Source organism: Manis javanica, chromosome 11, assembly GCF_040802235.1.
Source record: "Manis javanica isolate MJ-LG chromosome 11, MJ_LKY, whole genome shotgun sequence".
Lineage (NCBI taxonomy): Eukaryota > Metazoa > Chordata > Mammalia > Pholidota > Manidae > Manis > Manis javanica.
In genome coordinates, this window is record NC_133166.1 from 4,316,026 (window position 1) to 4,564,208 (window position 248,183).

General features: G+C 42.2%; 2 protein-coding genes and 1 long non-coding RNA gene across 9 annotated transcripts; 1 reads left to right on the forward strand and 2 right to left on the reverse strand.

Annotated features, from left to right (window-relative positions):
- Positions 1 to 36,274: 36,274 nt before the first annotated feature.
- On the reverse strand, positions 36,275 to 79,946 carry PANX1 (pannexin 1). 2 transcript variants are annotated; one of them, XM_037011594.2, is made up of 6 exons: positions 79,505 to 79,626; positions 60,731 to 60,789; positions 58,724 to 58,863; positions 42,238 to 42,461; positions 40,509 to 41,167; positions 36,275 to 39,954 (listed from the first exon to the last, which is right to left on the reverse strand). In XM_037011594.2, exons 2-6 carry the CDS (start codon positions 60,759 to 60,761, stop codon positions 39,875 to 39,877), a joined length of 1,134 nt encoding a protein of 377 aa, XP_036867489.1. In that variant the 5' UTR covers positions 60,762 to 60,789; positions 79,505 to 79,626; the 3' UTR covers positions 36,275 to 39,874. The 2 variants fall into 2 exon arrangements, with proteins under 2 accessions (XP_036867489.1, XP_036867488.1); XM_037011593.2 differs by lacking the exon at positions 60,731 to 60,789 and having other exon boundaries at positions 79,505 to 79,946.
- A 74-nt stretch (positions 79,947 to 80,020) lies between these two features.
- Positions 80,021 to 200,407, forward strand: LOC118971143 (uncharacterized). The gene is made up of 3 exons (XR_005059451.2): positions 80,021 to 80,657; positions 101,046 to 101,167; positions 198,041 to 200,407. It is a non-coding gene; the product is annotated as an uncharacterized lncRNA (long non-coding RNA).
- Positions 89,939 to 159,577, reverse strand: HEPHL1 (hephaestin like 1). 6 transcript variants are annotated; one of them, XM_037011651.2, is made up of 20 exons: positions 159,386 to 159,576; positions 147,511 to 147,755; positions 136,154 to 136,366; positions 135,301 to 135,480; positions 133,953 to 134,207; positions 131,320 to 131,488; positions 128,920 to 129,059; positions 128,633 to 128,764; positions 126,874 to 127,085; positions 121,523 to 121,673; positions 117,360 to 117,572; positions 114,909 to 115,131; positions 110,162 to 110,301; positions 107,521 to 107,661; positions 104,138 to 104,244; positions 98,372 to 98,594; positions 97,003 to 97,142; positions 92,596 to 92,758; positions 92,057 to 92,125; positions 89,939 to 91,961 (listed from the first exon to the last, which is right to left on the reverse strand). In XM_037011651.2, the coding sequence occupies exons 1-20, from the start codon at positions 159,553 to 159,555 to the stop codon at positions 91,759 to 91,761; spliced, it is 3,489 nt and encodes a 1,162-aa protein (XP_036867546.2). In that variant the 5' UTR covers positions 159,556 to 159,576; the 3' UTR covers positions 89,939 to 91,758. The 6 variants fall into 6 exon arrangements, 5 of the variants coding, with proteins under 5 accessions (XP_036867546.2, XP_073071943.1, XP_036867547.2 ...); XR_012122485.1 differs by having other exon boundaries at positions 91,796 to 91,961; positions 92,596 to 92,754; XM_073215842.1 differs by lacking the exon at positions 92,596 to 92,758 and having other exon boundaries at positions 159,386 to 159,577.
- Positions 200,408 to 248,183: the final 47,776 nt, after the last annotated feature.

The window sequence follows — 248,183 nt, forward strand, 5'->3', positions numbered from 1 at the left end:
GGACTTTAGGGGTAATAAAGCCAGCATTTAACTGTCCATTTGCCTTCTCTATTTCTAGGAGTTCCAATCTCAGATGAGGAAAAATAATGGCATTTATTTGGCCTACCTCAAACCCCTACAGAATTTTGGTTTTCTGTCAGTAACATCTTGATTGTCCATACTGGACTCAAGCATTCCTAGTTTTGTACTAATATATACACTTCTTAATATATATATATATTTTTTACTATTTCAGCTTATTTCTTGGAAACTTCAATTACTTGAAAGTGATTTCAAAAGAGAAGTTTCTTCCCCTCAATCAGGACATTGTAGTGTCTAGTAAACATTTAGTGCTTAGTAGAAACAGGCCTTACAGCAATGTTTTTCAAACTGTAGGTCAGAACTCATCAGTCATGATGTCAGTTTAATGGGTCATGACAGCATTTTAAAACAATAGAATAGAAACTATTAGTATGTATTGCAACAAAGGATTATTTTATGAAAGTGTTGCTTTACTTACATTTGTGTTTGAAAGTATACACATATGTGTTGATGGGCATGGAACTGAGTGATGACATAAAAAGTAATTTGGGGCAAAAACTAGTTATTTACCAGTGAGCACACAAATGGACAATATCTCACAGTCACTTTTGTTCTCAGGATTGGATCGGCTGTGTGATTGAGGTTTAGTTAGTGGCTGACAGTGGAAGTAATGAGTATCTTTCCTAGGTCTGGTCCATAAAAACCCACCACACGGTCCTCTCCCTTTTCTGTTTCTCTGTACCACCTGGAGGCTAAATACTGAGTCCAGGACAACCACGGAAACTATTCTGAAGATGACAGTCTTCATCAATGTGGATCCGTGGACACCTATGTAGAATAGACCCCCTTATCACCTCCCCTCCCCACATCTACTCACCGATGGGACTCCATGGGAATGAGAAATGAACTAATATGGTACTCTCCTGGGATTGGGGAGCTTACGTGTTTCAGCAGCTAGCTTTACCTTAACTAATAGATATTTCTCACTCTCTGTTTAAGCACTGCTGTGAGAGCTAGAGGACATTATACTAAGTGAAATATACCAGACACAGAAAGACAAATGTTGCATGATCTCACATCGTGTGGAGTCTAAAAAATAAAAGTTGAACTCATAGTTATGGAACGTAGAATGGTGGTTACCAGAGTCTGGGGATGGAGGAAAAGGGGAGATAGTGGTCAAATGGGTACAAAATTTCAGTTGTAAGATGAACCAGTTCTGGAGACCTAATGTACAGCATGATGACCATAGTTAATAATAATGTATATTTGAAATTTGCTAAGAGTAAATCTCAAGTGTTTTCACCATACACACAAAAAAGTAACTATAGGGAATGATGGATATGTTAATTAGTTCACAGTAATCATTTCACAGTGTATACATACATCAAAACATCACATTGTGCATCTTAGATAGATACAAGTTTTATCTGTCAAAGAACAGAGCCACTGTGAGTCCATTAGTGATTTAGATCCCAGACAGCGACACGACATTTCCCTGTAACCTACTCCCATGCAGCAGGAGCTCGGGGGGTAAAACTGCAATTCTCCTAATATGTTTCCAGCTTGACTGATACATCTCTTACTGTGTTGCCCTGGTGACCCCAGAGAAGCCACATTTGTTGAGAGGGATGGGTATCAGCATTTTGATTGACTGGAATTTGTGCAGTCAAAAGAGAAGTGGAAAGGCCACTCTCAGCCAGGAACCAGTATGAGTTAAAAGCATGGATTTAAGGTAACTCAATGCATCTGGTTACACTTACAGATGCCCCACAAAGTTTCTCTACCCCATAAGACAGGTGTCCATTTTACAGATGAGTACCCTAAAGCACAGAGAGGTCAAGTCACTTACCCTAGACCCACAGCTAGGTAATGACAGAAGCCAGGTTAGATCTAAGCATTTGAAGTGAAAGTCTGGGCTGCTGGCTGTAGGGTGCTGGAGGGGTGGCTCTTCTATTATGAACTGCCTCTGAGATAAGCTGCATATTATAGACAGCTGGCTTAGGTTACCAGGAAAATGGGGGCTGTTACTGAGATTCAGAAACTAGTTTAAATGCCAACTTTGTGTTTATATATGACTTTTTTTAACTTAACTCCCTCAAAGATTTGTGTTAATATGTAGGAGGCAATGTAGTACAAGGCAGGAGATATGAAATACTTACTAGAAGGGCTATTTCTTCAAATGAGACCTATGTGAACACTCCCTGTCTAACACATATAGGAGCAGAGATGTTCGGGCTGGAGCAGGGTCAGGACGCCTGGAGCTCCACTCTGCAGGCACTACCCCACGCTACCCCTCCTTGCCTTGCGCGAGGCTCATGGGGCACATGACTTAAAGCCACCAATACAGAGGATGGAGCAGGGATTTGAGAGCTAGACGGGCCTGCCTGCCTACTTGCTTTTCCATTTTATTTATGCACTCATTCATTGCTCAGTAAACACTTATGCAAGACTGTGGGATAGACTCAGCCTTGAATCTTGGCCCCACAGTTCATTAGCTGTGTGACTTTGACATCTTCCTCAGTCTCACTGGATTTCCATTGCCTCCTCTGCAAATATCCACAGTGGTAACTGCTCCGTAAGCCTCCATCTGCATGTGTGCCCCCCCACCTCCACCATTAGTGGGTGTGCTCCGTGGATGTGTGTTCCTTCTTCACTTACGGTGCTGATCTTTCGAATCTGATGCAATTCGGAGTAAAACTATTTTTAAAACATGTCACGTACACACAGAAACATTTTTAGGACAGATCTACATGTTTCTGTTCCATGCTCTTTTCTTTCTTTCAAAGCTGTGTGCTGCTTTGAAAGATGTCTTCTTTGTTCCCCTCTTAGCTCTAGTTTAAGACTACTTCTCAGCTCCGGTTCTTGGCCTTGGCACGCAACTACCCGTTTTACCCATCTTCTCATTTCCTTGGCCTGAACATCCCCCACTCACTCTCTCCTGGTCTCCTCCAGAGCAGCTGACCCCTGCATCTCCCTCAGCATCTGCCGAGCCCTCACCCTTACCTTCCCTGATCCAGTTCCTTCCCAGAGTATCCTGCAGGCGTTACCAAAGGCTGCACCTTCATCTCTCTTCTTGGTAAAATCTGTTCCTTCCCTGCTGGTGGGGGACCAAGCAGAGCCCAGCTTCAGGAGTAGCCACTAATGACTGGCCTTAGTGCTGAGCAGGCTTCTAACAGTTTCCACTAGCAACCGCATAGGGTATTTAAAATCATACCATTAGTGTCCACAAAGAAGCCTTCCGTTTTCTCTAAGGTCAGCACATCATCCATTACACAGATAGTGTAATGGCTAAGAATAGTGCCCTTGGAGTTCCACGGCCCGGATCTAAATGCCCACTCTTGTATTAGCAGTGTAATGTTGCAGAAGTTGCTTGATTTCTTTATGCATTGTCTTTCTTATCTGAAGAATGAGCCTATTAATAGTATGTGTGGCAGAAATAAGATGATTTATTTAAAATGCTTAGAACATTGCTTAACATAAAAAGCATTCCGTAAGTGCTGTATATTATTATCATTATCATTCTTTTTTTTAAAATGGTGCTTGGGATGGCATTTTGAGACCTCTAGAGAGTGAGGAATAAAGCTCAGATAAATCCTAAGAACTCAAACCTCTGCCAGGGTGCATGAGAGAGAGACAAAGCAGAAAGGGCCTCCAGAAGACAAACCCTTTGTGGATTCCTTTAGATTTTTATCATGAAGTGGGGAGATTGTGTTCACGTGCTTGGGTCTTTTGCTGCCTGCCTTGTCTCTCAGGATATGGTGGGCACACAAGCATGACTGCAGCATGAGTCAGTGAATGAATGGATGAGAAGTGAATGAACCAATAAGTGAGTCACTGGTGCTGGAATGAACTGAACAGCCACATCCCTCTCCACAGTCTGGTTTTTCATTGATCATACTTCACCCAAACACAGGTCTACTCTGTTCTAATCTCTTTCAAATTAAGAATACTGTTGGTCATTGTGCATTGGCCTCCATCTGCCTCCTACACACACACACACACCAAAAATAGGATTCTCCACTTGTGGCTGTGCTTCCTGGGCTTTGTGACCCTGCCAAAGCCCTCTGTGGTCAAGAGGTCTGCCCCTCTGCTTCCCTTCTCCAGGACAAACAGCAGAGACACATCTATCTGTCAAAGAGAAAGCTGATGCTGTCAGTAGGTCCTGGCATTGTCCTGGAGGACAGTCATCGGAAGGCAGGAACATTCAAGAGTGACAGGACTGAATTTCCTTGCAAGAACTGTTAGACTCAAATTTCATATGGAGAGAATTTTCATGTGAGGCTGGCCATAGAGTAACATTTTCCTGCTGGGCATTTCTGTTTGGTGAGGCTCAGGTAAGCTCTGTTTTCCTAACATGGCATTGACATGAAGTACACTGGAGGAGACAGTGTGCAGTACATAACTTCAGAAAACTTCCAGGAGTGACCTGTGCAGGGGCTTCCCTTCAGTTTTCCCAATGCTCTGGAAGTGGAAAGAAGTCATGCTTGCAGTTTAGTCTGACCAAAGTAGTTTTAGCAGCAATTCACTTGAGCACAGTACACAGTGAGCTTGGATTGTCGCAATTGTGACAATTTATTGCTCTACTCAAGTACCTTCACCAAGGAGGAAATGATCACCTAGCATAAGGGGTGAAAAAGGAGGATTGTCAACAATTGTATATCAAGGTACCCTGTCAACTATCAAGTGTATCCCTGCATTCACTTATTGTCACTTATAAAATCTGCAGAAGTTGCAAATCTAGGATGTAGAGATGCCCCCATGACTGCTAAGCCTCATCAAAAACTACCTTGACATACTGAATCCAACAAAATAAAATGTAAGAGGAGTCGATGGAAAGTCTTACTTTTAGATCCAACTAGCAACTCTACCGACGAGGCTATGTATTATTAGCAATTCAGAGAGCTGGACTGGGGTCAGACCTGCCTGATTTGAATTCCATTCCACCCTTAAAGCATTGGGCAAATGGGGAAAATTGCTAGGCAGCCTCAGTTTTTCTCACATTTGGCTAATTATACTAGCCTTGAAAAATTAAGGATTCTATAAATTAATGCTTAATCCTATAAAATAAATGCCTGGAACTTGAATAAGTACTCAGTGAATTGGTTCCCCTTCTTCTGTCGGCCCTCACTAGGCCTCCCAGGCTCCAAGGGATTCCTGCTCCTGTTTTGTAATATCAGCGTCAGAACAAGAAGGGACACAGGGGTCTGCCCTGTCTCCATTGCAGGATGTAATTTGTTTCACTTCCTCTTAATATTTACCTAATTTAGGATTTGACTCTCAGCCATTGTTCAGTGTATTGGCAATTTCCATCCTTTGTCTTTACTTCTTTCCACAATATCTTTCTTGATGTGTCCTTGGTACTTACAGGGTCTCTTCCCTGTGGAGAGAGTTGAGATGAGTCAGCCAGGAGCACTTTGGGACAAATGCTAATACCACTCAATATCTATAAATTTGGTTTTTTTTTTTCCTTAATTTTGGGGGAAGCATATTGGGTGTGGCCAATCAACTTTGGTAATTTATGTTTTATTGATAATAATGACTATAATTTACTAACTAATGCTTACAAGTCCAGCATTCTGCTAAACACTTCAGAAATATCGATTCTTTGCAATTCTATTGTCAAGCTTGTTTCCAGGTCACCTCCAGTAGCTCCCTCTCCCATGGCAGAAAGGAGCACAAAATGATGATGAGGGTGGTGAGGTGTGAGTTGGCAGGGAAAAGGGGAGGGAAAGAAGCCATAAGTGTAGTCCAAGTAAGGCACTCACACAATTTTGTAATTTCTATAAATGTGATTACAGAAAATATAAGCAATTGAAATCCATAGTCATAGCTTAAATAATACTATCTTTCTCTAAAATCTTCTCACTCAGAATAAAAGTTTCATCTCAGGTACCTTATCCCAGAGAATGCATGTAGTGAGGGTCCGCACAGCCCAGGATGGGGCATTTGGGATTAGAGGGTTGGGTTCCAGATGTGGCTTTGCAACTGACTCTCCGTGGGGCCTTAGGTAATTTCCCATTTCTGGGCCTTGGATTTCTCATCTGTAACCTAGAGATAGTATTTCCTCCCTGGCAGTGTGTGAGGATTAGATGGAAGAATGTGCATAACTGGTCTAGCACAGGGCCTGGTGCAGTGAATGCTCCCTGTATGGATTCTAAGGCCTTTTCTAATAAATTGAGGAAATGAGGCCTGCCTTGAGGACCTCATTGCTGCAGAGAATGAGGACATGTTTGAAACAGGCTCTATAAGTGTCAGGTGTTCTTGGGATGTAGCACGTCAGCTTGCATGCAGCCCATGCTCAGCAAATGTTTGCTGTCAGTTATAATGAGATGACAGAATCTGGGGCTGCTCTTGGTCTGGTACCCCTGAAAAAAGTGAGCTTGGTGAATAGTTCCTTACTAGCTCTTTGGATGTCTGCATGATTCACGTTTAAGTCTGGGTGATCTCACAATACAAAAAAGGAAGTTGTGGACTTCGCCACAGTTGACTGTGCTGCCCTTAACCAAGTTAAGACCATCCTCCTCCTTGTTTCTTATTTTGTGGAAAAACAAGCAGATTTGTGGGTCTGCTGGAGCTCAGGCCTGGTGATCCAGCAGGGGAAAAATATAGGCATAAAAGGCATAGAAATTAAAGTTCTGAGGCCTGGAAACCCTGTGAAGTCAGGGAGAAGGCTTCTTACTTTTACCAGGCCTTGCACCCGGTTCAAAGTTTGCACTTAGTAAATATGCCATGAAAGATTGAAAGAGAGCAGGTGGGGGACATGCTAAGAAATCAGTAGAGCTGAATTCTGTTATCAGTTTTATAATTCTGTAGGTACTATATTTAATTACATATTGGACGTGGCCACCCAACTTTGACAATTTGTTTTATTGATTATAATGGATATAATTTATTAAATACTACTTATAAATCCAGCATTATGCTAAGCACTTTACAAATATTATTAAATACCCACTACAACCCTTTGTCAAACCAAATCCCATTGGTTAACTACCCATTAGCCATACCAACCTCTTACTTTGTAAGATGGTTTCTGAGACTTAACTCCAACGTGTGTTGGGGTTGGGGTTCCCCACACCACCAATCATTCTCTGAGCACACCAACTGGGTGCCCTTCCTGAGAGGTATGGGAGGCAGGGAAAAGTGGTGGTATGCTAAGCTCACACCCTGCCAGTGCGTTCCACAGAGGTTGGTTTAGAGCAGGGCACTTTTCTCTTGAGGTCAGAAACAAGGAAATAAACTGTGCCAGGAACTTTCTGAGAAACCGACAGAGAATCAGAGGTCTACCAAACTGTGGGAGTGAAGGAAGGTCTCAGAGCCAGGATTTGACAGAAGTCAAAACTGACTACGGACGGGAGTGAGCAGAAAGCAAAGGGTCCAGGTGGTACAGTGCAGAGCTGCTGTCTAGAATGCTGGTGCATGTGAGCTGGGGGGAGTATCACGTGATATCTTAGCCTCACCATCCTGGAGTGGTCAGACCAGACTTACAGGCAGATGTGAAAGAAATAGGCTAAAAAAAGGTTGTCCTCAATTCATAAATGGAAAAGTCACCTAAAAGGCATATTAGAATTTGATGTCAGGATGTCTTGAGGCCCCCAAAGTGCCTGCCATACACAAACATCAAGACCTATTTTTTCCTTTGTTGGGAAATTTGTTACTGAAAAGAAAATATTTTTCCCATGTCAGACGACTCCATGGTTGGGTAAGCAAATTACGAAAAATATTGAAAATTATTAAGGAATAAGTACTTAATTACATCTAAAAGCACCATCAACCTAATTTCTATGAAAGAACCCAGGAAAAATATAGCCTCTTTTGTGTTGGCCTGGAACAAGTTCAGTTCTACACAGTGAGCAAGAATGCCACAGCCAGCTGTTAATGTGGAATGCTTCCAGATTTTATACAATGCTAAACACACTTCCTTCTTTGAAGGTAGAGCCATGTCTAATTTGCTTATGAATTATACATACTAAACATCCAACTAACGTTGAATGAGTGAAAGCATACTTAGTTGCTGCTCTTTTGATCTGGTAATTTCCAAACAGATTATATACCAAGATTAGTATCATTCTGGAATATCACAGGTGGGTAGGAATCATTCATTTATATTATTCAAGAGATTAGAATTTGTGGTTGAAATTGGGTTTAATTTTTATCATCACTACCTATATCCAAGGTAAATTTAAATTTTTTACAAGGTTTGAAACCCAGGTTTACATGATCCCAGGTGGAAAATAGACTGGTATCTCATGCAAACCTTTTCTTGAATGTGGATTTCTTTGATTACTCCAGGAATATCATTTTTTAATTCTTTCACATATTCACTCACTTAGCAAATATTTATTAAATACCTAATATGAACCAAGTGTTTAGGCCCTGAGGATATAGAATTGGATGAGGTACATCTATGTGTTCAAGGGTTTCATAGTCTGGGGAGGGTGACACACAGAAAGAAGCACTACAGTGCATCATGGATTGCTAAAAGAGATGTGTGTACAGGTGCTATGGAAGCACAGTGAAGGAAATGACTGATTCTGCCTTGGTTGACAACAGAGAGCTAGGAAAGACTTCTAGGCAAGGTCACGTCTGAACTGAGTGTTGACCAAAGACTCAGAGTTCATTGGGTGGACAACACGTAGAGAGCATCTCATGCGGAAATATGACATGGAAAAGGCCAAGAGCATAAAAAGTCCTGGGGTAAGAACTTGAAAAGGCTGATATGTGATGTACACATGCGGAAGGAGCAAAGGATGTGGCGGGAAAGGGACAGTAATATCTACATCATGTAGGACCTTGAAGGCCAAGCTAAGGAGTTTAGACTTTATCCTTTAGTCAGAAGGGAGCCATCGAATGATATTAAGCTGAGATAAGTTTAGATTTGATTTTGGAAAGATTATTGTGGTTTTAAAGGGCATATTAGAAATGATAAGGCAGTGGATGAAAATTCTCTACTGAGAAGAGAAATGTGTTCGGGCAGCAAGTTCATTCACATCAATCAGCATTATTTTCCAGTAATTCCACTTCTGGGTATTTACCCAAAGAAAACTAAATCACTAATTCAAAAAGATATATACACTCATATGCTTATATTTACATATAACTCAACAGCGTTATTTACAATAGCAATATTTATAAGATATGGAAACAACCAAAATTTCCACTGATGGATGAATGGATTACAAAGATATGGTGCATATACACAATGGAAAATTACTCAGCCATAAAAAAGAATGAAATCTTGCCTTTTGCAACAACACAGATGGACCACGAGGGTATTATGCTCAGTGAAATAAGTCAGAAAGAAAGACAAACACTGTGTGATTTCATTTATATGTGAAATCTAAAATACACAACAAGCAAAGAAAATAGAAATCAACTCATAAACACAAAGAACAGGCTGTCAGTTGCCATAGGGGAGGGGTTAAGGGGATAGGTGAAATAACTGAAGGGGATAAAGACATACAAACATCCAGTTATGGAATGAATTCATCACAGGGATGAAAGGACAGCTTAGGAAATATAGTCAATAATACTGTTGTATCTTTGTGAGCTAACAGATGGCAATCACACTGGTGAGCATTTAGGAATGTATGTAATCACCAAATCACTATGTTGTACACCTGCAATCAGTATAATACTGTTTATAAACTATATTTCAATTAGAAAAATTTCTTTAGATAAAAAAGTTTTTTTTTAAGTTTATTTAAACTTAAACCGTTATTTCACCCATTCCCTTAACCCCTCCCCTATGGCAACTGCCAGCCTGTTCTTTGTGTTTATGAGTGAATTTCTATTTTGTTTGCTACCTGTGCTTTTGCTGTGCACCCACAGAGGCCTCCCTGGATTTCCTTAGAAGCCATGAGGACTAAAGAAGCTGGACACCTGGTTTCCTACCAGCGCTCCCAGATGGCAAGCTGCCTTCGCCAGTGTTGGATATAACACAGGGATTTGCCCCCTGACCCTGACACTGCCTTTTGGGCGACCAACCTTAGAACTCAGTCTTCCTCGGAACAGTCAGTCTCTTTCCTTTCCTGGTTTCATTTCCTTTGTCCAAACTTCCTTGTGTGGTTTCCATAGAAATGAAGGCTCCTGACTGGGCCCATCCCTGTGGAAACATGTAGGAGATTAATGGACACCACTGCCACATTCTGTTTATTTCTCACTTTCTGGTTTGATTAAAAACTCACAATTCCAGCTCTTTATCTCCCTGGTACGAGGGAGGGGGAACTCATCACTGTGTTAGTAGGTTACATATAACATATATGTTTGAATTGTAGGCACTGCTTTATGCTTGTGTCAAAATCGTATCGGTCCTTGGAGTAAAATATATGGCTTGTATAGACTCAGATGACAGATGAAGTTGTTCTGATTCTCAGCATCCCCTTGTTAGCTGATGGGAACCAAAGAACAGGATAGGATGCTGTCTTTGCTTATCAATAGGCATAGATGGTCATGCTGGTCCTGAGTGGCCCTAACACTTCTCTTGATCACACGCAGCCCCGCTGAGTCTGGGGTACCCCAGGGCAGAGTCTATGTGCCCCAAAATGACAAATCCCCCAAGGCAGAAAGGAGTCGGCAGGCAGCCTTAGAGGGTTGGGAGGGAAGTATGGGAAAGACAGGCTTGGCTTCTGTGGCACCTTGACTAACCTCAGCCAGTTCAGAAGTATGACCTGAGTCTGTGCAACTATCTCGGTGGGCTAGGTGGGAGAACGACTGTGTCTGTATCTTTTACTTCCATTATTTCTCAAAACAGGTTTATTGAGGTATAATTTACATGCATTAATTTTCATCATTTTTATGTACAATTCTGTGAAGTTTGACAGTCATGCAGTGATCACTGTAATCAAGATACAGGATAGTTGTGTCATTCCCTACAATTCCCTTGTGCCCCTTCGTAGTCCACCCCTCCCTCCCACTCCCCCTCTCCTCTGGCATCCACTGATTCATTCTCTGTCCCTATATTTTTGCCCTTTCCAGAGTGTCATGTAATGTGGCCCTTTGAATCTGGCTCTTCCCCCTTAGTCTTATGGATTTGAAATTGATTCATGTTGGTGGTATTAGTTCTTACAATAATTCCTCAAGGTAGGAGTTATCTTAATTTCATAGATAAGGTTCCTGAGGCTCAAAAAGGAGTCTCAGTGCTGTAGGAGAGGAAAGACGTTCCCTCTACCCTTCTCATCCAGCTCTATGAAATGAACTGACAACAGGCAGATTCATAGGAGAAAAGGCATACACGTATGCATTTTTAATACTATGTGCACAGGGCCTCACACACAAAAAAGTGAACACCCCAAAAGCAGTAAGATTTGAGAAATTATATGCTGTCTTAATAGGAGAAGCAAGGGAGAATGTAGGCAACTTAAGAAAGAGTTAATGAGTTTTAGGAAAGATGGCTAAGTCCTTAGAAAAACAGATGGGAGGTATAATAGTTTGTGATAAGGTTTGCCTGACAAAGTCACCTTCTAGTCTCCTCTCCTGTGATAAGGGTCAACCTCCCCTGGTTGATGAAACCCCAGGGGAGGGGATTTTTGACAATTGAGTTCCTTTTGGAGGTTCTGTCTTTAGGCAGATAAGATACGTGCAGAAAAAGTCTCTAGCTGCATCTGCTGTTTTTCAAGTGCCTACAGCTCAAAACAACTGATACATAGCATGTTTTGGGGTGACACGCCCTGGACTCCTTGAATGCACTAAAGCTCACCTAGTTCATGAATGTAGTCTGTGGTTTCAGGTTCATATGGTTCCAAAACCCACCTTCTCTCCACCATCCCTCCAGCAAAGGGGATTCTGGACAAGGAGGCTGTGTCTCTCCCTGTCCTCACTGTCTAAGGGAGGGGGAGGGGAGAGAGAGAGCTCCAAGGTAAAGGCTGTCCATCTGAGGGGAGAGAGAGCCTCTCCTCCTACCATCCTTCCTCTGTGAACGTTTCTGGGTGTCAGGATGCTTGAATTGCTTGAGCTCCTCAGACCTAGGATGTTCCCATAACAGAATGAAGAGAATCTCTCTCTCTGTGCCTTGGACAAAGTCTGCTATGAATATGTCTGTATGTCCTACTTATTTTTATATTGCAAAGCTGCTCTTCTGGGAGAAGGCTTTCCAGGGAAAGTATTGCAGTAGTCAGCTGAGTGAATCATGGTAAGCTGACCAGATCCCCTAAGTTAAGAAAAGAATAGAAGCCTGTGCTTTACTTCCAGATACCGTGCTTCCCTTTCTTTTTAGCAAGTGTTCTCTTAAAAACTTGATAGAGATTTCATCTGCATATTCATCATCTATTGCTGCATGACAAATTACCCCCAAACTTAACAGCTTAAAATATTAAATGTTTATAATCCCATAGTTTCTGTGGGTCAGGAGTCCAGGTATAGCTAAGCTGGGTGATTCTGAATCAGGGTCTTCAATTAAGATGTCAGCAAGGACTCTGGTTTCATCTCAAGGCTTGACTGGAGGAGGATCTGCTTTTTAGTTCATTGATTGTTGCCAGGCTCAGGTCCTTACTGGCTGTGGGTAAGAAGTATCGGTTCCTTGCCATGTGGGCATCTCCACAGGGCGAGCCCATGACATGGCAGCTGGTCTCTCCCAGACTGAGCAAACAACAGCATAAGGAGAACAAGTGAATAGCCTGAAAGCCACAGTCTTTTTGTAACCTAACCTCAGAAATAACAATCCATCACTTTGCCTTATCTATTTGTTAGGAGTGGGTCAGTAGGTCCGGCCCACACTCCAGGGGAGGGCATTGTACAAGGGTATGAATTCCAGGAATCAAGGATCATCTTAGCAGCTGCGTGCCACAGGTATAATTTTATTGCAATAAAATGCACAGATCTTGAGGACTTCAGTCAAGGAATTCTGACAACTGTATGTGCCATCTAAGCATCACCCAAAACAAAATGGAACATTTCCATCCCTCTAGAGTGGGTCCTGATGACCCTTTCTAGTCAATTCCCCCCACTGTCAGCCATACCCACACATCCCCAGACTCCACCAACCCCTTTGTTATTTCTATCACCACAGATTCACTTTATGCATCTATGGGCTTCATATAAATGGAATCATTCGGTCTGATTTTAATTCTTGTTCTTCCAAAATACTCAATTATGTGAAATACCACCCACATGAGAACAAGTAAAGGCTATTTAATCAGAACTCACTCTAACAATCAGCGAACTGCAAACGACAAGTCAGTCTCTTGTATTTTGGCAGAGGTCCCAAAGCAATCAAAGGAAGTGGGAAAGCTCTCTAGGACATAGAAGGGAAGGCCTTTGGTGTGCCCTGATCGAGGTTGTTGGCATGGAGGCACCACTTAGGGGAGCTGTCAGTGACTGGTTGAGCCCTGATCATTTGGGGTCTAACTGCTACAGGTTACGGTTTGATTTTGTGGACTGGTTGCTGCAGACTTTGGTTTGGCTTCCAAGGCTGGTTGCTGCTGCAGGCTGTGGGTCAGAGTTCTATTTTAATATGTGCTTTGGCCATTGTCTGTTTGGATATTCCATTTTGTAGTTGCCTTAAGAGGTAAGGAGAGAGACACTGGCCCAGACTTCAGTAGTTTCAAAAGCTTCCCTGAGCATCTTTTGGGGCAGACAAGGTTATGAATCACCACTCTGAGGGCATACCGGGGCCAGCTGCCCAAGAGCATCAAAACAGGCCATTCTGAGCTTCCTCCTGGATACCATCTCCTCTCTCCCGGCCCAGTATCTGCTATGCTCCCCACCTGCACCTCAGTGCTGGCCGTCCTCCCCCTCAGCAACTGGTGTTGGACCATCCAGTTCCCTGGGAATTGGGCTGATTTTATCCTGCCATCCTGGCCTCCCGTGCCTCCTGGCTGGGCATGACTCTCAGCCCCCACCCCAACACACACGCACATACTCTAATCAGGACCTTCAGTCTCCATGGAGCTTTGAGCAGAGAAAGACTCACTCAGTTTTGTATGCTATTGCATAAGATTCTCAAAGTATTTCCAGAGATTTTAAACTTCCTTAAAGAGATTTTAAACTCCTCAAAATCAAGAGGAAAGAGCATACAGTTGAGCATTCAGGGGACAGAACCTCAATGTCTTCATCTGTAAAATGGGGATATTTGTAAAAATTACCTGTAGAGTGGGGACATCTATAAAAAGTATAGACATGCAAGTATATCCTATATTTCAAAGGAGATGTTTGAAAATATGCATACAAAGTGCCAAAATGATCTGGAGCACAGAGCATGCCCCGCAAATAGTGGCTATTGTCAGACCAGCTGAAGCATGGGTATTGGGACTTCCCAGCCAGGGCTTCTTGTAGATTTTAGCAAGTGCCCAAAGTGACTGGGAGACTCAGAACTCTTAACGTGGTAATGTGGAAGTGCTGAGTGATTGGCTTCACTCGTCAGTTACTAACTTCAGTGTCTGCTCAGGAAATGAACGTTTGGCCTGGCAAGTATTTCAGGATCAGTTACCACAAGACTATTGTATCAACATGACCTACCAGAAAACAATAGCATCTGAGGCACTCAAAGTACCAATGGTGTGATACAAGGGGATCCATCAGCCATGCCTGTGGACCTCATGCCAGGCCAGTGCTGAGCTTACTCTGTGGAAGATGACTAGCTGGGGTCGGCGCCGTCTCCTCTTTTCATTTTCTGTCTGGCTCTTTGGAGAAGACTGTTAGGACCTGCTGCTTGGGACAGTGTGCCACATGGGCAGCTTGGTCTGCCACTCGCAGGGGGAAGGACACATGCTTTGCATTTCGCCATCAAAGGAAACTCCAGCTCCCAGGTGTTGCAGGGTTGCCAGTACAGAGAGAATGCAGAACTTCCCCAATCCTACCGTGCTTCAGTTTCTTGAGAATGAATTGTTGTCAGATTAGAAAGAACCAAGTTCTATAAGCCAGAGGATAGAGGCATCTAGGAGAAAAAAGGTCATAAGACAGCTCAGAATTCATCTATGTGACTTCCTGCCCTCCTCTGGTAGAATATTTTCTATTTTGCTGGATGAGATTGCAGATAAAATTTTGGAATGTTTGTGGGCTCCTTGGCAGAGGAAAGTGGGTGGAAGAGAAGTTCAAGAGAAAGGAAGCCCGTTTATCCCATCTATTTTAGTTAAGGTGACGCTAGCTGCTGTAACAGCTGATCTCTGCAGTCTCAGTGGCCTAACATAACATAGGATTGCCTCTCCCTGCGACACTGTCTGCTGTTCTGGCAGATCAGCCCTCAGGGACCCAGGCTCTTTCTATCTGTGGCCCTGCTCTCCTTATGGGGATCAGAGATTTTCTCAGTCACCTGGTAGATGGGGACAGAGACTGTAGGAAAGGGACACCTGTTTCTTATCTGTCTGCCCAGAAATGACACACATCACTTCTAGCTATATTTCACTGTCCAGCGCTCAGTCACACAGCCATACCTGACTGCAGGAAGCTGAAGGCAGTCCCCTTGCTGCTCTAAGGCACAGTGAACACTTCTTTGAAGCAGCCAAGCACCTTGAAGAAATGGCAACTGGCTTGGATACTGCTTCTGTGTAGAAGACTTCAAAGGCAGGTGGACCTGAGCTTCCAGAATTTAGAAGATGTGTTCCCAGGAGCAGGACAAAGGGTGAGGGAGGCTTGCATAGGCTCAGTGTAGCATGGGAAAGAGCGCAGCCTGTGCATCCATTGCATAGTAGTTGTGGGACCTCTCTGAGCTGCAAGGAAAACAAGACAACACAAAACCCTGTCCCTCAGGGCTGCTGTGAGGTATGGCAAGGGCAGACATCCAATGCAGTGCCTGGAAAATGTCAATGGAATTTAAAATCATGGAAAATCAATAGTACATGACACCCCTAACTCCCCACAGTTATATAGAGTTAGATACATATGAAGGGAAAGTTCAAAAGGGGACCAGAGCCATTCAAAAGCCCTCCCTGGACTTGCCCTCCCATCCCCCCTCAGCTAGGCAATCCCATAGCATCTCTGTACCTCCCTTGTCATAATGCTGGTCACTTTCTTGTAATTTCTGGTTGACTGTTAGGCTTTCCTGATGGACTGTCAGCTCTGGGTGGGTAGGGACCATATTAATCTTGTTCTCTAGCATCTATTCCCAGATGCTAGTATAGGCCCGGCTCATGGCAGGTGCTCAATATTTGCCAAGTGAATGGAAGAGTACAGGAGGGAGTAGGCAGTCCAGGGTGCTTTCTCTTGGTCTTCTGGCCCTGGCCTGGCTACCAGTCTAAGATTTTGGAAGAGGATCCAAATGAGCCAGAATCAAATGATGGAAGACCCAAACCCAGCTTGGCCTACAGAGCACCCGGAAGACATAGCCAAGCCTCTGACATGAGGAGTGTGAGAAAGGGATCACTGGATCGGAGCTTCCCTTGGGCAGATTACAAGTGTGCTGGGTTTTTGAACCCCTAGGCTCATCAGGCAGGGCCTAGGACAGCTGCATGTTTGATACCTCCAGCCAGAGCAGTCTTGAGCATTTATCCTAAGTGCCAGGTAAATATTCTCATGTATGAGGTAAAATGGAGAAAAAGAAGTTGGGGAGCATGACACTAAATGAATAAGGTTATGATCCCTGGCCTAAGGCATGTCAAGGAGGGAAGTACAGGTCTTACTTGGGAGGCACTGGGCGTTTGAAGATATACAAGGACATTCCGAGGGCAAGACTAACTGAGGAAGATTGAGCCACCAGGAGAAATAATCAGTAGGAGGACAGACCCACGGGATCTGTCTGTGGTGCTGAATAGGCTCTAAGCCAGACAGGCCACCTCCTCTCTAGGTCCTGATGTCTGCTGCTCATCTTTTCCTTTCTTACTGGTCTTGGAACCATGATCTTGACTTCATCTCATTAGGCCATTTCAACCAATCATGGGAAATGACCCAGCCCAGAACATTTATCATACCTGAGGGTGTCTTGGCTCTCAGCCATGCAGGAATCTGCCCCTTCCAAACTCTCCTCCTCTGGACTATATCTCCTACTGTATCCAAGGCTTAAAATGTGGTAACTAAAGGCTCAAGGCACCAAGAGGACTGATGCATTGAGGGAGGGGAGTAGATTTGGACATGCCTGCATGTGCCTTTCTGAGCACCAGTCTGAGCTCTAAGGGAGAAAAGCCCAGACCCATATGGAGTTTGCCAGTGCTAACCAGGATAGGCCAGGTTATGCTGTGGTAACAAACAACCCTAAAGCTTCTTATCAAGCCACTGTAAAAGTTCAGTTCTTGGTCTGGCAAAGTCAGCTACAGGACAGGTGGCTCACCAGAGCAAATGTCCTCTGTGTTGGCTTCTCATTCCAGGCTGCTCTGATCTTGTGGCACTCTCATATCAAAACTTGCTTCTGTGTGTTGGAAGCTGTTACCTAGGAAAGGCAGAGGGCTGGTGAGTTGACCACCAAGAATTAAATGCTTTCATCCAAAAGCAATACAAATTCCTTCTGTTCTCATTTTATTGGCCAATATGGACAGCCATGTCCAACTTCAAGGGGCAGGGAAGCACAATCCTCTGTTTACCTAGTAGCAGAGGAGACTGAGACATTGGTAATCATTTATCTAGCCTACCACACTGCCCAGCATGGGGCCTTGGCATAATGAACTTCAAATCAGACACACCTTCTTTTTGAGTCCCAGCTCTGCCATTCACAAAGACAAGTCATTCCATCTCCCTAAGCCATTTCTTCTCCTTGTGTAAAATGAAGATGACATGTGTTCTTCCTGTTGAGACTCAAATGAATTAATATAACTGCAAGAGTTTTGCAAACTTTAAGTGTTAGCTATTAATTGTTAAAATTAATAAAGTCCTTGAAAGATTTAACAGAAGAGGGAGCTGAGGTTTCTAAGTAGAGAAACAACCAAATGCAAAAATATCCTCAGGGGAACTATTTCTAACATCTAGGATTAGGGATGAATTTTTCATTGGGTCCTTAGTTCTTACTGCTTCTTACAGTTATTTTTTACACTTCTTTTTTTCATGAATTGTTGACTGACTCTTCATGAACATGTGTAAGCCTTAGGGGACAGAAAGCACCATACTGCCTCTCTACCTCTGCCATTTGTGAACCAACTGATAAATAGAAAGAAGTCAGACTCAGGATGAATAAAATATTGTTTTTGTTAGTAACAAAGCTGACGTAGGCTGCAGGGAGCCATGGAAGCAGGAAAAGGCAAGTTGCTTCTCAGCTCTTTTGTGCTACCTAAAAAATAGGTATAGAATAGAATGCAGCCCCATCATCCAGAGGTGTGCAGGTGTACATTGCACAACTCTAGGGGGTGTTATAGTCTATGTGAGTCCCCCTGCCACATGCGCAGAGTTATGCAAAGCAATGCCTGAAGGGCTCCACATAAGGACCCTTGTAGAAAGAATAGATAACCTTTCAGGGGTCTAAACTGCTTTACAGATTTGATGAAAGACAGCAATATCACTATGCCTCCTAGAAAGATGTGCATGGTTATGGCAGAATTCTGCAAGTAATTTCAGGAATGACCCAAACTGCCTGAAGCCCATCTCTGAAGAGCTAGTTAAGAATTCCATGAGAAGATGATCAAAGTTCACGATAGCTCTGATGTTATCTAATTCTAGAGCAACCTTCTGGTTAGATTGCAGAATTTGCCTGGCAACGACCTGGGAAGAATGCATCAATGATAAAGAGAAAAGGCCACCTGCTAAACACCAGGCATGCATTAGCACAAGAGCACGAATAACCTGAGACCAAGAAGCTGTGCAAAAATCTACAGTATCCATTAGGTTAGGCTTTTGATGGATTTAGTTGCAGTTATTTTAAAGGGAAAAAGAGAGAAACAAAAGTGCTTCATTTTCTCCCTCTCCCTCTCCGTTAATATCATGAGATGGTTATGCAGTATCTTAAGGCAGATTTTTTAAAGACTTCACTGTTAATGTGAATCCCATCCTCATCTCTTTGTGGGAAGAAACTGATGTTAATTTCCTCACAGACGTAGGAATACAGAGGGGTCTCACACAGGGGGCACACAATTGCTGATGTCCCCAAGGACACTGGAAGTGGCAGGGGTGAGAATATGGAGAATGGGGCTGGTATTCTGTCCTCTGAAAGACTTACCTCTTTTGGGAGCTTCTGGAAAACTAGAAGGCAGGACAAAGGCAGCAGTAACCCGGTGGGATCACTTTCAAGGAAATTAAAATCCTCCAGTCCTTACCAGCTTAGACTGGGCTAAGCAGACACTTTACATAGGTACTTAATTTATTACCAAAAGTTGGTGCCTTCCATCCTATGCAGTGGTTTGAATCAGTTTTCAAGCTTCAGGACCACTTGGATGGTTGTTAAAATAGTTGGTTAAGATAGTTGGCTTCAAGAGGATGCAGAGAAAGGGGAACCCTCTATGCTGTTGGTGGAATATAAATTAGTTCAACCATTACAGAAAGCAATATGGAGGCTCCTCAAAAACTAAAAATAGAAATGCCATTTGACCCAGGAATTCCACTCCTAGGAATTTACCCAAAGAAAACAAGTTCTCAGGTGCAAAAAGACATCTGCACCTCTGTGTTTATTACAGCACTATTTACAATAGCCAAGAAATGGAAGCAACCTAAGTGTCCATCAGTAGATGAATGGACAAAGAAGATGTGGTACGTATACACAATAGAATACTATTCATCCATAAGAAAACAAATCCTAGAATTTGCAACAACATGAATGGAGCTAGAATGGAGCTATGTTCAGTGAAATAAGTCAAGCAGAGAAAGACAAGTACCAAATGATACACTCATTTGTGGAGTATAACAACAAAGCAAAACTGAAGGAACAAAACAGCAGCAGACTCAGACTTCAAGAAGGGACTAGTGGTTATAAAGAGGAGGGATGGGAGAGGGCAGGTGGGGAGGTAGGGAGGAGGGGATTAAGGGGCATTATGATTAGCACACATAATATAGGGGGTACAGGTAAGGAATTATAGTACCGAGAAGGCAAGTAGTGACTCTGTAGCATCTTACTATGCTAATGGATAGTGACTGCAATGGGGTGTGGTGGTGGTGGGGACTTGATAATATAGGTGAGTGTAGTAACCACAATGTTGCTCATGTGAAACCTTCATAAGATTGTATAGCAATGATACCTTAATAATAAAAAAAAAAGACAGTTGGCTTCACCCCAGAGTTTCTGATTCAATAGGCCTGGGGCACAGACCAAGGATTTGCATGTCTAACAAGGCGCCAGATACTGCCGCTGGTGGTCTAGGGATTAAACGCTTAGAACCACTCCTTCAACTGTCCACATTCTCCATTCTCTGTTTTCATTCAGGCAGACAAGGGGTTGGAGGGGATATACGGGGAATTGGAGGGGATATACAGAGAATCAGAAAAGTTGATGCACTGGGCAGTGGGGCAGAAAGGCTTGGGAGAGGAGGCGGTTGACAGAGCAGCATGTTTCTAATGTTGGTTTGAAGGATATAACAAGGATCCCCCTGTGGGCCCTAGGAACAGGCAGTTAGTGGTATTCGGCCTGCAGCATTACTAAGCCTTCAAATTCAGGTCTCTGGCTTTTTTGTCTACATAATACTCATTTATTGCATTGCAAAAACAAATAAAGATGTAAAAAAAAAACCCCATGTAGCCCACCACACAGACCACAGATATTGTATAAATTATTCCATAATTATTGCCATTAATAAGGAAATTTCCTAGGCAGAAAAGGAGGAGTTAACATGAAGAATGGAAGAGGAACGTGTCACAATATGGATGGAAGTGGGAAACAAGGGTTGTGATATTTCAAGAAGGCATTTAGTAGAAATACATATTTGTTGATGAAGGGATGGATGCATAGCTGTGTAATTTAACAGTCAAATTCAAAACTTTTGAAAAGCACTTAGAATGGGGCAAACACAATACCCTTAAAGGCTACGAGCTTATTGCTTTTCAGATCATGAAAATTAACAATCCCTCTGGACCTCTGTTCTTTCACAGTACAAGTGAGGACTGCATTTAACTCATGGCAGGACATTTTGGGAGGTAGTCACATGTTTCTGTGAATTGAGAAGATAACAGCTGTAGGAAATCCCGAGGTGAGAAGTTGCCCATGTCCCCTTGTTTTGGATGCCTGCTTCTGACTCCCACTGGAGAGCTTGCATCCTCCTAATTATCTTCTCCATGCCTCATCCTGGTTCTCAGCTTTCCCTGAGCCTTCCAGTCACGAGCACACCTGGGCCCAGGCTGGCCCAGGTGCACACGGAGTTCCCATCCACCATCAGTCTCTACCTGCCCTGCCCTGCCCCTGACATGATGGAGACTGGGATCTGAGAGCCAAAGAGATTTTTAATGTCTTCACTTGTCAAACAACTTGCAATTCTTTACTCCTACAGGAAGTTTCTGATTTCTGGCAAGACTGTTGCTGGAAGTTATGTTCATTTGATGGCTATATATGTCTTAAAAGCTGGGAAATGGCTTATGGTACCCAGTCTCCCTGGCTTTAGTTCAGTACTGCCTGAAATCTGTCTTCATCACATCCTTTCGATTGGTCATATTGGGGTCACAAAAAGTGATTTCAGTGGGCAGTTTTGGCTTCAGAACCTTATAAAACTCTGGGTGAAACACACAAGACTTTTTGCATTAGATTTTAGTATTTTTCTGTTTTAATAGGCTCCATTTGACTGTTCACATGGGGTGCCTGGCTGCAATCCATGTCTTTTGCTGAAGCCAAGTAGCATCCAAATGAAATCGACCAGAATCTGCAATGAGCATTGAGCCATACCCTCTGTCTCCTTAGTCTCAAGTCCATACAAGGAAAAATGGACATGAAAGTGTATTATCCACAGGAAAAAAATTCTGTTTGGGGGTATTGATTTGGGCATATTCAAATCCAAAGTTGGTATCTTAAGAAATGTCATGCTCTGTATGTAATATTGATAATGAAAATAATGGCTAACTTGAGCACCTTCTGGCCGAGGCAATTTGTATATGTTATTTGATTTAACCATGACACTGGGAATAATAACATCTGCCATATGTGTGGAATTCCATGGGCTTTTGTGCTTTACACAGATCATCCAGTGGCTCTTCTCAACAACTCATTTTTTTCTATGCATTTAAAAAAATTTATATTGAAGTGCATATAATAAAATGCACAAATCTTAGTGTACAGCTTATTGAATTTTGACATGCTTGCATAACCATCACCCAGATCAAAACATCAAGCACTTTTACAAATTTTCCCCCTTCACCTATTTTACCCACCACCCTCCCTTACAGCAATCAGCAGTCTGTTCTCTGTGTTCACGAGTTTCTTTCTATTTTTGCTCATTTGTTTTGTTTTTTAGATTACACATGCAACTGAGATTACCTGGTACTTGTCCTTCTCTGTCTGACTTACTTCACGTAGCATAGTACCCTCTAGGTCCATCCATGTTCTCACAATTGGCAAGATTTCATTCTTTTCTGTGGCTGAGTAATATTCTGTTATCTGTGTGTGTGTGTGTATAAACATATATATATTACATCCTCTATCCATTCATCTGTCAATGGACATTTATATTGTTTCCATATTTTGGCTATTGTAAATAATGCTGTGATAAACATAGGAGTGTATATATCTTTTTGAATTAGAGATTTTGTTTTCTTTGGGTAAATTCTCAGTGTGGAGTTGCTGGGTCATATGGTATTTGTATTTTTAGTTTTTTGAGAAATCTCCATACTACTTTTTACAGTGGCTGCACCAATTTGTATTCCCACCAACAGTGTATGAGGGTTCCTTTTTCTCCATGTCCTCACCAACACTTGCTATTTCTTGTCTTGTTGATATTAACTGTTCTGACTGGTGTAAGACATCATCTCATTGTGGATTTGATTTGTATTCCCCTGATGATTAGTGATGTTGAACATCTTTTCTTGTGTCTGTTGGCCATCCGTAAGTCTTCTTTGGAAAAATTTCTGTTCAGGTCCTCCGCCCATCTTTTTAACTGGATTACTTACAGAGTTTTTTGGTGTTGAGTTGAATGATTTCTTTACATATTTTGGATTAGCCCCTTATCAGATACATCATTTGCAGATATATTCTCCCATACAATAGGTTGTCTTTTCCTTTTGTTGATGTTTTCTTTTGCTGTGAAGAAGTTTTTAGTTTGATGTAGTCTCACTTGTTTATTTTTGCTTTTGTTTCCCTTCTCTGGGGAGACATTTCCAAAAAAAATTACTCGTGCTGATGTTCAAGAGATTCCTGCCTATGTTTTCTTTTAGGAGTTTTATGGCTTCAGGTTTTATCTTTAGGTATTTAATCCATTTTGAATTTTTTTTTGTACATGGTATAAGACAGTAATCCAGTTTCATTCTTTTGCACTTAACTGTTCAGTTTTCCCAACACTATTTATTGCCTTTTCCCCACTGTATATTCTTGCCTCCATTGTCATCTATTAACTGACCATATAGGTGTGGGTTTATTTCTGGGCTTTCTATTTTGTTCCATTGATCTATGGGTCTGTTCTTGCACCAATACCACACTGTTTTGATGACTATAGCTTTGTAGTATGTTTGAAGTCAGAAAGCATGATACTCCTAGTTTTTCTTCTTTTTCCAGATTACTTTAGCTATTTGGGTTCTTATGTGATCCCATACAAATTTTATGATTATTTGTTCTAGTTCTGTGAAAAATGCCATTGGTATTTCAATAGGAATTACATTGAATCTGTAGATGGCTTTAGACAGTATGGCCTTTTATCAATATTAATTCTTCCTATTTATAGGCATGGAATAGCTTTTCATTTATTTTTATCTTCTTAAGATTTTTCATCAGTATCTCGTAGTTTACAGAGTAAATGTCTTTCACCTCCTTGGTTAAATGTATTCCTAGGCATTTATTCTTTTTGATGCAATATAAATGGGATTGATTTCTTAATTTTTCTTTCTGTTAAGATTTCTGTATATTGATTTTGTATCCAGGAAACTATAGTGAATTCATTTATTAATTATTAGTTTTTTGGTGAAGTCTTAGGTTTTCTATATATAGTATCATCTGCAAATAGTGACATTTTTACTACTGCCTTACAAATTTGGGTGCCTTTTATATCTTCTTATTGCCTGATTGCTATGGCTGGGGCTTCCAGTACTATGTTGAACAAAAGTAATGAGAATGGGAATCCTTGTTTTGTTCTGTATCTTAGAGGAAAAGCTTTTAGCTTTTCCCCACTGAGTATGATGTTACCTGTGGGTTTTTTATGTATGACCTTTATTTTGTTGAGATATATTCCCTCTATACTCATTTTAAGAGTTTTTGTCATGAGTGATGCTGAATTTTGTCAAAGGCTTTTTCAGCATCTATTGACATGGTTTTTATCCTTCATTTTGTTAAAGTGATTGATTTGTGGATACTGAACCATCCTTTCATCCCTAAAATAATGCCCATTTGGTCATGGTAAATGATCCTTTTGAAGTATTTTTTAGTTTGATTTGCAAATATTTTGTTGAGGATTTTTGCATCTGTGTTCATCAGGGATATTGGTCTATGATTTAATTTTTTTGCAATGTCTTTGTCTGATTTTGGTATTAGATGCCAGCTGCATAGAATGAGTTTGGAAATATTCCCTCCTCCTCTACTTTTTGGAATACTTTAAGAAGGATGAGTATTAGCTTCTTTAAATGTTTGGTAGAATTTGGTTGTGAAACCATCTGTACCTGGCATTTGTTTGTTAGGAGTTTTTTAATCGCTGCTTCAATTTTATTACTAGTAATTAGTCTGTTCAGATTTTCTATTTCTTACTGGGTTAGTCTTGGGAGAATGCATGTTTCCAGGAATTTATCTATTTCTTCTAGGTTGTCCAATTTCTTGGCATATAATTTTTATGGTAATCTCTTATAATTGTTTGTACTTCTATGATGTCAGTTGTAACTTATCCTCTTTCATTTGTGATTTTTTTGAGTCCTTTTTTTCCTGATGAGTCTAGCTAAAGGTTGATCAATTTTATCTTTTGAAAGAACTAGCTCTTACCTTCATTGATTGACTATTTTTAACTCTCTTTTCATTTATTTTCACTCTGATCTTTATTTCCTTCCTTCTACTAACTTTGAGTTTTATTTGTTCTTATTTTTCAAGTTACTTTAGGTATAGTGTTATATTATTTATTTGAAAATTTTCTTGTTTCTTAAGGTACACCTGTAATGCTATAAACTTCCCTTTTACAACTATTGCTGTAACCCAAAGATTTTGCATTGTTGTGTTTCTATTTTCTATTTTCCAGGTATCTTTTGATTTCCTCTTTGATTTCTTTGTTGAGTCATCATTTGTTTAGTGGCATGTTGTTTGGCCTCCCCATGTTTGTGTTTTTTCCCATTTTTTTCTTGTAATTGATTTCCATTTTCATATTGTTGTGGTTGGAAAGATGCTTGGTATCATTTCAGTCTTCTTAAATTTATTAAGACTCTTCTGTGGCCTAACATGTGATCTATCCTAGAGAATGTTCCATGTGCACTTGAAAAGAATCAGTGTTCTGCTGTTTTGTGATGTAATGTTCTGTGTATATCTATTAAGTCTATTTGGTCTAATGTGTCATTCAAAGCAATTGTTTCCTTATTGATTTTTCTGTCTGGATGATCTATTCATGTAAGAGGGTTAAATCCCCTACTATTATTGTATTATTATCAATTTCTTTTGAAAACCATTATGTCTGTTAGTATTTGCTTTATGTATTTAAGTCCTCCTCTGTTGGGTGTGTAGATATTTACAACTGTTATATCTTATTGCTGGATTGACTCCTTAATTAGTATATAATGTCCTTCTTTGTCTCTTTTTAGTCTTTGTTTTAAAGTCTATTTTGTCTGATGAGAGTACTACTACTCCAGCTTTTTTTCTTTTCTTTTTGCATGGAATATCTTTTCCATCCCTTCAGTTTCAGTTTGTGTGTATCTTTAGGTCTGAAATGAGTCTTTTATAGACAGCATATAGATTAGGTCTTGCTTTTTAATCCCTTCAGTCACCCTTTATCTTTTGGTTGGACCATTTATTCCATTTATATTTAAAGTAATTATTATAGGTATGTACTTGTTGTCATTTTGTTACATGTTTTCTGGTTGTTTGGGTTGCTCCATGATCATTTCTTCTTCTCTTACTCACCTCCCTTGTGTGTGAAGACTTCCTTTAGTGTTATGGTTGGATTCTTTTCTCTTTATTTTCTATGTATCTGTTATAGGTTTTATGTAAAAGGAATCCACACAGACATGTGCTTTATGTATGATACCTTACACATATAGCAGTCTCTGTGAAATTGATGGTCCCTTAAGTTCAAACACATTCTAATAGCACTACATTTTTTATTCCTCCTCCTCATTTTATGTATGTAATGACTTCTTTGACACCTTTTTATTTAGTGAATCCTTTAGCTAAATTTTAGAAGTAGTTCATTTTACTGCCTTTAACCTTCATACTAACTTTTAAGTGATTCATCTGCTGCCTTTGCTGTCTCTTTTTACCAGTGAAAGTATTTCTTTCCATGAATTTCTTGCTTCTAGTTTATGGTCTTTTCTTTTCCTCTTAAATAAGTCTCTTTAACACTTTTTGTAAAGCTGGTTTAGTGGTGGTGAACTCCTTTAACCTGTGTTTATCCGAGAAGCTCATTTAGTCTCTCCTTCAATTCTGAATGATAACCTTGCCGGGTAGAGTATTCTTAGATGAAGGTTTTTCCCATCAGTACTTTGAATATATCATGCTACTCCTTTCTGGCCTAATGAGTTTCTGCTGAAAAATCAGCTGATAGCCTTATGATGTTTCCCTTGTAGGTAACTTGTCGCTTTTCTCTCACTGCTTTAAGGTCCTCTCTTTGTCTGTCATCTTTGACCTTTCAATAATTATGTGTCTTCGTGTGCACTGCCTTGGATTCATCTTGTTGGGGCCTTTCTGTACATCCTGGACCTGGAAGTCTGTTTCTTTCCCTAAGTTGCATAAATTTTTGGCTGTTATTTATTAAAATAAGTTTTCCACCCTTTTTTCTCTTTCTCTTTTTCCTTCTGGGGCACCTATAATGCAAATGTTAGGACATTTGATATTGTCCCATTGGTCCCTTCACCTATCCTTATTTCTTTTTATTTATTTTTTCTTTCTGCTATTCAGCTTGTGTTGAGTGCTCTCCAGTACTGTCTTCCAAATTGCTGATCCATTCTTCTGCATCTTCTAATCTGCTGTTGAATCCCTATAGCATATTTTTCATTTTGTCTATTGTATTCTTCATCTCTGATTGGTTCTTTTATATATTTTTTATCTCTTTAGGGATTAGACTATTGCAGTATTTTTCAAACCTGAAGGTTTTCTTTCAATCATAAGAAAAAAAGTTAAAGACCCCTAGTGTTGACAGAAATGTTTTTTGTGATGCATTTTTTATATCTGCCTCTTGTCTGTTTTCCCCCATTAGACTGAGATATACATTTTCTACATTTCCATATTCCCGGTCTATTGCTCAGTGTCTGGCACATAGTGGACACTCAGACAACATTTAAGGGATAAACGAACATATGTATTAGTGAAGGGATCAACAAATGTTTCAAACAATCAGGAGAGTTGCTGCAGATGTGGAAAAAATCCAGGATATGGTGGCAGATGATCTCTTGTGCCAAAGGACCATGAGAAGAGTGAAAAAATATAAAGACCTTATTGCAAAAAGGCATGAATGTGCCAATGTCAGGAAGCCATCAATGAATTTAGCATTGTCTCAGACCAAATGTAAGATTCATTCAGTCAGCACTTATTAATAAAGATCCATTTAATGTATATGAGTACATGCTACCACTTTGCTCAGAGCTCTAGACATCAGAAATGAGTATGACATAGTCTTTCCCCTTCAAAAGTTCATGGTCAGGAGGACACATGAAAATATAAGCAAAATTATTACATTATAGTGAATCTAAAACAGAATGATCTTAATCAGTATAGGCCAGCTAATGCTGCAGTAACAAACAACCACCAATTTCAGCATCATTAATTGAAAGAACTCATGCTGCATGTCCATGACCTACTCATGTTGTTTTGAATCCAGGCTGGCATAGAAGCTGGTGCCCAGAACACTGCTGGTTGCTGTGCCAGAGGGAAAGGGAGCCTGGAACACTATACTCATTAGCTCCTAAGGAACACATCACTTCCACTTGATTTGATGAGTCAAAGTCAAACAGCCATATTTAATTCGAAGGGGGCCAAGAGGAATTTAACTCCAGGGGGGTAGAGGGAGAACTGGAAACATCTGGTGAACAGTATTAATGGCTGTTGCTCAGAGGGGCCAAGAGCAGGCCACCCCCAGGTGGGCCACTTTGCCGTACAGAGTATGTCAAGCTGAAAACAGTCAAGTCCCAAAGACTCAGAGAGAAGCTTTGACCTCCCCTCTAAGTGCCCAAAAGAATAAAGACAGAAGACCTGCTCCAGGAAGAGAGCTATCACCATACATAACTACATTATAATATGACTACATTATAATATGACATTATAATATAAATACATTATAATATGACATTATAATATTTAATTCCATATATATGGAATTAAATATGCTATAGTGGTGGAAAATAGGGAGGAATTTAGCAAAGTCTGTTAAAATTCCTCTCTGTGTCGCATATTTTCTGTGTGGCTCAGCAAGCATTTTTTTTTATCAAACTTTTACCCTTTTTCATCTTCCTGTGAATTGCTTTCCTTCTCTTTGAAGTCCCAGACTCCTACCCCTTCTCCCTAGTTGAGGATGACATATATACCTCCTTGTCCCTGACTATTTTTGGTATCACATGTCTGTGTGGATTCCTTGTACATGCATAATGAAATTTGACTTTCTCCCGTTAATCTGTCTCATGCCAATTTAACTCTCAGACCAGCTGTAAAAATATGTGAAGGGTAGAGGAAAAGTTTTGCTCCCCAGCCATTTGAAGAAATTGTACTGGGGAGCATGAATGGGGTACTACCAATTCTGCTCCAGTAGTTGGGGGTCTATTCAGAGTAGAGCTGCCATGTGCACTGAGTTATGAGATGCAAACACTTGTCACACTGATGCACAGGGTCTAGGAGGCCAAGACTTAGGCTTCAGTCTGCAGTGGTCAGTTACTTTTGTGCTACCTGAAGGTACCCCGGGGTCCTCACCAGTCTGCTGTGTGCAGCAGCCTAACTCCATCAGCACAGTGTGGTCAACATCCCTGGAGACATTATAATGACACTTAAAATCACTGATGTTTATAGAAGCACTTACTCTGTGCCCAGGGAGGTTTATTTCCGGCAGAAAGGTCACCTGAGTGGCTCATTCACAAAAGGCCCCATATTTAGACTACTGATGTTGTATCTGAAAAGGTCATAAATACAATCACAGAGATTCTCTGAGAATAGGATATTCATTATATACACGTGTCTAATTTCTAGATGGATTTCTTAGGCCTCTTGAATTAATATTTTCCAGAATTCCTATATTTTTTTTGCAAAAAGTGATCTTCATTAAAAGTACACATTTAAGCTCTTCCCCAGTTTATGTAATATTGTTTTTCTAGTCATGTTCTATCTGAAAATCTAAGTATTAAAAAGTGGAGTAACACGAGCCCATCTTGATCTGGGCAAGATCCCTGTAGGTACTAGGCACACTGCCTTCTACCTTATCTGAGTCATTAATTCACTTCTCAAAGCAGCCTAAGACGCAGATATTTTTATGCCCATTTTGAAAATGAAGTAATGGAAGCTTAACTAAACTTCAGCCTGGTAAGTGGAGGAACTGCAATTTGAACCCAGATCTAGCTTGAACCTAAAACCCCCATACCAATAATCACTGTGTACGCTGCTTCACATTTCCATATCCCAGTACTCAGCCCTCTCCTCCCTGCTTTTTTGCACTCAGGTTTACCACCATTCCCACCTTTCTCTTGGAGTTTCTGCTTTTCTGCTCTCAATGCTCCTCCTCACCCAGGTAGACCTTATTGCAAAAAAACCCCATATTTAGACTATGCCAGTCCAGAGAGCACGTTGTTGAGCACAAAGCCAGGAAGGAGTCCCATGTTTGCACTAGAATCTGGAGGTTCCCTTAGCAACTGAATTAATCGGTCAGTCAACAATAAACTGTTGAGTGTCACCCATGGACTCAGCCCAGTGTTGCAACTGAGTGCAGCTGAGGAGTGCGGAGGAGAAATAGGCTGGGGCCGCAGGCTGAGCTGTGCTGTCAGGTGGCTAGTCCCAGGGAGCAAGCTGTGCTCTGGGAGGCAGGAGGCTGGCTGTGATTCAGAGGGCCAGACAAGCATGGTTCTGAGCTACCAGTCACCACGCTGGCCCCCACAGCAACTGCTGGGTGGTCCACTGTCATCAGGTATTTTCACAGGAATGCTGGTAGCTCCTGAACTTCTATAGAAGAGGTAAGGGGGTAGCCATATAATGGGCGTGGGCATAGGCTAGTGGTTTTGTCATGAAACTGTAGTTAAATACCAAGCATATTGGCTTTGACTTGAATTGCGGGTAAATGTGGGGTGGCTGCCAGATGCCATAATCTGATGCCATAATCTGATGAAGATTATGGAGGACTAAGCTACCCCCCCGCCCTCCAAAAAAGTATTTACTAAAGCTCTATTAAGCTCACATCACTGTCTTTCACTGAATATCTTACAGGCAGAGCAAAGATTGAGGAGATCTGAGTACACTCTAAGAAATGATGAATTTTATATACTTATAGCTTAAATATAAATTTTTGAAAATTGAAATGTACTTAACTACAGAGCGACTCTGATGTCATCTTCAGGTCTTTCTCACTGGGCAAAGGGTACAATTCTCAGCCTGAAACGCTGGGCCCTGGTCTTCTTTTATACCCACTGAGCCACAGCATTTCTTCATGGCTTGGTTACTTCCTTAGTCACAGATCATGTCAGCTGTGATGTCATGTCAGCAATGAAGGCAACTTTCTCCCTGTGGGCTCCAAAGGGCAGAGTCTTTGCCCACTGCAGCCACAGAGTGCTGACTGCTTCACAGCCTGCCACCATGCTCTGCAGCCAGTCGGCGGGGCAGGGGGTGGGGGGACTGGTACTCAGGTTTGCAGACCCTGACTCTGTGCCTTACCTCAGTGGCAGAGCAGCTCTGGAGGCTGCAGGTAACCCCTCTCCAGGTCTCCAACCACCACAGGCCAGACGGTGGTGTGACCATGAGGATTAGAAGTGACATATGGGCAGTGCTTGGCACAGAGGAGGCTTTAGGAAATGTCCAACCAGTAGATGATCAGGGTATACTTATAGTGGGTATCATTTTGGGGGTCCCTTCTCTGCTAGTGCTTCTGAGTCCTGCCCTGCAGGAGCTGGGCCCTGCTCTTTATCCACACAGTGACCACCTATATGCTGGTCACTAGCTCTCCCACTCTCCATGGCAGGTCAAATCAGGACATGTGACTGCCTCCAGCCTTTGGAATTCAAATTCCATTTCCTCCTTAAAAGCTGTTTGGTTTGGGGTGAATTCACCTCTATACATTTCACTTTCCACCTTAGTATAATCAGGATGGACAGTGTCTGTCTCCTACAGTGGTTACGGACATTGTATTAGGAAAATCACCTGGTTTTCTTCCTGTGAGTCCTTTATTTTCACATAAAATGCTTTGCTTCTGACACTTCTGGTCACCAGATATCTGGGGATTGTTCCCCACCAACAAGCATTTCTCTGTGACACCAGCTAGATGTCCTACATTCAAATTCTTTGTGTCAAAGACAGTGCCAGATCACACAGGTTAAGGGCTCAGTCCCACCGGGCTGCCCCCACCCCCCACTTCAGATGCTAACTGCAAGTACAGGTCTCCAGGTTGTCCACAGCTTCTGTCACACTTGGCAATAAATTGGAGGTTCTAATGACCTCCTCTCCCTTGGATTCAATTATTTGCTAAGACTGGCTCTCAGACCTCAGTGAAATGCTTACTTATGTTTCCCAGTTTATTACAGGCTATGATAAAGGGTGAAGAGCCAGGTAAAGAGATACAGAGGGCGACACCTTGGAGGGTCCTGAGCATAGGAGCTTCTGCCCCTGTGGAGTTGGGGGCATGGATGTGGTCACCCACCTGGAACCTCTCTGAATCCTTAAGCTATTGGGATTTTATGGAGGCTTCCTCATGCAGGCCTGATCAGTTAGCTACTTGCTCCCCTTTCTACAGGATGGGTGAAAATTCCAAGCTTCTAATGATGGCCTGGCCTGTCAGTAACTTTCCCCCAAATAGGAGCCATTCAGGAGCCCACCCAGAGTTGCCTCATTAGAACAAAGATACTCCTATCACCCAGAAAATTACAAGGGTTTCAGGAGCCCGATGTTGGGAACCGCGGCCCACGACCAAGTATTAGAACAAGAGATGTGCCTAGTGCCCTTATCACTCGGGAAATTCCAAGTGATTCAGAAGCTCTGCATGAGATGCTGGGGGCACAGACCAGTATATATATTTTCTATTGTGTCACAGTCATTAAGTGAGTCAGTGTCTGTAAAGTATTTGGCACGGTGCCTGGCATGTGGTAAATCCCCAATAACCATAACTCTTGTTAAGTGGCCTGCTCAAGCCATACACATTATGGTTGGTTTTCATGTTATTTTTTGTGTGTACTCTCCAAATTCCCCTCCATGAACATATATCATTGTTCTAACCGGGAAAACACATATGCACGTGCTGGGAAGCCCTGCCTACCAGATCCAGCTCCTCTGGGCATGGATTCTGGAATCAGCAGAAGCCTAAACTCACCAGACTCTCTCGGGAGTCTATAAATTAGGGAAAATACAGCAGAAGCCAGAGGGTTAAATTGCAAAGTCAACACAACATCTTAAATAATGAGAACTCACATAGGCTTCCCCTGTGCCGGACGCAGCTCTGTATGTGTGTTCCCTCGTTTAACCTTCCCCACAGTCTTCTGAGCTAGGTGGTATTATCCCCATCGTTCGGTTCAATATTGTACCGAAGTCAAGGAACCACTTGAAGTCATGCAGCAAAACCACCCTAGGAGCCAGTCTGCCAGCCTTCAGAGCCCACCCTCCTTAAGTCCACTGGAACAAGAATTCCTCTCCAGGAGCAATGCTTGACTGAAATGTGATAGGTTAATAGGAAAATATATATGCTAGAAAATTATGACACTCTTTGTCTTCCAGAACAATTCAGTCCTAAAATCATTCAGGCAGGTGACTGTGGAGAGACACAGCTTGGGGGGGATGTTGTCCCCCAAGATGAGTGAGGAGGTGACAGACACCCAGGCCATGACTGTGGCTCTCGCTTGGCACTGGGCCAGGGCTTGGGAGAGGTAGCAGTGAATGCAGGGCTTTGATTCCACGTATTTCCATATTATCTGATTTTTTTTTTTAGAAATGAATATGTAATCATGACTAGCTTGCAATAGCTTCATTTTTTAAATTAAAGGCCGAAAGAGAAAGGGGGAGTAAAACAGAGGAGCAGTAGCCTGTTTTGGAGCTTCACTCTGGGCCACCCCGGCAAGGCTGGGAAGGGGTGCAGGGTCCCCACTGTGGGGACAGGAGTGCTGACTTGGGCGCATGCTCAGCTCTGTCAGCACCTGCACCTGTTTGCACCTGTTTGTCCCACTCAGATGACAGGGAACCCAGAACACACTGACATTGGAAGGGAGAGGAGGTAGGACCTGAGTCAGCGCATTCTCCATTCTGCAGTTTAGTTGCCGTAATTCGGTTTCAGCAGGAGGCGCACAGAGCTGCCCTGTCAGCTGCCTCCAGCTCGGCCTTTCTCCCTCCTGGTCCTCAGCCCTGGGTGGTGGCGGTGGATGGTGGCCGTGGTGGGCGTGTGCTAAGCCTGAGGCAAAATGTAACTGTGAGCAGGGAGGGACATCTGACTGGTTAGGGAAGGGTGAGGTCCCAGAGAGCTTCCTGTAGCAGACGCTGGAACTTTGCTTTTTTAATGTGGTAAAATACACAGCGTTTACCATCTTACCCATTTTTAGACGTACAGTTGAGGAATGTTAAGTGTATTCACATTGTTGTGCATATATGAGTTTCCGAAATCCTTCATTTTGCAAAACCGAATTCCATACCCATTAAATAGCAGTACTCTATTCTTTCCTCTCCCCAGTCCTTGGCAACCAACATTCTGTCTCTATGAGTTTCACTGCTCTGGGTACTGCATAAAGTGGAATCATTTGTATTCATCTTTTTGTGACAGGTTTATTTCACTGATCATTATGTCCCCAAGGTTCATCCATGCTGTAGCTTGTGTCAGAATTTCCTTTCTTTTTAAGGAGGGCATATATGTGTGTGTGTGTGTGTGTGTGTACATTTTCTTCATCTGTTGATCAATTGATGGACATTTTGGTTGCTTCCACCTTTTGGCTGTTGTGAATAATGGTGCTATGAGCATGGGTGTACAAATACCTCTTCAAGATCCTACTTTCAGTTCTTCTGGGTATGTATCCTGTTATGGACTGAACTGTGTCCCCTGTAAAATGTGTGTGGTGAAGCCCTAACCCTCAATTCGACTGTGTTTGGAGATAAGAGTCTTTAGGTAGTAATTAAGGTTAAATGAAGTCATAAGGGTAGGATCCTAATCCCACAGGACTGGTAGCCTTATAAGAAGAGAAAGAGAGATATACCCTCTCGACCACTAACCCCATGAATCAATGAAAAGCCATGTGAAGACATAAGAAGGCCGTGGCTATCAGCAAGCCAGGAAGAGTCTTTACCAGAGACTGAATGGGCAAGAACCTTGACCTTGGACTTCTAGCATCCAGAACTGTGAGAAGTCATTTCTGTTAAGCCACCCAGGCTAGTGTTCTGCTATGGAAGCCCTGAGTTGACTTAATACATATCCAGAAATGGAATTGCTGTCATGTGGTACTTGTTTAATTTTTTGAGGACCTGTCATGCTGTTTGCCATAGTGACTGTGCCACTTTACACTCCCACCAACATGGAGCTGACTTTTGAATGGAAGGGAAGAGGTAGGTGAGGACAGAAGAGAGCACCTGAAAGCAGAGAGGCCTTTAAGGAACCTTGCACCAGAGGCAGGAGGGGTGCTTGTAGGGGATGAGCCTGAAGAAGTGGGCAGGAGGTGGGGCCTTGTATAACTTTTATCACAAGCTTGTTCTTTATCCCCAAATCCATGAAGAGTCCTGAGAGATTTAAAATGGTGAGGTGGGCTGGGAGGAAAGGTTGGCATAATCAGATTTGCGTTCTAAAAAGCCCACTTGCAGGAAGGTAGAAGATGGGTTAGACATGGTAAGGCAATTAGAGGGATTCAGGAAGTGACAAGGGCCTGAGAGAAAGCCCCGGGAGTGGAGAGAGGTGTCAGAGGATGCTGAGGAGATTCAAATTCAGGCTCAGAGACAGGCTGGGACTTAGGGTTACTTCCACAGCAGGCAAACCCTAAGGTGACCCCCATGATTCCCCTGATGCCTGTGCCCTGTACAATCTCCTCCCTTTGAGTGTGGGCAGGACCTGTGACTTGCTTCCAGGCAACAGAATATGGCAAAAGTGAAGAGAATTTGAAGATATAATTAAGCTCCCAAAGCAGTTGATTCTGAGTTCATCAAAACAGAGTATCCTCGGTGGCCTTAGTCAGGTAAAGACACTTAAAAAGAGGGACTGGGCCCTCCCCGAGGTGAAAGACAATCCTATAGGCTTGGTAATGTAAGCAATCATGTTGGGAAACCCATGTGGCTAGGAACTGTGGGTGTCCTCCAGCCCGCAGTCAGACGGTAACAAGGAAATGAATTCTGCCAACAGCCTGAGGGAGCTTAGAAGTGGCTCCTTCCCCAGTTGAGGCTCCTAATGAGCATGCATCCCATTTCCACCTTGGGTGCAGTCTTGCCACACCCTGAGAGCTCAGCTTAGCCATGCCCAGACTCCTGACCCAGAAAACTGCATAATAAGTATGTGTTGCTTTAAGTTGCTAAGGTTGTGGTAATTTGTCATGGAACAACAGAAAACGAATACAACTTCTATGGATCCTGCAGGTGCCACCCCGGAAAGAGCTGGGAGCAGGAGAAGGGTAATCATAACCATAGTGAACAATTTATGGATTCCTTAGATAAGCCAGGCACTGTACTAAGATTCTGAATGGCTCTGATTTATTACTCACAAGAGTAAATTGTGTTAATTGACCATTGTACACGGGAGTCCCCCCTCTTGAGAGAGGTGGGCAGGCCAATCCATGTTTAGCCACATATAATGTCTATTCCTTCCCCTCCAAGCCCAGGCAAACAATCCCCAATCAGAAAGCACGTGATTCCTGCTTTGGAAATTCTAGAATCTCTTGGCCCTTAATCAAGGACTTTTCTTCCTTTAGTTTCTGCCAGCTGGATTCTAGTAAGTGCCATGGAGCTACTGAATTTTATCATCCAGCAGAGAAGAAGGAGCCTCAAGACACCTCATGACTCATCTTCTGTTACATCTTCCCTGAAGAGAAAGTAAGAAATATTAAGACACATTTTTCACCACGGAGAAGTTTTATTTAGGTGGACACAGCAGTGCAGGACCGAAACCGTGTTTCACCTTTTATCTGTAGACACAACAGCCTTGGTTTTTCAGCCTTTCATCCCTATTTACATGGAGGTCAGCCTGATCAGAATGCAGAACTTGAAAAAGTGACTTATGTAAATAGGTGTTGTGATAGTGATAACAGAAGAATGAAAGGTAATAGTGATGACCACCAAAATGCAGAGCTTGCAAGATCCTTGTGCTTTTTTAAAGGCCATTTTCTAACACCATGATATGTTCTCACCCTTCAGTCTCTGTGGTATTAGAAACCAGACATTCTTGCTGAACGACACAGCACAAAGAACATGCATTTTTCTTTAAAAGTCTGGAGGAAATTTAGTCATTAAAAAGAATTTAAATTACAATTAGAGCACCACTTGCAAGAACACTGATAAATTATAATTATGGGGCTTTAAAAAAGTCAACTTGTGAAAGTGGAGCTGATGGCGTCAGTTTTTGCAGGGAACGCTTGTGACCGTAGAATTCTACAAGGATTCTCCCCTCCGGTGGGGCAGGGGAAGCACTTGTGTGAGGAGCTTTCAGGAACTCAAAGAGCATTACTGGTCAAGCCACATGCTTTAAGTGGCAACTATTTTTACAGCTGAAAGAACCCTGGAAACATAATACATTTCATTTAAAGCAGGCAGGACAGAAGAATCATGAACTAACATCTATTACACTCCATAAATGACACAATGCAATCTGTGTCAACCTTTTTTTTAAAGGTTTCACTTTACTTGTGAAAAACAGGGCCAAAATGCCCAGGATGGCCCAGAAGGAGCAAATTCATCTCAATGCCCTCAGAAGAAACCTCAGTTACTGGTAATTGCACATTTCAATCAGTATCCCTTTTCAAGAGGTTTTTCTTGGGAAATTACCAAGACCAGGACCTTTAAAACCAGTTTTTCTAATCATTGCGCTACAACACTGTAACTTGCATTAAACCTGAAAAGCGGTTACGACTCATTCCACAATTAAAAAGCAAAGAACGGTGACTACTTATATGTGGAAGCCTGTTCTTTTGCTGAAACACCCCTCTCTCTACCAAGAGGCTAAATGAGACATTCCTCCCCTCTCCTGTGGAGGACCATTTGCCTTTTAAAATCAAACCTTGGTATGGTTGTTTAGGATTACTTTGTCCCCTTTTAAAAAGCAGTGAATGACTCTTCAGCCTCAGGAAACTGGCCTCTCCAAACTAGTCCTTTATGAATGCATGAGTTAACAATCCTCTAACACTTTTTCCCAAGTCAAAATGTGCTGCGACCAGGCATCCCGGTCAGCCTTTTAGCACCATGACTATTGTTCACAAGCAATTTCACGCTGTTGTGGGCTTGTCCTCCCCACCCCGTGTGAGGTAAGGTACAAAAGGCCATCAGAGCTCTTGCTATTTAAAATCATTATCTATGTTACTGCTCTGTCCAAGCTTCAGCCTGGGGGATTTGTGGCTAAAGAACCTCTGGGGAAAACTGCAACTAGACTCTCAAAAGTATGGGACAGAGAGTGTCCCAAGAGAACAGAGCATTTGCAGGGAGTTTCCTGGAAGGGACTTAATTGTGGCTACTCTTCCTCTCGGTAGCTGCCATTGCTTTTACTAAACTCTGAACTCTGCAAAGACACCGACGTGCCACATTATTACCAGCCCCACAGCCAGTGACTAGTGTGACGTCTGAGACATCACAGACCCTACTGGAGCTCAGAGTAGGGATAAGGAAATGAATAGAGTCAAAGACTCCAATGACCTAATTCTTATAAAAGGATGGCACATGACAGGGCTTAGAGAGTTCCTGGTGTCCTAAAAGAAGGTATCAACTTTTACCATTTCAAAATACAAATTAGGGGTAATCTACAGAGAATACAGGGCTTTTTTTGGGGTGGAGGGGTGAGAAGCATTATCATAGAAAAATATATTTTAGAAATCTTCTCAAATTGTAAGAAGAAACCAGTGTAGAGACTTGTGATGGAACTTCTTAGATGCAGCGATATAAATATGTAGCAAGACTGATTAGATTACTGTCATTTCAAAGTCACACTGTTATTCAATGGTAATAAATATCATGTAGTAAGAATAAAGTACTGATAGCATCCTTGATATTTATCATTAGCTTTCTATAGCAGAAACCATCACAGAGGCACAAAAAAATTTGCTTCTGTTGAAAAGTCTGTTGAAATTTTGAAAAAGCAGAAAGCAGCTTATATAACTTGTTCTTCATGAAACAGTAATTAGTTTAGGTAAAACAACTCTCCCCAGTAGGCAAAGGTAAATTTTGACGTTCCTGAGGATTACTCTTTTGCAATTTGTTAAGTTTTTAAGAATAAAAACAAGGAGGTCCACAGATAAAATTTTAAAGAATTTTGCATAAAATATAAACATAGTTAGGATCTATTTACATGGTCAGAATTGGGAAAAGTTTTTTTTATATGATTCAGAGTTGGTCTTAAATGTTTATGAAATAATGCTTGGGTATTTGTAACATTTATTCTATAATTTTCTATCCATGCAAGAACATTCTTCCCCCATGGCCTCAATTTTGACATCATAGGGTTCTAAATTAAAATGGATTTTTGAAAGACATGCTTCAACATAAATAAATGGCTAACTTGTTCTGATTTCATATGGCAGATGTCATTTACACATTCTCATCATAATAGGCAAAATGACCCTCACTTTAAGCATCTCGTGTTCTGTTAATTTGTTTAATTAATGTCCTGTTTCAAATGCTTTTGATAACCAGGGAATGCCCTACAGAAAATCCCTTGGAAAGTACCTGCATTAATCTGTTGTATGTTCAGATTTCTCCACTGGGTGCTTTTGGAAGCAAACTTTCCTGAACAGAGATCACAATTAAATAACTGTTAGACTCTATCTCAACTAAATTTTCAGCAGAGCAGAGCCTGGGCCTGCTGCCCTTCACAGCAGAGTATGACAAATAGTGGTTGGAGGATTTCAGTGAGCCAAGGCCGACAAGCAGCAGTGCGGAGAGAGGCTGGGTGAACATGAACCGAGGCACCAGCACTGTTCCCCATTTAAGGGGCCATCAAGAGCTGGTCCGCTGGGTCCACAGTCAGCCAGTGCAGGCTTTTTTTGTCCATCAGTCATTGAGGACACATAGAGATTCATATTAAATTATGTCCTGATATGTTTGTGATTATTTCATAAAACAGAAAAATCTGAAGTCCTTGCTCTCTAGTAGCTCTGAGTTCCATCCCACCATCTCCACAGACCCCATGTTCCTGTGAGGCACTGAGAGGCCCGATGAGTCTTCCCCGTTTTCTCTTGATGAGGACTTCCGCAGACAGACACCGCGGTTTACCCATCGCATAGCAAGATCACGAAGCACGCTGTTCTTCTTCCAACACGTCCTTCCACAACGTGTTGCTGGCCGTCATTTGCACTAGGGATTCAACACGATCGTCTCTCTCCCAAGGACCACCTGCTGCACACCACACCGGCTGGGAACCCAGAGGTGCTTCACCAAAATGAATCCCATGTCATAGAGGTCACAGGACTGAGGTTCAAGGAAAAAAAGTCATCAGCAAGAAGAATCTAGAAGTCTCTGTCGAGCATTCTTCTCACCATTATTTCTTTTAGTTTCATTATGTACATTCAAATCTGTCAAAATGGAAAACAAGTATTTACAAGAAGTCACACAGCAGGAACCACCGGCACGAGTCAGCTTCTGCTATAAGGCGACCTCTTGTTCTCTGCCTATCTAGCATTTGGTTCTTAGCCAAATTTCAGAGCACAGCGAAGTCCGGTGAGGGCAGCAATTAAATCAATAAACTCTCAGCCCTCTTTGAAAGACAGGACAACAGACAAGAGGATCAGAAGTACAGGGAGAAAAGCCAGCGAATAAGACAAAAATATGCAAGAATGACAGCAAGCAGGAATAGCTTGAGCAGGAGGTGGAGGGTGCAACAAAGAGATTGAGCAGAAAAGGGAGGGAAAAGTCCAGAGAAAGCACGGACGCTTTCCTTCTTGGGAGCTTCAGGGCAGCAGCAATTCTTTCCCTCTCTTTTCCAGTACTGAGGGCTTTCACCCAAGCCCACACTGGAACAACTGGTTTAACAATGCTGGGCAGGAAAAGACTGTCAATCGTTCATAAGTGGCAGCTACCAAGGCTCTCCGTGGGCTTCCTCAGCCTCTACCCTGACCGCTAAGCCTACCTTTGAGCTCTGCCATTTGGTTCCCCGGCTCCTCTCCCATCGCGTCTGCAGGCTTGGGTTTTTTGCCGTCAACAACATCTGTCTTGATCATGCCGAGGTTGGTCAGGAAAAGCATTGGGTCGATACCCTGACCACTGCTTTTAATGTTCTCCAGTACCTTAAGACACCTGTATGACTTGAGCTCACTTATATTCTCCTCCAAGAAAAGATTGTAGAGACTCAAGTCGTTGTACCCTTCAGACTTGAAATGCAGGACATCAAACGTGGGCAGGATCTCATACGCTTTGAGAACATCCGTCTTCTGTCGGAACGGGACAAACAGCGTGTAGACAACCACGGGAGCCAGCAGAACATAAACCATGAGGTTAATGAAGCTGAGCAACTGGAAGATGCCGACCGCGATGAGTTTGCACTGGAACCGATCAGGGACGGTGCTGTCATTTCTCAGGATCCCTGATTTGATGCTGCAGACAAATTCATCTGAGAGGGAGGAGAGGCTAAAGTAATAGCCCAGGTACGCGCACGCTAACAGTATAACTGTGAGTGTTAGCACCCGGCAGCTGATGTACTTGACAATTAAATTATTGGAGTTTTTCTTTGTCTTCAAGTATTGCTCCACAATGGGGTACTTGAAGTGGCTTTCAGATATCTCCCACAGACTAAAAAACAGAAAGAAACAAAAATAATTTAAGCCCTTACCAAGACCATCAAATATTAAAGACATAAACATATGCAACATCACACTAAAAATCTCCAAAGCCTTCCTACCCATCGTTTTCTACTTATAACTTCATTAGCAGATCAGAGAATAAAACCAAGTTAAAAAAAAAAAAAAGAGGAAAGAAAAGCAAGAATAAAACACTTTCCCCTTTAATATTGTAAAGGTCTGGTCAGTTATATGAGTTTAAAAAAAAAGATTTTTGGAACACCTGGCACCTAGTAAATGTTAAATGTTTGTTAAATAAATTTAACAATTTCTTATTCTGTGTTTCTTATTCTGTAGTTCTTATTCTGTGTTTTTAAAAAGCTGTAATTTTCTCCTCAAGAGTGCAGAACAAAGAAGAAATTTCCAGCCCAATTAGAACACTTATGTCTCCTGCAGGTGGGCGACGGGAAGCAGGCAGCTCAGTGGGTATGGGCTCAGGTCCCAGCTCTCCCACTGGTAGCGTTAGGGTACTGTGCATTTTTATGTGGTCGGGGGGACAATAAACAAACATAGTCATAGCAATGTGCTCATGGTTAAATGAGATAATATACTGAGAGAACTTATCAGTACCTGGGATTTGTTAAGAATTTCTATTTAAGAGCTATTAATATTATTAGTAGTAGTGCTGATAACAAGAACCAGAGGAAGACTATGGAACAGGCACTGTCCAACTGGCCCCCCTTCTCTACAGCAGTGCTCTAAGCTCAGGAGCCTCATGATTCTCCAAGTCCTCTGTTACGGAGTTGTCAAAGCCAGCCAGCCACGCCTGGCCTGTCACCCCTACTAGGGCTACAGTTTAGAATGGAAGACAGTGGCATTTCACTCCACAAGGGAAGGACCCTTGATGTGAGGACAGGGGCTGGGGCAGACAGGCGGGGGTGAGACTGGGGAGAGGGGGGCTTCCTGGCTCTCCCTAAGAGTGCCTCTAGGGGGGTGTGGGAACCCTAAGCCCAGCCAGGCCGGACAAGGGCTGAGAGCTCACACCCCGACACCTGACGAGACACCTGCTGGGGGCCAAGTTACCTTTGCCCTACGTTCTCGCTAACCCCCGGACCCGGGCAGGCACCGTTGGTCACGTCCAGGTCACGCACACTCTTCGCGGCTTTAATTGCACGGTTGTAAACTTTGTCAAGTTCTTCCATGATAAACTTCAGATCTGAGCAGAGGTGAGGAGCAGCTGTGAAACGCCAGAACAGAAAGGGCAGGTACAGGAGGATCGCAACCAGCAGCAGGATGTAGGGGAAGAACTGAAAAACAAGACAGGGAATCGGGGGGTCAAGAGACTCCCCACTGAAGCGACCCGACCGCACTAGGTGCTGCTCTTGGTTTCCTCATTTGGACGTATGCGCCTCTGTCGCTTATGGTCACCAAGTGCCTTATCCAATAACCACTTCCCATGGCTAAATTCACCTGCTCAGCTATCTGATACCATTAACTACCTTTTTTCTCCCCCTTCAATGGACTGTGAAGTAATGTGAAGTAACTGGCGACTACGTGGTGGCAGATGGTGTCTCCTCTCTAATCACAGAAGGAAAAGAAAAAGAAAATTACTCCCACGAATTTCAGAGTAATCTGTCAATAAAACCCCAATCAAGGAACAGGCAAATGTCACTGGTCTCTGCTGGGTTTTTTAAATACTGTGGTTTTAGGAGGTCACTAAGGCTTAGAGCTCTGCTGTTGTTTTTATTCCTTCTCAGAAATCTGGGGGAACGACAAAGTCAAAACAAATAACTGTACTCAAAACAAGTTAGAAATATTGTGGTTTCAGGGAAGCAGTCATCACCTCCATTAAAGAGCTGAATAGTTAAAATTCACAGAACGCGGAAGGGACCTCCTGCGCTGGGAGACCTGAGAACCCTCACTTTATAGCTGAATGATCTCAAGTCCGGAGCGGCCAAGCACAGTGGAACACAGTCAGGAGGGCAGCGTCCAGATGTGGATGTATATGCAACACTAATGTGAAGGGATGCAGAGGCCGGCCATCTAACAGACGGTCTCATGACAGTAACGCTGAAGCGGTGAAGAGTACACAGTATTCCAAGATAGCTGTGATTTCCGTACTGACAAAGCCACAGGTCCCATTCCTACCACTATGGACTGCGGCTATGTTCATACATAGTTTTGTTAGACTTTAGTTAGAAGCACATAAGGAATAAAGTTGTCTTGTTTTCCTATCCCAGTTCGCGGACGTCCCAATGCTATCAGGGAGCCATGTTAGGAATCCCTGCCCCTGAAGGAAGAGAGAAATAGCACATGCAGCTCTGAACCTTTGCCAAGCACTCTCACCAATACAGCTGCTTCTCTTTGGGTTGTGGCATAGGATGTGGTCTCTCAAAACTATTATCCCAGCTTGCAAAGGGCGGCTACACAAATGACGCATACAGCAGGCTGTATTTTGGCTGCTGCAGTGAGTAACTTTGTTCCTTCAGTCCTTGCCCACTCTGGAGGGTGCCCTTTGGCATAAAATGTAACTGCATGACACAGAGTGTGTGTGGCTTCTATAACCAAGAGAGCCACACATTTTCTTTGGGAACCACAGAGGAAGGCTCTTTCTAACCTGGGGCTGTGAAATGTTTTTATAAGTCACTTTTGTTTCAAATAGCTTTGAAATAGCATTTTACCTCAAACTGTTTTCCTGAATTAAAAAGTGACCGTTAACAGTCTTTCACAATTTTTCTAACATGCCCACATGGTGCAATAATGAGGACCAATGAGTGGTTCAGCACAGCTTAGTATAATTAGAAAAATGAACGTTTAAAGGTATTATATATATATTGCATACTGGGTGTTTGCTTTCTTCTAAAATACAACCTTGTACCTTGATCACCTCTGTAGGAATGTAGTTAAAGGCCCCATTTCTTGATATTCCCCACAGTTAAACCTCTTTTTTTTTTTTTACTGTTTTTTTTTTTTTGAGAGGGCATCTCTCATATTTATTGATCAAATGGTTGTTAACAACAATAAAATTCAGTATAGGGGGGTCAACGCTCAATGTACAATCATTAATCCATCTCAAGCCTAATTCTCATCAGTCTCCAATCTTCTGAAGCATAACGAACAAGTTCTTACATGGTGAACGAATTCTTACATAGTGAATAAATTCTTACATGGTGAACAGTACAAGGGCATTCATCACAGAAATTTTCCGTTTTGATCATGCAATATGACCTATAAACAATCAGGTCAAATATGAATATTCGTTTGATTTTTGTACTTGATTTATATGTTGATCCCACATTTCTCCTATTGTTATTATTATTTTTATTTTTAATAAAATGCTGAAGTGGTAGGTAGATGCAAGATAAAGGTAGAAAACATAGTTTAGTGCTGTAAGAAGGCAAATGTAGATGATCAGATGATCAGGTGTGTGCCTATGGACTAAGTATTAATCCAGGCTAGACAAGGGCAGCAAGACATCCACGGATGCAGAAGATTTCTCTCAAAACAGGGGGGGTGAGGTTCTGAGCCTCACCTCTGTTGATCCCCAAATTCTCACCTGATGGCCCCCCTGCGACTGTGCCTGTCTTAGGTTGTTCCTCCCTTGAGGAATCTTACCCGTCTCTGGCTAACCAGTCATCTTCCGGGGCCATACAGGGAAATGTAAAGTTGGTAAGTGAGAGAGAAGCCATATTGTTTGCAAAGGTTAGCTTTTTTACTTCTTTGCAGATTTATGCCCTGTGGCTTCTATGCCCAGCACTTGTCTCGAGGTATCTTTACCACCTGGAGGAATTATGATACTCGGTAAATTCGATATGAGGCACGAATTCTATTTAAGGGTTGTAATTAGGAAGGAAGAAGAAAAGCTATAGAGGTAGCATATGAAGGAAACATGGGAGGATTGATTATTTCTTTGACATATCTTCTTGTATAGTACCTTAAGTATGTATAGGTTTTAAACTACTAACTAATTTGCACACACATATTAACATAATAGGAATACGGTGACATAAACAAAGCAAATCTATAATTACCATCCATCTCCAGTGAAGCCAAGAAAACCATTTAGGCACCCTAGGCATTTGTGAAAATTTATCTATGATATGATGGATATTGTCCAACTGTACTTGAACCATCAGACAAATTAAAGCAGCCCATTTCTGGGATCTGTTCACATCCCATATGTTCTTTTAACCATAGATAGTCTATAGTCATGAGATTTTGGAGTGCTACAACTTGCACCCCTCCCAACTCCTGGTTGAGTTCCAACAGTACAGATCCGGTCAAATTCGTTGTCTCACTGTATGCACATGCCAGCCTAGACATCTCCCTCCTCATTCTTATGGCAAGTCCAGGAGACGGTGGGCTGGATGCAGCCACAACCACAGCATCGTCCAGATCCCTGTAGAGGCTTTTTGATGATCATCCCCCGGCACAAGTCCTCCAGAGAGTGCTGATGCCGGAAGCTCCTCCTCATATCGTATCTTAGTTCATTTTCTGGGTATCCAAGCTAGGCCTTGATCTTCTGCATAGAAACAAACAGACCCTTTGCCCACACTTTGACATGCCCTCTATACCACTGTGCAGAACTCATTGGAGGTCAGCACACAATAACTGCTTTTTTTTTTTTTTTTTTTTAATTAAGAGAAAGGAATATTATCAGAAAAGAGTACCTCCATAGCTGATAATCTGACACCCTTTAAGTGATCAACATTAAGGATATTTAAAGCATGCGTTGATCTTTGATTTACCAATAGTTTTATCCTGTTAAGGAGTAATCCCCCTTTTCTTTCTTTCTTTCTTTTCTTTTTTTTTTTTTTAATTTTTAATCTACACTTACATGAAGAATACTATGTTTACTATGCTCTCCCCTATATCAGGTCCCCCCTAACAACCACATTACGGTTACTGTCCATCAGCTTAGCAAAATGTTGTAGAGTCACTACTTGTCCTCTCTGTGTTGTGCAGCCCACCCTCCCCTTCCTCCCCTCCCCCCATGCATGCTAATCTTAATACCCCCCTTCTTCTTCCCCCCCCCTTATCCCTCCCTGCCCACCCATCCTCCCCAGTTCCTTTCCCTTTGGTACCTGTTAGTCCATTTTTGGGTTCTGTAATTCTGCTGCTGTTTTGTTCCTTCAGTTTTTCCTTTGTTCCTATACTCCTCAGATGAGTGAAATCATTTGGTATTTCTCTTTCTCCGCTTGGCTTATTTCACTGAGCATAATACTCTCCAGCTCCATCCATGTTGCTGCAAATGGTTGGATTTTTCCACTTCTTATGGCTGAGTAGTATTCCATTGTGTATATGTACCACATCTTCTTTATCCATTCATCTACCGATGGACATTTAGGTTGCTTCCAATTCTTGGCTATTGTAAATAGTGCTGCGATAAACATAGGGGTGCATCTGTCTTTCTCAAACTTGATTGCTGCGTTCTTAGGGTAAATTCCTAGGAGTGGAATTCCTGGGTCAAATGGTAGGTCTGTTTTGAGCATTTTGATGCACCTCCATACTGCTTTCCACAATGGTTGAACTAATTTACATTCCCACCAGCAGTGTAGGAGGGTTCCCCTTTCTCCACAGCCTCGCCAACATTTGTTGTTGTTTGTCTTTTGGATGGCAGCCATCCTTACTGGTGTGAGGTGATACCTCATTGTAGTTTTAATTTGCATTTCTCTGATAATTAGCGATGTGGAGCATCTTTTCATGTGTCTCTTGGCCATCTGTATTTCTTTTTTGGAGAACTGTCTGTTCAGTTCCTCTGCCCATTTTTTAATTGGGTTATTTGTTTTTTGTTTGTTGAGGCATGTGAGCTCTTTATATATTCTGGACGTCAAGCCTTTATCGGATCTGTCATTTTCAAATATATTCTCCCATACTGTAGGGTTCCTTTTTGTTCTATTGATGGTGTCTTTCGCTGTACAGAAGCTTTTCAGCTTAATGTAGTCCCACTTGCTCATTTTTGCTGTTGTTTTCCTTGCCTGGGGAGATATGTTCAAGAAGAGATCACTCATGTTTATGTCTAAGAGGTTTTTGCCTATGTTTTTTTCCAAGAGTTTAATGGTTTCATGACTTACATTCAGGTCTTTGATCCATTTTGAGTTTACCTTTGTATATGGGGTTAGACAATGGTCCAGTTTCATTCTCCTGTCCAGTTTTGCCAGCACCATCTGTTGAAGAGACTGTCATTTTGCCATTGTATGTCCATGGCTCCTTTATCAAATATTAATTGACCATATATGTTTGGGTTAATTTCTGGGGTCTCTAATCTGTTCCACTGGTCTGTGGCTCTGTTCTTGTGCCAGTACCAAATTGTCTTGATTACTATGGCTTTGTAATAGAGCTTGAAGTTGGGGAGTGAGATCCCCCCTACTTTATTCTTCTTTTTCAGGATTGCTTTGGCTATTCGGGGTCTTTGGTGTTTCCATATGAATTTTTGAATTATTTGTTCCAATTCATTGAAGAATGTTGCTGGTAATTTGAGAGGGATTGCATCAAATCTGTATATTGCTTTGGGCAGGATGGCCATTTTGACGATATTAATTCTTCCTAGCCATGAGCATGGGATGAGTTTCCATTTATTAGTGTCCCCTTTAATTTCTCTTAAGAGTGACTTGTAGTTTTCAGAGTATAAGTCTTTCACTTCTTTGGTTAGGTTTATTCCTAGGTATTTTATTCTTTTTGATGCAATGGTGAATGGAATTGTTTTCCTGATTTCTCTTTCTATTGATTCGTTGTTAGTGTATAGGAAAGCTACAGATTTCTGTGTGTTAATTTTGTATCCTGCAACTTTGCTGTATTCCGATATCAGTTCTAGTAGTTTTGAAGTGGAGTCTTTAGGGTTTTTTATGTACAGTATCATATCATCTGCAAATAGTGACAGTTTAACTTCTTCTTTACCAATCTGGATTCCTTGTATTTCTTTGTTTTGTCTGATTGCCGTGGCTAGGACCTCCAGTACTATGTTAAATAACAGTGGGGAGAGCGGGCATCCCTGTCTGGTTCCCGATCGCAGAGGAAATGCTTTCAGCTTCTCGCTGTTCAGTATAATGCTGGCTGTGGGTTTATCATATATGGCCTTTATTATGTTGAGGTACTTGCCCTCTATTCCCATTTTGCTGAGAGTTTTTATCATGAATGGATGTTGAATTTTGTCAAATGCTTTTTCAGCATCTATGGAGATGATCATGTGGTTTTTGTCTTTCTTTTTGTTGATGTGGTGGATGATGTTGATGGATTTTCGAATGTTGTACCATCCTTGCATCCCTGGGATGAACCCCACTTGGTCATGGTGTATGATCCTTTTGATATACTGTTGAATTCTGTTTGCTAATATTTTGTTGAGTATTTTTGAATCTACATTCATCAGGGATATTGGTCTGTAATTTTCTTTTTTGGTGGGGTCTTTGCCTGGTTTTGGTATTAGGGTGATGTTGGCCTCATAGAATGAGTTTGGGAGTATTCCCTCTTCTTCTATTTTGTGGAACACTTTAAGGAGAATGGGTATTATGTCTTCTCTGTGTGTCTGATAAAATTCCGAGGTAAATCCGTCCGGCCCCGGGGTTTTGTTCTTGGGTAGTTTTTTGATTACTGTTTCAATTTCTTTGCTTGTAATTGGTTTGTTTAACTTTTGTGTTTCTTCCTTGGTCAGTCTTGGGAGGTTGTATTTTTCTAGGAAGTTGTCCATTTCTTCTAGGTTTTCCAGCTTGTTGGCATATAGGTTTTCATAGTAGTCTTTAATAATTCTTTGTATTTCTGTGGAGTCTGTCGTGATTTTTCCATTCTCATTTCTGATTATGTTGATTTGTGTTGACTCTCTTTTTCTCTTAATAAGTTGGGCTAGAGGCTTATCTATTTTGTTTATTTTCTCAAAGAACCAGCTCTTGGTTTTGTTGATTTTTGCTATTGTTTTATTCTTCTCAATTTTGTTTATTTCTTCTCTGATCTTTATTATGTCCCTCCTTCTGCTGACTTTAGGCCTCCTTTGTTCTTCTTTTTCCAGTTTTAATAATTGTGATGTTAGACTATTCATTTGGGATTGTTCTTCCTTCTTCAAGTGTGCCTGGATTGCTATATACTTTCCTCTTAAGACTGCTTTCGCTGCATCCCACAGAAGTTGGGACTTAGTGTTGTTGTTGTCATTTGTTTCTATATATTCCTTGATCTCTATTTTGATTTGTTCATTGATCCATTGATTATTTAGTAGCATGTTGTTAAGCCTCCATGTGTTTGTGAGCCTTTTTGTTTTTTTTGTAGAATTTATTTCTACTTTCATACCTTTGTGGTCTGAAAAATTGGTTGGTAGAATTTCAATATTTTGGAATTTACTGAGGCTCTTTTTGTGAGCTAGTATGTGGTCTATTCTGGAGAATGTTCCATGTGCACTTGAGAAGAATGTATATCCTGTTGCTTTTGGATGTAGAGTTCTATAGATGTCTATTAGGTCCATCTGTTCTAGTGTGTTGTTCAGTGCCTGTGTGTCTTTACTTATTTTCTGCCCGGTGGATCTATCCTTTGGGGTGAGTGGTGTGTTGAAGTCTCCTACAATGAATGCATTGCAGTCTATTTCCCTCTTTAGTTCTGTTAGTATTTGCTTCACATATGCTGGTGCTCCTGTATTGGGTGCATATATATTTAGAATGGTTATATCCTCTTGTTGGACTGAGCCCTTTATCATTATGTAGTGGCCTTCTTTATCTCTTGTTATTTTCTTTGTTTTGAAGTCTATTTTGTCTGATATTAGTACTGCAACCCCTGCTTTCTTCTCACTGTTGTTTGCCTGAAATATGTTTTTCCATCCCTTGACTTTTAGTCTATGCTTATCTTTGGGTTTAAGGTGAGTTTCTTGTAAGCAGCATATAGATGGGTCTTGCTTTTTTATCCATTCTATTACTCTGTGTCTTTTGATTGGTGCATTAAGTCCATTTACATTTAGGGTGACTATTGAGAGATATGTACTTATTGCCATTGCAGGCTGTAGATTCGTGGTTACCAAAGGTTCAAGGTTAGCCTCTTTAGTATCTTACTGCCTAACTTAACTCGCTTATTGAGCTGTTCTATACACTGTCTGGAGATTCTTTTCTTCTCTCCCTTCTTATTCCTTCTCCTCCACTCTTCATATGTTGGGTGTTTTGTTCTGTGCTCTTTTTAGGGGTGCTCCCATCTAGAGCAGTCCCTGTAGGATGCCCTGTAGAGGTGGTTTGTGGGAGGCAAATTCCCTCAGCTTTTGCTTGTCTGGGAATTGTTTAATCCCACCATCATATTTAAATGATAGTCGTGCTGGATACAGTATCCTTGGTTCAAGGCCCTTCTGTTTCATTGCATTAAGTATATCATGCCATTCTCTTCTGGCCTATAGGGTTTCTGTTGAGAAGTCTGATGTTAGCCTGATTGGTTTTCCTTTAAAGGTGACCTTTTTCTTTCTAGCTGCCTTTAAAACTCTTTCCTTGTCCTTGATCCTTGCCATTTTAATTACTATGTGTCTTGGTGTTGTCCTCCTTGGATCCTTTCTGTTGGGGGTTCTGTATAATTCCATGGTCTGTTCGATTATTTCCTCCCCCAGTTTGGGGAAGTTTTCAGCAATTATTTCTTCAAAGACACTTTCTATCCCTTTTCCTCTTTCTTCCTCTTCTGGTATCCCTATAATACGAATGTTATTCCTTTTGGCTTGGTCACATATTTCTCTTAGTGTTGTTTCATTCCTGGAGATCCTTTTATCTCTCTCTATGTCAGCTTCTATACGTTCCTGTTCTCTGGCTTCTATTCCTTCAATGGCCTCTTGCATCTTATCCATTCTGCTTATAAATCCTTCCAGGGATTGTTTCACTTCTGTGATCTCTTTCCTGACATCTGTGATCTCCTTCCGGACTTCATCCCACTGCTCTTGCATTTTTCTCTGCATCTCACCCCACTGCTCTTGCATTTTTCTCTGCATCTCTGTCAGCATGTTCATGATTTTTATTTTGAATTCTTTTTCAGGAGGACTAGTTAGGTCTGTCTCCTTCTCAGGTGTTGTCTCTGTGATCTTTGTCTGCCTGTAGTTTTGCCTTTTCATGGTGATAGATACAGTTTGCAGAGCTGGTACGAGTGACAGCTGGAAGAGCTTCCCTTCTTGTTGGTTTGTAGCCTTTTCCTGGGAGAATAGCGACCTCTAGTTGCTTGTGCTGGGCAGCTGTGCGCAGACAGGGCTTCTGCTTCCTGCCCAGTTGCTTTGGGGTTTATCTCCGCTGTTGCTGTGGGCTTAGCCTGGCTGGGGCTGTTCCTCCAAAATGGTGGAGCCCCGTTGGAGGGGGAGCGGCCAGGAGGCTATTTATCTCCGTAAGGGGTCTCTGTGCTCCCTGCTGCCCAGGGGGTTAGAGTGCCCAGAGATCCCCAGATTCCCTGCCTCTGGTCTAAGTGACCTGTCCTGCCCCTTTAAGATTTCCAAAAAGCACTCTCCAAACCAAAACAACAACAGCAACAATGAGAGAGGGAACAGAAAGAAGGAAAAAAAAAAAAAAAGGAAAAAACAAGCGATTTTTTTTTTCTTTTTTTTTGTCCTCAGGTGCCGGTCCCAGGCACCCGCTCACTGGTCCTGCTGCCCTGTCTCCCTAGCACCAGGGTCCCTGTCCTTTCAAGGCTTCCAAAAAGCACCCACCCACCGGTCCCACAGGGAAGGAACGCTCGATATTCTGTCCTCAGGCACAAGTCCCAGGCACCCGCTCACCAGTCCCGCTGCCCTGCCTCCCTAGCACCGGGGTCCCTGTCCCTTTTAGGCTTCCAAAAAGCACTCGCAGAAAAGAGAAAAAAAAAAGGGGAAAAACGCGCGATTTCCTCTGTCCTCAAGTGCCGGTCTCAGGCACCCGCCCACCGGTCCCGCAGGGAAAAACGTGGGATATTCTTTGTCCTCAGGCGCCGGTCCCAGGCACCCGCTCACCAGTCCCGCCACCCTGCCTCCCTAGCACCTGGGTCCCTGTCCCTTTAAGGCTTCCAAAAAGCGCTCGCCAAAAAGAGAAAAAAAAAGGGGAAAAATGCGCTATTTCCTCTGTCCTCAGGCACCGGTCTCAGGCACCCGCCCGCCGGTCCCGCAGGGAGAAACGCGGGATATTCTTTGTCCTCAGGCGCCGGTCCCAGGCACCTGCTCACCGGTCCTGCCACCCTGCCTCCCTAGCAACGGGGGCCCGTCCCTTTAAGGCTTCCAAAAAGCGCTCGCCAAAAAAAAAAACCGCTCCGGTTTCTTTCCACCCGCCGGGAGCCGGGGGGAGGGGCGCTCGGGTCCTGCCGGGCCGGGGCTTGTATCTTACCCCCTTCGCAAGGCGCTGGGTTCTTGCAGGTGTGGATGTGGTCTGGATGTTGTCCTGTGTCCTGTGGTCTCTATTTTAGGAAGATTTTTCTTTGTTATATTTTCATAGCTCTATGTGTTTTTGGGAGGAGATTTCCACTGCTCTACTCACGCCGCCATCCTGGCTCCGGCCCTAGTTAAACCTCTTTTTATCAAAAATAAAAAGGCAACTTCCAGTGAATCAGCAACAAGGTGCCATTAAAATCAGCTTAATGAAACAGGAATCCAATAAAACATTAAATTATAGTCTTTAAAATCCTTTTGTCTAAGGGACATGCACAAACTGCCGAGCTCTGTGAGTGCATCTGCTGGATGGGAACAGCTCTGTTCATAAGCTCCGTCTACTCCAAATCAGGTCAAGAAGCTCAGCATCTCTCAAAGCTCTGATTGCACAGCTCCATACAATGTCCACATTAGCACTGAGCTCTTCCACTGATAGTGAAGCTTCTCAAAGCAAAGTGGAACTAAGGACTTGGTGCAATTTTCAGTCCTTTGCCTTAAAAATTTGTGTTGTTTCTAGAAGTGTACTTAGAACAACAGAACCTCCAGATGGAAGGAACACTGGAGGGGATCCGGTCCTACCTCCCTCCAAGTTCAAATCCCCTCTACCTCATCCAAGGCAAAGGAGCGCCCAGTGAGGACTGAACAGTGCCTCCCCTGAAATGTGTGTGATCATGTCTTCTGAGATGAAAGGCAGATGGGCAAATGCATTCAAAAACATCTCTTGGGCATCTGCCAGGGGCCAGGCAGTGGGCTGGAAGCATGGCCCCCCACAGATGCAATGCAGGGTCTGCTCCAGGACCACACAGGCCAAGTGGGAACACAAACGAATAATTAAATAATCAAAGCACAGATGTGATGGCCACAAAATATGTAGGTACTAAGTACTCAGGGGGTAGAAATGTCCTTGGGGAGGTCAGGGAAGGTTTTGTAAAAGAGGTTACATCTGAACTATGTGTTACAGGGCAGTGAGGCAAAAAAGGAACATAAAATAAAGCCATTATTACAGTGAGTCAGCTTAAATCGCACCTGCTCTGCGGCCCGCCAGACATCTTCTTCCCTCTGCCTGGAATCCTTTCTCCTTGTTGGCCTGGTGGATTCTCACCCATCCAGGGCACCAGGGGAAACAAGCCCACAGTGAAGAAGCCATAAGAGCTGAGGCTGTAAGGGTACTAGGTTGAATGGTATCCCCCCAAATTCATGTCCACTCACAACCTCAGGATGTGCCATTGTTTGGAAACAGAATCTTTGCAGATATAATCAGGTAAGATGAGTCACACTAAATCTGGGCCCTCACCCACTGACGGGTGCCCCTCTAAGAAGGCCACACAGGGTAGGAGGCATGTGAAGACAGAGGCAGAGACTGAACAAGCCCAGGAACACCACAGGCCACCGGCAACCACCCGAAACTAGAAGGGAGGCCCCCTCTGAGTCCCCAAGAAGGAACCTGCCTGCTGACACCTTGATTTCTGGCTCCTGGCTTCCAGAACTATGAGAGAATATAAATTTCTATTGTTTCATGCTACTAAGTTTGTGGTAATCTGTTACAGCAGTCCTAGGAAACTCATACAAAGAGAAGCAGGGACGAAATTATGATGCCCTTGGCTTCCCACATTATACACAATGGGAAGCCACTGCTGGAGGGCGTGATGAAAATTTCTTTTAGAACGATTACTACAGCAGTGGAAAAGGGAACACGCTGGAGAGGAGCAGATGCGGTAGGAGGCTGCTGCAGCAGAGGCGGGAGGCGATCAGCCTGAAACTGAGGCAGCAGCAGTGGGGACAGGGAAGACAGATTTGAGTGCTGTCGAGGGGCAACACGCCTGGCAGTGCCGACTTGGAGGCAAGGGATGGAGAAGGGGAGGAGCTGAGGTGGATTCTGGGTGTCTAGGCTATGCCAGGGTAAGGATGGTGATCCCATCAGTTGAAATAAAGAAATAAAGAGAAACAGATTCAGAACAGGGGGGAGTGAGGTGGGAGACAGAGACCTAAGATGAGAAACTTTGCACACAAGGTACCTGTAGTCAAGACCAGACTGGTGGAGATGTATAAAAGATAACTGAACGTAGAGGAAGAAAACCTGGCTGGCCTTACAATTCAGGATGGTTAGGGGCTTCAGCGAGGCTCAGATTATCCAAGGACAATGTGTAGAAGGAGACAAGAGGACCAGGTAGGGATGCGAGACCCTCACATGTAAGGGTCCTACAAAAAGAGAATCTTGGAAGAAATGGGAGGGAGTGGTCAGAAAGCAGGAAGCAGGTAAACCAAAAACACATTGCATTAGGAAATGATACAAAAAGACACATGAAAGATGCTTGTTCATGGCTGTGTGTGGTTTGTACAGTAACCAATGTAACGATAATCCTAAATATGGAAAGTCAAGAGGGTAGGGCTACTCAGAAAAGCTAATGTATTCCATTAGCAGCTTACAGATGACAGAGAAGAAAGGTAGTAGGCCATTCTAGTCTGGACTCAAGAGAAGTCAAGGTGGCAGGCTTCATGATTCATGACATTCTGGGAGTGACCAAACATGAGAGACACAGAGAAGAGAAGATAGTAAAGTATTTGCATGTTGAAGAGGAAAACGACCCCTGTCAACAGAAGTAGGCCCAAATTACCATGAAGCAAGGAAAAACTTGCCTGAAACCCTGTATGAAAATGGAACGAACTGTCTGTGAGGCAGGAGTTCCCTTCCAGCGGATCACCTGGGAGGGCTTTCGAACTCTAGATCAGGGTGGGCAAACTTTCCTGCAAAGGGTCAGACGGTAAATGTTGCGAGTCGTACAGCCTCTATTGCAACTACTCAACTCTGTTACAGTATAAAAGCAGACACGGGTAATGTGTAGATGAGTGGGCAGGGCTGTGTTACAATAAAGCTATTTGCAGCCATGGGATGGGCTAGATTTGGCTGTGGCATGTATGTCCTAGTTTGTCAACCTGTGCTCTGGATCCCTGCTTCTCAAAGAGTGGTCCGCATACCAAAAACTTTAGTATTACCTGGGAACTTGTGAGAAGAACAGAATGCAGGCTCCCATCAGACCTACTGAATCTACAACTACAAGATCCCTGGGTGACTTGCATGCACATAGAATTGGGGAAACACTGGTCTGGATGGATGAGTGGAGCCCACACTGGAGCCCAAGCTGGACCAGCAGCATCAGAATCTGCTGGGAAGCTGATAAAAACCATACTGCTGGCCTTCACCCCACAGGTGCCAACCTAGTGGTCTGGCTGGGGCTCAGGGTTTGTATTTTCACAAGCCTCCCTGGGTAATGCTAAGGTTTGAGGTGGGGAGCCTCAGAGGACCCCTCCAAGCTAAGTCTTTGAGAACCCACTTGAGAGATAGTCACTCTGTGAATTCTATTTTCTTGTTCTTGCTGGTTTTTTTGTTTTGTTTTGTATTTCAGTCCAAACTCTGCTTTTCTGTTTCGGAAAGAAATCTTGCCTAACAGTTGCCCACATCATGATCTTAAACAAAGAAAACGCAACGGTCAAAAAAAAGGCCGGTTATCAAACAGTCTTAGGGCGCCACCTGCCGGTCCCTTGAATGCACACATAGGTTCTAAAGACTTCCCTCGACGTACGAAGAGGCCAGGAGAACTAAATGGAGTCGCACAGAACAGGAGGACGACGGAGAAATGGAGGAGGTAGGTGGGGAGAAGCTACAGCATTAATTACACCAGTGCCGTGAACTCTACACTTATATTCATTCAGTGTTACACTGAGTAATTTCTTTGGGGGAGATTTGGGTCTCATGGTTGTAAGTCTGTCATCAGAACTAAACTAAGCAGTGTTATATAAGCCCTGTGCCTCTACTTCCCTCATCCACAGCGCTAAGAATGCTGGAAAACTAAGTCTGGGACATACACGCTACCTCACTCCTCTCCTGCCCTCCACATACGTGTTCTGAGCCCCCACTAGGGACTATGCACTGTCCCGGGTGAACTGATGAATGCAGCCTGGGCATGGTCTCTGCATGGAGCTTACAGCCTTAGAAATAAAGAATCAAGTAGAAGGAAGGCAAGTAATTGCCATACCCCAGGAGGTTCCAGGAAACCACAGGCTGACCTGGGCACGGCCAAGCCACACAGGGTGAGGTGCAGCAGATGTTTTGCTCAGCTAGTGCCCAATTTTTAGGTCTGACTGTCATGGGCAGGGTGCACAGTCCAGTGTCCACTGTCTTATTCCTGGAGGCTCCATGTTGACATACCTGTTCCTTAAAATGATTTGACTTGGCAATGACCCCCAGTCTAGAGGTTCAGAGGAAGCTTCTAGGTGGAAATGACATTGAAGCTGAAACCAGAATACCTTAGCAATTAGCCAGACTGAGGGTGGGGAGCGGTGTCTTCAAAGCAGGGTGTGTGTGAAAGAGCCAAGAAACGTGAGACCTGCGGGAAGTTAGGGTCCCCGGGGGCAGAGGGGCTCATTGGGGTGGGTCTAGAGGTGAGGCCAGGGTGCTCCCGGGGCCAGAGGGAGAGTGAGCCTTGTCAGCCACAGTAGGTCATTTCTCAAAAGAAATGGAGACGTTTCCTAGGGACACTGGAGAGTTTTGTTTAGGGAAATAACAGCCGGAGAGGCCCCAAAGACCACCTGTGATTATGTGGAAGTGGGTAGACATTGTGTAGAAGTGAAAGCAACAAGCTATTCAAGAAAGCAGAAGTGACAGGACTTGGTGACTAAGAAGATGTGAGTGTGAAAGAGAAAAAGTCAGACTGGCTCTGAGATCTTGGGCTAATGTAACAGGGTAGGGATTGATGTCAGCTACTGAGTCAGAATCACGGCAGGGACAGGCAGGGAAAGAGTTCGGCTTGGAACACGTGCTGGAGCCATATGCTAGACCTCTGAGTGTTCAAATTCAGGATACAGCTGGGGGTGTATGGACCTGGAGCTCAGGAGGGCAGGCTGCGCTGGAGATAAAGACCAGGCTCTTAATGGCACATGGGAGGCAGCTGAACCAAGGGAGTGGGTGAGATGACCCAGTAGCGTGAGAGAAGGACGGGCCTAGGACAGAGCCCCGAGGAGCCCCAGCTTCTCAGGATGGACAAACGAGGAAGGGTTTGCCAAGGAGACTTTGCCCCGAGAGTCGAGCACGCATCTGCAGGAGGGTGTGGCTCACAGGACTGGCTGTCAGAGAGAAGCCATGCAAAGCCAGTGAGGCCCCAGGTGACGCTGAGGCTGAGAGTCAAAGAGAAAAGCCCAGCCCAGAAGGAGAAAGGCATTCCCCTGGAGGCCGTGCTCCGCCTGGCGGCACGCAGTGCGTACACATGACGGGAACAGGCCTGAGGCACACCGAAGAGGTTCTGACGTTGTTTTTAGAGAGAAGTATGCTGACTGTGTTTGGCAACAGGTCAAGGCAGGAGTGGGTTAAAGAAACTTCAGCCTTTGGCTCTTCGGAACCTAAGATACCACACTTTCCTCATGAGAGGACAGTACCAGAAGATACACAAGGATTTTACTTGCTTTCTTAATGGACAAAAGAACCAGTGGTTGAGAATAATGAGAGGCTGAAACAAAGTCCTACTTTCATAAGCACAGGGAAGACTCAATGGAGCCACTTCATCACGCAGAGAATGTTCTTCTGCATAGACTTGTGCACTCTGGCCCAAGCCCCTCACTGTCCAGCCTCTGTGCACCCCCACCTCTGCCACTTCCCTAACCACAGGGCTCCTGACCCGCACCTCCTCTCTGTGGGACACTGGTGTCACCTTCCCTTGCAGTATCTGGACCCATCAGAAAGCAAAGGAATCTATTCCAAAAGCTGGGCTGCAGCTACATCCCCAGAAGGAGTCCTCACTACATAATGACGCGATGCCTAGACACAACGGAACCCTCTGTTGGTCCGTACTTGTCCCAAGAGCCCCTCTGTGTGGTGCAGAAGGCACTGACCAGAGCTGTGTCTGAGCCCCAGCTCTGCCACCATCTCCTAGTGCTCATTCGGGCCATCACAATGCACTGAGAACCTGCTACAGGCCAGACACTCCGCTGGGCAGCAAGGAAAGAACAGTGGCTAAGACACACAAAGCACCTGCCATTATACAGCTAAAATCCACAGGCTGCCTAGGTTTCTCCATCGGCTACATGAAGGTGCTGGACCAAGTAATCTCTGAGGTTCCTTTGGACTTTAAGGGACTGTGGTTGTAAGGTCTGAGTTATGGCCCTCGTTGGCCATGTGGATCTGTGTGGCCATGGACTGAGCCTCAGTTCCCACATCTATAGAGCAAACAGGTGAGATTTGAAAATGTCCCCAGTTACCTTATGCAGCCACAGTGGAAGGTTTCCAGAATCTCCCTTCAAGGAGTCCCTCTGCTGGACGGCAGCCCAACAGTAAGAATCCACAAAGGCAGCCTGACGCCAGGAGAAAGAACTTGGGGAGAAACAGCTTATTTGTGTACCTGAGAAGCAAAAACAGATAAATAAATGAAAGTGCAGTATCTGGACCCTTCCCACCCACCCACCTCTCCTTTTGCCTCAGGTTCGCAAGTGTTAGCTCAGTCCTGGAGCCGCACGACAGCACAGGGCAGCACAAAACCAAACACCCAAGTTCATACTAAAGCTGAGCATCCGAGAGGTTTTTGGTAACACTAGTCACAACAGCGGCTTGGGCTAGGTTGGGCAAATTTCAGAAAGAAGCGAAACCACTATAAAAGGGAAAAGTGAGCAGGAGGAGAACTTGGGCCAAACCATACCAGGGGACATGTCAGCGTGGGTTTAGTTTGGGGTGAGGACTCAGAGAAGGGAGGGGGATCACAGGGCAAGCGGTGGGAGGAAGGGGGTCCACCAGGAAACTGGACTAACGAGGAGTCTTCAAGTCCAAAGAACAAAGGAACACAGGGCTTCTAGACCAAAGAAGAGAGGCTGAGGGAATGTTTGGTGACAGATCACTGGATGGGCTGCATGGCCAGTCAGCAGTTTCTATCTCCCCCCCAAAAAAGAAGTGACAGGCTGAAGCTGCGGCCCAAGCAGTTACATCTGGAAGGCAGGTATGCAAGACTGTGGACTTCCAGACAGGCAGATGGGCCCTGGGAGTCCTGAGTCCCACTCCCCTGTCCCCACTGAGCACGTATGTACAGGAACGTGCGCGTCACAGGCCTGCTGAGGCTGCAAGCCGGCACATTCTCTCTCCCATCTTATGCAGTGTGAAGAGAGTGCTAAGTGCTCTGGGCTCTGACGTTAGTTCTGCTTAACTCTGCCACTCAGAGCTGGGTGGGGTGACCTCAGGTCGCTTAACCATCCAAAGCCAGGAATCTCCAAAAAGGTGATGCCAGTAATGTCTACATCCTTTGCTAGTGCCTGGTTCCCAGGAGTTACTCAGGAAGTATTACATTTTTCCATACAAAGTAATGAGCAGCTTCTGTTACAGCTTTAAAGACTGAGGTATGCCCACCGTTGTCTCTTCCCACCCTGTGGAGAGGGGACAGAGATGGTAGCATGACACCAAGCTGGACTTCCTTAGACCCTGAGACATAAGAACCTCAAAGGCAGCCTTCCCCTGGGGAGGGGATGGTCTTTATAGTTGTGGCAGGAGGGGACCGTGAGGGGGATGTTATCCAGAGAGGAAGTTCTTGGGGGTGGGGGGGGGATAGGTGCATGCAGTGGGCAAGGCCCTGAGCAGCCCCTCGTCTCATCTGGTGCCCACAGACATCAAGAAAGTACTGCTCAGCAAGAGCCCTTGGAGTCATTGTGAAAATCACACACCATCAGAAAGTAGCCCGCAGCAGGGTCAGTTCATGCTAGCGAGGAATGGCTTAAATATGGTTTGGGTAGGTACGGTATTCCAAGGTCCTTTCCAGCTCTTATCCCATTAAACCTGAGTTCTTACGTTTTATAAAAATAGAGTAGTAAGGAAAACACAGGACTGCAGGGCTAATGTCACATTTACTCTGACATCAGCATGACTTTGTAAAACGCTTCCTAGTTGGTCCCACCCACCAAGGCTTACTGAGCATAACAACAGACACGCAGACCGACAAGCAGGCCCCAGGTTATAAATGGACGGTTTCTGGCAGTTTCTTGCTTGGCAACGTCTGCCCAAAACTCTCTCGTGAAAATGGATAATGCCGTTAGATTTCATGAAAACCTGTCTGGCCCCTGTGCCTGGTAGTGCGTGTAGCCAGTGTATAGTAACATGCTTCTTAAAGGAAAATGTGCTTCAAGTTCTGTCTTGGGACCTCCCCTAAGGCAGTGTGGAAGCTGTTGGAGCATAAATAACTAACCTCTTTATATGAAAACTTTTGCAGAAGAGGAAGAATGGTTGTATACCTGAGTCTAGAGAGACGGAGATTGAGGACATGCTGAGCTCATAAGTAAATGTTCTTCATCTAGAATGGAAGGTCAAGAGAAATCTTATGTTCATTTTATCCTGGAGGAAACTGAAGCTCAACGTAGTTCATTGACTCCCCCACCCAAGCTAGTAAATGTAGCACCAGAATTCGAATCTGTGCCCAACTGTCCATCTCTGGGAACATTCCTGGCTCGGTCAGGCACTCCAGCGAGGTCGCCCTGGAGGAGGCCTGCTGCAGGCTCTGGTTCTGCTGGGGGTGATGTGAACAAGCTGTTCTCCACGTGACCAGGAGGAGCAGAGCTTCCTGGGAAGAGTCAAGGACGAACCCGGGGAAAGAACTAGATCAAGCCCCCGTTATTAGGTGTTCTCAGGCCAGAAATGGGAAACAAAGCGGGTCAAGAGCCAGGCAGGGGCAGGAGCCAAAATGGGTTGAAGGGCATGTGTAAAAACAGGAGCAAAATCAGTGCATGAAATAAGCAAAGGGGGAAATAAATTAGCATGTTTGATGTCTTGATCTGGGTGATAGTCACATGAGTGTACACACATGTCAAAATTCATCAAGCTATACACTACATTTTTTAGTATATACCTCAATAAAAAGAAAGAAGAGCAAACTAAGAGGGTGCAGAGGGGATGGCAGGGGCTGGGCTGTGCAGCCCTGCACCTTCACCCAGAACCCAGTAGCTCAGCCTTGGCTTAAAGGCGCCCTGTCGGGGTGCTCAGCTATATGACCTCACTTACATGCTGCATCTAATACAAATGAACTCACAGAAACAGAGAAGAGTTTGGTGGTTACCAGAGGTGGGGTGCACGGGGTATGGGAAATGCGTGAAGGTAGTCTTAAGGTATAAACTTCCAGTTATAAGTAAGTCCTGGGGATATGATTACAGCATAATGACTATAGTTAACAATACTGTATTGTATATCTGAAAGCTGCTTATAAGCAAGTAGATCTTAAAAGTTCTCCCTGCAAGAAAAAAAATGAACTATGTGAAGTGATGGATGTCAGCTAAATTTGTGTGAAAATCATATCACAATAGAGCTGACCCTTGAACAGTGCAGGGGTTAGGGGCCCTGGCCCCTGGCACATTGAAAGTCTACATGTAACTTCTAACTCCTCCAAAATTTAATACAAATATAGCCTACTGTTGACTGGAAGACTTACTGATAACATAAATAGCTAATTAACACAAATTTTGTGTTATTTACATTATATACTATATACTTACAATAAAGTAAGCCAGAGAAAACAATGATTTTTCAATTTGCTGCAAATCTCCAACAATTTTTCCAATATATTTATTTTAAAAATCCATCTATAAGTGGACCTGTGCAGTTCAAACCCACGTTGTTCAAAAGTCAACTATGTATACATATATTAAATAATTACATTGCATATCTTAAACATAGTGTTATATGTCAACTATAGCTCAATAAAATGAAAAAAATTTGCATGCATAAAATACAGTATCACTATAAAAAAAAGAATATTACAATGAAATCCCATATAACCTGGCATTTAGATTCAACCACTGTCAACATTCTGCCATGTCCTCTGTATTTATGTAGATATAATACTTTTTTTTTCCTGAACCACGTGAGATCATGAACATTTCCTCTCATAAATGTCTCTTCAAAGAACAAGAGATTTCTTATATAACCTAAATTACCAATTAAGTGGAATTACCAAATTAAAAAATAACTGATACAATACAGATTCTGTATTTGAGTATTTCCCAAATATGTGAATAGCATGGGCCCTCCATTTTGTGCAACGCCCCTCAATTTGTATTCATCTGATTGTTTCTCCAGGCTCAGTCAAGTTTCTGCATTAGTGGCAGGAATCCCACAGGAGGACTGTGGATCCTGCACAGAACACCAGGGATGCACCTGACAACCGTTTTCCCCATGACAGGGGACATACGTCACCTATAGTAGACACTCGACTAAGGTGCTGTCTGCCAGGGCTCTACAGTCAAAGTGCCTTTTTCCCTGAGAAACTAGAGGTCTGTGGGGAGACGCACTGAGACTGGGTAAGTACTCTGCTCCCCAACAAACTTTTACCCAGTCCTGAATCGAATACTTCATCTGTGGTTGCAAAATGAAGATTTTCCAACTTTATCCTTCCTTTACATTTATTAATTGGCAATTCTGTATAGAAAGGAACTTCCCCTTCCCCATTTACTTGTTTTTCAGTATTGGTATGGACTCATGTAACCTCTTGTCTCCCAGTATTTTACAGTTCACTACTGTTACTCATTTTGACGCTCAGACTCTTTCAGTCAAACTAGCTCTTGTGTTTCTTTGACACGCTCCTGTCTGAGCACTTCCACACTTCCTGGCACAAGATATTCTGGGCTTATCTTGTGCTTTCCCTGCCCCTTCTCCAAGGAGCTCTTGGTTTCTTTTAGTGGATAATAAAGTTTTAAAACCAAGAGTTGGACGCTCATAGCTGCTGGGATGGCATTGCTCCTAGGCCCCTTCAGCAGACGCAGCCGGGAAATTGGCGTGTGTGTGTGTGTGTGTGTGAGTTTATATAAGACTTCTAATTCCAGTCTAACACCAATGGGTTCCTCCGTGCCTTCCCCAGTCCATGCCTGTATTTTTTTTCTTTTATAGTGAGACCCCTACCTCCCAAATATATCAATATAGTGATTCATTTGCTCAATCCTAAAAATGACATTAAATAATTTTAGAACTTTTAAAGCAATCTTTTTAAATTAAAAAATTTTTATTTTATCGAATGTACATCACAGTGGTTCAATAGTCACCCTCCCCCTTGGTAACCACTAGTCACTTCCCAGTGTCTATGAGTCTAATACTGTTTAAGCAAAGATATCTTTTGATTTTCATTTGAAAAGGTTCACTCTAGATACTATGTCAATAACTGGTCATTGAGGATCAAGAATAGAAGGAGAGGTCAGTCAGGAATCTATTACATAGTCCAGATAAGAGGAAGCATGAAGACTAGTCACAGCACATGTCTCCTGGAGTCTCCTGCAAAACCTCTAAGTACACCCTGGACCAGGACAGACGCTTTGGTTCCATGAAATGAATATTAATGCAAAAGGTCAGGTGGACGGTCTTGCTATAATTCTATTTATATGTTATTTTAAATAGTGTTCTGCACAATCACTAAAATAACAGACCATGTATAGCATATGGGATGGGGGCAGAGTGCTCAAAATCTCCACAGAGCTTGTACCTGGAGCAGTAATGGTACAGTAACAATCCTGATAAAAACATACCAGTGTGATGAAGGGGTGTATAAGGACTGCTGAGTTATGCACACGAATATAAAAGCAAAATACAGAAGGGCCAGAGGGAACCACCTGACAGCACTTCAGTGGGGACATGTGAGTAAATGAAGTCAAGAGAAAGAGCATGGGGTGAACAGGCAATGTGTGCGCACCATATGCCCCTGTAGCTTGCTTCATCCAGATACTTTTACTTGCTGGCACAAGTTATTTATGTGCTGGAAAAAAGGCCTATGAACGACTGTGACCACCGACATTACGCTGACATTCTCCTATATCCTAATCACATATAAGCTACTTCCCATCACAGAATCACTTACTAAAGGAAAATTGATGCCATTTACTAAATACTACAGTTAGGCAGGAATGATATGTTCTTATTCAATCCAATAGAAGAAGCTGTGAACTAGTTATAATTCAGTCCCGTTTCTTAGATGAGGAAATGAGGCTCAGAGAGGTTAAGTAACTTCCATAGTCAGACCAATAATACTGGGTAGAGGTGTGATACAATCCCAAGTGTGTGGCCCTACTCTCTCCCCAGTGTGATGACACTTTGGGAATGAATGACCAGAAAGGACAGGAGGTGGAGGCAGGCCATGGAGGCAGGGCGGATGGAGAAGGCCAGGCACCGGGAGACGCAAAGCCACCTCAATCTCCCCAGCAGCTTGGTCCCGAACCTGAGGTCCAAGTTCATTAGAAAGTGTCAGCAAACATCACAGAGGCAACAAGAGCAGCTGTGTGGTCGACGGCTGGGCTGTGAAGACCTTCCCCAGAGCACCGAGGGTTACTCTGTGTGGAGTCAGAAAGACGGGTGGCAGGGTGGAGAGGATCACAGGCATGGAGTTCCCCCAGGAGGGATGAAGGCCGGACCCACGGAAGTGAAGGGCCTGATCAGATCAAGCACATCATCAAAAATGTCACGTGGGTCTTCACTGACAAAGAGGCTTAATTTGTATGAAACAATATGGAAGCCCAGTTAGATGTGGCTAAGGGATTTTAGCCTAATGGAAAATAATTACTTAAATTTACAAAAAAAGGTTCTGGAATCTTTATTCCTGAATATTGCTTTTAAAAAGATCTTATTATATCCAAAAGGCACTGAGTTTTTTCTTTAACTTAGTAGCAAGTTATTTAGCTTCTCTGAACCTATTTCTCATTTGCAAAACTTCATAGAATTCCTATAAGGATTAAATGGAGTCTGCCACAGGGCCAGCACACAGAAACCAATAAATGGTAGCTATTATTTTTATGTCTATGCATCAGGCACCATGGTAAGTGCCAGAGATACAAAGACATAGGGTTCCTTTGTCACATCCTGTGTTATTTTCTTTAGTGCATTTATAATTGTTTGACTTCACCTGTACTTAACCGATTTACTTGTTTATCTCATCTGCTACAACTCTCAAGCATATAAACTGTGAAAGCAGACCTTGGATAACTGGCACCTTAAACGGAGCCACAACCTGAAACTAGACCCAACTTTGCCAAGTCTTTTTGGATCATCTCTCCTACAAAGATGCCTTTTAAAAGCTAGCTTTTGTAGTTCTTGCAACAAAGAAACCCTATTGTGTAGAAGGCCTTGAGAGTCTAAGTATGGTAGTGAATCAAAGATTAGTTGACTCCAACAATATGAGCAGAACTTACAACAACTGGTACCATTATCTAGACAGTGGGTCATGAGATATCTTTGCAAATACACATTCTAAATAGATCATCATGTGACTGCCCTTGTACTGTTCACCATGTAAGAACTTATTCACTATGTAAGAATTGTTCACCACGTAAGAACTTGTTCATTATGCTTCAGAAGATTGGAGACTGTTGAGAATTAGGCTTGGGGTTGATTAATGATTGTGCATTGAGTCCCCTATACAGAATTTTATTGTTGTTAACAACCATTTGATCAATAAATATGAGAGATGCCCTCTCAAAAAAAAAAAAAAGAAGTCAAAGAAGACCTAAATAAATGGAGAGACCCTGTTCACAAAAAAATATATAAATAAATAAATAAATAAATAAATAAATAGATCATCATGACTTTCACATGACAGAAATGCTGAAATGGCAAATGCTTTTTCCTCAAGAACCGCAAATGAAAAAGAGACATCCAAGTTCATCAGAGCTGGGTATTTACTGCCAGAGGGCTTTTGTACCAGCAGCATACCAGAGAGAACCAAGGGCCTTGCTCTTCCTAAGAGCTCTGTTCTTTCTGTCTCTATTATGGTAAGACAGTGCACAGATGTTCCCCTTAAGGTACTCAGAACTCAATGTGCTGAGCCCAAACCAAAAAACATTTATAGGGCACCTACTTACTAGGAATATGAAAGATACCACGTGAGATAGAGAGGATTCAAAGATAAAGAAGGCCTGGTCCCCATCCCCCAAAAGCTTACAGTCGAGTGGAGAAGGCCAAGAATATGAACCACTAATGATAAAAGACCAAAAACACTGCTTAAGGGTAACAGCTGAGCCATGGAAGATGTTCATATTCAAGGAGAGGAGAGGAGAGACCCCAGGCTGGGAAAACAACACAGAACACAACACAGGAACATTTGGAGTCTTTAGAGTTCACAGCACATCACAAAGGGTTGCAGACCATTGTGCCTGGAACAGAGTCTAACTGGAGACGGTTAAAGGATGTCCTGGGATGACACACTGGGCAGTCTAGACTTGATTCTATAATAATGGCGAGGAAAGCTTGACAGAGTGGAGTTGGGAAGCTGTGTTTTAATGTCCTTGAGGCTGTGATCCCTTCCTTCCTGGTCCTGAGGCCCCTGAGGCTGCAGTGCTAGATGGCGGATGGGTCTGGCCTTGACTAACAGGACAGGCACCTTCCCCAGCAGGAAGGCAAGGAGTGGGGAAGATGATCCCATGGCAACAGGGACTGAGACACAGAGCAAATCTGCAGATGCTGTTCTAAGGAGCAAGCTTGCTGCACTCTAAGTCTGTGTCCCTCATACACAAGACAGCTAACGGGCAGAATACACAGCAGTGCCCCAGAAGGGCCAAAAATCTTAACAGACCCCTCACCCAAGAAGATATACAGATGGAAAATAAGCATATGAAAAGGTGCCCCACATCATAAGTCACCAGAGAAATGCAAATTAAAATGAGTTATCACCACACACCTCATAGACTGGCCAAATTCCAGAACACTGACAACATCAAATGTTGGTGAGGATGTGGAGCAACAGGAATTCTCATTAACTACTGTTGAGAATGCAAAATAGATGGCCACTTTGGAAGACAGTTTGGTGGTTTCTTACAAAACTAAACATACTCTTACCACATGATGCAGTGATCATGTTCCTTTTTTTTGACCCAAAGAATTGGAAAACTCATGTCCACACACAGAAAACTGCATATGGCTGATTATAGCAGCTTTATTCATAATTGCCAAAACTTGGGAGCAACCAAGATGTTCTTCAATAGGTGAATGGATAAACTGTGGTACATCCAGATGATGGAATATTATTCAGCGTGAAAAGCTATTAAGTGTGAGCTATCAAGCCATGAAAAGCTACAGAAGAACCTTAAATGCATATCACTAAGTGAAAGAAGTCAATCTCAAAAGGCTACATACATCCTGTATGATTCCAGCTATACGATATTGTGAAAAAGGCAACTCTATAGAGACTTTGAAAAGGTCAGTGGTTGCCAGGGTTTAATAGGTGAGCGCAGAGGATTTTTAGGGCAGTGAAAGTACTCTGTACAATGCCATAATGATGGAGAAGTGTCACTATACATGTATCTAAGCCCACAGAAAGTGTGACTCTGGCAGGGGATGTAGATAATGGAGAAAAACTTTGCATGTGTGGGGTCAGGGAGTATATGGCAAATCTCTGTACCTTCCCCCTCAATTTTTAGTGAACCTAAAAGTGCTCTAAAAAAGTTAAGTCTTAGGAAAAAATGTATATGTGTATGCACACACAGAGTAGCTGTTAGTACTGGTCCTGAGGACAGCAGGAGAAGGAAGGCATCAGAAACAACTGTCCAAGTGCAGAGGTGAGTGGCCACATTTCCCCTCAGGACACCGATGCCCTCAGCTCTTCGCATCCAGGGCCTGGGCCAGGTTCCTACAGCTGCAGCTTTTCACAGGTCCCCCCCGGACAGGGCTTCCTGCTCTGCCAGCTGATGAGAGTCAACTGCTGGGCCCGCCAGGACCAGGCTTCCACACTGGGTCTGGCCCACTCCTGCCTGGCACAACCTTCTTTCCCACCATCCCTGTGCCAGGCCAGGCTTCCAAAGCAACCATGAAGCCCAGAGAGCCACTGAGTGTGACCAGCGTGAGTCCTTCCCAAATCAGCTCCAGCACCCTTGGAAGCACCCAGGGCTCTGCATGCTGGCAAAGCGGGAAGGACCCTGCTCTGGGATAACCCTTGGTAAACTTTTATGAAATATCTGCCCCATACCAAGTACCACAGTGGAGTCTGAGATGTATATGACAGCCCCTGTCCTTAAGTGCACAGTCACTGAGCCCAACCTAACTGCAGTAGCCCCTAACTAGTCCTTCCCTACCTCCAATCTGTTCTTACAAAGTAAGTGAGGTGAGAGTTTAAGATGCAAATCTGATTATGTTACTTATATTTGGACTTATATCCCTGACTGCTCTGGATGGACTCTAAAATCCAAGCTTCACAAGGCTCTCCATGATCAGACCCCTGCACACCTCTCTAATCTCTTTATACCACTCACTCTGCCCCCTTGCTCAACAAGTCCCAAAATACTGGTGAGAAACCACGTCTGTTCTCCCCTAAGAGGCCCCACACATGCTGCTGGATAACTCAGCCCAAGTACCACTTCCTCAGACAGCCCTCCCCAGTGTCCCCGACTGTGATGCTCCCCACATGGCCTCTGTTCCAAAGGACTTATCTCAGCCAGAATTCTGTACCTCCTGGGAAGCCATCTCCCCTGCCAGGCCGTGAGCTCCCAGGACCAAGTCCGCCTTCATCACTGATAGGTCCTGGTGTACAGTGCAGTGCTGGCAAGCGTCAAATGATTGAGAACATGAATAAATAGAGACAAAAGGTGAAAAAGAATAATTGCCATAAAGCAGAGCATGAACCATCATGCCAGAGTCAGAAGGGTACTGGCGTGCATCTGATAACTAATTTTAGTCCAATGTCCTCATGTGCAAGGAGTGAAATGGACTCTAAGGTGAGGTGCCTTCTGGTCACCTACGATCCACACAGCTGTTCTCACTGTTAAGCAGTGTGATAAGAGCGCTCCTTCAGTTCTTCAGTGTGCATCATTTTTCTGTTCCAGTGTTCATATGATGTGTGCAACAGACTGAGAACATAAAGGCTTAGAGTGTTTACTGAGACTTAAAAGCAATGAAACTTTACAAGGAAGAATGTCAAGACCGTTGGCCCCTGGACTTTCCTCCCTCTAAGGGACACTGGAGAAGGGATGGAAGGCCAGTCATAGTTACCAGCACCCAGACTCATCTGAGCTGAGCCTCTAGTGCCCATATGAATGGCACTATGTGAGAGCTGGAGAGAAGCGTGAGGCGCCTCGTCTCAGCTTTGCTGACTGCTCACAGTATTGCGTAGTACCATCAGATGGCAGGAGCTTAATGCACACTAGTTTCAGAGTCAGCCAGCAGGTACTGAATACAGACCATGTGTCAGAGCTTTCTCCATGGATTATCTCATTTAATAGGTGCCATCATCTGTTTTGAAAATAAGAAAAATCTTGGCCAGAGAGGTCGGGTGAACCTCACCAAGCAAGGTACAGCTAAGTAAGAACGTCTCTCTTTGCTTTCTGAAAAATTAAAGAACCCTTACACATGCTCATCACATGTGGAAGAGGTTTAAAAAAATCTAAAGAGACATTTGAAAGACATCGTTACATTTCCTAAAAATGATGTTTGCTAGTGTGGCTAGTTGATGAAACTTAAATAGGGAACAGAGGGCTCAGAAGGGAAACTTTTTTTTTAACGTTAAAAAATAAAAAAAGATCCAGGGCGGGGTGGAAGGCTGATTTTCAAAGGAAATTGAGACCCAGCAGTCTCCAGGATCAAATACCCCAGGCTAAAAGGCCGTGGTAAGTAGCTGGAGGAGAGGGATTCCTAACACACTGACAAGCATCATAGCAAAGCCTGGAACTGTCTTGTGACATCCCCATGCAAACAGGGACTACTAGCTGACCCAGTGAGATGCCACTTCCATCTAAGAATGGCAAATTGAAAACTGACATAATAAGCAGCAGTAAGGAAGCAGGGAAAGCGCAGCTCCCCTACAATGCTAATAGGAGTGTAAATTGGTTTTCTGGAGGGCAGCTGGAAATACCTTTTAAATTTGGAGTGTGGACACTTAGTGACCCTCTAACTGAACTCCACCCTTAAGTTTGACCCGAGAGCAATGGTTCTCGAAGCGTCATCTGGAATCTGAGGCTCTTTTAGGAGGTTTGTGATTTTAAAGCTGTTTTCACATTAATACTAAATTGTCGATTGCTTTCTTATTCTCATTCTCTCATTAATGTATACAGTCAGTTTCCAAAAGCTACTGACATGAGATATTGCAACATATGATGGAGAAGCAGAGAGGAGAATGCAGTGATCTTCAATTAAGCCAGACATTAAGGAGATTTGCACAAATGGAAAACAATGCCACTTCTCTGAAGTTTTTGAAGGTATTTTTTAATAAAAACAAGTATATTAACATATAATGGGCTTCTTCTTATTTAAAGTTGATGGACTTTTTTAATTTTTAAAATGATAAATACCATTAGATATAACCCACACACAAAAGCTCTTTGGAATCCTCAATAAAATTTAAGAATATAAAATGTAAAGCGGTCCTAAGACCAAAAAGTTCTAGAACCACTGCTCTAGAGAAACACGTTTTGCATGAGGAAGCCCATCCAAGGATGTTCACTGAACCACTGTGTATAGTAGAGAAAATGGAATGAACTTACATGTCCATTAACAGAATGGTTAAGTGAACTAGGAGAGAGTAATACTATGGAAAATTATGCCACACCTAAGAGAATGTGGCAGATCTACATGCACTGACATGAAAATATCTCCAGCACAGATAGCAGGTATATGAGCAAATTGCAAAGTCCTAATACGTGCCATAATATTTTGTTATTAAAGATTTAATAATAATAAAATGCAAATAAAATCATGTTTTTCCATAGGAATATATAGCATAAAAGGATTTTCACTAAATAGTAAGAGTATAGCTGACCCTTGGACAACACAGGTTTGAGCTGCGCAAATTTGCTTATGCATGGATACTTTCAATAAATACACAGTACCTGTAAGTAAATGTGGATTTCTTTTTTCACATTATCTTTTCATTTTTGATATCTAGTGTTAGTTATATGTGTAACATCTGTTTTGTGTTATATACGACTATATTAATGTCAGTACTAACAGATGATTCATTTTGTAAACAGAAGATATAATCTTAGGGTATTGATAAATACAGTACAGTATTGTAAATGTATTTTCTCTTAAGACTTTCTTAGCAACATTTACTTTTCTTTAGCTTACTCTATAGGATGAATACAGTACATAATACACATAATATACCAAACATACATTAACTGACTGTTATGTGATCGGTAAGGCTTCAAGTCAACAGTAGGCTATTAGTAGTTAAGTTTTGGGGGAGTCTAAAGTTATACACAGATTTTCAATTGTACAGGGGATCGGCACCCCTAATCCCTGCACTGTTCAAGAATCAACTATAGTTGCCTCTGGGAAAGAGACCAAGATTGGGTGTGTCCAAAAAAAAGGGCAAAGCTTTCATTTTCTCTCACTGTCTGAACTTTAACACGACACAGACATACAGGTATTTGGCAAATTAAAATGATGTACCTGGTAAATTCCATCCATTGCCACACCAGCAGCATGGCAGTGGGACCGACCAGAGCTGGTGCAGTGACTAGCATCTCAAGGCAATCTTACTGCCCACAGCCTCTCATCAGCTAAAACAATGAATCCAAGTACAGCCTATTCATCCTTTATCCTGAATATATTCACCACTTCCCAAACCAATTTGGAAGCTGCAATATTTCTCAAAGCATTTCCATTTTATTTAGCCCATCCGAATCTGGTACAACTCCCTGCCACCACAAAGACAGTAGTAAGAGCAGTTATCAAAATGAAAAGAAAACCTTCATGACATGCCAAAATGCAGAAATAGTGGTTCTCATAACTATCAAAAAGGTTCAATAACTGAGATAACTTGACAAGTGCCTAATAAGGACCTCCTGATAATGAACCTCTTCTTCTAATTCAGTGGTATTTTAAATATTTAATGTACTGCAAGGAATTTATACCTAAAGATGCAACAATTTGTGCTTGGCAAGTCAGTCACTTTGACCCCTGAGCTTCAGTTTTCTTGCTGTGGCTCCAATATTCTATTACTTAATTAACTCAGGTTTCTCCTTGCATCCAGACACAAGCCAGTATGAAAGCAGTAACAGAATGGTCTGGTATTTTATGAGAATTAGTAGACCAGTGGAATAATACACATAGCCCTAAAATAGACTCACTTGCATAAGAATTTACTACAAGATAAGGAAATCATCATAGATCGATGGATAAGGAATGGGTTCCTCAATAAATAACAATGGGGGAATTATCAGCTAGAGTCTTGATTTACACCATCAAAAGAACAAAACAGAATGAAGAGGTGAATGTTTAAATAAAATTGTTGGAGATAATTAGAAAAAAATGGGCATTTAACTCCTAAAGATGAGCTACATCAATCTAATCATAACAGAATTGAATAAAAAAATAAAAGACGGACAGTTTTGATGTCTTAAAATAACTTCCACTCATCGAAATGTACCATAACCATAATTCAAAGGTAACTGACAACCGGGAAGAAAAGTATCAGCAATAAAGTACGACGAAAAAGTATATGAAACTACATTATTTGCATATAATAAAATCCAACATGGAGAGACCAACATCCCCTTTGAAAGATAAACAAAAGACAAAAATCCATGGAATTATATAAATGGTAAAAATACACAGGGAAAAATGTTCACAGTGATTGAATAAATGCCACTTAAAACAACAGCATACTGTTATTCATCTATTAAACATAATCACTGAACGCTGCTGATGCTGGTCAGAAGGGCGCTCTCCTAACTGCTGGTGGGAGTGTTGGCGGAAGGACCGTTCTGGAAGGCGACCCAGCACGCAAATCGGGAGTCCTGGAAATGTTCGTACACTCTGACCTCATAATTAGACTTAGACAATTTACTGAAATACTGAGATCTTCATAGTGAAGAGGTTTGTGTTCAGGTGTGTTCTTTGCAATGCTGTTTTTATTAGCCAAAAAAATCTAGGAAAGGGTTAAATTTTGATATACCTATTCAGCATGCAATTTCATAGCCCACAAAAGTAAGTTTACAAGATTTAAGAACATGGTAAAATAGCCCGGATTTAGTGTTTGGTTTTTAAAAGTAGAATACCAGTTGTCAGTTATGTTATGTATATATAACAAAGCCTGGGGGGGAAATACACCAAGTTCTGACAGTGGTTATCTCAGGTGATGGAATTACAGCTGTTTTCTCTTCCTCGTTTTCCCTTATTTTCTACAGTAAGCCTTACCTTTATAAACAGATAAATATGTACATATACGGTACAGAAAAGGAGCGCAAGCTTTAGAGAGAATGAATCATGGAAATGAGAAGAACCCTTCTTCCCCCGCCCCCCACACACACACCTTGTACCCCACACAGAGCCTAGCTTGCCTTAGTATCATACAGATTTTTCTAGGTCCCTTCTCCCTGGCAACCTACATCTCCACGCTTCCCTCAGTGACCCAATGGCACACGGCTGTGCCCGCCTCACTCAGCCAAGACACAATGCTCCGAAAGTGCCTCCCCTTCTCCACTCTGAACCAAACTCACTGTCTCAGGGGTTTGAGGAAAAAGCAATCCAAGAAAGCAATCTGCAGAGGAACGGTGGTGCTTCCAAGTTTTTTTTAAGGATGTTGCTAAACCAAATTTAGTTCCAAGATGTGTGTGCAGTTTTTGCTGGGGGTGGGAATTCCATCTATTTTGAAAGAATAAATTTTTTTCCACAGCCTCATTTTCTTTTCTTCCTTTTTTTTGTGGAGGGATGGAAGACACAGAGAAAGGGGGTAGTAAATAATTAAATATGGATCTTCTAATTTACTGGTTCTCGAAGTCAGGGAAGAGTACTCACTGAAACAGAACAGATACTATTTGGGTAAGTTCTAGTATATTTTAAAAATTGATCTCATCATTACTAAATGGTTGCATATTATCTGTCAATTCCTATTATTTCCTCTATTATCTATTACTATTATTCTAGTCTGCTGCAGTAACACTTTAAACACATAGGGTTTTAAATATTTTTGATGGTATTTTTTAACACTAATTCTAGCTAAAGATACACAGAATTGCATCCTGTTAATTTACACACTCTACTGAATGCTTACTGTCTATCAATTGTTGTGCTGGAAGATATGGACAGAGCAGCCAAAGGGACAAGACAGATGGTCCTTGCCCCCAGTGAACTTAGTCTGGTGGGAGACAGCATTCAACAAACACTTATATAAATAATTACCTAACTGCAACTTGTGAAATATTAGGAAGGAAAGTTATAGTGTGTTAATGAGAATACATCAGGAAGTCCAACTAAAGTTACCCCTGAAAGAAACTATTTCTTTAAAACCAGGAGCACATCAACCTGCCTCTTATAATCTTCTGACAGAGTCACAGTTAGAGGGAGGGAGTTAGAGGTGGAAGGTAGATAAGGCAACTTTTTTTCCTACTTATTTGAAACAAGAAGGCAGGAATGCAAAACTATCCTGGAAAATGATTTCATCCTTCTGGAAACTGATACTGGTCTCCTTTCAATGTTGGGAGGGGAAGAGTGTTTACAAAGATTAATGTACAAAGAAGCCTTATGGGTAAGAGTAGAATATTTGAAAGAACCTAAATGTACATCAGTTGGGGAGTGCGTACGTGAATTATAATATACTACGCTACGGAATAGTATTCTTCCTGCCTATTAAAAAACAGTGAGGTCGCACCTATGTACTGACATGCGATGCTCTCCAAAACATATTAAATGGGAAAATGCAAACCGCTATGGTATGACTCAATTTGATTTTTTTTAATTGTTATATTAATACAGAGAAAGGGGACTTATAAGCTGTATAAAGTGTCCACAGTGGTTACCTCTAGCACATGGTAAAGGAGGTTTATGAATTCTTTAGGTACAATAAAAATCCAAAATGTGTTAACAAAGAAAAACATGCACACATCAGTAGCCTCTCTGGGTAGCAGGCATCTTTCTGGAAGGGGACCAGGAGGCTCACTTGGAGATTTGGGTTTAAGGGTGAGTTGAGGATATGCTGTATGGAGCATATGTTCTGAGACCCTCAGTGTCTGTAAGAATGAGACCCATTCTTACAGACACCCCTGAAAAGAATCCATCAATCACCGTTGACACCTAGTACATGCTGCAAAGCGGCCTGAATTCCCAAAGATGAGCCTAAATTCAGCCACAACTGAGCAGATGACTTCAGCCACCAGGCTGCCAACTCGGTTGGAGGCAACAGGAGGAGGATTGTGAGCTAATAGTGCTGGAAGCAGCTGCAGTTATAAATGTCCTTTGGTTCACTGGAGCTGGCATGCCTGCCCTGTAGTGACAGCAGCAGAGCAGGGCTAACCCGGAAGGACCAAGGCCTCTGCCTAGAACTGTGGCTACCCACTAGGAAGGCAACAGGGAGAGAAGGCTCCCTGGGCAAACAAGATACCCTGTCCCAGGGGTCCACTGGCTGCCCCCACAGTTCATCTGGTCCAGCCAGCCTGGCTGGGGCAAGACACATCCTGGCAGGAGACGGGGTCTCAGAGGCATCAGGGAATCAAAGTAATCCCCAAGGGGCGGCTCGGCGTCAGGCCCTCCATGGCTCTACAGGGTTCTCCACACAGTTGTCACGCAACTACTTCCTAAATCTCCCTCTCTCCCTTCCCCCCAACCTCTCTCTCTCCGTGTGTGTGTGTGTGTGTGTGTGTGTGTATCTATCTCAGGGTGAAATGTATTACATCTGGGCATGAAGACTCAGCAGAAGCCTTTACTGTGATGCCCAGTACGTTTTTTCTACAAGGACATTCTCGCTCTGACCTCTGACACACCGCCCCCCATACACACATGCAGGACCCTCTCTTAATTCTAAAAAAGTCTGTGCAAATTTTCAGATTTACTGGGATCTTTTCTTTAAAGTCAAAATGTTTCCCTAAAGTAAAAACTGTCACCCAGTTATAACTAGGATACTGACTTAAAGAATACCAGTTCATGAATAATTTCATTTTCAGAAACTGGGAAATAAAATTTATTTAATGCTTGAGAGAATTTTATATCACAATTGCTAAATTTTTATATATACTAGTGTATAAATACAAGGGGAATGAAGAAAATTGATGTGTGTAACAGAGGTGATCTTCTCATTTCCTTTTTTATGGGAAAACAATGAGATTTACACCCTCTTCCCTACAAAACCCTGTCTAGGCTGAACTGATCCCCACTTCTCTGTCTGAGTGCACGTAAACTCCCATGGCCACACCCTGTCTCACACTTCCTGCCTCGGCTCACACTACTCCATATACTTGGAATCCTGCCTCTTCAATTCAAACTCTTCTTTACCCAGAAGCCCTGGCTGTTCCTGTGAGTCAGAAGCACCCCCTCCCTCTGCTTTCCACTGCACCCGGCTTTAGTACACACCTCTGACACTGCCCAGGTTCCTTGAATCCTGTATTAGGAGGGTTATGCATACATCTTCTCTGCTCAATCCTGCTTCCTGCGGGAAGCCTGATAGCGCTTCTCTGTCTTACCTGTGTGTGACACACGATTGCCAAGAACAGTACCATGTATAATAACTGTAATGCCACAGCTATTACCTTTCATTCACTCAACAAACGTTATACAGCAGTTTCAATGTGCCATGCAAGAACCAGTTTCTGTGGATCGATACAAGATGAAGAATCTGGTAGGTGAGACACTCATATGACAGGTTATAATGCAATGTGTGAAGTATGACAAGAAAGATGATTCCAGGCACCAGAGAGGCAGGGAGTACTTCTCAAGGGAGGGAGGATGAAGCCATGTTTTATGTTTGCAGCCCCATCTCACACTCCTTCTGGGGTCAGTGCTAATGGAAGGAAGTGGTGGGCAAAGTGCCTGACTACCCAACTAAAATTACTCTTCTCTCTCTTCACTGTTGCTGTTCTCTTTATCGTTTTGCTTGTTTTTGCACAAATTAAATGCTGCAGGATGTGACACCATCGTACCATTTCCATGCACTGATTTATGCACCTCTCCTCTCCTCTCTAAAGTCTTTCTTCTGGCTTTATCTAATGTGTACCAACCTGATAGGTCTCCCCTGGTCCTGCCGGCTTCATCCCCCATGCCTGTCCTCTCCAAGGAAGTTCTGACACACTTGAGAAGACATGGGAGTCTGTCTATATCTTCACCCAAGACCCTGCTGCCCTTCACCTGCCCGGTGCTCAGAGCTGGGTACTCTTTTCACTGAATCACACCATGCTCAATGATGTTACCTGCCAGTACATCTGACCTGGAGCCCATCTGGGTGATAATTCCCTGAAGGCAGGAGTGAACCATGCCTCAAATGCCTTTCATGGGCCCCTCAACACACAGCAGACGCTGACTCCTGCTTGGTAAACTGACACCCAATACCAGCCAAATGGCTCTCAGATAGTCCATCAGTTTGGATGTGTCTAGAGCACTACTGGAGCAGGTGCCTTAGGAGTCCCTCTAACTTGTGGGCTTAAGGTGAAGTTTGACTACAGAAGGGAACCAATTCCTTGCTCTTGTCACCAGGTGCCCAAGGAGAGGGTTGCTCCTCCATGACAGGGACCATGCTCCATTCACTCACCAGGTCCAGCCCACAGCTGGTGCTCAAGGAATATTTGCTGAAGGGAGAGTTATCTCCAGGACCCATGCCATTTGGTGGTTTTCCTTTCTACTGGAAGCCTCAACTCCTGGCCATCTGGAAGGCGGAAGGGAACCCAATGGCTATGCCTGCCCAAAGACAAGGAAAACTGAGCACGTACTTTCCACAATGGGCTTGGCAACTTCCTGCAAAGCTGAACAACTTAATGTTGTAAATCACAAAATGAAACTTAGGGTAACCCTTTTCTAACTAACTTTTCCTTGAAGTTCATTATTTCCATCACCACCACCATCCTCCAGTCACCCAGGCCTGCAGTTTTCAACAACTCCAAGCAGTCTCTGCCCTTCATGGCCTATTAAAAACTAGAGACCAAGGGCTGCTTATAGCTCCTTGATCTCTCGGAAATCACGCCTTCCTACCCTTTGCCTTTCAGTCTTGGCCCCTCCAGCTCTAACTCCCATCTTCACAGACTGTACCTGCTGCTATCATCACTCCATTACTTATGAAGTGCTGTTTCCAACTGGTCCATCCTCTGCCCAAATTATTTCACACTTTTTAAACCATCAAGTCTGTACTCCTCTGTTCTCACCGACCCAGGCCCCTGTCCACTCCTATTCCAGAAACCCTGAAAAATCACCCTGCTTCAGCTAGGACAGTCATTGTCTCTCTCTGAGGACATGTAACATCCTCTGCCACCTCACAATCTTGGCAAAGGCCTCACCTCTGCTCCAAATCCCACACACATTCTAGGGCTCAGGGCCAGCCCACCCCCTCCTATGAACTTTCCCCAAGGCCCAGCCCCTCTGGCCTTTCCCTCTTTCTCCCCACAGAACTGTCTCCAGCTGTCATGCACTGCCTTCCTATTGACTCATAAACGCTGTCTCCTGTGCCGAAAGTCAGAACAGCTGCTGAGGAAGACCGGACACTTACGAGCCATGTGATCCTACCCAAACCATCAGACTTCTGTATCTCCCAGAACTGTTATGGATGGTCAGATGAGAAGTCACATATGAAAGACCCGGCAGGTCTTGTCCCTGTCACATTCATAATAAATCCATCCAGGTGGAAGATTTTGGTATCCCTCTAAGCTGCCAAGTGCAGTTATTTCCATCCCTGCAGAGCTAAAGTCTCCGTATCAGTTGAACGTAAGAGACGAAGAACACACTTTTCCTGGAGCACTTTACACCCTCCATTTAGCCACTCAGGAGCTTCTCTGGTACAAGGTTTTAGATGATGGCACGCATGTGGAGGGAGAAGGGTGGGACATAGTTGGTTCTTGGAAAATCTGGCGACAAGGGTGCTGGTCCTAAGAGTGGGACATGAACGTTAAGTCACAGTCGGGATCAGTGGGGAGCAGAGGACAGAGAACAGAGGTGCACAGATGCGAACAAGGCCTACAGGGGTATGAATGAAGCACGTGGACAACAAAGAATGCTTCAGAGAACAAACTGGGGCTGCCTTCCTTTCCAGAGTTCACGCTCATCGCAGCTTCAAGCACTGCCGGGGAGCACAGGAAAATCATTTCTCCCCAGACCCGGGCACCTCTGATCACACCAACCCCACCCGCCAGCCCGGGCCTTACCGATCGAGATTTCCTGCGCGAAGGCCAGCGAGATGAGCAGCAGAGGCAGTCCCACGGCGATGCAAGTGACCATCTTGTCCACGGCCAGCTCCAGCCGCAGCCCCTTGAACTTGGGCTCCGAAGGCTCCTTCAGCAAGAAGTCCGAGAACACGTACTCGGTGGCCAGGTGGGCAATGGCCATGGCTGCGGCACCAGCAGGCCCGGGTACCGCCGGCGTCGGGAGAGCTGCGCGGCGCCTTCACTCCGTCACCAGCCGGGCCCGCGGCTTTCGGTTTCCCTTTGTCGGTTCCCCATTTGCTTCCACATCCCACCAGCCTTTGTGTCGGGGCGCCCCGAGCACCGGCGATGCGCGGCAGCGCGGTTTCCAGAGCTGGGCGCCCGGGCACACGAGCCTAGCGCTAGCTCTTCTGCGGCGGGCCGGGCGCGCCCCCGAACCGGGCCTTCCCCGCCCCCAGCCCCGCCCCCGGACCTGCCCCTTTTCCGTCCCCGGCCAGCCACGCCCCCGCCGTCGCCCCGCACAGGCCGCGCACGCGCGCGCTTCCCGTGCTCTGCCCGTCCCTCACGCGCCCACGGGCGCGAAAACCAACCAGCTCCCAAAGCGCTTCTTGGTCTCCTCTGCGAAATTGCCTTCAGGCCGGCCCGGGCGCTTCTTCGGAACGACGTGGGGCTGGATACCCAAGGGCTAGGAGTTTCCGGGCGGCGGGGACGCGGGGCGGGATGGGCGCGGCTGCATCCTTCGGCGCTGGGAGCCGCCCCACCAAAGGTATCTACCCATCCAGATACCTCGGAGAACTCTCGCGCCTCCCATACTCATCTTCCCCGCTTCCTGGCTCTCGAGATTTTTGAAATCATTTCTGAAAGGGCCCCCTTGTACGCCCCATCCCCAACATTTCTGTTTCGTGGCATCGAAAGGAGCAACAAACGTTTCCGAGAGCAACGGTGCCATAAAAGCCTGTGGTGCTGGGTGGACTGAGCGAGTGTGAAGAGAAGACCCCGGACCCTTTCGGGAGCCCTGCAGGACAGGGAGGCGCGCGGTCCGTGGTGAGCCCTGCGTGTGACAAGGTCTCAGGCTAAAATGATCGCTGTTTGGTCTGCGCTTCTGCTCCTGCTTTTCCAGGCGGAGAGCCTTGGTCCAGGAGCCAGCAGTCCGCTGGTGAGTGGGTTTGTGGGGGCTGAGGAGAGCTGCTGCTGAACCACTTACAGAGAGTGAAGGACGAGAAATAGGGGGAGATGCTCTAAACAGCTCCGTTTGGAGCAGACAGGACCTTTAAGCGTGTGGGCTCCTTGGGGGTGGGCTGCGCTGCCCTATCTACTCTTTGTACGCGGGTGGGTCCTTTGCACGCAGGCCTGCTCTAAATTCCCTCAACTCGCACGTGTACATCTCCACCCTGGCCTGTCCCCTGACCTCTCAGCCAACGGTTTATACAAACCTCCACGTGGATCGCTCACAGGACTTCAGACTCATAATGGCCAGGACTGCGACCCTCATCTTCCTCTCAGCCTGAACTAGTCTCAGTCTGAACTAGATAAGAACTCTCAGTCTTATCTGTCTTGCCAAATGCACTACCATCCACCAATACAACCAAGCCAGACACCGGGAATGCAGTCTTTACTGTCTCCATCTCTCCTAGCTAGCTGCCATACTCAATTTCCAATTTCTCTTGCCTATCTCTCCTAAATATAGACAATCTGATTGTTTTTTTTATTAAGATATCATTGATATACACTCTTATGAAGGTTTCACATGAAAAACATTATGGTTACTACATTCACCCATATTATCAAGTCCCCCCATCCCGCACTGCAGTCACTGTCCATCAGTGTAGCAAGATGCCACAGAGCCACTGCTTGACTTCTCTGTGCTACACTGTCTTCCCTGTGATCCCCCACACAGACCATGTGTGCCAATCATAATACCCCTCAATCTCCTTCTCCCTCCCTCCTGACGCACCTTCCCCCACTCCTCCCCTTTGGTAATCGCTAGTCCCTTCTTGGAGTCTGAGCAGGCTGCTGTTTTGTTCTTTCAGTTTTGCTTCGTTGATACACTCCACAAATGAGGGAAATCATTTGGCACTTGTCTTTCTCCACCTGGCTTATTTCACTGAGCATAATATCCTCCTGCTTCATCCGTGTTGTTGCAAATTCTAGGATTTGTTTCTTTCTTATGGCTGAATGGTATTCCATTGTGTATATATACCACATGTTCTTTGTCCATTCATCTGCTGATGAACACTTAGGTTGCTTCCATATCTTGGCTATTGTAAAAAGTGCTGCAGTAAACATAGGGGTGCATATGTCTTTTTGAATCTGAGAAGTTGTATCCTTTGGGTAAATTCCAAGGAATGGAATTCCTGGGTCAAATGGTATTTCTATTTTTAGTTTTTTGAGGAACCTCCATATTGCTTTCCACAATGGTTGAACTAGCTTACACTCCCACCAGCAGTGTAGGAGGGTTCCCCTTTCTCCACATCCTTGCCAACATTTGTTGTTTTTAGTCTTTTTGATTCTGGCCATCCTTACTGGTGTGAGGTGCTATCTCATTGTGGTTTTAATTTGCATTTCCCTGATGATAAGTGATGTGGAGCATCTTTTCATGTGTCTGTTGGCCATATGAATTTCTTCGTTGGATAACTGTCTCTTCATATCCTCTGCCCATTTTTCAATTGGGTTATTTGCTTTTTGGGTGTTGAGGCATCTAAGTTCTTTATATATTTTGGATGTTAACCCCTTGTGAGATATGTCATTTACAAATATACTCTCCCATACTGTAGGATACCTTTCTGTTCTGTTGATGATGTCCTTTGCCATACAGAAACTTTTTAGTTTGATGTAGTCCCATGAGTTCATTTTTGCTTTGTTTCCCTTGCTCGATCAGATGCGTTCAGGAAGAAGTTGCTCATGCTTATATTCAGGAGATTTTTGCCTATGTTATCTTCTAAGAGTTGTATGGTTTCATGACTTACATTCAGGTCTTTGATCCTTTTCAAGTTTACTTTTGTGTATGGGTTAAACAATAATCCAGTTTCATTCTCTTACATGTAGCTGTCCAGGTTTGCCAACACCAGTTGTTGAAAAGGCTGTTGTTTCCCAATGTATATCCATGGCTCCTGTATTGTATATTAATTGACCATTTATGCTTGGGTTTATATCTGGGCTCTCCATTCTGTTCTATTGATATATGGGTCTGTTTTTGTGCCAGTACCAAATTGACTTGATTACTGTGGCTTTGTAGTAGAGCTTGAAGTCGGGGAGCATAATTCCCCCAGCTTTATTCTTCATACTCAGGATTGCTTTGGCTATTCTGCGTCTTTTGTGATTCCATATGAATTTTAGAACTATTTGCTCTAGTTCATTGAAAAATGCCATTGGTATTTTGATAGGAATTACATTGAATCTGTAGATTGCTTTAGGCAGGGTGGCCATTTTGACAATATTAAATCTTCCTATCCATGAGCACAGGATGTGTTTCCATTTATTGGTATCTTCTTTAATTTCTCTCATGAGTGTCTTGTAGTTTTCAGACTGTAGGTCTTTCACTTGCTTGGTTAGGCTTATTCCTAGGTATTTTATTCTTTTTGATGCAGTTGTGAATGGAATTGTTTTCCTGATTTTTCTTCCTGCTAGTTCATCATTAGTGTATAGGAATGCAACAGATTTCTGTATATTAATTTTGTATCCTGCAACTTTGCTGAATTCAGTTATTAGTTCTAGTAGTTTTGGGGTGGATTCTTTAGGTTTTTTTGTGAACAGTATCATCTCATCTACAAACAATAACAGTTTAACTCCTTCTTTACTAATCTGGATGCCTTTGATTTCTTTGTGTTGTCTGATTGCCATGGTTAAGACCTCCAGAACTGAAGTGGGGAGAGTGGGCATCGTTGTCTTCTTCCCGCTCTTAAAAGAAAAGCTTTCACCTTATCACTGTTAAGTATGATGTTGGCTGTGGGTTTGTCATATATGGCCTTCATTATGTGGAGGTACTTGCCCTCTATACCCATTTTGTTGAGCGTTTTTATCAAGAATGGATGTTGAATTTTGTCAATGCTTTTTCAGCATCTATGGAGATGATCATGTGGTTTTTGTCATTTTTGTTGATGTGGTGGATGATGTTGATGGATTTTCAAATATTGTACCATCCTTGCATCCCTGGAATAAATCCTACTTGATCATCATGGATGATATTTTTGATGTATATTTTTGAATTCAGTTTGCTAATATTTTGTTGAGTATTTTTGCATCTAGGTTCATCAGGGATATTGGTCTGTAATTTTCTTTTTTTGTGGTGTCTTTGCCTGGTTTTGGTATTGTGTGATGCTGGCCTCATAGAATGAGTTTGGAAGTATTCCCTCCTCTTCTACTTTTTGGAAAACTTTAAGGAGGATGGATACTAGGTCTTCACTAAATGTTTGATAAAATTCGGTGGTGAAGCCATCTGGTCCAGGTGTTTTTGTTCTCAGGTAGTTTTTTGATTACCAGTTCAATTTTGTTGCTGGTAATTGGTGTTCAGATTTTCTGTTTCTTCCTTGGTCAGCCTTGGAAGGTTGTATTTTTCTAGAAAGTTGTCCATTTCTTCTAGATTATCCAGTTTGTTACCATATAATTTTTCATAGTATTCTCTGATAATTCTTTGTATTTCTGTGGTGTCTGTAGTGATTTTTCCTTTCTCATTTCTGATTCTGTTTATGTGTGTAGACTCTTTTTTTCTTAATAAGTCTGGTTATAAGTTTGTCTATTTTGTTTATTTTCTTGAAGAACCAGGCTCCTGCTTTCATTGATTCTCTCTATTGTTTTATTCTTCTCGATTTTATTTATTTCTGCTTTAATCTTTATTATGTCCCTCCTTCTACTGACTTTGGGCCTCATTTGTTCTTCTTTTTCTGTTTTCATTAATTGTGAGTTTAGACTGTCCATATGGGATTGTTCTTCGTTCCTGAGGTAGGCCTGTATTGCAATATACTTTCCTCTCAGCACGGCCTTCGCTGTGTCCCACAGATTTTGCAGTGTTGAGTTATTATTGTCATTTGTCTCCATATATTGCTTAATCTCTGTTTTTTATTCATCATCGATCCATTGATTATTTAGGATTATGTTGTGAAGCCTCCATTTGTTTGTGGGCTTTTTTGTTTTCTTTGCATAATTTATTTCTAGTTTCATATCTTTGTGGTCTGTGAGCTGGTTGGTACAATTTCGATCTTTTTTATTTTACTGAGGCTCTTTTTGTGGACTAGTATATGATCTATTTTTGAAAATGTTCCATGTGCACTTGAGAAGAATGTGTATCCTGCTGGTTTTGGTTGGGGTGTTCTGTAGATGTCTCCTAGGTCCATCTATTCTAATGTGTTGTTCAGTGTCTCTGTCTCCTTACTTATTTTCTGTCTGGTTGAACTGTCCTTTGGAATGAGTGGTGTGTTGAAGTCTCCTAAAATGAATGTTTTGCATTCTATTTCCCTCTTTAATTCTGTTAGCATTTGTTTCACATATGTAGGTGCTCCTGTGTTGGGTGCATAGATATTTATAATGGTTATATCTTCTTGTTGGACTGACCCCTTTATCACTATGTAATGTCCTTCTTTGTCTCTTGCTACTTTCTTTTTTTGGAGTTTTTTTGTCTGATATAAGTACTGCAACTCCTGCTTTTTTCTCCCTATTAGTTGCATGAAATATCTTTTTCCATCCCTTCACTTTTAGTCTGTGTATGTCTTTGGGTTTGAAGGGAGTCTCTTGTAGGCAGCATATAGACAGGTCTTGTTTTTTTATCAATTCAGTGACTCTATGTGTTTTGAGTGGTACATTCAGACCATTTACATTTAGGGTGATTATCGATAGGTATGTATTTACTGCCATTGCAGGCTTTGGATTCGTGGTTACCAAAGCTTCAAGGGTAGCTTCTTTACTATCTAATTGTCTAACTTCAACTCACTTATTATGCTGTTATAAACACACTCTGATGATTCTTTATTTCTCTCCCTTCTTATTCTTCCTCCTCCATTCTTTATTTTAGGTATTTTATTCTGTACTCTTTTGTGTTTTCTTTAACTGTTTTTGTAGATAGCTGATTTTATTTTTTGCCTTTAGTTAGTATTTAGTTGGTCTGCTTTCTTTGCTGTGATTTTATTTTCTCTGGTGACATCTATTTAGCTTTAGGAGTACTTCCATCTAGAGCAGTCCCTTTAACATACTGTGTAGAGGTGGTTTGTATGAGGTAAATTCCCTCAACTTTTGCTTATCTGGAAATTGTTTAATTCCTCCTTCAAATTTAAATGATAATCTTGCCAGATAGAGTATTCTTGGTTTGAGGCCCTTCTGCTTCATGCATTAAATATATCATGCCACTCCCTTCTGGCTTGTAAGGTTTCTGTTGAGAAGTCTGATGATAGCCTGATGGGTTTTCCTTTGTAGGTGACCTTTTTCTCTCTCTGGCTGCTTTTAGTACTCTGTCTTTGTTCTTGATATTTGCCATTTTAATTACTATATGTCTTGGTGTTGTCTTCCTTGGGTCCCTTGTGTTGGGAGATCTGTGCACCTCCATGGCCTAAGGGACTATCTCCTTCCCCAGATTGGGGAAGTTTTTAGCAGTTATCTCCTCAAAGACACTTTCTATCCCCCTTTCTCTGCCTTCTTCTGGTATCCTTATAATGTGAATATTGTTCCATTTGGATTGGTCACACAGTTCTGTCAATATTCTTTCATCCCTAGAGATCTTTTTTTCTCTCTGTGCCTCAGCTTCTTTGTATTCCTGTTCTCTAATTTCTATTTCATTTACAGTCTCCTCTATTTCATCTAGTCTGCTTTCAAATCCCTCCATTTATGTTTCATTTCAGATACTATATACTATATTCTTGAATGTTTGTATCTCATTCCTGAATTTGTCCCTTAGCTCTTGAATATTTTTCTGTACCACCATGAGCATGTTTATGAATTTTATTTTGAAATCTCAGGAAGATTGATGAGTTCAGTTTCACTTGGCCCTCTTTCTGGTGTTTGTGGGATTTTGGTTTGAACCAGTTTCCTTTAACATTTCATATTTTCATGTAGCACCCTCTAGTGCCCAGAAGCTCTACTCTCTGGAGCTGCTCAGTCCCTGGAGTGATGACAGGAGTCACAGGGGATCAGTGATGGTGCTTTTTGGGAGGAAAGGGGTCCTTCCTTTTTCCTGGCCGCAGTGCCTGTCTCCACTGCCAGGGCCAGTGGGTTGAGTTCACAGAGAGAAGCCTCTATGCTTTGTACTTGTAGCTGCCATTGGCAGGGCTGCCTTCTGACTGTCCTGGCACAATGGCAGGGGCATCTGGTTTGCAAGCTGGTGCCGGCTGGGAGGAAGGCGCAGCAGGCTGCATATCACGGTGGGGGGGCCTTAGAGCTTGTAGCTAGCCAGGGGGATAGAGCGCCTGAAGATGGTTTAAGCTCCCAATATTCTGGGCAGAGTGCGCCTGGACAATTTTGTCTACTGTTTTTTTCTCCTGAGCAGCAAGCTCTGTGCAATCCTTGCCCCTTTAGCAGCCCAGTCTCTGTTAAAAGTCTCTCAGACTGCCTGACTTTCTTTCATTCCCGAGTGGCCAGATGTGGATCCCTGTTTTCGTCAAGTGGCTGAAATCTCCATCTCTCCAAGTATTCTGACTGTCTTAGCTTTCCAACCCCACTAATCTCCAGAGCACCATGTAATGTAGGTTCGTGCTCCCAGAGCAGATCTCCAGGGCTGGGTGTTCAGCATCCTAGGCCTCCGCCCCTTCCCCGCTCCATTTCTCTTCCTCCCTCTGTTGAGCTGGGGTGGGGGAAGGGCTTGGGTCCCTCCGGATCACAGCTTTGGTATGTTACCCTTTTCCTTGAGGTCTGCTAGTTTCCCCGTGTGTAGACAGTCCACTGAAGACTTTTTTCCTGTTGCTCTTTCAGGATTTGATGTATTTGCTATATTTTAATATTATATGTGGTTTTGGGAGGAGGTTTCTCTCTCACCTGTCATGCCACCATCTTTAATCTTTTTCTATTCAGATTAATTTTTACCTAGAATCCCTTTTCTGTTCCAGGATCCCATCCAGTGTATAAAACCATTATATTTAACTGTCATGTCTCCTTAGCCTCTTTTAGCCATAACAATTTCTTAGACTTGCCTTATTTTTTATGACACTGTTTTTTTTTATAATTGTAAGGTACATTTATGGATTGAACAGCACACATCTACCAAGTCATCCCCACCCCTTGCCCAGTGTCATTTGCCAAAACAGTTTGGGATTCACAGCCGCTAATCTACAACGTTTTTGTTTGTTTGAAACCTTTGACATTTGACATTTGAATCTGTCTGAGACCTTTCACAATGAAAACAATCAAAGTCAAAATAGTCAAGCCCACTATACTGTCTGTTCTATTTAGGTATTCTTTTATTCAAGCAATATTTGCTAGACAACTATTATATGTTTGTACTATAGTCTGTGCTAGGAATACAGAAATGAACAGAACATATCTCCAGTCCTTTCCTCCATGGAGCCTACATTCCAGTCAAAGAGGCAGGAAAAAAACAAACAAACTAGCAAACATATAAAATGATTCTGTCTTGTGTTAGAGCTGCAAAGGAGAAAAATGGAGATAGGAAATAACAGGGTGTGGGACCTGCCTTCGGGAGGGCAGTCCAGGGACCTCAAAGCTGAACTAGGAAAGGTAGGAAAGGGGGTGAAGGTGCTGGAGAGGACGGGCATTCCAGGCCTAGAGAGCAGCATGTGCAAAAGCCCTTAGGCAAGAAAGAAGTAGTGAAGAACTGGAGAAGAGCTGGAGCAGAGAAGAGTCAGAGATGAAGTTGGAGAGGCAGGTCTGGATCAGATCACGCTGGGCCTTATAGACTAAGTAACAAGTTTGGGTATTGCTACAAGTTCAGTGGAAGGACATTAAAGGCTCTTCAGCAGGGAGGGGACATGATCAGATTTGGAAGGACACTGCTATAGCTCTCGAGTGGTTAGAAGGAGTGGGCGTTGCAGTGGACAGGCTGGCTAGGGGACTGAGGTAGTGGTCCTGCTTGAGCATGATTTGTGGTCTGCAGCCTAAGGAGAAACTCATGGTTCATTTATTATTAATTAAATAATTAATAGTAATTAATTATCAATGTGTTCACATTAAGATGGTTTTCAGATCCATGAGATTGGATGAAATAACCTATGGAGAAGGCTGTATGTAACAAAGTATCAAAAACTTGGCACATGTTTATTGTCTAACAGTTCTGGAAGTCTGAAGTCCAGAATCAGTTTCACTGAAATAGATCAAGGAGCCAAACAAGCTCCCTCCAGAGGCCCTAGGGGAGAACCTGCTCTCTGGCTTTCTAGCTTTCAGAGCAGCATTCTTTGTCTTGTGGCCTCTTCATCCATCTCCAAAAGCAGCAGCAGAGCACCTTAGTTCAGTTGTCACACTGCCTTTTGTAGTCCAATCTCCCTCTGCCTCTCTTTTAGAAGCACAGTTATGATTGATTTATGGCCAATCTTGGTAATCTAGTATAAACTCCCCTTCTCAAGATCATTAACTTGCTCATTACCTGCAAAGCCCTTTTGGCCATAAAAGTTAACATTCACAGGTTTGGGCATTATGACATGGAATCTTTAGGGACATTATTCACCCTGTCCCAGAGGGCACAAGAGAGAAAAGGGTCCACAGGCCCTGAGACAAGCTAACATTTAAGTCATACAGAGGAAGAGGAACTAACGAGAGACTGAGAAGGAACAGCAGTGGAGGAAGAAGGAAGGCTGGTTGGGGGTCAGAACCAAGGGACTAGAAGGTGTTTAGAAGGAAGGGGCTGTCAGTTGTGGCTGAGAGGTTAAGTAAGGTAAGGCTGGGGAAGAAGCCAGTGGAAATGGCATCAAGGTTGTAGATTTAATGGCAGCCATTTGCCATGTGGGGGACAAGGCCCAGTGGATTGGAAGGCTGTGGGATGGGACAAGGAATGCATGGAGCGACATGGTACAGACAGCAAGTGTGGACAGTGCTTTAAAGAACAGAGAAACTGGATTGGAAGGGTTATGAAGTTAAGCACAGTGACTCTTTGTTTTCTGTTTTTATGGTGGCTATTGCCTGATAACTTCATGCAGGAGAGAGAAGTGATAGTTGAGGGAATGGAGTCTTTGAGAAAGCAAGAAGGAATGAGGTCCAGTCAAGTGAGAGACTGGCCCTCCTAGAATCAGGGACACTTCTTCCTCCATAACAGAAAAGATGTGTGTAAACTTGGCTGATTTTCTCAAAGGAGTGAGGTTGAGAATGAAGAAGTGTAGTACATTTGAGGAAACAGTGTTTAAGGAAAGTCATATTATTTGTGGAGATGTACTGTTATTTTGTTTCACTTCTCCTAACAGGTATAACTAGGATAGTTGCTAAGTATATAAAAGATAATTCTCTTTTAACCAGGCCCCTGCCTCAGGTCTAGTGACAATTTTAGTGGGGGGAAAAAAAAGCAAATAGCCATCATAATATGTGAAACTTTATTAGAGAAATGATATAATCAACTATTTTGTGGTTTCATTTTCATTAAAAAAATAAACTAAGAGAAAAGGAAAAAACTTACAACTAAGTAATTTGTTATCTAGGTGAATTATAAATAAGGCATTTATCATAATTATAATGAAATGATACAGCCTACCCATGAAAACTGTAGAAAACATACTACAAAATCACATCATTGGTTAGCAGGCTGGAATTCAAATCCTTTGGTATCCTGTTTCATAATCACAGTCAAGCAAACTATGAACAGAACTATTAGCATTTACATCCTGTTTTATGTAAGACTATAGCTTCTATCAAATTATCCATTTCCCCTCACCAAAGATGAAGATGAAAAAGTATGAAAGGTCCCTCCACCAGAGTATATATTAGGTGTTCCTTGTTCGCCTGGGCATCCAAATGATCCATTCCTAAGACAGATGAACTGATATCACTCATCTGGCATAGACATGGGCATCACAGGGCATCTTGCCTGGAGCTAAGGGCAATTTCTCCCCCTAGTGTTAACAATGTTGCTTTTATCAATCTTATGCCTAACCTTTAGGCACACATACAGAGAGTACGGATTGCCTTGTAATGGGTTGAATTTAGTTGTTCAATATTCTGTTTTTGCATATGAGCCTTGAAAACTGTGGTAGATATTTCCAAAGCCAATTTAATGGTTTAAAAACTTGTCAGTGGGCTTCTCTTTTTCTAGACTTTCCATTTCTTTCTTTCTTTTTTATTTTCTCCCCCGTTAAGGTCTATGGTCTTTAAGAGGCATGGGATCAAGGATTTTGTGAGATCCCTTCTCTTCCCAAGCAGTCAGCTGCATCGACAAATCCTTCCTGTTGCTTCTCACATGATGAAACTGTTTTTATTTCCTAGAAGATGGAGACCTGGGAAGATCTCCCTGGGTGAATGAAAATGAGACTCGAGACTCAAGCCCAGACTTGCTTCCTGAAAAGTTTCCCTCTCTCTTGGGAGCTCCCATTACACTCTTTGGGATCTGTCTGACTCACAATGCGAGAACCCAGCCTGCTATTTTACAAATTCCAACCCTCCACATTCTGAAGCAGAAAATAGACTCTCTAGTTAGTTTTTGAAAACTATAAATGTCGCCATGGAAACATGACAAAAACATCTAACATGAAGTGAGTTATAAACATGCAAGTATGTCTACAGGTTTGCATAAAAACAGCAATTTTTTTAAAATGCTCATAACTTTGCGTTTTGTAGCAGACAGTGCACAGGCTATTTATAGTAAAGTGGAAAAGGCCAGGAGAGCTGGCTAAAGCCTCCAAAAAAATTCATCTGGTCAAATTCTATCAGCAGATACTGACTCAGACATTTCCATGAACTCACAAAGTTATTTTTCCTGGACCAACTAAGAGAAGTGTCTTACATAACAGTGCTGAAAAATTGGTGCCATTCCAGTTAAGATGTCTGAGGCAGTATAATTCTTTCCCAAAGTAGTCCATCTTACAGAAGCTTTGATGGTTAGCTAAGAAAGCGCTCTCTAATCTAAGAATCGTGAACGATGGAAAATAAAGATATCTTTGAGAGGGTCTCCCCACTTCAGCAAATTCACTCAGAGAACAGACTGAGTTTGTCCTTTCGGTCACACCTTCTCCTCTTTCTGTATTTTATACCTGAGGATTATTCACAGCCCATTAAAAAACAAATAAATAAAAGCAAATTGCTTTGATTGTATTCCTGAGTATCAGACCCTGATCTAGGATACAGTGTCAACCTCCCTCGGCGAATGATGCCTTGTTTGGCTTCCCTGCTAAGGAAAGCCAGCGGGTTCACAGAGCATCCGTGGGGAGCGCACAGGACTGGACTTGCTGATATGCCACCTGCTTCCTCCCAGAGCGCAGCCTAAGGGAGAGAATCACCGTGGAGATCAGGAGGAAGAGGCCGATGATGAAAAGGATGACCAAGGCTTGTTTGGCTCCTCTAGGTCCTAGATTCTTGCCGAAGAAGTAGAGCTGCTCCTTGCCGGGTTCTCCTGCGAAAAAGAAAAATGAGGTATCAGGCCGCTGCCTTTCCCTGGGGAGTGAACACCGACCGTTCATAGGCAGGATTCGGGGAGGGTATTATTACCGGTGGAAGGCACTGTGACCGGGTGGGATGCTCCCCCAGGAGACTTGGTGGAGTAAGGAATCCTGTTGTCTGGACAAAGAAGACAAGTTGATTGTTTTATAAACAACAGAAGTAGATAACTTTGCATGACATGAGTTCTTTCAAGAGTCTTGTCATTCCGCCAATGAGGACTTTATCCCATCGGTACCTGCAAGTCTTTCTTGGAGTCTCACTGTACTGTTTCATGCCAGTGCACATGTTGTTCCTACCCCATCTACTTTTCAAGCTTCTGCTCACCTGTTAAGGTCCATCTGAAGCACTACAACCTCTGTGGAACCTGGCTTATATCCCCAAACTGTTTTCAATGCTTCCTACAGCTGCCACTGAACCCTGTATTCTGTACTCTCTTTTGGCATGTATCATATTCTATTACAGTTACTATTGACATGTCTTTCCCTCTTACTGGACCCTGAGCTCATTGCAGCCTCTGATGCCCTCTGTGCTCAGGGTCTACAAGAAGCCTGGTACTATCACTTGGAATCACTGACAGAAAACAGTACCTATGTTCGGAAGGATAGTATAGGTTGTCTCCATGCCAGCATGGATGTGATCAGTCACATGACAATGTAACAGCCATGTCCCTGGGTGATCTGCAAATAATTCGATGGTCTGGAATGTCCCAGGGAAGAGATCATACACGTCTCCTCGGTAAGATTTATCTATCTTCAAAAAGAAGGAAATAATAAAGATAAGAGCAGAAGTCAATAAAAATTGAGAATAGAAAAATAATAGAGATAAATCAAACCCAAAGCCGGTTCTTTGCACAGATCAATAAAATTGGTAAACCTGTGGTAGCCAACTCCACAATGGCCCCCCAGTGATCCCTGCCTCCTGGTATCCATAACCTTTGTAAAAGTCCCCTCCTACATTGTGTGAGGGTTGGTCTGTGAGAACAGTAGCATATGGCAGGAGTGAAGGCATTCTGCTTCTGAGAGTCTTAGACCTTCTGTCTTGCTCTCCACTTGAATCACTGGCCTGTGATCCCATGCCAGCTTCCATGCCATACCCACATGGTGAGGAATGGAAGACTCTAGTTTATGCCTTGGGAGTGAGTTTGGAAGTAGGTCCTCCAACCCCAGTCAAACCTGATGACTGTGCTCCAGCTGACATCTTGGTTGCAGTCTCATGAGAGATGCTAAATCAGAGCCAACTAGGCAAACTACTACCAGGTTTCTGATTCAGAGAAATTATGAGATAAAAAGTATTAACTGTTTTAGGCCACTAAGTTTTGGAATGATTTGTGTTACAGCAATAAATAGATAACTAATACAATCCTCTAGAAAAACTGACCAAGAAAAAAGACACAAATTACAAATAACAGGAATGAAAGAGAAGACATAACTAAGATGTTACAGACCTTGAAAAGAATAATAAATATTATGGACAACTGTCCATGAATTGTACTGTTTAGACAGTAGGGACAAATTCCTTAAAATGGAAACTATTCAAGATCACTATTCAGGCTATCTATTAAAGAAACTGAAATTATATTAAGACCTTATAACTAATTAAATTCCAGGTCCAGTTGGCTTCATTGGCAAATTATACCGAATATTTAAAGAAGAAATGATACCAATTCTAACAAACTCTTCCAGAAAACAGAAGAGGAGGAAACACCTCCAACTCATTTTAGAAGTCAGAATTACCCAAAACCAGGCAAATACTTTGCAAGAAAAGAAAGCTACTACCAATTTTCTTCATGAGTATAAATGCAAAAATCCTTAAAACACTAGCAAATTGAATCTAGCAATACATAAAAATGATAATGCTTTGTGATGAAGTTTATCCTTGGAATGAAAATTGGTTCAACATTTAAACATCAGTTAATGTAATTCACCAATTACTAAAAAAATCATCAATAGATTACCTAAGAAAATATCTCAATAGATGCAGAAAATACATTTGATAGAATTTAACATCTGCTTATGATAAAAACCCTCAGCAAACTAAGAATAAAAAGAAATTTCCTCAACTTGATTGAGGATTATATGAAGATTATAAAAAACCTACAGCTCATCTTATATTCCATAGTGAATGACTAAATGCTTTAACCCTAGGATTAAGAATTAAGGATATTCACTGTTACCATTCATATTCAACATTATACTAGAGGCCTTAGCCAGTGCAAAAATGCAAGAAAAGTAGTAAAAGGCATACAGATTGAAAATAAATAAACCCATCTCTATTCACAGACAACATAATTGTCTATGTTGGAAATCATCCTCCCAAAATTTACAAAAAGGCTACTGGAAATGGTTTAGTAAAGTTGCAGGATACAAGGTCAATTATACAAAAAAATTACGTATATTCCTATATATTGGTAATGAACAATTTGAAGGTGAAATAAAAACAATGTCATTTATACTATCACCAAACCCATAACATACTTAGGTAATAATCTAACAAAATATATGCAAATTCTGTATGCTGAAAACTATAGAACACTAATGAATGAAATCAAAGGAGATGTAAATAAATAGAGAAATATGCTGTGTTCATGGATTGAAAGACTCAATATTATTAAGGTATCAATTCTGCCCAAATCAATGTACAGATTCAGTGCAAATCTGATAAAAATCCCAGTAGATTTTTTAAATAGAAATCAACAAGCTGTTTCTAATATTTATGTGTGAGGCAAAGATCTTGAATAGCCAAATAATCACTACCTGATTTCAAGACTTACTGTTACACTAAAGTAATCAAGACAGTGTGGAATTCAAGAAAGGACAGATACATAGATCAGTGTAACAGAATAGCCTAGAAAAAGACCCATATATAATGATCAATATTATTTTGACAAAGTGGGAGAAAGAATCTTTTCAATGAATAATGATGAAACATTTGGACATCTATATGCAAAAATTAAGCCTCAAACCATATGTGAAAATTAAAGTCAATCAGAGACCTAAATGTAAAACCTATAACTGGAAGAAGAGAACCTTTCTTCTTGAAGAAAACCTTTGACCTTGAGTTAGGCAGAGATTTCTTAGATATGACACCAAAAACATGATTCATTAAAAAAAAAAGATAAATTAGACTTCATCAAAATTAAGAATTTCTTTGCTCTTTGAAAGATAATGTTCAGGGAATGAAAGATAAACCACAGATTGGGAGCAAATATTTGCAGTCACATATCTGCCAAAAGAGTTTGTATCTAGAATATTTAAAGCTCTCAAACTCAACAATAAGGAAACAACCCAATTAACAAATGGGCATAAAATTTGGACTTTTCACCAAAGAAGATTTACAGATGGCAGATAGTAAATAAGCACATGAAAACATGCTCTGTCATTAGTCACAAAAAAAAGACTAAATAAAAATAATGAGATACCATTACACACATAATAGGATGGTAAGGAAAAAAATAAAATAAAATGGAAGATACCAAGTGCTAGGATGTATGTGAAACAAATGGTGCTTCATTTATTTCTGGCGAGAATGCAAAATAGTACTGCCTCTGTGGAAAATAGTTTGGCATTATTATAAGGTTAAGCATACACTTACCACATGGCCTAGCAGTCCCTACTCCTAGGTAGTTTCTTAAGAGAAATGAAAACTTATGTTCACACAAAAACATGTGCACAAATATTTATAATGACTTTATTTATAATAATAAAAAACTGGAATCAACCCGAGTGTTCCTCAACAGGAGAGTGGATAAAGAAATGGCAATAGATACATACAATGAATACTACTCAGCGATTGAATGGAACAAACTACTAATACACACAACAAGATGAATGCAATTCAAATGCCTGTTCTCAGTGAAACAAGCCAGACTCAAAATGCTACAAGCTATAGAGACAGAAAATAGATCAGTGGTTGCCAGGGGTTAAGTGTAGAGAAGTAGCTAACTGTAGAGGGTGCAACGGGCATTTTAGGGGGTGATAGACATGTTCCGTGTTTTCATTAGTGTTGATCACACCACATACAGTGTTCTTTCAAAACAGAACTGTCCACTAAATAGGCTGAATTTTACTCAATGTGAATCACACCTTAATTTTCAAAGTTTACATATGCATATAAAACATTAAAAATATAAATAATTTTTACATACTTTTTATAATTTCATAAACTTTAAAAGTTTTTAATATCATTTAAAAATATGGGTTGAAAAAGCCAACTCTGAAAAGCAGCATAGCCATTCACTATGTGAAACTGTGATGATTGTAGGCTAATACTTGGTGTCTTAAACTATGTTGGATAAATACACAAAGGAGAGAAGATATTAGATGTTTTATTAAAGTTACTGTTCATTATTCTTTTATAACTATAAAAGAACTAGTGCAGGTTTTCCCCACAGATTAGATGTGATTATTCTTTCTATTTTACTTCCTCATAGATTGTTGAATGACAGGCTTGAATTTACCCTTGAGATTCTGATTCATCAGGTTTGGGTGGGGCCTGGCAATCAAACAGTCCCCCAGGTGATTCTGTACAGCCAATACCACACATATGGCACAGCTTGATGCTGTACCACCAGAGCAAAAGTCAAGATAAAGTTTTGGGGCCCACGCCAGCGCTGGAAATACCTCCTTAACTGGGTAGGGCTATTCTATTGGCTGATCACATAGATAAGAAAGGAAAACAAGGACAAAAACACTACAGGGGCTTTCATATTCAATATTAAGAGCATAATTATCAGTGGTAAAGATTATCCCAGTATATATAACTGATAAGAAAACTCTGAGGTTTGGAAGCATTTTACAAGCACAATAAGATATATGTACATAATAAGAAATACCTACCAGGAGAAGGGTATAATCACATTATTCTATTTCATTCTCTAATATGAACCACCACCACTCACAAGCTTAAATGCCAAATAACCCTCTTTTTTTACAGTGGAAATGCATTGAATCTTTTCATTTAAAAAGTCTTCCTCAAAGCTTTTTCCTTTTACTTACTTTGAAAAGAAAGCTTTCAGCATGATAATGGACAGTATGTATGTCCACTTCACTTCCAATTCCTAACAAATACCAGTTTGTCATTGTATCTTCATTCATGATGAGGCCATGGAGATTCCCAAAAATCTTTCCGTTAATAGCTAAGAAGGTGAAAGAAAATAGCCTTTGATTAGTGATCATTACTTAATCTGGTTTTAGAAATAGTTCAAGGAGATCTTTAGGTTACCAATATTTTCTCTTACCTGATACACATGTAACAATCTCATTCACACTTACCAGTGTTTCTACCCTTGGAGACCCCAAATTCAGATTAATAAGAAATCCTTATAAAGAGGGTCAGAAAAGAGAAATAGCAGTGTATTTTGAAAAGCTACATTTTGGATAGCAGTGAATCTTGATGGAGTGGATTACAGGTTCATTTTTGAGATAGCCAGATGTATACCGTTTTACAAAGAGGTGGACTAAAGCATAGAGAGTTCAGCTTATATAAATTAAAATAGAAGGAATTAGAAGCCATTTCCTTAATATTTCACTTTCTGAGAACCAGCCTGGGGCAAGTTCCTAAGCCTGGTCAAATCACCAAAAGAAGGAAAGCTGTGACCCTGCTGAGCCCGTGACTCACAGGGACCAAAGCAAGCTGAAGATGCGTTGAGGTGATGGGGGTTCCCACGCCTCTGCTTTCTATTAACTATTCGGTGCGTCGTGGCACAACAAGTGAGTTATAGTCATTAAAAAGAGAAAGCATATGAAGAAACTTTTGGGAGAGGGAAGCAACATTGTAGCATCAAGAGTAGCTTAAATCAGAAATCAGGATACTGTATTTTAATGTTAGCAACTAACTAGCTTTGTGATCTTGGGCTAGGTTTTTCTTTTTGTACACTGTTGGTCAAAAGTAAATCTTGGTGGGAGTGTGGATATGTTCATTAGAACACATGACTCCCACTTAAGGAAAAAGCTACCTAACAGTCACATTAAAACAGAGACTTGGTGATGGCATCTCATGTCCCAGAGACACTTAAACCATGCCTTTAAATTTGATCAGCTAGAGGTTATGGTGTATTCTTACAGAAATAGATCAATAAGCGATGATTCCTCTTTTAAGAGTTACTTCAGTCTTATAGTTTAGGGATCCCAGCATTCAGGTACAGGCTCCCTAAACTGATGGTCCAAAGTTTCACTGGACCTTGCTAGCACTCAACCAATGGCTAGACTGGTTCCCTTTGAAAGAAAGCTTTAGGGGACTTTCTTCAGCCCAGGTGCCTCTGGGAATGGACAAGAGTTCAGAGAAGGAGGTGGGGGACCTCCTACAGTTATAGTAATTTCTATGAGCTTATCTCAACAGGGTCTTCTCTTTAAACCTCAGATGTACCATGCATTTTGTTGCTCTCTTCAAAATCATCAGTGCGCTTAAAATCCCGTGGGTCTTTATTGAGGTACTTCTTAATATTATCATCCAGATACCAAGATTCATTCTCATTAAATATCAAAAACAAGAGAACAAATTCATAATCAACATCACTTCTTCTTCCCTTGTCATTCAACACTCCTTCTCTGCATGTAATCAGAGGGCCCATCAAACCACTATATGTATCCTGAAAGAAAAATAAACCGAATTAGAAGAACCTTTAAATTATTTAACAGTAAAGATCCAAGTGTAAGAAAGTCTTTTTAAAAAGACTACTGACCACCAAATAAGTCCTAAGAAGTCCTGAAGAATCAGAGTGATCTTTAGGAAAATGTAGGAGTATTCCTAAAAATTTGCTGCAGAGTGAGCTCTTTGAGGGCTGAAGCTGTGTCCTTCACTCATCACTGAATTTCCGGGGCATAGTCCAGTGCATAGTATGTAGGAGGTGCTCAACAAATATTTGTTAAATAAATTAATGCTTATGTCTATTTTCCTGGTTGCTGTCCAAGTGAGACTTTACTTATATCTATAGGCAAACCTTGTTTTATTGAGCTTTGCTCTATTGCACTTCCGAGATATTGTGCTTTTTACAAATTGAAGCTTTGGGGCAACCCCATGTTAAGTAAGTCTGTCGGTGCCATTTTTCCTTTGGTGTTTGCTTAATTCATGTTTCTGTGTCATATTTTGGAAATCCTCCAACTATCTCAAACTTTCATTACCATATTTGTTATGGTGATTGGTGATCAGTGATTATGACTCACAGAAAGCTCAGATACCATTTTTTAGCAATACTTTTTAGTTATGGTATTTACCTTTTTTTTAAGACATGATGCTATTGCACATTTAATAGACTACATTATAGTGTAAACATAACTCTCATATACATTGGGAAACCAAAAGGTTCATTTGAATTGCATGATTGTTATATTTGTTTTGTTGTGATGGTCTATCCAGTGTATATACGTGCTTATACTTTCCTTGGGTACAAGTGAACTGGGCAATTAGTAAATGATGCGGGACCGTGGATGACCTCCATGTCAAATTGTACAGCCCTGGGCCTTCCCTTGAAGGAAAACTCCCATATTTCTAAGTGCCTATTGAGATATTTCATCTGGGTGTGCTTTCCTGAAATCATTCAATCTGCTAAGTGTTTTTAAAGTGGATTTTATTATTCCCCTCAAACCATTTCCTTCTCCTGAATTCTGTGTTAACAGCATCGTGCTATTCCTTGCCATTTAGGTCAGAAAACTCTATTTTAAATGTTAACTCTTCTTTTTTCTCACTTTGTCCCATCTCATCTGTTGTCAGATCTTCCTTTTCTTTTCCCTTCACTGTGCCTCTCTATTCTGTGACTTACTTCCCATTCCATCTGCCACCTTACGGTGTAGAATCTTCATACCTCACCCTGGACTAGAAATTGGGTCCTCTCTAGTCTCGCTCACCTCACCTTCAACCCATCCTGTTGACCACTATCAGATTAATCTCCTTCTCCCATATCTAGAACTGTTGAAGTGATTTTCCAGTGATACTACTACTGAATAAAATATAAATCCTTGATAGGTCCTTAGGTCTGTCATATGCTCCCCCATGAACTTTTCTAGCTTGTTTCCCCACTGCTTTCCTTCTGTACCTTATATGATAGCAAAATGGGACTCTCAACATTTCTCAAATATACCTTCTACTTTTCCTATTTTCAACTTTGTTCATAATGTTCTCTCTTCCCAGACTCTTTCCAATGCCTCCTAGATAGTTCTGCACTGCCCAAGAACTCACCAGATTCAGAGTTGTATTATAAGTTGTATTAAGGGTGTGTGCAATATATTATTTTCTGCAAAGATTACAAATTCCTTCAGGACAAGAATATCTGCATCTCTCAGAATACTTAGTAGGGGGTCATTCGCACATCACAAGTGCTCAATAAATACTTGTTGGGATGCACAAAGGAATAGATAAATGTGGGTTTCCCATAATTCCAATATGTAAGTATATTTTTCAAGTGCCTTACGTGCCTCTCCTGAGTTCTTGCATTGCCCAGTACAACTCAAAGACATTAATGCAGCCATCTAATATTTATGCAGAAAGTTAAGATAATTATTTATTTCAAACTACTACCTTGTAAATTATAAATTTGATAATGGAAACTGGGATTTTGGTTTTTTTCCCCCATACTTTGGACCAAGGTTCAGCAGACTCTTTTTTTATACAGTGTCAGATGCAGAAACTCTTTTTGGTAAAGTGACAGATAGTAATATTTATTACTTTGTTAGTCATACCATTTCTGTCACAACTACTTTTAAAAGAAAAAGATAACAGGCTCAAAATGGAGTCACAAGTGTACCAAACCAGGACTTAAAAGCCTCTCCCAGGAGTGGAATCTTAAACCAATCAATCTGGAATTACCTGGTCAGCACTTGATAGAACTCTGCTATCCACTAAAGGAAGGTGATCTTGCCACACATCATCTACTCTTTGCTAGTATCTTCTTTGCCCCACCCCTTTTGCCTGTGAAACACTTGATTTTTGGGCAGCTCTTTGGAGTCCCTTTCTATCTGCTAGATGGGATGCTGCCTGTTTTATGAGTCATCGATAAAGTCAATACGATCTTTTTATTTTACTCAACTGAATTTTTTTTTAACAGCTTTGGTGGCAGCAATGGGCTCCAAAGGACACTTCTGATGGCTTTGCAGATGACCAACACAGGCATGATACCCTGTGAACTCTTTGAGTTCCCTGTCTTTCTCACTGTTTCCAAGGCTGTGGGTAAGTTCGTCTCAGTTCTGAGCTCCATATCTTTGTGTTGAGATCCCAATCTAATTTGCTTTCCACAGTTCCCGATTTGATTGGAGTCCCCACCCCTTGATTCATCACCCAGAGTACATGTTGGGAACCACTGGTGGTTCAGTCTGCAGTTCCCATATTTGTTTGGAAGCCCATATGGGCCACTTGCAGAGTCAACGAGACTCTAATGGATGGATATTCAGGCGAATTGCTACATTATTCCCTTAAACAGCCAAGGAGAACTAAAATTAAAAATGACTGTAAACCTTGCCAAATTCTGATAGATACTAGAGCTTGCAGAGGGGATCTGGGAAAACTGGCAGAAAGCAGTGAAGAATAAGAATTCTTATGAGAGTCAGCTCTCCTGAATCTCTAATGCTCAGTTGAGAGGGGAAAATAACATTTCACATTGTCCCTTCCTTTCCAAATTCAGACCCGTTGCTATTGATCCTTTCTCTCCCACAGATAGCTGTTGCCTTCTCGCTTGTGTTATTTTGTGTCCTAAGAGCTTGGCTTGATTTTCTGCCTGCTTGGGACATACAGGTTGTTGGTTCTCTTGTGCGACTGTCTTTGGGAATGACTCTGGTTCTTGAGTAGATAGTATCCTTTGCGCCCTCGTTGGAGGCCCCTCTTACATCCAAGGCAAGGGGTTATTCAGTACAGCGAGAGATATTTACTGTTTGTCCTGGCTGAAAACTGACAAGACACTTTTAAGAACTTTTAAAGTAGCCCTGTGGTCAGAAGTTGGCCAAATTGGAAGCTGGTACTCAGAGCCTGATAGGAACTTTTTTTGAAGGCCTCCTTCTCTAAGCAGAAATGAAAATATATATCCAGAGGGAAAGACAAAACTTCTGGAACCTCTGCAGAAGGATTTATAAAATATTCAAAGACAAACAGCTCTAAATCCAAAACATAGAAATCTTTTGATTTTTTATCCTGGTTGGAAATCCTCTCCCTGACATGAAAAAAACAAAATGAAGATAATGTGGTCAGTGGGCAGAAAGGTATCAGTTAGGCTGCAACCCAATTCTTTGGGGTTTTAAATTTACAATTCTTCACAAAACCAGAAATGCAGCTATATAAATAATTCAAAGTCTACCTATTCTTTTTACCAATCCCAGAACCTCCCTTATTTATCTTAACAGGCTTGTATTATAAAAATTCTGTCCTTAGGGAACAAAAGTCCTTCTTGGAGGAGCTTGCCTTCTTTCCCTGTGCCTCTGAAATGTAAATGTTCTACTTTGTCTTTTCCAGGAACTTTTTCTATCTAGACCATCTGTTTGAAATACAAATTTTAGGGAGGTGGTTCTTATCAGAACAAACACAACAGAAGGAAAGGTTATTTGGTACTTGGGCAAATGAAAAATCTTAAGTGTCTTCTCCACAAGTATTAATAAAAAGTTTTAGCCTTTTGAGCAGGTAACCTTAACTTGTTCCGTCTGACAGGAACATAATTTGGATCTGCCTTCTTTTATAATCATTGAATTTTATATTTTTGTACTTGATTTATGGCTAAAATTTTAGAACAGCAGCTATAAGCTTTCTGTTTATGACTGTATATTTATGAGTGTCTCTATAATGTGTTGTAGATGTGCGATATTTTCTACCCCAGATGGTATTGCCAAAATTAATTTGTAAAAGAGCTCTATTTAATTGACTTAAAGAAAATTAAGCACTTATATGAGCTCATAAAATTCTCAAAATAATAGAAACCAACCTGAATGCTTTTTGGGTTTGCATAATCTGGAAAATATTTGGTATTGAAGCTTATTTAAGTTTGTTGGTTTAATTAAAATAGACATGTCTTTAGAGTTAGCAACATTAAATATAAGGCAGACATACAACTATTGTTCTACCAGGGTTTATTAGTTAAATAAATTCATGTTATCTCTGTAACAAAATTTGTCAGCGAGAAAAACAACTTGGTATGATGAAACTTTCATAACTGTTATAAGCATAATGTTTGAACAAGTGATTTAAATATATATAGGGGGGATAAGAGTGCTTAGGTGAACTTGTCAGCAATAATTATATTTTTTGGTAAATCTACTTAGTCTCCCCAAATCTTTTTGGTAACTTAAAACTTCATGAGTTTTGTTAGATGAAATTAAATGATAGGTAGCCATTAAATGTTTAGGTTATTTCCAAATAAAATGCTGAAGCACTAATTACAGAAAATAGGTTTACATACTTTCTGTTTGGTTTCGTATTACCAAGAAACTTAAGATATTTGGGTTCCTAAGTGCACATATTTTGTGCCACAGTGAAAAATTTACTATGAGGAAGAATGTATTTCTAGAAGTTGTGAAATATGTTTATAAATTTGCCAGTCCACAGCACTCTAATGTAAAAGTTAAGCTGAGAGTCTGATCGAAAGGGGGGCACTGTTTAAAAAAACAAAGAGAGAGAGAAAGATAACAGGCCCAAGGTAGAGTCACTTGTACTAAGCTCTAGTCACCAGACTTAATACCTAACTTAATCACAGTTTCAACATTCCCAGCAGTGGTTTTAAACCAGTCAACCTGGAATGGCCTTGTCAGCACTAGTGAGGGATTCTGCTTGATAGACCTCTGCCATCCCCTAAAACAAGGTAACCATGTTATGGACAGTCCCTACTTTGCTGTAATTTCCTTGTCTTATCCTATTATTCCTGTAAGTCTTGCATTCCTGTAAGTAACTCTTTTGGGTTCCTTTCCATTGGCTGGTTGTGATGCAGCCTGCCTGATTCATGAATCACTGCATTAAGCCTTTAAAATTTACCCAGTTGAATTTTGTTTTTTAATACTGCAACTCAACTATTGGCAATGTTAACAGACAGACATCGCCATAGTTTGAGACCCCTGCTCTAAACCATTACACCCCTTCACATACACCCACCAGAGTTGTGAAATTTGAATAGACAACTTAAAGCCATAGTACCTTTAAGCATTTCAGTTGCTTTTTCCACCTTACCTTCACAAAATTTACTGTTGAATAGTAAACCCATGGAATACAATTTGGGTCAGATGGCCCTGGACCAGACCTTTTAGGGACATTCCATCTGTAAGTTTTTATTTCTCCTGAAACAAATGAGAAGAAATAGAAAGAATTTATTAGTGTTACCTCCATTCCAGGTGACTTACCTGTAGAAATACATACAGATCTTTATATATTTTACATAATGGTTATTCCTGGGAAGAATGACCCATTCACTAGAAGTGTTGTCATTAAACATCTTGATTTTCTGCAGTTTCAAAATGGCTTATTTTTCATTTCAAATTACAGCCTTACCTCCAATTTGCCCTTTCTATTAGCAGTTGACATTTATTCAGGATATGAGGATTTACTTTGTATTTCACTGTTTTTTCTCCTCAAATTTCATACCTCCCTCTCAAGAGTTAGCTTGAGCACACCTGAATTACTGAGGGACTCAGCCTTGGCTTCTTAAGGAATTGCTGGGATGTTCACGGCTCATCCCAAACCATTGAAATTAGAGTATCTGGGGTCTGGGACCAGGGCATCAGCATTTTTTGTTTTTCAGGCAATTCTAATATGCAGACAGGTGAGATCTAGTTAGAAACACAGAATCAGAGGGACCTAGTTTTGCATTCCTATTTACCCAACCTTTGACAAGCTACTTAACTTCACTGACCTTTAGTTTTCATATTTGTGAAGTAGGTTAGTCATCCCAGTTTACAGATTGTTGGGAAGATTAAGTGAAATAAAACATTTGGAATAGTGTCTCATATTGAAGGCAGTCAATAAATGTTAATTTGTATGTATAATGATAATGAATATATGCCCCTGTCACCAGGCACCATATCTGTGTATCCCTTGTGGCTGACCCAGAGGCTTACAGAGGAGTCATAAATAAACTGACAGAAATTAGCAAGATAATCACACTGTGAAAGTCTCAAATAAAATCCCCACTTAAATCACCATCTCCTTTTGAACTGTGTTCATTCTCACCCCATCAAGACAAACTGCCTATAGCTGAATGAGAGCTCCACAACAAAACAAAGATGTTTACATGTAACTTTCTTCATGTTGACTCATACACCAGTTGGTTAGCATGTAACTTTGTGTCTAGTTCCCAGGTACATTTTATTATAGCCCCTAATGCCTTGTTAGTTGCAAGATAAACAGCTGATATTTACCTTTCTAAAGGCAAGTGGCTATAAAAGTGGTATTTTTAAAGGTGGGACAATCCATGTTCACCCCAGTAGGGAGCACAGTGCTAAACAAAAAGATGCTTATGTATTTGTAAATGTTTGTGGAGTTTAATTTAAGAAAGGAACATGAAGAAATGTGATAGGAGCTGCTTACTCTTGTTGTGAAGCTGGTTGGCTCTTCTTATCACATGCATACCAGGGTTAACATTTCTTCTCCAACTTGCCCAGACTTCCTGCTCAAAGGTAGTTTCTCTGGGGAAACTAATCTCTGGTCACTCCCAAACCTTTCAGCCTTATCAGAGACCCTTTTGGGGATCATCTCCCTCTGAGTTCTAGTAGGAAAAAGGCTCTTTTGCTGTTCTAATCGTTCTACCCCCCACCCCACAGCCCTCACATCAAGGACTCTCGGAAGGTCAGTCAATATAAAGGAGCTGTGTCCCTCACCAGTCCGCCTGTGATGGGCCACCCCGGCTTACCCACAGCCCTCCCAGAGCCCCCCACAATGGCACCTCTCCTCCTCCCTCTAGAGTTGCTTTCAGCCCCAAAGTGAATAATTTTAACTGCTTTTATGACCATTTTAAACCATTTACCTCTTTGTCAAAGCAAGACACATCCATTATAGAACAATCTGGGAAGTACAAACAATGTGAAGCAGGAGATAAGAGTACCACCCTAACTACTACTTAAAATACTACCCTGAAGACACAACCATTACTGACATTCTGGCTTATTTCCCTTCTAGCCTTTTTTCTATACTTGTATTTTGCTTAGATGATAGCCCAAGTCTTTCCTAGGTTATTAAAACCTTCTTAAATACCACTTATTGGCTGTGTAATAGTTCATCATAAAATATTCCAAAATTGACTTGTCAGTTTTTCTGTAGGTAGACATTTAGGATGTTCATGAGTGTTTTCTTAAAGCAGCAAAACACAGGCCTCTGATTTGGGAGATGGGGTGGTTGTGGGGAGTGGCAGGAGAAGTTGGAATAATGGCCAGCGAAAATTTTCCTTCCTTCAAGCGCATCCTTGTATAGGTATCCTGCTAACTTTTCTAGTGATAGCATTAGTTTTCTTCCTTCTATGCATCTTAAGTTTTTTTATGACCTTTATTGTAATTACTATAGTGTTAAGTATTATAATATCATCATACATAAGAGGTAAAACAGAATATAACTCCCCATAATTATGTCTGTGAATGCTATTGATTTTATAATGGAAGGTTCCAGGAGCCCTTGACATTTATTACAGCCACACTTCAGCTGCTGCATGTTATGAGAAGCCCTGTAAGTTATGAGATCTTCTCTCCCTTCAGCGCATCTTTAAAAACCCAATGGACTTCTGCCTCCTTTCTAAAGCTTTCTCTAATTATGTCTTTCCCTGATTGCTCCTACTTAACCAGTCTTCATGGATTTTCCTTTTGTGAAACTTTTATAAATGTTCCCAGACTTAGTTTTGAAATTTCTTCACCACTTAGAATTTCATTATGTGTAATTACATTACTACTGAAATGATTCATCTTATTTGTCTCTTTTCTTCCAAACTTTTTTCAAGTATCTGCAGAGAAATGTGAGGTTAAGAGCTTAGGTTCTGAAGTAAAAAAAACTGGGGCTCCACCATTACTTATGTCTGACCTAGTCCTGTTCTTTTCCCCTCTGTGCTTCAGTCTTCTGTTAAACTCACATAACATTACCATATTTCATCAATTATAGGATGCACATTTTTCACATTCACATAACTGAAACCAGGATGCATTTCTCAATCAGTAGCATGTTAAAGTTTAATTGGCCATGGTTTTATTTTCTTCTTTTTTTAGTAACATAAAATAATGATATATATTATAATCAATGGTATCAGAGTCAATGAAATATGTCAGTGTCTACCTTGCTGGGTTATTTTAAGGATACATGAGATTGCTAGTTTTTAAAAGAATAGAGCCTAGCACCTGCACAAGGTTAACATTCAGTATGTGTTAGCTATCTTTCTACTTTTTAAGGCCCCATGTAGAGCCTAGGCCCTCCATAAACACTTGGTCCCTGGGTCTCCCCATTAGGAGTGACTAGGTGATGGCTGGAACCCACTGATAGTACGGTTAGTTCTCCAAGGCTCTTGAGAGATCAGAAAAGATTAGAAAATACCTGAGTCTGGTGCCCTCCCCAGGAAGAAGCAGATTTCTGATATAACTTACCTGGCTTTGTGATGGGCACTTGGAGTTGCTTCCCACTATCCATGTTCTCCACACCCTGGGCTGAGATGGAGAAGGGCCGGTTGGCTTTGTTCTTAAATACAATGAGAATGGAGTCGCCCACCTCAGCATGAATCATCGGGCCTAAAGGCAAAACACAGGCCTGTGTGCATTATCGTTGCTCTTTTCAACACTGATGAAATTTACATGTAGGTAGTAGTTGGCAAAATAAAATAGTTTAGCTTCTTCATTAGTGTACCTCCGTTAGAGGGCAGAATTAAATATTCATGTAATGTTTGGTAGCTAGACCAACCTGGGTTCCAATTCTGCCTCCTTCACTGATTAGACAGGCCTTGGGTAAGTCTAGGAACCTTCTTGAATCTCAATTTCCTCATCTGTCAAATAGGTTTAATAGCACCTTTCTCATAAAGGTATAGTAAGGATTAAATACGATAATGTAGGTAAGGTGCTTATTTCAGTACAATGAAACACAGTATTTAAATGCTTGTATTTTTACTATTGCTGAGACATAATCTCCAGAAAAAGCTGTATCCACATGATATGGTGACTTTCAATGGTAATCCCACTGTGTGGGCTCAGATGTTTTTGGTAAATCTGAAATTGCTCATTATCTGGTAAATGGATATAATAATAACAATGATTATGAGGATCCAATGAAATAATGTATAAAAAGGAATTTGAAAGGTAAGAACAAAATGAAAACTTTTATGTATTGATTTATGATCAATACGGTGATTTCACTAAGGCACGTCCAGCACCGTCTCTCAATACTCGGATGCCCTGAGGAGATGTGCACCCTTCTGTCAGAGCTGCTCCCATGTGCGCATTTCTGTCAGAAGCAGCCAGCCTGGATGCCCGTGGAAATCGGCCCACACCCCCTAGGGAGGCCTGTGGCTGTGGGATGTCAAGTTTCTCTCATCTGTCAGTGCCCAGAATGTGGCACATGCAGCTCGCCAAGCACCCGCCCTGCACCGACAGAGCATCATGCAGGCAGTGGTCTTTGTGAGGCGCTGCTTCGAGGAGGATGGAAACGGATGCCCGTTTTGGAAGCACCTCAGGCCTAATCCCTAGGTTCTGGATGTTTATTTGCATTCTTGGGTATCTGTTGCATCCTACATTTATATCCATTTTCCAGTGATACAAATAATGGTTCTAATTGTTTTCCTGAGACAAGCCACTAACGTCCTAAATATATCTAAAGTTTGTTGGACTATTAGCAACTTTGGAAGAAAATACTTGGTATGAATCAGGAAGTATCTGACCAACACGAACTTGTTTAAAATTGTAAAGCTAGAAAAGAAAATTCTGTGCATGTTTTTAAACAGTAAATTCGGGCAGTTACAGATAGGTGCATGTGCATGTGCCTAAAAATCATTACGTGTAATTCCTCACCGCTTGAATCGCACATGCCTTGCTGTACAGTAAGAGCGAACACCTTCTAATTTACGGCCTGCTGGGTCACGGGGGCAGGAACAGGCGTGCCTCATGGCTGCTCTTGCTCCTTACAGCAGCAGGAGCACAGGGCTCTCCCTAAGCTGCAGAAGATGAGTGGCTGGACCTCAGGCTCTGAACTTACCTCTGATGGGGTCACTTGATTGTGGCTGGCTGGCTGACATGCTGCTGAACTTACCTCTGATGGGGTCACTTGATTGTGTCATTTTACTGAGCAACCCACACCAGGCCTCTCTGAGGGGCCACCTGCCTGTCAGCAGGATCAGTACCTTTTCTTCAGAGCTGACACTGGTCAAAAGAAGGAATGTTCTCATGGGGCTGATTTAGTTAGTGTGACAGACTGGAGTGCCGATGCTAATAGATGGTAAAGATGTGGGGAGATGGTGGGTGGGACATTTAACAACTTACCAAGCTAGCAGTCTTGGTACCTAATGTTATATTAAGCAGCACTGTGTAAAATCATACAGTTTATATAAGTTACCTTGTACATTTAAAAATGAGAATGGATTTCAGGAAGTCATCTAGATTAGCCCTCTGCCAAGATCTCACCTTCACACTGAGGTCAGGTTTGGTGACTCCCAGGTGAAGAAAGTGGGGAAGGAAAGCAGGAAGGGCTTATCTCATCGCTAGATCCAGCAGCCCAGGACATGGCAGGCCCCGTAGATTCTGAGGCCATGACTTAGAGCCTCCTGAGCTGGAACCATGCCTTCTGCCCTTCGCATGCCTTTCCCATAAAGGGCTCCTCTTTGGTCAGCCTTATTTTCATGGTGTGCTGTTATGGCTTTGTGCCTGGACAATCTAGAACCTTGAATAAGCTCTGCAGACACTCTGCAAGCATCAAGTTCTCTCAAATAAAATGTCCTGGCTCAGCAGAGGTTTAGGGCAGGAACTTCAGGGCAGCAGATGCTGGCTAGGCTGCCTGATGAGAAGGTTTCTTGTTTGCACATTGTCTGGTAGTCTCAGTATGACTTATGTGGATGGGCTGAGCACACAACATGCTCCCAGATAATGGGAGAGCAGGAAGGTGGTACCCTTGGTGCGGTTGGCTGTTCTCCCCTTACCTGCCCCCTCAGGAGTGAGTGTAACCAGACATAGGTGTGTGTGTGTGTGTGTGTGTGTGCACGTGCGCACGCTTGGGGCTGGCAGTGCCTGGCCTCCATCTGTGCCATACCCAGCAGTGCTAAGTGCTCTTCCCGTGGCGGTCGGGCTTTGAGCTCCACAAATTCTCCATTGGTGTACTCTCTGTAAACCACCTTCTTGTACTGAGAGCCAATCCAGTTTTCAGTGTGGTTCATGAATATATCTCCATGTCTGCAAATCAGAAGCATCAGATATCAAAGATGTCAGAAGGTAGAAACACCTTGAGTGTTTCTGAGTGAAATGGGAGTACTCCCCGAGCAATGCTTCCCAAACCTGACTGAGATCAGGAGCTGGCCTTTGCACCAGGCTTTCTGGGAGTGGGGCTGGGAATCTGCTTTCGAAAGCATTTCAGGAGATTCTGATGTGGGTGGCCCAGCACTAGCTCATGGCTTACTTCTTGGGAACCATTGCTGTAAGGCCCTGGTGGGTGCTGAGTGGGGCCGCCTTAGTTAGAGTCCTCTAAAAGCCCTTGAGGTTGCACATCTCTTCTTTCATCTAACTAACCTCACACGCAAACACACACGCATACACCCTACCACCCTGAATTTCTCCAGATTTCATATGTATCATTCTGTACCTTGTTATGCTTTTCCACTTTTAAGATCTCAAGAAAGCCTATGGGTTGTATATTGCACATGTACCCATATACAAATATATAGGTACAGGTGATTCTTGTTGTTCACAGTAGACATGTTCTAGAAAGTCACCTTGAACACTGAACTAACAAATGCTGAACAGTTGTTCCTAGGGGAAATACACGGTTAGGTTCTGTAGGGGTTCTGGATGAATTGCCTAAGCTGTGCCACTTTGGTATACAGATTATTTTGAGCTGAAAGCAAGTCCCAAAAGACTCAGGAAGAAACTCTGACCTTCCTCCCAAATGCCTAAAAGAACTTAGATGGAACTGCTCCAGAAGAGAGCTGCCACCATAGATAAGCACATTATAACGTGACCTAGGAGTGGCAGATAGGGAGAAATTTAGCAAATTCTGTTTGTTAAAATTTCTCTCTGTGTCCCATTATTTCTGTGGAGCTCAACAAACATTTGTTTGCCAAATATTTACCCTTTTCCGTATTTCTGTGAATTGCTTTCTTTCCCTTTGAAGTCTCAGATCCCCTACCCCCTTCTACTTAGTTCAGGGTGACATACATACCTTATTCTCCCTGACTGTCTTTGAAATCTCTCATGTTTATGTGGATTCCCCATATGTACATAATTCAATTTGATCTATCACTGGTCTGTCTCATGTCAATTTGATTCTTAGGCCAACCAGAAGTCTGGCAGGTAGTGGAAAAGTTTCCCTCCTTCACACCACACTACTTTGAACCTCTGGTTACAATTTTTTCATCAACAGATAAAATAAATATGTAACCTATTTCTGTTTAAAGATACCTTATTTAATATATATTGCTAATCAACACTGAACTTGTGGCCAATAATAGTATGATAACACATGTCTGAACAAAGCTTATCTAACACATGTGTTTGCTCCCTAAGGAGCAAATTGATTTGAGGGTTAAAACACGTATCTGCAAGTAGGCAAATCCACAAATATGGAGTCTTGAATAATGAGGATCTACCGTATATTTAATCTATCACCAGTATAGATCACTATGAAAGAAAAATCTGTCAATTTTATCTGCAAAATAGAATCTCTCTCATCCTTCCATTTCCTTCTGTTAAACTGCCTGTAATGTAATCTAAGGCACCTCCATCCCTTATCTGTATCAACTAGAACCGTTCCTAATCATTCTCTCTGCAACCTGTGCTCCCACTTTCCCTCTACACTCAAGGCAGAGTGACCCCAAACTATGAATTCAGCCAAGTTGGTCCTTGTAGAAAACCTTTCTCATGGCTCCGCAGTGCCCAAGTCCTCGGTTTAGCTCTCACACCCTTCACTCTCTGCCTCTACCAACCTCCCAAGCCCGTTTCCCATCCCCGGCACTCACACACCCTATGCTAGGGTCATTCCACACATTCAGTCTCTTGAGCACCATGTGCCCTTCTGCCTCAAGGCCATCCATGTGTCACTCCCTGTGCCAAGAGCACACTTGCCACCTCTTCAACTGGCCTACTCCTCAAGTCCCAGGACAAAGACCACTCCTCCAGGAAGCTTTCCCTGACTGCCTACCCTCTCGCCTCCTTTCCCCCAGAGGGGGCTCTGTGCACCTGCCCTGAGCTCCTGCTGCACCCTCCACTTCCCCTGAAGAGTACTTGTCTCACTCAACACACTTGTTCTAATGGCTTCCCCATGAACCAGAAATTCTGTGTGGGAAGGGACCTCATCTGGCCTTCTCTGCACTGTTGCACCAGCGCTTTGTACAATGCCTAGCATACAGTAGGCCTTTCACCTTCAACCTTAGACTGTATGCTTTCCAAGGGAAGAGAATTGGTCTTCCACTGGGATTTTCCAGGAGTCCTAGTAACCTGTGCAGTAGTGAGAAGCCTCTGGAGCCCCGCTCTCCTGTCCCCCAGCTTTCTTCCTCCCAGGACTGGTGTGAGGGTTTGGATTAAAATCTGTAAAGCACTGTCAGGCACATACTGAGCACCATGTAAGCACGTATTCTATCATCATCTTATTAAGATGTCATATGAGGTGCTGCGTCCAAGCAGGTCATATGCATGTTGGGAGGGTCATATCGGATGGGATTTGTGAAAACCCTAGCAAAATGTCTGGCGCATGGCAGGTCTCAATAGATGGCAGTGTTATTATCTCATGCCCCAGGTTGGTTACATGACACGCCTATCAGTCTGCAGGCTCAGGAGTACTAGGAACACAGCTTTGTTTCTTCAAAGCAGCATAAGCTATCGTTTTGAATTCCCTCCTACTGCCCAAACCCTGGTTGTGCTGATGGTCCCATTTACTGCCTTTCTGGGATCCTGAGGCCTTCCCAGTGTGTTCTTAGGAGGCCCCAGGGAAAGATAAGGGTATCAAGGTGAGGCAGTGTTTACGAGGACAGTAAATGTCTCAGGGATAACCTCTACCAACAGGTGGTTGAAAACCAGATGCCCCATGGGATCAAAGAGGTATAACAATTGGGGTGCGGGAGGGGCCTTTGTCTCTGGGCTCCTATCTACAGAGGTCACTCAGATGTGACTCTAGGAGAACTGGTCATTTCAGTTCCGTACTGCATTACTATCTACAAATGTGTTGTACTTTGTTTATGTGAACATGCTCTCATTTTACCTTGCTTTTACTTATTTATGGAAAATATGCAGAGTGGCAGGGGCAGGGTGCAAACATACCGAAGCACCCTCTATCTTTCTATGCAACTTGGGACACAATCCCAGAAGACTGAAGCTAGAGCTTCCTGACAGCCCAGGTGAATGGAGGGCTGAAAACAGAAATGACATCAAATTCCAAGAAAATCATGAAGGCTCTATTTCTTAAACACTCAAGGGCTAAGATTCTACACATGACAAAATTATTACACAGCTATTTGTTTAGCTATAGCAGCCTTTTAATGAAATAATCATTTTAGCAAAAGCCAAATCACTCTTCGTTTCATCTTCCACTGTACCAGTATCAGTCTTTAGCTTCTATTGGCAGCATATACTTTGTAGGAGGGGGTGTCTGGTTTAACAGAAGGGTCAGTGAATAATGGAATGAATTTTAAATCATCCTGTCCTTGAGACAAATCTTTTTAAAAATGAGGAGTCATTTTGTTTCTTCATCTATCCATAAGGTGGCACTGTTACACTCTCTTGTCCAGGAGTTGGAACCCTCAAAACAGAGGCAAACAAGTAAGAAGAGAAGAAAAATCATGTTAAGATCAGGAACTCTCAGGTGGAAGGAGTTGGTGTGCGCCATGGCCAGAGATGGCTAGTCTGGGGAGGGCGGAGGGAGAGTGATACAAAGAACAAAGAGGAGCAAGGGCACAAAAATCCACAGGGCTTGGTCGTGAGAACATGAATTTGACCTTCAAAGAGTCTGTTCAACTCTGCCAATGACTAATGGGAAGACTTAACCCTGCACCCCGTCTCCTGTTCTGCATATGGGAACAGTGATACTCAGGCAGGGGTCATTGTGAAGTGGAGGGTGCAGACTTTGGGGAGAAGGTCTGCAGGTGAGCACCTACCTTGTTTGACTCTATCCCAGTGCGCCCTGGGCCGGGGGCTGCTTAGGGGCATAGGGGCTCCACGCCCACAAGCCTGCCCACAGCTTGAGGCATGCCGATGCTGTGGTGCTTAGCCCTGGCTGACAGCGCTTCCATGGGAGGACCAATCTTGCAGGCTTTCTGGGTGCAGGGCCTAGTGGAGAGACCTGTTTTTCCTATCCCAGCTTGGGATCTCTTTCAAGACAGTGCCTCCTACCTGTTCCTTGGTAGTCCCCACCCAGATCAGAGCTCTGCCAACAGTTCCCTGCCCTGCTGTCCTCAGGCTTCAGCAGCCCATCTTCTCATCCCAGATCTGAGCAACATCTCTGCCTCCCTCTGCACCGTTTTGGCTTCACAGTCCCACTGTCACTGTGGGATCTGCCTCTTTTCCTAAAACCCTCGGCACTCACTCAAAGCCACATGCATTCTTTTTACGGCCACACTGGGAACCAGCCACTGCCAGCGGGCGTGCACTGAGCCTGCAGTGGAAATACCCTCAAAATAACTTCAGACTCCCTTCCCGGGATCCAGACGGGCAACTTGCCGAGTCTTTGGTGCTCATAGTAAAAGTCTCTGCCTGTCAGAATTGTGCAGGCAAAACCAAGGCCTTTTTAGGCTCCCACATTTGATAAATACCTACAGAGCATGAGCAATCCCACCCAAGAGACTTGGCGGCTTCACCTGTGGTAGCTTTCCCCTCCTGCGTCCACGTGCTGCTTTTCGAACTCCCAGTTTTTGTTAGGGGCATAATCCCATTCTACCTCTTCAGCAGCGATGTAAAAGGTTCTTATCATCCCATAAGGCTGCTCAGAAGGGTCCTTGTTGCCACAGCTGTTGACCTCATATATCTGATTCATGCCTCTGTTGAAGTGGTGCAGAGTGGAACAAAACACCCTGAAAATACCTGGAAGAGAAATGACATTGCATTTGTATATGGCACTCCATTTTTTTGGGGTTGGTTTGCTAGCAAACCTATATATTTTATTCCAAAATAAATAATTGATAAGGTAGAGTTTTTAAATATCATTTTTATATAGTACTTGAAAACCAGACCTTAAGGAGAATAAACTACTTTGAATAGATTTACTTACAGGAAAAAAATGCCATCCGAAATTCATTTGTAATGAAAAAACAAAACTTGCGAAGTTGCTGCCAAGAAATTATTCCTCTGGGTTTTCCCTATTACACATACCTATGGGAAGGTAGTCACTCCTGGAAAACCACTGATGGTATGATTTCTTAGCCAATCCCAGTTTAAAAAGAAGTAATTACTTGGAAGATTAATATCTTAGACAAAGTTCAAATTAAGCCACATTTCTAAAGTCATGTATTTTGCCCTAAAGGGTTTCATAAACTATAAAATGCAATACACATATAAGGTGTATTAAAGCCAAAGATATTACTTCATCAAGCCTTTGAGCAAAGGAGGTTCTCATTACCAATGGCTACATTAGGCCAGATGAAAAGTAAAAAGGAAAGAAATCAACTAGATTTCCCTACATAATGCAACAGTTGTGTTTAACTGAGAATTATGTAATTTTTAAACTGAATTTTGTAGATGCTTTGGAATCAGGTACATATATTTTAATTTAACTCACCATAAAATCATATAAAATAAAATTATTGGAAGATATAAACTCTAGTAAAATTATCAGGTCAATAAATCTTCCCTTCCTCTAGTAGACTCTGCTCTTAGAGGTGATTAGGGTAATGCACAGAGATACAATTTTTTTTTCCAGGCAGCACATTATGTGTTCATCATGTTCTCCAATAGTTGAAGAACTATCTCCTTTAAGAACAAAGAGGAGTTTAAGGCCATGATTATGGGAATGCTTTCACAGATATATCTCCAAGCCCATCAATTTGTATAAGTTAAATAGGCACAGATTCTTATATATCAGTCATATCTCAATAAAGTCATTCAAAAAAAAAATAAAGAGAAAATATTTGAGTTGCAGCCTACACCCTTGTTATGGGCACTCTTTTTGGCTTATAGATATCGGACAAGAACTGGTGAAGCAACCAAGTTTCAAGAAGTCACAGATTTATAATCGCCACCAAACATAAGCCAGAGAACATTGTTATGAAACTCTGTAGGAGGCTATAGGGCATCGGTGTAATACTCAAGGCCCTAGAATAAGTAGGGTAGTCTGCAAAAGTATTCCAGCCAACTCTAGCTTTGAACGACTGTTTCTATGGATTAAAACTATTTGGCTGTTTCCCTGCCCTCCCCTCTTTGGTCTTGAAGAATGTATTTTAAAAAAACAAAAATCATTGTGTGCAAGGCATCCCTTGGTTTGTTTTGGGTGATTCATCACTGATCAATTACACTAATGTTTGAAGGTTGAACACTTGAAGTGCATAACGCAAGGATGATAGAGCTCCTGTTCTTAGCCAGTTGTTGGACAAAAGTTCTCAAATCCTTAACCTGTGACACCGAGGGGCATCTAAACTGCAGTTCCAGTGGGAAGTAAAGAAGAAGACATCCGTTCATAAAGGAGGCAGTTGGCAAGTACTCATCTGGGGTAGCTGTTGGTTTGTTTTTAAGACTAATGAAGCAGTTGGGTTGGAGGAACATGTTGAATGCCCATAGTATTTGTTATCCTGATTTTTCATGTGATAGTTACCGTCTGCTGCCAGGTGTTTCTCTGTATCTTTTATAAAAATGCCATAATGATCTAATTAGTGCGGCACTCTCTAAGAGAAGAGACAGCTACTGGCTCTTCAGTGGGTCCTCCATGGACTTCAGACCCAGTGCAGCTTGCCTCTGGGGAAACCAGGGGTGCCCAACAGAACGAAAATCGAGAGGTCCCCAAATAACTCATCAGGAGTCCACTATCAGTTTCTAGAGAAGAGAAACCAGGCCACGTCCATAACGTGGAAGCATACACGGGGATGTCCATGCCTGGTGGATGCGGACTCTCACTCTACTTCCTGGTACTATTTTTAGATGCTTCTCCCCTGTCCTTTATACTAGGTATTTGGAATCAAATACTTAAGATTGTCTGATTCTAATCAAGACTGTCTCTCTTTCTATATGCCATGAAGTGCCCGAATTTGACTAATTTCTTCTGGGGGAGGACCTTAAGAGTACATGCCGAAAGTCACCTGAGATGGCCCGGCCAAGTTTACCTGCATGGTCTGGCTGCATGAACACTGTTTTGGAGATGTGGGGAAATAGGGCCAGGGTGTCATGGTGAGTCCCTTGGAAGTGGATGGTGTTCCCTTGAAAATAAACGCCGTGCATGTCGGTGTCAGTGCCCATTCCAATCATATGCCAAGAAACTCTGTCCTTTTTGCACATGGTTAGGCCTGGCTGGTTGCCATACATATAGCCATTAATAGCTAAATAGAAGGAAAAAGATAGTTAGAGACCATATAATTTTATAGACATACTGGAAGTACATCATCTTAGTGAAAGATTGGAAAGGTGTGTGGGAATGGGGGTGTTCAAGCTCAAATTATTTGTGGACAATCCTTATTATCAGAGAATAAATAATACTGGGGAAAGGTCATACAGTGAATCAATTTAGAATGGAGACCAAAATTAACAATGAATAACAAATATATAGTAATCAGAGAAATGCAACTTAAAACCACAGTGAGATATCACCTCACACCAGTAAGGATCACCACCATCCAAAAGACAAACAACCACAAATGTTGGCAAGGTTGTGGAGAAAGGGGAACCCTCCTACACTGCTGGTGGGAATGTAAATTAGTTCAACCTTTGTGGAAAGCAATATGGAGGTTCCTCAAAATGCTCCAAATAGACTTACCATTTGACCCAGGAATTCCACTTCTAGGAATTTACCCTAAGGATGCAGCACTCCAGTTTGAAAAAGACAGAATCACCCCTATGTTTATCACAGCACTATTTACAATAGCCAAGAAATGGAAGCAACCTAAGTGTCCATCAGTAGATGAATGGATAAAGAAGATGTGGTACGTATACACAATGGAATATTATTCAGTCATAAGAAGAAAACAAATCCTACCATTTGCAACAACATGGATGGAGCGGATGGAGCTAGAGGGTATTATGCTCAGTGAAATAAGCCAGATGGAGAAAGACAAGTACCAAATGATTTCACTCATATGTGGAGTATAAGAACAAAGAAAAACTGAAGGAACAAAACAGCAGCAGAATCACAGAACCCAAGAATGGACTAACAGTTACCAAAGGGAAAGGGACTAGGGATGATGGGTGGGAAGGGAGGGATGAGGGTGGGGAAAAAGAAAGGGGGCGTTACAATTAGCATGTATAATGTGGGGGGGGGCATGGGGAGGGCTGTACAACACAGAAGACAAATAATGATTCTACAGCATCTTACTACGCTGATGGACAGTGACTGTAATGGGGTTTGTGAGGGGGACTTGGTGAAGGGGGGGAGCCTAGTAAACATAATGTTCTTCATGTAATTGTAGATTAATGATAACAACAACAACAACAAAAAACATATGTACTGAAATTGTGAGATGTCATAAACAATGGATACATAAGGGCATGAATTCTAAGGATCAATAAAGAAAAATTCAGGGTGTTTTCTGGAGTAAGTTTTTCTGACAAAATTTTTTGATGGCATAATATGAAAAAAAACCTTCATTTCACATTTCAGTTGTACAGTGTGTAAAGGACATCAATCTTGTAAAAATATTTATGGATGTCACCAATTTCCCCAAAGTCTTCTATAATGCTCTTGATATGAAAATCATTTTCTTTTGTGGTTCTCATCCTGTAATCTCCCTTGCAAAGTGTCCCTTCCTTGGTTATTAATTCACTGAATTTCATCAGATCCTTATTTGCCAATAGCTTTGCATTTGAGTCTAGAAATTATCAGACATCCCTCTACTGATTTCATGAATCCTGCATCATTTAAAAGATTTGCAATTGATTGACATTGTCTTTGCATGCCTGGGCAGTAGAGAAGGATTTTGCAGGGGGACAGGGATGCTAGGTTTATGAGGTTAGTCTTTGGGTAAATAATTTTGCCTTTCATAACTTTTATTTCCCTATTTCAATAAACTAACTGAAGGGACTTTGAATAGGGGTTACTTAGACATGAAGGCCCCCTGTATCTCTAGAAATACAAATTGTTTTCATCTTTTACATCAGCCTCATCGATTGGTTGTGCTATCTGGAGCAGTGCCTTGAGAAGAATTTGGAAACTACCTTCCCACCCTGTGTGGGATGAATGCCATGACTGGACAGCACTGTCTGAGGGGTGACTGTCCATAACTATGGCTCATGCCTGATGTCTCTTAGAGAGATAAAGACTGTCCCAGCCCCTACTCCTTACTAATGCCTGTAAGGAAAGAACAGCTATCATACACACGAATGATCGTCTGTTATAATGCCATTATCAAATAAAATTACTTTTTATTTCTGTATCTGCAGAACCAGTGGTGCTTGGTAACTTTACTCAAATATTTGGGATTATTAGTACAAATTCCAAGAAGCCCTGGGGCTTCTGAGAACATCACATTTTCTGGAAAAAAAAAATTCTTTGGTAATGCTGTTGCAAATAAATTATCTAAATGTGGGCCATTAAATGTTAAAAAGATAACATTATAAATATCTTTTTTATTATTACCAAATGTACATCACAGGGGTTCAACAGTCCCCCTCCCCCACTCCTCGCCCTCCCCCTTGGTAACCACTAGTCACCTCTCAGTGACGATGAGTCTAATGTTGTTTTGCTCCTGTTTTGCTTTGTTTTTATACTCCACAAATGAGTGAAATCATATGGTATTTGTCTTTTTCCACCTGACTTATTTTACTGAACATAATACCCTCTAGATCCATCCATGTTGTTGCAAATGGCAGGATTTCTTTTTAGATAAGATTATAAATAGAGGTGCTAATAATTTGGTACTTGACTGGCTGGTGGAGAACCTTCTCTTGCTTTGAAACTCTAAAGCCTGTCTTTCTGGAACATTCATTCTTTCAACAAACACCTTTGATTGTAGATTACATAATAGGTTTAATGCAAAGTATCATATACATGTGAGCACCGTGTCTCTGCTATTGTTGCCATCTTTTTCCTCCTACTCCATGCAAATGAGAAAAGACATAGAATTTGATTTATAGTTAATGTGAAATTTAAATGAAAATACATTAATTTCCTTGATTTTTGCTTTAAAAATAACATATTCTGCATGTCTAAAATATGAAAACGTATTTCGCATTGCCAAATCAGGATGGGGCTGGATTTGACATGGTCCATTAGGTTGTTTAATATTTTTGAGACACAGCTCTCTCTTATGGTAAATTTCCTTTGCGACTTAGTTTCTCCACTAAGGAATTGCTATGTTTCCTAATTTCTAGTTCAGTTTCCCTTCTTTATTGGCTACTAGGAAGACTGGAAACAAATTTCATACTCAGTTGTAACAAAGCTTTTTGTAGAAGATGACACTGAAAAGTGTTATTCTGGGTTTTCCAAGAAAGGATTCTGTTGTTACAGAGCATTCAGGATCATGCAGAGTCTGTGAGCCGGTTGCTGGGGTCACTTGGGACATTGGACTTCTGTGAACTTCTCTGTGGGTTGAGAAGCTTAAGGGCTGTTTTGTTATTTTCCCGTGATGTTTCAAAAGCAATAGAGAGAGGTTCCTAAAACAAGCAGTGTAGCACCTATCTGACAGTGTTTGCTTCAGGAACTTTTGCTGATCACACCGTCTTGCAGGCATATGAGTTTGGGCACTTGTACATCACTCCGCTACCTTTGGTGATGTGCCCAAGACTAATAAGAATCCTGTGTTAGACCAATTACAAGGTAACTTGCTATTGTTAACAACTGATGTAAAAGAGACATAGAAGGAGAATTAAGTAATTCCTCTAAATGAAGATCTGGGATAGGAATGACTGGTATTTTACAAATTGACACTTTAGACAGTCACTTATATGACTTGAGAAGACATCCTTTGCTGTATAATGACTCTCTCCAATTATGACTCGGGTTATCAGACTTAATGATGTTATTGTGAACCCAAGGGAGGGCATTTTGTCAGTAATTTTCTGTATTTATAATGTACTGTAATCTTCGCTAGTTCAAATTTTGTGTTGCTTCATCTAACATTTATAAAGTGCTTTGGAAGTATTAATTAAGTTTCACAACAGCTCTGGAAGATAGAGAGGTTTCATCATACTTTGTGAGGCTGAAGTCATGAAATAATTTACTCACAACCAAGAGCAAAACCCAAGAAACCAAAATTAATATATTTAAAGCATTCCAAACATTTTCACCTCGAATGCAATTACATCTTTTCTTTATACGAAGGAAAATCATTTTTCATACCATGCATACGGTTAGACTTCACGAACTCTTTGTCTTCTTTGTCAACACTGAAGGGACGCCAGGTAAACTTCTGAATGTTTTCATCAATATACCAGCTCAGATTCTCATCAAAGACTGTGAATAGTAAGTAAAATTCCTTGTCTATTCCCTTCTACAGAGAAGAAAGAAATGAATGAGGAATCCTTAGCTATACTTAACTTTCAAAGTTAACACAAAGTAAATGAGGATCAACATCAGCCATAGATTTACTGGGTCATTTTGTAAATCAAGGTTCATGTAAACTCATTCTACACTCCAGAAATTCATCTTTCTCATTATATCCTTCTCCACCCCATGTGAATTCCTCAGAGGAACTAAGTTCCTGCTCACAAGCTTTCCTGCTCTGTGGTGTTCCTGGTGTCAGGTTGGTCATCACTATCTTATTCTTGTACGGTGGCTCCCATGTCCTGGCCTTGGCCTCTCCTCTCTGACTCATACCCTCTTACTCATCTCCTAGCTTACTCAAGCCACTCTGGCCTTTTTCTCTCCTCTGAACACACCAAGTTCGTTCCTGCTGCAGGACCTTTTCATGTACTGTTCCTATTGCCTAGAAGGTTCTCCCTGATTTTTCCTGTCTCAATCCCTTACACCATGCAATTCTCTGTATAAATGTTACCTCCTCAGAGGTTCCTTCCCTGACTACCATGTTTAAAACAGTCACTCATCTTCCACCCAGCCTGCAAACTCACTCTTTACTCTTCTTCACAGTACTTAACTCCACCTGAAATTATACTTTACTTATGAATTTATATTTTTTGACTGTTGTTTCACTGCAATGTAGTCTTGCGAAGGTAGGGATGTTTTTTTCCTCTGTATCCTTGGTTCTAAGAGAGATGCCTGGAAAAGCAGGCACTCAATACATGTTTGAGTGAAATAATGTATTCATGACTTCGCTAAATTATGTTAACTTGAGTTGATAATGAGGGGACAATGGATTACTTCCCACTGTGTATACTGCTAGTTCATCTATTTGAGCATGTCTGACCACAGCATCCTGAGTTGCTAAAATATGCTTTTCTTTAAAGCTGAAGCAGAGAAGTAACTGTATTTTCTGTCCTTAACTGTCTTCTATTCTTTGACATGCTCCCCTCCAGTCCAGTCTTCATCCTGCTGCCTGCTCCAGTGGGATCCTCAGCAATGCCATCTTTATCCCATCTCTCCTTAAACTGGACAGTGCAATCTAAAGTCATGGTGATCTGGTTCCTGACTACCTGTAAAGCCTCCTCTCATGGCCCTTCATGGCCCTGCCCTCCTGGTACTTTGAAGCAAGACCAAGCTCCTTGTAGCAATCTGAACTTGTGTTGTACAGGTCTCTGTCCTTCATGCATGTATCCCTTCAATTCTGATGGTCTGCCAACCTCAAGGGCCACTTAGCTGTCCCACGTCTGTGCTACTTTTTTTCTAACTTCATTGACATTCTGGGCACTCTTTGTTTTATGCTTCTACTATACCTCGTGTACACTCTCTGCTTTTATCACATGGTCAATTTAAGAGGATGGGCTATGGAAAGAAACAGTGCAGCTTGCAAGGTTTCAAAATAAAACATTAAAAAATTGGGGGAAAATAAGGAGTGAAACATATTTTAAAAGATCATGGATGTTTGAACTTTTAAAATATATTTTAAAAGATCATAGGAAGCAGACCTAGGTTCTCATACCATTCTGCTTACCCACTGTGAACACTGGGGCAAGTGATTTATCCTTTCTGAGCCCTAATTCCCTCATCTGCAAACTGTGGATAAGAATAGTCCCACCTCATGTATTTTTTGGTGAAGTTTAAATTAGATAATATAGGTAAAGAACTCAAGACAACATCTGGCAAATACTAAGTAGTCAATGTAAACTGTTATTATTAGCTGTGATTACAACTGTTCATAGAATGAGAAGGAACCCTTAAAAAGAAGTGAGTTGAAGAACCTCATCACCTAAGAGTCATTTGGAAGGTAACTGGGTCTATGAGTATGGGAAACGAATCCAGGAAACAGAAGGTCAGTGATAGGACCTTGGGTGATGGTTATTTATTTATTTTATTAAGGTATCATTGATATACAATCTTAGGAAGGTTTCACATGAGCAACATTGTGGTTATTACATTTACCCATATTATCAAGTCCCCCCCACACCCCATTGCAATCACTGTGTGATGGTTAATTTTATATCAACTTCACTTTGCTATAGGTTGTTCAGATGTTTGGTTAAACATTATTCTGGGTGTTTCTATGATACTGTGTTTTTATGAGATTAACATTTGAATCAGTAGACTGAGTAGAGCAGATTGCCCTCCCAAATGTGGGTGAGTCTCATCTAATCAGTTGAAGGCCTCAATGGAACAAAAGTTCTTACCCTTCCACAGTAGAAGGGAATTCCTCTTGCCTTTGAAATGAAACACCTGCTTTTGCCTTCCTGGTTCTTGAACCTGATGGCCTTTTGGGTCTCTTGGGTCCTGCTTACTGATTCACTCTGCAAATCTTAGAACTTGTCAGCCTACATAATCATGTGAGCCAACTCCTTATAATGCATCTCTTTCTATCTATCTATACATCCTAATGGTTCTGTGTCCTGGACATCACAGACTGATCCACCCTGACACTTGCCCATGGAATACATCTGAGTGATCCAGCACAAAGCTATTTTGTGAAGAGTATCATATTCATACATTCTAGGCTCCAGCAGCAGCAAGGAAGCTGGGAGGTCTGAACGCTAATCTATCTCACAACTCTGTGACTGCTTAAATGTAAATAAACAAATTTTGCAAATGAGGTTGTCTTGGAATTTTCAGTATCTATTTGCAGGCCACACACTTAATGTTTGAGTGTGTGTAATACAGCATTTTCTGTTAACTAAACTTATTAATATGAGTTGGAGGGTAAGGATGCTTACCCTGTATTTCATTTATTCAACCATAAATATTTGTTGAGTATCAGTAATACACCAGGCATGGATCTGGCAAATGATGATAAGACAAAGTCTCTGCTCATGGTACTTACATTCTAGTTGGAGGAAATAAACTATGCACATTAAATAAGGAAATAAGTAAAATGTCCTATGATGGTAAGTTACGTTAAAACCAGGTCATGTGATAGAGAATGACTTTAGCTTGGTGATTAGGGAAGACTTTTCTTAAGAAGTGAGAAGAAAAGCCAGCCATGCAAAAGTCTGGAAAGGCATTCCAGGCAGAGGGAGCCTAGTAGAGAGGCCCTAAGCCAAGGGTAAGCATGGCTCATTCAAGGAACAGGAAGGCTTGTATGGATGGAGTATAAGTAGGCATGAGGGACTATGGTGAAAGCTATCAAGGACGGAGTCAGAGGCTGGGGCACAGAGGGCCTAAGCTAGAAGAGTAGATTTTTATTCTAAACACAGAAGTGATTTGATCAAGGTAAATTTCCTGACGTAGATCATTACACTGTATTTACGTCAGACAGTGACCTTGTGTTTAGGAAACATACATTGAAGAGACATCATGTCTGCAATCTACTCTCAAACAGTTAAGAAAAAAAGCAACATAGAAAAGTAGAATAATAAAGCAAATGAAGTAAATGTTTTTATTTGGGGTATCCGGGTGAAGGATATATGGGAATTCTTCGTAGTTTTTTTTGCAGCTTTTCCACAGGTCTGAAATTATTCAAAATTAAAAGTGTCAGAATGATGAAGATGAATGGACAGATGGATGGGTGGATGGATAGATAGGTGATGGTGTGGAAGTAGGGAGTCTGATCAAATAGTTATTGTGGAAGGTCAGAGGTGTTAGAAAAGGGACTTACATCCCCTCATTGTATTCTCTGACATCTTTTCAGCCCTGGAAGAATTTTTAGCAATTAACTGGAAGGAGATACAAACACTTCTTTACATGTTCATCTCTTCAGCTGCCTAAGTTTAGAAGAGCCCTAAGTTTTTACCTATAGAGGGCCTGGTTTCATATGTATTTCTTAGATATTTCTTGCATAAATAGCTTTCTGTCTGACCAAAGGGATGCCTCTCTCAGCCAAATCCTGGGAATGGGGTGTTTCAGATTGTTTTTTTTTTTTCCATGAATTTTGTGTAAGTGTAGTGACCAAGAGCGGTATTTGGCTCAGGCAAAAACCCCCACATGCTGTGAGGTCCTTCTAGCAAACCTCAAAGTTCCCATTAAGTGTATGCAATAGGGGCAATATGAGAACTATCTTTAAAAAGTTTTATAGCACTCAATTCCTTTACCAGGTATTTAGCTATGGGAAGCAGGTATTTAGTATATTAGAAGAACAAAGTTGGAAGCTCAGAGTCCTGTGTTCTATTGCTGACTTTCACTACTTAGTAGGTGTGTTTCCTGGGGTATCAACTCACTGCCTCAATGCCTCAATTTCTTTAGCTGTAAAATAAGGATAGTCATTCTGCTTTGCCTCATATGACTGTTGTGGTTATAGTATAACTGCTTGGTCTTACTGCACATGCATTATTGAGGGCAAGGACATGCTAAGCCTCTTTTAGACATTTTCAGGATTGGTCCTTGTACAGGGAAAGGAAAATCTGAGGTGGACCAAGATAGTTTGCATCCTCTATCTAGAAACTCCTTTGTGCCCAGAAGTGGGTGCATACAGTCCAAACATTATAAAATATACCATTTAAATAAATAGCCTTGCAATTTCTATCGGTGAAGTAATTCAAAATGGTAAAATGACTGGATTTTCCTCTTTTCATCAGTGTGTTTAATGTCATGTAGTCATTGCTTGAAATGTTATGCCTTGTCACACTAATCAAGGCAGCCATCCACAGACTCTAAGTGAAGTTATCTACATGCTTTCTTGTTTCTTCTGCCAAAATGATTAACTTTCAGTTTACAGTGGTGTGTTACAGTGGTTCTCAACCTTGGTTGCGTACTGTAATCACCTGAAATTCTAATTTAATTGTTTTGGAGCACCTGAATAAAGGTTATTTAAAAGGTCCCTATATCATTCTAATGTGTAGCCACATTTGAAAAACCTTGTCCAAGAAGAAACGCTTCCAATTCACATTCTCCCTGTAGATGCTGAAGATTCTAGAATCAAAGCAATGCCCAGGGAAAGAGGTTTACCAAATTCCAGCCACAACAAGCAGAAATTCTGAGTTTCTGGGTAGACATCTATAACTTCCAGATCTTAAATTATATATTAAAATTGAATTTAAATTCAGATCTTACATTCATAAAAAATAAAATAAATTTCTCATTATGTCAATTTCAAGAGGAAGAAGGAAAAAATTGCCTTTTGTTACTGACTCTTAATATCTAATCTCTAGACATATTACTGATTTCTCCAACATGCAATCCTGAAAAAAATTTGGTGACTTTCAGTGGCCTACCTGTGTCCCATCAGCATTGAGGACGCCCTTTTTACAGATTAGCAAAGGCCCTACAAGGCCAGCGCTGGTGTCCTGGATCGCCTCGACCGCTGAGAAGTAAAGGTAGGTCAGACAGTGGGGATCATCAGCTGTTGGGCTTACACTTTCAGGCACTGTCCACCTGTACGTGAAGGTTTCACCTGGCTTAACATGTGCACCCGGCTTCACAAATCCTGAAGAGATAAATGAAGCAATTACTGAAAATAATAACCAAGAACATTAAATTTATCATACTGAGTCTTCCAGCCCTGCGTGTCTTCTCTGATGATGTATTTTATGGAAGGACAGATGTTTTTGCTTATGTATCTTACCAGTGAGGCCACTGCCAGGCTGTTGTTTTATGGGATAGAAGCTTATATCAAAGGATTATAATCTTCTTAGATTACATTTAGTGTCTTCATAGATACTATTTCTTACTCAAATACTAGGGTTAGCAAATATTAAAAGAGTGACAACTGCCATTTAACAATGAAATACAAATCCATAAAATATCACTGAGTGCCTTCTATATGGGATATAGCCTGCAGAGGATACCCCAAAAAGTTACGCAAGAAACCTATTTTCAAAGAGTTTGAAATCTAGAAGACTGAACTAGGAAATAACCCAAATAACTACAAGATAGAGGGGATAAGTGAATGTCCAAGGTTACAAAGTGATAAATGGCGGATCTGGGATTCTAACTCAGGGCTGCCTGATTCCAAAGACTGCACTTAACCCTTACATTATACCACCAATGAACACATTAAATCTCCAGATCGAGGACAGAGACTCTGCATCTTGTCCAGAGCTTTGCAAAAAAGGTGCCCAGTAAGTTTTCTGAGTTAAACAAAAGAAAACATAGACTTTCGGACTGTCACTTCAGCAAGCCACAGAAAGCCATCGTGAGCATTTTGACCAAGAAAGAGAATGCAGGTACAGGAGGTGTTGTGGTAGCTGTGGATGGGGAGGGTAGACTTGGGGAGGGGCAATCCTCCCTCCATTCATTCCTTCCTTCTCTGTCCCCTCACCATCACCACAAAGCCTGCTCTGGCCCTGGGCCTAGCCTCCTACTTGGGATGAAGAAATATGCCAGGCAGTCACGATGTCTGTTGCAGTGATAGGGAAGGCTTCCAAGGAGACCAGGAGTTTCCCAGGAGCAGTATCATGAATGGAGGGATAGTTCCTGCAGTTACTGGGCAGAAGCTGCCTTTCTTACATGTAGAGAGTCTTTGCCACCTACTCTGTGCTGGGGAGAGACCATACATAGTGGTAAACACATAATGCTGGTTTTAAATACACACTTGTTGGCAGATATAGAGCAAAGACCATGTGTAAGATTTTAATGTCAACAAAACATTGGAAGTCAGAGTTTCCCCTCAGCCTTCACCTCCAGAATCTCATTCTGTAGCAGAAAAGCTCTCCATCCTAGAGAAGGGGGATGACTGTGAACATAGCTTGCTTTGACATTTATTACATAACTGAGGGAAAAGGAAAGGAATTAACATTTCCTAGGTACCTACTGTGGCCCAGACCCTGTCCTGAATTCTCTCAGGTTTCCTAAAGCCCTGCATGCCCTGCTTAAGGTGCATAGAGGAGAAGTATAAGGTTCAGAAAGTTGCAACAATTACCCAAGCTCACAAGGCTAGTCAGTGAAGGCACCAGGATTTGAACCAGGTCTGTCTAGTTCTAAGCCCTTCGCTTACTCATCCTGTTTCCTCCCAAAGCCCAGGCTGAGACTTACCATCTATGTTTGGGGCTGCATCAGAGGCCTTGTCATAGATCACGCCATGGGGCAAAATGCTGTAAACATGGTCGGCTTTGTTAGCAAAAGTCACTAACAGGGTGTCACCCACCTCTGCCCTGATGACGGGGCCTGAAAAATATCAAGAGGGGGAGGAAGGAGAAGAGATGAAAAGAGGCAGAGAAAAGTGAATGTGGGCAGGAGAAGAAGAGGCACCCCAGGTGTATATGCCCCACGACGACAACTCCCCCTATCCATTCAAAACATGACTGATGGTGTTACTCTACCAAGGATTCCAAGATGTGCTTCTGCCTCAGAGAGTCTCTTTCTTTGAGTAAAAGTTGCATCGACATACTCCTTGTACTGAGCCTTCCAATATTTTCCTCCAATCCTGGCATCCCCTTGTGTGAAATAGGGCTCTGAGTCACTGTGGAAAAAATAGGAACCTGATTGAGAATACATCTCTACATATTCACCAAATGCCTTAATTATGGAGCTTCATTTTATCATCTTTAGTCCATTTGCCCACCCATTTCCCCAGGAAAAAAAACAGCACAATCTTCAGCAAAGTGCCCTGGAAAAGTCACCCAGCTTTAAAAGTCTTCTGAAGCTGGATGTTGCTCAAGCTCATTTCTGTCTTAGCCTTTGTACTCTCTTCCCCAGAGGTCCAGCAACCAAAGAAAGCACAAGTAAACACCTTACTTACCAGTATTGGAGTCCCAGAGGGTGTCCTACAAAGTAACAAAGAGCTAACTGGTTTCTTTGCAGAATAAGCATCCCTCTATCTCTTGCTGATGTCAATATGAATAGTCTCTGCATAGAGTAAACTCTGATGTCTGTCATGATTAAGGAGTGGAGTGTCTAGTTAATCAGATGTTTTAATGGAGAGTTATCATATAAACCAAAAGCATGAAACACCACACTTAAACTTGTAAAAAACAATAACATAAATTCTGACCAGTACTGTCTCTAGCCTACCCTGTCTCTGTCAATAGCACCATCACTCTTGCAGGCACACAAGCTTTTTGGCTCCTTTTTCTACCTCATCTTCCTACCTTGTCCAGCCTTACTTTGTAGCCTTTTTATGCACCCTTCATTTTTCTGTGCCCACTTTGCATCTCTTCCTTTCTTTTCTTCCCATTGCCACAAACCCAGTACATGCCCTCCTCACCATGCGTTTGGACCACTATATCAGCCTCTAGCTGCACACGCTGCTTCCTCTGTCTAACATTGGTGCACCCCGTTTGTTTCTCAGCATACAAAAATAAACTTTGGAAGGAATATAGGACTTCTGCAATTGATATCCAGTGTACCCCACTTCTCTGCCTATTGCCCTATACAGATGCCCTATGCAAATCCCCAACCTGTAATTCTGATCTAAAGACCAACCCATGCATCTAAACTCCCTTCTCCTTACTACTCACTTAGATGAATTCTGTCATTTTTCAGGACTCTGCTTAAGTCCAGCTTTCTCTGGCAAGTATTGCCTGGCTCTCTTAGTGATTCATCTTAGTCTTATTTGTAACTTGGAAAGTTACTTTTCTTCTCTGCATACAGCTTTTTTCTCCACCTCAGGGTGGAAACATTGTTTTAGACCTTGCATCCCTCATGTCCCATAGTAAAATAGTGCTTTCATGTATCACATTAAATATTAGTTGAATTTAATTTTACATTTCATGTTTTATAAGGTGCTTCAGAATTCTGGAAGGCTTCTAAGACATTGATGGCTAATTCTCATTCTGTTCATGGAGAAATACTGGTCAATAAAGAATGTTGCTCTCCAAGAGTTTTTTTTATCATATATGGCTTACACAGATTTTTTAGGCAACATTCAAGTGCATCCGTTTTGTGGAAGAATGAATGAATTAATGAAATTTACAATGAAAGCAACAAAGTGTGTCTTACTAATCACAAAGAGAATTTTAAAACATTCCCTCAAACATAAAAAAATCATAGGGTAATTGCAATCATTTGTGATATTGTACTATACACTTTTAAATGCTTTCATAGACATCATTGTATATGATTCTATAATAACAAGATGCAGGAGTCCACATCTACTTAATGAATTGTTAGACTCAATTAAAAAAATACTATATGCTTTGGGAGCCAGGAGAAAATGACGAACAATGACTTAGGAGTCAGGGAAACTTCACTTAAGAGGTGACATTTGAATTAGATCTTGAAGAGAAGATGGAATTTTACTAGACAGAGAGGAAAAGGACATTCTCAGTAGAGGGGTATAACATACATCAGGCTGACCTTAAACTGAAAAGTGTAACTTTCCTTGGCTAGTTCTTCTCCATTGAAAGAGAGCCCTGTGTTACTCTCTTCAAATCTGTCTGCTGCATATGTGCAAAGGCCTTACCCTAGTCTCCATCAGTTTGTTAATTCCCATGGCACTTAGTATAGCAGTTTGCACATTGTAGGTGCTCAAGAAATGCTTGATAAATGAATGAAATGACAATGGCTTTGACTTAGCCAGTAAATTGTGAAACAATATACACGCTGCCAGCTCTCAGCAGTGTATACATTATGGGGCTCCGAACTCCAAACTCCGAAGTGGTGTCATTATGCCATCTTTGCAGTGCGCGCTCACAGGAGCAGTGCCTGGAGGACAAATGAGGTCATGGGGAGAAGACTAAGAGATGCATCTCTTATGAGAGGCTTAAGCAAAGAGTGCTTACCTGCCAGAGGCATTTAGGGGAAGACCACTGAACTTGTTATAGCCTTGAGGACCATAATCCCAAAGAATTTTTTCAGCTGCTATAAAGTAGTGCCTCTCTTGACCCTTCATCTTGGGGTGCGAAATATCACCTTTGCAGTTACCAACATTGTATTGTCCCAGCATACCAGCTGCCAAACAGAGGAAAATCATAAGCCAAGATACAAATGCTCAGAAAGAAATCACACAGGAAAGACTGAAAGATTTGACTTTATGAACATTTAAATTTTTGGACCCAGGAATTCTGAATCTAGAAGTTTTCCTTCAACTGTCAGACAGAAATATAGAAGTATCTATAAATTGATGTTTATAAATGATACTGTTTATCATAGCAAGAAAAAATGGGGGAAAATATAAGTGTTAAGCAGTAGAGTATTGGTTAAGTAAATCGTACTAATCTCCTTATCAAGGAAACTGGAAGGATTAGCAATGATGAAGTAGCTTTATGTTCACAAACATGAAAATATAAGAAAATAAGCTACAGGATAGTAATTAATAGATTGATTTCATTTTATAAATAACATGCATTTATGTAAAAAAATCTAGAAAATGGTGAGGAAGGATAGACAGCAAAATAAATCTAATTTATATAAGATTAATAAATATAAATCATAAATTTTTGAAAAGGAAAATGTGACACCATTATCTCAAAATGGAATTACTGATTTTCAAAATCAAATATATGTACTTTCAAATTTTTTTACAGTAATTGTTTCTGAGAGTTTGGACCGTTTATATATAGTAATGTATAAATACCAGGTTATATCCACAACTACTCTGCAACCTTAGCAATTTTACTGTTTCTGAGGTGCTAATTATTTTAAAACTAGTTTCTTCCCACATTTAACAGCATGGGACCCTGCACGAATAGGGATCTTGCTGCGAGAACACTTAAGATCTACCCTCTTAGGAAATTTCAAATGCATCATGCAATATTGGCTACAGTCACAATACTGTACATGAGATCTCCAGAACTCATTCATCTTGCATAATGGGAACTTTGTACCCATTGAGACCGCAAGTGGTCTTCCCACAAACACACACACAAAATGGAAACTATGCAGGTGATGGATGTGTTAATTAGCTGGAGTGTTCAGTTCGATATGAATACATACCTCCAAACATTAAGTTGCACATCTTAACTATATACAATTCCTATCTGTCGATTATACAGCAGTAAAACTGGGGTGGGTGGGAGAATAGGAACTTTGCCTTTTCATATTTGTCTTCCCAGAACAGAATCTGGTACATATTAACTGATCATGTGCTGAGTTGAATTTCACTGGAATAACCCAGCTGACTAGTGCTAAGATTAGCTGTTTAAGCTTGGTGGGAACAAGAATGTGGTATCAAAGAAACCCTAAAGAGTTGCATCCTTGTAACTATTAGTGACTGTGTGTTGTTTGTCAGTATCCAAATTTAATCACACATTTTTTTTTTCAGTTTTCACTGAAGAAAAAAAATATGTGATTTTATTTTATTTCAATTTAAATTTTTCTATTCTTGTTTTTACCATTTTAGGCCAGACCTTTTATAATGTCATAACTCAAATCTACCAGTACTTCTTAACTAGCATCCAATGGCCAGAATCTCTCCACTGAATCTTTTCTGCACATGGGTATCATATTTATCTTCCTAAATTGCCTCACTGATTATGTCACTGGTGTGCCTAAGGATCTAGAAGGACTCACTGTTGCCTTCCAGACACAGTCCCACCTCCTCAGCCTTGCCATTTAAATAAAGCTCTTACTATGGGGACCCAGTCTGCCTCTCTAGATTTTTCTCTCATTGTTCCTCTGCCATGAGCCCAGGGTCCAGTGGAGTAAAGACCTGGTCTATATGGTCCCAGGGAACCAGGGCTAAGTCATTCAACAGGCATTTAAATCAGCAAATGTTTATCGTGCACCTATCATAGGATTTTGAAACTAAATGGACCTTGTCTCAGTGTAAGGAGGAACATCCTAACAGAGCACCCCAGAAATGAAATGGACTGCTATAGTGACTTGAGAGAGATTACAAAGCAAATTCAGGAATTGAATGAGGGATTGATCCAGATTATGTATAAATTACTTTCCAGGTTAAAAATTCATTATTCCATTTACAGTTGCTCCCATAGAACATGTCCTTTTCCCAGTTTATATTACTTCCTCTACCTGGCAAGCCTTTCTTCCTTTCTTCATCTGTTCAATTCCTACCCATGTTTCAAGGCTCAGGTGAGGAGCCAGTTCCTCAGGAAGCCTCTCTGATTGCTCCGGAAAAGTGATTATAGCACCCAAAGAGCACTTATCATTCTGTTTCAAATTTTATTCATTTTGTAGATGTCTACCTATGTCTCAGTACTAGGTTGTAGGCCCCTTGAAAATCTTATCACTTCTTTCCATCACTTCCTGCCTTGTTCATAGGAAAGTGCTCAATAAATATCTGTTGATAGGATGGTAAATAAATTAGCATTGCACATTTTCCTATATAATTAATATTTAAATATAATATTTACAAGAATCTAACAGCAGACACTGAATGAGCCTCATCAACTGTGTGGTTTAATTGTAGCATTCTAGGCATCTCCACACTGGTCTTTGTCTTTTTTTTTTTTACCTTGTAGGTGATCATTAACTTGGCAAGTTATCATCCACTTCCCAGGATTCTCAGCTATCATGTCTATTGTCAGGAGGGTGGCTGGGAACAAGTTGACGACATCAGTCCGACGTCCTCGGCTGATGAAGGTGTTACCATAAAAATAGATGGAATGGATGTCTATCTCATTCCCCATCCCAAAGAGGTGCCAGGACACAGATTCACCCACACACATTTCAGGCTCAGGGAAGTTTCCAAAGACGTATCCATTGAGGGCTGCAAAAGAGAAACACATGAGTGGAGGGGACTCCCCTGCACAGGTGAGCCAGACCAGAAGCAAGGGCAGTCTGTAACCCAGGACAGGTCACGATGTAGTGCAGGTCACTGCCTATAATGTTTTTGTGCTGAAAAGCATGGCACCTTTCATGAAATGTAGTCCCAGGAAGAAATCAAACATAACCAAATGACGATTGATTTGCTGTGGGACTTCTCCCTCGGGTTCTCTCAGGTGACTCTGGCCCTTATCACTTTGACCTTAGGCAAGTCACTGATAGTCTCTGGACCTCAGTTTCTCCATCTGTAAACTGGGAAAGGTCAGATGATCTTCAGCTCCTTCCCTCTCTCCTATGAGTTTGTGACTATATTGCTGCTGCCTTGGTTAGGATGACTTGGGGAGACAGGCAAAGATGAAGGAAATTTGTCAATGAATGAATGACAGGGGTGTTTGTTGATACTGAAGATGGCCTTTATGTTCAGGAAGGAGGGGAATGTTTATTAATCCCCACTTCCTAAAATTCTTCTTTAAGCCACTACTCTCCAAAACAAGCATGAGTAGGTGTTCTGTCTCAGTGGACAGCATAACTATAGAAATTCATTACTTTCAATAAACACAGGGCCTGGTGCACAGTGAATGCTCAGTAAATGTTGTTGGTTTAAAGAATGTCTGGGAAACAATGAATTCACAAGTGTGTATTTGCACCCCACACACAGAGTAGTTCCTGAAATACACCTCAGAAAATGGTCACTGGATAAACAAGAAGTTGCAAACTACAGGATTGTTAATGATTCATTCTTATTTCTCCTTTCAGTCTAAACCACCCCTCATCCTCTGGGCTTACCTCCTGATTATAACACTAATTCTTCCATTTTCTGTGCCATACCTTTGTCCTACCCAATTTAGCTTATGTTTATTGTCCCTTCTCCAATTGTTTTAGGTTCTGATATCTATTCAATCACTTTCTAATCATCCTCAACACTGAGTTATAAGTCTTAGAAAACTACATTAGACATTCTGTGTTTTTTCCTCCCTCATAGTATCAGATACACAGAAGGCACTCAGTGTGTATTTGATAATGCGGGAGACACTCACAGTGCATTTTGTTGCTCCTCTGGAAAACGGCATCTTCTTTGTTCACTGAGTCAGGGTCAGTGCAGAAATGTCTGATATTTTCATCAAGGTACCAGCTTTGATTCTCATCCACCAAAGTAAACATTATAATGAACTCTCGGTCCACATCAGCCCTTGTCCCTGAATATGTATTCAGGATACCTACCAAACATTCAAAAAAAATCAGAGAAAAAAGTCCAAAGTAAACTAAATCAAGGTAAGCTTTGCTTTCAGCCAGTGGTATCAGATAGGTTTGAAGTTTGTCAAATATCTATATGTACAATAGTAACTGCAACATAAAAGCAGTGAAGGACTTTAATGGAAATGACAGAACTGTAGAAGAGGAAAGTCATAAAACAGCAGTCTTCATAGCTATAGACGTGAAAACCTAGCTATCTCTAAAGGAAGTCAACTTTATTGACAGAGCATGGACACACTAAATCAATGAGTAGGGAATAAAATAGACAAGTGATTTTGCAGGTGAAATAATGAAGCAAAACCACCCCTGGTCATTTGACTACATTTTTCACTTTCCTAAGTGTGGCATAATTGTGATATGAACAGCTCTTAATATAGAATGTTCTTTAAAAAAAAAAGCATGTAAGTTTCAGATTGCTATGACAGTTCTTAGACAGAAGTCTGAAATTATTGTTCCTACTAGGGTGTCAGGTTGATCTTCTATGTTAGAAGAATTTCTCTAATCTTACCGAAAGGGAGCAAGGGCACATTGTGTATGGAGCGAAAGAGGCAGGCAAAACAAGACCTGAAGTTTATATACACTTTTTAACACACCTGGGTACCCCCTGGAAGATGGCGGTGGGGAGAGCCTCTTTACCTTCCTTGCACACCAGTAGTGGGCCAATTAGCCCAGTGCAGATATCCTTAGGGGCGTCAATGTGCGAATGGTACACCCAGGTCAGGCAGTTGGCATCTGCTTCAGCGGGGGCATATTCTTCTCTCACTGGCCAGACATAGGTGTAGTTTTTCCCAGGAGGAACCATATCATCATCCTTGTTCCTTCCCGATGTCCCATCTGGGTACAGAGCTCCTATCCAAGAAAAGATAGGACATAGTTAAAACACAGAGGTCACATACCAACACAGACAGGGCCAGAGCTTTGAAATCAAACACGTACGAAGTAAAATTTATTTCCTGTGGGATTGAGGCAAGGTACTTAAATTCTCAATGCATTGGTTTTCTATCCGTAAAGCTGGAATGTTGATATCTACCCCTCAGGGATGTGAGAACTAGATGGCACAATGTATCTGAAGTGTCCTGCACAAAGCCAGATGCTTAAATTTGTTCACAAATTCATTCAACAAACCTGTATGGGATCTCAATCACGTGCCAGCAGATGCACTAGGTATTTTACCTCATTCTTCGAAGCAACCCCATTCAGTAGGTACTAATATCTGCTTTTAGATTAAGTCACAGTAACACTGCTAGCATGTGGTGGGGCCAGATTTCAACCTAATTGTGTCTGACTTCCCACTACACTGATACCTCCCCACAATTTACTGGGAATATAGTGGACAGACTATTTATTTTACATCTTTTTTCACTTTATTTTTGCATACTTTCTTTTTATGTATATATTTATATAAAACTTTATTTTCCATGTTAATTTTTAATTACTTTTATTCTGAAAAGAACATGAATCATTTTATAAATTAAACCCCTATGCTCTATAATATCTAAAAGATAAAGTCAGAGAGCAAAACCTATATAAAGGAAGCAGGATATTAATTAGTTAATTAATTGACTAAACTTAGAGCTCTTCAAAATTAAGTATAGCTCTGAATTTCCTGGTTATATCTAGATCATATTGTTATAGGTAGAGTTAATATTATCAGTAATATAATGAGGTTATATTGTTTCTTTGTTCAATCAAAGGAAACTTGCCAGTTCCTTAAGAGAGAGGAACTTTTTGCTGGCACTAAATTCTAAGGGAATATTTTCAAGAAAATCATTGTATACAAATTATTGAATAACATAATGAATTATGTCTTTGATGTGTTCAAGAATGGTTTCCACAGGAGGCAAAAATGTTATTTTTAAAAATAATTTCGTACATTGTCTCTCAATACAAGCTAAGAATATAACTAAAAAGTACTTGACAAAACCATTTTTACTCAACGTTAAACTAAATGTAGTTTACTGTTTCTAATTTGATAATTGGTCCAACATGATAGAGGAATAGAAAAATCCCAGAGTGCCACCGCTATCCATCAAATCTAAATGACATTTTAAAAAAATTCCTGTGTTACCTAACCTCTCAGCAGCATTTGATCATACTGTCATTTCACTCCCTCTTAAAATAATTCTTCTCCCTTGGCTCCTGTACATTGCACTTTTTGGTGGCTTTTTTTCAGTCTAATTTTCCAGTTTATTCTCCTCTAACTGCCATTCATTGTCAGAAATCCTCACGGTAGAATGGCTTCTTTCCATCCATGCCAGAGCTCCCTCCCTGGTTGATGTCGCCTTCCCCACAGCAGCCCAACCAGCTACATGCCAGTCACTCTCACTCATGTCTAACCTGGAGCTGACCTCTGAACTTTACACTGATATCCTACTGTCTATTGGACAACTCCACTTGGGAATCTCAAAATGATTTCATAGAACCTTAGCTCTCCTCTCCCAAACCTGGTCCTCAGCCATCTCCTCCTTTCTCAATGAAAGATATCACCAGTATTCAAAGCCAGATACAAAGGAAGCATTTTTATCTTCTGCGTCTTCCTGTCCTTGCTTCTTCTCAGGTTCATCCACTTTGCGCATCTCTACCATCATGAACCTAGTCCCCACAGCATTCTCTCTCACGCAGACCTCTGCAGTAACCTCCTCACTGGCTTCGCTGCGTCACTTGCCTCTCTAACCCATTTCCGAGAATGATCTTTTCAACTCTCAAATCTGATTATATTTTTCTCTCCTTAAAATCATTCCATAGCTTCCTGACACTCTTGGGGATGAAGTTCAAATGTGTTGAACATGGATTGCAAGTCCCAACATGGTCTGCCTCAGGCAATTCTGAACTCCCTGTATTAGGTCAGTTTTCTAAAACGCATTCACACAGAGAAAAGGGTAGTAATGTCAGTGGTTAGGTTCACAGCCATTGAAGTTAGATTGCCTGGAATCAGAACATACCTCCATCACTTGTTAGCTGTGACTTGGGGAATTTTCATCCCTTTTTTTTTGAGTCTTACATGGAAGATGATAATAATTATAATTATAATAATTATAATATGTACCTCAGAGTTGTTGAAGTTCATATGACATAATATCTATAAAACATTTACCATAGCACCTACTGTATAGTCAGCATGCAATAAACATTAGCTATTATTCATGGCATTTGCTTAAGTTTTTAATTATGTACATGTATTGTGTGTATAATTGCTTAATGCCTGTCTCTCATGTTAGACTATAAGCTCCATGAAAACCAGGTTTCTTTTTGTTAATAATTACATGTGCAAGATCCACCCCAGTACTTGGTATGGTGGCTGCTCAATGCATATCTGTTGAATAAAATAATGAATGAGCGGCATTACCATACGCTGTCTTACTCCAAAGCCCTATGAATAAAATTCTTGACTTGGAACCTTCTGAATTTATATATGGAGAGGTTGGTGATCAGGAACTGAGGGAGGGTGAGCAGGTAGTAGTCTTGTTTTGAAGCTTGAACTGAGATTCTTCATTTGGTTTTGACTATATGATACAAATCATTACAAATAGAAATTTTTCCAGAGATTCTTTTATTCACAGTTTACTTACTACCTTTTCTTTAGCTTATTATTGAATGGTTGATAGCTATTACTGAAAGGAGGGGTCAAAGTCCCCAAACTAATCCTCGGGGTGACCGCTGAAGGTAAGGAATATCATTTGTGATCCAAATTAAATGGAATATTAAGTAAGAAGTGATTTTGGGGTGGGTAACTACTGAATTGTTCTTAAACTCATTCCCAAGAAGGAGTTTGATAAAGATTTTTAACAGTGCTAGCACAAACAATTTAAGAGTATTTAAAAAACATTCATTGGTTGTATGTATTCTAGGATATATGGGCTTTTAGAAATTGTAATATACAAATATCCACCCATTAGATTTGAGATTATTGAGGATTGATGGGGTAGTGGAAGAAACAGGCTAGCTCATAAACAAATGTTAGAAGAGTAAATGTGCATTTTTTGGAGGACAACTTGCCAATTCCTATTAAAAAAAACGTATGGATATAACCAGTAATTTCACTTTTAAGAATTTACCCCAGAAACATACTTGAATATGTTTTTCAAAATACATGAACTGGAATATTCATTGCAGAATTGCTGGTATCAATCTAAAACTGAAAGCAACCTAAGTAATACCAAACTGGCATGTTTATACAGTAGAATATTGTACAACTTTAAAGGAAGTCTTTCTACATGTACTGATATGAGAAAATCTTCAAGATGAAGTAAAAAGTGGAAAACAAAGTACATAATAGCATTAAAGTATAATCTTTTTAGCATAATTGAACAAATGTATAAACACACATAACCATAGACACACAAATGCCAATATATGTAAAAAAATCTCTAAGAGAAATTTGAAAGAAATTTTTAAAGGTGATTGACTTTTGGGTAAGAAACAAGTGAAGCAGGATATTCACTTTTCTTTTTATATCTTTTTGTACTTTTGAAAATTACTAACCATATTCATATACTACTTTTTGTGTAATTTTTTGCCCTGAAGCAACTTTAGTGGATATATACAGAATCAGACTATAGAATATTTTCCTCTTTTTTATGCGTTTCTATATTTAAAAAATATATTTTTAAATAGTCTTAATACTTAATTTTGTTTCACATGGAGATCAAGAAAGTACTAGTTAATCCTATTATTAAATAAAATAATGTGTGTAAGAGCTCTACTATGGACTTTGGCATGTAGTAATTGCTCAATTAATGTTAGTTCCACCTACCCACCCACTTCTAAGTTTCATTCTCTATGTCTCCCTTGATGGATATCTTGGGGGCAACAACAATGGATTTACTCATTTTTGTAGCCCCCAGTGTCCAGTATTGTGTCTAGTTCACAGTAAATACTAAGTTGGATTGAGCAACGACTCTAAGGCGAGCATCCTTTCAACTATTGCCAAGATAAAAAAATTACTAAGAGAGTGAGGAGGTCAGCAAATCCTCTCCCTGCAAATGGAACTATGAAAGTAGATGGAACTCATTTAAAAATAAAAAGATGACCGTTTCAGTGCTTTGGAAGTTGAATAAAGGTATCCAACCATGTTTATGCTTGAAAAATGGCTGACTGTTGGTTATTCGCATACTTACGACTGACTCTAATATTGTGTGCATGGAGGAGAGGCCAAGGGCCCAGCATAAAATAAAAGCCAAGGCAGACAAAAACCACCTAAACTTTGAGTGTGTTCCCCATCCAGCCACAGATCCAATGGCAGGAAACACAAGACTTACTGACATATAAGCACAACCTCTGATCAATCATTTGCTGACCTCAAAGCTAAGCAGATAGAGAGGCAACCCCTCAGCAGCCAGGTTTAAAAATAAAAACATAAAATAAAAAGAGCAGAAACTTTAGAGCCACACACTATAGGGAAGACAGACTTGGCAGATTTAGCCTAGGCAAGTTACTAAACAAAAAAGCAAACAAACAACAGAAACAGCCTTGGATAATGGAGAGATATGAATCCACAGTTGCTGTAATATACTCTCCAAAATGTCCAGTTTTCAACAACAAAATGAGATGTTCAAAGAAACAAGAAAATGTGACCCAGTAAAGGGAAGCCAATAGAAACTATCTCTAAGTGTCTCTAGATGTTGACAAAGACTTTAAAGCATCTATTATAAATATTTTCAAGCAACTAAAAACTATGTTTAAATAATTATAGGAATGTAGAGCAAAATGATTCAGCAAATGGAGACTCTGAATAAGGAAACAGAAATTATAAAAAAGAATCAAGTTGGAGTTTTGGCATTGAAAAGTACAATAATGAAGAAGAACACTCACTAGAGGGGCTCAGCAGTTGATTCAAGATGACAAAAGAATAAAGTTCACTAACTTGAAGATGGATAGAACTATCCTATCTGAAAATGAGAGGAGAAAATGAAAAAAATAAACAGAACTCAGAGATCTGTAGGACAACATGAGATGTATTAACATATGTATAATAGTGTGCCAAAGGGGGCAGAAAAAAATTTGAATAAATAATGGTCGAAATTTTTCCAAATGATGAAAAACATGAATCCACACATCAAAGAAGCATAAAGAACCATAAGCAGGATAAATACAAAGAATGCATACCTTGACACATTGTTGTCAAGCTGTTGAAAAAAAAAAGGCAGAGGAAATAATTGAAAATGGGCAAATGACTTATCACATACATGGAAGCATTAACATAATTAACTGTTGACTTTCCATCTGAATATTGGTGATGAGAAAATAGGATGACATATGCAAAATGCTGGGGGAAAATGCCAACCAAGAATACTATATTCAGCAAGACTATGCCTCAAAAAAAGAAGGCAAAATAAAGATGTTCTAAATAAACAAAGACTGAATAGTTTGTTGCTTGCAGACCTGTCTTACAAGGAATATTAAAGGAAGCCTTTCAGACTAAAAAGAAATGGCACCAGAGAGTAACTTGAATCCACAGGACAAATGAAAAGAACCAGAAATGGGAAATATTTAAGTTAATATAAAAGATTTTATAAATATATTTTTCCTTTCTTCTCTTTGTTAAGTCATAAGGTAATATAAAGTACTACATATAATAGCACATTATTGAGTTTATATAGAAAGACATATAATGACAATATGACAATAATAGCACAAAAGAGGGGAAGAGAATGGAGTTTTATTGGAGCAAAGCTTCTATACAGTGCCATAACTAAGTTGGTAAAAATATGAAATATGCTGTAATAAGTTAAAATGAATATTACAATCCCTAGGCCAACCAATAAGAAAATAGTTCAAAAATATATAGTTAAAGATCAACATAGGAATATAAGTAGTACACATAAAAAATATTTAACAACCAAGGAGAGCATAAAGGAGAGTCAGAGTAACACAGAAGACAGAAGGCATAAAGAAAATAAGTAGCAAAATGGCAAGTGTAGATTAAACCAACTAATAATTACATTAAATGTGAATGGCTTAAATATCCCAATCAAGATGCAAAGATGCAAAGATTACCAATTGCCTAACTAGACAAAAAAGTGACATCCAATTATATGCAATCTGTGTGTCAGATTCAAAGACATAGGTTGAGAGCAAAACAATGCAAGTAACAATATGACAGATAACATGGCTCTCAATAATAGACAAATTAGATTTTAAGATAAGAAATGTTATTAGGAACAAAAATTTTGTAATGATAAAAGTTAATCTATCAGGAAGATATAACAATTATAAATGTATTCATATCTCACAGAAGAGTCTCAAAACACATAATGCAAAAACTAATATAACTGAAGGATAAATACACAACTCAATAATTGTTGGAAATTTCAAGACCTCACTTTTAGTAACTGATAGAACAAATAAACAAAATCAACAAGGGTATAGAAGACTTAAACACTGTCAACCAACTTGGCCAACTGACATCAATAGAATATTCCACCCAATGACTACAGAATACAGCTGCTTTATATACAGCACATGGAACATTCCTCAAGATAGATAATTGGCTATACATAGAATAAATCTAAATAAATTTTAAAGGACTGATAGAATGCAAAGTATATCTGCCCATCACAATGGGATCCAATTTGATATCAACTAACAAAAATCTTGCAAATCCTACAAATATTTGGAAATAAACAACACACATCTAAACAACCCATCAGTCAAAGAAGAAATCACAAGGTAAGTTGTAAATATTTTGAATTGAATAAAAATGGAGACAAAACATATCAAAATTTATGGCATACAGCTAAAGCAGTCCTTAAAATGAATCGTTAAACAGTTATGTCAAAAGAGAAAAGTCTTAGATTAGTAACATAAGCTTCCACTGTAAGAAACTAGAAAAACAAAGAGAAAACTAAACCTAAAGTAAGTAGAAAAAAAGAAATGATAAAGATTGGAGCAGAAATTCAACAAAGGAGAAAAAAACAATAAAAACATAGATGAAACCAGAAATCATTCTTTAAAAAAATGAACAAAATTGAGAAAATGTTGTCTAGAATGTCCAAGAAAGAGAAAGGACACAAATTACCAAAAGCAGGAATGAAAGGTAGGACATCACTCTGACCATAAAGAAATTAAAAGGACTCCAAGGGAACATTCTAAACAATTTTATGCCAAAATATTAGACAACTTCAATGAAACTGACAGATTCCTAGAAGGACACAAATGACCAAACCTGACTCAAGAATAAATAAAAAATTGGAACACACCTATAATACATAAGGAAGTGGAGATAGTAATTAAAAATCTTCCCTCAAAGAAAAACTCAGACTCAGATGGTTTCATGTATAAATTCTATCAAATTCTAAAAAGAGAAATAATGCCAATCCTTTACAAAATCTTTAAGAAAATAGAGGAGGGAATACCTCTGAATTCATCCTATAAGGCAAACATTACTATGATCCCAAAGCCAGGTAAAGGTATCACAAGAAAACTACAGACCAATATTTCTCATTAATGTAGACACAAAAATTCTAAACAAAATATTCACAGACCAACTCCAGCAAAGTTGGTTTAACATTCAAAAATAAATTATGTAATACAACATATTAATAAAGGACAAAAGCACATTATCACATGAAAAGGAACAGAAAGGCATTTAACAAAATCTGGTAGTTACCCAATTAAAAACTTTCAACAAACTAGAAATACATAGAAACTTCCTCATCCTGATCAAATGCATCAAAGAAAAACCCACAGCTAATGTCATGTTTAATGGGAGGGAGAATGAATGCTTTCCTCCTAGGACTGGGAACAAGGCAAGAGTGCCTTCTCTCACAACCTTTATTAAATATTGTCCTGAATGTTATAGCCAGTGCAATAAGGCACAAGAAAAAAATTAAGGGTTTACAAATTGGTAAGGAAGGAGTAAAACTGTCTTTGTTCACAATGATAATGATTCGGTATATAGAAAATTTCAAGGCATCCTCTAAACATCTACTAATAAACAAATTTAACAAGTTAGTAGAATATAAAATAAATGTATAAAAATCAATTGTATTTTTATACACTAGCAACAAACAATGCAAAAATGAAATTAAGAAAAGTTCCATTTATAACGTCATCAAGACAAATACTTTGAAATAAATTTAATGGAAGAAATGCAAATCTGGTACAATAGAACTAGAAGACTGTTAATAGAAATTAAAGATTTATATTCCATATTCATTGATTGGAAGATTCAGTATTGTCAAAATAGCAATTCATCATTAAGATGCAGATGGCAATCTCCCCCCAGGTGATTAGTAAACCTTAGTGTAATCTCATCAAAATTCCAGCTAGCTTTTTTTTGGTAAAAATTAACAAGCTGATATGAAATTTATATGGAAATGCAGAGGACCTAGAATAGCTAAAAAGCCTGGAAAGGAAGAACAAAGCTGGGGGAATTTACACTATCAATTTCGAAACTTACTATAAATCCACAGTAATAAAGATAGTACAGCATTGGTGCAAGGATAATATATAGAACAGTGGTATAGATTGAGAGCCCCAAAATAATTCTGATTACTTATAATCATTAATTTTTTACTATAGCCTCTGATTCATTCATCTTTTATTCTCAGGACCCAGAGTCCATGTCTGGCACCTAGTAGGTGTTCAATGGAAGGTTTATGAAAGAAGGTAAACCTTTAAAACTATATATTGTCAGTGAGAAGAAGTGAGTTGAGGATCTAACACCATGAAGTAGGGACCTGGCCTTTGCTCCAAAATTTACCAAGAGCCCCTCTGGCAAGCTAGGGCCTCATGGGGGCCTGCTGAGGTTTGCACACAGGAAGGGGAAGTGCTGCCTGGCTGCCTGCATAAGGCTCAGGAGAGTGTGGAGCGATGGGAGAGCCCTGGGATGGGAGACAGGAGACTTGGTCTGTCACAGCTCAGCTCCCAACCAGCTTGAGAATTTGTTCCAGGCACGTTTCCTCTCTGTCTGATTTACAAAGTGATAATATAGGTCTAGATCTGGGAGGCATTCAAAAAGTGTTGACAGAGCAATTGCCCCATGCCAAGCAGTGGGGAACAGTGCCCAGCAAAACCCAGCCCAGTCCCTGCTCCTGGGAAGCCTGCACTTTAAGGTAGAGACAGACACAAATGAGGAAGCACACAGAAAAGCACACTTATAGTGTGCAAATTTGGTAAGTGCTGTGAGGAAAACCAACAGACTCCTGAGATGGAAGAGGCCTATTAAGACAAGAGTATAGAGGTTTCCTGGGTGCTCTCAACTTCAACGCTTAAAGGTTTCAAGGGCTCACTCTTTAAAATTGAGTTCAAAATTCTGTGTACAAATATTTTTTCTGATGCAAGGCCTCATGGTGTTGATAAAACTCTCAAAATGCTCTGTGATACACTCATGTTCATAGCAGCATTATTCACAACAGAAGGAAGAAGGAACCCACATGTCCATTAACAGATGAATGGATAAACAAAATGTAGACTATACATACAATTAAATATTAGTTGGCATTAAAAAGGAATGAGAGTTTAATACATGCTATATATAATATGGAACCCTGAAAAATTATGCTGAGTGAATAAGCCAGTCACAAAAGGACAAATATTGTATGATTCCACTTATGTGAAGTACCTAGAGTAGGCGAATTCATGGAGAAAGTAGAACAGATGCTACCAGGCACTGGGGGGAAGGCAGGTATGGGAGCTACCTTTTAATGGGTACAAAGCTTCAGTTAGGGATGATGAAAAGGTACTGAAATGGATAGTAGTGAAGATTACATAATACTGTGAATGTGCTTAATGCCATTGAACTGTACACTGAAAAATGGCTAACATGGTAAATTTTATATTATGTGTATTTTGCCACAGTTTTTAAAAAAAGGTTCTGGAACCTTATAGAGCTTTAGAATCATTAGGTGATCTCTCAGAATACGATGAGCTTTATTAATGTATACTTCCCAGAAACATGAACTAGTGAAGATAAAAATTAAAGATTTATAGGCATCCCTATTTTCTCCATATTTAATAAGGCACACACATCTTTACTTTTTACCTGAAGCATAAATAACGCTTTTACATAACTATATTAAAGAAAATGCATCAATGATTATCCTTTATATTTACAAAAGTCCTTAAAGTTTACCTGGCACAGTTTTGTATGCTCATCCTCAGCAACTAAGAACTTCCAGATATGGGAGCTTTGCTTCTCTTCAGGTAGAGGAAAAGGGCCAAGAACAAAAGGCAATCCCAATCGTGTGCTCCTCAGCAGAGGTCTCTCCTCTGTCTGCTTAGACGGAGCTGGCTGTGGCAACCCTAGCAAGTTTGGCTGCCTTGGGACGTTAGTATACCCAGAAGCTCCTCCTTGTTGATAAAGTGAGCCTCATCAGAGTTAATGGCACTGTGCCTGACACCTTCCCCAGAGCCAGTGCTGTAGCAGGTGTCACACCATTTGACCTGTGGTCATGAGCAGGAATGCAACAGGGATGCAAAAAATACTTCTGAGGCATACTTCTTGCTCAAGAGCCTAAGAATATTGTTTTTTTAAAAATGTTTTAATTAGGGAGGACTGGAAAAACTGCTGTTGAAGCTTTTGAAGTACTCCCAAGAAGACAGGGCTGTTTCAGAAGGGAGGCACCAAAGATACAGCCTGAAGCAGGGAAGCTGGGATCAGCATACACTGAGACACTGTCCCTCCAGCCAAGGCTGTTCCTGGTGATAGGGCGCTGGAACCCATTGTTGTGAGTGGCTCTTTGTCCAGTGCGCTGCGCAGGTACCGCTGACTGACAGGGAAGAAAGTGAGTGGCTTCCAGGGGCGTGGTGGAGCGTGTGCCAAGGGAGTCCAGCACCAGGTTGTATATCAATGTAAAGAAGAGTGAGAAAGAAAGGGGAAGGAAACAGGGAAAGGGAAAGAAAGAAGAGAGTGAGCAGGATCGCAGAAGGAGATGGGGAGAAGGCAGATGAGCTTGCACAGTCACTGTCTTAGAATCCCCTGAACTGTAACTGGCAGTTGCCTTATTTATGAAATACAGCCAAGACACCAGTAACGCAGGACTGATACTTACCTTCTGAATCTTTGTTGTAGAAAACGCCATGTGGATGCAAAGAGTAAGGTCGGGAAGCAAAGTTCTTTAAGTGGACAACAATCACATCACCCACTTCAGCCCTCATGATGGGGCCCAGGAATCCAAGCCAGGGAGGTTTGGGGATCTCCGTGGAATAGGTCTCATCTGTGTAGTGTTTGTAAATAGCCTTTTTGTAAAGACTGCCTATCCTGTTGGGCCCTCTTTCCAGAAATAAGGTTGCAAGTCTAAAAGTAAGAAGGAAAATATTTTACAATTGAAATTAAAAGAGAAATCTTAATAGATTATCTTAGCAGTTCACAGAGGACTTACATATATGATTTCTCACTTGGTGTTTGAACATAACCCTGTAACCTCTGTAGAGCTGATAAGATTCACCTCAATTTACTGGTGAGGAAACTGAGGCACAAATAGTATTCACAACAAAACTAAGGCAAAACCACAATAAAGTCATGCTGTCCATTTGCCCCTTTCATTCAACATGTCCCTCTTCACTTTTTCATTTAAAGAACTTAGTATGCACTTACTACATTCCCGGAACTTTGCTAGGTGCTATGAAGGGATACAAAAAAGTTTATGATCTAATAATGGAAAAATTCAGTAACTGCATAGAGCAGTATGTGAATAAATGCCAGTTGTATTGATGGAGTCTCACCAAGTCTGATAGCTTCCGTATTAACTGATGGATTTGTATGAGCTTTGTTAAAGTTGGGAAAAGCACTATAGATTCAAAAGCTAAAGAAGAGATATTTTCAGGGCTTCATCTTCATTTCCTCAAAGAGATTATGAAATGTTTGTATGCCAAAGACTCAGATACAAGCTCCTAAGTGGTTCCTATCACAGAGGTCCCCAGCAGTCTCTAGCATGAATGGTAGTTTTGCTCAGTCTACAGGCTTTTGAGGATGATGGAGTCAGAGATCACTGTGTTGAGTAGCCAGGCATCCATCCTGCCATGAAGAAGCAAAGATTGGAGATAAAGGAAGATGGAGGAGAGGGCACCTGAATCAACCTGCAGAGACGGATCCAGTGGCTTAAGTCAAAGCAGGAGTTGTCTTCTTGGGTGCAACCAGTCCAGCTCTTCCTCTCAATCGTACTTCCTCCCTTTTTGCCCAATTCCTGTGCCCTCATGCTTCTGCCAGTTCTGAGGATCACCCTTCCCAGAATGCACTGTGTCCTTTTAGCATTCCAAGACTTCCACACATTTTTTTCTTAAGTCTGAGTGGTCTTTCTCATCCTCCACCTGCCAAGCATCCTTCAAAGTCAGTTCAAACTCTTCCTCTTTTCCCCTGCTGTATACACACAGGGCTCAGTTCATGCACAAATAACACACTTACCAAAATGTATTACAGTAAGGTACATACACTTCTGGTTTGTGAGCTCATTGAGGACAAAAATCCTTCAAATATCTTTTTACTTACCATGCTTAGCAATTGCCTGGAGGAGCTGGTGCTTAATGGCTTTGGAATAAAATAAAATTTTAAAAACCTTGAATTTTTCCCCAGATTGGCAAATCAAAGCTGGGATGGTTTTGCAAACTGTATTTGTAAGAAAGTGTTTATTGTCTTATTTGACTCTGAATATCCTCTTGACTCAGGATGGCAAATAGGTTTTAACTTGTATGCCATATGCAAGGAATTGGTAGTGACTGCTTAGAAAAGAAGTCAAGGCTGAGTTCAACCAGAGGAAAGAAGTGCTGTGATCCACTCAAGACGTCCTGGGAATGTGGTGTGGGAGGCCTGTGGGGTACATAGTTGCTCCCCTTGCTCTACACAGACAGCCAGGTAACACAGTACTCCAGGTCTTGGGGTACGGCCTCCTCTACAGCTGGATGACGTCATAATATCACTACTAGCAGAACAGTCACTGAGTTATCTTCTTAGAGCAGCAACAGTTAGGGAGTGGTCTACTCACTTGCCAGGTCTCCTTTGTAACCGAAATGCATGAGGCACTGTATCATGATGCGTGGGCCCAGAGTAGAGTTTGTGGCCACCAGAAAATAGCCAGTGAACTTGTTTTCAGAGACCCGACATGTGACCTTATGAGTTTGGTTTGTTGGGCCTGCCTTCCAACGACTGTTTTCTTTCTCCCGGGGACTTGCTAGCAAACAGAGTTTATAGCCACCTTGCCTTTTTATAAGCTATGAACTGAAGCTTATAATACAACGAAGTTAAAAAGAAAAGCATTTAAAAAGAACATAGCACAGCTTTAAAGTCAAGTCAAAAAGTAATTTCTTCACAGCCTTATCACTTCCGCACTCTAACCAGCTGAGGCCTCCTACCTGCCCCAGTATTGTCCGTGATCAGAAAGAAGCAGCTTCTTAGAATGGGGTTTGGGAGGTGGAAGAAGAAGACCCCGGGGCATGTGCTTTAGTAATAACAGGTGGTTACCTAAATCCCTTCCGAGGAGGACTGGCCCACCATAGGGTAGGCTCTTTCTTCTTGCAGCCAAGGAGAGGATGGGAACTGCCATCACCTGTGCACCTTTGCCTCCTCAGCACTTAGCCTTTCCTGCAAATAAGAGTTGAGCAAGTATTTTTGCAGAATATCAGCTGAAGGAGCTTCATATTATTTATTTGCCCAGAGCCTTCACAAATGTCAACCCTGCCCTGACCTGGGTGTAGAGTTGGTAAGAGGGTGGGATTCCTGGAACAAAGGAGGAAGCCATGGGTTCGGGTCCCCCACAGAGGGGCCAGGGATGGGCCTAGATGGGGAAAGGTCTGTGTGCCAGGAAATAGGGCTAGTTCTCCCTGAGGCCCGAAAGCTCCTCTCCTCCAGCTGCCACGCTCAGCTTTCGATCCAGATAATGGACCAGTGGGGCAGGAGTCCTGACAAAAGTGTCAGAGAATTACAATAATGCTTTTGGTAGCAACAGCCTGGAAAGACCAGAATGTTCTTCAGCTGGTGACTGGGTAAATAAATTATGGCACAGTCACACCATATAGCCATACAAAAGAATAAGATGGTTCTACAGGTGCCAAAGTGGCATGATCACCAAGATACTATGTGAAAGAACAATTGCAGCATGACATGTAAAGCATGATCTGATTGGTGTGGTTTTTGAACAATGTACACATACATACGTGCAAGCAAACATTCGAAGGAGGCCAGGAAAACCATGAAAGTATAGCCTCTGGGCCGTGGGACTGAGTCGGTGAGCAGGAGCGGGAAAGAATGAGAGCTTTACTTTCATTCACCCTCCTCTGTACTGTGGGAGTGTTTTACTCTGTACCTGTGTATTTACTTTCATAATCAAAACAAGCCCGCATTTTTGTTTAGAAAAAAGGGTCCAGGCTGTTTGGCTATTGATAGGCCAAATTTCTCTTCTGTGTGCCTTCTACTTCTGAACAAAGCTGCCACCACAAAGTGTGTTGTTAGAATGAGTAATCCTTGTCTGTGGGGTGACTGGCCTCGTGTTCAGGGAGCACAGTGCCTGCACCCTGAGTTGGAGAGAAGAGAGTCCCTGCTCAGCCTCTGGCTTGACAAGTCCACTCTCTCAGGCTTTGGGACTGACGCCTCGGCCACACTCTGTTCTGTGCACGCTAGGTCTTCGGCCTCATCATATCCACCAAGCCTGCATGTGTCTGCCCAAGGGCAAGAGATTGCCCTTTTCTGTTCCATGACCCAGAATATCTTGGGAATAGGATAAAAAGTCCAGATGCCTGACACTGGGGCTGTATGATGTCTATTGAGCTCTTACATTTCTCAGCCTCACTTGCAGCTTAGGTCATCATATGGCATAGTTCTAGCCAATGAGATGGAAGCAGGTGTCATTCAATGGTACCTCTCTGGACTCAGTGGGCAGAGACCCCTTTTGTACTTCCTCTTCCCTGTATTCATCCCTGAGATGAAGATATGGTGACTGGAGCTTCAGCAGCCATTTTGTGAGAATGAGGAAGAGGATCACACCCTGGGGATGGTCAAGTGGAAAGTCAAAAGGAACCTAGAGCCCTGTAGATTGCCAACCTCTGGATCTCTTTAGTGTAAGCAGAAAAAGAACCCTCCAATATATTTAAGCCAGTGTTTTTCAGGCTTCTTAACTAGCAGCTGATACAAGTACTAATTGAACAGACTGTTCAGAAGAAGGAGGAAAAAGGAGAGGAAGAGTTGAGTCATCCGTAGTCTGACTAATTAGCCCCAATGTATGGAGTTGCCTGGCTTTGCAGCCCGCAGTGGGTCACCCAGTAAGGCAGTGGCAGAGCAAAGATAGATTCAGAGTCCCTGGTGTCCTCTCTTGGCTCATCTGATAGGTTAAAAAGCCATAATGAGGTTATGCACAGGGAGGGCCCTGTCATTCCACAGACCCTGCAGGGGAAGATGGACATGTGACCTCCTCACTTCTCTTCTCTGGACTCCCAGTGTGCACGCATGCACACACACACACACACACACACACACACACACCACAAAAAGTATACACACACATGCAAATACATGCTGTGGAAAAGTTGTTTACTGTGAGTTGTCTGGGAGAAAAACCCAAACAAGAGATGAAACAAAGCATCAATATTCACTGACTTCCTACAGCACTTATTGAATATGCTGCATAGTTTAGCAGTGAGTTATATATTGACGTGCTTTGTACATTCCTGGATGTCAGTTTTTACCATGTCAATAGCCAATAGTTACCAAGAGGGGATTTAGTTTTTTAAGGCAGTGGTTCCCAAATGTCCATGTGGTTCCCAAATGACTCATGGACCAACTGTATCAGAATTATCTGGGACATTTGCCAAAAATGTAAGTCCTCAGGCCCCTTTTCAGGGCAGTTGAACCAGACTTTGTGGTGGCAGGGCCCTGGCATCTGTATTTTTCCTACATTCACCAGAGGATTCTTGTGGTAGAACTCTCCAGTGCTTGCTCATTCGTATTCTTCTTTCCTCCCAGCCGAAAGGGAGAGCCAAGAGCTTTTGAAGTTAGGTAGGACCATGAGATTCTGGAAAATGGGCCGAGTAGAAATAACATGTGTCACTTCTAGGCCGGGGCATTTAATTACCATCGCAAGACCTCCTCACTCCCTCTGCTACAGAGGAAAACTGGAGTGAAGATAGTGAGGCCTCAAGATCTAAGCAGTGTGGCTTGCTAACTTGCCCAGGGAAGACAGCTGTCCTGGAGTCCGTGGACCCAAGTGGGTGAGAGATACCCCTCTGTGGTGTCAAGCCCCTGAGGTTTGGGATTGTTGTTAGAGAACAACCTGACTTACTATGACTAGTACAATTCTGATGTGCATGCAAGTTGGAAAAACACAATTCTCTGGTACTCAGCACAAAACAAAAACCACAGTAACTATTTGAAACTGGAACATAAGAACGATATGAAAGCATTGGAACTGTCCAAAGTAGAAAAGTTAGTGGATGGGTGGAAATAAGAGAGAAAGCAGTCTTTTTAGTGTCTCTGCAGCAAATCAACCCTAAGAACACGTAATGCATTCGTAACAATAGGACAGAAAGCTCCAGCTCTTATGAGTCCTAGAAGATGCAAATCTTGCTCCAGAAACTAAGCAAGTGGGTATCTTCAAGGGAGCCAGCCACAGGAAGCAGCCACCCATACAGGTAGGGTGCACTCTCTCTCTATATATAGCTAGAATATACAGAGAGTACACTCAGGATAGCTAGAATGCCTGCGTTGGTGGGCTCTGAGTTACTTATAGTGTAGCCACAGGGTAGCCCCACTATGAGGAACTGAGCAGTCACTACTCTGGCCAACATTCTCACACCTTGCCTCAAGCTGAAGAGGTGTCTGCTGTCTGCTGTGAAGGACTCAAGTTGGGCTGGGAAGTTTCACATTAGCAACTGCTTTAGACAAAATGGGGGTATAGAACATTCACATTGCCAAGTCTGGGGCCAGTTCTGGGAAGGGAAACACCTCTCAAGAGGCAGCAGGGTTAATCATTGTCAGGATAAATCTGCCCTTGGGAATCATCTAACCCATGCAGAGTGGAATTCCAGGTTAGATTCTGAGGAGTTGGTAGCTCAGAGAGGGTGCGCAGCTCGCCAAGACCACCATCCTCTGCAACCTGGGTCTTTTCATGGTATTTTTCCCCCTATCCATTCAACCATTGAGCATTTGTTGAACCTCTACTGTATTAAGGACATTAAACTAGAAACTTGGGCCAAGATATATGAATGTCAGTACCTGCACTCAAGAGATTTACCATCTGGTTGGAAAAACAAAATGTAGACATTGGAGAATAAATGGCAACATCCTGTTTTCTATATTAAGGGACAGCTACACCATACAGAGCCCGAATGAGCGTGTGTTGTGGGGAGAAAACAGTGAAGATACGTGGCGAAGTAACATCTGCAGAGGATACAGTCGGAGCAAAAGTGTGAGATGGTTATAGTCATCAGAAGCTGGAAGAGGCAATGGATAGATTAGATTCTCCTCTAGAGCCTCCAGAGGGAGTGTGGCCCTGCCAACGCCTTCATTTTAGAATTTCTGGCCTCCAAAAGAGGGAGAGAATACATTTCTATTGTTTTAAGCCACCCAGTTTGCGATAATTTGTTACAGCAGCCACACAAAACTAACGCACCCCCCAGAGCAAGTACTGTCATCCCATTTTACTAATCAGAACATTGAGAGAAAGAGAGATTCAATTATTTACTCAGTTAGTAGAGCAAGAATTCTAAGGTTGTCAGTTGGTGCCTGAGCTCCACACTTCCCCAGTAAACCAGGCTGCCTAGGCTTCTCTGCTAGACCACTGCTGGGCTGCGCCTGGCTGAGGAGACCTGCCCTGACCAGGCACAGGAGACCTGTCACCTCTCTGCATGGCATGGAAAGCTTTTATGACAATGCCTGGAATGTAGCAAGGACACAGTGACAGCTACTGTGCGTCTGTGAGTTCTCTCAAGTCCCACTAACCAGGCCTTGGTGCCCCACTACCTGGATGTGGGAAGGGGAAGAGAGGGCCTAAGAAGGTGTTCATGAAGGATGGAGAACAGGCAAAACCAAGGCAGGGAGGGTGGCAGGGACTGCTAACTGCCTTGGCAATACACATAACCCTCTTCTCTCTCAGTAACAAGATCAAATCCTGGTTTTACTCAGCCAGAAAAGCACATAACTAAAGGACTCTATTTCCAAGCCCCATTTGTCAGTTTTGAGTAGCCAGTGAGATGTAAACAGAATTGGCTGGGTGGGGTTCCATGAGAGCCCTTAAAAGGTCTCATGCAGCAGAAATTGTGCCCCTTCTACCTTTACTCTTCCTCCCTTCTGCCCTGGAACACAGACATGAGGGCTGGAATTCTAGCAGCCATTTTGTGACCATGAACTTCCTTGAGGAATTAAGTCACCTGCTAAGGATCATGGGTCAGAAATATAGAATGCCACTGAAATCCTGTCATACTAGGTGTCCTGCCAGCTTGGACTGTCCACTTCCGGATTTCTTTTGTTAGAGACGACAAAACCCTAGTTTGTTTAAGCCATTTTATTCTGGCCTCTACTGGCAGCCAAAAGCAACCACTACCTAATAAAGGGAATAAAACAGTCCCAAAATATTCACAAGGCACCAGGTCCAATGCATGTTATTTTTTTCTGCTGACAAGATAAAAGTTGAGATTTGAAAGTCACTGTCCATCTAAGACCAAACCTAAATGACGTTATATCCTTCCCTTTATTCCAAAGCTTACAAAAGACTTCCCTTCCCCTACCTGCTTCAGTTCTGTGGCCCTTTTTTCAGATATGTGTCTCCCTCACACCTGCCCAAGCACCTGCTCCTAAGGGGCACTCATAACCCTTTGCCATCCACGGGGCTGACACAGTGATGTGGTCGATAAACACCCTTTCAGATCCTACAAATTTGGGGTTTGGGCAGTGGTTGGCCTCACTTATATCCAAGGGTCGTTCTGCCTGTAAGTTAGCATGCACAAAAACCCCCACATTTCACTGGGAAGAAATAACCTGTACGTGTGTATATGTCTTGGTTGCCTAATGAGGTCTTTGGTGAGAATTGTGGCTTTCAATAAGGTGACCCCACTCTGGTTCCATTAAAGACCAGGCTTTACCAGGGAAGCACAGGCGCATGTTAATTAAGTGCTTTATGAGCCTGAGCAGGACAGGCATGAATGGATCAAATGCTGACACCATCCCCAGGCAAATCAAAGAAGCCCAGTGTCCCCATTAAGCCCAGTGGAAAAAAGGAAGAATGTATACATCTAGAGAGACTATTTCTAAATAGAATTCCTAAGTCCTATATTTTCTAGGAAATGTTAGTGCTTATAGTCTGAATTGTATCTCTGGAATCCTATGATCAAGGAGAGGTACCAAGTCGGAAAATTGTATTGCACCGTCTGACTGCTGTAGAGTCTTGGCAAAATGACTTCAATTTATTTCCTACCTCATCCTTATGAATCAGGATTTATTAGACTCTTGGCACTGCCTAATTTTGACTTCGAAGGTTTTTCCATCACTAAAACTTCAGCATCCACTATTCTGTTCCCCTCCTTCTTGCCTATTCCCCTTATTCAATGTAAAGCAACTGGAATGAAGTCGACAAAGTGATTGGTTTTTATTTTAGTGATTCTAAATGAATAGCCTTGTGCTCCGTCTTCCATGGATTATTGTCGCTCTGTGTAAGGAAGGAGGATTATTAAATATATAATGCTGGGCCTTCCTCTCTGTCATCATGACATTTATCCTCCAGCTGCAGAGGTTCCTGGTCTACATCAAACAACTAGGGAGCAATGCAAGGAGAAGAAAATGCTGTGTCCAAAGCCTGGGAAAGACACCAAGCTCCAGGAAACAGGTCAGAACAGGCCAGGGTTATGGGAAAAAGCTTTGTGCATGAACTAAAGAATTAGCGAGAGTTCTTAAAGAACAGGGGGAAAAGAGTGGATAGGTGAATAAAAATAGAGAATACTTAAAAAATATTCACATATCCTCACTCTCCAGTCTTCTTTGACTCTGATTCCTAGACTGAACCTTACACATCATCTCTCTCCTTTCGTTCACCATTACAAAAATTTTTCTAGAACTGGCAAGTCGGGTTAAGATGTTTTTCATTCAGTTTCAGAAATGATTTCTGATACCTTGAATTATACTTTGCAAGTGACTTTAGGAATTATATTTCAACTCTGTGGTTATACACATTAAGGAAATTGATGTGCAGAAAGATTATGTAACACATTATGGTCAAGTTTACACAGCAAATCGGGGGCAGAGCAAGAATGAGAAGTCAGGTCTCCTGATTCCCGTTTCAGGCTCTTTCCACTCATAGTGGAGGACTATCCACCTGACTCTCTTGGACCTCTGCATGTCAGGCATTTGTCTGGTCTGAATATCCTAAACAGCAGCCTGTCCTCAGAAATATAAGAAGCTAAGTGAGAGGCATGGTCACATCATCCAAGATGACTCTTGCTACTGGGGAAATGGCACAAGGCAGAATACACATATTGAAGTCCATATATGTCCCACAGTTGTGACATCTTCACATGTGAATCATAGCACCTGTGATATGTGTTCTGTGGTCTTCAAACAAGGGTCAGCAGCATACCACAACTGTGCCTTCCTAGGACGTGCCCTGAGCCACCTGCCACACCAGTAGTACATCCTGATGGGATTGCTGATAAGAACCAATATGCATTGTGTACTCATCCATGCTCCCCTTTTCAAGAGTCAGTTCAGCCCTGCACACATGCTATCTCTTTACACACCAGGAGGAACCATTTGGGGACCTTGGCATTCCAGGCACATCTAGGATGCCAGCTGCTCCTACAGGGCAAGAGTCCTACCATATGTTAAACCACTTCACTTGAATCTGATACCAAACTCTGTTTCACTCACACCTGCTTTCTTTCCATCACCGCCCTTTTTTTTTTACCATAACTGTTTTTATACATTTTATTATACATCCTTCAAAGCATCATCTTCTGGATGAAATGATTAATAAAGAGCCCCTTACTTCTTCCTACATCCAGCTTTGTTGAAAGAGCATTCTAGTTTTTGGGTATTTAAAGTACTTCGGGTTTTTTAATGATCCTAGGTAACTGGTTTGGTCACTGACACCAGTGATCATTGTCAGTGTTTTTCTGAGAAGCATGACAACTGAGACTAAACCTGTCTTTGGTAAAAATTGGGACTTTCTATAGAGTTCTTATTACTGGAATCCCTGGTTTCTATCAAAGCTGAGTTTAATTCAGTGGGAAAAGCTCACCTTTGCCAAGAAACAAGTTGTGTGGTGAAAAAATATGGGCTCTGGAGCCAAGCACCGCATTTGGTGCTGCTTTTACTCGATAAACCCTGACAGGTACTTCACCTCAGAGCCTCAGTTTTGGGTTTGTAAAATGAGGGTAACTTCTGCAAGCAGTATCAATTGAAAGTGGGATTACTGGGTCCGAATAAATGCTCACAAACAGCTGCACTGATATAGGCATTTTAGGAGAAAGATAAAAGTCTGTGCTTCTTACTCAGCCATATGGAAATGCAGTCCAATATCATTGAGATTAAAGACAATACTCACTACACTTCATGTACACATCTTGAATAGTCTCCCCTCCAATTGCTGCTCATAATGACCATTTTTTCTTGAGCCTTTGCTGAGGACAGCAGAGCTCTATTTTTAGGGAGAGTTCCTTGCAGTTAGAGCAGCCTTTCAATCCCACATCGGTTTGTCACAGTAAAAACTACCACCACCAATGGTCAGCGGATGTGAGATTGAAAGACATCAAGAGCTTTCTTTGGAAACAGTCCCCTGGACATTTCATTTCCTAGTACAAAGCTTAAGGAAACATCTTTCTTGGCAGACTGGCTGGCACAAGCACTACCTTTCTTTAATAAACAGACCATGACTATGCCACCTTTGTGTTGTTAGAACACCCAGAAGCTGTGTGTCCAAGCCAACTGGGTCTTGGTCCTTCCCCAGGGCAGGGGGACCTGGCTCTTACTAACTTGTTGGCAGACCCTGTGGTGTTCCTGCATCTTAGCAATTTGCCTCATCTTTAGAAAATGGAACTCGGATGTTGAATGTACTGGGTTCTGCCTTTCAGAAAAGAAGCCGGTATCCAAATATCCACAAGTGGTTGCCAGAACATCTCAAATAATCTTCTAAGAACCACAGAGTTGAAAATATGCATGGAAGCTTCTGGACTTTGGATGGAGCTCCAGGTAACAAGTAAGAGATACAAGATACTGGACCCCAAGGGGGAGAAAGGGAACAAGTGTTACTCAGCAAAAATAAAAAACCAGGGACATAGAACATTCTGTCACCATCTCACCCAGCGATGCCATGGGCTCTGGAGCTAGAATTTGCCCTCAGACTGCATGCGTCGGGGCTAAAACAAACCTCTCACCAGTGAAAAGACCATTTCTAAGTAACTCAAGGAAATTCTTAAAATACAAGCCCAATCTATTGTAACTGCCTGTCTTTTTTAAACATTGCAAAACAAAACAAAACATAACTACCTACAGCATACGTATCTCCTATTAAGATGTTTGATTCCAAAAATAAAAACTAACACAATACTGTTTTAACAGTGAAGAATTCTTGAAAACGTTCAATGTTCATCCCAGGGGTTGCCATTATTTTAATTTTTTTTTAACAAACTGAATCCAGAACTCCCTGGAAATTCCTGGTGGTACCTAGTGAAAAGTGTCCTTTGTAGAGTAAGCCATTATGCAAAACACCTGGTTGTGTATATGGCCCTTCCCGTACACGGCGGTGAAGATGTGGCTCAATGAATAGGAAGGGTTAAGAATGTCTCTTCCGAATTGCACACCCACCCTCGCTCGGGTCCTCCAAACAAACACAGAACCCCTCCTGTGGATTTCGATCAACTCGCCCGCATTATGACCACCCAAGGAATACAATCTTCCCCATGCAAAGTCGACAGGAAGCTGAACCTGGGAGTCTGTGGGACCCCACGTTTACTCACTTGTCTCCTTCAAAACTTTTCCCAGTAATAACGTTCTTCCCTTGGGGCACATAGTTCCAGTACTCCTCCACTATCCCAATGTGGTATGTTCTGGTAACTGCGCCAGCCAGCCCAGACAGACCCAGGAAGGTGAAGAGAAGGATGCAGTCAGCGTGCTGCTTCCGAGGCATTTGTGGATCTAACTCAGGGAAGCAGCCTGCGCAGGAGGCAGCCCTGCCTGTCCCTCCCCCTCAGAGCCAGTTATGAATAAGGAATGAACAAGGCCCAGCTCCTCCTCCTCAGGTAGCCTGGGGTTGGGACAGAGGCTGACAGCTTGGAAGCACAGCAGCTTCGATGGGGAGCTGCTGTGACGACAAAACTTTTGCCGGCCATCTAAGAAATGTGTAACTGTCTTATTTATGTACTGCCCAAGCCAAACAGGCGTGTGTCTGGAAGTTCTGGTGCTCTGTTCTCACATTAGTTATTCATCTTTGCCAAGAATGGCAACGCAGTAAGTTGGGCTGATGGATTTTCTCCTTTCTTCCTCTTTTTTTCTCCCCACCTATTACTGAAACATATGAAAATCCAAAAATCTTGGCTGGCCTGACCGGGGCATCAGGAAATATTCCAAGTGCTAAAGAAGGCTTCATCTTGGTTGGGAGGGCAGAGGGAGTGATTTAATCACCCTCCGCCATCTCCAGCTTGTTTTATGAGGCTACATGAAACAATCAACTCACATCATAAAGGTCATAATAACATTGTAAAGCCACACTAATTCTCTAGTTGCTCATGCACCAACCTCCCCAAATTCTCTCTAATCCTACCAGCAAGAATGAGCTCAACGGCATAGTTCAGCCAGAATTTTAGAGGTCACCACCCCCAGCGAGCTGCCTTTCTGAGGATGGATGAGGAAGACACAGGAGGAGCCCTGCAGGCTCATGAAGATAAAATTCAGTAGCAGGTCTTTAGGTCATGAAGGTGAAGGGAGCGCCGGTCTTCTGTGTGCTCTAATCTGTGACCTAGAATCTTGGTGTTGAAAGAGACCTCATGCAACCCTGAAAGACAGCCAGTATCATTTCCAGGCAGGGTTGCTTTTAAGGCAACAGCTGTGGAATGAAGGAAACAGCCTACTGCCTGAGCTTTGAGGTCGGACAGATAGGTGCTTGAATCCAGTTCCATCACTTACTAACTTTGTGGCATTGAGGAATCTCAGGACCTCTCTGTGCCTGGGTCTGGAAGTCAGGGATGGAGGGATTGTGAGGATGTGAAAGATGGTGTAGGAGTAAATCTAGATGACTCTGGATTTGATAACTTTTTAGATACAACACCAAAGACACAATCTGTGAAAGAACTACTCGATAAGTTGGACTTCAAAAACGTTAAAAATTTCTGCTCTGTGAAAAGCAATGTCAAGAGAATGAGAAGAGAAGCCACAGACTGGGAGAAAATACTTGCACACGACTCATCTGATAAAGGACTGTTATCCAGAATATACAAAGAACTCGTAAAACTCAAAAATAAGAAAATAAACAACGTGATTTAAAAATGGGCAAAAGACCAAAACTGACACCTCATCAAAGAAGATACACAGATGGAAAATAAGCATATGAAAAGATGCTCCACATCATATGTCATCAGGGAAATGCAAATTAAAACCACAGTGAGATACCACTACACACACCTAATAGAATGACCAAAATCTGGAACACTGCCAACACCAAATGCTGGTGAGGAAATGTGGCAGTGGGAACTTTCATTCATTGCTAGTGGGAATGCAGAATGGCAGTGGCTGTTTTGGCAGACAAATTTGCAGTTTCTTTCAAAACTAAACATACCATATATGTTAATCATCTTACAATATAATAGTTATATATATACCTCAATAAAACTAAAAAAAACCACATGCTTTTACTATATGATATAGCAATCATGTTCTTTGGTATTTACCCAAAGGACTTCAAAACATGTCCCCACAGAAACCTGCACACAGATGCTTATAGCAGCTTTTTTTCTTTTTTTTTAAATTAAGGTATCATTGATATATACTATTATGAAGGTTTCACATGAAAAACAATGTGGTTACTACATTCACCCTTATTATGAGTCCCCCTCATACCCCATTACAGTCACTGTCTATCAGTGTAGTCACAGAGTCCCTACTTGTCTTCTCTGTGCTACACTGTCTTCCCCATGACCCCCCACACACCATGTGCACTCATCATGATACCCCACCATCCCCTTCTCCCTCCCTCCCTCGCCCCTCCCCTTTGGTAACTGCTAGTCCCTTCTTGGAGTCTCTGAGTCTGCTGCTATTTTGTTCCTTCAATTTTGCCTTGTTGTTATACTCCACAAATGAGGGAAACATTTGGTATTTCTCTTTCTCTGCCTGACTTATTTCACTGAGCATGATACCCTCCAGCTCCATCCATGTTGTTGCAAATGGTAGGATTTGTTTTCTTCTTATGGCTGAATCATATTCCATTGTGTTTATGTACCACATCTTCTTTATACATTCATCTACTGATGGACACTTAGGTTGCTTCTTCCATATCTTGGCTATTGTAAATAGTGCTATAGCAGCTTTATTTTTAATTGCTAAAATTTGGAAGCCACCAAATGTCCTTCAGTAGGTTAATCAGTAAATTAACTGTGGTATATCCAGACAATGAAATAGTAGCACAGAAGGGAAATGAGCTATCAAGTAATGAAAAGACATGGAGGAAACTTGAATGCATATTACTAAATAAAAGAGGCCTGTCTAAAAATCTGCATATTGTGTGATTCCAACTAAATGACATGTTGGAAAAGACAAAACTCTGGAGGTAGTAAAAAGATCAGGGGTTATCAGGGCTTTGTGAGGAGGCAAGGATGAACAGGCAAAGCATAGAGGATTTTTATGTTGGATACATGTCATTATATGTTTGTCCAAACCCACCGGATATATAACACCAAGAGTGAACCCTAATGCAAACTGTGGCTTTGGGTGGCAATGATGTATCAATGTAGGTTCATTGATTGTAATACATTACCACTCTGGATGGGGAGGTTGATAATAGGGGAGCGGGAGGTGTGTGGAAAAACTACCTTCTGCTCAATAATATCTGCTCTGAACCTAAAACTGCTCTAAAAAGTGTATCTATTTTGAAGAAAGAAGATTTAAAAAGACAATGTCTGCAAAATGCCTACCATAGCTCCCAACACAGAGTAGGTGTGCAATAGACATTAAATCCTCCTTCCCCATCTGTACCCTGTAAGACAGACTCTCCACCAACTGTGTGATGGCAGGCTTGCCTCCCTACCACATTCTTCAGCTTTTCTTCCCAAAGTCCCATCTACCACACCTCCCACCGGCCTCTAGTAAGAGTTCTTTTTCTTTAAATTGTAGATACTCTAAAGATGTGCCATAGCATGAGTTTTGAATTTGTGCCCATCTTGGCTAATAAAATACATGCTTGAATACCCTGCCTCATAGCCAGGCACTTAACATCTTAGATTTATCGATTTGCGTTTATGTCAGGACACTTGTAGGGTAACTGCCATAGCACATTTCCCTTTAACTCAAATCTCTTCAACATGGGTTTGGAAGCTTTGTGTGAGTTTGTCAAAGTAAGAGCTCACAGGGTGAACCTGAGCATGGCCACAAAAGAAGTAGGACTTTAAGAGCTTTTGAAATTTGGAAATATCCCAGACTAAACAGCATCAGTTAATACCCCCAGAGAAGCAGGCTATTTGGCACCAAACAGGAGTGATGTGGTATCAAAAATTCATTAGGATGTATTTTGCCCAAATTCTTTTAGACTGGAGAAACCAAGGTATAAATGGCACAGGTCAAAAACCTAGAAGAGACTTTCCTAACCTAGGAGACCAAATGCATATAACAGAACCACAAGGAAGGAATCTCTGAATCTCTGTTCAAACTGAGGCCCACAGGAGGAGAGAGACCAAAAGAACTACATGGGCTGCAGAAATGAGATCAATGCCTTCAGTCCATTCGGAGCTGAGAATGTGGCTGTTGAGGGACCCAAGTGTCGGGGACAGCGCTTACTAAAAGTAACGAAATAGTGTTCTGGAAAACTCTCTGAAAGTCTTCCTTACTCTAGGACAATAAAAATGTTCCACAAACATCTGAATTACATAAAAGCCAAAGAAAAGAAAAGAAACTGGTGCAAGTACATGTGGTGTTTCTATGACAGTCATTCCTGAAAGCCCACAGTTCACTATAAGACATGACTGACAAGATCTAAAATTGTATCAGGGAATCTGTGAGGAATAACATGAACAAATACTTTCAAACCCGGACATGATTCAGACAAATAAGCAGAGAAGTCCAACATTTATAGAGCACCTACTATGTGGGATGGACAGTCCAAGATATTCACTCCATTATCTCCTCAATGTATTCACCAGGTCTGAGATGTGTTAAATTTGATGTCATGTGTCAAGAGAAGAGAAAGATAATCTTAGATCCAATCATATTTCTCTGAAACTTAGTATAGGATATTCAAACAATAAAACTTATAGTGGAAGAAGCCAATTCAGAGAAATAGTATTCTAGCTGACCTTAGCTGAGGTGTCATTATAAATAATCACTAAAATGTGAATGATGAAATTAGCTGTTTCAGTCTTTACACTTTTTTGTGAATTTTAAGAGATATATTAAACATTCCTTAAGAGATTCTTGACAGCATAAACTCTGATTAAAAATTCCCATCAGTCCAGCTCTCTCACTGCCCTGCTGCAGTAGGTCATGGCTCCTGACCTCCCTGGGACCCATGAGTTCCTTGACGGTACCTGTTGTTTCTCACCTGGAGTCCTACAGCTTCCCAACCACTCGCACTGGGGCCAGGCGCAGTTTCTGACTGCAAGTAGGACTAGGTCTCTCTGCTGCTTGAGATACTTCAGTAGTTCCCCACAGGCTGTAGGAGAGGAGCTGACAGCTGTGGCTTGACTTTCAAGCCTGGGTCTGACCTGTGCCTTGGGCACTGAGGACCTCTCCTCAGCGTTTAGTCCATGCTCTGACCCTCATCATCGTCCTAGCAACCAGGACGCCCTTTGTCTGCGCTCCCGTCATCCCTTTGTGTGCACCTTCGCCATAACACTTACCACAGGGCTCAGGAGCCCCCTGTTGGTTTGTCTGCCCTCCCACACAAACACTCAACACAGGCTTCTGATGGGCAGGGCCTGGGCCTTGTTCCTCCCTGTGTTCCCAGTGTCTCACGTTAAATGGTGAGCCAATGTATGTGTGAATGAGTGGATGAACGGGTATTAGGTGTTGACCAGTATGTACCAACTGCGTATTATGTAGTGGCTTCTATGTTAAGCCCTTTATGCATTATCACAATTATTACTGCAACCCTCTCAAGTGTGTGTCATCTTCATCCCTGTTTTACAGATGAGGATACTGTAAGTTTAGAGAGTTAGATGATTTTCTCTGTGCTCCACCACTGGTAAGTGGTAGACTTCTGTGAGCCTCTGAAGCCAGCATTCCTACTCAGCCCACCTGAACTGCAGGAAATGATTGGCCCCAGAGGTCACGGTTGCCTGTTTCATGCTGAGTGGGACCCACTCTCTGTAAAGAAATAGGAGCCAGTGCTGTTCAAAGACCTGTCCATTGGGCGAGGATCCCATAACTCACCCCCAGCCCAGCCCACATATCCTTGAGTACCCAAGTAAAGTCCTAACCATTACAGAACCCTGGAAACACCCAAACACCCCATTCTGTTTCATTCCTCCATTCTGCGTCCTGACTGCCGACCCACCGAATGCCTCTCCACCACTAAATTCCTTCTCAGCCTCCCAAATCCTCATAGGCTCTTTCTCGCCAAAGCCTTCCTTGGTTCCTGCACACTCACCACACCACAGCAGTGGCCGCCCCTCTGTGCTTCCTCTGGATTTTGCCCACACACTTACCGCTGTTTATATTATTGTCTCTTACATGTCAGTCTCCCTTGCTGGACTCTAAACTCCTTAGAAACAGTGTCTGGCCAGCCCCCAACACCTCCCTCCTGCTACACCTGAGGTCCTGAGTCTTTATTAAAAGAGCCTGCAGCTCAGGGACTGCTCCAGGCTCTACTTGCCTCCCTTGGGTCCCCAGTCTCTGGACTCTCCCTTTTCCAAGGGTCTCACCCCTGCCCATCCTTTTTGGACCATCCACTCACCTGGCTTGAGGTTTTGGTCCCCTGGCACCCTTCCCTTCCTCCCTCCTGCCTTCCTGTATTTCACTCTGCTCCAAGGTCTGAGCTCTGAGATCCAGTCCTGCCTCATCTTCATGCCCAGACCTGGTGTTTAGGCCACGTCTCATCTATCTGGATTGGAACATTTGGAAAGCATCTTATTCTCCTCTGTATCCTCAGTGATTAACGCAGAGCTAGTAGTTAGCAGTAGGCACTGGAGAAAAGGCAACATTAACAGCTGAAGCATTTATGATATGCCTAGGAGTGTACTAACTATTTTACACCATCTCTTACTCCTTGCAACCGTAATACTGTATGAGGTTGATTTTTTTGTCTTTGAATTGCAGTTGGGGCAGCTAAGGTTTGGGAAGGTTAGTAGCTTCCCCATGGTCACACAGCTAGCAAATAATGAAGTCAGGGTTCAAGACCAGGTCTGTCTGATTTGCAAGCCTACATTCCAAACTGCCACACCCAACAGATGTTGGTAGAATTGATCTAAATTGAAAGCCAAGAGCAGGTCAGGAAATGATGTAAAGGAAGGAAACAAGAAGTTCCTTCAAACATAAGCATGACCTAAGAATTTAAAAGCAACAGAATGTAGACTGCACATGGGCAATCAGCCCAGCAAACAAAAGTCCAGTGATAACTCATTCGTTCAACCATTTGAAAATATTTGGTAGATGGTAGCTGACCATCTACCTTATTAACTGTTCTTGTCATCTGAGAATGGGACACACATGGTCCTGCCCTCAAAGAAGGTGTATTCTAGTGAGGGAAATGGATTGCAAACAATAAACAAGTTTTACAATATTAGTCAAAAATATTAACTGAACAGCGTGATGAGTTCAGCGATGTTCAAGTTAAACCCAATGTGACTGGCGTGGGTAGAACGTCAGGACCACACCCAGGAAATGTCTGAGGTGTTTGGGGAGGTGGCCCAGCAACTTGTTCTGAAGCAGAAACTTGTTCTGCTTATAATTTATGAAGTGAAATAGAGCATCTTAAAGTCCCATCCCTTGAAACCCCATCCACTGCCCATCAGAAAACAAAAATAAATAAAAAGAGAAACTAAGGTTGGGCTGAGAGACACCGGTTGAGTTCTGTGTGGAAAGTTAATGGGCCAATTCCCTGCGCAGTGGGGACTTCCACTTTCAAGCTCATTTGTTCCCCCACTGGACAAGAGCCTGGCAGTGCCTCACTACCCACACGCCTGAGGCAAACCCAGTGCCAGAGACTCAAGAGAGCAGCCTTCAATCAGATGTAGTAAAAGGAAGAGCAGAGGAAATGGACTCCCTCCAATTCCTCTGTCTTCTCCTCCTTCCACACAGACCAACAAGGCTGTGGGAGGTGATTCAAGCCCCTGAGGCCTCATTGATGTATGGGTCTTGATGGGCTCAGGTAGAGCCACCCCTTGGGTGTATGTGGCAGGGTAGGGAGGAGGCCAGGATAAACCATCAGAGTGTTAGCAACATTCTAGAAGCCAGTCTTACACAATTCCACATAAGAAACATCATGCCTGCTCACAGGAACAATACGCCCACCAGGTCACCCTCCCAGAACTGGAACTGGCTACGTGACCCTGGGACAGCTGCAGAAGCACAAGTCCTAAAGCTCCTACAGGCACCTAGTCAACCCCACATACAGCTAGACAGCTGGAGGATGCCCTGAAGGGGACAAATGGGACCAGAGACCAAAGCCAGTGCAAGTTCCTGTCTGGGCTCAAGATAGCCTGTCCAGATGGTACTTCTAGGCTCAGATAGTCCCAGACACCGAAGGGGAACCATTTTTGAGGAAATCACTCCAAAACATGTGGGTCTCCTAAGGGCTAGGGCTCAGAGCAGGGGCCCCGTTGCCCAGGTCTAAGGACAGTCCTGGGTTCAGCTGTCCTTCCAGCTCCAGTGTGTGTATGTGTGTGTCTGGAGGGGAACAATCTGCCTTTTGCACATAGGGTTTTTCCATGCAACTCCTTAGTGTTACTTCTAGACCCTTTAGGGTAATACTCTGTTTCTCAAAGAAAGAAATCAGAGCAAAGAGCTGGAAGAGACCCACCCCACCCCGATCTGTTTCCATAACTAAAGGGTAAGGCATTCATTCACACCTCACAGGACAGGGATTACCCTTCACAATCTCTGTCACATCCTAACTATGCCTTTCTCTCTTCCATGCTCAAATCTCACAGCCAGCTGAGTTCTAACTTGGACTCATGGCATATGACTGTAACTTCTAAACCCAGTCACTAAATGTTCTTGAGACTCCCTGTGTGTTCATAGTTCAGAAGCAAAGAAGGCAATGGTCTGAGAGTGGTCAGTGAAAATTAGATTCCATTGCAACAGAGCTCTCAGGGTTCTTGCGTGGAACCTAGAATTTTTTGTATGTATCCAAAATACTCAAAATAGGTGGGTCCCAGCTGATCCTTGAAGCTTGTTTTGTAATGACCTTGGTTGTAATAGCATTGATGTACACTAGTGGAGAAAGCTTCATTTCCCTTTACTATTAGTGACCAGAAGTCTCAGCGATTTAGAGTTCTTTTGTCTGAGGCCCCAGGGTTTCAGAGTGATACCCATGTGTAGTATTTGGCAAACCAGGACAGTACAGTATAAGGCTGGTTGGTTGAAGGTCAGTCCAGACTCTAGATGCCCCACTTCTTAGGAGATGGAAGGGTCCCTCCCCCTTCTCCCATGCTTGGGTGGTTCTTTCTGTAATGGCTCAACAGGACTGTCCTTAGTATAACCCCCATGATCCAGACCTGTGGAATGCAGAGGAGCAGGGCAGGGCACTAGGAAAGGGGTTTCCCAGCTTCCCAACCTGTTTCCTGAGAGGGTACCAGTCTGCTCATCTCACCACTTCTAAATAAAACTCCACTTGAGGGGCAGAGCTCTCCAGGAAGCCCTGTTTCATGGCAGCGAGGATGCTGGTTAACTGTAGCAAGTTTCTGGGTGTGGGTGGCTACAGGAAAGGAATTCCTGTTAGAAAGGAGAGCCCAGGCACCAGGTGGGTTCTGCCCCAGCTAAGACCTCCCTGGGACGTAGATTCCCAGGAGAAGTGCTTCTGATGATCAAAGACTGGTGATTCTGTCAAGGTCTTTATAGATAGTGCTTCCCCTTCCAGGTTGGGCACGTAGACACGTGTGGCGTGGATTCTGGCACACAGCCATGGCTCCCTGCTCTGGCCTGATCACTGATGCACAGATTCCACAATCAGAGCTTCCCGGTCTGGGCTGAAGACTCACCCTGTAAAAAAGGCAAAAATCTCATGGTGTTAGTCTCGCTGGTTGCGGTTGCCTTCAATGAGTGAATTTATTAGATCCTTTCATCCTTTCTCATGAATAGGTTTAGATTGGGAGGAGGAAGAGAAGATGAAGCACTTGGTCTTCCAGGAAGTGGTCCAGTAAGGCTCTGGTTCGAGTCAACAGAAACCCAAGTGACTGTCTGGTTCACAAGGCCCAACTCACAGCCTGCAGGTGAAGTGCAATCTGTGTTGTGGGTCTAGAATAGTGTCTAATACAGAAATCTTTAAGCAGGATATGAGCCCTCCAGTTCATCATAAACCCCACCACCCCTCCTCACTGTCTCCCATCTGTTTACTTTATCTGTTCAGAACACCTGGCCCCCAGATATGTGTATTTGTGACCTCTGAATTCTAGTCCAATTTTTCACTCAATGCAAAAGCCTCTTCAACAACGTCATGTGCTTTTGTTCTTCCATTTCTTCATATATTCATTCAAAAAATAGGTACTGAGCACCTACTACAAGCAGGCTTATAAAGGCATAGAATCTTAGAGCAGGAAGAGTCCTTGGAGATGTTCTAGTCTCACCAGTTCATTTCACAGGTGATGCAATTGAGAATGAGGTCCAGAGAGCTGTGTGACTTGCATCACACCACAGAGCTGCTCCAAGGCAGAGCTGCATTTACTGACAAGCTGGGTGGGCCCTGTGTGGCTGTCTCACCTGAGCCTGTCAAGCACCTCACTGAAATCCAATTACACTCTGATGGTGACACTCCCCTCATGTGCCAAGTTCAGTGATTCTCAAAGTGTAATCTAGGGGCCTCTGGGGTCCCAGAATGCTTTCAGGAGATCTGAGACACAAAGCTATTATTTGCTTTTGTTACTTTCATTCTCTCTTAAAAATATATTGCAGTTTGCTGGAGGTATATGCCATGTGGCAATTGCAACAGGTTGAAGGCGGAAACAGATAGGAGAATATTAAGCCTGTCATTGAACAGATTTGCATAACTGTGTAACTATGCCAGTCTTCTCATTGAGTATTATTTTGGAAAATGTATTTTTATTTAAAAATATGTCACTTGTGTTAACAGTTAATGGATTTTGTGTGGACATCTATTATTCTTTAAAATGAATTACTAAATAGTTTTAAAATTTCTCAACTTTAATTTCTAGTGTGGTAAATACCAGTACATATAATTCACATAAACTATAGTTTTGGGGGTCTTCAATAATTTTTAAGCAAACAGAGTACCTGAGTTCAAAACTTTGAGGACTGCTGATCGAATCTGATAAACCCTAGTGAAGGTAAAGTATAATACTTGAATTTTTCCAACAGACATCACATGTAAGTTGTATAAAATTTTTTTAAAAAGGGAGAAGTGAATAGCATCTATTTTTGCTTCTTAAAAATTGGAAATAGGAAAATTGCAGTGTGGTAGGCCCCACAATTCCTTCATTTATGTCGAGAATCAATCCAACTCGAGCAATTCCACCACTGAATGCTGGGAGGAATAACCCTGGCCCTGTGGGTATCAAGCTATGAACTTAGGGCTGCGGAATTATGGATTTATATCTCAGTCCCCAAACCTGCTTCTCCTTCCGTCTTAGTGACACACACCACCATCACCAGGAGCCTTTGGCCAGAAACCTGGATGCCCCTTAGGCCCTCTCCTCTAGTTTTCAGGCACCCTGACCATTGCCATCTCCTTGAAGAATTCTTGTACCTTTCCTCTTCACTGCTGAGACAATTATCTCATGCTTCGAGACGGCCCTCATGTCTTCACCAGTCTCAGGGCCCTGCGTGTCCTATCCACAGTAGCTCCACACTGCCTCCAGAGTAACCTTTGAACTGTGCAAACCTGACCGTGATCCATCCTGCTCAGCCTTCTTTGTAGCATAAAAAGCTCTTTGTAATCTGGCTCCTGTGGACCAAGCAGCCTCACCACTTCATACACCTCTTGCCAACTTTATCCTCCACCATGGAGAATTTATTGTATGTCTCCACACTGGCCTTGCACAGTAGGACCTCAGGGTCTTTGCATATGTGGTTTGGAGTTCCTTCTCTGGAATATACTTCCTGCTTGTCTACTTGACAAACTCCATACCTCAAGTCTCAGCTCAAGAACTCCCTTTTGGAGGAAACCTGGGCTCCTGGAAAGGCCCTGTACAAAAATAATCACACAATAAATGTTTCTTAAGGTAAACCAATTAATCCATTATTTAAAAAAATCATTTTGTGATTCTGTTAAATTTCCCTGCCTTATTAAGCATAGCATAATGACTTGAATTGACAGTTGCCTTCCTGCCAGGTCAGCAGACACCAGCCCTTATTGTACACTCTGCAGGGTAAAGACAGTAAGATGGAATGAATGTTCATACCATTAGTTATGGTTAACCACAAACCCCATGTGCAAAGGCCCTGAGGTCTCTGTGCATGGCAGGTTTGGAGACATACAAGTTCATCCTGGTGGAGGATAAAATTGGCAAGAGGTGTGTGAAGTGGTGAGGCTGCTTGGTCCACAGGGACCAGATTGCAAAATGCTTTTCATGGTTATTCGATGTTCATAACCTTAGAACTTGACTTATGAGTTGTTTTTCCTTTTAATATATATTTAATAGCAACCATTTTCTTGTCTTTTGCTTGTTTCTCCTTAAAATGGAGTCACAGGGTGAGATTGAGATGCTGTATGATTCTAATAAACTGGTTTATGGTTGATTGGTTCTGTCACTTTAAGGTTAATAATGTGATACTTACAAAGTCTTTATCTAGTATAATAATGCATGGATATAATTCTCATCGCTTTCTCATTAAAAACAGTACTTCTCTGCACCATCAGGGTTACAGTTAGAGTTAGGATCCGGGTTTAATGTGAGGGTGCATCTGGTAGCATCTTATAATGTCAGCACAAAATGGGATAGGTTGTCATGGAGCCTGTTGGCTGATTAAAGTAACCTGTGATCCCTAGTTCTTATTAATAGAGGAAATTTTATAGAAAGATAATCTGTTGATGTAATCCATGTCAAGCACCTAAAAGAGGGTCGTCACATGGTAGAGAACGATGCTAGCTCTTCTCCCTCCATCATTACAGTCAAACTTGACAAAACTAAGTTCAGCGTTGCCAGCATGACTTTAAAGCCCCACTGATCTGACCCCTGCGCACATCTGAAACCTGCCGCTCTCCCCGTGACACTGTGTTCCAGCACGTACCTTGCTGGGGATCCCTTGGATGCATCGTGCCACACTGTCTCTTGTCTCTGCTCTCACTCAGTTCTCTTCCGGGAGTGACATCGCCCCATCCAACTCCTTCCTCTTCCTGTGGAACTCAGAGTGGACGTCCCCTTCTTTGAGAACGCTCTGCTCTTCCTCTGCCTGAGTCAGTTGCTTCACCTTGAAGCTCCCTTGGAACCTTAGGCTGCCGTCTATCAGACCTGACCTCTCTCAGTTTCCTCGCCTGTAAAATAGAATAATCATGTTTCAACCTCACAGTGTTGAGATTTATGTAAAGTGCTTAGAATAATGCCTGGGACAGCTCAGTCACCTCCTACATGCTAGCTGTTATATTTACTGTGGTAGCACTTAGCTCAGGGAAAATATCTGTGCATTTATCTGGGTATCTATAACTTTTGTCTTTTTTTCTTTGTCTCCAAGAACTTAACAGACCTCCTGGTTGTTAGCAAGCACTCTATAAACTGAAGTAACTGTTGATAGCACTCTAAATTCTATTATCTATCAGTGTACATATATATAGCTCTCTATCATAATAGTTAAGAGAGAACAATATTCCACATTCTGGTCTTTCACTTTACATTATCCATGCTTTGCCCTTGTTAATAGCCATATATATATATGTGTCTTTATTTTCCTATATTTTAAAATTGATTTTTTATAAACATCTCTGACATTCAAAAACAAATATTTCCTTGTGGCAGCAATTATTTGGCCAAAACATATTTTATAGCCCTTGAGAGTAATCACCAAACTGACCTCCAAAGACACCAGGCTAATATAAAATTTCTCATGAACGTATTTCTCCCTAAACTTGTTAGCACTGAATTTAGCACTACCTTAATGGGGGTATAATAGTATTTCTGAGTTGTTTTTATTTGCCCGTTTTTAATCACTAGCAAGGATGGACATTTTATCATACGGTGAAATACTGTGTTTTTTCCCATCACCAACAAAACATCTATTCATTTTTTACAGCATTCAAAGTGGAATCCAAATAAAAACATACACATTTCTATAAATATTTATACTTCTTCATATGTAAAATTTCCCCAGTTTATGCCTCTTCTCTTAAATAGATATTTTACAACACCTTCCGCTACCACAGTTCTGTACATGAATAGCGGCCCTGGAGTCAGTCACCCCAGGGATACTGACACTGACACTCCAGCTGTCCCATGACAATCTTTGCGAGTATTAGATTATGCTGATCATTTACTTCAAGCTCCTTTTTTTTGACAGGTTATCTTTAAATAGTTCATTCTTTGACTTGCAGAGAATCTATTCAAGCATGCAACTCTGACTTAGTTCTCTTCCCGACTGAGATCCAGTTTTTACAAAACACTGATGAAATAGTGATTCTTTTCCCTATTCTGATACTGTTTCTGGGATGTTATGTATTTCTCCACAATTCTGAATGTCTGAAATGTTTGTTCTACTGCACTGAGGCATCTTTTAAACCCCAGCTATATGGTTTCAATCACTGTTACTTCATAGCACACCGTACGATCTATTATTAACATGAGTGACATGTCATCACTCACCTAAAATGGCTTTGATGCTTTTGCCCCCATTTCTTCCTGAGAGCTGGAGTGGTCAGAGAGTCTTCCTTTTCTTTCCTATCCTCAGAATTTGGATGGCTGGGCTGGTACAGAGCAGGCCTCAGAAACTGGCTGCCCCACCTGCCCCACAGTCTTGTTCCATTTAGGTGATATGGCTGCTTTTATTTTGGTTTGTTTCAACTTCAAATGTCTTCAGGTAAAGCACACTTACACCATCCGCTAGTTCCTGCCATTTTATACCTGGCCAGCTTACCTCATTTTTGTTCCTTGCTTGACACCTGGAGTCATTTGAGCTTGCAACCCCTGGCATAAAATATGTGTTAGTGTTTTTTAGTTGCAAGATGGGAATAATAATGTATCTCATCAGGCTGTTGAAAGGATCACATGAAGAATCTTGGAACCATTGCCTGCTAGGAGAAGTCTTTTACTTGAGCAACACTTTGTTTCTAGCCACTTGCAGGGTCAGTGATGACCTTGTGGTCTCTGAGATCAGGGGAGGGCTCTTGGTGATCTTGGTATCCCCACCCCATTGCATGGTGCTTGGCCCATAGCAGGGATTCACTAATTATTGACTGAAATCTATTAAATATGAGCATATGCATGCCTAGTGCCCAGGAGCCATGCTGTACATATAAGGACACCAAGCCACACTTAAAAAGGGCCCACATTCCTGCTTGCCATTCCTTAAGCACCTGACCACATTCCTGTGACAGTCCCTTATCACTAGTTTCTTAGTTGCAGGATCTGTTAAAGGACCAGCCATGCTGATGCCCACCCTAAGCTGGTTTCTGTTTTAACTTGGCCTTAATTAACAAAGGCACTAAGTAAGGCTGCTCAGCCTGCTTTCACCTGTATTTAGTCCTTGCCTCCAGTATCTGCCGTTCCCATTCAGATAGAACTCACTGTCAGATGAGAATCTTAGTTGTAAAAGAGCCGTGCTCTCTAAATTATAGGTAGAGTCAGGTCCCTGGAATTACCTAGAATTGTTAAGCAGCATCCATCTATATTCATTTTGAAAGATGCCTGATAAGCTAAGATTTTACCTGATAACCTGAGATACTGCCACTAAACTGTTTCCTGCCAAATAAATAATATTTATTTAGAGAAGTTGCATTTTACTTACTGGACAAAGAATTTTTAAGATTTACCTTATAATATAAGTCAGTTTCAACTGACCTAACCATTATTACCAGTCCTGTCTAATGAAGTATTATAAAAATGATCAATAAATATTAGACACGAATAAGGTATAAGATGTGAAGGAAACGATTACTTTCTAAATTAAATGGTAAGTGTTGCTCATCAAATTAAATTTCTAGATAAAAGTATGCACAATGTGGCAGAGCAGATCTCTAGAACTTCCTCAGCTTACGTAACTGAAACTCTGTACCCACTAAGCAGCAACTCCCATCTGCCCCTTCCCACAACCTTGGCAACCTGCCATTCTACTCCCTGTTTCTATGGGTTTGATTTTAGATATTTTTGGACACCTCATATATGTGGAATCATGCAGAATTTGTCCTTCTGTGGCTGGTTTATTTCACTTAGCATAATGTCCCCCAGGTTCACCCATATTAAGGATTTTCTTGTAGGGACCAGGCATGTATTTTGAGATTCTCAGGTGAATATTAACACCTAATGAAAGTTATATTTTCTATGATGAAATTTACTCATTGGCAAATTTCTGTAATTTTGTATTTATGGAAATAAAATTCATAGCAATAGGAAAAAGGATGATATCACTAAAGTTCTATTGAGAAGCAATTTCTATTTTGTCAGATTAAATAACATTAAAGAATACCTTATTGGCAGAAGATCATTTGCTTTTAAACAACTCCTATTTTATGCTTTTCCAGTTGCCGAGGAGGGAAAGGAATGGAGAACATGTTTTGCAGAGGAAAGTAGGGGGGAAGGAAGACCACAAGGATATAAAGGAAAAGAGAGAGCTGAAAGGAAAATCTTGGAAAGTAGAGTTGAAGAAATAAGAAAGTCAGTATGAGTTAAAATGGCAGTGGGACATTGTTTCATATCTATTAAATTAGAAAGAATTACTGAAAATCTATGTTAGAAAATGGTATTAAATTTAGCATGATATATTTCTGGTAATATTATCAATTGGTCCAACCCTTTTGAAAGAAAATGTGAAAATATGTAGCAGAGCCTCTATTTAAGTAACATATCCTTTGAAATAGTAACCTTTGTTTTTTATACCATGAGGAAATAATCCATGTTAATTTTAGTGGAAACAACAGAATCCACTTTGGTAAATTTAGGCAGGGAGGAAATTTATAAAAGGACATTAGGAAACTTACAGAATCTCTGGGATGTGAGACAGAAGGGGCTGGGAAGCCACGCATCGAGGGATAATGGCCCATATATCATGGGGGCATCAGAGGCTGCTCTAGAAAACACTACAGTCACCACCACTTAGCCTGGTCAGACCCTAGAGTCTCCAGGCAACTCATGTCCTGGGCATCTGACACTCTGCTCCTGCCTCCAAAGAGCTGGAAGCCTCTGCCTCAAGCTTGCCAGTGGGTTGGAGCTATACCGTCTGCTCACACTGTTCCTTCCAAACTGGCATCCCTTGCAGGTGTAGCAGTGGCAGGGCCCAGGTCTCTCAAGCAGCAGGGATCCTGGGAGAATGAGTTCAAGCATCCACACTGGCAAGGTGTACTGGGATAACCAATTTGTTGGGTGGATTTATTGCTTGTAATCAGGATTATTTAATTCAGCTTTGGGAAGTATTCTTGGACCACTTGCTGATCACATACCTACCAGTGCCTTAGATACTAGTTTGACCTATGCAGATCTTATTCCAGTTGCACTTACTTATAGGATAATTCCAAAAAATGTAATGTTGATTGCTACCATTTTTACATCAGATATTGAAGTCTTCCAACACTGAGAACACTTACTAAGTATTTCAATCCTTGCTGGGCCACTGTGAAATGAAAACCAACATTCATTAGCAAAGTAAACAGAAAAGTCCAGTTAATCTTGGTGGCAGCTTCCCTGGCAGGTCTGGTTTTCAGTCACGCTGACAGTATTTATTTTCAGATACTGTGCTGTTTTACATCTTGCAGCATACTGCATCACCTTCCAGTCACTATATAATTGTGGTCAGAATGCTGCTCAGGTGAAAAAATGTAGATGAAAATCGTCCGTCATCATTAGGAAAGAAGCAGTCCACATCACTGGCACCAGAGCTAGTTGGAAATTGGTAGGAGTTTTCCATTTTGGTGTTCAGCTTGAAAAAGGACCTGTCAGTACAAACCATGTCATCAAAATTGAAGTAGTGTGCATTGAAAATAAACTTTATCATGGGCATTTGCACAATTTCCAATGTATTGTTAAATACAAATAGAACCAGAGCATAGAGGGGTTTTTTAAAATTTTTGTGGTTCTTGATTAATTTACAAGATAACAATTATTCTGATTATTTTCAATCATTTTAAAATACATTTTTCTAAAAAATAATAGTCCAGAGCCTGGAAATTGAAATTATCACCTTTCTTTAAGCAGAGTTTAAATTGTTCACAATGCATTAGGGAAATTTGTGGTTTAAATATATATCCCACACAACCTGACTAAACAGTTTTATGCTTGATTTTTACATATGTGGACATTAATAGCACATATGGTTAATATGTGATTGCTTAGGATAATGACAGAATAAAGGAAGTTTAGCTATGAATAAAGAAAATCTATAAAGAGATTTAAAATGCAGCAAATTTTGAAAATAAATAACATAAAACATAAAACAGAAGGTATTGATGTTTATGTTCAGTAAAGTTTTCCATCTTTTAGGGGCCTAATAGTTATGTATCAGGAGAGCAACACAGGTAGTAGGAATATAAGAGCATATCCATTACCCTTTGCTATTTAAGAGGTAGTGATTTGCATCATACCCTCATACTGTGTTTCTTACATAGTGCTATTTGTATTATATTAAAACCAGTACCCATGTGAAATATAAATAATATGAAACTATATTTTTCAAAGGTTTTTTGACCTTTGGAGAGTCTTTTTGTGAAGATATTAAAGGAATAAGAAAGTTAGAAATAAAAATAATTAACAAATAATGAACAAAATACAAAGAGACAGTGAAATGAACAATATGAAAAAGTGGTTGGGATAGAAAGATAAGATCTAATATATATCTAATAGACATTCCAGAAGGAAAGAAATAAAAGTATTTGAATTAAAGAAATAAAAGTATTTGAATTATAAAAGTTGAAATTTTCCATAACTAATGAAAGACATAAATCCACAAAGAGCATGACATACGCAAATAGAATTTTAAAACTCCACACCTTGGCATATTGTATTGAAACCATAAAACATCAAATTCATAAAGATTTTAAAATTAGCCAGAGAAAACAGACAGATCACCACAAAGGAATGGTAATTAGACTGAAAGCATATTTCCTAAAAACAACAATAGAAGCTAGAAAAATTATACCTTCAAAATACTGAGAGAAAATACTTGTCAACCTAGTATACTGGCCCCAGCTAAATTATTATATAAGGATAAAGTTGAAACATTTTCAGATAAATAAGAACTACTAACATATGTATTTCAGCAATAAAGGAATTTAATTCAGATAGAAGGAATGCGATGTAAGAATCAAAGTAGAAGAAAAAATGGATAAATCTGAGCAGGCATTGATTGAATGAAATAATAATAATAATAATAGAAGTAATTTGGGGTTGCATTTTTTAAATATGGCACTAAAATACAGTGGAATATTATTCAGCCAGCAAAAATTAAGTTTTGATTCATTATGCAACATAGATAAACCTTGACAATATTATGCAAAGTTAAACAAGCCAGACACAAAAGGACAAATACTGTATGATCCATTTATACGAAATCTCTAGAACAGGCAAATTCATAGAGACAAAAATTAGATTAAAGGTTATCAAAGCTTGAGGGAAAGTTAATGGGGAGTTACTGTTTAACAGTTACAATTTCTGTTTGGTGCCATAGAAATAGTGGTTATGGTTGCACACATTGTAATGTAATTAATGCCATTGAATTATACACTTAAAATGGTTAAAATGGCAAGTTTTGTTATACATGTTTACCACAATTTTAAAAAATTAATAATGTAATATGTCAAAAACCATTGAGTTATGCATTTTAAGTAAGTGAATTATATCTTAATATGGCTGTTTTTAAAAATCTTTATAGTGTTAGCCTTCATAGTGAGAAATAAAACCAGTCAGAGCCAGAGATCCCAGGATAAATTGCTAGTTTGGTAACCTCGGCCTCTGTTTTTATATTTATAAGATGTATTTGATGACTCCTAAGATTCTTGCCAGCATTATGAATATAAGATTCTATAAAATCCAGAGGCAAAGAGCATCAAGATGAGTTTCTCTGGACTACTTGAAGTTGAAGCCCCATCCTTGAAAGGTTCTGTCAGTTGTATTATGTTTGTGGCCGGTGGTGAGGAAATACCCTTGAGAGATCCTTACCAACTGCTTGGTTAGAGAGACCTAAATCAGGTGGAGTAAGATGATAAAGAAGAGGCTATGAGGCTGGTAATTTATTCATGGCTGTGATGGTGGAGCCCTGATCTAGTCCTTGGTGGTCCTCAGGGGACTGGGCCAATTTCCAAACCATCCATAAGGAGCTGCAACTTAAGCCCTTGCTGGCCACACCACACCCATCTCTCTACTGCCAGGTTTGTATTTCATAAAGAAGGCCTATCTTTATGTATAGAAAATTTTAGTATAGCAAACCTTATTCACTCTAGCTCCATAATACAGAAGCAGGCCAATATGCTGTAACTGTGGCAGATTTTGACTGAAAATAAGGAGAAAGTTTCTACAATCAAAGTAATACAAATATGAAGTGGACAACCTGGTAATGTGGGGAAACCCACTAGTGGGCATGTCCAAGAAACGAGCAGATCACACCTCCAGGATTGCAATAGAGCAGTTCTCAAACTTTCTGTGCATCAGAAACACCTGGAAATCTTGTTAGACCACAAATTGCTCACCTCCATCCCAGAGCTTCTGATTCAGCAGGTCAAGGGTGGGGCCAGATAATTTGCTTTTCTAACAAATTCCCAAGGCTGCTGGTGTTGCTAATCCAGGAGCACACTTGAAGAAACCCTATTAAAGAGAAATCGTGCCATTGGACTGGATGTTATACTAGGTGATTTCCAAGGTGTTTTCCAGCTCTGAGAACCTATGAATCATGGAAGCCCCATACAAAACAAACATTCAGGTTCCAAAAAGATGCATTTGCTCCATAAATGGTACTCAGTTCACTTTAGTTCAAAGCTTCCACTTCCAAGTGTTCTGGGAAGTGATGAGCTGAAAAGCAGCAGCGTTCAGACTTTCTCAAAGAAGCATTTATAGAATATTCATTATATTCTTAGCAGTATGCTAGGTATTCAAGGTATATTTAAAGATTATAGCAAATGATCCCAGCTCTCAGAGTTCCTACAATCAAGCTAGAAAGGCAAACCCTAGCTCTTCGGCTTAATTTTCACCTATTTGACAAATATTTATTATTTTTCTATTATTCTTCAATCTATGAGCTAGAAATGGGGGATACACAAATGAAAAAATACAATCCAACCTAAGGTGCACTTAACAAAGATGCAGCCTTTCCAAAACTTAATTTATTCATATGTAAATGGAAAATGACACCTATGTCCCAAGATCATTGTGAGGATTAAACTAGATAATTCTGTCAAAATGCCTAGGACAGTACCTGGTGCATGGAATAGGTGCTCAGTAAATACAGTAGACTCCCTGGCCTGGCCTTATCTGTGGTTTCATTTACCACAGTTTCAATCAACTCCAGTGCAGAAACAGATCATGATTCTCCTTCTGATGTATTGTCAGAAGGTCAGTAGTAGCCCAACACCACATGACAGTGCCTACATCATTCCCTTCACTTCATCTCATCACGTAGGCATTTTATCAGCTCACATCATCACAAGGAGAAGGGAGAGTACAGTACAGTAAGATATTTTGAGAGACAACATTCATGTAATTTTTATTACAGTATATTATAAGTGTTCTATTTTATTACTGTCTGTTGTTAATCTCTTACTGTGCCTAATTCATAAATTTTATCATAGGTTTGTATGTATAAAAAAATACTATATATAGGATTTGGTACTATCTGTGATTTTAGGTATCCACTGGGGGTCTTAGAATGTATCCTCCTTAGATAAGAGGGATCTACTGTACTTATTTTGTCTGGGATGCTTTGTATCAGGAGCTGGACTTGATCTGGTCCGTGAGAGTTAAGGAAATTAGTTCATAGCTATGATCTGGTTCCCTTCACTGCCAGTTTCTCCTTCTCTACCAATAACGACAGAACTAAGTCTCAGAGGACCCTGAGAAAGGCTCCAAGAGCGGTGTCATCATTGGAGCTTCCACTTCCAAGTGTCCTGGAAGGTGATGAGCCTGAAAAACAGCAGCGTTCAGTTTCTCAACCATGGCCCCATTGACATCTTGGACTGGATAGCTTCTACAGTTACTGGGGGCTATCTTGGGTGGTATAAGCTATTTAGCAACATCCCTGGCCTCAATCCACTAGATGCTAATAGCACTCCTCCCCCAGTTTTGACATCCAAAAATGTCTCTGGATATTTCCAGATGTTCCTGTGGGGCAAAATCACCCCTTGTTGCAAACAACTGGTGTATAGGAACTCTTACACACATAGAGTTGCCAGATTTAGCAAATAAAAATACAGGATCCCTGAAAAGACCACCCGCAAAGTGGGAGAAAATATTTGCAAATCATTCATCTGATATATGGTATCAGGAATTAAGTTCCTGAATACATAAAAAACTTCTACAACTCAAAAACAAAAAACCCCAATTCAAAAATGAGCAAAGGACTCGAAAAGGACATTTCTCCAAAGAAGACATATAAATGGCCAATAAGGACATTAAAAAATCTGTTCAGCATCATGATTCATTAGGGAAGTGCAAATCAAAACCACAATGAAGCATAAAAAGACAACCATTGGAATGAGAGAAAATATTTTCAAGCCATGTATCTGATAAGGGGTAATAGCCAAAATAGTAAGGAAATCCAACAATTCAATAGCAAAGAAACAAATAACTCAATTAAAAAATGAGTAAAGGACTTGAATAGACATTTCTTCAAAGAAGACATACAAATGGCCAACAGTTATATGAAAAAATACTCAAAACCATTAATCATCAGGGAAATGCAAATCAAAACTACAAGGTATCACCTCACACCTGTTAGGATGGCCACTATCAATCAATCAATAAATGTTGGCAAAGATGTAAAGAAATCAGAACCCCTGTACACTATTGGTGGAAATGTAAAATGCAGCTCCTAGTGGAAAACATGGAGATTCCTCCAAAAAATAAAAATAGAACTACCATGTGACCCAGCAATCCCACTTCAAGGCATTTATCCAAAGACTTGAAATCAGGATCTTGAGATAGTAGCACTCCCATGTTCACTGTGGCATTATTCACAAGAGCCAAGATTTAAAAATAACTGAAAAATCTGTGATGGATGAATGTATAAAGAAAATATGGTATATACATAACACAGAATGTTAGTCTTTACAAAAGAAGGAAATTCTGCAATATTTACCAGTGTGAATGAACCTTGAGAATGTCATGTAAAAATGAGATAAGCCGGTCACAGAAGGATGGATCCTGCATGATTCACTTATATGAGGAATTCAAAGTAGTCAAAATCACAGAAGCAGAGAGTAGAATGGTGATTTCCAGGGGCTAGAAGGAGGGGGATATGGGGAGTTGCTGTTCAACATGTGTAAAGTTTCAGTTATGAAAGAGGAGTAAGTTCTAGAGATTTGCTGTACAACCTTGTGCCCATTATTAACAGCACTGTACTTTGCGCTTAGAAATTTCTTAAGACAGTAGATCTCATGTTAATTGTTCTTACTACAATTTGGACAATAATAAAACAGAAAAAAACACAGTGAGACATTACTTCACACTCACTAGGATGGCTAGAAAATAACAAGTGTTGCTAAGGATACGGAGAAAGTAGAATTCTTGTGTATTGCTGGTGGGACTATAGACTAATGTGGCTGCTGTGGAAATAGTTTCATGGTTCCTCACAAAGTTAAACACAGAATTACCCTATGATCTAGCAATTCCTCTTCTGGGTACAAGCCCAAGAGTACTGAAAGCAGGGACTCACACATACTTATACACCGATGTTCCTTGGCAGCATTATTCACAATAGAGAAGAGATGGAAAATCCCAAATGTTCAACATATGAATGAACGGGTAAACAAAATGTGATAGTACATACAATGAAATATTATTCAGCTTTAAAAGGAATGAAACTCTGGTATATGATACAATGTAGATGACCCTTGAAAATATTATGCTCAGTGAAATAAGACACAAAATGACAAATATTGTATGAATCACTTATGTAATGTCCTAGAATAGGCAAATTTGTAGAGACAGTAAGTATAATAGATATTACTAGGGAATATGGGGAGGAAGGAGTGAGAAGTTATTTCATAATGGATACAGTTTCTGTTTGGGAGGATGAAAACGTTCTGGAAATGCACAGTGGTGATGGTTGCACATAGTGAATGTACTTAATGCCACTGAACTGTATACTTGAAAATGGCTAAAAGGGAGAATTTTATGTATATTTTATCACAATACATTTTTTAAAAATACAAGATCGCCCACTTACACTTGAAATTCACATAGACGATGCATAATATTTTGGCATAAGTATGTCACATGCAATAGTTGGGTCATACTTAAAAAAAATTATTTGTTGTTTTTCTGACATTCAAATGTAACTGGGTGTCCTGTATTTTATCTGGCAGCCCCATCAGGAGATGCTCAGGTAGGGACAAAGAAATGAAGAGGATTCCAGAGATATGTTAGGATTAAAACTGATAGGACTTGGTCACCAAATGGAATGAGCACAGGCTGAAAAAGGAAGTGAAAATAGTACTGAGGCTTGTGAAAGGTGAAATAAAAATCAAGACACTCATATAAAGAGGTTTTTAAACAGAGGCAAGAGCCCATTAAGGACGTGGGCCCTGTGCACGTTCTCACCAGGTGGAACCGTGAACTTGTGAACTGGGCCAAACCACAAATATTCCAAGGACTCACTCAGTCCAAACCCCTGCAAGTTGCTACAGTAATCACAGTAAGAGACTTTGCTTAGTGACAGCCTTAGCAACCAGTTCTACTCAGTCCAGATCAGCTTCCACTCCCCACACCAACAGAAATTTTTTTGTAAAAAATGTATATAAACATTCCCTTTCATTGTAAGAACCCTAACGTTTGTTCCCTAGTGGGAGAACAGTTTGGGTTGATACTGGAATCTGTATTCCCCAAATTGCAATTCTGAGGCCCCAAAGAGGTACTTTTGTTTTATTTCAGTTCCACCTCCTTTCTTAGTGGACAAGCCTCTGTTTTTTAACAGCGATGCCATTAGTGGAGGTAAAGAGCCACCACATCCCTTCAGTTCATCCATTTATTCAACTAACCTGTATATTTTGCTGACCTTGCTGTCCAGACCTCAGTGAGTAAATAAGGATCTTACAGTCCAGTGAGGCTTATGGACAATAAGGACACGGTGACAATAGTTTATAACAAGTTCCATAGAAGCGGGGGTGGGGGGGGGGGGAGGAGCATGTGGCAGAGCTACCAGGCAGGGTCAGATGGCAGCTCCCTGGAATCCGGAATGGGAAGCAACATCATGAGGAGCACTTGGAAGAGAGCCAGGGACAGTCCTGGCCTCCTGGACTGTGGCATGGGGTGGCCTGCAGACTGTGAGGAGACTTATTTCATTACTACCTTCCAAAGTCAGGGTCCTTCTAAGGGGGAACTTCACAGCTCCCAGCCCCTACAGAAGCTGTCACCAGCAGATGGATATATAATCTTGCAAAGTGGAATAACTACCATCTGCCCTGATGCCTTCCTGGAACAATGATTTTGAAGATAAGACATAAAATACATTGTCAGAGTCCTTCCCAAGCACAAGTTTCCCAGCACTCAAGGTGCCGCAGCCAGTGGGGCCTGGGAAATGAGCAGCTTCTCAATCGGGTTGATTCCTAGGCTTCTATACCCTCCAAACTAGTCCCACTGCTGCCGCCTATACCCTGCACATCCATAAATTATCACTTCTTTAGACACATTGTTGTACCACTAAAATTATATCTGCCAAATATTCCGTCAAAGGGCTGGTCTGACTCAAGAGGAAAGAGCCATCAAGATTAAAGAAAAGCCATTTCTAAAATCCTGGCGCTTCTTGGAAAATTCCCTAAGGCTCCCTAGCAGGAAATCAAATTTGCCCTGCTAGCCAGATGGGTTCTTTTACTTCCTAAGCCTAGGGACACAGCCTCTTCTAATCTCATTTTGCATCTTTCCACTGGGTTAAGCCGGGGGAATTTCCTGTCATGTTATGTGGAGATTTACTGGTATATGGGTAGTTAGTCAGCCAAGGTCCTGGGGTGGGGCAAGGTAACCTGATAAATACGGCACCTTGATTTCAACCCAAGGGAGCATAAGCTTACCTTGTTGCAAGGGCAGAGGACACATGGGGACAGACCCCAAGAAGGGCAAGATGGATGAGCAAAGAGGCTACAGACGAGGGTATTTTTAGGGCAGTGAAACTATTCTGTATGAGATTATAATGGTGGATACATGTCGTGAAACATGAATCCAAACCCATAGAATGAACCCTTGAAATGAAACCAAGATTGAACCCTTCTTGTAAGGGGACTTTAGTTAATAATAACTATTAATATTGGCTTATCACTTGTATAACAAATGTACTGCAATAATGCTAGATGTTAATAATAGGAAGGACTGGGTGGAATGAGGGGTATATGGGAAATCTACACTTCTGCTCAATTTTTCTGTTAATCTACCACTACTCAAAAAAAAGTCTACCAATTAAAAAAGAAGGAAAGGGGGCTATAAAGTCTTAACAGAGTATAAGTGGGATGGAGGCTGGACAGGCAAGGATTGGATTCATTTACAAAGAGGTGAGATCGGAGCAAGCGGGAGTGTGAGCGCTTAGTGGGGGACTGCATTATTGATCTCTGCATGTGCAACAGTTCATAATGTTCACCATATGAATGAATCAATGAATGAGAAAAAGTGATTTATTTCAGGCAGTTAACAATGGGTAAATGATTTAGAAATACCAAGGAATCTTTCAAAAAACATACAAACGCTTAAGTCCTTCTGCCCAGCCCATTAGATTTGTACACACACACACACACACACAGAGCTGTCTCAGCTCCACCCCACCCCCTGGGTTGAGAGCTACACAGAACTGTCCCCACCCTTGATGCACCAAGCTACAGGATAAATGTATTATTGCCCTGAGTTGCCTAGGAAAAACCCAGCAAGAAAGTACCATCTTTGCCAAATTAATTTTGCACAGCCAAGTCTTGCATGCAGGCAGCGATGTGGCTGCCCCAGCAGAAAAAAAAAAAAAAAAAAAAAAATGGAGTTCTTTGCTTCTCTTCTCATTGTTTCTTTCTACCTTGACAGAAGCCTTCCTTCAAGAACTTACTGGACTTCATTAAGGACTCCAGAAGTTCTCTGTTGAAACTCTGGATCACACTTATGCTCTCCGCACAGCAGCTAAGCAGGATGTATTTACACGATGATCTAGTTGGCACGATGTTCCTTGGGAAGAGGGGAGAGGGTAGGAGGCCAGCCTGGATCATAAGAGTGTGCAAAGGAAGCTGGCAGTGGCAGAGGTATCATAGTTTCATGCCCGAGAAGGTCCATCTAGAAGGATTATCAAAGGCCTGGGTTAAGCTTTGGCTTCAGGGAGTTACAGAAGAGATGGCATTTAAGCTCAGTTTTAAGGATAAATAGGACTTCACATTCAGACAGGAGAGGCAAGAAGGAATTAAAATCAAAATTGGACTGTTTCAGAGATTGCTAAGAGTTGGCCCATTGCCCCCTGCCCAAATCTGATGAGAGAGGCAGTTTTACACTGCTGTTGCACATGGCTCAGAGCCCACACTAGCTTTAGGGGAAGGGTTGGTCTCTGAGCAGCTGCCCAATGAGTTATACCCCAGGGCAGTCTGGGCGTTTATGGCCCAGATCCCACTCTGGCTAGGTAAACTTGGCCTTTCTTCCCTCCCATCTTCCTCCCTCTCTTCCTTCCTTTCCTCCTTTCTGTCCAATTTCTTAGCTTGCCTGAGAGGTAAAGCAGTATGAACTCACTCCAGGTTGCTCAGACGAGACATCCCTAAGCCAGGGAAGAGCAGAGCTGAATGTGTCCCACATTTAGAAGTCCCACACCGAAGCCTGTGATACCAGCTGAGCAAAGTATTAACTTTATGAATTACACTGGTGCTTCCCAAATTTAATGTGCATACGAATCATCTGGGGATCTTGTTAAATTGCAGGTTCTGATTCAGTAAAGCTGGGCAGGAGCCTGAAATTTTGCATTTCTCACAAACTCCCAGAGGCTGCTGATACTTTTGATGGGTGGGATCCACTCTGTGAGTAGCAGAGTGTACACCACACTAATGCACAGGGGAGCAAAGTTTTGCCCTCATCAGTGGAGTGTATATGAAATAATGTTTGGCTACCACCAGTCTGCCCAAGGCTATTTCCTGGCACCAGTTTCTGGGACCTGAAGGGGCATGTTGTGGTCTGACTGGTTGGTTTATACACACTTCATCCTTACCCCCAGAGAGCAGGCATCACCTTGTGCTATATTTCAATAAGGGCCTTTCACCTGAACTATGTATGAAGAGAACTGTGTATGAACAAGAGAAGAGAGAATGGGGAGAGAAGCAGTGGCGAGCCATCTGAACACACGCACAGGCCAACTCGACCAGATATTCAGAAAGTCTTCTCTGCATCCCATAGAGTAAAGGCTGACTAGCTGATCATCTAACCTGTCTCTTCCTCCTGGCCCCTCAACCAGAGGATTTCCTCTGAAGTTCTGGCCAGTGGAACGTGGACAGTAGTATTATCTGCCACTTCCAAGATTGGCCCTAAACCCTCCCATGTGTGATTCTTGACTCTCCCCTCTGCTGTCAGAGCACCCAAGAGAGATCTCCAAGGCCCTCAGGAAAGGCAGAGTCACAAAGGAGACGGACCCTGGACCCTCAGCTATGTAGAAGGCTGTCCAGTGAACATCTAATTGAATTTTAAACACATAAAAAAATGAATCTGTAAGTCTTCAAAACATGGAGATTTAACTGCATTTCAGACAGGTCCATCCAATCTGGGAACAGAAAAAACTCTTAAGTCTTTCAACAGAGAGAATTTAATATAAGGAATTGGTTACACAAAAGGTGTAAGAGCTTGAAGCCAAACAAGAGATGGTGAGGCAAGCCCATGATTAGTGACAACAGGATGCTGCTGAATGTGGCTGGAGTTAGAACCACCGGGGTTGCTGCCAGCGAGAGGTAGGACCACAAGGGAAGAGGCAGTCTTGCAGAAGCTGGGATTCGGAGGAGACAGCCACTGCCGGAAGTGCCACCAAGCAGATCAGCAGAGGCAGAATTATCTTGGCTTTTGCTCTCTGCTAATGCATCCTGTTGGCCTCACCACCCAGAATCCAGTCGACAAGAGAGTTTGTGAAATGTAGAGGATGGGTCTGAGAGCAAGTAGAGAATCGCTCAGCTGTGTTACTATCCTAAATACCTGTGGCATGCTTACAAATGGTCCCCATGGAGTGCATGTGGGCTCAGTACTGCTACAAAGACTCTTCAGCCTTTGACTATTTCCTGCATGGACCTTTGCCTGCCCTTGTCCAGTTGCCCTCCTGTGCCAAGAAAGACAAGCCTGTCGAATGCCCACACACCCTAAAGCCTCCAGAGTACAGGCAAGAATGACAACTGGCCACAAGAAGGTACAAGGAAAGTGTTAGCCTAAGCTTTACCACGTAAGTCTGTTAGCCTAGCAAGTTATTTAAGCATCAGATGGGCCACCAGCAGGACAGGAATTAATAAGTACTCCCATCTTATTGTGAGGAAGAAATGACATGATTTGTGTAAAGAGTCTATAGAGTCTATGCTCAGTATATAAGTACTACTATTCACTCATTCATATACACACTAAGTGCCTATCTTGTGCCCAAGTCTGTTCTAGGATAGATGCTATGAATATTAACAAAAGACAGGATCCCTATCATCTTGGAGCTGCATTTTAGTGAATGTTAATACTTTTTCTGTCACTTAAAAAAATGCATGTAGAGTCTCTAGAGGGCACTTTTCAGATCTAAAACACATCATTTCTACCGAGGCACAGTTTTACTGAAAGCATAACAACCAATATTTATCGCCTAGATGAGGGGTCAGCAAACTTTTTCTGTAAAGGGCCAGATAGTAAATATTGTCAGCTTTGCAGGTCAGATGTCCCTGTGGCAACTACTCATCTCTGCTGTAGAGCAAAACCAGCCACAAATAATAGGTAAGCAGCCAGGTGTGATCAAGTCACAATATGACTTTATTTATGGACATTGCAATTTGAATTTCACATAATTTTATGTCACAGAATATTACTGTCCTTTTAGTATCTTAAATAAATGAAGCACAAGGGACTTTTAGGGCAGTGAAACTCCTCTGTATGATATTGTAATGGTAGCTACACGTCATTATGCATTCCTTGAAGCCCATAGAGGGTACAATACAAAAAGTGAACCCTGACGTAAACTATGAATGTTTGTGAATAAAAATGTATTCACGCTAGTTTATTAATTTTAGCAGATATATAACACTAATCCAATGTGTACAGAAGACATTGTACCCATGTCAGAGAGGTGGATGGATGGAACTCTGTGTACTATCTGTTCAATTATTCTGTGAACCCGAAACCATACGAAAGGCTGCTTTGGAAACCAGCTAGTGAGTCCTCGTCCTCAGGTAGCAGAGGGATTCAGTTGGTCCCAACAGTGATGGGAACAGCCTTGCAGCTAGTATCACCGCTACCCACTGACACTGTCTTCACTGAAATGAGAGTCAGGGCACCTTGATTTCAGACCCCTTCACAGAATGTTCACTAAGGCTCTCCAGAAAAATCATAGGACGAGGTCAGAAGTCCTCAGATTTGTATAATGCTATGGAACAACTTTCTGTGTTCATTTCGGAGAGTAATCCTTATGCAGGCATTAAAAACAGTAGTGGGGAGGGAAGAAGGGCTAGAAAATAAGAAAGAGGGAATGAAAACCGAGATCAAGCCCTGCTCGGCTTGCTTTTCTGAATCGCTGCTCAGTGCTCGCTAACTCAGAGCCCCTGTGAGGCAGGCAGAAACATGCTTCTGTGTCCCCTCTCTGCAATCAGATGCTGATAATGACTGGAAGGTGACTAGGGGCTTGTAAATTCAGGCAAATAGGACCAAATCATCATGTTCTGAGAAGGCTAAAAGAATTCAGGATTTAGGTTGAAGTGGTTTCTTCAGTGAGTATTTAACAAGCATTTACCTTGTATTTGAACTAGGTGAGGATAAAAAGAAAAGTGAGCAGAACTGTGTGTCCCTGTGTTCAGGGATTTCACAGTGTACCATTTTGAGACACAAGGAGGCCCTCTCTATTCTGTCTTTTGGAAAAAAGAAATTGATCTGGGCCTGTGCTCTTTGGTGCATCAAGATAAGCACAGTTCTGATGAAAACCCTCTCCACTCAAGCTTCTAGTCCTCCTGTCTCCCCAGAACAAGCCTCTACACCAGAGCTGACCAGCAGAGTGGCCACTACCCTCTGGACGTCACCAAGAACTTAAAATATGTCTGGTACAATGGAGGAACTTTTACTTGAATTTTAATTTAATTTAATAACCAGTGTTCAGGTCAGTTATTGGGAAGGGTTTATATGTTTGGAACAACTTGAGTATGTGAATCAACTTTCAAAGCTGAAACTCTTATAAAATCTACAAATCAAATATTTCCGATGCAAATTTAACATCCACACTGAGATGTGCCATAAGTAAAAATACACACTAGAATTCAAAGATGTAGTGTGAAAAAAACTATTAAATAGTTAATAAAATAATTCATATACTGATTATATGTTGAAGTGTCAGATTTTGATATATCAGGGTAATAAGTATATTATTGAAGTTAATTTCACTTTTTAACCTTTTCAATGTGTCTATGAGAAAATTTATAATTCCATATGTGGCTCACATCACATTTCTACTGGATGGCACTGCTCTAAAATGATTCAGCCTTAGTTTGTCTCCAACTTACAGGGACTCCAAGCTTTGCTCTTTCATCTCTCTGTGCCATAAAGTCCCTTCCCAAACTGTACTTTTCGTATGGCAGTTTTCCATTTAGTGCCTTCAGGTTACCTGCCGTATCAAATTATAACCTCTCTGTTGTCAAGGCATGTCTATGGTCTCACCAAACAAATGTTTTACCAAGTCCATTTTAGTGTTCTGATACTTTTATTCCTTTCCCCAATATCCCTTTCCTCAAATACCATTATTTCTCTTCTTTAATCCACCACATCCATCTCCTTCAAGGTATGTATCAAAATCCAGCTCCTCCAGAAATATTTCCCATAGTAACATCAGCCCTTTTCCGTTTGCCTCACGTCTGAAATCACTTGAGCCTTTAGGTCCTACCACAGCAGGGTGCTCTTGCCAGGGATTCTGACTGCTGTGCAAGCCACCCTGTGTCCATGACTTGTGTCCCCAGCTATTCAACAAGTTTCTGCAGAATAGAAGCTATGCCTCCTCAGTTTTATATCCCCCAACAACACCTTCTGCAGTGCTTAATAAGTGCTTATGAATGAACAGCTTACACTGTAATAAACCCTAATGAAAGAGGCGTATTGACAGAGAATAGGGTTTTCATGTACTGATACTTCTTCTTACAGATGTGTTTTATGTGGTGTGAGACCACATCTGGTATGCCACCTTTCATGTCATTTGTGGGAGGGACACACCTTCATCAAAGGCTTCATCTGACCAAAGCGTTTTACAATAAAGGCCACTGCGTTTTAAAGCTGACATTGTATAGGCAGAGTTGTTAGTATTCTATTTAAAAGATTACTTAACATTTCTCAATGTCAAAAGTGACCTTTTACTAGATAGCTTTAGTGCTCAGTCAAAAATCACTGGTTCTCACTATTGAGAGTTTTAGTAATTCACTTTTGAACAGAAGTATTGAACTAATACAATCTTAGAAGAAAATTTCCCTGTAAATTTCTGTCCAGAAACATTCTTCCCAACCTCTATTGCACACAAACAGTAAATAAAGCCTTCAAAGATAAGGATGAAATAAAGAAACTTTGGGATAAAAGTTAGCTGAGAGAATTTGTCACCAGTGTACCACACTACAAAAAATGCTAAAGGATGTTCCTCAGGCTAAGGCAGATAATATCAGATAGAAACGATTCTACAGAAAGGAAATAAGAACATCACAAATTGGGGATAAATATAAAATACTATAGGTTTTTCTCTTATCATTTCCTCAAAAGACAACTATTAAAAGTGAAAATAATAACATTATAATACATATGTAACTGAAAGTCATGACAAAAATAAAGCAAAGGATGAGAGCAAGTAAATCAAATAATACAGATATAATAATTATATTTGTGTAGTAGAAAGTGTCAGGAAAGAAATGAAGTACTGAAATGCAAAGAGTAAGGAAAAAGCAGGAAATGTGAAGGTGTGAAATATTGACTTTAACAGTCTTGGTAAGTTAATGATACATATTATTCTTGCTAGAGCAGCCACAAAACGTGAAATGAAGTAAATTAAATTAGGTACAGCTAAGAAGCCAAAAGAGGAAATTAAATGGAATACAAAAAATACTCCATTAACTCAAAAGAAGACAGGAAATGAGCAATAGAAGAACAAAAAACAGAAGGGAAAATAGAACACGTATAACAAGTTGAAGACTATAAAGTACAGATAATTACATTAAATGTAAATGAAACAATTGACTTTAATAAAATTAGACTGTCAGGATTTTTTTTTTAAGTACAACCCAACTCTAGGAATTCTACAAGAAATTCCTTTTATTTTCTTGAAATGCACTTTAAAAATAAATACATAAGTAGGTTAAAAATAAAAGAATGGGGAAAAACATAACATGCAACCAGTAAATGTTTAGGAAGCTGGTGTGGATGTATTACTTTTAAACAAAATAGTCTGCAAGGTAAAAAGTATCACATAAATGGAGAGGATTTTCATAATAATACAAGGGCCAATTCATCAGGAAGACACATCACATCAACTGCAAAATGTATAAATGTATATGCATGTAATAGAAAAGCTTCAAAATAAAGTAAAAACTGACAAAACTAAAAGGGAAAATAAAAAAACCCATAATCATAGTTGGAGTTCTTATCATAAAATAAATAAATACATTATTTTATTCTCAGTAACTGTAGAATAAGGAGACAAGAATCAGTAAGCATACAAAATTGTGAACAACCCTAGCAACCCACTACAATTAACTGATAGTTGCAGGACTCTACACCTAACAGCTGCCGAGTATACGTTCTTTCCAGGTACACGTGGAACATTCACTAAGATTTAATTCTGTTGTCATAAAACTTCCCCAAGGTTCTCAGCCTCTTGCTCTGTTTTGTGAAAATGACCTAAATTTTCTGCAGGAGCCATGGGCACCTGAGGGATTCCACTGAACTGCCTACTATTGCCAAATCTACTAACAAAAAGTGCTCCAGCCACCGATCCATGCACCCATCCACCCACCATTCATCCATCCAATGCAACTGACCAAGAGATAGGTGTCCACCAGCTCTTTGTTAGGCATCCTGCTGGGGACAGAACAAAACACTTGTATACTTTAGCTTTAAACAGTTTACAATCTAGATGAGAAAACGAAACACACACATATAGGATGAAATCAGATGGTAGGTATGCAAATGACACAGGAATTCAGAATGAAGAAAATAATCGTTTCAGCTTAGCGTGAGGGGACATGGTCAGGGAGATCAGAGTTTGATCCCAATTCCACCATCTTAGGCAATTCATTTAAGCTTTCTGAACTTTAGTCTCCTCATCTGTAAAAGAGATACACTATTTTATTGGGTTGTGAGAATTACATGAAATAATCCTTGTAAAGCATTTAGCACAATCCCTGGCACAGAGTAAGTGCTTAATATATGTTATTTTTTTTAATCCTAATTTTATTACTTACCAGTTTGGAAAAATTAGCAAAGTATCTAAAAGCACAACAATGGAGAGTTGGTTACGGTAGTGTAATCTTAACAATTTATAGTCAGTCTTTCTTTGAGTTCCCTCATTTGTGAAAGGGTGGAAAATATATACCTCAGGGTAAGAGACACTTATCACAATAAATGCTCAATGAATAACTATCACCACTGATACCTGATAGAGGAAGTAGTGCATGAGCTGTATCTTGAAGGAAGTAATAGTTTGACTTAGGGAAAAGGAGTGAAGAGAGCCTATTATATTTGTTATTATTAATAATTTATTATTATATTATACCAGTTTCTAAGATATTGTATATAAAAATGTAAAGCAGAATCAAAGTTTAGTAAGTGTTCATTGTGTGTGTGTGTAACTATTAAACAAAAGAATACAATAAGCATAAAGGCAAAGAAATAAAATAAGCAGATTCCTAAAAATATGTGCTACTTTACTCAAAAAGCCACACAAAATGCAAGCCATAATTAGGAAGCAGTTTGGAAAAAAGAAAAGCTACAAATCCAATTACCAAATAAATGCAAATTTGAACAATTATGAGATGCCACTTTTCCTAATGTATCATATTAGTCATAATTTTATACTGAGTATAAAAATAGAATTTTATACTATTCACATGTGCAAATACAGGGTCCCAGCCTCCCACAAAGCCCTCACCAAGTATCTGGGGGTTCCCAGATTATGTCTCCTCCATGCTCATGAGCATGCCCTGTCCAGCTACTGCATAAATCCTCTGTTCTATCCATCTTTCTCCCTAGCCTGTGCTTTGCTGATGTCAACTTCTGAGGTCCTGGTACCTTAGAAACTGCATGAAGGTACCTCATCCACGTTTCCAGGGCTCACCAATGAGCCCCTTGGCCAGACACTGCCGTTTTCCTCCAGGCATCAGGTCCACTGCAAAGTGAAATCCTTGAAGGGTGTATTAGTTTGCTTAGGCTTCCATAACAAAGTACCACAGACTGGGTGGCTTAAACAACTGAAATTAATTTTCTCCCCATTCAGGAGCCTAGAGGTCTAAACACAAGGAGTCAGCAGGGCTGTTCTCTTCTGAGGCCTCTCTTTAGCTTGTTGAGGGCTGTCTTCTCTCTGGAGCTTCCCATGGTCTTCCCTCTGTATGTCTGTATCCTAATCTCCTCCTTGATAAGGTCACCAGTCATATTGGACTAAGACCCACCCTCATGACCTCATTTCAACTCAGTTACTTCTCTAAAGCCTCTGTCTCCAGATACATGCTGAGGTACTCAGGGTTAGGACTTCAACATATGAGCTTTGGGGTGACACAGATCAGCCCAAAGCCAATGGTGAAAGTGACACACATCCTGTGGAATCTTCAGGACCCAAGCCAGCCAGATGCAAGAGTGTTTTGTTCTCCTTCGTGCTATACTGGTCCACATGGGTACCAAAGGCCATCTTGCTGTGAAAGGGGTGATTTCAGTTTCTACTTGAATTCAGATGGCTTTGTGAAAGACCACAAGAATGTTTGGTGTGAACCTAACTTTTATGGTTGAATTCCCAGAAGACAAAAGATTCTCCCAGAATAAACCCTTTGAGTATTGTTTCTCCAAGTGGGTCCCCCCAGCCACAGGGGTTGGCCAGTGCTGTGTCAAGCTGGCTTCAGGTGCTTTGGTAATTTCAGGGAGAAATCAATGAATTTTAAAATGTTTATAATTTTGCAGATGTGGAAATTCAGGATTGATCGATATTGTCACAGGAATCTTACATCATTTCCAATAACAGTTACATTTTTCAAGTTTGCTCATGCTCTTCAGGGACTGCATTGCCCTGTCCGGACCAGCACTCAATTAATAAAAATTGGTTTGTTTCAGCTAAAGTATTTTCCATTTGCATGTCATTGTTCATGATTGTTAAATTTTTAGCATTTTTTACTTTAACTATGGTATTATATTTTGCCAATTTGAAAATTGAATCGAGACCTCAAATATAAGTCCTGATCAAAATAGCAAAAGCAGTACTACATTTCAAAATAAAATCATCAGTGAAAAGGAAGCCAGTATAAATGGAGACTGTGATAAGTGGATCTCTGAATGGGATGATTTTCCACAGCAGGTGAAAAATGACCCATGTGAAATACCAGCATCACCAACCTGAAAAGTTGATTTAATCTGTCACAGAACTGCTCAAATACGAAGCCATCTGATGCTCTTGTTCCATGCTCAAGCAAAGCCCAGTGGTCTTGTTTTTAAATAAATTGATTAACCTAGTCATCAGAGAAGAGAAAAAGCCTACAGAGAAGGCTCAAACTTGTGCTCCTTGTAACAAAGATAAATAAATAAACTAGATATTTCCAAAAGCTTCTAAAACCAACCCCAAAGTTCAGAAAAACAGTATGACACTTAACGAGAAAGTCGAGGAGCTAATGACAAAACTCCGACATCAGACGACGCTGTTGGCATCAGGTGACATAAACAACATCCACCATGCAAGAGCAGTGACCAGGCCGTGTGCAAACCAGTGGAAATTCTGCTTAAGTGTTGGATGAAACATGCTGGCATGAAGGGTCTGACTCGGTTTTTGAAATGGGAAGCACCAATATCAGAAAGAAGTGCCTGCAGCTTTTCTATTTATCACTGAAAACCAATGTCATGGGAGCAGAACGTTTTGTTAACTAACAACGAGTGAGTTCTGATACTGACTTGAAAGGTGTTTTGAAATCATTGTTGACAAAGAGGTCCTGTTAGGGGTGAACTTGAGCAAGTCTCTCCATTTCTTTATCTCTATTTCCTCCTCTGTAGACTGAGTGTTAGGCTCCAGAACCACTAAGGTTCTTTCTAAACCCCCCAAGTAATTCTGGTTCTCGGGCTGCTTAAGTTGGGCAATCCTGGGCTAGAGCAGAATGTTGGTCCATAAGCCCTTTGACTCCACACTGTTGAGGAAGGTAGTGGCATCTGACAGGTGCAAACAGTGGCTCCAGAGTGAGGCAAACCCAGAATAGCCCCTCTATGTCTCAGTTTCCCCATAGGTTACATGAGGATAATGTAATGAGAACACTTACTACAAAGTGCTGTGCATACTAAACATGATGACTTAGAATTTTTGATATGAAAAAAGCATTCAATAGGTGTGTTATTATTACTGTTGTTACTGTTGGTATTTTCTTATTATCCTTATTCTTGTTATTCTTGTCACCTCCCTTCTAACTGAGATCAGTGAGGACAGCTTGTGGGAAAAAAATTAATTTAGGAGAAGACGACAAGTAAGACTCTAATTGTATTTCTCAACATCTTAGAGAAGGAAATAGGTCTTGTTGGGGCTTCTTCTCAAAGACACTGAGCCATGGAATTGCAGACCAGAGGCTATGCAGTCAGTCAGGAGTAGAACCTGGAACCACACCCAGAAATGGGTTTCCTGAGGATAGTTAGAAAGGGTGTTCAGATCTCAAGTCTTAGGAGATTTTGGAACAAGAAAGCGTCCCACTTTCTCTGCCCTCTCCATCAGTTTGAGAGCCACCAGTCAAAGAAAAACATATGGGCATGTCCACTGACTATAGTGGTATTAGAAATAAAATTTTAAGGCTATGAGGGCTAGTGATGAATAAACTCTCTGAAATGAGTTTCTCTTCCCAGAGCTTTCTCATGGAGCCTTGGAGGGCTGATGAACGAGAGGAGCCATAACCCCCCTTCCCACAACAAAGACAGAGCTCAGGGAAAAGTGCTCTAGGATGACCCGCCCGGCCACAGATCAAAACTCTGCCCTCGTCACTGACCACTTACACACTTACTAAAGATAAAAAATGGGCCTTGTCATCATTACGTATCTTCAACGTACATAATAAATGCTCACTAAATATGAATTAGATTAAATCCTACTGCCTTTCACCATTATCCCACTATTAAATTATGTGAACTGAATGAGGCTATGCCTCTGCAGCCAGACACAGTTAGAATCAAAATTTACAATTTAACCTAGCATGTATAAACCTTTGCTGTCATTTAGCTCCCCCACATTTATTCCCTCTGAGGAGACAATCACCCCTTTCCCCTCCTTACTCATGCAATTTGTGGGATGCAATAGCAGGACTAGATTATCAGAGCACCACATGTCCCTAGCCTCACTGACTGCCTCAGCACATGTCATTCAAAGGAGGCCAATAAAGCACAAGAAGACTTTTTTCTAGAGCTGGCTCCCTGAATTCAGTCGTGGTCAAAGGCAGCCTACCGCCCTTGACTGTTAGTTAAGTGACCCCATAAATTCTCCTTATTAAAAGGAGCCAATTCAAATTTGTTTATTTCTATATTTGGCCCTTGAACTGGACCAGTCTATTAGTCTGCTAGGGCTGTTGTAACACACTAGGTGGCTTAAAGAGTAAAAATTTTATTCTCTTACAGTTCTGGAGGCCAGAAACCCAAGATCGAGATGTTGGCAGTATCGGTTTCTCCCGAGGCTGGGCTCAGCTGGCGGATGGCCGCCTTCTCACCAGGTTCTCACACGGTCTTTCTTTTGTGCACGCATCTCTGGTGTGTGTCTGTGTGTGTCCAAATTTCCTTTTTACATAAGGATACTAGTTATGTTGGAACTAGAAGACAGTGCAATAATGCCCTCAAAGTTTTAGGAAACAGGTATTCGACCTTGAATTCTCTACCCAAAGTATCACTTATGTTGATAAAATAAAAACATTTCTAGGCATTTAAGTATTTATAATACGTCTTTTGGGGGGAGCTATTGAAGCTATGCTCCAGCAAACAAGTAAACCAAGAACCAGAGAGAGATGGGCTCACCAAAGCAGTGAGCCGTCCCAGAGAGCAGTGAGTCAGAGGATGGGGGGCCCAGGAGGGGACACCGACGGAACATGTTTAATAGAATACCTATTCGGATCAAGTATTTAAAAACAACTGAAGATGTAATGAAAACAAACAGCATCAGAAAAAGAAAAGAATCAGAGACTATAGGAAAAGGCTAAAGAGAAAATATATATAATCAAAGTACAAAATCAGACTCTGCACTCGACAGTTAAAATGATCTTCCACTCTTAAACTAAGCCCATAAACAAAGCACAGAATACAGTTATGGTTTCAGAGCAGAACGTGTTATCAATCTTGATAATGTAGAAGTTCAAATGATAGAAGCCTGGAAGTGGGAGGCAGGAAAGAGAGTGGAAAGGAAGAGTCCAGGATGCAGATGTCCCGTTTGCCAGGTGGACAGTCAAAGTGTCTCTGACTACACCAGAATTAGAGTCGTGAGTTTATGGCTAAGTTTCAAAGGATCAAAGAAATGGAATGGCAATATGGCAAAATCGAAAAGTTCAGGGAATGGGGATGGAGGGTGATAAAATTATAATAGATTGAAGGCAGGAATTCCATAACTGATTTCTAAGATTAATCAATCAAAAAACAGGAGAAGAAACATTTTATTTAGAGATATGAGAAGTAACCCCAAAAGAAACAGTAAAAAGATGACAAGTGGCTGCCCTAGGAAAAAGGGACAGGAGTTAGGAACGGGTAAGGCAAGAATGTGGCCTTATTACCAGAGTTCTATACTATTGGATTTAGTGACCAAGGTCCGTTATTTTATAAATTTATTTTTTTTATTTTTAAAGCATTTTAAAACATCCTCTGGAACCAGTGCTGAATTGCTTTTAGGACCTTGCTTCACATACAGATCTGAATTCTCATGAGCAGCTGCCAGGTCCCAGTGCCAAGAAGCCCTTAGGTGCAGCCCCCTGTCCTTTCACCTGTCTTGCTTTGAACATCGCAAGCAATGAAGCTTCCATGACCTTGTATAAGTCAAGGGATTTTAATAGCATTTGTCATTTATATGGTACCTTTCATCTGAGGACTGCAGTGCATGCTACAACATTATCTCACCATATTATTCTGGAGAAGTTTTGAGGCAGGTGCTCTTCACCCCATTATACATATGGGGAAACTGAGGCAAAGAGCTCTCATAACCAACCTGCTAGGTTGGTTCTATCACTCAAAATTAAGGGGATAACTGTTGAGCCTCAGTACCCTTGTAAGGGATTCTGGGAGATTTTAACCTGGTTTTTTAAAGTCTTAAAGAGGGTTCTTTCTGAAAACACTTGCAAGTGGGCTAAAAAGCTTCCTCTTTTCCCTCTTTTGTCCTGGGGCGAAGGAAGGGTAGAGCCATGGGAGGAGGAAGGAAGTCACAGAGAATGGGTGAGGATGGGGAGAAATGAGAAAGAAAGACCTAGTTAATTGTGGGCAGGGTCTTGCCATTCACTAAATAGATCACGTAGTATTTACAATGCCCCTTGCTAGGTTCTGAGTTCTATGCTTGATGCCTGGAAGAATTCAAGGAAGAATAGAATTAATGCCCACTGATCAGTAGTTTATCATTTACTTGGATTCCTAAATATGCACGTTGAAACATATGGAAACGAGCCTGCACTGGGAGGTAGAAACAGAATAGTAAGTGAAATAAGGTCTTTGGGGAAAGTAAGGTGAGGAATGGCTTGAACAGTCATTTTTTTCAACCTGCATTGTTTTATTCAAAGGAAATGGGTCCCTGCTATCTCTCTTTCTGGAACAAGAGCAATAGGTGGCATGTGATGCAACATAACTCAGTGGGTTCTCTATGCTGGGCCAGTTCTCAAAGCTGTCGGCTTCCCCAGCTTCTTCATGCCCATTCTGTCCATTCATTTAAGGGTAACGAGCTAAACTCAGAAACACTCTCCTCATGGCTCATGAAAAAGCTAAGTAAAAATCAGCAGATCTGCAGCCCCTGCAGAGCCTTTGATGAGCACCGGGGCCCAGCCCCCAGCCCCCTCAGACCCAGGGAGCCCAGAGAGGGCAGCTGAGCCCAGGTTGGCTTGACTCCTCAGAATCACCTCCTGTCTCCTCTGCAAAGCACACCCGGCCTCTCCTGGTGTCCCCACACATAGCCTGTTGCACATGTCTCTCTGCTCTCATAGAAACATGATTGATATTACTGATGATAACTGAGTTATTACTAGTAAGTGATCTACTCATTCTAACTGTGTTATTAAAATCAGCATAAATATAGTCATTACTAATAGGAGTCAGTTTAACTATGTTTCATAGGAACCCCCGTAGGGCTAATTCCATGAACTCTCAGGAAATAGGCATATCGTTTCCCGGGCATAACATTTTTTTTAATTAGCAAAATTAAACCCTGAAGAAGAGAATCTGTGCTCTGCTACTCTTTTCATACAGTTTCTCCTTTCCTCACAAGAGTTTTTATGCTCTCACAAGGTTTAGACTCCCTCTAATGGTCATACTTGGTTACAAAGGAGTTCGTCAAGTTCACGTAGAAACCTGGTCTGATCTGTCCTCTCGGGGGACATAGGGCAGCAAGCAATAGGATGTGGCTTCTCTGATTCTGTGGTGCCTTCTGATATTTGTGAACACTAAAGCCCAAAAAAGGTAAAGCTCAATTCAAATTTCTCTTGATGGATCTTTGGAAAGGGAGCTAAAATAAAATTTTAAAACACACATGAAAGCTTTTCAGTAACTTCAGTACAGATGTGGAAATGTAAGACTGTCATGCTTGAATCGGAAAAGCCATGAAATTACAAATGGATGTCAGACGTTAGACTCAGAGGTATAAGAGAGTCTGACATTCACCTAGTTCAACTTTCCACTTGATCTTCCGTTTCCTCTCCTACATCCTGCCAGGAAGCATGCCAGCCTCTTGGACCCAGCTAGGTATAGGTCCAAGTGGTGAGGACAGTAAACAAGGTGGCTGCCATAGGGGCCAAGGGTAGGTCACCAAAATGTGCCACTTTGGCCTACTGATTACTTTGAATTAAAGTGACTGGAGCAGGAGAATTACTCTGACGCCCTTTGTTGCCCTTCCTGAGCCCAGGAAATAAATCTCCCACATGAAGAATACCCTCTTTGTACCAAAAGGTAGCGTGACATCCTTATCACCACAGACAGGGAATTCAGAGCCAAGAAGGCTTCAGAAACAAATCTTGTTATGGTTTTACTAATTCACTACGCCAGCCTGAATGCTGTTTAGAATTCCTTACTAACTGAAGCTCCCAAACATGTTTCTTTTGTCCTAATACTTCACAGATTTATTGTCTCTTTGACTAAAATGGATAAAAACTACCTGCCTAGGTCATTTCTTTGGGTCTCAGTTTCATTATCAGGCCTTCAAACATACGTAATAAAGTTCTGTTTTTTTTTTTTCTCCTGTTAATCTGTCTCATGTCAGTTTGATTCTCACATTAGCTCTAAGAACCTTGAAGGATAGAGGAAAATTTTTCCTCTGCTGTTCCTGGGACACAACTGGGGAGGAAGATCCCAACAGCCTTTTTAAAAAAGAAAAAAGAAAAGGAACTGTATGTATTCTTAATTTCCTATTTAGCTAGTTAGTCAGTTTATTAAAGGCAGATGTATTACAGATGTGTGGCTTATGCTTAAAAATCTCAAACAATAACAAAGAAAAGCAAAATCACTATTTCTGAAGTTATTTTAAATTTTGCATCTCCAGGGTCAATTCTGAAGATGCCCATACAGGACTGGTGTTTAATCATGAAGAATTGTGCCTGTGTTTGTCTCTGCCCCCTCCAAAAAAAGCAGTAAAGTAATTGAAAAGGACAAAAGAATAGGAGATGAGATCACAGAGTAGAAAATGTCAATGTATTTTGGGGAAGATAGAAAGCAAATGCAAATGTGGTACCTAATGTAATCCGGAGGCAGGAGGCTGAGCTCCACATGTCTACAGAGCAGGACCCCGTGAATCCCATGGAGTGCAGCCCTCCAACCGGGAGAGGCTCAGCAACTAGAGTTCTCTGGTTTGGAAAGTGGGGGTACAGGATAGAGCTGAAAACATCTTGTGGTTCAAGAATACCTTAGGATCTCTGCAGCCACCCAGCAGACAAGGACGCAAGGATAGGAAGTCACACATGAGAAAGTCCCATGGGCCACACATCACACCAGCCTGTATGCCACTGGCCAGAGTGGAATCACGTGGCCACACCTACCTGCAAAGGAGTCTGAGAAAGGTAGTCTAGGTCTGTGTCCAGAAGGAAAAGGGAACAGGATTTAGTGATCACACAACAGTTTCAGCACAGGCTAAAACTCTTCTGATTGATGGAGCAAGTTATAAAGCTCAAATGAGAAACATATCACTCTCATTTCAGTTATACCTTCCCAGTGCCCCGTTACAGGGTGCTCACTGAATACCAGATCCTTCATAGTCATAAACCATAACTCCTCTGGGGGCTTACTTTGTGTGTTTAACATGAATTGCATAGTGTTTGCACATTGTTTATTCTGTGCCTGGCATGGTTTTAAGTACTTTATATATAGATAAACTCATTTAATCCATAGGATCCTTGTGAGGTAGATATTATTATTATCATCCCCATTTTACAGATGAGAAAACTGAGTCTCAGAGAGGCTTGTAACTGACCCTGATCACTTGGCAATGAAGTAACAGAGCTGAGATAAGAAATCAGCCAATCTGGTTTCAGATTAAGTCTATTCTCTCTACTTAAATGCTACTACCTAGAACTGAACCTATATGGCATCAATGGGAGAATCTTGTTTCCCCATCTGGATAATAAGGAATAAATAACGTCATCCTGACAGCCGCTTGGGGTTGCCAAGAAGACAGTCAGTCTAAGCACAGCATAGGTTACAAATTATGATACAGTTAGGCCCTGGGAGCCAGGTGTCTGATTACAGAATCATTTGGTTCCACTTTCTCAGAGGTTCAGCAACACACTGGTAGTCACTGTGTAGGAAAAATAACACTTGGTAGATCACTGAAGGGAAATGTGTTCTATGGGTAGGAAGCGGTGGCAGTGAGACCACAGACAAAGAGAGCATTCTGGGAAAGCTGAGAGAGACGTGGAGCGAGCCACCCGGGGCTCATCCCGGTGGATGACTGGTAACCCGATGCCTGGCCCCATGCCCGAGGGGGGTGCACTGCACCCTTCTCTTGTCACATTGATATCACTGCATCGGGGCCTGGAAGGGATGGTGAGACGGAAGCGAGGGCCCTCTTGACACTCCATGTCCCTTCCTTGGCTGGCTGAGAGGCAAGTCCAGTTAAAAAACCTAAGCACAGCCAGGAGGCCCCAGTGACGCTCCAAACCCTCTCCAGCAGCCTGGGCCTTTCCCACATGCATTCGTATCGGGAACATCCAGAGCACCCACATCCCCCACACCCTCCTTGCTCTCGGCTCGGTGGAAACCATCCTCCAGGGAAACTTCAGAGGTTTTCAGGAGTGACCCCGAGAGGAGTGGCACAGTAAGTCCAAGTGCCTTTGCAGCCAGGTGCCGGGCCCCTTCTCAGGGCACCACCTGGCAGGGGAGGCAGTGCTGGCTGTAACGGGGGCTCTCAGCCACTCTGCCCGGCCTCGGGGGAGCAGGAGAGAGGTGGGGGCAAGACAGGAAGTGGGGGGCCCCGTGCCTCAGAGTCCAGCAGGGCCCTGCACTGAGCAGCCTCACAGGGACCTGGAAGGGCCTGGGCTTCAGTGGCCACGGAGACGAGGGGCTTTGCCACTGAGGAGCTTCAGGAAGAGTAGACAGCTGTGGTTAGAAGCCTACACAGTACAGTGAAGTGGGGGCTGGGATTTACTGCTGTCTAATGTCTGTTGAGTGTTCACCTTGTGTCTCCCGAAAGGTGGAAGCGGCCAGCGGCTGAGCTAGAAGATTCTCTGACCTACAGCTTGGCCTGAGGGCCCCTTCTCTGCCCCTGGCCTGAGGCCGGGCTCAGGGTGCCTTGTCCAGGGGAGGTGACCCCTGTGTGCCCCCAGCAACCAGGTACTGGGTTGAGGGATATGTCTGTGTGTTTGTGCTTAAGGGCAGGTGGGACTGGTGTTAAAAGCAACCCCACAGCCTGGCACTACACTGCTGGTCTAAAAGCCTCAGTGCAGCGACCTTGCTGGCCAAACCCAAATTTAGGGTGTAATTGTCTGGTAAGTATGAATATGAATATATGGGGAGCAGATGATTTGATATGACATCTGTGCTCACAGAACTGAAGGGCTTCTGATTTCTATGTGCCTGTTGAGCACGTTGAGGCCAAGAGCTGTGGGAACTAGATAGACTAAGAAGACAAGCTGCCCCATTACAAGCCGTCTGACCTCAGGCAAGTTTCTTAGCCTCTCTGAGCCTTGGAATGTCCAGCAGCATAGAAATACAATAGGTATAATATTGATATTCCTGTCACTCTACTATTGAAGAATTGAATGCATAATGCCTGTGAACATGACTGAGACTTTTTGCTGTTATTTCCAAACGGCCTGGCTGTATAGCCTTGAATAACTAATTTCAGTTCCCTGGGGCTATGCTTCCTCGGAAATGAAGGGACTGGATTTCCAAGAGTCCTAAGCAGCTCCAGCATTCTCTGCCATGTCCCAAGAGGATGATCCATTTCTCACAGTCTAATTGAGTGCCTGCCTTGGGTGCTCCCTTCCAAATGTGGCCCTGTCTCCACCCACCCTCCCTTCTCTCTTAAGAAGATCTGCAAATTTCCTGGAGAGTGAGCACAGGTACGTACATTGCAGCAAGAGCTCTGGCCTCCAGGTGTTATGGAGCACATGGGCTGTTGGCATTGTACCCTTGTAAGGGATGTAAGAAGGCTCAGCAGCCTTGAATTCCCCGTGCTCCCAGTCCCTGCTCTGTACCCAACTGGGAATAGCTGCAGGTGGAAACAAGCAGACCTAACAGGTGAGTATCGGATCTGTCACTCACAAGCTGGGAGAGCCTGGGATCTTGTTTAACTTCTGTAAACCCATTTCCTCATGGAGCTCTGGAGTCTTTACTTCATGGGGATGTTCTGAGGATTCAATGAGATCCTGTCCAGAACGCGCTGAGAGCGAGGAGCAGTGTTGTACAAGTCATTGTTGCTGAAGTTAAAGTGCTGTTTCCCCTTGAGGGTGAAATTTTCATTATCACTCCTGTTAGTGACCATAATGGAGAGTGAGGTCAGCAGTTTCAGTCTCTTTCATCCCAACAAAGAAGCCAGAGGCAGCACCCCATTCAGGCATCAGCTTTCTGCGGCCCTGAATTTGGGTATCAGGTAGAAATAAGACCCCAGGCATTATCATCCTGCTTAAGCCATTGTTCATTAATAACTTTGGCTCTTCATGGGACTAGAAAGCTAAGACGGGACGGTTCTCAGTTTTATCCCCAAAGAGAGGGCCCTGGTTCTGCAAATTGCTCCAGGTTGTCCCTGTGGGAAGGGCCAGTCTCGGCATCAGGCCTGGGGATGAGAGAATGAATGGGCAGCTAGTCACGAGCCAGTTAATGATCTCAGCGTGAATCTGAGCCCAGAATGGACACGGAGATGTTAGGACAGTGCCCGTAACTGGAACAGGAACCCTCCCTGGGGTGCAGAGGCCCGTTCCGGTTCCTGGGGTCGGAGGAGTGGCCTCAGCGCGGAGCACCAGTGTCATGTGCTTCTCCCGCAGACCTGGCTCAGCCAACGGGATACCGAGTTCCTGCCCTCCTCGCTTATGCCCTGGAGTAGCAAGTGCAGAGAAGAAAAACAAGGGGCAAAACCTCTTGCTCTGAACACGTCCTCCATCCTGGCTTCTCAAACCTCCAGCCTCAGGAAACGCAGCTAGCCAAGAAAGCAAGAAAAGAAATTTTCCCCATAAATGAGAGGCCAAGGTAATTCGGATCCTCGTAATTGTTTATTCTCTGGCTTTCACACATTGAGAGCCTTGTCTGAGAGTATTTTGAATGTACTGTCTTATTTTCATCCTTTCGGCAATCCCACAGAGCAAGTGCTGTCATCAGCCCCATTTTGCAGATGGGGAAATTGAGGTGAGAGATGTAAAATAACTTGCCTACGTTCGCACAGCTGCTCAGTGACAGAGCCAGGGTTTGGCCCCAGGACCCAGTTCATAATCACCAGGGAATCCCCTCAAACATGGATGAAAGAACCAGAACAGGTCACAGCAGCTTCCTAAATGTGACCTCAGTTCCCCCAAACCTTTAAAGAAAGCCTGTTGGACACCTACCATGAGCAAGGTGCTTTCACACTTATTTCCTTTAGTTTATACATCATCTATGAGGTCAATATTTTCTCTGCTTTACTGGGAAACTGAGGCTCGGAGAGGTGAGGTGGCTCCCCAGTTTCCATCACGCACCAGCAGCAGAGGTGGGCACCTTGTTCGGGGCTCCAAGGCTGACGCGCTGTCTCCTGATCGCTCGTGGCTGGAGGAGGCAGCTTCCTGGTATTGGCTGTTTGCTCTCTCTTCCAGGAAGGCCTCACCATGTGCTCTGAGACGGGCTCCAAGTACACGGGCATCCTGCTGTCAGCCTTGGCCACTGCAGCCATCATTGCCAACCTCCTGCTGTACTTTCCTAATGGGCAGGTGCTGGAGCCTGCCAAGATCACAGACCTGGTCTGGTTTTTCCAGGGCTTTCTTGGAGCTGGACTCTTGGTAAGAATGAGATTCAGCTACCTTACCTCCTCCAGCTGAAGGGTGCCCCTAAGCACCTTCAAGTCACAGACAAATCATCTCCCATTGCAACCACCTTCCCCGGACCCCCAAAACATGGCCAGCTGCTCCTCATAGGCACCCCACAACATGTAATACATAAATGCTCTCCACATCATTCCACGGGCATGTGTGTATGTGCCCGCCTCCCCCTTAGGCTGTGAGCTCCTCAGGAACAAAGCCCAAGCCTCATTCACCTCTGCCCTCTTAGGGCCTACCTAGCAAAGTGCTGGCTTAGACTGGAGCTTAGTACATGGTTGTTAATCACACAAAAGATACACTATAAAAAGCACAGTAACTGAGTATTGGTCAGGTTCATCAGGTTTCAAGATGACTATCTTGAAAAATAAATTATGTAGCTGCCATCAAGGCTTCCTTAGGAAAAATTATGGGGTTGGCCAACTTTTTCTGTAAAAAGCCAGGTAGTAAATATTTCCAGCTTTGCACCCAGGTGGCCTCTTGTCTTAACTCCTCAACTCTGCAGTCATAGAGCAAAAGCAGCTGCAGACCACACAGGTGTAGCTATGTTCCAGTGAAGCCTTATTTATGAACAGGGAACCTGCTGGATTTAGCCCATAGGTTGTAGTCTGTTGCCCCTGACATGGAGCATTTCTTTCCTTTCCACGTTTGTTTCCATTTGGTTCATCCTTTCCCAGGTATCCAGTGTCCCCTTATGAAAAGACCATTTGTTTATGTGAGACCCCAATGTCAGGCACTGAGTAGGTGCTCAGCAAATGGCTGGATGAACGCATGGGGCATAAAGAGCCCTCAGAAAAAGGTGACCATCTAGCTTCCTGCTGCTTCTCCCCACACAGAAGTAGGAGATGTGATGTCTCAAGTTGCATCTAGTGACCCCCCCCGACCCCTCCCATCAAGGCAGAGGCTGGACCTTCCTGCACAAGAGAACATTTAAATCAGCAGTCCCTCAGCCAAGGTGGTCTGTGTCCTTGCTCAGAGCACTTCCTAAGAGGTAGCAGAGACCTGGACTTCTTACAGAGCTTGCTCAAATCCCAAGTCCGCCTGAGTTGCCCTGCAACCTCCCTGAGCTTCAGTGAAAAGAGAATCACACCATCTCAAGGGGAGGTGGAGAACAGCAGATGAGCTAAGGCACACAGAGGCCCCGCACAAGCCTGGCAGCCAGTAAAATGCAATCTGTCCTCTTTCCTGGCTCAGATTACTGGCTCCTCCACCACCTCCTCCTCCTCCTCCAAGGACCCAGCCAAGCACCTCACTGCTGCTTCTGGCGCACCTTGCTTATTTCTGCAGCACAGATTTGCACTTCTCAGCTCCACTGCCAAGCAATTACTAAACTCCCCCTTGGCCTCACTCTCCTCCTCTACAGAATATATAGGAACATCAACACCCAGCTTTTCACCAAATATAAACGAGCAAATGCAGTGACTATTGAAAGGAGTCGAGCAGCTTGTGGAAGTTGAGGTTTCCTAAAAGCAAAGTCTCAGAATGGTTATTGAAAAAGTGTGACCCAGAGGGACATACCCCAAGGCCCCAAGGGAAGCAGAGCCGAGTCCGGCTCTGTCGTCGGGCCCAGACAGTCTCCATAGCGTCCCTCCCTGCCAGCCAGCTTGCCCAACACTCCCTCTAGCTTCCCAGCAAAACCTCCAGGGGCCTCGTAGAAAGATGGTTACATTTTTGTATACTCAGGGAAGTGGGGATAAAACAAACACGACTTTGTCCAGGAAGTTAGACAAAGTAAAAACTAATGAGCCAGTCCTTCTTTTTCTTTTCTTTCCTCTTTTTATTCTTGTCGCTTCCTTTTTCTGCCCTCTTCCCTTGTTCAGTCAGTCTTTGGCATCCACTCTCTGCCTCACACGTGCCTGGCTGTCAGCGGTCCTGGCGTTGGAGAGAGGGGGTGCATCTGAGCCATGTTGAAGGTTGAGTGGCAGGATGTGAAGGCTGATGGGGTGGGTGGGGCAGGAGGCAACAAGGAGCAGTCGGGTTGGTTGGCTCCAGCATCCTCTCCTGGGGAACCTGGGGAGACGATGGTGCTCTCCCCAGCAGGGGCCTCAGGGGTGGGGTGAGGAGGGGGGCAGAGGTTGGGCTGTATTCCAGTCCCTGCTGAGGGATCAGAGGGACTAGAGATCAGGAGAGAGACAACACTGAAAACCGCTCTGGAGAGGTGATGTGAGATCCTGGGCTCACGGGCTTTGTCCAGGGTTTGTGAACAGAAGAGAAGAAAGGAACTGAGGTCAAAATGTCAGGGAGCCCTGCACGCTGAGAGGCATGCAGAGGAAGGAAGCATGGGAAGGGGATGGGGAAACAACAGCCCGGAAGCCACGGGCAGAGCAGGAAGGAGGAAAGTGAAGGAGAGAACCTCAGGGTCGGCTGTAGCGGAAGGACCTAAGGCGGGACCTCAGAAACGTCCCATGCAGAGCAAGGTGCCCATGGTCCTTGGCTAGAGCAGGCCTGGGGCCGCATGGGGACTCCAGACTGCAGAGTGCTGAGAAATGAGTGCAGGAGAGGAACCCTGGACGGGGGAAGGGAGGGCAGGAGGCTGAGCTGTCTTCCTGGTTCAGGGAAGGCCTGAACAAGACCTCAGGGGCCACAAGGGACACTCGGCAGGCAGTGTAACAAGCACAGCCACTAACTAGGCATCAGCTCCATGAAGAACACTGCTTACAGATCTGTAGGGGATAAAACCAGAATTCACAGTTCCTGCCCCTTGATGATAATTCTGACAGGCATTTGCATGAAGGTTAGAGTGTATTAAATGCTTGCACACATATTATTTCACTTGCTCCCACAACTTTGTCTTACAGGTGAGGAAATGAGACCCAAGAAGATTTAGCCATTTGACACAGCTACACAGCTGGCTTAGGGCAGAAATGGAACTTAAACACCCATCTGGGTCCCCAGCCTGTTATCTCTCCATTTCTCCACCATCTGATGCACACATGCACACACAGCACAGGACACAGAGAAAGAGGGTATGCATGAGGATAGGCCAGCAGAGGTCCTTTTCCACGCCAGCTCCTGGTGAAACAGGACTTTTGGTGCCCGGGAGGGCTGCTCAAAAACGTGCTGTGTTTCAGATGAAACAGAAAAATAGGGTCTTGTGAGTCACCAACCCCCCACCCTCCTGGCCAGGGAGGCAGACATGTGGGGGCTGAGTCCCCCCATCAGTCAGACATGGCCGTGTCCAGCAACGCACCAGCTCCTTGGGAGGGACATCCCCTGCAGCCTCTCCCTATGATTGCTGGAAGGCAGCGTCATGATACCAGCAAGGTTGTTGTCTCAGCCAAAATCAAGAATAAAAGCTGTTTTCATGGAGCTGCAGGCCAGTGCAGAACTGGCAGGCTTCTGTGTTAAACGGGGCATTTAAAGCAAGCATAAAATAAACGGAGTCGGGTCCTCTAGGAGTTGAGAAACAAGAGTCCTGGTTTCTTTTCTTTTCATATGTAACTGCTGGTAATTTTTTCCAGCAATATTATTCACAGGCACAAAGACCATTTGGAGGGACAGCTTAGATTAGTTAGTGGTGTAGTTTGGGATCAATCACTTGGGCTTGAGCAGGAGTGTAAAGATTGCAGTCCCCACTACTCCCTACTATGCTACATCAAGACATTTTCTTACCTAAAATTACCTGCCTAGCCTCTAAAGGCATATGAGCTTGCACCCCCTACCTCAGACTATCAAGTGAAAGAATACACTTAGTAGGTAACAACATCTCAAGCAATGGCTGCATACCAATCATACATTCTCCAGGGGACATCTCGGTCACCTTGGCAGTCAAATGGGGATTTCCCAGATGCTTATATCAGCAAACATATTTACCAGCCATCTCTCAGAGTAAGGTGTTTTTTCTCATAAAGTCAAATTCACCCACAGTGCATTTATTTCCTGTTTCTGGCCCATGGCTCTATCATGCCACTGCTCTTTCTCCAACTCCACAGTGCCAGAAGAAACAGAGAAATGGCATCACAAATTTTACTACCATATCCTTGGGTCCTGAATCTGTGTTGAGCACTGTGGTAGGAGCTGCTGACCCAGGGCTCAGTGCCTGGTGGGAAGGAGAATGCAGTGTGCTGAGCGCCATAGGACGGATTGGGAGGCAGGAAGGAAAGGATGATTCGGTTTTGCCTGGCAGGGGTCACTGAAAAGCACAAAGAGGAGATGTAAGGTTTCCTAAAGCTGCTATAACGTATTACCATAAACTTGGTGGCTGAAAACATCAGAAATTCATGCTCTCACAGTTCTGGAGGCCAGAAGCTCTAAGTAAATGTGTTGGCAGGGCCCCGTGTTCTGGGCTTTAAGGGAAAATCCATTCCCTTCCTCATCCAGCCCTTGGTGGCTGTTGGCATCTTTGGCTTGTGACCGTGGGACTCCCGTCCCCGCCTCCATCTCCACATTGCCTTCGCCTCTGCATGTCTGTCTCTCAAAATTCCTACTGCCTCTCTTAAATGGATGTATGTCATTATATTTAGGACCCACTCAGATAATCCAGACCAAACTCCTCCTATTATGATCCCAACTGCATTTTTTCATATACAACAAGAATAGTATACACAGCAGTATCAGTACTACTTCTTCCGGGTTCCCGGACCCGATTCCCACACACACAACGCCAAGCAATTCTCAAACACCAGCAGGGTGCTGAGAACTCAACTCAGTTCTGATGCTGTCTGCCAGGGACAGCACCAGATTCCCCAGGTTAAGGGCCCAGTCCTGCAAGACTGTCCCCCATCCCCAACTCCAGATGCCAGTTGCAAGCCCCAGGCCTGTGCTTCTGAGCTACCACCTACAGATTGCAGATTCCCATGACCTCCCCCTTAGGTTGGATTCATTTGCTAGAGTGGCTCACAGAACTCAGGAAAATACTTTTACCAGTTTAATAAAGAATACCGTAAAGGATACAAGTGAACAGCCAGATGAAGAGATATGTAGGGCAAGGTCCCATATAATGGAGCTTCTTTCCTCGTGGAGCTGGGGGCCTGGCTCAGTGACATGTGGAAGTTTTCTGGTTCCCCAAGCATGGAAGCTCTGTCCCACAGAGAAGCAGGATCCAAGAGAGAGATGCTCTTCTCTTGGGGTCTTGTGAGGGCTTCATTGCACAGTCATGACTGACTAAATCACTGGCCATTGACTGATTCAACCTCCAACCCCTGCCCTTGGGTGGTGTCCAGCTGTCTCTCATTAATATGACAAAACACCCATTTCACCTCTGAGGCTCTGCAGTGTTTCAGGAACTGTGTGTTCCTGGGACCTGATATACCTGGGAAATACACATTTGGTTATTTGAATGACCAAATATGTATTTCTTATGACTCATTATATTGCACCAACTTAATTACATCTTTTGTCGTAAGGTAATAGTCACAGATCCTGGGATTAGAAAGTGAATATATCTTTGGGGGCTATTTGTTCTGCCTGCCACAGGTGCTGACATTTGAACTGGCCCTTGGAGGGTGAACAGGAGCTTACCTGGTGGCAGAGGGTGAAGGGCATGTTCTAAGATGCAGAGGCAGGAAAGTCCTGGCTTGTCCTGGGAGCCCATGAGCTGGTGTGTCAGGAGCTCTCAGTGATGGAGCAGAGGTGAGGCTCAGGTAGCAGGGAAAGATCGGGCCATGAAGGGCTCAGGTACAATGTCCAGGGCCTGTTTGTGTCCTGCAGTCAATGAAGAATCAATCGTTAGACATGTTTAAATAGCTAGAGATGATAGAGGAGCCTTGTTTATTTTCCGCAGGGAAGTCAGAGTACAAGGTGAGGAAAGAGTTTATTAAAGCGGGAGTGTCAGGGAATGACAGATCAGAATAATAAAGAAGTTCATTGAACTGCTACTCAGCATGCGGCACATCCCCTGCTAACTCCTTAAGCCAGTGTCACCTGGCATCCACTGTCTGCTTGGATCTGCATGGCGTGGGAACTGAGTCCCTACCACCCCAGGATTTGGGGGATCCTCAGAACACTGAATGGAGTGAGATTATGTTCGGTGAACTTTCTAGAGACAAAGAAAGGAGACTTGCAGACAGGCTACTAAAGAGCATGACTGTCAGCTGCAGTTCCATCCAGGTCACCCAGATGATGGTAATCTGCAAGCCCAGATCTGAGCTCTCAGCAGCCCCTGCTTGCTTATCTGAAATAGAACAGAGGGAGTGAAGGTTTGAGCTTAAATCTGGAGAATTAGAATGACAAAGAAAAGTAACAAAGACACTTACCACTGGCAAAGTGCAGAGACAAAAGGTTATAACTTGAGCAGTGAGAAGTTTATCTAAAGCAAAAAGGTGCGCATTTGGAGAAAGGGGAGCTTGAGCTACCTCAGAGAAGAGGTGCACTGAAAGGTTGGGAAAAGGCTATGTGCTTAGAAAGTGCGGGCGACCTCAGAGAGAGGTGCACCCCTAAGGGTTTAGGGTCTGGGGTTTTATAGGTCGTTAAGGATTTTTAGGAATATGACAAAGGGCTGGGGATGTAGATTTGTTAAGTGGTCCCAAAATGTTTATCTTTGATAAGACATTAAGTTTCTTCTCTTAACTTAAAACAAGAAATTTACTACTCTGATTCCTTCCCAGAATAGCAGTTTCTGTCTGGGAGCATACCAATTAAGACCACCTGCCCTGTCTCCAAGGTGGGCTGAGTTATTTATTTAAAATACAATCTTAGCTTTAAAATGGAATTCTTCCTGAATAAGCTGGGCCTTTTAGCAGGCTAAAGTAAATCTTACAATGGCATGATCTAATTGACACAATGAAAACATAGGCTAAGGCGAGATACTTTTCTTTATCTGGGGAGTATTCAAACATTCCAGGCCAAATTGCTCCTGGCCTTTGAGCTTTAATTGATTAACTCATTAACTCTGATTCTTTTCTGGCTTTCTGGTTTTAACTGGTTGATTCTTTGAGTCCCTTCTTGTGGGCTTTCCTGGCCTTATTCTCTTTCCACCCAGCTCATATCTATTTTCCTGCCTAACAGAGACATGGTCAAGACTTTGTTTCAAAACGTTAACATTTCCTTCCTGGTTTTGTCACAGGTTATGGTGCCAGCACTAATGCTTCTGAGAGGCCGTGGAGGGGACTGCTGTGCCCACCGATGTGGGGTGAGTACTGAGGGGTCCACGTAAGGGTTAACCTCTCACCCACCCCACCCCAAAAGGGCTTATTTCCAAGGATGTGCGTGTCTCTCTCTGTGGCCAATGTCTAGTACTTGTAACCCCTCCTTTAAAAGCACAGTGACATTGTACAGGGCTCGAGCCAACAGAGATGGGAGGGGGTGGGGGGCTGCTGTGTAAGATCCTTGGAAAAAATGGGCCTGGAGAGAGGGCGCGAGGAGTGCTATCTGCGTCAGACACGGAGTCTACCAGCTCTGGGGACCAGCCTGCTGGGTTTGGCTGGCTGTTTGTTTCTATCCATCTGTCCATTTGTGGGAAGGTTTAGGACCTCCCCATCCGCTGGTTTTTGTATTTCCCCAGCAGCCAATGGAGTAATGCATCATAGGACTGGGATTCCAGCAAGAAGGGACATTGGACATCATATTCTCAAAATCCTTCACAGATAGGAGGCTGACCCTCTATAGTCCATCCGTTATGAATTTAGGCCCTGTTCCTGACCCACAGCCCTCTTATACCACTGCCCTTTCTCCAATCCAACACGTCTAGAAGAAACCCATGGAAGTGTCACCACAAGTTTTATAAACTTGTTCCCACTTGACAAATAGAAAAGGAAAAGCCCAGAGAGGCTGAGTGGCCTGCCCAGATTTGCATGGCTGTAATTTTAGAGCCAGAAAGGATGTTTAGGACTACTTACCTAAACTCGAGTAGAGTGGACACTCCTTTCTTCAGGACAAGGCCCACGTCTTGTCGTTTATATCCCCCAGGTGCCTGACACACAGCTGGCTCTCAGGACGTGCCGAATGAAGGCCGGGCTGGCCGGGCTGGGACTGGCCAATCAGTCTGTCTCCTGACTCAGAATCACGGGCTGTCCCACCTACAAAACTGCTTGCCAACATCCCCGAGCACAGCAAGCTGTCTGCCACTCTTTTATTCCTGATTCCTCTCTTCTCTTTTCTGCTCCAAAGTCTCTCCCACACCCTTGCAGCCCCCAGTGAGACCTTCTGCAGGGAACTCAGCCCTGGCGTGGTCCGAGAGCTGTCTCCAGGTCACCCCCTGAGTCAGTCCATTCAGCTTCGTCTGTCCCCTCCCTCAGTCACTGTCGTAGGAAAGACATCATGGGTGTATCTGGAATAAAAGCTCATGCTTGAAGCAAACAAATCGGCTTTGCCCCAATTCAGGAATACACTAACATGCCAGGAGGTCACCTTTCCTTGACACTTGCCTCACTGTCACACTCACCCACCCATCCAGTCCACACATGTGTATGGAGTTTGTACGCAGGATAAGCCCTGTGTGGGTCATTGACTCAAACATTAGAAAAATAATTATTCATTTACTCACCAATCGTATGACAAACCTTCACTGAATACCCACCTCCAGCATGGCGAATAGGTTTCATTCAGAGCTCCAGTGCCAGTGTATTGGTCACTTGTTTTGAGGATGGTGAGGCTTCACCTGCGGTTGTTGGGGAAGAGTGCTGAGATTGATTACTGATGTCTGCCGTGAGTGTGAACTAGGAGCCTGGCAGCGTACTTACTTTATGTGCCAGGAAGCGTGTAGGCACTGGGAGTTCAATGGTGAGTAAGTCCCATTTCCCACTCATCATTTGTAATGGATGATTCCATTCCTTAGAATTGCAGCTGGGGCAGAAGAAGGGGCGAGGGCTTCTCAGCCCTAGGACCCCGTTTTTGTGCATTTGGGAAGCAAAACGAGGACACCTACCTGGTCTGGCATCTCTAAAAGAAGATTGGGACCCTCTTCCATTGGTCAGGAAACTCAAGGGATGTATCTTTGAAAAGCACCACCACCTCCTTCCCCATTGTGGACCTGAATTTCTGTCTCTGTTCCCTTGCAGATGTTGTTTCCTGCACTTCTGGCCGTACTAGGCACTATGGGAGCCATATACTGCGTGCTCATTCCTTCACTGGGTTTGCTCAGTGCTCCCTTATGTGACATGGGCAGTGGAAACTACACCTACCCTTTCAGGAATAACACTCTTGAGTGAGTAGATTCATGGGTCAGTGTCAAACATCTAGAGAGGATACAGCTGATGCCTACAAAAAGCAAGAACCCTCAGTATTGACTATCCAGTAATGTGGCCAGGGAATTCCCTTATACCTGTGTCTTGTTCCTCTCTTCACACCTGCTCCCAAATCAACAGTCTCTAGGAGGTGAATGGCCAAGGCAAGGAGCCCTGGTGTGCCCATGAACCAAGCAGCCGACACAGTATTCAATGCAAGATCTTGACTTGATCATCCCCAGCTGAGGATGTGCTGAGGCCCTGCTGCCGTACTGGCCAGGCACCAGGATAAGAGAAGGGAGCACAAAGGAGAGGTAAGACAGCTTGCCCGTTTGCATGAGCTCACGGTCTAACTGGGGAGACTGCGTTACCAAATCTGGGCTATACAAATATCCTGCAGTGGCTGGACCCTCTGATGCACATTTGAAAATAATACCTAAAGAGGTATGGAAAGAAACCCAGCACCCGTGATTGAAAAAGATCCTCTTGCTCTTCTCATTTCATGTTCTCTCACCGGCAAATCTCATCCATCCTATATGTGTAAACAATCCCCAAATTTCTCTCTCATCTAGATTTTTCTTCTGAATTCCTAACCCAAATATTTAATTACCTTCTTAAAGTTTCCTTGAATATCACATAGCATTTCAATTTTAATATGTGCAAAACCTTTGATGTTCCCCCCAAAACCTCCTTTCTCAGTCATCCCCAGCCCATTAGATGGCACCTCAAACCTGTAAGTCAGCTTCATTCTCCCTCCTCACTGCCCACATTCAATCAACCATTGTATCCTGTCAGTTCTTCCCACACAGCACTCTTGAATCTGACCATTGCTCTTCACCTGGTGTCACCACCCTATCCCAAATCTCCAGCCCCCCTTGTGTCTGCTCCTATGAGAGCCCACCAACAGGTATCCCAGTTCCATTTTGACCCTCCATCTTTTTGCCATATAATAGTCAAGGAAGTCTTTGTAAAATGTAAAGGTGCTCATAAGACCCAGAAATCCTTACACTTAAGAACTTTGCAATCTCATTGGGAACTCAGCAGATACTCATATGGATATGGACAAAGGTAGAGACAGAGATAGAGGCAGATATCAAATAATATATAGCCCTATCAAATATGGCCGGAAAACCTATTCCATCTCTCTTTGTGTAGCTAGTACTCTCTGATTCTAAATCCCCCTTACAATTTTTGCTTATGTGCTATTTCTTCTTGCAGTTCATGGCTTTCTTCTCTGTTGCTTCCTCCTTCAAGGCCAGGTGACTCCAGCTTTCCCCACAAGGGCTTTTCCAGACACTCTAGATCACTCAGATCTTCCCTTTCTATGATAATAATCATGCTAGAACTAAATATATTGCCTATGCATGGCAGGCTCTGTGCTAATCTCTAATCCTCCCAACCACTGTCTGCTGTGGATGCTCTTTTTAACCCCATGGTACACAAAAAGAGTCTGATGTGCAGGAACATTTAGGAAAGTTATCCAGAACCTCTTAATGAGGGAGCTGGAATTAGGACATGGGAATTAGGACATGGGTTCGGAGCTCAAACTCTTAATCACCCCTTACTGCCTCTGAGATCCGTACAGCAATTAAAATCTTATAATCATGTGACTTCCCACTTCTTCATTTGTTCTCTTGTGCAGCTCTGTCTGTATCCCCAATGCCTTGCTCAGGTGTTGTGCTCTTAGAGGGCAAGATGGTGTGTTCAGCCCTGCCACCAACGGGCAGTAATAACTCTCTCTCTATGAGGATGAGAGCAATGAAGACCCTAAGCTTTGTAATCTCCTGTTTAGACTAGTGTTATTAGGCATGCCTGTAAACTGCAGCTCCCTCCATTTACTGTCTCTCGGAGCAGACTAGCTTTCTCCTCTGTCATGGCAGAGACAGCTACTTATTCAGCCAGTCCACTTGGGCCGCCTGCCAAGAGCCTGAGCATATCGTCCTCTGGAACGTGGTTTTGCTCTCCATGCTCCCGGGGAACAGTGTGGTGGAAGCTGTGCTTTGCCTTAGCCAAGTCATCGCTGGATGACAGAGTAGGTTTTTATAAAATGGAAGGATAATCCCCAGAGTTCTGAGATTCTTTGGAAAAAGCCTTCAACCTTCTTACCAGAGTAGGTTTATATAAAAGGACAATAGTTTTGAAAACTTCATCTTCTTTGTTAAAATGTCTTCTGTGGTGTATGCATCCGAAAATGACAGGTAGGTGCTTTGAGGACCCAGCAATTTTCACATCATTTCCCCCTGACCTGTTCTGCACTGTCTCCCTCCTGCCCCAACCCTACACTCCCAGAAGTAAGCCAGTAACTAGGAAATGCCTTTTGAAATATAAAACTCCATTTGCCACTTTGGGCTTAGTTTTCTTTCAGGTGAATATAGCTGGCTTATGACCAGCCTCAGAATTCACAACTGATTGACAGAAGGAGGAGCATCCCCAGGTCCAGAAGGACTGGATTTGGTTAAGGATAATCCCCAGAGTTCTGAGATTCTTTGGAAAAAGCCCTCTACCTTCTTACACAGAGTAGGTTTTTATAAAAGGACAATAGTTTTGAAAACTTCATCTTCTTTGTTAAAATCAAGATTGTCATTTCCCCCAACTGATCTCTAAGAATGACATAAGAAGACATAGGGCTGTACAATAACAGGAATAAAAAAATAATATAATCATAATAGATGCTTAAATTTATTCAGTTGTTACTATATCCCAGGCCCTGTGCTGAGCAGTTCATCTGCATTATTTCAATTAATCCTATAAAGAAAGTGACATTATAATGCCATTTTAAGATGAGAAAACTCAGGCTCAGAGAAGTTCAGATACTTGTCCACAGTCAATGAATCTAAGTTTTAAAAGCCTGATTCCAACACTTATATTCTTTTTTTTAATTGAAGTATAGTTGATATACAATATTATATTAGTTTCAGGTGTACAACATAGTGATTTGACAATTATATTGATTATAAAATACTCCCCATGATAAGTGTAGTTACCATGTCACCATAAAGTTATTACATTATTGATTATGCTCTACTTTCATCCTGTGATTTATTTATTTTATAATTGTAAGTTTGTACCTCTTTATCTCCTTCACCTGTTTTACCTACTCGGCCTTCCTCCTCCCCTATGGCAACTACCTGTTTGTTCTCTGTGTTTATGAATCTATTTCTGTTTGTTCATTCCTTCATTTGCTTTATTTTTTTAGATTCTTCATATAGGTGAAATCATAATGTATTTGTCTTTCTCTAAGTGACTTACTTCACTTAGAGAACCCTCTAGGTCCATCTATGTTGTTGCAAATGGCAACACCTCATCTTTTTATGGCTAAGTAATACTCCATTGTATATAATAACACTTTTGTTCTTGACCACTCTCCGGTGGTTCTGAGTTTACTGTTTAGACACTTAGTTCCACGGATTGTAATAGGTGTTACTCATTCATAAAATAGGGGTGGAGGGACTCTGTGGTCAAATTAATTTGAGATACACTGGATTAAACAAAACTTAATAGGGTTCTCTACTAAAAGACTTGTCAGGACCTTTACAAAGCCAGTGTGCATTGCTAAATTCCAGAAAGAGCATAGCTAATGCACAATTCCCCAGTCTTATTTGACCACAAATCCCTTTTCACCTGTAACAATTTTATGAGCTAATATTCCACAGAGCACACTTTGAGAAATACTCCATAACTCAGTGTTGAGGTAGCACCTACCTCACTTAACCCATTAGAATCCAAGAGACTTTTCCAAACAACCAGAGAAGCAGAGAAACATGGGATGAAAGAGGTTAAGGATTATTCAACTGTGTTTAATAGCTGAAATCAGAAGTTTTCTTTTCAGTCTTCTTTCCGGTCATTACCACAAACATTTTTGAGAACTCAATGTACCATACCAGCCATGGCAATTCCCGGAGGGGCATAGGATGGGGGCTCTGCTTCAGGAAACTTGCAAACTGATGGATAGCTGACTGGCTTCCACAAACGACAGCCAGGACCCCTGTTAGCCCATATGGCACCTTTGTACACATTAGAAAAAAGGGCAAAGGATACAGCTTAGCAAGAAGACAGGGACAACAGCAAATTTTTAAAAGGTACCTTCTCCTTCTGGTGGATATAATTTATCCTGGGTTGAATATTGTCCCCTCAAAATTCATGTTTAACAGGAACTTATTTAGAAACAGAGTCTTTGTAGATGTAGTTAGTTAAGATGAGGTCATACTGGGTGGACCCTAGGTCCAATATGACCAGTGTCCTTACAAGAAAATAAGAAACACACACACAAAGAAGGCCATGTGAAGATGGAGCAGAGGTTTAAGTAACATTGCCACAAACCGAGGAAAGCCAAAGATTGCCGGCAACCGTCAGAAGCGAGGAGAGAGCTATGGAACGGATGCTCTTTCTGAGCCTCCAGAAGCCAGCTGACATCTTGATTTCAGGCCTCTGGCCTTCAGATGTGCAAGAGAATAAGTTTCTGTTGTTTTAAGCCACCCAGTTGATGGTAGTCTGGTAAGGCTGGGGAACACGTATATAGCCCCACACCAAGCACCCGTGAACGGGGTGCAGGCAGGATCTCAGTGTCCCACTCATTGCCTGGACAGGCTCCCTTGTGCAGAAGCAACCTACTACTCAGCTGAGCAGGGTGGCCCTCCTGATGCCATGAGCATACAGTTGCCCTGCCGACCAGGCTGCCCCTTCAGCTTCCTGTTGGCTCTCCCACTGACACCAAGCCCTACGCACAAGCTCCAGGAGAGGCACTGAGCCCCCTGCAGCGAGCCCGGCACTGGCCAGCACTGAGGTTGTTCCCTTAGCCCTGAGAACTCTGGGAGGTTATCATCCCTGGCGAGGAAACTGGGTTTAGGGAGGGGAAGTCTGTAGGAGAGTTGGTCCTCCAGATAGAATGGCTCTAGATGGGCTGAATACTGTTTCCCTGGCAGGAGGAAAAATAATCCAAAGCAAAAACTGGTATTAGCTTTTCCTCATTAAAACCCCCTCTATGTAAAATGATGGATTTGAAGCAATGGAGGAGAAGGATTTTCTGCCTCTGACAAAAGTCCCTCTTGTGGTTCTTCCTTTGACCAGTAAGAAGAACTTGCTGGTAAAGACACCAAAGTACAAACATAAAGTGGGCAGAGTGGTCACTGAGCCTTCCTTAGGTGGGGCCCCAGCTCATAAGGGCATGCAGGGCCCTGCTAATCTCCTTCCTCTAGGGCTTTGGAGGGTGGGGAGTACCACCAGTTTAAATGTGGGGCCAACCATAAAGTAATTCCTAATTTATCCACTAAAAAAGTGTTTATTGCCAAATAGAAAATTGCTCTCCAAAATTACGTAGAAACAGTTGATTTCCTAAGGCCGACTTAGGTCCCTCTTCAGCTACTCCACAGTTATTTCCTGAGATCCTACCATGTGCAAAGCAAAATTGTCTGCAGAAAAGAGGATGGAAGGGCTCTTAGTTCTGGAAGAAATGGCTTAAGCAGAGGGGGAAAAATGTTAGTGCAAACCATCCAGATGTGAGACAGAAATGGGGAGGTTGTAATTTCCAGCTCAAGCTCTGTGTTAAAGCATAGCTCATTTTTTAAAACTCCTTACTCTCTCAAGAGAAGCCCCATGTTTTCCAGACCACAGTTGACTGACTTCTTTTTTTCAGACTCATATTCTGGATGTTTACAATAGTTTTTACTTCAACATACATCAGTGTTTTTATAATATGATGCACATGTTATTGGAAACATGAAGAAAATAGCTCTCCATAGTGAGTTTAGAAATTGTTTCCATTTTAATTCTTTATATTTTGCTATAGTATAAAAATTTTCACATTTTCCAGAATAAGCAAGGGTAACTCTTATAAATACATGTGGAAAATTGATTTTGCCATTTATAAAACCATCTAAAAGACTCACCTGTCTGTCATGTCTGGTGAAACTATGCACTTGAAGTCCTAACACTGATTTTAGACAAATGTCATGATTCAAAGATTCACTGACAAACCAATATCCAGTACTTCTCCCAAGTCAAATGTGCAGAAAATAAATTTTAAAAGGGAGATACACTTTGTGAGGTGGGGTAAGGGCAGGGGGCAGAATGAAGCTAACCTAAATAGCTTGGGAAATTGGGGAAAAGTTGTTTTGGCTAGAAACTGTCAAGGCTGGAGACAAAGAAAATTGTACATATATACTATTCTCTAAAGTTGTTTCTCACAGAGGTATGAGTTAACAATTATGAAACTGCTACACACAGTGGTGGGTGGTGGGAGGCACCATTGGAGGAAAAAGTTACAGATAAGCAAAGAGGGAAAGCTAGAATGATCCATGTGGTACTAGATTAGAATTGAGGACGTCAGTATAAATTTGTAGTTAGTTTAATACAGACACAGACCAACAGATACCAAAGTATAAATAAGTGTGCATGCATGTTTTATTATTCATACACATATCTCCTGACTCTGTCTGCTGAGAGCTAGAAGCAGTGACACCCCAGGAACAATGAGCACACCCAGTGTCAAGGTCTTGGTTTCTAATGCTGCTAGGGCTCCTTGAAGAAATGACTGACCCTAGGGATGGGGCTGAAAAATAAAGATGAACCTGGAACACATTCTTGTACCAGGAAGTAAAGTGCTCAAAAAGCAAAAGGATAAGGATATGAAAAGAAGCAAAAAAAAAAAAAAAAAACAAAGGGACATGGGAACTCACCTGAAATGGCTCCCAGTGGTCAAAACAGAAACAATTTAAGCAAAACAAAATTAATAACATAGTATTGGATTAGAACCCAAGTGTAAAATAAAAATCGCCAAGTCTGCACTGATACATGTGCATGACTGCATACACAAATAAATAGAAGAAGAGACAAATTTCCCATAGAGAAGAATGGCAAGAGATTTATGTAGATACTCCTCCCTCTAGGAAATAGAATTTAATCCTCCACCCCTTTGAGTATGAAGTATGGAAGTACGGAGGGAGAAGTAATTCTACAGGGAAGAAAACTAGAGGATGCTACCTTTGCCAGATGACCTGGTTAATACCATCAGTCACGTTGCTAGCATGCCCTCCTGATGTGGTTGGTGAGAAGGGCACTTCACCTCTTCCTCCCAAAAACCCATAAGCCAATTGTAATACTGAGAAAATATCCAACAAACTCAAACTGAGCGACATTCTACAAAATATCTGACTGACCCTCCTCAAAACTGTCAAGGTCATCAAAAACAAGAAAAATCTAAGAACCTGTCACAGCCAAGAGGAGCTAAAGGAGACATGACAACTAAATGTAATGTAGGGCCCTGGACGGGATCCTGGAACAGGAAAAGAACAGCAGTGGGAAAAGTAGTGGAATTTGAAGAAAATGTAGAGATAGTGAATAGAAACGTACCAACATCGATTTCTTAACTGTGACAAATGTCCCATGGAAATGTAAAATGTTCACAATAGGGGAAACCGCATGAGGAGTATATGGTAACTCTCTGTACAGTCCATGCAGTTTTTCTGTAATTCCAAAATAAAAATAGACAGCAGTATAAACTCATGTTTCACTTAATATAGATGCAGATAAATATGTACAGAAATACAGCTGTGTGTATATGTACAGTTGCTGTGTATACATGTTTCCCAGGGATGTCTGCTCAGAGAGTTAGAAGCAATGGCCCGCCAGGAGCAATGACTACACCGGTGTTAATCAAACCAAGCCAGACTTGGGTCTGCTCACCGGGTGAACAGCAAGCCAAAGACTGACACCAAGGTGTAGTGAGAGAAAGGGGGTTGTTTTATTTCAAGATACCAAGCAAGGAAATCTGGCAGCTAATGCACTAATTCCTTAACTCCCCACTGGGTTACAAGCAAGGGTTTTTAAGGGCAAAATTATGAGTAAGTGTTGCAAAATGCACAATCAGCTCACACACACTCTTCTCACTGGTTGGTGGTGAGGTAATGGGGCTTATTTCAGGAATCTTACCTGTCTTCTGGCTTTTACCTTCTCTGGTCTCTGGCTGTGGTCAGCAGGTGGTCCGTCTGATGGGGAGGGTGGGGGTCTAAGTTCCTGTAAGATATCTCATGAATACACGTGTTAAGAGTTTATCTGCACCTTTGGAGGGGGAAACCAAGAGTCCTGTGACCAATTTATGTCTCTCATGTTTGCTTTACTTTGTTATAGCAACCTCCCCATTCCTGAATCTCTGCTTAATTAGTCAGCACATAATTGAGGGACTTGAGAAGTCTGTGGGACTTCTCCAAAGGGAGATACATACCTGCATGGTTTCACCAGTTCTCATTTTTATTTATTTTTAAATAACTTACTGTTTTAAATTTAAATTTTTATTAAATTTATTGAGTTATTAAAAAGAAAAGAGAAAGAGGAAAATTGATTTCCCAATCTACCCAAGCATAGTCTAGAAAAACCCCAAATCATCTGAAATCAGAGATGGACTCAATTAGTTCTTCTTGTGCCTGAGTATGATTGCCTGAGCAGCAGCCTTATCCACAGGTGGGTAACATGAGTAAAACACAGTTGAGATACGGGTCCTCTTACCTAGGCTCTCTGATTTGACCTCTTCCTATAAGGCAGTATGCTGAGAGTGGGTCTGCAACACCCAATCCACCTGATCCTGGTAAACTGCCAGTTCAGGCCTTGAAGTAACTGAAAACATGAGTTAATACAAAACAGCTGGGTGAGTCCTTTGTATTTAGGAGGTTTCCTTGCCCCACCACCATGTACTATCACATGCACATCATATGCTCTTCCCCTCCATGCAAACAATACTCTGAGAATAATCCGTAGCCTCCTGGCTTAGCGAGGTGACCACTCCATTCCCTGGACATGTTTCCTTCACTGCACCTGTCATGTTAACATGCCAGATCCCTCAACACAGAGCTGTGATGAAGATACACTTTATTCATCTCTGTCTCCCTTGCCCAGGGCATAATAGGCTCTCAATAAATGCTTAGTGAATGAATAAATGTAAAAATGAATATGGGTATGTTCCAAACATGCAAAAGGGTGCAGGAAATGTAATTATACAAAGTAGTTTGTACAGAGTGAATGTACAGCTCTTTAAAGAGTCAGCTTTCTTCTTTGACTCTTTCTCCCTTTCATCATCCCTGCCCAAAGGTGGAAGTTCCTAGAAGAAACAAAGCCAGTTTCGAGCAGAGTATCATTTTACAACTGTAGTTAAAATATGCTCTGTCACTTGCCGCCACCATCAGCTGAGGTTTATATGAAGTTCTTAGGATGGGCCAAGATTTCTAGATGCAGCATTAATTATGCTATTGTGGTTTATAACTAGAAATACATATTTTGGTCTTTATCTAGAGCTCCTAAAACCCTTGGAATTTCCTAAGAGATCAGACAGATCAAGATGTCTCTTATTATTCATAGCAAGCCCCTTCCAAACCACCCTTGAATTTACAGTTGATGAGGTGGCTTTTGGAAAGCCCCTGAGGCTGGAGAACACACCCCTTGTGATTAAAGCCTTGGAACTTTCAGACCTGCTACCCTACCCCCACCTCTGGGGAAGGGAGAGGGTCCAGAGATTGAGCTCAGTTGTCAGTGATCAATCATTTAATCAATTGTGCCTATAATGAAGCCTCCATTAAAAACCCTGAAGGATGGGGTTGGAAGAGCTTCTGGGTTGGTGACCTCATGAAAGTACTGGGTGGGTGGTGTTCCCAGTACTTCCCCCATACTTTTGCCCTACAGGTATCTTGCATCTGGCTGCTCCTGAGTTAGAGCCTTTATAATAAACCGGTTATCTAGTAAGTAAACTTGTTACCTGCATTCGTGAGGCAATCTGGTAAATTTACTGAACCAGAGGATGTGGTCGTGGGAACCTCCAGTTTACAGCCAGTCAGCCAAATGCAGAGGTAGCAGCATGGACTTGAAATTGGCGACTGAAGTGGGGAGGGGGAGCGCTCTTGTGAGGCTAAGCTCTTGACCTGTGGGATGTGATGCTGTCGCCAGGTTAACAGCATCAGAATTGAGTTGCATCCTATGACAATAATGTGTGGGATCTTGGCAAAGGTTGAATCATTTCCAAAGCTCTTTTTATACATGATTGTATCTGATCCAAAAAAAGTCATGTCACACATTGTCCAGGGACAGATGGTTACCAGCATTTTACTAAGGAGGAAACTCAGAGGTGGCTGCCCGAGTTGAAGCAGATCTGAGCCCCAAAGCTGAACTTCTGACTCCGAGTCCAAGGATTTCTTCCATGGACTCTAGCTCCTCGTAGCCTCAGGGGAGAGAGAAGGCCAGTGCAGAGCAAAGAACCGGAAGACATCGTGCTTTTGGCGGAGCAGGAAGGGAGGCCTTGGGAGGAGAGGAGCTTGCCCTGGGCAGGCAGAAAGGAGAGACCATTCCAGGCCAAGGGGCCCAGAAGGAGCAAAGGATGGAAGCAGGGCTTCTCAGGGCCTCGAGAAGCAGATGACAGGGACAGAGGCACAATGCTCTTCCTAACTGGGAATAGAGAAGCCCTTCTGTTGATGAACTTGTGGTATATGAACTTTCACACAAAACCAAAGCTGAGCTCCAGAGCTCAAATGCCCTTGACCAGACATGGTGTTCCCGGCATTTTGCCCTCCAGCAGTGTTGCTGGGGCACCTGGTTATGCTCAGATAGTTTTAAGGCTTTACTAAGATTATTTAAAAAAGGAGCATCCTTTCAGTGAGAAAGAAGTCGAGATTTAAAAGGGGGCGGAAAATGATAATAATATTGCACTTTCTAATGACTGAGGCCTTTGACAATAGGAATGATTCTGAAATCAAAGAACATTCTGCCACGTGTGAGGAGTGTTAAACTGCAAATGTATAGCAGCCAGGAAAATATGAGGGAAAGGGATGTTGAAAGTTTTAGTGGATGCAGCTTGCAGATCAGCAGGAACTCCGAATAAGGGTTAGGCTGATGTAATTAGAAGTAGGCTAGATGTTATGTATCCAGTCATTCTGTACATATTTGCTGAGCGCGAAGACTATGTGCCCAGAACTCTTCTAGAGAGAGAGCTGTGAACAGAAACAAGTCCTCACAGAGCTTTTTGTAGGTAAGGAGAAATGCATGGCAAACTATACTGAGTGCTGATAAGCTTTATGGAGGAAAGTAAGTCAGGGCAACTGGGTTAGGGGTAATGGTGTATGCAGGGCAAAGGAATGTTGGTATTTATAGTCAGGGCTGTAGGGGCCAGGGCACGCCTCCTCAAAATGTGCCACTTTGACAAATTATTACTTTGTAGTAAAGCAGCTGGAGAAACAGTGCAAGTGGGGTGATCTGACCCTCATGCGTCACCCCCTGAAAGGAAGAAATAAATCCCCCAGGTGATAGGTACCTTCCCTGTACCAAGAGGTAGAGAGACATCCTTATCAGGATGGCTGCACTAACAAATCTAGTTTTTTACAAACTAATTGACTACCCCAACCCAGAGGCTGTTGACAATTTTCCTTACTGACTGAAGATTCCAAATACAAGTTCCCTTTGTCCTGTCAATTCCTCATAGACTTACTGTCTGTCTAAGATGTATAAAAACTGCCTGTGTCCATCATTCCTTTGGGACTCAATTTCATTATTGGGCCTCTGTGCACATGTAATTCAACTTTGAGTTTTTTCTCCTGTTAATCTGCGTGATGTCGGTTTGATTCTCAGATCAGCTGGAAGAACCTTGACCGGGAGAGGAACGTTTTCCTCCTTCCCATCAATGGTCAGGAAGACACCTCAGACAAGGTGACTTAGATCAGAGACCTCATGGAAGTGAAGACATGATTCTGCAAGATCTACAAGTTTAAACCTGATGAAATTGTAAAATTTTAACTTTTTAATATTTAAATTTTTAAATCTTTTTGTTTATTTTATAGCAGTGTACTGAGACTGCAAGATGTAGAGAGTTCAGTAGGTTCAAAGTGCCCGGGAATGTCATCACATTAAAGAGACTTGCCAGCCAGCCATGGGTGCCCCAGAGCTGATGGAGTTTCTCTCACACTCTCAGAGAGTCTCAGGAGGCAAGCTTTCCTGCTGGCTCTTTTTCATCTAAGTGCCAGGATCCAAAAGAGGTCTATTTTGGCAAAAGATGCATGACAACATAGTCATCACTAACAGACGGTGAGTATGTCTGATTTCAAATCTTAGAAATTAACTCCCATTTCTGTGAGGCAGAAATGGTCTGGGAAATACAAACCTAAACGCTTTCCGTCACTTTAATCTTCAAAATCTCCCTTCTTGGTGAGCAGTAAGTGTTGGGAATTCGTGTCCTTCTGTTAGTCCTTCACAGAGACGTCTGCCTTCCCTTACAGAGGCTGCTGACAAATCTCGAATGCTGGCCTTTTCTGGACCTTCTGATGAGGTGAGCCACACGTGCCCTAAACTCAGCCCACAGGAAACATTCCTTACCGTTTGGAAAGCGTGTGTCAGGCATCATGCTAGCTCCAGGCGGCCATGGTAACTCTCGTAACTCAAATCCAGTGGCATCATGTGACGAGGCAGATGCAGAGTGAGCAAAGCTCAGAGGAAACACAAACTGGCTCAGCTGCTGGGCGGCATGGCCTGACTCACGTCCTCCGTGCCCAGGGCATGTGGGGCTGGCCTCTGGTGAGCTTCCCACGGGCCAGAGTTGGACTGTTACTGAAGAAAAATGGGAACTTATCCCTTAATTACTCAGTATCCTAAAAGACTCTAGAGCGCATCTCCTCTGTTGTAGAAATGAGCTCTGGGGCTGCTGCCTGTGTGTCTGTCTCTCTGCTTTGCCACTGACTGTGTGACCCTGGGAAAATTGCCACAGTTTCCCCACCTCATAGGAATGTTGTTAGGATAAAATGAGGTAAGATGAGAGCCTCCTGTGTGCCTGGAACGCAGTAAGCACTGAAAAGATGTGAGTGAGTGGTGTTATTTCTACCCCTATCTCTTGCCTGGACTATTGCATTGGTATGTTAGCTGGTTTCCAGCCTCCAGTCCCCACCTAAATGCATCCTACACATTGTTGCCAAACACACAGATCTGATTCTAAAACCCTCCAGTGATTCCTCTGCCAGGGTATGTCTAGACTCACAAGCAGACCTATCAAACCCTTTATTATAGGACCCCTTGGCCCTGGGCTGTGCTGTATGTCATCCTAATGCCCTTTCTCATCTTGACCACCTATAACACTCCAACTCATCCCTTAAGATTCAGCTAAAGTATCATTTTCTCAGACCTCCTCCAGCCAGTCCCATATAGTCAAGCATCTTCTTTGCTTCCTACAAACATTTAGTATCAGCTTTTGTGAGGGCATTTACCGCTTTGTGCTGTCATCGTTTGCCTGGCAATCCTCCCCTCTAGACAGTTTAGTTTAACCAGACCACAGGAATGAGCCCAGGTTCAAGGACTAGAGAGAATGGTAGCCTAGACTCACAAGGACTTGTGCTTTTATTCTGATTTCCCAGCACTTCAGCCAGCTAACAATGCAGAGAAAGTGCAACGCAGTGCCATCCTCTGCTCAGCGATGCTAAGGACTTTTGCCTTTATTCTAAAGAGAGAATACTTGTGGGAAGGGGCATGAAGTTAGCAGTTTTGCACACACAATTAGAGGGTCAGAACTGATGATAAGGAGTGAGACCAAAGTCAGGAGATGAGTTAAAGGAATAAGAGGTTCAATTTCCTAGGAGAGAGAGCGTAACAGCCTAAACTAAGGCCGCAGCTGTGGCTTGGAGAGAATGGGAGCGATCTGAGAGAATGTAAGGCGGAAGAATGTGGAAGCAAGGCTGAGGAAGGAGTTGGCTGGAGGTGACACTAACCAGGGGTGACCCAGAAAATAGAAGTCTGTGAGAAAAGATCAATTCAGTTGGAAGTTCCAGAGTCTGAGCAGACTGTGAGGAGGGAGGAATTCACTAGGTCAAGAAATCCCATAAATGAGAATTTGCTGCCTTTAATATAATTTTAGGGCAAGGAGAAGTGCCATGGAAGATCCCATCACTGGGCCCGATGTCTGCATGTTGGGTTTGCAGTGTCTCACTGCACCACGGTTCTAAGAAGCCAGTATTACATGAAAGCAAGCTTTCAAGGTAGTAGGCCCGACCTTAGCTTGCCATGCTGTGCATATTCCTCTATCTATATCTGCATATGTTACACAGTAGGCACTCAATAAGTGCTTGTTGAATAAATAATCAGCAGCATTTGTAAATGAATTTAATACTACCTTCATAAGGTTATACAAATTTAACTAGGTAAAGCCAGACTATATATAAAATAGAAAATCCTGGTGGCATTTACTGGAAACCTAGCCTTATCCAAAGGGAACTAAAATATTATATTCATTCATTCAATCGTTCAATGTGTTTATTGAGTATATACTTTATACAAGACTTTTCAAGACAAAGGCATATCAGAATATAAGACATGTAATGTAATGACCAAATGCTATGAATCAGAAAAAATAGCAGGATGGGGGAATTGAGATTGGCAGCAAGGAAAATTTTGTATATCAAGGAAGGCTTCTCTGAGGAGGCAATATTTGAACAGACACTTAGAAGACTGAAAAAGAGCAAAACTGGAAACATGAGACCAATTAGGAGACTACTAAAGTAGTCTGGGCAGGGGTAGGGTGGAGCAATGGAGGAAGGAAGAAGTTAGACTCTGGGTATATTTTGAAGGTAGAATCCATAGAATTTGCCGATGAATTACACGTGTAGGTGAAGGAAAGAGAAGAATCAAGGATGATTCCTAGATTTTCTGACATGATCAGCTGGGTGAATTATGGTCCTATTTACAGAGATGGAGAACCCTAGGGAACAACCAAGCTTAGGAATTGGAGGCATGGGGGAGACGAAAAGTTTGGTTTCAGGAATGTCTATGCCAAGTTTCTGATTGGCATCCCTGGGGAAGGAGATGATACACAGACTACTGGTTATACGCCTGCCACGGTGAAGAAGCATTGCCAGGGTGATGCTGAGAAGCACTAAGCCAGCAGGTAAGGCCATGTCCATGCCCCTCTTTCCTCCTCCACATTCCTCTGGCACCCCCTGCTGGCACTACCAGGGAGCAGCTGGCAAAGCAGAGCTCCAAGCTCCAGACCCAAGCACAGAAGGGTGAATTTGAAGCTGATGGACAGTTTAATAACTGACACTCTCAGCTATTTGAAACTGCTTAAAACAGTACTGGTTTTCTACCCTGTAATACATAATGCAGTATTTTTATAGTTCTCTATTTAGCAAGGTAGAGCTTCCTTTTTTTTTTAAATGAATCTTAGTTCCTATAGTTAAAGGTATGCTTTTAAGGCCTGTGAAAAAATGCTCCCACAATACCCAGAAGGTATCTACATATCACATTCCATTACACATCCAGTTATTCTGTCACTCAGTCAACTAATGTTTGAGTGCCTGGATTCTTAGCTATGTGATTCGAGAGTCACCTGAATGGAGTTTCTCTGAGCTGGACAATGTAGGAAAGAGTATTTTCTCCAGAAAACACAATCAAAATGTAGATGTGCCCTGGCATGGTGGTTATTCCTTAGCCCTCCCTCAACACCACTCACAAATCCCTTCCTCCATGTGGTCTCTTACCACTCAGCATTCATTGTCCCACTGATCTCCAAACCAGAGGACACAGAGAGAGTTATGAATATGCCCATGTCACTAAGTGAAGAGAGAGTCAGAGAGGTGACCAGTTTACACACAGCTTTGTAAGTAGCTGAGCCATTATATGCACCCAAGTCTTCTAATTTAAAATCCAGGGCTCTGCCCTCCACACCAGGATATTCTCTGCATGGATTAGTTTACCAGACTGGCTGGTGGTATCAACCTTCTGGGGAAAATTCAGAAATTATTCCATACTGTCCCTAAGCAGGCACAGATCACCTGTAGCCCCACATCATTACACCCAACCAGCTCAGTCATCTCACTTGATGGAACACAGATAGCATCTCACCTGGAACACTGCCAGGAGGACACGCTGGGTGGCCTGACAACAGCAAATGGACAATGGAGAGCCATGAATGTTCACGATAAAACAGGTCTGAGAACTGCCAGAAATGAGAGCTTGGAACACCAAGATTCTTTCTATCAACGATGACATTGCTCAGTGTTGAAAACAGTAGAAATAATGACAATGACTTATAATTAGCCTAACCTGGGGCCTACCTAGGGTAGATAAATGCCATGGCTTTTGAGAGGAGCATGGAAGCTTCTCAGGCCCTGCCTCAGAGGGACAGACCCATCCCCAGACCTGGGCTCTTGAGAATACCACTGTGGTCCCAACGCCTAGCTCAGCTTCATAGGCCTTTTTAGCAAGCTTTCACTATTACAGTGCATTCTGCTTTCTTCAGAGTTGGGAATTATATTGTTGCTTTGCATTTGGTGTTAATTACACACTGTGACAATACACACACATACCCCTAGCGCTAGGCACGCTCATGCATTGACCATTATATGCTTTGATTGGCATGCAGAAAAGGAAAAGAATATTCCATTCCTCTCCCTTTTGTCACCTCCATCCCTCCCACTCCTTACATAAGCATACAGGACACCTCATAACTGCATACCCAATTAACAGAAGAGGGGATCAGCCGAGGGAAGAAAACCACAGCCAGTAAGGAAGCCAGAGGGCCAGCATCTTCATTAATGAAAGAAGACATTTATAGCACTCCCATTGTACACAGGGGCCACTGAGTTAGGTGATGGGGATGCAAAATGGTGTAATGCATCTTTCATGATCATGGATTGTTTAATTGTCCTCCATCCCCACTAAAAAAACAAATACATCAATGAGAACTAGTGAAGCTCCTTGGAAAATGGGGCACGGCCTTTCATCTCGGAAATTTCAAAGACCCTTTGCAAACATTCATTAGGCCCAGCCTCATTCCACAGGCAGTGGGTGGGAAAGCCAAGTTCACGAGAAGCTGAACTTGACCTCTGTCTCTTCCAGCCTAGCCTCACACAGTGCCCTCTCTCTAGTAATGTCCGATGAATTAACCATTTTGCTTTACTCCCTTACTTCTTTCACTCAGCATTCAGGGAGCTAGCTAGGTGCAGTCTTTAGAGGACGCAGCTGTGGTGCTGCAGGGTGGCCTCCTTCCTTTTAAGGTGTGTAGGGTGAGCACTAGGAGAGCAGATGCAGCCAGAGAAGATGGTGGACTTGAGCGGCGTCCCTGGCTTATGTTGTTTGGTCACCCCCAAAAGCTAAAGAAGCTCCTCACACTCTGTATATTCTATTTATCACAGCAAGTAGCTTATTTTGAGTGTCTGCTGTGTTCTCGAGCCTTACACACATCATCTCATCATCTGACCAAGAGGGTACCTCCGGAATCAGAAAGATGTGGGTGTAGATCCATGTTTGTCACATAACTATGTGACCTTGAACAAGAGAAATTACCCTTGGAGCCTCAGTTTCCTCATCTTTAATATGGGAATGATCATAATAGTATCAGCCTCACAGAGTCATTGTGAGACTTAGATGAGGAAACTCATGTGAAGCACATAGCACATGCCCTGTGCAGATTAAATGCTCGGGAAATATTAGCCAATGTTAAAGTTCACCACTCCCTCACGAAACTAGTATTAGACATCATTCTTATAGATGAAGAAGTGAAGATGCAGAAATAAAGGCATTTACCAAGGTCACCAATTTTAAGTAGCAGAGCCCGGACTCATAGGAGGTGTTACTGAAACGCACCCGGTGCTGGTAACCTCCGCCATGTGTGGGGTGGGTCACAGCCACAACCAGGGGCTCGTGGTCACCATCCCCACCCAGCCATGTGGCAGAAGTGCACAGGAGCACTCTCGGCAGAGCAGAGATGGAGAAGTAGAGGTCAGAAGACTTGGGTGGCCCAGGCATGAAACTCAAGCCTCATATGTAAGTATCAAAGCAACAGCAAGTGAACAAGTGCCTCGGCCTGAAATCTTACCATCACCCCTTTAGTACAATGAGGAGATTGGGGAGCAGAGGGGTTAGGTGACCTGCATGAAGCCACGTAATTGGTAAGTAGCAGAGCCAGGACCGAAACCCGGGATTTCTGGCTCTTACCTCGTCATGACACGGCTGTGCCTGGTTTCGTGGCTCCAGCCCCACAGCCACCAGGCACTATTGACTCTTTTCTGGGTCTATAGCTGCAGAACATGTTCTTATCCCAACCAAAGGAGAAAAAGAAGTAAATCAACCTTCCCAGAACTCCTTCTGTGTCCAGCTCTCTTGCATATATTAATTTAATCATCACAACACTCCAGAGGGGCACGTTTAATTTTACAGAGAAGAAAACAGAAGTTCAGCCTGTCACTAAGGTAAACCAACCAAAGTCACCACCTAGTAGGGGGCAGGGAGCGTGTAACTGTGGCCTTGCCCACCCCACCTCCCACACCACACTGCCCCGGGAAGGCTTGGGGAGAGCCCATTTACCGATGGGCACGGCAAGTTCTGGACATCCTGCAGCCACCTGGATTTTTTCTTCAAACACTGGGGCAGAATCAGCTCAGACTGTCAGGAGAAGAGTATTCACAACACCGTTTTATGACCGGATGTGAAACTATCTTCAAAGCTCATCAGGAAGATGGATGAAACCTGCCACCTAAAACCAGCCTCTTGGACACTCTTAGAGGAGTGAAGAGGCGCCAGGGCTGGGACGAGAGCCTCAGGCCCATAAATTCCGTGCAGCACTCAGGATTTGTATCCTCCTGCCTTTATCTAGCAAATAAAAATGATACATAATAATGGTGCTTAGTCTGATGGGCAGCGACTGCATTGGGTTGTGGATGCAGACTTGATAATATGGGTGAATGTAGTAACCACATTGTTTTTTCATGTGAAACCTTCATAAGAGTGTATATCAATCATACCTTAATAAAAAATTAAATAATAATAATAATAATAATGGTGCTTAGCACAGAAAGCCCAGAAGACTCAGCATGACTTAATTCCAAATCTAAAGCTATTTTCTCCTATGATTACATCTATTAGTTTGCTCCAAGATGGTTTACTATTTTTTCTTTACTGCAAGTATATTTTGGGTTGTGTGATGTAATTATCTAAATATGCCACCAGCTTCTGGCTATAATAATTGTTCATCTCTTAGTTTCAGAGTCTTTTAAAATTTTTGTAGGATTTAAAAAGCAAACACAATTAAAAAGCTGGACCAAGTATGAAAATTGAGAGTCTGAGGTGGAGGAATATCTGCTTGGAGCGAGACCCTTTCCCACATTGTAGCCCTGGGTGATATGGTCCACATTACAGAACAGTGCTGCCGTGTGGGCTTGAGATCTGGAGGCTTGGCTATAATGGCAAACAGAAGCCATGCTTTCCAGGCCAAATGGTTGGACATGTGGTCTGATGCCAGACTGCAGAATATTTGAAAATGAGATATCACAGGAGATCTTGTCCATCCGCTCCCTAAACTCACAGACAGTTAGTTCACCAGCATGCCTCTCCCACACACCCGAAAAAGAAGACAGCAGCACTGCAGTGCTTCCTGTGCCCCGTGTGGCTGATCTCATCAAGCCCAGGGGTCCCCCAAGGAATCCAGCTGACCAGTGTCCAGCATGCAGGTTGGCATTTGCTGTTCAGCAGTGTTGAAGATCAGAGATGTGACCCAGCACCAACGCAGGAGGTTAGCTTGAGGAGAAAGGGCCTGTAAGAGAGATGCGGCTGTGGTCGATGGAAGACCACCGGCTTCTGGTGACTCCAGAAACATGCACAAAGAATTCTACACCTTAACCAAGTGGGACTTATCCCAGGAAGGCAGGGTTAGTTTTGTTTCTAAAATCAGTTGATGTAACATTCCATATTCATAAAATTAAGGAAAAAACCCATATGCTCATCTCAATAGAGAAAAAACATTTGACAAAAAGGCAACCCCCTTTCATTATAAAGACACTCAACAAAACAGAAATAGAAGAGAACTTCCTCAACCTGATAAGAAGCATCTACCAAAAACCCACAGTTAACATCACACTTAATGGTGAAAGACTGAAAGCTGTCCACCTAAGGTCAGGACAAGGGTATCCATTCTCTCTACTTCGGTTCAACATTGTATTAGCTTCTAGCCAAGCTAATTAGAGAAAAAAATGAACACTTCCAGATTAGAAAGGAAGAAGTTAAACTCTCTATTAACCAGTGACATGATATTATATTTAGAAAATCCTAAAGAATTCATTAATAAACTATTAGAACTAATAAGTGAATTCAGCAGATTGCAGGGTACAAGATCAATCATTAGAAACTAATTGAATTTCTACACACTAGTAATGAACGATGAAAAATAAAATTAAGAAAGTAATTTCATCTACACTAGCATCAAAAAATATAAAATAATTAATTTAACAAAAGAAGCATAAGACTTGTACACGGTAAACTACAAAACATTGTTAAGAGAAATTAAAGGTGTAGGTAAATGGAAAGATAGTCCATTTTCATGGATTAGAAGACTTAATGTTGGTCATATAACCAAAATTGATTTGCAGATCCAACACAATCCCTATCAAAATCCCAGCTGTGTTTTTTGCAGAAATAGGCAAGCTGGCCCTCAAATTCACACAGAAATGCAAGGAACCCAGAATAGACAAAGCAATCTTGAAAAAGAACAAAGCTGGAGAACTCACTTCCCAATTTCAAAACTTACTATAAAACTATAATTAACAAGACATTGTAGTACTGCCATATACACAGATCAGTGGAACAGAATTGGCAATTCAGAATTAACCTCCTACATGTATGGTCAGTTAATATTTTCAACAAGGGTGCTAAGATGATTCAATGGGGAAAGAATATTCTTTTCAGTAAATGGTGCTGGGACAAGAGAGAGCACTATTTCAACAAATGGTGCTATCTGCATGCAAAAGAGTAAAGCCAGATCCCTACCTCACACAATACATTTTTAAAAATCCAAAACAGATCATAGACCTAAATACAAGAAATAGAACTAAAAACTTTTAAGAAAAAGACACAGAAGCTAATTTTGTAGTGTTCAGTTAAAGAATGGTTAACACCAAAAGCGTAGGAAACAACAACAAAAAAATAGATAAATCGAACTCATTCAAAATTAAAAAGTTTTGTGCTTCAAAGGACACTGTCAAGAAAGTGAAAAGAAAGCCCTCAAAATGGGAGAAAATATTTGCATACCATACTTGATAAGGAACTTGTATCCAGAATATGTAAAGAACCTTACAACACAACAATAAAAAGACAAATAATCTAGTTTTAAAATGTGCAAAGGATTTGAATAGACAGTTCTCAAAAAAGGCACATTAAAAGATGTTCAGTGCCATCAGCTATTAGGGAAATGAGAAACAAAACCACTTCACAGCCTCTAGGACAGCTAACGTCAAAATGACAAATAATAACAAGCATTCACAGGAAGGTGGAGAAATTGGAACCTCCATACACTGCAGGTGAGAAATTCTGGAAAACAGTTTGGCAGTTCCTCAAAATACGACACGTAGTAATTCTACTCCTAGGTGTGTAACCAAGAGAAATAAAGACATGCCCACACAGAGACTTGTGCATAAATGCTCATAGCAGCATTATTCCTAATGGCCAAAAAGTGGAAACAACTCAAATGTTCCATTAATACATTTTTAAATGTGATCTATCCATATAATTAAATATTATTCAGCAATAAAAAGGAATGAAATACTGATATGTGCTACAACATGGATGAATCTTGAAAACGTGTTAGGTGAAAGAAGCCCGTCACCAACACCACATATTGTATGATTCCATTTATATAAAATGTTCAGAAAAGGAAAATCTTTAGAGACAAAGTAGGTTAGTGTTTGTCAGACGCTAGTGGGGAGAGAGGAGTGGGGATTGACACACCACCATTCTAATGGGTATGGGGTTTCTTTTTAGAGTAATAAAAGTATTCTAAAATTAGTGATGATTGCACACTGTGTATATACAATATAGTGACTTTATATTTTGAAGGGTATTTTTTATGCTATATAGCAAAGCTGTTTTGAAAATAAAAAAGATATAAGGAAAAGGCACTAAGACTAAGCATCAGACCTGAGCTCAGATCCCAGCTCTGCACTTAGGACCTTGGGCAAGTCACCCCACCATCCTGAGCCCTAGTTCTCCCTCGTAAGATGAAGCTGACACTAGTCCCTCTGTGGGGGCTGGATGCCCCAGGCTAGGGGAGCTGCTTAGTGCATCTTATTTTCTCCCTTCCCTCCTCTTCCATCTCGCTCTTTCCTCCCAGATAATAGGAGAAAAACATCATCCCATGTCTCTGCAGGATGGATGATCTTCATGATCAGTCACCTGGGGCTGGCACTTCTAGTTTCCATTCAAAGATAAAAGAGAGAGAAAATTAACTAAAGACAAATGCGTGGAGACCGAAGGTAGAATACTGTTTATCAGAGGTTGGGGAGAGGCAGCTATGGGCTTATTGCTTACTAAGTACGGATTTTCAGTTTGGGATGGTGAAGAAGTTCTGGACATGGATGGTGGAGATGCTTGCACACCAGTGTGCGTGCACTTAGTCTCACTGAACTATACACTTAAAATGGGAAATGGCATGTTGTGTATATTTTACCACAATAACAAAAGTGCATAATTAAAAATATATTGTTAATTCAAGTACTTCATTACTTTAAAATAATTGTAGTCAATTCATCCCTACCTAGTAAAGTAACTGGTTGAGCCTATAATGATTAGACCTCCTGTCCAGTTCCTGGGTCTTAGGAAGGAATAAGGCAATGGGAGATGAGCTGCTGAATTCCAAGAGAACAAGCTGATGGGGAAGTGGGGGCAAGTGCACAGCTGGTTCTGCTCTGATGGACAGAAACTGGGGAGAAGCACTATTAAAAGAGTCTAATTCTTTGTCCCAGACTGCTGTGACATCATCCCGTCCTAGTGGCTTGACATCTTGAATCCCAATACATTTCCTCCAGCTCTTCTGGGAGATAAAACATGGTAATCCCTCCAACCAAAAGATGGTCCAGAAGAAGCCATTAACACCATATGCCACATCCAATCCAAAAGGAAGCATGAGAAGGAGCATCAGAGCCTTCTGTTGAAGGACCGAGGTGGACGAGCAGAAGCTGGCCAACTGACAACATCTATACACTTTCCCACTTGTCCACAGCCCACTCAATGCCCTCTTATCCTTTTTAAGCTGGTGTTGAGTTTAGGAAAAGATATTTGGGTTACTGGGCCACCAGAAAACTGAAACAGGCTATGTGAGAATTCCCAGAGGTAGTCAACATAAGTCCTTGCATGCCGTCCCTTTTCCCACATTAAGCCTCCATGGATATCTGGGGGTTCCCTCATTCTTGGGGCACCAAAATGATATTTGCAACTTCTTACAGAGCTTGAAGAAGCTGCCTTATTTATTTTCGATGCATGTCTCCAGAAAATCCCCAAAGCCATCTACTCTTCATTTGTTCATTCCACAAATGTTTCCTGAGTGCCTACTGGGTGTCAACATCTATGCTCAGCCCTGGGGTCGCAGTAGTGAAAAAGTCAACCCCACTCTTGTGTTGTTTACAGTCCCATGGTGCTCAGAATCTCAAATGCTCAGATCACTGGCCTCAAAGCTCTTGGTCTCCAGCACGTCCTCAGGATTCATACAAGGCATTAGAGTGTGGTGGCATAGGTGTGGGACTTGGAGCCAATGAGACCTTAGTGCCCACCCCAGTACTCCTGCTCCCTGACTTAGCTACCTTGAACAAATGTCTTGACCTGAGTCTTGGCTTCTTACATCTGTGAAGTATGAATGGTCATCTCAGGAACTACAAGGAGCTGCTGAGAAAAGTGAATGAAGTGGTGTATGCAGAGTATTTTATATGGCACTTGCCACATGATAGCTGTCAATACATGGCTGCTATTATTGTTAATAGGAATAATTTTGATCCCCAAACTGTGACTCTCTTTAGAGAGAAAGAAAACACAGACCTGGATGTCAGGGAGTCCCACGTTTCATCTCTGTCCACATCTTCATATGTGTCACAATCTTACTACCTCAGTCTTACCAGACATAAAATGGGAATAACACCCACTGTCTCCAAGGACTGTTGTAAGGATGTATTAATTACTCTCTGTGGGGCCCTTTGAAGCTGAAAGTGCTGAGTAAGTTTCCCAAAATAGAAAATAAAAAGGTACATCACTTGTTATAAGAAAAATAGTGCCTGCCCCTTTACCAGGGATGTGGCCCCCACAGCACCAGCTTCCCTTCTTTGACTCATGCTGAATGAGGTCAGTTCAAATTACACCACAATAGATGACACACTGCCACCCACCCCTACCTCCAGCCCAGGGAGGAAAAGAACATTTCAAACAACTGTTTTGACAAAATGTGCCTTCAAATTCTTGACAATAGTAAGAGATTACATATATATTCCTAACATGCCAGGGGCTACATCCCAATGAGTGTTGTATTAAGTCAGCATTCTCCAGAGAGACAGAACCAACCCAACACATATATTGAGAGAGAGAATTGGCTCATGTGATTATGGAGGTTTGGTAAATCCAAAATCTGTAGGGTAGGCTGTCAGGCAGAAGAACCAGAGAAGAGTTATGGTTCAGGCCCAAAGGCTACCTGCTGGCAGAACTTCCCCTTCTCTCAGGGAAATCACTCTTTTCTATTAAGGCCTTCACCTGATCGGATGAGGCCCACCCACATTATGGAGGGTAGTCTGCTTTACTCAAAATCTACTGGTTTAAATGTCAGTCTCATCAAAAAAAGATCTTCATAGAAACGTCTAGAGTAATGTTTGACCAAATATCTGTGTACTATAGCCTAGCCAAGTTGACAAGTTGACACATAAAATTAACCTTCGCAAGTGTGTTTCTCAGATTTGTAACCAGAATTTGCCTTAGGTGGTCACCGTTTCCCCGGCTAAGTCTACCTCTGGGCGCTCATTTCAACCTCAGCCACCAATGTTTATGTCATGCCTTTAGAAATTTCCCATGGTGTCTTATCACCCACCCACAGATTGCTATGTATGGGGAAAAACCTGCCCTGGCCTGTCCTGATCCTCTCCTTCCCCAGGAAAAATGAGGTGAACTGAAGATTAGATCAGTTTCCTCTACCCAGTCCTCCAGAACAGCAGTTCTCAAAGTGGGGTCCCCAGATCAGCAGTACCCACATCACCCGGAAACATCTGAGAAGGGAAAATTCAGGTGCTGTGGGAAAATAGCTCCTAGAACCCCAGTTTTTTTTTCTTTTTTCTCATGCACCTTTAAACCATCTAGCAAATGCTATGAAAACCATCTCTGAGATTTCAGAGTTGGCTTCTCAGCAAACTAGGGTTTTCCCAAGTATGAATCCTGCTTACTATATACCAGGCACTCTAGTTCTGCAGTGCTCTAATGACATTCATTTGATTTCATTTAAAATGATTTTTTTTGTAAGTTTGTAACATTTATCTTTCTGAAGACAATATGGCTTAAAACCACATTAAGATATTTGGAACATCCTAATCAACTCCTTTTACCCTTACAGTAATCCCATAAATCAAGTACTATTATCATCCATTTCACAGATCAAGAAACTGAGATGCAAAGAAGTGAAGTCATCTGCCATGGAACCTGGCCCCAGAGTCACATTCCCAACCCTGCTACTGCCTGTGTGGGTCCCATCTCTTAATGTACAAGCTGCTTGCCCCTTGCCCCTGAAGGCTGATGGGACCCTACCATGGATTGAGGTGTTCTCCAATGTCCACATCTATCCCTGGGCTTCCATTGGCTTGTGGCTTGCTGGGTGTACTCGCTTCTAAAGCATTTCCCCAGGAGCCTGTGAACGCTCAGAGGTATGTTGCCAGCATCACTAAACCAAGTAATTTGGTCAAATTATTTCAGCATTTCCCACCTACACTGGCCAAAGTAGTCAAGGGGATTGTGGATTGCTAAAGAGTTTCCATGGTGGCCCCATTTCCCAACTTTGTAGGGCCTGGTGGAGTAGTTTCTACTAAAGCAGCTGATGCTCCCATGTTTAGTAATATTTAGTACAAGGCAGAAGCTATGTTTTCAGAACTTTAAAAATTACAGCAAACCTTACATAACAAAGTATTGAAAAGGACTGCTCCCACTAAGCAAATATTCTGGTTAATAGAAAGCTGCCCTGTGGTCTGTACACGGATTGTTAATTTAGACAAATTCTAGAATCAGAAAACATAAATTTTGGACATCTGAAAGAGACCTTTGGATTTAAGTCACACCTCCCCACTGCTTGGAACCTTTGCTCACCATCCATCAGTTATTCACTGAGATGGTAATTGATGGGTGTCCATCCCCAAGGCCATCCATTCCATGTCAGGCAGCCAAACAGAAAGATCTACTTCCAAAGAGCCAAGAGCTCTCTCTGCGGGCTCCGGGTTTGACCCCTGGGTTTAATCTGCCTTTCTCTTCACCTTCAGATACTTGAAGACAGTGATCATGTCATGTCTTCCCCAGCCGGCCTACCTTCAGGCTCTCAGCTGTGTGATTCCTTCTACCAGGTGAGCGTCACCTCCAAACTCATTCCAAGTTTATCTGTGTTCCTCTTAAAGTGTGCCATCTAGAGCCGAGCCCTGCATTCCAGGACATGTGCTGGCCTAGAAAAAGAGGAGCCAAATGAATCCCTCCCAGTTATGGACTGGGTTACAAATACAGCTAATGCCATCTCGATGTATCTTCATGGGTACAGTTGCTGAGTTTGTGTCTGAATATGTGCCTATAAATATCTACTGGATGTTTATAAGTCTGTTAAATGATGAAAAGCATTTTTAAATACTCAAAAAACACATGGCTGATCCTCACCGTCCTGAACTCCTCTGTGCCTTCCATTTCACTTAGTGCCATGAATGCTGCAGCAGTTGCTTGGAAGATTCTGGAACTGGGTCTAAGGGCCACTGCAAGAGTTGCCCCTGTGTCCAAGCTTGGACACACAAAAAAGATGTTCCTCTGCACTGGGTTATGGTTGGAGGTAGACCTGCCCCGCATCATGATACACAGTCCTTGCACAGATAGGGCAGCAGCAGGACTCAGCCTCTCCTGGAAGCCCGCCTTGTGGCCAGACATCCTGGGCCTTTGCCCAGCTGCTTCCTAAAACCAGATTCAGCCCTCTTGAGGCCCCCTGAGGGGAAGGGGAATGTGTTGAGCATCTATTAAGTTCCAGGCACCAGGTGTTTCACATGCCTCCTCTCTCTTCCTCCCCTCACCACCTTCTGAGGGGTGTGGGTTGTCCTCAAGAGCATGGGGTGGTTGTGGAACTGGTCTGAGGCTATGGCGCTAATTAGCAGCAGGTGGGAATGAGAATCTAGGCCTGGCTTCCCAGCCTGCATGGCCCTCTGACAGTCCCACCAGTAAACATCATGGTCTGCAGGATGGGGCTGGATATCTGGGGGGGACCACAAAGCAGGGGCCCCAAATTCCAGAACCCTAGCACCCAGCAGAGTCCCCCTAATGCATGACCTTTGTTCCCACCCTGGGAAACTGGCCCCTCGCTGGCTCACAGACATCTGGGTTTCCCCTGTGGTCTGGGAAAAGCTTGAGCCAATGCTGGGTTGATCAGGGCTTATTAATTAACAATGGTGAGCATTTTTCTCTCTTCTCTTCACACTTGGTGAAATGTTTTGGGTTAAAGAGAATATCTATGATACATAAAACTGCCACTTTTCAAATCAGATAATTTTAGGGGAATATCAAAAGATGGTGGATAAGAGAGATTCAAATCATTTGGGGGATTTCCAAAGTCTGTAGATTTCCAAAGCATTAAAGTTGTCTTGTGTGGCCAGCCTGGAGGGTGTACTGTCTCCTGTCTGAATGGGGAACTGAGACGCAGTTAAATGACTTACATTAGGAGGGCTGTCTCCCAGTGTGTTGGAAGAAGAAAAATACCATTAATCATAATAATGAGGTATACTTGTATGAGGCCTTTCATCTATGCCTTTCAAAGTATTTTAACCACCATTAATTATGCCTCCCAACACACCTCTGAGGTAGGTAAAAAACTATTATGCCCATTTTATAGGTGAATAAAGGACTACCAGGGGAGGAGAAGTGAATTATCTGGGGCCACACATAAGCCAGTGGCAGAGCAAGCAATTCCTGCCCCCGCCCCCGGGTCCGGGCGCCAGGGTTGCTGTTCTTGTCGGCACTTCTCTCGGAAATACTGGACTCTGGGAAAGGCAAAGATGCTGATGTGATCCGCCTCTAGGGGCCATTGGAACTGATCACTCTTAGCCCAGGATCTCAAAAAAAGAAAAAAGTATGCTTTCTCTGTACAGAACATGAAGGCAGAATATCTCATGCCCTGGGCATCGTGCCTTAGGACAGATGTGGCCAGTGATGGAGGAGACATTCAGGATGACTGAGGCTGTGATTCAGTCGCCCTGGGCCCTGACCAAGACCCTCCTCTCAACAGTCACACAGTTGAGTCCCAAAAAGTCAGTCTGGGCGGCGGGTCCTCCCTATGACCGACCATCGCTCCGTCTTCTCCAAGTGTGTCCCCTTTGCCTACTGCTCTCCCTTCCCTAGTGCCAGGCCCGCAGGTGCACGTAGCTGGGATGTCTGACCTAGTCTTGGGGACCTGGGGGAGCCCTAAGGAAGGGCATGAGAACTCCAGAAGAGGGAAGGGGGAGGGAGTATTTCAGCACGGAGTCCGGAGGGGAGACGGCGTGGGTGCGCGGACGCAGGGAGCTCCTTACGGACGGCAGCCGGACTGCGTGAGCCGGCAGAGCCGACGTAAAGAATGTTACAGAAGGACAGCATTACAGAGCGGTGAGCTGTGGAAAAGCACAATCCAGTACATATTTTTGGGATAGTTTGTGTTTTGAAAGCCTGGGAGGAGACCAGTGGGTGAAACGAGGCAGCTCAGCTGAGCCGTGTTACCGCTGAGACCGTGCAGGGCACCGCGTGCAGATGCCCCGGGGGCCTTGGGGACGGGGCTCCGGAGGTCAGAGTCTGGGCTGCAGATGGAGACTCGAGGTGCTCGGAGGCAGCGTCGCTAGTATTTCCAAGATTTTAACAAAAGGTTTTACATCACACCCTTGGCTTTGTCTTCGGGTTTCCTGGCAGTGTCCTGGATTTTTGGCTTGGAAGCCATTTCTTAATTTTAGAACTATTTGCCATCTGGGGAGATGAAATATTCCAAACAATCTTGGCTTCTTTTTGCTTAACCATCCTTCCTCCATTTCTCTCTTTCCTCCCACATTTTACAATAAGCAGCAGGGAGCAAGCAGGAGGCTCCTTCCCCTCTTTACTGGGAAACCCCATTAAGTAGATTTTTCAAGAGGGAGCAGACATGAATAGGTGTGCTCAATCCGCCTACTTTAATCGCAAATCCAGGCCTCGGATTATGGGGGCCATTAAAAAAGCTTCAGTCACATTTGTTTGAGCGTATTTTTTCTTAAGCTTTTTCTGGAATCTTTCATGTTTTAAACCTGCACCTGGGAGCAGAATGGGTGGTGTTCATCATCTGGGAAATGTGATAAATGTTACTTGTCTCCACCACTTTTCCATGGCAGAGCTGAGTGGAGGTGTTACCCAAAAGAAGGACTTGCCTTTAACTGCACATGTTCTGGAAGGATCCTTTTTAGCCTAAGTGTCTTCCATGTTTGAATCACATCATGTGTCAATCAAATGAATGGACTGCATGGGCCGTTTAAAGTGAAGCTCAGTAATCTTTCTAAGGGAAATCATCTCATGCAGAGACTCCCAAACACCCATTCACAGGAGTCTCCACCGATCCACAAAAATATAAGGAAAATAAGGACACTGCATTAATGTCCATTCAGCTAACTACAGTCAATGTGTGTGGCTATTTTGTTATTGAACCTTCCCAGCTATTGGTGTTAGGAGTCCTTAAAACTCTTCTGAATGTTAGGGTTTGATGCTTTGCTGTTGTTTTGTCCTTTCTCAGCAAAATAAAATATTGCTGACCTTATGTTTCCTAATTTCTAAAAATTTTAGAGTTCCATGAAATTCATAAGCCTGAGAAGGTATGGATGTAATAAAAGTTCCCAACGGGATAACTTTTTGGATCATGGAGGAACACGAATGGGACCAACAGTGGGTAAAATGAATCAGCATGGTGTGGTTTGGGGGCCTCTCCGCTTCCACCCATTTCGTTCTCCTCCTTCCCTCGCATGCAGCCCCTCTGGGGTCACACCCGGCTCTGTACACCTTTCTTGCTGGCCATGCTGCCTGGGCTGGGGGACTGCCTGACTCCGCTCTCGGCAGAACAGAGGCTGGAGGGCCCTCACTCATCTGCCCAGGTGTCAAGTTTTATTGCCTTGTCTCTCACCTGGACGTTTACCTCACCTTGGGCCCACATTCTGGGTCTTCCTTTCTGTATGTGACAGCTTGACACATTCTGGCTGTGAAAGCAGCGCAGTGCAGGAGAAAGGACCCTGGACCCCGAGCCAGAGACTGGGCACCATTTACCAGCCATGTGACTGGGGCAACCTCTCTGAGCCTCAATGGCCTCGTCTCCAAAATAAGGATAATAATGCCACCTGCACAGTGCAGGTGTGGGAGTTAAGATTTTTTAAAGTATGTGTGTGTTGGTCCATTCAGGTGGCTGTAACAAAAGTACTGCAGACTGACTGAAACCACCAGCATCTGTCCCAGCTCTGGAGGCTGGCGACGTCCAAGATCAAGGCATCGGCAGGTGCAGTGCCGCACACTTCCTGAGTCGTGGATGCCTGTCTTCCTGATGTGTCCTCGCGTGGCTGACAGGGTAAGAAAGCTCCCTGGGTCTCTTCTAGAAGGGCATCAATCCTGTTCATTAGGATTCCAATCGCAGGACCTAATCATCTCCCAGGGGCCCCACCTCCTAGAACCATCACATTGCGGGTTAGGATTTAACATATGAATTTGGGGGGTTTGGGGGGAACCACATACATTTGGTCTATAACAGGAGGCAAAAGCAGGCAGAGCCTCTGGCATATCAAAAGTGCTCAGCAAATGTTATTTGAATCTGATGCTAAAAATACAAAAGGTGAGATCAGTTCCTCCCCCAATACCATCTTCCTTTTAACACAGGATGAAATGCGGAGGCAGGAGAAGCAGCAGCTAATGATGAAGTGGCAAGTCAGAGCGACAGGTGACTAGGACGTTTCGAAGCAGGTCTGTCTGCTCAACTCAAGCCCTTCCAGGCCTCGCCTTCCCCCTGTCTGCCCCAAACCTCCTCCCACTGCGCCCCTCAGTCACTTACTCACCATCCATCTTACCTCTCATCCTCATCCTGTATCCCCCGGGATTTAAGAACCCTGGCTGTGGGCGTGGCCTGCAAACCCACTGGCCTCTGCCTCCACTTGTTCCCAGAATCCTTCTGTCCAACTCTAGCCATGGGTACCACACGTCTCCTCTGCCCCCACCCAGGTCTCCCCTCTGCTCCCTCGCACAGCCCCAGGCGAGAGCTGAACCCCAGGGACAGGGACAGGGTAGCATGAGAAAAGGGAGACACAAGAAATCTGGTGGGCCTTCCTGCCCTGTGCCCAGCAAAGCCCAGCTTTTGGGGTCAGGCAGGGCAAGTCGGAGTGTCCTTCCTGACGCATCCATGACTCAGGAAGCGTGCGGCACTGCACCTGCCGATGCCTTGATCTTGGACGTCGCCAGCCTCCAGAGCTGTGACAGATGCTGGTGGTTTCAGTCAATCTGTGGTACTTTTGTTATAGCCACCTGAATGGACTAACACACACATACTTTAAAAAAACTTAACTCCCACACCTGCACTGTGCAGGTGGCATTATTATCCTTATTTTGGAGACAAGGCCATTGAGGCTCAGAGAGTGCAGGTGCAAGCAGTTCTATCAGAGGGAGTTACCTGCCCAGATGTATTTAGTCCAAATGCTCAGTCTAAACTGGAGGCACAAGTCTGACTTGTGCAGAAGATGTCAGTTATAGAAACTAAAAAGCCATATTTTCTTAGCGCATCTCAGTGTAGCATGGAAATGTTGACCTCGCTTCATCTAGAAGGTTGGTTGTTCAATTAACAGCTTCTCTCCTACTGGCCCTTATCAATTTTACTCCCATTGTATTCCCAGAGCCTAGCACATAGTAACAATACATGTTTGAAGAACAGGTAAACAATCGAACAGATGAAAGAACAGAGTATGAGTGGAGAGAATTCACCCTGACCAAAATAAAAGGCACGTAGTCTAGCATTGTGGG

Excerpts from the sequence above, each read along its gene's own strand:
- PANX1 (XM_037011593.2), bottom strand. The coding sequence starts at position 79,685 with ATGGCCATTGCCCACCTGGCCACCGAGTACGTGTTCTCGGACTTCTTG. Across the intron at positions 42,462-58,723 it reads TTCCACTGTGGCTGCATAAG|TTCTTCCCCTACATCCTGCT; the intron begins GTAACTGGGGAC and ends CTTGTTTTTCAG. Across the intron at positions 39,955-40,508 it reads CCAAATGGCAGAGCTCAAAG|ATTTGAATGTACATAATGAA; the intron begins GTAGGCTTAGCG and ends CCATTTTGACAG.
- HEPHL1 (XM_037011651.2), bottom strand. The coding sequence starts at position 159,555 with ATGCCTCGGAAGCAGCACGCTGACTGCATCCTTCTCTTCACCTTCCTG. Across the intron at positions 107,662-110,161 it reads AGAGCACTTAGCACTGCTGG|GCCCGATGATTCATGCTGAG; the intron begins GTATGGCACAGA and ends TTTTGCCTTTAG. Across the intron at positions 91,962-92,056 it reads GGTCACAGTGCCTTCCACCG|GAGAACCCGGCAAGGAGCAG; the intron begins GTAATAATACCC and ends TCTTTTTCGCAG.